Genomic DNA, 288,358 nt, shown 5'->3' on the forward strand with positions numbered 1-288,358 from the left:
ATTTCGATTATAAACAGGGAGCTAGAAAAGAATTTTAAATAAACTGATGGAATGAGATGGAATTTATAAAAAACAGGAACGAAACACTTTCACTTTTATAGGAACCGCAGAAGAGAAATAAAATATGTCATAAGTTTTCTGGTTTAAAACTCATCAAAAATCCTTTTTTCTATATTTTGCTTGTTTTTATTAAATTGTTAAATAACTTGAAACTCTTACATAAAGGCACTAGGTATTTAGGAATTTTCCCCTTTCTAAAATAATAAGTCGTGCTGCTATTATTACAACAATAAGTTGGACATACGGCTTGATGAATTTTAAAGCAGGCTAACATATGGGATGGAATGGGCAAAGGAATTAATAAGTCTGATTGAAATATGCTTGGGGAATATGTAATTTCTTGACCATATAAAATATCCGTCGAATTTGTATATTTATCTACTAATTCTATAGTTTTGGAAGTTGCAAAATCAATGATATGATGAAAAAATAAGGATACGGTTTTAGAGCTTACAGAATTATTGTAATTTAAAGAATTGTTTTCGACATTTAATGATGATATTTTCAAGGTCCTAAATTTTTTTTAATGTAAGCTGCTTTTATTATAAGTTTAAAATTTATACCTATCTTTTAAATAAGGACCAAATTTATAACTGAATAAGTTTGAAGTAGTAAGATCATTTTTAATGGTTTTATCAATAGTCTGCGGAAAACTCCTTGAATTGGAAATTCCCATAAGATTATACAAGGGTTGTTGAAAGGGAGGTTCTTTGGTAATTTTCTTAAAAATATTGATTTGTAGATGGCTATTATAGGATGACATATTATATAATGGTACCGGAATCAGATTATTTATATTTCTCCCAAGAGTTTCATTATAATCAATCATAGATTTATGACGATGCATATATTCCAGTACAAACAAAGTAGACATAGTAATTAAGCTTGTGTTTTTTTTATTGAATAATAATAAATATATCACTGATTACAAAGCGGTCTTACCAAAATCCCATAATTAAAGTTATAAAGGCACAAGAAAATTGTAAGAATTTGTTTCTCAACATTTTGTTCCAGGCATATCTAAAAGTTCTAGCACCTAAAGTTTCATCCATAATTTTTTTGTAAGCGTCCTTTGGGGAGGACAATTTTGAGGAAGAATGAATTGTTATGCTACTCGTATAACTAAAAAAAATTTAATACATTTTTTAAGAGTTATACACTTAAATTCTCCGTAAAATTATATTTCAATAAAAACTTACCTGAGTGAATTACTAAGTCCAGATATAGAACGAAAACTTTCTTGCTTTCGATGAGGTAATGCTTTATTTAATTTTTCAAGTTTCTCTATCCTGGTTCCCAAAGTACTTGTAAGTTTCGTGAGTTCTTTTACTGCTCCTACATTTTCCAAAAAAATTCTCTCCTATAATTCGGTAAGAGATTTGAAAAATATATAGTCAAACAAGATGATTAGTATAATCTAAAACGAATTCTTAAAGCAATATTATTATTATATATTATATCCATCTTATTTATTAAAATATGAATAGATTTTAAAATACTTTGTTAACTATCATAAAATCCTGGATTATTTTTCCATTTGGCAAATGCCAACAACCAGACTTTTTTACGGCCTCTGGCAAAACCTTTTCAAGTTCTTGGGCTATCACCCCGGTATCACTTAATGAATCTCCTTCTCTAACAAAGTCTCCCACTTGTGCTGAATCATATTTGTAATGATAAAGTTTGATTTGTGATACGTTATGCAATTGTTGTTTCGTATCAAGCTTAATTATATTTTTTTACAGATAATAAATGAATATATATTAGTTGTCGTTATCGAATAACACAATTTAAAAAAATCTATTAAAAATAATAGATACTGGTAATAGTATTATATTATTATATTCAACCTCCACAATGTTTGTTTTAATTCTAATATCTGAAGGTTGCAAAATATGGCCCGTTAATTTTATATTTCCTTGAACGACTAAACTCTCATCAGGGTTTTCGGTGTTAATTCCAACTTGGCCCTACAGAATAACATGTTAATTTTTGTATTAAAATACATTATATTAATACCATATGACATATAGTCTCAGCCCCTTGACCCTTTTGCCAGGTAGAATCAGGATCGTTATCGAATTGACCAGGATTAGAGGCCTGTTTTTAAATTAATAAATGATTTTGAATGGAACTTCTTATTCTTTTTATTAAATTTACCCTAACAATAATTTTTTCAGAGGCAAAGGCGGACAAAATATGATCCTCAAAATCTTCGTTTTCAAATCTAGCCATCTTAGCGTTAACACTTTCATTTGGTTTGAAATCATTGTTTACTTTGCCTACACGAGCGCATAACGCAACTATTAATAAAAAATATCTTTGATCGGGATTTGGTTTGCCTTTTTTTCGCATATTGTTTATAGTTGTTTCGCTGAAATGCAGCCGCCCTATGGTTATCTTCTGAGGTTTTCCAAGAACGAGTGACAATCTTTAAAAGATATTAAATGTTTAATTATCATTTTTTTAGGAATTTAAAATAAGAGTAATTCCTAGTTATAGCAATTAGTGAACTCAAAATATTGTGAAAATTCTTTACTTTAAAACAAATTATATTATTTGACCCCAAGACTCCTAAAGTAATAAATAGCACTCACATTTCCCAACTTTACCCTTGATAAAATTAAAGCTCTATAACGAAAAAGAAGTGAAAAAATTTAAAGCTCTATAACGAAATTAAGAAGTGAAACGCTATCAGAGTTAACAAAATCAACTTAGAATCCTATTCAAAATTCCTTAGCAATCTTTATATAGAAAACAATAATGACACCTATAGAATGAAATAATCTGTGCTCTGTGAGGCCCCTCCAAAAAAGAGAAATCCACTAGCCTTCGATGATTAAGAACAAAGCGATAGCTCTTTGGTTAGTAAAATATAAATTTTAGATATGCTGAGACTTGACGAATCTACTAACATATTGGAATTGTGAAAACCAAACAAATCCTTAAGATCTTTACAAATGTTTGTAGATGGCTTTGGCAGTACCTTGTACATAAATTCCTGTTGAAAGATGTTTTTCTTTATTTATTTATCTTATTTTCTCAAAGAAACAATACAAAAGAATTATTTAAAAAATATGTTTTGAATGATCATAAAAATGAAAGAATGAAAAATTGTTGTAGATTTTTTATATTTTTGAAATCCCAAAAGGAAATACTTAAAAAGGCTAAACATGGGGACTGTCTTTTGTAAGCGGGTTTGTATTTTTAATATTATTTTTGTTTTGTATTAGTCTATTATATTACTGGATTGGATTGAATGATTTTTTGCTCCTATCAGATTGAGATTGCTCAATTTTGATTATTTGTGAAACCGATTCTGCCTATGGATGATTTTGAGCAAAATAGATAAAATTCAATCTTAGGATATTAAAATATAAATTACTTTGACTCCATAAAATATTGCATAAAAATTCCGTATCGGTTTGAATAATCCAGAAGATAATTTTAAGAACTTCGGGTCATTTTGTAAACATATATCCATTGTGATCTTTATTTAAAATAAAAATGATTATATATTTTCTTGTGCTATGTTCCAGACAATTTATATACTATACTACTTACGTCTGCATCACAGGAAATCGATTGGAACACCCCCCCCCTCCCCGCCCTTATCAACGTATATCTTCCTCCTTAAAAAAATTTCGCTTCTTTCGGCGGTAATTTTCACAATTAATTACATGTTTTTAATTATAATGTTACTCCCTTTATATATTTTTAAAAGAAAAAAAATTTAACGATGTTTTGGTATAATTTCATTAATAATTTATAATTCAGAAAGGATATAATTGTCAATTATTTTTTTTAAATAACCTTTCTAATTTTATTTGGATATAATAGTAAAAAATTGGGTGTTTTAAAAACAAGTTTTCTTATTCATTAAGGTATAATTAATTCAAAAAGGTGACATTTGTCATAATGTTCATTTAACTATCTCTTTTTTTTGACGAAAATATTAGCTTTTAAACATGTATCTAATTTTATAATGTAATTCTAAAAGTGACTAATGCATAATCACCATTTTAATTTTTTTAAACAATATAGTTAAAATAGATATTGTAAACCTAGGTAAAGACACGCTTTGAAAATATAAAGTAATTATTAACATTGCCATAAAATTATCTTCAATATATTATTTGTTATCTAAAAAAATAAAAAATATAGACACCCACCCCTCTGATTCTATGGAAACCAATGGATTTAAAGGAATTATTAACTATTACTATTTTTCATTTAATACCCATGTCAATATATTTTATTAAGAATATCACCCCCCCCCCCACTCCCTCATAATGACTGAGACTCAAAAACCGAGAGAGAAGATTAGAAAATTTGAAAGATATACTTTTTAGCTTTTACTATAATCAGATATTATGATATAAAAAGTTCAAAAAATTTCATTCTCCTCCAGATTTATTCTATAGATGATGATTAGCATTACAGTCAATGAATCTTTTTAATTTTTATGGTCGAGCTCGAGATATGTTGCTAAAAAGGTTTTAATTTGACATTTGATCCCCTTCCCCCAAAACAATCAAAAATCGTCTAAATTTTAGTGTTGTAAACGGTTCAATTTTTAAAAGCGGCTAACAAAATTTTAGCTAAAAAATTATGCAAGCCTAGGGATTTTGTTCTTAGGTGGCAGGAAGGTTAAGACTTTTATTTAAAAAAATTTAGAGGCTTGTGTATATAATTTTGGCTAAAATCTTAATTATAAAATAGGCTAAATCGAGCCGTTTAACAACACTACTAAATTTTAATTTCCATAGTAAAAGGCCTAGAGTGAGGATTAACAAGCAGTCAGAAGATTTTTTTATTAACTTTCATTGATATATTATGTTAGAAGAAAATTTAATTTTTTTACCCCATCCTTCTCATTTTATGAAATGGATTGACGTGATGATTAAAAATGCAATCATTAGATTTTTTACTATCAGGGATGTTGCATAAGGCAGTCCAAAAATCTTGTCACTAGCTTTCATTTAATACCCATATTAAATTATTATTTAGAGAAAATTTAAAAAAGGCCGACCTTCTAGACCTAAATTTACCCGTCAAAAATAAAGTAAATAAATGAAAAATAATCACTTGATCTAAACACTTAAAATAGAAAAGCTTTAAATAGCAACATTTTTTATACTGAGAAAAATAATATATATATAGACCTTGGTAATTAGGAAGAATTACTTGGAAATGATTTTTCTTTTGACAAACAAAAGATTCGTCAACTGTCGAATAATTAAATCCTTTATCAGCTATTACAGTAAATGAGGGTGTCGATAAGGGTGCAAGATCTTGGGTATAGAGTGAACTCCAGGTAGTTGGTTGAAATGTATGCCATTGAATACACTGAAAGCTTACAAGATCTGTATTTAAAATGATAAATAACAAAAAGCAAATTATGAATATTTTAATAACTAAATATATCTAAAGAAACCTACTAAATTTATTTTCTGTCCTTTTATTTTTTACAGTAAAATCCTTCTCTTCACAGCACAAACTAGCTAATAGCTCAGACACTTCTACCACGGGAAGAGTGGGTAGGACACAAAATATTTTTAATTAAATGGAGTTAGAGAGTTGTTAAGATGCTATCGTTATTAGAATAAAAGGAAAGAAGTGTAGGTGGCAAATAAATATAAAGGGGGCTAGAATATCTTAATTTTGATCTGGATTTCCTTTCGGCTATTAGGAGGGAGTATGAGTAATATCGTTATTAACGGTGGGGGGGGGGTAATAAATGCATCTAGAGACACTTAATTAGTTCACAAACTAATAGTACACAAATTAACTATCAATTTTTATTTGTGAAATTATTTTTCAGATTTAATTAATTTATACTTATTTTACATTTTAGTATTTTCCAGGGTTTCGGACCGAACCGAACCGCCAAACCGGAATGAACCGTTATAATTTTCTGAACCGTAACCGTAACCGAACCGTTATAAATAAACTATAAAAAGAGCGAACCGAACCGTTATAAATATTTTAAACCGGTTTAAACCGGTTCAAAACGGTTTTTAAAAATAATTAAATTAAACATTATTAACCTAAATTTGAAATTTGAATTTTCCTTGGGGAAATTTTTAAACTCTTTATTTCTTTTCAAATTGAATTTTTTTTACATGTCAATTAATACCACCATGTTTATTGTTTTTTCTTTTCACTTTAATAAATACTCAATTTAATAGAGATTAGGCGAATTACCAGTTAATTAGATAAGAATCTTAAAATCAAACAAGACTATTCTTTAAATTAACAAGTTTATTCTTATATATATATATATGTATATTAGTTATTAATTAGCTTATTAATACTTGCTAATAATTTGGGAAAAATCATAATTCTTACTAACATCTAAAGAAAATCAGGTACTGATTACTTTTAATAAAATACTGTTTTATATTAATTTCTTATTAATTAATATTTTCATAATGAATAATTTAGAATGACTTAAATGAATATTAGAATTCTGAAATTAAAAAAAAACATATGATTGTTAATTAATATTCCTGTATTTTATGGTTAATTTATTTATTTATTTCCATTTACACTTTAGTGGATAATTTCTTGAAATAATAACTACTTACTGATTAACCTTCTAAATCTTATAGTACCAAATAAAATTTAAACACATGAAATTCAATTGGATAATTATAAAATGATAAAGTATCCATTAAAGTTTTAATTTAATTAACTTTAATTTTTTAATAAAAGACAGTTGTTTTTGGAATTTTAAACAGCTTTTCTATTTCTTTTCTTCTTATTTTATATCTTATCTTTTTGCTTCTTTCTTTTCTCTATTAAATCAAATTATTTATTAAAATGGTATTAGTAAGCTCCATTCACTTATTTAGTTTCATCTGTGTACAAGTTTGTTTTGTTAGTATTTTTGAGGAAAAAATCGGCATAATTATATGAAGGGTAGGCCTGCATATAATTCACATTTTTGGGGGAGATCTTGTCAGATAAGATAAATAAAAAATTATACTGATTCTATTAAGAAATTTATTTATTCTATTTTTATAATAAAAGATTCTGATCTATTCATCATCATATAGCATATTAGTATCTATTAAATGGTTCGGGAAAAGTCAAATCCTGTGCGATCATATTTTAAATTAGATATTGTAAAAAATCAATCTACTTGTAAACTAGAAAACTGTGGTAAAGTTTTAACCGGGGACCATGCAGCAAATCTTGAATGACATATAGAAAGATTCCACGATAAGGAATTCAAATTATTAAAAAAAAAGAAGATAATTTGACTATTAAAAAAACAATAACAAAAAATGCAAATAATCATAATACAATTCAAAATGCTTTTACCAAAACTAATACAATACAAATTAATATTAATAAAGACACTTTAATCCGCTCCTGCACTGAGTTAATCACAGTTCATGGGAGACCAATAAAATCAATTGATGACAAAGCATTTAGAAATATTATAGATCCGATAATTGTAGGATTGGGTGGTAATTTAACCATCAATTCTGAAAATATACGCAATAATATTAAAAAAATGGCATTTGATTTTTCGCAAAATTTAAAAAAAGAAATATACCAAAAACTTATATCGTTAAAATTAGATATTGCAACTCGATATGATAGGTCCATACTGGGGATCAATATTCAATTTATAGATAATGGAGAAATAAAATTAAGAACGTTATGCATGAAAGAGATAAAAGAAAGACATACATCAGAATATCTAAAAAAAATTATTCTAGATGTTCTAAACGAACATGAAATAAGAATTGATCAAATTTATACGATAACCACAGACAATGCAGCTAACATGATTAAATTAATTAAGCTGTTAATACATCATGATGAAGAAGATGATGAGGATGATATCCTTAATGATTATTTAGATAATGATAATTTAAATAACAATGATGATATAATTGTTAATGAAAATGAAGAACCTTTTTTTAATATTGAAAATATTAATCTTGTACCTCATACGAGATCCATGTTAATGGGCATTAGATGTGCCTCCCACACATTTCAATTAGCAATTAATGATTGCATAAAAAATTCAAATGAAATTGTTATTATTAATAAAGCAAGAAACATTTGCAAAAAAATAAGAAATCAGACTACAATGTCTATTTTGTCCAAATTAAATTTAAAAAAGCCACTAATAGATTGTTGCACAAGATGGAATTCAATCTATTTAATGTTGGAAAGATTATTAGAGTTAAAAAACTTTTGCCAAGAAATATCGGCCCAAAGTAATGATCGTGAAAAATGTTTGTCAGAGAATGAATGGAAAATAATTAGTGATATATTAAAAGCTTTATATCCATCTTATATTTTGACAAAATATATACAAAGTGAACAAATGACCATGGGCGATTTTTATGCAGCATGGATCAAATGTATCATGCAAACTAGCAAAATAGACACTTCATTTGCCAAACTTTTAGTTTGTACAATCAAAGCACGAGAGATTAATTTGAAAAATGAAGTTTTTTGCTCAGCTATATATCTCGACCCAAGATATAATGTATTTTTATCATTTGAAGAAAAAGATATCGCCAAAAAACATCTTTATAAAACTTGGAACTTAATCCAAAATTTAAATAATCAGAATATTGAAAATATAGATACTATTCCTACGTGTTCACATTCGAAAGATAACCTAGATGATGATTTTGAAGATTTATTAATGTCTCATGAAAGCCTTAATAAGAATAGTTCTCAGGGCATAGAAAATTATAATCAATGTGTAGAAATAGAGTATATAATTCGGTCATTTGATAATATAGAGAGATTAGAAAAAGATGCAAATCTTTTGAATTATTGGGGAAATGTAAAGAATAGTATGCCAGAACTTTATAAGTTAGCTATGGTTGTGCTAGAAGTTCCAGCTACGCAGGTATCCGTAGAAAGAGCATTTTCTAGCCTTTAGTTTACACTCTCTGCCCAAAGAACTAAATTAAATCCTGAAATATTAGAAAATATTTTAGTTATCCGTTCCAATTCTCTCGTTAAAAATAAATAATATAAATTTCATTATATTTATGTGTTATTTTATTCCTCATTGTATTTGCGCATGTTTGTGTTTATCTTAATGAAATAAAAAGAATTGATTTGTCTAATTTATATTTACTAAGTTTAATAAAAATATATATTAGATTATCATTCATGGTTTTAAATAAGAAATTATAAAAAGATTTTTCTCTAAAATTAATATATACATGGTTAATGATTAATTTTTTTTAAAATTAAATTTATAAAAACCGGAACAAACCGAAAAGAACCGTTATAAATTATAAACCGAACCGATATGATTTTTTTTTAAAAAACCGAAATGGAACAAAACCTTTATAAAATTTTAAACTAAAAACCGGAACGAATCGAACCGTTATACTAAACGGTTCGAAACCCTGGTATTTTCCATATATTTTTTAGTTTTTGAAAGTTTTTCTTCGTTTCCGTTTTATTTTTTTTCACCATCGATTTTTAAATATTTTGTTATTTTATAAAAATTGCCCTGATTCTTCTTCGTTTTTGTAAACTTTTGTATTATTACAACCCATTTTGACTTTTAAACACCCTTATTACCCTCATTTTCGTCTATTTTTGTATTTTTTATAGCCCATTTTTTCAGTATTTTAATTATATTTTTTAAAAATTTTAATCTAATTTTACTACGTTTTGGTTACCTTTATATTTTTTTAGCTTATTAGCTAGTTTATATGTTGTTTTAACTAGTTAAACCAAGTTTGTAAACTGTTTCTATCTAGTTTGTAAACTTTAACTAGTTTAAACTAGTTAAGCTTAGTTAGCTTCTAAACTAACTAAACCTCTAGCCATCTTGTAAATTAACTAAATCTCTTGCTAGCATGTAAACTGACTATGCCTCTTGATAGCTATAAACTAGCTAAACCCCTAGTTAACTGTAAATTAGCTAATCCCCTAGCTAGCTGCAAAATAGGTAAGCCTCTAACTAACTGTAACTAATTCTAAAATTAGCCACGCTAGTTTTTAAACTAGTTATGCCTCCAGCTAGCTTTAACTAATTTTAAAGTCTCTAGCTATACTAAGTTTGTTTATTTGCTATAACTTATACTATGTGGCGCAAAATATGCTTTTTAAATACAGTACTAAAAGCGAATGGTTTAGCCGATTTCGATGTGAAAACATATATAGGTTTTTCACAATAATATTCTTGCAGTTAATTTATTCATCAATTATAAAAATGGGCTTAAAGACTAAATGTTCTATAACTAATTTAACTCTAATTCTATTGATGAAAAGCAGAGAGGATTTATTTGATCTTATTGTAATTAATAATTGTTTTACATGCTGCAGCGCTAAATCAAAAATTTAATAAGAATGACATATTCAGGAAGTTTAAAGAGTTATTAAACGATTATAGTATTCTGGTTCTATTCTATTTGTTAGTGGAAGCTCCAAGAAGCTAGGTTGAGGATAGTATTATGTCTAATACTCTATTGAATATGAACCCCGCAGCGCCTACATGAGCGCGAGGGGGGGAGGCAGTTTGCATTCAATTTTTTGAAGGGGGGGTAGGGGTAGACGTCTTTAAGGGGGGGGGTAGGATAAATTTATTGTGGTGTGTTAACTATTCAATTTTAAATGAAATATGGCAAAATATATTGCTGTAAAAAATAATACTTTTATTATAGACCTATTATAATACAATGATATTGCTAATCGTATACCAAATCTATATATTGCAAACAATCTTAAACATTATTTAATTAAAACTTTCTGCTATCCTTTTAGTAATTTAAAAGGGTTAGACAGTCTCAGCAAACTCATATTCATGCTAAATATACTATCATAATGCATTCATTGTAAATGAGGGGGTTTTTAATTGAATTCATGTTCTAAAAATAACTCTTTTATATTCACAATATTAGTAGAGCTAAAATAATTTAAGTTATACTTTTTGCAAAATTATGGAGTACCATTATAATTAAAAAGGTGTAATTAATAATGTAAAAATATAGCCGTCGAAGGCGGGGAATTTTTCAAGGTAATAGGCATTTTGAGGGGGGGGGGTGTTACATCCAGTAAAAATCAATCTTGTTATGACGCTGGAACCCGGTTCAAATAAATTGAAGAAAAATTTGGTAACATAGATAGACATTTCGCTAGCAGTGTTTAAAGAATTTTGAAGAATAAATGTATAAAATCTTATAAACTTTTGAAAACTCAAAAAAAAGGTTGATAAGATGTGAAGCTGTACACAGAAAATATAATTTTAAAAACGTTAGACCAAGTGGTTTTTCTTAGCGAACATTATTTTGTTACAAGTAGTACATTAAGATAAATAAAATAACAGGGTCAACTTTTTCACGTGGAAAAAATGAATCCTTTATTATTTTACCATAAATCTTGATTATAAATTATGGTGTCAAGTGATTTCCTTTTCTAATGGTAAAACAGATATATTTTTATTAACTCATAACTTATATAAGTCAAATTAACCCCATCCCCTCCCCATCAAAGTTTATATGGAGTATTTGCGTTAGAGATCTGCAAAAGTAGGGCCGGCCCGTACCCGGCTCGACCCGAACGGGCCTCGGGCCGGGCCTAATATTTTTTAAGAAAATTTGGGCCGGGCCGGGTCGGGCCTTAAATTTTTTTTAAAATATATCTAAATTTATCAATTTTATGTTGAATTTTTTATGTAAAATAAAAATATGTGATTTTAATAATAGAAAGTAGACGCCATATAACATTTATCGTTTATTTTGAGTAATTATAAGATATTTAAATAAATTCGGGCCGGGCCGGCATAATTTATAAAAAAAATCGGGCCGGGCCGGGCTTGAAAAATTAGGCCAGATGCAGATCACTAATTTGCGTGAACTAATATATCGATTTATGTTCAAACTATATATTTTTTAAGAAAAGTCGCCATAACACAGCTATAACCCAAGATTTTATTCTATACATAATTGCCCAAACTTATTTAGAATGGCTAATGAATTTCTGATTTAAATCCTAAATTACCATTTTTGGAATGAACTAAATCTATTGATGTACAAAGACTAATGAGAGGTCATTTTGGCCTATAGAGTCACTGCATCATGATTAGGGATATATGGCTTCTACTTATCTCGATATAATATTATATTATATTAGCCTTTAGCTATCTAAGGATTCGGCATGAACTATTATTAAATTAAATGAAATACCTACATCGATTTTTAAAAATGGAAATAGTTTTATTTGGCAACATTTTTAGTTATTTATTTGCCCAATAACTTAATCTATCTCAATAAAAAAAAATTGTGAAAAAACCTGCAGCTTTTTTAAAGAGCATCACTTTTTTACATCACCCTGTATATAGACAGATATAACTTATATATTATATAAAACTGTTAAATATCTTGCTATCAAACCAAACATATTACATCTATTAAGAAGAAATATATATAGGCGAGTGTTGACCTGATATTAGTGGTTGCGAGAAATCAATGGGAGAGGAATTAGTATTTCGAATGTTATAAGAAGATTCGTAACCAATATCATTACTAATAGATATTTGTTCGGTAGTCACATAAGGATTTATTTTTGAATTGACATTTTTCGTAGTTTGAGATATATTGTCGTCTTTTAAATGTAAGATATAATAAATTATTTCTATCATATGTAGAAAGTTATAGAGATTAAGAATTAATAAAAAAGATTTTATATATAAATTAGTCAAGATTTAATATAAGTGGCTGAATGAGAGAAATAAATAATTTAAAATCATATATAAAAATTCTCCTAGACAGCCATAAGTGTAGACTGATCAATTTAACCTTTAATCAATTGGATCAATTTCTTTCAAAATTCGTCAAAATGTGTATATTTTATTAATCACATGTACTTTATTTAACCAGGCGCGTAGTAACAAAATATTTTTTGAAAAAAGTGAAGGGTTTTTATGAATTGTGAATTGTAGAGTATTATATTTCAAATAGGTTCTATTTTAATTTTGGCAAAAAGTTAAAAATACTTTAAATATTTCTTCCTTGTGTATTAATATTTTATCCTACGAAAATTTAAAGTATATTTTCTTACTATTTTTTAAACTTAAAAGATGAACTGTAAAATTTTATCAAAAAATAATTCTATTTAATTTATCTCTTTTAATAACTATGAATAGGCAAAATTTATAGTGTATGAAAAGTTCAGATATCCAAAAAAAAGGAATTTATTCAATAGTATTTTTTTCTAAGACACTTCTTGTGCTATAAGAAAAAATAAACTGCAAAAATTATTCCCGACAAGATGGAGACTTCGACATAACACTTTTACAGAATATTTGGATCTAGAATGGTATATTTTGAGTGCCCTTGGAGAAATATCAATACACATAGATATATTTTATCTGAAGCTGATGCATTATTAGATATAATCGGACAGCCGATTTTATTTTGCAAAATTTATTAATAAATTATTTAGTTAAACAACAATTTTATGCAATATTTTTCAAAAAAATGATATGAATTTTAAGGTTATGAGATTAATGAATATTATTATTTTATAACTTAGAAAACTAAGAGTCCAAGAATATTACTAGATTTATGTGATTATTGAAGTGAAAGCGGAATTATATGGTTTTGAGATTCGCAAGCCTTTTGCACCTAGACAAACATATCCCTCCATTATTAACGACAATGGGAGATTATTAAAATAACCGTTATTCCATTTTTGGATTAAATTTTTGCCTCAAATCAATACACTGATTTGTCAAATGGCTCTATCCAATTTATTAATATTAATACCTACAAATCCTTCTGAGCATAAATTAATTCTTGATATTGAAAAAATTAAATATTTAGCTAAATTTATTTCAAATAAATGTATCTGAAGGCCAAAATGTCAGAATTTGAATCTTGGTAAAAGATTAATTTTAGTAGATAATCTTCCAAGAAAGCTAGGCATTGCATATTTTAAACTATATTCTGGATTTCATTCCAAATATATTATACTACTGTATATTTTGGCAACAATATTAATTACTGCAAGCGCAAATCAGGGGGCCTTTTCTTCATTATGGAGACTAGATACCTCTCATTTAGCAATAGTTACAAGTATATTTTATCTTGAAACCTTTTGATATTTTGAATAAGATACTAGTATCTACATCGAAAATACATTTATTTATAAAAAATTTGTTTCTGTGTCTATATTTTATTTCCGATGGGCCTGTCCAACTTTGAGTATACCCAGTCGTTTAAGATAAACTTTTTTTTCTAAGGTATTAGGGAAAATGTTGAATTATTTATGTGGGTTTGGAGACTGTTTTTATATTGCTCCTAAAAATTTGTTTCCGATTTTATAAGTTATACCATTTATGTAGAATAACGAAATGATTTTAGATTCTTTAATTTTTTATTTATCGATAAAAGTTACAATAGAAAACTGATTTTTTTTATTATAAATTTACAATGAAATCCGTAATTTATTAATAATAATTACCATTTTTTTTTCTATTTAGCTTTCACTTCTTTTTCTGGTGGTAAGCTCCTTCAATATCTCTCTTCACTTTATGTTATTTATACTATCCCTTTTATCTAATTTATACTTCTTCATATTGGCTCTAACTTTATGGCCCCCAAACTCTCACCTTTTTTCTTATATAGTTCATAGGCCTTCTCATTGGTCCATACCACCTAAGTCTTCACCATTAGTCTTAATAGGCACTACCTTTAAACTTCCTAGTATTCTTGTCTTCGCACCTTATCCTTTCTTGATACCCCATAATCATCCCCAGCATTCTCAACTCCATAGTTTGTAGACTTCTCTCGTCTTAATTCTTTGGTTCATGTTTCAGAATTATATAGAATAGTTGGTTGTACTATGTAACTGTAAATTTTTCCCATCAATTTGTGTGGGATTCTTTTGTCAAAGAGCACTCCTGATAAAGATCTCCACTTTAACCACCCTTGATTAATTTTACTGTTTATTTCTTTCTCTATTGTGTCGTTCATAGTGGAACCCAAATATTTGCAGCTTTCAATTGTCGATATTTGTCATTTATTTATATTAATGCTTTCTGCTTCATCTCCTCCTCTTATCACTTCCGTCTTTTCTCTGTTTACTTTTAGTCCATGCTTTTCATGGATATTTATCCAACTCACTAATTTTTTTTTCATTTCATCCTTGGATTCGGCAAGTATCACAATATCATCTGCAAATATCATATTCCACTGGACTGTTTGTTGTATAGGCTGTGATAATACATCTATTACTGTTATGAAGAGAAGTGGACTGAGAGCAGACCCTTGATGAACTCCCTCGGCTAGTGTGTAGCCTGTTGCAGTTGTGCTGCGGACCATTGTTGTATGGCCCATATACATATCCTGTATTATTCTTATATATTTTTCGGGAACCTTTTTGTGGCGTGGCGCCCACGAGACAAGTTTACTTGGGATTATTTCGAAGGCTTTTTCTAGATCAAGAAAGACCATGTGTAGCTTTTTGTTCTTTTCCCTGTATTTTTAGCTCATTTGCCTAATTGCGTGGATTGCATCAGTCGTTTCTTCCAGGCATAGCCAAACTGAGTCTCTCCTATTTCAACTATGTCTCTTAATCTTTTTTCTATGATAATTGGTATAGTTTAAGACAGTGTGACATTAGTTTTTTGCCCCTGTAATTTTGACAATTGTGTAAATCCCCTTTATTTTTGAAGATAGGAATTAGATAGCTCTGCCTTCATTTTTGAGGACTCTTCGTTTCCCAGTATTTTATTGTACAGATTTGTGAGGAAATGTATTTCATCATCTCCTAGTGCTTTAAGGCTTTCTATTGGAATATCATCAGGACCAGTAGCTATGTTGTTATTCATATGCTTGAGGCATGTGATTATTTCTTGTTCCGTTATTGGTTGAATGAGGTTTTGACATGGGGAGTGTTCATCTAGATGTGGTATGTAGGGATTAAGGTTGAGAAGCACCTAAAAATATTCTTTCCGTCTATTCATTATTTTTTTTCCTTTATTATCAATTTCTCATCTTTATTTTTAATTACTTTGGGAGCTCCATTTATATCCCTAGAATTCTTTTCTCGCTGTTTGGCTAATCTGATGCTTTATTTGCCCCTCTTTAGTATGTAGTTCTTCGTACATGTCATCGTATGTCATTGCTTTGGCCCTAGCCACCGCCTTTGTAGATATTCTCTTAGATTTTTTGTATTTTGTCTTTTCATCTGAGTTTTTGGATTTGTACCATATTTTATATAGGGCTCTTTTTTCCTGTATAGTGGCTTATACCTCTTCATTCTACCACCATAGTTCTTCGTGTGATTTGTTACCTCAAATTGTCAAGCCTAGTGTAGATTTGGTAGTGTCTATTAATCTGGATGAAAGGTATGTCCACATTTTTCATTTATTTGTGAAGAATCTATTGTTTCAATGTTTGCATTGATTGCAAAAGCATCTGTCATTGATTTTAATGTACCCTATTTGATGCATGTTTCTAGTTTTATCTTGTTTTGAGTGGATTTATTTGTGCGGTGTAAATCCATGACTAGTAACTTGTGTTGCGTGGCAATATCTTCTTTTGAGGTGACTTTGCAGTCTATTACATATTTTAATCTTCTGCGAGAGAGTAGCATGTAATCTCTCGGGGTTTTCCTTTTACTACTTTCATATGTTATTAAATGAATGTCCTTTTTCTTATAGTACGTGTTGGTTAAGGCAAGGTCGAAGGTTTGTGCAAATTTCAGTATATGCTCTCCTTCATCATTTCTTTCTCCATATCCAAAACTCCCATGATGCCTTTTGTAGCTGTCTCTTGCTTTTCTCACATGCGCATTTAAGTCTCCACCTATTATGACTAGGTCACCCTAGATATTTTCATTACAGATTCATCAAGAATAGCTCTAAAGTCATCTTTCTCTTCTTCTTTGCAACGTTTGAGGAGCTGAAAGAATGTGTAGTATTGATTGACCAATGCAGAGTTTTATTTTTTATTAGTCTATCAAAGATCCTGTTAACTTCTACTCTGTGGAGGTTAGATCTTGACTGAAAATGATGCTGACACCGTTCCTATTAAATTTATTCCCATCTTCAATCATTAGAGTCTTCTGACCTTTCTATTTCGTCTCTTGTATGCATGCTACATCAACTTTTCTTTTGTTCAACATGTATGCCAATTCTCTTGTCTTACCTTACAGTGTACCAATATTCAAGCTTGCCAACCTTGTTTTCTTTGCTTTGACCTCTATTTTACTTTTCACAGGATGGAGGCTGCACCCTGCGTGTCGCTTGGAGGGAACGCCCTAGCTTTCGTATTCTATTTTCGTTTGTATCCTTCATTTGTTTATTGGACAGGTATCCTTAGCACCCGGCTGTCCAATGTTGGTGACCGAGGAGTCATCTCTAAGCTCAAAAATTTATCTCCCATATGTCTTTGCATATCAATCATCGAATATCCTTAATCATATCAACTTTTATTATTATTACACATACTAACAACCATCTAAAATATTCGATAAATTGATAACTTAATTAGTATTTTAAGTAAAAAAGTAAATCGTCTTAAATTATAGTTTAATAGTAAATAATTAATTGATTTTCTTTGCTTACATATCTTATGATCTGACAAAACCTTCATCCTATGTGAGAAGCGAGTTCTTAGCCGGATAAAGAATTGACTAAACCAAGTTAAAACTATCACTTTGGCCCAGAAGTTTTTAATATAGCAGCTCATCATCAAAATGCCCTAATAACCATGATAATAACTTTTTAAACAGGTTTTATTATAAAACATCTTTCCGGTTACAGCAATCTGCTATTAAAATTTATTATTAAACTATTTTTAGATGTATAAGCAATAATGAATAACATTAAATTTTAGGATAATTTATTAATATTCTCCTACAAATGAATTTGCCTATAAATTTCCCTCCCAATTGTGCAATTATCAAATTGGACTTCGAAAATACATTTAACATGTTTTGTGATATTTTTAAAATGCTTCTAAGAAATATTCCCTGTTTATTCTAAATTATACACCTGCTAAAGAATTAAAAGGCCATTCCGTAGTTATAACATTATAGCCTCTGATGATGATATCCAATAGGAGGATTCACTAAGATCTTTTCTATTTCGATATTTTGACAATGAAATAATTTTTTCTAAAAATCAATTTTTGCGCGACTTTTTAAATTGATAATTATTCCAAACTAGTCATGGAAATGATTTTGGGAAAACTTGATGGTTCAAAAAAATCTTTTTATATTTTGAAGTGATAGTACTGTATTGTATGGGTTAAATCATTAATAAAAAATAATACTATATCATACTGATCAGGTAAATTTTTTTATTTATTTATATCTTTATTTTACAGATTCTATGAACATTAAATACCAATATTGATAGTAATCTTTATGACTTACACAGAATTTAAACTTAAAATCAGCCACCACCCACCCTTAAAGTAATTAAATTATACTGTAGTTTTCGGGTATAGGCTCTTTTTCTGCCCAGCTCCTTTTTTAATAAGCCTATAGAGGTTTAAGTAACATTTTTCGAAATTTTGCGCCTACAAGTACGTGCGGCTTGCCCACAAACGTGTGGAGGGCTCCTCATATTTTTACTTTTATACCCAAATTAAATTAGTTCCAATTAGATGGAAATGAGGAAAACCTAGCGTAGCTCTGTTGAATCTTCAACGCTAGCTGGCAAAAGCACTATATATCACTTATTACGTAAGATCCCTGTTGCATAATATAATTTAATATCATAATATACAAAGTGAAGCTTTAAACTATGACTATTTACATATACAAAAACATTCACTAAATAATATATTATTTTATTTCTACATACGAAACCTCAAACCATCAATTGATTTACCTTAAAATTGATTTACTAGATATATATATATTTGAAGTTTTGACTTTCTAAGCACGCGATAATTTTCCTTGTTAATAAAAATTACTTTTTTAACGACTTGATATATATATTTGCGTTTTATTTAAACACTAATAACAGAATAAATTTAATCGCATTTTTATTATTATTTGGAGATATTATTATTATTTATTCTAAAGCAAACGAAACCAGACTTACATATTCTTATCCTATTACTTATTCGTTTTAGCGCAACCATACATATTCTTATTCTACTACCGATTATTTTTAGCGCAATTATTCTTTATTTGCGTCATGGTGGAGGATAGGGGCACCAGCTTATTGGAAGCTGGTGCGGAGACTGAATTCAAATTATGTGCGCCTGGTATGGGTCTGAAGTTGAAAAGACGTGTTAAAGAGACTGTTTACTTCCTTTGCGTGTTAGGTATGGGTCTGAAGATGAAGAGACAGTTGTTAAAAGAATGATTCAATTTAATTGATATAAAAAAATTTTTTTACATTCTCATAATTGCAAAAGATTTTATAAGCACCTTTTTGTTTTACAATTAAAACTTCCTTAAATTTATTTTTTTTCAACCTGTATATTTAATTTTATTGTAATAACAAGGATTAGTATTTAAAGTAATATCATTTCTGGAATGTGGTAATATAATAATTAAATTAAAACCAGTATTGGTTATTATTATTATATTATTCCAATTTATATAGTGTAAGTTATACCTTTCTTATAGATCTAAGTCAAGGGTATAACTACGAAAAAAAGCTATATGCTATATCTAGGTTGGCCATCCCTATTAACCATATATAGTTTAATTTATATAAATATAAAATAAAAACTATTATGGATAATTACTAGCACAATTATAGTGTAAATTTGATATGTTAACCCCTTCACAGTCTTTCCCTATTATCAGCTGTTAATTACACAATAAGAGTATCATTTCCCCATTATACATATATTTTCAAATCAATATAATACCTAACCCGTCCCCTCATTATTACCCTATGTTGTCCCATTTAATTAACCAATTCTTTATATTAATTTTTATTCCAAATATATTTAGTGATGATTGGCCACCGTTAGTGTTAATTGTACCTATGGATAGTGTAATCTATACCTTTATTAAGGGTAATTACATAAAAAACTATCATGTACAACTATGGTGCCATTTCCCCATTAGCAATTTTCTTCATTATATGAATTTTATTCCAAATATATTGATTGATTATTGGACACCTATAGTGTTAATTGTACCTATAGATAGTGTAATCTACACCTTTTGTTATGGGTAATTACATAAAAAACTATCATGTACAACTATGGTGCCATTTCCCCATTAGTAATTTTCTTCATTATATGAATTTTATTCCAAATATATTGATTGATTATTGGACACCTATAGTGTTAATTGTACCTATAGATAGTGTAATCTATACCTTTTGTTAAGGGTAATTACATAAAAAACTATCATGTACAATTATGGTGTCATTTCCCCATTATACATATATTTTCAAATCAATATAATACATAATCCGTCCCCTCATTATTACCCTATGTTTTCCCACTTGATTAACCAATTTGTATTTTAAGGTCAAAGTTTGTTATAGCCCCTTTTACATTATTGTTATTATTTTCTTCTTATAAGTAAATCTAAATTACCTCCCGCATGCCAAGCGAGCTCATATTCCCTACATTATAAATTTTAGTTAATATTTTTTTTTTGTTTTTTTTAGGAGGTGCATGTTGCATAATATAATTTAATATCATAATATACAAAGTTAATTGAAGCTTTAAACTATGACTATTTACATATACAAAAACATTCACTAAATAATATATTATTTTATTTCTACATACGAAACCTCAAACCATCATTTGATTTACCTTAAAATTGATTTACTAGATATATATATATTTGAAGTTTTTGACTTTCTAAGCACGCGATAATTTTCCTTGTTAATAAAAATTACTTTTTTAACGACTTGATATATATATATTTGCGTTTTATTTAAACACTAATAACAGAATAAATTTAATCGCATTTTTATTATTATTTGGAGATATCGTTATTATTTATTCTAAAGCAAACGAAACCAGACTTACATATTCTTATCCTATTACTTATTCGTTTTAGCGCAACCAGACTTACATATTCTTATTCTACTACCGATTCTTTTTAGCGCAATTATTCTTTATTTGCGTCAATCCCTTCTCTTTTTCTTAGATATATATGACCTTGTAGGATATTAAATCCAAGTTTGACTAAAACCTTAGCGTTTGGTTTCGTGATGTTGACACTATATGAAGCTTTAAATTTTATTGAGACCAATTCAAGATAGATCTAATTTTATACAAAAAAGACAGAAATATGTTTGTTAGATAATAATACAATAAATTATCTAACTATAACCCGTTAAACTTAATAACATATTCTTTTTGGTTCACTCTCATTTAATATTCCTACTTCTAAAGAATTCCTAGTAAAGATTTTGTTAACATCTTCAATTTGGATCCAATCATACTACTCCGCCACGTCAGAACCTCTATATAATTCGTAAATAAATAGCTTCTTAAAATATTACATCTCTTTGGTGGACTCACCTTTTTTAATTAAAGAATTTATCCAGCGGGTTGAGTTTTTATTTTAAATTATCTTTTTCTACCCTCAATTTAACTTTATTAAATAGGAAATCAGCCCAACTTCCTGGAAATATAGGTGACATAGACTTATCCGTCATACTTTGTCACTCTCAGCTTTCATCTTTTCCCACTTATTAAATAATTTGTTAATATTTAGTCTAATCTCCTTTAAAACTTAAATTGCTGGATCAAATTCTCATTATGTTATGTGGCAGAACAATGATTCAACTAATTCCCATTTTCCAGATACAATAACTCCTATAATTTTTTTTTACCCATTTTAAGATCTAATTCCATTTTATACTCATCTTCTCTTCATGAAGATACCCAACTCTTTTAAAATAATGATAAAATAGGTGATCCTGAGTGTTGGGAGCTTTGCCTAGTAAAAACTTAGGGCATTTAACTAATAAACAAACAAATGTTACCTGTTGGGAGCTTTGCCTAGTAAAAACTTAGGGCATTTAACTAATAAACAAACAAATGTTACCTGTTGGGAGCTTTGCCTAGTAAAAACTTAGGGCATTTAACTAATTAACAAACAAATGTTACCTAGGTCATAGACGAATCTAGGAAAAAAATTCCCGGAAAATAAATCCCCGAAATTAATTCCCCGGAAAAAAATCCCCAGGAAAATAATTCCTAGGAAATAAAATACCCGGAAAATAATTCCCCGGAAAAAAATTCCCCAGAATAATTCCCAGGTAAATAATTCTCCGGAAAAAAAATCCACGAAATAAAATTCCCCTGGAAAATAATTCCCCGGAAAAAATTTCCCCACTATATATTGAATTGCCAATGCATTGCTAAACTGCATTGCTAAAAAATAATAAATCATAAATCAAACAAAATTTTATAATGTATATTTTATTAATGATAATTTTTTAAACTTTTTTTAAAATATACTTAAATCATTTTTTTATTATAAATGAAGAATACTGATTAAATATCATATAGTATATAATTTTATTTTTATTTAATATTATTAGTAAGAAATTTATTTTTCTATCTTATTAAAACAAAAGTGCATTTTATTCAATTTTAAAAATTAACAAATATATATCCGTAAGAGGGCGTTATATGTTTTAATATGTATCATTTTAGGAAACCGGAATGATGATTGTATAGCACTTTTTTTATATTTGGGTATATATACATATGAAAAACCTAAAAATTAAAAAATTTTTTTAGGTTTCTTTGATGTTTAATTTATGAGTAGGTTTAGAATAGTAAAACGGAAATTTTCTAAAGTAAATATTGCTGGCGTTATTTATCAAATCTCTTCATTTTTGTTTTATACGTGTATATTTACGTGCTAAGCATTATCCTAAAAAATTTTTTGAAAATAATTTGATTTGACCGATTGCCGAGCTCAAAACCGACCACTCACTAAATATTCGATTGACCAAATTTACTAGTAATATAATTTAAAAAATGTTGATTTTCGTTTTATATATCTTTAAATACGTATAAAAGATAATCCTAAAAAATATTTTTAAAATATCGTGATTTGGAGGATAACCGACTCGTAGCTTACCCAATGACTAAATACTGAATTGCTGGCGTTATAAATCAAAATCTCTTAATTTTTGTTTTATACGTGTATATTTACGTGCTATGCATTATCCTAAAAAATATTTTGAAAATAATTTGATTTGACTGATTGCCGAGCTCAAAACCGACCTCTTACTAAATATTCGATTGTTCAAATTTACTGGTAAGCGGAAAATAATTCCCTGGAAAAAAAATCCTTGGCAAATAATTACCTGGAAAAAAATTCCCGTAGAAATATATGAAAATTATGAAAGAGGTAATTTAGAATTGAAAAGGAAAATGTGAAAGCAAATTTTTACTGAGAAAGAGAAAGGTTATTTCCTTTATCTACTTTTCATCTAGACTTGAATTGATATTAAACAGGTAATTAAACCACATTATATTTAACATGCAGAGGAGGTGATTATTTCTAACACGCCACTGTTAAAATATATATAACATTAAAATAATATTATGACACTATTCTGTTCCGTATACTAATATCAGTTGGAATCCCGGGCAAAAATAACATAATGGAAATTTTTATGTTTAATTTTTAAAAATTGTATCTGATTATAAATTTTCAAAAAAAGTATTAATATTAATCACTGATTACAAAAGCTTATTTAATTCAAAGACTATCTCAAGTAGAACATTACAAAAAAATATACTATTTATTCTAAATAATATTTGTTTATTTTTATAAATATTATAATTTTTAATATATTTAATTCATTAAAGAAAACACATGAGGGACTATTATCTTAAATCCGGAAATGTTATTACATAATCCCAGTTAGTTTCTTATATTATTATTTATAACGTTGAAAGGAGATTTATGCTCAAAAATAAATAAATTTATATATTTGGGTGATATATTCTTTGTAATTTTGAAACAAACGATTTTCATTTAGTTTTTTTTATTACTTTTTATAAAATTTTCTTTTACTATTTTAAATATATTTGATAATTTTAATAAATTTTTTATGTTTATTCTTCCGTTAAATAAGCATGCTAAAATTTTTCATGAGGGATATTCCTACAATTATCATAAAACTACGAAAAATTTTAAAAGATATAAATGTACATTATATAATGCTGAAAAATGCCCAGTTATTTTGAAATATTACAATGAAAATGATTATACATTGAAATGCGCCTCATATTCATCCTATAAATCCACATGAATATCAAATTCAAAATGCTATACGCACGATGAAAAGAAAAGATACTGAAACAAATCAAAATACTTCCAAATATATGCAGAAGAAATGTCTAAATTGTCTCCCGAATCCAGAAAAAGACTTCCGAATGAAGAGAGTATCAAGAGGACACTTAGAAATCGCAAAATAAAAAGGTTTCCTCCTATTCCGGCCACATTGGAAGAATTAAGCATTTCAGGTTAAATCATATTTATGCCTATAAATAACTTATAATTGGAAATATCTTTTAATATTAGAGGATTGGGCTACAACCGGATCTCCCACGAATGAGAGATTTCTTTTGCATGATAATGGCGGAGATTCTAATGAACGGATAATTATATTTGCCACCGATTATATGCTTAAAATGCTAGCCGAAACGAAAACTTGGTATATAGTCGGGAATTTTAAATTGGCTCCCCATTTATTTTTGCAGCTATATGTAATTAGAATACCCTTTAAAACACTGTATATAAAAGCGGCATATTTCTTGTTACAAAGAAAAACGTATACAACATATGAAGAAATTTTTAAGATTTTACTCGAAAAAGCCCAAGAACGGAATTTGGTCATAGATCCGATAACAATTTATATGGATTTTGAAAAGGCTGCAATTAATGCCGTCGAAAATACTCTAGGTTTCTTTTTACAATTTAATTACATCTATATACTATCGAGATATGCTAGGACCTTGATTTTAAAATGTATTTTGGACCATGGAACTTGAAATTTTTTTTAATTCTAATTTCCTTTTTCTGTTGTTTTTAGGAATATTTTAAACGATTTTTTTATGAGTGTAGGATGAACGAACCCATTTCTAGTAACACTGTGTGACAAATTTTGACTTGATTTTTTGGGAGAAAATAAAATAAACATGTTTTAAGACAGTAAATTCTTAGAAAATAATTCTTCAGAATTAATTTTATCAAAATTTTTAAATATTTTTTTTGAGAATTATTATTTCGTTGATTTATTTATAGGGAATTTTTTCTCCTAATTTATTAATTTTGTAATTTTAATTATCTTAAAAACGGAGATTTTTTTTCCGGGGAATTATTTTTCTAGATTCTTTTTTAATATAGCTTACATTTAATATATTTATTGTGGCTTTCGTTCTCTTCGCTACACTGCACAAGGTACGATTCCCAAACAATTTTTTTAAATGAAATCGTTACATTTCTCATATTTAAATAAATATATCATGCTAAGCTAACCTATCTCATATTTTACTTTTAATAAACCTTTTATCAGTCCGTTGTCTCACCCCCTCCTTCATTATTATATAGGATTTAACTTGTAATATACAATAAATTTATTAATTTAAAACAAATTGAACAATAACATAAAATTTATCGAATTTAAAAACATTTAATGGTAAATCTAAATATATTTCCGCGAATATGAAGTTGATGATTTATTTTCAAAAAAGATACTCCAGCAGTAGTCCGCCAACATATTTATACGATTCTTGCCGGGAATTTAAATTGAAAACTTAAGACCCCCAAAACGAAATTCTTTACCATTTTTCTCAAAAAGTAATCGATAAAAAATTATAAAAATTAATAAATTTATAAGGAAATATAAGTCTAACACTATCACCAATTTTCAGGGATTTTCATTTGATACTTTTTTAAAATATATCCGTATAAAGACCTAAATTTTACCATTTTTGAGATTTCGAAAAGTTGCCTTTATACGATAATATTTTTAAGACTTGACGTGAAGGGAAAACTTAGAAAACGAATTTGAACTCACAAATTCTGCACCTTTTATTTATTTTTTCTCCCATTTTTCTTGTCACACAGTGTAATTAATAAAAATTGATAAAGACATAAATATTAAATAAAACCTATACAATAATTTTAATATATATTTTTTCAACTTTTAGGTAGAGATATCAACATCCAAGGATGTTTTTATCATCTAACTCAATCAACTCATAGAAAGATTCAGGAATTGGGGTTAGAATCATCATATCGGAATGATCCAATGTTATGCTTATTTGCAGCTATGATCGATGGATTAGCATTCTTACCTATACACGATGTCAAACGAGGTATGGAGTATTTAAAAACCATTTATCGGATGATAACAAAGAATTATTGTTTTATTTTGATAAAAATTATGTGAATGGAGAATTGAGACATGGGAAAAACTCTCAAAGGCAAGTAGAGCCATTGTTCCCACCAGAAACATGGAATGTGTTCAATGTTACGATTACTGGGGAAAATCGAACAAACAATGTATGTGAAGGATGGAATAACCGATTTAAGCATATTGTAGGCAACAAAAAACCGAAGATATGGGAACTACTCGAAAAAATAAGGATGGAAATAGCGGTTGATATGGGAAAAATCGGCCAATGGAATATTGGGACATACACTCCCAAAAAAAATCGTATTTATGCAACGAAACAAACTATTTTAAAATATTTATGCATTGATTATTTAGAAGAGAGAAGGGATTTGCCCAATTTTCTCTCTTCAATTGGAGAACATATACGTTCTAGAATTGTTTCTTTTGAATAATATAATTTATTATTCTATATATCATTTAATAAAATTATAATTATTTCTTTTCTGTAACTTTTGAAAAAAATTCATAAGCAAAATAATAATTGTTAGAAATTTATAAAATTATATTATTTAATAGCTTATCCTTGTAAAAACAAAAAGGGGCGCTATTTAAGAGTTAGTAAACTGTGAAAAGCCTTTTATCATATTTCTAAAAAAATGATTAAAATTTGTGTAAAAATAATTTTTCAATAAATACCTAAAAGTTGATGAAAGTGTGTAAAGGTGAACTAGATTTATTTAACTCTCGTTTTATTATTTAAAATCTCAAATCCTCGAAGAAATTTGACTTTAAAAAACATTTCTATTTAATTAAATACTGCAGAGCAGATCCGGGTCACGGGATTTTTTTTCCGGGGAATTATTTTCTTAGATTCAAATTTACTAGTAATATAATTAGAAAATTGTTCATTTTTGTTTGATATATCTATAAATACATATAAAACATAATCCCAAAAAATATTTTAAAAATATCGTGGTTTGGCGGATAACCGACTCGTATATGTTTTACTCGTAATTATAGATATATAAAACAAAAAATGAACATTTTTCAAATCGTATTACTAGTAAATTTTATCAATCGAATATTTAGTAAGTGGGGTTTTGAGCTCGGCAATCAGTCAAATCAAATTATTTTCAAAATATTTTTTAGGATAATGCTTAGCACGTATATATATACGTGTATAATACAAAAATGAAGATTTTCCCATGGATAACGCCAGCAATGCAGTATTTGATCATTCGGTCGGTTTTCGGGTCAAATCACGATATTTTTAAAAAATTTTTGGAATTATGTTTTATACGTATTTATAGATACATAAAACAAAAATCAACATTTTTCAATTTATCTTAATAGCAAATTTGATCAATCGAATATTTAATAAGTGGTCGGTTATGAACTCGGCAATCGGTCAAATCAAAATATTTTTTAGGATAATGCTTAGCACGTAAATATACACGTATAAAACAAAAATGAAGAGATTTTGATAAATAACGCCAGCAATATTTAATTTAGAAAATTTCCATTGTTTTACTATTCTAAACCTACTCATAAATTAAACATCAAAGAAACCTAAAATTTTTTTTAATTTTTAGGTTTTTCATATGTATATATACCCAAATATAAAAAAAAGTGCTATCCAATCATCATTCCGGTTTCCTAAAATGATATCTATTAAAACATATAACGCCCTCTTACGGATATATATTTGTTAATTTTTAAATTTTATAAAATGTACTTTTGTTTTAATAAGCTAGAAAAATATATTTCTTACTAATAATATGAAATAAAAATAAATTAATATACTATACGATATTTAATCAGTATTCTTCATTTATAATAAAAAAATGATTTAAGTATATTTTAAAAAAAGTTTAATAAAATATACATAATAAAATTTTGATTGATTTATGATTGATTGCTTTTTAGCAATGCAGTTTAGCAATGCATTAGCAATTCAATATATAGTGAGGAAATTTTTTCCGGGGAATTATTTTCCAGAGGAATTTTATTCCGGGGATTTTTTTTCCGGAGAATTATTTTCCTGGGGATTTTTTTCCGGGGATTTTTTTCCGGGGATTTTTTTTTCGGAGAATTATTTTCCTGGGGATTTTTTTCCGGGGAATTAATTTCCGGGGATTTTTTTCCGGGGAATTATTTTCCGCTTACCGTCATAGACTCTAAGGCTTTTAACTAATAAACAAACAAATGTTACCTAGTTCATAGACTCGGCTACGACGTAGTCCACAAGGTTGCCTGATTTGTAACTTTCCTAATGCTAAGAGCAGACATGTCTTAAATTGTATTAAAAATCAAGGCTGTCAACAGAGGCATTCATCAATTAATTTCTAAGCCTATTCCTAAAAAAGGCTTGAATCTTAAATATCTTAGAAATAATGGCCTTTCCTCAAATTATGGTCTAGGACTTCAACTCATGGGCTTTAGGTAAATCTCTCATCTGATACTTGGGTCACCACTTTTCCTATAAATGTTAATAGTAACAGTAAGCAGAAACAAAAAAAGAAATAAATGAACACTAAACAACTTCATTTTTACCTCAATAGCATTATCCACCTTTTAGATAATTTTCCTCCCTTACACATTCGTTTTTTTAAATTGGCTCATAAAATCTGAATTCCAATATTGGAAACCAGCGAATTCCTTTTTTAAGATAAAAATTTCATATTTGTTTTACATTTTTTTAAATAGAATGAATGATATATCAATCTTTTAAAAAATACATATACATAATTTATATTTCAGTATTTATTAAATTTGACTAAACTTCTAATGCCTAGGTAAACTACAGATGCTGAAGGTATAAATTGTTTATATGCTATTCATAAATCACAGATTTCATTGTAAAATTAAATTAATTTATAAGTCTTATAAAATAAAATTAGATATTTCAGGTACTAAAAATTACAATCCATCTTTAGCTGATTTATAAAAAACTAAAAATAAAATAACTAATTAGAACGTTCCGTGTATTTAGTAAAAACAATAACCATCTTTATTATAATTATTTGGTTTTATTAAGATCTTGATAGATTCCCTTATTAGTCTAGGGAATAAGTAATCCATAATTTCAATAAATTATTTATTTTCAAGCCAATTCTAACAAATTTAAATAATAACTATAGCGCAACCCTATAAATAAACAGCTCATTTGATATACCGCTAATACATTCCTTATGAGCCTACCAGACCTCAGCACCGAACCTACCAAATGTAACTGCCCATTGTGTAATAACAGTCTCTACCTGCACTAGTACAGAAGTTTCGACGTTTGATCCAGCACCTAAAGATGTAGAAATATTTAGCGACACCAATATTTGTGATTTCACGTATACCGTTACGAGACACCTGTCAAAAAACTTGATTTTTTGATAAGTAATTATTTTTCTGCAAAACACTGGCTAGACATCCTATTATTTGCCTTTATTAACCTACAAGTTCCCGATCCTGCCAGCAAAAAATACCTGACACAGTAAGTTAAGGATGCAACTATCTACCCCTTACCAATTATTCACATTTCCACATCCTTTAAGGGTGTTGACATGGATAAAAATCACAAAAATGACCCGCTCACCAAGACCAGGCTAATATCTAAAAATCTATATAACCTGAATGTTAAATTAACCATGCGTCTGGCAACTTCTGACAATAAGCTGCTATCTACGCCCAAGCAACCTATCAAGCTCTTCTCCTAACACCCTGCTTACTCATTAAGAACAATACCGGCTTACCCTGGAGATCCTCTAATTGTAGCTACTTATACCACAAGTGAAGTTAGAATTGCTATCCTCTCCTTCAACGCGATACCTCACCTAGATTTGATGGGTTTCGCCCGATATTTTTATAGGATCTAACCGCACCTTACATGACACAACAATGTGACGTTTTGGAAATATTACCCAACTCATCAGTCGTATGCTTATTGGAGGCATACCACCCGCCATTGTTCCACTCCTATATGCAGCTAAGTTCATAGCCCTCCATAAACCTAATAAAGATGTCAGCCCTATCGCTATTGGAACCACTTGGCGCCAATTAACTTCCAAGCTAGTAGTAAGCATAATATTATTACGATATCCAGTCACCTGTGCCCAAATCAATTAGGGATCAACTTATAAGGTGGATGTGAAATATCTCTTCACATGACCCTGATGTATTTACAAACAGATCCTAGTGACGATATCCTAGTTAAAATTGACTTTCCGAACTCCTTTAACTCTCTAAGGCGTAGCGCGTTTCTAAATTCCATCCTCACACTCTACCCAGAATATTCGCAATTTATCTTCTATCTTCGATTGCTATGCAAGTCTCTCGCACTTCCAATTTGGAGATAGATTAAGGTGACCCTCTAAGTTCCTCTTTGATCTGTCTGGGCATTAATAGCCTGATACGAGACATAAATAATCAATGCAAGTTTAATCTTCATAATTGGTATATTATATCGACGATGGTATACTCGACGGCCAACCGGATAAAGTGATGAAGGCAATCAAGATAATAAAATCCAGCGAGAGCAGGTTGGGATTGCGAATTAATCCAGACAGGAGCGAATATTGTCCCTTTGGGATCTTTGACCTTAATTACGATCTTATACTCAATCATATACCATTGAGCTCTTTGACACATTTCGGATTTTTAATAGGTAAGGACGAGTCCTTTATCAGGTTCCTTGCCGATATTTCAGCGAGAATCTTATATACTCTCCGATTGTCGCGAATCTTCCAATATGATGTCATCCTCGCTGCGTACGTCTCATAGAAGATATACTCAATCTTAGTGTTGTTAATTGGTTGGTTGTGTAAAACCCAGACCCGGGGTATGGGTTTAAAAAATCGACCAAACCAGGTCTGAGCACGAACCCCGAGCACAGACCCGGGGTTCAGACTCGGAATCCAAACCCGGGGTACCCGGGGTGGGGGGGGGGGGGGGTGTATAAAATAATTTTTTTGATATGAGTATCAAATAAAAGGTAATTAAAATATTTTTTTTTGTAATAATAATAATCACTCATAGAGGGCGGGTCTAGGTCTTGGGGGGTCAGAAATATTTTTATCAACACAAAATATCGATATGGGTATCAAATAAAATCTAATTTACATATCTTTAGATTGAAAGTATTCATTTTTTTATCTTGATGGGTGTGACTTGGTCTGGGGGGTGGATGAAGGTGGGGGTGGGGGGGGGGGGTGTAAAAAAATAGATATCAAATAAAAGGTAATTAAAGTATTTTTTTATTGTAATAATAATAATCACTCATAGAGGGCGGGTCTAGGTCTTGGGGGGTCAGGAATATTTTTATCAACACAAAATATGGATATGGTTATCAAATAAAATCTAATTTAAATATCATTAGATTGAAATAATTCATTTTTTATTTTGATGGATGTGACTAGGTCTGGGGGTGGATGAAAGGGGGGGGGGTGTAAAAAATATATTTTTTTGATATGGGTATCAAATAACAGGTATTTAAATTATTGTATTAATAATATTCACTCATAGAGGGCGGGTCTAGGTCTTGGGTGGTCAGGAATATTTTTATCACAAAATATCAATGTGGGTATCAAATAAAAGCTAGTATAAATAACTCTTGATTGTAATAATTATACTCTAAGTAGGCGGGATGTCTTAGTTAGTCAGGAATATTTATATAAGTATCAAATAAATGGTATTTTAAATATCTTTTGGAGGGTAAAACGATATTTCATCTATTTTAAATATCGGTTATCGGCTAATATTATAAAATTTGCCGATCCGATCCGATATAAAATGGCATATTTAACAAAAATAAAATGTTAAAATTTTTTTAAAAAAAGTTATATCGAAAATCATTTATTTTTATAAATAAGGGTCTTATTAATTTTAATGAATTTTGGTCGATATTTAGCAAATCAGGTTGGTATTTAGAAACTCCCTATACGTTGAGTACTATCTATCTGAAATTTTTTTTTGCTGACATAACCAGGCCTTATCAAAAAACCAAGTCCCATGCAATTTTCATAAAATTTTGCCATTTATTTTTATTGTAATTTAACAACAGCCTTAAATTTAATCTTATATTCCCTACTGTAATATTTAGAATAAATTTAAATTTGTGATAATTATCATATTGGGTGAAAAGAATAATAGGCTCAGCTCAGGGTGGAAAATCCTCTCATTTTTGAAAATAGGAATTTCAATATTTCTATCTGCTGTATTTGTCGAGGGAAGGTTTGAGAAAAATTTTTTAAAATTATAATGGGTCGGACTGGGCTTGAAAAATATTTTTATAAATTATATTGGGCTAGGCTTGGGGATATTTTCAAAATTATTATAAATTTGAATGTTTGGGATTTTTTTATTATTAACTATGGATCAGACATTGACCTAAAACAAAAATTTTTGCAGGCCTGGGCTCGGCTTTATCAAAAAACTAAGGCTTATAAAATTTGATTTTGATTGTATTTTAAAATTCTTTATTTTTTTAAAATATTTTATTCCAGTTCTCAATCAAAATTCTTATCATTTTTGGTTGGGCTTGGGGAAATTTTTAAAAATTAATATGGCCTTGGACTTTGCTTGGGAATTATTTTAATATTAAATATTAGGCCTAGTTGATCAGTAATATTTTAACAAATAATATTGATATATCAGTGCTTTAAATATATTTTGACTCAGGACATAATTTACACTTAGTTTTAATGGATTGAACCTATCCTGTATGGGGGAGGGGATTATAACGCGAAAAAATTGGATATTATTTTCAAATATCCAGTAACAACTATTATAAAAGTAAGGAGAAAATTCTCATTTCCCGTCATTTTTAACGATCTCAGCAATGTTGATAGATGAATTAGAAATTAAGAATATCTTATTGTCATAATTGGGAGACTGATTTGTAAAATTTGATTTTTGGTAAAGTCAGTATGTATTGCGTTTGATGAGTCATTTTTTAGATGACAGACATTTGGACGTTTACCGTGGACGTCAGGACGTGCCGAGGCCGTTCAGCAGTGGGGGACAGAGAGGTCGGAATGGTAGATGTTATAAATGTGGGGAGATGGGTCATATTGCGGTGAATTTTAGAGATGTCAAATATTTTGCGTGTGGGGAGATGGGACATATTTTGACATATTGTCCGGGCAGAGCAGAGAGAATACGTTGCGCGGGTTGTGGAAGATTTGGACATGTGTTAAAAGATTGCCGAGTGGGAAAGGTAGAGACAAGGGCAGGTTTTCCACAGAGAGGAGAGACTTCGGGGGTCGTGAATATGAGGAGTATGACGGAGATAGCTGGAAAAGGAGGAAAGGATATTGAAGAGGAGATGACGTGTTTCAAGTGCCGAGAAAGGGGACATTGGGCCAGAGATTGTGATAGAGATTGACTATATGATGGGAAGGAGAGTAAAATAATGACCGTGGCGTTAAGAGGAGGCAAGAAAGAGTTGAGAGTTAAAATGTTGCAGCAGGAGGTTCAAAGGGAGTTATCGTATCTGCCGAGTCCGAGGGTATGGTTCGATATCAACGGGAAGATGGTATCTATGTTATTTGATGCAGCTATTTCGGTGATAGGATATGAGGATTTTAGAAGACTTTGGCGGGGTAGTAAAATAATTAGAGACGTTATGCAAGTAAGGCAGTTTGATGGATTGGAGATGGAGATGATGGGAAGAGTGCATATTGGGGATGTAGGGAGAGAAGGATGTAAAATGTTGGACTTATGGATAATTAACCGAGACGTTGAGCCGGTGATTGGATTGGATTACAAGTGTGGGGCCGGAGTATGGATTTTGGGGAGTATTTGCGCGATGGGGAGTATTTGTGGCGATCGAAGAAGATATTCGGGAAGACTTGATAAATATGGTCCGAGAGGATGAGGAGGAGAGAATGTACGGAAGAAATTTGGAATGGATGGAGGGCCGAGATAATATTGAAGTAGACGAGGGAAGATCCGTGTTTGGGGGGGGGGGGAAGCGAAAGAAATGGGAGGGAATATATGTTGGGGAGAGGTCCGATTTATGTAGATGGAGAAATAGCAAATATCCAAGACAGTAGATATGGAGTATTGAGGCCGCTGGTTGGTGAGAGGAGTGAGAATTTTGTAGAACAAGGAGTTGTGGAAAATTTGTGGGAGTAAAAGATGTCCAAAAAAAGGTGGAGAAGTTAGTGGAGAGGTATGGAGAAATCTTTGGGGAAGAGTTGGGTTGTCTAAAGGATTATGAAGTGGAGATTCGGATGAAGGATGGATGCGTACCAAAATTTTGTGCTGTTCGTAGAGTACCTTTTGAATGGAGGCAGGAGGTAGGGAAAGAGTTGGATCGTTGGGTAAAGGAGGTTATCGTGAGTCCGGTTGAATACAGCGAATGGGCGACACCTTTGGCACCCGTAAAGAAGGCCAATGTGAGTGTGAGGTTGTTTGCGGATTTCCGGGTAACGTTGAATCTATGTGTGGTGGAGGTGAAGTATCCTATACCCAGGATAGAGGAGATAGGGGCCAGTTTAAAAGGAAGCAGATATTTTTCGAAAGTGGATTTTTCGAACGCGTATTTGCAATTACGGGTAAAAAAAGGAGAGGCAGAGGTTGTTGACTATAACAACGCCAAAGGGGCTTATTTGCTTTTAGAAGGTTGCCGTTTGGGTAGAGCGTATCGGCACCTGTTTCAACGGACGAGGGCGGTAGTTTTTCAGGGATTGGAGGGAGTGTTTTATTATACCATGATGTAAAAATAACAGGGGTTACTCTAGAGCAGAACATTCAAAGGTTAGAGGTGGATGAGTATTTGCAGCGTGTTATTGGAGTGGTGGAGTCTTTTCAGCGTGTATGCAAAAGTGGAAGTCCGAAATTTTTTTTTAGTAATGAAATAAATTAAAAGGATTTTAGGTTGTAGTTACTCTTAAAAGAAGACGATGGAGGAATAATAATTATGGACATATGTTCGAATAATCGATGGTCAAAGTGTCCACTTACAACAATAACAGAAGAATTCCTAGGGGTGATCAAAGGGATTGGGGTCTGGGGGGAGGTGTCATAATTTGGAGACTGATTTGTAAAATTTGATTTTTGGTAAAGTCAGTATTTATTGCGTTTGATGAGTCATTTTTATTTTTATAATTTTATGTTTTAGTTAAATTGGTGAGTCATTGTTATTTTTATAATTTTATGTTTTACTTTAATCGCGTTAACATTTTATTTTTAGATTTATAAAAGTGAATTATTGTAAAGTCATTATGATGATGGGATTTAATTATTTATTTGTGATGATTATTGCTTCCCTATAAAAGGGAAGCAAAAATTGTAAATAATCAATTCATTTTTTTTTGAATTAATTTTTTTATAACTATTTTTTATTTTTGTTTTCATATTATTATTTTTTTTTTACAAATAATTTTTATTCTAAAATTATAATCGGTTTTTAACGTCTTATATTTTTATTTATAAACTATACGAAATATAATAAAGGAAGTATAAAACCGCCTATATATATATAATAAAGCAATACATTAATATAGTTAAATAATAATAAAGCAATACATTAATATTTAAATAATACTTATGAGGTTTACCATTTTCTCCTAAATTTTAATATTTTTATAAAATATATAAATATAAAGAAAACGCCTGTGAGATGTACTTATTTTTATCACAAATTAAAATTCACAACATATATATGTTTTTATTATTTAAACATGAATCTTTATTTTATTAATTTCAATATGTAATATTTTGTTTACCCCCTTTTATTTTATATTTAAGAATAAAAATAATACTCGTTTGTTGCGTTTCGTTTCACTTCTTTCACTGTAAAATGGTAAATTAGGTGGGGTGGTAATTTGTTTATAAAAAATATTCAATTAATAATTTTTACTTTGACTTGTTCACTTCTATTTTCCTCTAATTATTTAATATCTTTGAGAATTAAAAATAAATGATTATATAATATTAAGTATTATATTATGTTCTTGATTTAATTTTTATATTCTGTTTCAGTTTTAATATGGTTATTTATATAATTATAAGAAAAGCGATGCTGATGTTATTTACGATTACGAATATTTTTTTGATATTAGAATAATAGTTTTGAACATCATAATCAGGGATGTGAACCCGGACCCTGAACCCTCCTGGACCCTCGTATATAGGCTGAACCCGGACTCTTTTAAAAAGTGGAGGGTCCAAGGGTTCAGGGTGTTAAAAATTTTTAACTTAAAATTTTTTTTTAAATTAATGTATAAATATAATTTTTAAAAAATAATATAAAATTTTTATAATTTTATTAATTTTTAAAAAAATAATATAAAATTTTTATAATTTTATTAATTTTTAAAAAATAATGTAAAATTTTTATAATTTTATTAATTTTTAAAAAATAATGTAAAATTTTTATAATTATATTAATTTTTTTCGTGGAATCTCCCTAAAAAATAGTCACTTTAAAACTATAATTGATAAAGCAAGGGATGTTGTAAAATATTTAAGAACTCCCACAATTGTTAGAATGTATGATGCTAGAGCGATTATTAAGTTTGAAAGATTTTTGTAATGATTTTATCATAGGAGCATGTGAAATCATTTTGTCAGGAGATGATTGTAATCAAGTAAAAGAGCTTACTAGTGTGCTGGTTCCTTTAAAAATAACAACGTTAAGAGTGCAAGCAGAACAATTATGTTTATCGGATTTTATGGCATATGGTTAAGATATCGATTAGAGTTAGGGAGATTAACAAGTTCTTTTTCAAATGAAGTATTAGAAAATACGAAAATAAGAAAGCAACAATATTTACAAAATAGTGTTGTATATGCTTCTATATATTTAGACCCGCGATATCAGGTTTTATTAAGTAGTGAGCAAAAACAAATGGCTATAGACCATCTTGAAGATTTATGGCATACCCAAAATTCTATTATTTACAATACATTGGTGGTTATAACAATATCTACTGGTTGTAGCGATAACAATGATAATGATAACAATATTGATGATCTGGAAATTTTACTATTAGATAGAGAAAAAAAATTAAATTATAATCTAATAGAAAGGAGCAAAAAATATCTATTGTATCTTTAATAGAAAAGTTCTCGGAAGTTATGAGAATAAATAGAGATGCAAACATTTTAAAATTCTGGGAGGAAAATTCTTCAATATATCCAGAATTATATACCTTTTCTAGAATAGTCATGGCTGTACCGGCGACACAAGTACAATAATTTATGTATTATAAAAATGACTATCTATTTTAGGTAAGCGTAGAACGTGGATTTTCATCGTTGACTAATTTACGTGGAAATCTGAAGGATGATATTTTAGAAGATAACATGATTGTGCGATTGAATAAAATATTTTAAATATAAATTATCTCATTTCGAATTATAAATGTGTATATATTGAAGTATAATAAAAAAATGAATGAAAAAAAGTCTTATTTTGAGTCATTATTTTTATGTTTCCTCTGAACCCGGACCCGAACCCTGGACCCGGGTCCTTTTTAAATTTATTACCGGACCCGAACCCGGACCCTTATTTATTGTCGAAGGGTTCATATCCCTGATCATAATTAAAAACCAATGTGTTTTCCTTTTCTTCCGAAATTTTTTTAAAAGAAGGAAAAAATATAATTTTCATAATTATACCTATTTTCAACGAGAATGTTGAAATAATAAATTAGAGACTGGGCATTTTTTTAAAAAAAAATCTGCTTCGGGCTGGGTCGGGCCTAATATCTTTTTAAAAAATTTCAGCATGGTCGGGTTGAGCTTTGAAATTTTTTTAAAATATTTCTAAATTTATCAATTTTATGTTGAATTTTTAATGTAAAATAAAAATATTTGATTATGTTTATAGTAACTAGAAGATTTAATATCACATCTATATTTTAGATTTTAAAATCATGTGCAAATATATAATTTAATTTTTTTTTTTTCAGAAAACATGGTATTAAGCTGAGTTGCTTGCAGGATTTTACTATCTAAGTTCGATATAATTGATAAATATTTTTAATTGAAATATTTGAAAGAACATTATTCATCTGGATACCGGGTCTGAATCTCGGGTCTGTGCTCAAGGTTCATGCTCAGAGCTGGTTTGGTCGATTTTTTAGACCCAAACCCCGGGTCTGGGGTTTACACAACCAACCAATTAACAACACTGCCATTAAGAGACCAAGAGTGAATACTGTAATACTGTTATTTTAGTAGAAAAATATTTTAATTGGTTTCTATTTTATAGTCATATTAATATTTTGTGTTGATAAAAATTTCCTGGCCCTACAAGACCTAGACCATTTAGAGTTTAATTATTATTACAATAAAAAATATTTTAGTAACCTATTTAAATGCCCATATTAAAAAAATATTTTTTTACCCTCCAAAAGATATTTAAAATACCATTTACTTGATTCCTATATCAATATTTTGTGTTTATATAAATATTCCTGACTAGCTAAGACATCCCGCCTACTTAGAGTATAATTATTACAATCAAGAGATATTTATACTAGCATTTATTTGATACCCACATCGAAATTTTGTGTTGATAAAAATATTCTGACCCCTCAAAACCTAACCCGCCATCTATGAGTGATTATTATTATTACAATAAGGAAAAAATTTATTTACCTTTTATTTGATACCCATCCCAGACCAAGTCATACTCATCAAGACAGAAAATGAATACTCTTAATCTAAAGATATTTAAATTATATTTTATTGCTACCCATATCGATATTTTATGTTGATAAAAATATTCCTGACCCCCCAAGACCTAGACCCGCCCTCTATGAGTGATTATTATTATTACAATAAAAAAATACTTTATACACACCCCCACCCCGGGTACCCCGGGTTTGGACCCCAGGTCTGAACCCCGGGTCTGGACCCTGGGTCGGCCTGAGCACATAAAAGGGTCGTAAATTTAACGACCAAGCAAATTAACAACACTACTCAATCTTAAATTTAGAGATCTATCTTGGTTACAGGCTACTTTACCAACCAAATTCGGTGACATTGGCATAAGGTCGCTCTCGCTAGTTTCCATTAGTGCCTTCATATCCTCTCGCCTGTCTTGCGAGCCTATCATCAACACACTCACAAAACTTCCTGACCCCTTGCTTAGTCAGATAATTATTCTTTGAAAATTCTTCTCATTAGTTGATCCTCCCGGCACTACAGAAGGACTGGGATAAGCCTCTAGTTGGCACATCCGTTTCAGACCTTAAATCGAGGAGCTAACCCGAAGACCATTCTTTACTCTTTTCTAGCTGCGCAGGTAGCCGCTACAAATTGAATTTTTAATGGCTTTCCCATATGTCACGCCATTGGTCTTAGACTCAATTGCAATATAGCGATACCCTATCACATAATTTTCTGTCAAATATCGGTCAACTCCAAAGGTCATCCCTCTTTGCACTGCAAGCATTGTAGATGCAGATTCATTAGACATTCAAAATGCAACGATACTATTGCAAGGGCCTTGAAATATGCTGACATCCTGTCAATCAACGAGCCCACTAGCCTTTACAATTCCGATGGTTAACGGCCAGATGGTTCTACCATGATCCCTTGGAAGAGGAGAGGATTCCTAACCTTGGATTTCTCATGCATCGATTCTCCTGCCCCTTCCAATATAAATAGGAATGATATACTGTATGCCGAGACGAATACTTGCTATATCGCCGCAATCGCTACGCTAACTATACATCCCTACCATTAATCGCCATTAACATCATTCGGTTCTCATGCCCTGGCTTTTTTTAAAGAGCTGGGACACCGGATCCCTGCTAGTGCCGAGGATCCCTACCTAAGTCAAAGATTGGCCTTAAACATAATAAAGTGCAATCATCTCAGCTTTATACTTTCAATGACCGATGCATCTGATTGAACATCCTGTGCATAGAATAGGCTTAGGCTATTTTGCTCTCAATTATAACGTTGGATCTAAAAAGAAACTTAGATCTCAAGCGATAAAAGACAGCAAAAATTAATGACAAAAACAAAAACGCGAATGAAGATGCGCAAAATTCGAAAAGATCATTGGCCACAAAGCAAAGCCAATGCTAATTTTTAGATGAAGAATTCACAAATTTTCGCTTAATTAAATTATTAATATTATATAAATTTCCAATTAAATCAATATTATACTGAATATTAAAAAACTTTCTCTTTTAGGTGCACTCATGTCAAAACAAGGAAAAAGTTAAGTTATATACAGGAAACCATCGCACACCAATTTATTAAATTCCAGCTATCACCATTGCACTTTCATTCCACAAATTTCTCTATACCGTGCATATACTTTATTTGATACACATAACCTTAAACAGGAGCTGAATCATTTAAAATAAGTCTTCTAACATAATGATTTTTCGGAATTAACATTTTATAGAAACAACTACAAAATCAAATAAAAAAAATATTAATTTTAATGGTAAATCAAAATCTAAAAACCCTAAATCATATCCTTACCCTACATAAAACTATAACTGACAAAATCGAAAATAAATTATTTGAAAACAATATAAAAAAAAGTTTACAAACCCAAAAATTTTTTTTTTAGCACCAATCATACTTTAGACAAAAAAATGTATTTGAAATCACTGGATATATACTAGAGATCTACAAAGACCGGCCTGCGGGTTAGGCTGGGAATCTTTTAAAAAAAATAATACGGGCCAGGCAGGGCTTAGATAAAAAAAATTCCGAGCCGGACCTTACAATTTATATATATAAAAATCAGGCAGAAAAGTATGGTAAATATCTGATTTTTCATAATTTTAATACAGCCCGGGCATTAAAATTTTGTTTATTTTTTTTTAAATTTCAGCATATTTCGATTTTAATAAATTACAATATGTTGGCTTCTTTGTATTTTAAGGGCTGTCAAACTAAAATACTAAATCAATAAATAATATAGTAAATTAACAGGAAATTAAACAAGTTATTTATGGTGTGATACAATAAGTAAATACTCAATACAGATATTAACACAATGATTTGTAAAACGGTTGTTATATAAATAAAATATATATCATTGCAATATATAGATATTAAAAACATAATAAAGAAATTTGGGCCGTGGTGAACTTTTAATAAAATTTTAACAAGTCAAGCCGGATTTTTCCTAAATTTTTAGCTAGGCCTAATTTTTCGGGCCAGATAAATTAAAAAAAATTTTTAACAGGCTTGGACGAGCAACGTACGCAAAAATTTTAGCAGACCTTTAGCATAAATCATATACCATTGACTCAAAGTATATGCCTGTGGCAAATAGCGGATATACAAATAAGAACACAAAAATGCATCAATAAACAATCACCCAACAAAATCATGCGAAGCTGCACATAGCCATGATACCAATCATAATATAATTTTAAGAATTCATAATTCATATCTTAAGATTTTAATTATTTCCCTAGACTAATAATGGAATCAATCGAATTTTAAAAGATCAAATATTTATAAATATGGTTATATACTAAATACATAAAACGCTCTAATTCACAATTTTAATTTATTTATTATATAAAAATATTTCTTGTAAAATAAATGAAGATGGGTTACAAACTTAAGTATCCGAAATTAGAAGTGGGAGCGGGCCGTGTAAATACTCATGACACGATGCACGGCGTGAGTTTGAATAAATTTTAAATTATTAAACATGACTGGGCGTGACGGGCCTTCCCAAAATTTTTGCCTGTGATCATAAATTTCCCGTGAATCACGGATATTTAAATTTAATTATGTTTTTTTATGAATATAAATTTGCAATTTTATGATTATAATATATATTTTTTAATTTAATTTATTTCTTTTTGAAAAAGTAATAATTTTTGAAAACAAAAAAATTTACGTATTTTATTAACAACATTTTTTCTCCGTCTTATAAAATTTCAATTGAATGAAAAATAATTTAAGTCTTTCAACTAAAGGTGGGCGCGGGTCTAATTTTTTATTTCAGGCCCGCCCGCTCACGGTGGCAATAAAAAAATTCACGCCCATTCACGCCTACCACTAAAAAATTTTCGACCCGACCCGCCCGCTCACGACAAGCAATATTTTGATTCACGTCCATCACGCCCGAAAATTCACGGTGTTTTTAAATTTTTCAAAACTATTGCTATAATTTCACACTTTTATTTCATAATCATTAATAACAAAAATAAATACAATCTATAAATCGAAATTTATTTAGAAAAAGAAGAATGTCCATCTTTTTTTATTTCAATTGTGTACGCCTTTCCTCTAATAAGAGATTGGCTACAGAAAATAATCTTTCACTAGAAGCCGAACTTGCAGCTGACAAATTTTACTCGATAATTTTCTCAAAAAAGGAAATGAATATTCCTGCTTAAACTTCAAAATATTGTTTTGTTATTTATCTAATATGAATCTTTTAAGTTCATCCTCACAGCTTTCATCGGTGATGTTGATGCATCATATCATCTAGAAATTCTCTAAATTTTTTATTTAGAATATATGGTCTTTTATGAGAATTAGGAAAGTGATAGTTGGTATTGACCATTTAGAATATACGGTTTTTTACGAGTTTAGGATAAGTTGGGAAAGTTATAAATGATAGTTGGCATTGACTTATGCATATCATCTAATTCATTTTTAAGATTGTTTTATATATATCATTTTCTTCTTTTATTAAAAACTTAAGTCTTTTGAAATTCGGATCTAGAATTAAGCCTACCTTATGTAGTGGCTGCATAATAATCTTTTAAAAGAAATCTTGTTCTGTATTTTAAGGTTTTGATTATTATTGTATCACGTTCAGAAGGTTAACAAAATTTTATTAATTTTTGTTTCCATAGACAAACTTCATTTATTGTGGGACGAGAATCTGCTCTCAGATTATCCGAGCATTCTTTAAATATTGATAAAAATTTATCTAACTCACGTATGATGCTGATCTCAATTGTGGCTAATCTTTTTAATTCTTGCTTGCTAAACAAGTACACCTGTATTTAAGAAACTCTGTATCATGATATACAGAGTTCCATCTAGTTATTCTCGCTATTGCATCTTGTTTAAGGGTGTGGCTTAGTTTGATATTAGCTGTAGATTGTTTGAAATATTGTACTATTTTTTTTACGCCATTTATATTTATGGCTATTTCAGTTAAACAATTGTCAAAAATATAATGCATAATATTATTTAGTATATGGCATATACATGCAAGCATTTCGTCATCTTTGAATGCACTTATGAGATTTTCTCCGTTATCACTCACAACACATTTATTTAAGTATTTTCTACTTCTGTATATTCTCCTAAAATTGAATTGATTACACTTTTATTTTGACGTTTTTTTCATCCATTGCCCTTGTGGCCAAAACAAATGTTTTTAATTTAAAATCCTTAATGATAATATGTCCTATAATGGTTAAAAAACTTAGATTTTTATAGTCATCAGTCCAAATATCAGTGATTATGGACAAGTAATTATTATTGATCATGCTTTTAAATTTAAATTTTATTTCATGGTATATTTTTGGACCTATAGTATTCATGAGAGTTTTCCGGTTCACAACTTTTATATTTTGTTATCCATATGTAACACCAACATTTATCTCTTGGCCTAGCTTGGAAAATCTTTCACTTGATATAATAAAACAACTTTAAAAATTATAAATAAATTCGACTATATGCATAAGACAATGCCAAATATCATTTTTATCTTTTCTAATTCATCCTGTACACATAAAAAAACCGCAAATTCTAAATGAAACATTTGGAGAATTTTAGATTATTCTAACTCTGATGAGGAGCAATACCTACCGATGAAAGTTGTAAGGAACTTTAAAGATTCAGCGTTCAAAGGCAAATAACAATGAAAATATTTTGAACTTTTAGGAAATTTCAATTCCTTTTTTGGGAAAATTTTCTACTAAAATTTTATTAGCCCTGGCAAGTTTGACTTCCATTGAAAGATTAATTTTCTCTTCCAAAGCTTATTAGAGGAAAGACGAACACAATTGAATAAAAAATATGGATATTCTTTTTTTTTTAAATAAAATTTTGATTTATAAATGATATTACTTTGTTTGTTATTAATATGGAATTAAAGAAATAAAAAACTATGATAAAATAATTTCAAAAAGGCATAAAAGTAGCAATAAAGTTTTGAGAAATTTAGAAAAAAAATAAAAATCGTGAATTTTTCTGGCGGACTTGATAAAAATATTGTCTTATGTGAGCGAGAGGGACGGGTTAAAAAATTATTAGCAGCAAGCGTGAAATAGCGTGAATTTTTTTGGCACGGGCGGGTGGTGAATAATAAAATAGGCTGCCGACCTCTACTAGAAATATCTTATTTTATTAATTGACTTAATAAATTAATTTAATTTTGAAATGAAATGAAATGAAATAGGTGAATTATGAATGATAAGTTTCATTGTATAATCATATTCAAATGCTCTATTAATTAAGATCTGATTTCTTTTCTTATATTTACTATAAAAAAGTTATTAAAATTAAATTACTTGATATTAATAAATAATAAAATAATATAAATTAATAATTATATTCTATTAATATAATAAGAACGGTATAAATCTTTTAATGTTTTTATATTAGCAAAATCTATCACCCAAGAATACTCACTTTCGGTGGCTAAAATCAACAAAACAAACAAATATTAAGAGTAAAATAACATTATATTTATTCCAGGAGTTATATCAACTTTTGGAAACTTCTGCCATGAGGCACTTTCTTTCCTGGAGAAGATTGGAAGAAATTACCTAACTCACTGGCTATCCATATAATACTTCTACCTTCGTCAGAACATAGTTTTAGGAATTTGCCATTCAAATTTTTTATTCGCAGCTCTCTATAACCCACCGTTTTTATCGTATGTATTTACAGCCTGTTCAGTAGACATGTAGTTTTTATGTGTTATATTTAATATTTGTTAATATAGAAATAGTTATTATGCTAAATTAATTAATATTCTATATACAGGGTTTCCCATTCAAAAAAGGAAAAGTCTTAATCAAAAAAAGGAAAAGTTTCAATCATAAAAAGAAAAGGTCCGATCAAAAAGGAAAAGGGTCAATCATAAAGGGAAAAGGTTCAATCAAAAAAGGATAAGGTCCAAACAAAAAAGGAAAATTCCCCAAAAGAAAGGAAAAAGTTCGATTTTAAACCCCTCCCCCACCCCCAGATAAAGTCATGCCTATCCAGACCAAGAATGAAGACTGTCAAACGATATTAAAATTAACTTTTATTTATACCCATATCAAAAAAAAATATTTTTTACCTTCCCTCTCCTTACACCCCCCCCCCCCACCCCCAGATCAACCCATCCAGACCAAGAATGAAGACTTTCAGTCAAACCTTAAAATTAGCTTTTATTTGATACCCATATCGATATTTTTTGTTGATAAAAATATTTCTGATTCCCCTTCCCCAAGACCTAGACCCGCCCATTATGGGAGAGAGATTACCTCCAGTTGAATAGATCTTTTGATTAGCTATCGATTGATACCCTATATTAGATATATCTTATTTCATATGGCCAAAAAAACAACATTGAAAATTAATGAATAGCAAAAAAATTAAAAAACGAAACGCGCGGAAAACGCTTTTAAAATAAAATTCTTCTATATCATGGTTCAAACGCGATAATGCCGTATAGTTCTTTATCCTTTAAAAAATTGTAATTTTAAAGGGATCCCTTTAAATCCCGTGAAGATCCCGGATAGTTATGATCCCTTTATAAATTACGACATATGTATGATGAAAAAAAAACGTAAAGAATTGTTAAAAAATGGACTTAAATATATAAATTATTTTTAAAAATACAAAAGAATTATCAAAAATGAGAAGAAGAAAAATTGAGAAAAAATATAGTAAGAAAAATAAATTGAGAAAAGAAACAAATAAAGTAAAGATATCGCAAATAGTTAGAAATAAAATAAGAAGGAATGACAAAAATAAATAAAAATTTAAGAAAAATTGAAAAATTTTTTTAAAATTTTCCTTTTTTGAATGGGAATTTTCCTTTTTTGATTGACACTTTTCCTTTCCTTTTGGGAATTTTCCTTTTTCGATTGACACTTTTCCTTTTGTGATTGGACCTTTTCCTTTTTTGCTTGACACTTTTCCTTTTTTGATTGAACCTTTTCCTTTTTTGATCGAACTTTTTCCTTTCTTTTTGGGAATTTTCCTTTTTTGATTGAACATTTTACTTTTTTGATGACTTTTCCTTTTTTGAATGGGAAACCCTGTAAAAATTTTATATTTTCAAAATAATGATAATTAGAGAATATAATTTAATAATTTTTATCTTGAAAGTTGAATTTTTTGTTTTTTAATATTATATATCTTTTTAATCACTTAGGCCGTGCCCTAGGTTGACTTATACTAAATAGCAGAGCAAAAAAAATATCTTAAAAAGGAAAAAACCAAAAAAAAACGAATAAAAAAGCATAACCAAAAAAGCAAAAAACGAGAATAAAATACGAAAAGTAACAATGCCGCCAAATACTTAAAACAAACCAAAATAGGGAGGCCTAGTCAAAAGCTTTTTAGCCTATGCTAAAAAGTAATTAAGTATCAAGATTAAGTCGACCTAAGACACGGCCTTAGTACTTTTTTCGGGTAATGATGTATAGCGTAGAAAATTATTCTTTTGAATGGAATTACATATTATAAGAATTAAACTATTAGTTATTAGATTAAATAGAATACCATTAATAATTTGTGTTACTTTATTGTTTATCCTGTAATTTTATTAGAAATAATTTATACATGCATTTGCACTTCACTTAGGCATTTGCAGTTTAGTCAAACTGCTTAATTATTATCTTTAGATAGATTTTCAATTCAAAATTATTTATAAAAATAACCGTTATTTTGAGAATATATTACATCCATTGTATCTTCTGAAACTTTTTTGCGTTTTTTATTGATATTATGTTCTCCGCAGGGTACTAGTTCATTGCTTAATTTGAAAAGTTATATAGCTACAGAATGTAAATCTCACTTTAAATTTGCTGTTTTAAATTTTGGTACTTGAGATTTTGAATAATTTTTAATAAAGCTTTCATCTAAAATACCATCATTACCTTTCTCTTTAGCCGGTGCTTCAAGTAAGAGCTGCGACATTTTGTTAAGACTTGGATACAACCCAGAAGATTTGTTTATCTGCATATATTCGTTAGAAAGAATGCTGGGAATGTCATAAATATTTTTTATCACTTCATTATTAGTGGAAATTTCGATGTTATTTTTATTACGGTACGTCACCGGAACGAGCGTATTAACTTTATCTTTAATTAGACATTCTCTGGGGTTTAGATCAAACCGACTGTTAAATGCGTCTGCATTCGCCAAATTTCTAGTATTCGTATTATTAAAACAATCATTGTTTGAGTTCACTAAGTTAACATCATCATTTGGACTTCTTCCCTGTAGACTATATATCATACAATTGAAGAAAACATATTTATCTATTTATCATAAAATGTGTATATTACTATATCTTAATATTAAATCTATATAATTGGATTGATGAATAAATTTGTTATTTAATCCAATTTCTTAGTTTTAAAATAAAACTATACAATAAATTTTATACCTGCTAGGATAGTTCAGAATTAATTTTCCATTGTCTATATTTTGAGAATATTTAATGTTGTTTTGCATATTAGAGTTTGAATTTGTATATTTAGTAGATGCCCAATTCTGAATTTCATTATAATTTAAATCAATTAATTGCACATCTTTAAAAATATTGACAGGATCTTGAAATTGTAATAAATGGCAATCTCTATTGGGAATCGATTGAAGTTGGTTTATGTTATTGTTGACTTGACATGCACCATCTAAAAAAAATTTAATTCTATTTCATATCATTTTTAGGTTTACCTTGTGGGGGTGAATAAGGTTCTGAACCAGAATCGGGAGGACTATCCGGCAAGTTAGATCTAATCAATTTTTGAAAATAATTATACTAAAATTAATAAGAAAATAAAGTAAAATCTGTAAATTAGAAAATAATTTTAAATTTGCACCATTTTTGAAATTATCATGGCATTTTTGATAAAATTTGTTAAATATTATTTGGATACATTTATATAATTTCTTTATTAACTTAAGTTGGGCCACTATCAAATTGCAAAATTATGTAGGACGAATGTAAAAAAAATAAGGTTAAAATGTATAGAATGACAGATGAAACTCCCCTTGAAAATTTTAATTTAGACTCTTTGTTTTAAGTGATAAATCTCAAAGAGATCTCCTGTAAAATGAAAAGGGCATCAAGCCATTTATGGCCATTTTTGTAAATTTGAGGAGCCCTTAAGTGAAGAGCAACTGCATCCGAGGACGAGGTCAAATGTTTAATTTATTTGTGATAAAGTAGAACAGAATAACTTTTGGGAAAGAAAAGAGAAAGATGACATGCTAAGGGAGGTCCACTCTGTCCACGAATTGATGGTAAATTTTAATAAATCAGGAAATTCAATTAATTCCGATATTTTGGCAGAATAATATAATTGATAAGAGATTTAAATAAAATGTATAGATTAAAAGTGGCGAACTTTGCTAAAAAATTAATTGAACTAGCATTTTAATATTGAGTTGCGGCACCTTTTGCTTTATTTATAGTTGCTATTCTTTGAGATAAATAGTTTATTAATATAATTCCTAATTATATCTTTGTTTAGCCTTGAGGTGGTAATATTTAAGTTGTTTTCTCTTATCATTGTAAGTGAGTTCAAAAAAAAATTCAAGATATGATCTTGCATTTCGCATTCATATTTTTATCTTTAAGTTCTTCTTTGAAGAATATGACTCATGACATGTTCTGATAAAATAAAATGAGGTTGGATAAAAGGGATTAATTAGCTGGCTAAACAGTCGGCTCTTAAGTTATAAGTCGAACCAGGGCAAATAGATTAATCTATTATTGCATAAATTCATTAATGTTTTTTTTAACTCATTTTTAGAGAATAATATAAATTTGTTGATAAAATAATAGCATTAAATTAAATTTCTAATATAAGAGTAGACGATATTTATTTATAATTTTAAAAAAATTACGTTTTTTTTGGCACATCGTTTGAGCAATATGAGAATCTGGTATTTTGGCCCGGCTCCTAATTCTTTTTATTCGGCCGGGTCCGCAATTTATATTTTGTATAGGTTGTTTCGTATATTTTTTTATGAATAAAAACTAAATAAATTTCCCTAATTATCGCTTCAAAAAACATCTTCAAAACCTCGGCCAGCTCCGACCCGTAGAAAAAACTTTGCACAATTTGTCCGGTCTGGTCTGAAAATATTTTTGCCCCCGGTGGGTTTTCGGACTTAAAATCTTAATCGGGCCGTTTTCAAAAATCGACCTACTACACTAACACTAGTCTGTGCTTACCTTCAATGTACACATCGATACACAGTATGGAAAAATAATTTAGTGAAATTTTTGAGAAAATATAGAAAATTGTATGCATACATTGTTAAACTGAAAAATTAATGAGGATTTTAAATATATGTGTAATTTTCAATATTTTTCAAGAATCATACAAAAAAATATTTAATTTTCTGCAAATTTGATGAAGATTCTGAATATATAAAGATATTTGCATAGTAAAAAGATAATCAACGTCCTAAAATTTATCACATTTTTTTCAATATAGAATATAATTTTTAAAATAGATAAGATTACTTTTATTTAGGGTGATCGGTCAATTGACTGAAGGAGTATTTGACCTGATCAAATACGGTCAAATACTCTAAAATATTATTGTGAATAATATTGATTTAATTAACTAATATATATTTAAAGCATTTTTATAAATATAATTAGTTTGCAATTTATTTAAAAATATATTCAATATTTGAACCATCAAGGCTTCTATTTAATTATAATTTTATAATAAAATATAATATCATATTAAAATATTGGAATTTCATTTTAAAATATAAAAATAAAATAATTTTTTTCATTAATAATTTAATTGGATCTCTATATATAAATAATTATATAATTTTGCTAAAACATGGGTTGAGAAAATTACTATTGAGTTTTACCCAAAACCTCAATTTCAGAACCATCGAACTGTTTTAAACACATATTTTCCTTAATAATCACGCCATTAGGCTAATATTTATAAAAATTTTCACAAGACATTATCGAAATGCTCGCACCAGTGTCAAATAGCATATCAATATACCTGCAGTCAATTTTCAAGTTAACCCTAGGACATTGACCCAGTCTATTTATTCCATCAGTCCTTAAAATTTCACAAGTTTTAAGGGGCTGATCGCTATATATTCCCTCTGAAATATGCATTTCATTAGAATTTAAATTTCCTCCTAAATTCAACTCGGAATTTCGAGGCTTTTTACTAATATTACTATATTTTTTAATAATATCCCGAGGATATTTTTCCCATTTAAAATTATCAACATTTTTTCTATTTGTATATTTCACAATGCTCCCAGGAATTACCATTTAAAAGCATTATTTTTCATTATATTCACATTAAAACTATAATCAACCGTTTTAACTTTATCTTCATGATAACAAACATTTTCATTAAAACCATTAAAATTATGAGAATCCCATCTCTTCTTATTATTATAATATACTTTCCTAAAATTTTTATTTCCCTGTATTTTAACTGCTATATGATTACATTTGCTATCATATAGTCAGTGTAAAGCACAATTTATAGCTATATGACCCGTCTCTTTACATTTAAAACATCACGAGACCCATCCAAATCCGATTTCAACGAATCAACTTTATTTACATCTAGGCCTGAAATCTTCCTTACGTTGGAATTTTCTCCACTAGATTTTTGCAATGGAAAACCCATTCTAAAATTCTGTTCCTTTACAATACAGGTTTTAGAATAATGACCCTTGTAACCGCATCGATTACAAATCATGTCAGTAATAATTTTTGGAAAACTCTTTCCATTCGAAATAATTCTATCACCGAATTGTTTCGTATCCCCTTGATTACTCATACTAATCAACCTAGATACATCACTATAAATATCTTTAATAGATTCTTTTATATCTTTTAATTCCTGTAGGATAACCACTGATCTCCCCACAAATTTCAAACGATCATCATTAATATCTTTCATCGTTTCACTCATTCCTGGTTTGCCGTTCTTGATTTCATTTAAAATTCCATTTAAACTACTTTCTAAGTCCGAAATTCTCTTAAAACAATTAACAGACACCAGAGTGTCCCTTTTCCAATTACCATATACCTTGGTCGCAACCAAAGTACATTTTCCACATAAAAATTTCAAAAGTATATATATTAAATATAGAATTATTATTAATCCTAATATAACTAAGTGATGACCTATATCCAATTCACTAAGGTTCTAATACAAGATTTTATAACCCATATCCTTAAAGATGGCAATTTTATTAATAAAAGTAGGCTCAGAATACTTATCAAAATACACAACCATCGCATATTACGAAATTTTACTCTAAAATTACGTTATTACAAAAAGTTATATTATATTATAAAGCCTGGGTGTTAATCGAACTAATCTAAAATAAATATTTTTCAAACTATTTTGTTAATTAAAATTCAAAAAAAAAAATTAAACAACAAAAACGTTATTATTGCGTTGTGTCCTAAGGTAACATATAATATGTAAAATAAAAAGGAGTTTTTTTTTACCTTATAATAATGAATACCCTTGAATTTCCAGGTTCGAATCCTGGGAATACGGTCAACACTTTTTAAGTATTAACACAAAAAAAATAATCTTTTGATTCCTGAATATATTCTCCGAATTTTACACTCTTTAAAAACTTTATTTCGTACTCATAAAAACAAAAAAAATATTTTCAATCAAAAAATATATATCGAAAAAATAAATTCATAATAATTATATTTTTTCTTTTTAAATTTAAAAAATTTTTCAATGATTTAATTTTACAAAAAATATATATTTTCAAAAAAATATATTATTATAATAATTATTATTTTTTTACATTAAATAATAATAATTTTTTCTCCAATCAGATGTCTACAATCCATCTGATTGACGTCTAATGAGAATATATATATATATATTTTTTTTAACATACTAAGATATTACCTACTTGGGTTTGGAATTAAAAGAGGCTATAAAGCTTCCTCCCATGCTAATCATATTTTGAAAACCCATTCAACACATTTCATAGGAACTATTTGCAGGGCCGTAGCCACGGGGGGGGGGGGGGGCCCGCCCCCCCCCCCAAAAAAAAAAATTTTTGGCCCCCAAACCTGGCCCCCAGAAAAAATCTTCGGCCCCCAAAAGTGGCCCCCAAAAATTTTTCTGGCCCCCCAAATTTGAATTTTTTTTTAGAATTGATTATTTTTATATTTTTAATATAAATTTTAAATATTTATTCAAAAATATTCAAAAAACATGTCTATTTAGAATTGTTTATTTTTATATTTTTAAAATAAATTTTGAATATTTATTCTACAAACATATCTAGTTTGTAAAATTTTTTTTTATCCTGTTTTATTTTTATTTTTACCCAATATTAAATTATCGTTCATTCATTTTTTTTCATCTGTTTTTGTTGTGTATCACATTCTCTATAGGTATCGCATTAATATTATAATATATAACCAGTTATTTTATTTTAGAGCGTTTATTTTAAAATTATGAAGAAACAATCAATTATAAACTCTTATTTTAAGTTAAAGTTAAACAAATGTCAAGCGACATCACCTCTACAAACTACTAGTAATACTACATCAGAAATTTCAGAAACTGATTCTTCTCATAGTTAGTATAAATTTATATTATTATTTCATGACTTATATGATATTGATATAGGGCAATATTTGTATATTATTATTTAATATAATATATATATTTTATATAAGATAAGAGAAAGACATTTATTATTAATATTATCATTTTTGTATAAAAATTTTAATTATTAAAATAAATATATTTACTCATATTTCAAGATATGAATGAAGCTAATCTAGAAAATCAAGAGGAGGAAGATGGTAAATAGTTTAAAATTTAACCCAAATTTTTCTATTTATATATTTTTGACACTATGAATAGGAGTAGGAGATTATGGTGTTTCATTATTACATTTTGATTTTAAAACAAATAAAGACGAAGAAGAGACTCAATCATCTTCATCTAGCAGCTCAGTCTCTCATTGTCAAGAAGCAACTAGTAATTGATTTATAAATATAAAAATATTATATTTTTTTGTTAATCTTTAAAGATATAATGTTTATGACTTTTTTCTAGTTTTTAATACTGAAATTTTACTGATCAACTTTACTGATAATCTTCATCAGGGTTGGGCACTACAGTAACTTGTATCTTAAATACAAGATAAATTTTGTGTTTGTTCATTTTCAGCATGCCCTTCCTTCGCCCATCCTGATGACCATTATTATTCCTCATTACAATTTATTAATTATAATATTTTTAGTGTCAAAAAGTCCTCTAATGGTTCAATTCAAATCCCTGGTGACCTTGGCCAGAATAAACCAAATCAAATCAAATTAAACACTTACGCGAAAAAAGATATCCATGGAAGGCAAAGATCATTTCAAAAATCATGGTATAGAGGCCGAGACTGGTTGGAGTATAGTGTAGAAGCTGACGCTGCCTTTTGTTTTCCATGTAAGAAATACTTGTGTAATCCAAGTGATGAATTTGGACAAACGGAATTCAGAAATTGGAAAAATGCGTTAGCTGCCAAGAAGGGACTGCTTAAACACGAGAGCTCAAAAGCTCATTTAAATTCAATTACAATATGGCATGATAAAAATCAAAATATAAACAATGGTACAGAAATAACTAAAATGTTGGGAGGTGATCAAATTAATCGTAATCAATATTATATTAAATCAATATTTGATTTGATGCTGTTTCTTAGCATACAAGAGCTACCTTTCCGTGGGACTGGTTCAACAAATATTACGGATATAATTTATTCTTCTGGACTATTTATAGCAATGTTTTCCTACACCATCCAAAAAGACCCTGAATTAAATAAAATTATGAAATTTATACCCCAAAATGCCCAGTATACATCACCACAGATTCAAAATGAAGTAATATCCATTATGGCAGATATGGTGCTTGAACATATTTCAGACAAATATAATAAAAGCGAGATGACTTTTTTTTGTCTTAAGGCCGATGAGACAAAAGATGCTTCAGGTTGTGAAAATCTGAGCATAATAATTCGCTATATTTTTTCTGGAGAAATCCAAGAAAATTTAATAGGAATCATTAATTTAGAGTGTCTTTCTGCTGAAAGCATTACAGATTGCATTTTAAAGCAACTTAATGATCTAAATATTAATTCAGCTAATATAATAAGCCAGGCATATGATGGTGCAAACGTTATGTCTGGCCGAAATGGAGGAGTGCAAACCCTTCTTCAAAAAAAAATTAATAAAAAAGTTCCTTTTATACATTGTTACAAGTTGCATCTTGTGGTTCAAAATTGGTATAATAATATTGTTATTATTTCTAATTTTTTTAATTTATCAAATGCATTGTATAATTTTTTCAGGCGTTTTAACGTATCCTGTAAATATACAGGCCACACCCTTAAGATACTTTTAGACCAGAGATGGACTGGTCATTTAGAAACATCTCGCATTATTTATGAGAATTTTGAGGCTATTGGTGAAGTATTATTTTACTTTTCTAATAGAACTCTTAATTCCGAGGTTTCAATTCATGATTCAGTCGAAGCCTCTGGTCTTTTATCTCAATGTATTAATATAAATTACATTATATTAGCCATCATAATTTATGAGATATTAATTACAATAGATCCACTAAATAAGTATCTACAATCAGTAGGTACTAATTTAGTGGATGCTAAAAATTGTATTTATTCTACTATCAATATATTAAAAAATAAAAGAAGTGATAATTCTTTTGCTTTGATTATGATTAAGGCTGAAAAACTTTTATCAAAATTTAATCTCACTCCCCAAAAATCATCACGGGTACGTAAAACGCCTAAAAATTTCCAAGATTTTTTAGTTGATAGGAAACTAGAATTCGATTGTGAAAAAGACTCCAATTGGAGTTCTTTAAAAAGGATATATTATGAAATTATAGATAACTTTATGGATCGTTTTTTAGACCGATTTACAGAAGATGATTTTAATCTTTTAATACATTGTTCCCCCTTGACCCTGATTATTTTTTATCAGATAAAATGGCCCCATTAAAATCCCTGTTAAACTTAAATATGGAAACACTGCATCATGAAATGAAGATAGTAAAAGGATTGCTAGCTTCAGAAGCTAAAGAAAATCATAATTTTGAAAACATCTTACATATTATGTATAAAAAAAATATAATCATGCATTTAAAGAATTATATAAATGCTACTCAGCAGCGATAATCATTGGGATATCAACGGCTTCTTGTGAGGCCTCGTTCTCTACATTAAAGAGAGTTTTATCGAGCAGTAGAGAGTCTATGAAGGATAAACGTAAACAAAATTTAGTATTAATGGCGTATGAAAAAAGAATAACGCAGAATTTATCTTTTAGTTCATTTATATTAAAATTTAAAAATAAAAATCGCCGTATTCTATTATAGTAATATTTTGTTTTGTATATGCATATTATAGTATTATTTTTTTTGTATATTCATATTATAGTATTATTTTGTTATTAAATTTTTAATAAAAATAGGAAAAAATTTCTATGAATGCGTAAATATTTGTTTGATTTTAAAAAAATAGTGCCCCCCCCCCAAGTAAGCACTTGGCCCCCCTAAGTGAAAATTCCTGGTCTCATTTTTTCTTAAAAAATTTCCCAGAGTATGCAAAGTATATATAACAAGCTCACAGACCTTCCTAAATTAAACTACGACTCGATAAAGTTACAAGAAATCAGGCAAGGAGATCTCTCTAGGGCCCATTTCCATGTTTAGAAAATTATTCTTTTTAAAACTATTTACATTTATTTTAGCCTCATATTTCTTTTTTTACTTTTATGCTATTCTTTTTTTAATATTGAAATTTATATACTAGTTTTTATATTGCATTTTGTTATATCAAATAAAGTTAATGAAACAATTCAATTATTTTTTAAAAATGGAAGATATTTTATCAGAAAATTTTAGATTTTTAGTGTTTCCCTTAATCCTCATTAATAAAACGATATTTATTGCTAAAGTATAATTTATATATATGATTCTATGTGCAGTTCCTAGTCTGCCATTATGCAAGTAAGTGATTTTTTAGAAGCACCTATTTAAAAAAATATATAAATTGAATATATAAATGAAAAATTTATTTTAACCATATTTAATTATCAAAAAAACTATATATCGACCACATTAATTCTTAGCAATAGCTTTTATGTACATACTGAAATATTTTTCTCATTTCAAAAAATATTTAGAAATGTTCATGAAGAAATAAGAGATTTTAATTTCAATAGTTTTCATAAGTTTTTTAAAATAATCGTTTATATAATTTTGAATTTTCTTGTAATATTTTATGATTATTTATAAATAAAAAAGATTGATCAATAAAGATTTAAAATTTATAATATTTAGGAAGATTTGGAATTCTAAATTACTACCCTATTTATCTTAGCTAGCCAGCGATCAAATTTTTAAATTGCAAAAGTTAAATAAAATTCAAAAAATTATATTTAGGCACTGTCTAGATAAACGATTTTTTTCTCGCGATAAATAGGTCATTTTTTTTGTAGCTTTGTACAACTAGCTGTATATTTTTTAAATGAAGCACAAATATTTAAGTACATATTTATAAAAATTTCCAGTTTTAATATGAGCCCTGTTCAATTATTAAATAAATAAATACAGATAGATCATCAAACTTCCTTTTTCCAACCCGGACAAGATACAATAATTTCAACAATTTAAGATTAACATACATTTATCAAGTTCATGTATTTTAAAAATAAATTTCTTTTCTAATCTTATAATAAAAGTAGGGTTGTGCATTTGACCGGTCAAATATGATTCGGTCAATTGACCGATATTTAACCGGATAAATATGGTCGAATACGGTCAAATTCAAATAAATGTTTTTCAAGAATATTAACTTTATTATATATAGAATCTATGTAATATTTTATTTTTTTTAAATTCCAAAATTAATGTTTCGCTCCATGGCAGAGTCTTGTTCTGATTTATATTCAATATCATCATTTTCTTTAATATTTTTAATCAATCTTAAGTTATGATAATATACTTTTACCAATTTTATGATTGTCGAGATCTTCAATAGATTTCTTTTTATCTTATGAATATTACCCCTAGCTGACCAATTTCTTTCTATAAACGAAGTATAACTAAGAATCGTTAGTAAGATATTAGACACTTGGTCAAGGAGGGCAAAGCCTATTCCAACATTGAGCCGAAATCTGATTATTTTTTATGAAAGTTACGGCTTTTCGCATATTTTGGCTATTAAATATACCGTCGCTTTTACTTCTAAAATTTATGATATCACTTAAAATATTTTTGATTACATCACCTTGTAAAATGCCTAATTCTTAAATTATATTGCATATTTCATCAAATTCACTACTAGTAAGATGTTCCCCTTAAATTGAGGATCCATAAAATAATCATGTAAGCACATGTATTTGCATTGTTTTTCTTTTACAAAAATATCTTTAATTTTTTTTCTTGAGGAGAGAAATTAAAAAATCATGGCATAATTGAATTATCATCTCGTTTTTTACTTGGGATACAGTACATTTATCCTTTATCATAAGTTTAGATTTATGGATAGTAGGAAAAGCCGTGGAAACTATTATGGGGTGGAATTGGATTACCACAATTGGACCCTATAATAATTATTGGAATTTATTTATTATTGATAGCGAATTGGCTAGGGATAATGTTAAAAGAAAATTAATTACGGATAGTATCCGAGATGAACTTCAGAAAGAAGGGATGTCTAAATTATTGAACGATGAAAATAGGATTGTCGTTAATAATAATTTTATTGAAACTCCTGAAAAGGCAAGGATCAGTTCTGATCATACTGAAATAAATGGTAAAATTGATAGGGATCAATTTAGGGAAATTGAAATCGATGGATTAAAAAAGATCGATCTTGCTATACTTATTTTGGTTAGAAAATATGGTATAATTTTTGAAGAAAAATTAGGACGTTTAAATGATTATCAAGTAGACGTTAAACTTAAAGAGGGTTTTTCATCCATCTTTTTGGCTTGCCGAAGAGTTCTTTTTGAGTGGAAAAGGGAAATCGGTGAAGAATTAGATCAATGGGTTAGAGATGGCATCATTATTCCTGTGGAATTTATTGGTAGTGGAGGTAAAATATCCATTGCCTAGAATTGAGGAAATTTTGGCCAGTTTAAAGGGTGCCAAGTATTTTTCCAAGGTTGATTTTTCTTCTGCTTATTTGCAGTTGCCTTTGAAAGAAGAAATTCATAAATTATTTACAATAACGACTCCGAAAGAATTGTTTGCCTTTTGTAGGCTACCGTTTGGATTAAGTGTGTCAGCGCCGATATTTCAGCGTACTATGGCATCAGTTTTCCAGGGCCTGGAAGGAGTTTATTATTATATGGATGATGTGTTGGTGACTGGTATAACACCAGAACAACATAATCAACGTTTGGAAGAGGTTTTCAAGCGGATTCGTGATAAGGGTCTGAGGGCCAGCAAAGAAAAGAGTGTTCTTGGGGTAACGGAAGTTATCTACTTAGGACATCGGATAAAGGGAATGGAGGTGAAACCTCTGGAAAAAAGTTTAAAAACGCCAACCAATAAAGCAGAGTTGCAATCATTTTTGGGTATGGTAAATTATTATTATCGTTTTGTGGAGGATTTTGCAAAAGTGGCATCTCCATTGTATGGTTTATTAAAAAAAAGGTGTTCATTTTGTGTGGAAAATTGAACAGAAAAATGCTTTTGATATTTTAAAAGGAAAAATTGGTGAGGAACCGATTTTGGTATGTTTTAACAATGATTTAGAGATCATATTGGCAGTTGATGCATCCAACAAAGGGGTTGGAGGTGCATTGTTACATTTAATGGATGGTGTGGAAAGACCCATCATATTTTTTTCGAGTTTCAGGGAAGTGGAAATTAGATATTCGGTTATTGAACAAGAAGCCCTAGCGGTTATCTTTGGATTAACCAAATGTCATGAATATTTGATCGGTAAAAGATTTATAATTTACACGGATCATAAGCCGTTAATTCATTTATTTAAAAAAGATAATAAAGAGTTAATGCTGTCTCCCCGGTTGCAACGTTGGTTTTTACTGGTGGGAGGTTTTAATGTGGAAATCAGATATCGCAGGGGCAAGGAAAATTGTTTGCCTGATATTTTATCTAGGTTAGGATCCAGTGAAGGGGATCTTGACGTTAACAAAAGTATAATGGTGAATGAAGACAGGGCATTAATTTGTTCTTTATCACATATGTTAAAGGGTGGTCCTACGAATTGGGAGGATCTTAAAAGCAATACCTTAAGGGATAAGGAATTGGGTCGAGTAAAATTATTTTTGACGGGACAAGAACCGTGGAAAAATAGTAGTAAAGTTTATAAAAAAATTGAAAAGGAATTGTCCGTATTGGATGATTGTGTGATGCGGGGTAATAGAGCCGTGATTCCGTTGAAATTACGGAGTAAAATTGTACGATTGTTGCATGCAGGATATTAGGGTCGAGATAAAATGAAATCTTAGGCTCGTGAGTATGTATGGTGGCCTGGAATGAGCGATGATATTGAAAAGATTACGAGGAGTTGTATTCCATGTAATTCGTGTGCCGCTATGCCCCGGAAGGAAATAGGCAGTTATTGGCCGAGACCTGAAAAGCCGTGGGAGCGTATTCACGTGGATTTCTTTGACTTAAGCAAGAAGTCGTATTTTTTAGTTGTTGATGCATATTCTAAGTGGATTGAGTATGAAGAAGTTCATGGATTAACCACTAGAATTGTTATCAAATTGTTACAAAGGTTATGGGCTAGATTTGGGATTCCAAAGACAATAGTGTCTGATGGAGGTCCGGCCTTTGTAAGTGAAAGATTCAGAGATTTTTGTAATGCATTGGAAATTAAACACGTATTAGCTCCACCATATCACCCCAGTTCCAATGGACAGGCGGAGAGAATGGTAGCTATAGTGAAAAATTGGATTAAAAAGGCCAAACAAGAAAATAATGATGTTTGGATGGCCCATTTATATTATAATAATTCCAGAAACCGGGAGGAAATTACTCCGCTGGAGTTATTTTTGGGAAGAAGGACCAGATTGCCGTTGGATTTCTTAAAATCCAAAGATGGGGCTGGTGTATCTTCGGTTGATAAGATTGTAATAAAATATCCTGTGGGGAGAATTATATGGGCCCGTTTGTTTGATAACAAAGGGAAGAAATGGGAAAAAGGTCGTATAGTAGAAAACCTTGGTTCCAAATTAAATGAAATTTTGCTAATAAATGGGATTACGGTAATCAGACATAATGATCACGTAAGGTTAGGAGAAAGTAAGAAAGGATAAAGATAATATGGAAATGCTTAAATATTAATCTTATCTTTTTTTCCAGAATCTTAGATTTCTGTGATAATATAGCATAATATGTTAAATATGAATAATGAAAATATTGATTCTTTTGGGATACTCTGATAACAATACGTGTATTTGTGGTAAGATACTGTAATAAAGATAGAGGGAGGCTTATTTGTGATTAAGTGCTAATGGAATTCATTAAAGGATGCTTAATTGAAACATTGAAAAGCCTGGAAAATAAAGGGAGTTTTATATTTCGGAGGGAGAACTCAACATCCTATAATTATACGGGATTATAATTGAGTCTCGGGGTATTGAAGGGCAAAGGCGATTTTTTTTTGTGTGTTTTGCCTTGAAGGAAGAGATTCCTTTGATTATTTAATTAATCACGTAATTGATAAAATTAGTGGAGTACAGAAGAAAATTAAAATTAATAAATTAGTTTAATACTGAACAACTGGGGGTGTTTTGGTAATTTATGCTTTCGGTAAAATGGTAATAAAGGCCATCAGAGGAAAGTATTTTATTAAATTATTGATGGTTTAAGATACTAAAGTATTTTCATCATAGAGCAATGTGAATATAGTACGTAATTAAATGGTATAACGAGGGGATCGTTTATGATTGTGTTATACACAGAGCAGTTGTTTTTTTTCTTTCAAGGAAATAAAGGAAAAAGTAAAAAAAAAAAAAAGAATGTAAATTGTTGTGATGAATGGTCAGTGGAAAAAGAAAAAGAAAATTATGTTTTTTTTGTTTTCACGGACGGTTTACTTTGATGTTGCTATGGTTATAAAAGAAAAAAGCTTCAAATTGTTGTTATGCAAATAAAAGACTATAAACTTTGACCTTATGGTTGAACTAAGACTATAAACTTTGACCTTGTGGTTGAACTAACGGGATTCACAAAAGTGAGAAGACAATTCTAGGAAAAAATTTTCGGTCGTTTCAATTGATGTTATGGAGGGCTATCGTTATTCAGATCAAGACAACGATTACCTGATGACTATCGTGATTCAAGTCAAGCCAACGATTTAATGCTGACTATCGTTATTCAAATCAAGCCCGCAATCGCATGACGATTATCGGTACAACTAGTAATCAAGCTCAAGAGTATTTAAATATGGAGTAAAAGTGGAAAACTGGATATCCTTATTTTTTCCTTATGAATACAATATAAAGAAAAAATTCTCTTATTCATAATTAATAATATAATATTTTTCAAAATATATATTAAATATTATATTTAAATGGTAAGGAATGTCATTGGCCCATAAAGGGGTGAAATGTCTTAGTATGTTAAAAAAAATATATATATATCAAAGTTGTTAAAAGATACTTTTTAAATGGATCTAGATACAGATACATCGTCTAAAATAATATCTAGATACAGATATTTTAATCAAAAATCTATCTAGATACATAACAGATACCACATTTTTATATCTAGATACAGGATCTAGATACTTGTATCTAGATCCTTTAACAACTCTGATATATATATTCTCATTAGACGTTAATCAGATGGATTGTAGACATCTGATTGGAGAAAAAATTATTATTATTTAATGTAAAAAAATAATAATTATTATAATAATATATTTTTTTGAAAATATATATTTTTTGTAAAATTAAATCATTGAAAAATTTTTTAAATTTAAAAAGAAAAAATATAATTATTATGAATTTATTTTTTCGATATATATTTTTTGATTGAAAATATTTTTTTTGTTTTTATGAGTACGAAATAAAGTTTTTAAAGAGTGTAAAATTCGGAGAATATATTCAGGAATCAAAAGATTATTTTTTTGTGTTAATACTTAAAAAGGTAAGGAATGAACTGAAGGGCATGCCGATTTTATAGCTTATTACTTTTGAGGCCTATAAATTAGTGACCTATTCGGATCCTCCCTTCGTTTTTTAAAGGCTAACAATGTAGTTTTCAATGGAATGAAGAAAATTATTAATCTGAAATGGTCAATTTTTTAACCAAATATATATAACTGAATTATGCATATGCGGTTATAATCTTCTTTAATATCGGATCACATATAAAATTTTTATAACACAATATATGATTTCTACACTCAAAAGTAATTTTATAAAATTATTCTTTATTTGAACAAAGAATATGTTTAGACTAACATAAAATTAAATTTTATAAATATCGAGGGTCTGGGGCTTGTGCGTTATTTCTAAAATTTATTTTTGCTGATTTTTTCATTTTTTTCATTTTTTTTTAAAATTTAAAATTGCTTTTATTTATAATAATTTAAATTTAAACATGAATTACAATTTACAATAAATTAAAATACTATAAATTAAAATTTAAAAATTGTATAATTGAAATACAATTTTATGATTGAGTTATCAAAAATAAACCATAATTATGTCTAAAAATTTCACTTTAAATATTTTGGCGCAAATATAAAAATTCTCTGGCTTCCTATGTAAAAGCCGTATTTTATTGCCTAGATTTTTTTAAAATTATATTTTATTGGCTAAAAGTGGCCATTTGTAGAAGTCACTATTGGAGTGAATATGAAGTTAATAAAATTTTTGTATTTGTTAATATTTTTCTGCCTATATTAGTGGGTTGATATTTAAGTTTGAGGGGAATAAAGAAATATATGAGTACCGAGGGACTAAAATATGGTTGTCATACCATCAGGTTTTATTGAAATTTGAATATAATAAGAAATCATATTAGAAACTGAAATCATTGATAAATTTAATGAAAATCCGTCCTAGCTAGTCGTTACGGAGAAAACAAACTTAGGTTATGCAGATATAAATCAAGGTTAATTAATCAAGATTTTAAATTATCTATATCAAGACAAATATTCAAGAAAGTGAAAGAAACTATAATAAAATTTTTTAATAAATGTATCTAAGATGTCTATGGGTCTTTGTCCCATGTAAATGATCTTTTTGGGCGCATGGATCCTATTGCAATTTTAATTATTTCTTTATTTGTTTAAATATCAATAAATTTCACGAATTGTTTTACAATTATTTTCCATTATGGCTTATTTTTATCAATAAAGTAGTTGCAATAATATAAGGCGCGTACCCGGCTGGGGGGGGGGGGGCAGGAGGACAAATCCCCCCCCCCGCCACCTCAAAGCCAAAAAATACAGATGCCGGAATATATTTTTCAAAAATATTATTGTTAATATTAATATATATTTGTTAATATTTATTCCTATCTCATATATATATTTGATTACATTTATTTATTACATTCATCTACTAAATTATTTTATCAATTAATTTCGATTTCAAGTTTTCCTTGGCGTATTACCTATTATTTTCAAATTTTAGTGGCGTATTATTTATCTAGTCAAATATTAATATCTCTGAAAATCCTTGTCCAACAGGGAGAAAGAAATTGCAAGCCTATCCAACGAGATCGAGTCTCCGCCATCAAGCAGTAACAGCTTTTATGGAGTTAGAAGAGCCGATTATTAATGCTATTACTGAAATATCACAATGGCTTGAAAGAAATATTTCCGCAGAAGCAAGAAAATTATTGGATTCTCATTAGAATGTACTATTTAATTATACAACTACATGACATTGACTTGATTAAGAGGATGAGAATAGCGGGGAGCATTTTATTAGAACTTAACGAAATTAGAGCGAATGTTGATGAAGAATTTCATACTTTATATGTTATTGTTTAGTCAAAAACAGAGCTATACGTGTTTAATATTTGTCCCCCTCGACTTGCAGCAAGCAAGCTCATCGTCAAAACATTTATATAGCATCAGTAGAAGAGTATTATAAAACAAATGTCTCCTCTCCTAGATACATTTATAACCCAAATAAATGAATAGTTTTTAATTCATCATGCAGTATTTACAACCCGCAGATATTACTTCCACAAAAGCATTTCCAACCTTTTTCAGATGGTGATAGAAAAAAAAATTCGTTAAATTTTTATCATGAAGATGTTAAAGTATCTTATGATGCCTTATTAGCTGAATAACTATGGTTGATACAGTCCCAAAAATGCTCTGGATGCTTTGCATTATTTCAAACACATTTTAGATTATATTCCCAATGTATTAAAATGGTTATATATATTAGCAACTCTTCCCATAAATATTTTAAAAAGAATAACAAAGCCCTGCAAAAGTACCATTTTCAGGTCATGACCCGGAATTTTCTCAAAAATTTTTTTCGGCCCGGGCTTTTTCTAAAAAAATTTTCAGGCCCGGCCCCGTTTTTTTGAAAATAAAATTTTCATGCTGCCCGGTTTTTTTGAAAATAAAATTTTCAGGCCTGGTCCGAATTCTTTTAAAATAAATAATATTTATTATTGATTTTTATAGCTAATAATAGCGATTTCAAATATTTAGTTTTAAAATATAGAGCTCGGCCCGGATATTTTATTTTAAAAAATTTTTTAGGCCCAGCCCGGTTGTTTTTTTAAAAAAAATTTCGGGCCCAGCCCGGTTATGTTTAAAAAAATTATAATATGGTCCGGCCCGGGGGCCGGGCCTACAAGTCTCTGAAAAACATACCTATGAAATACAACTTTTGAAAGTAGATTGAATGATTTGGATCTTTTGAATATTCATAGACATTTAACGCCAAGCAAGGATAGATAATTGAACAATTAACTCAAAACATATAAAATAAAATTATTCCTAAGAAACTTTTTGTGTATTAATTTATATTTCCAACATTTAATTTTATACTTTATATATAAATTTTAAAGGCTCAAAAAATTCAAATTTCAATTTTGGGTCATTTAAGTGATTCATATCGTGGTTATATTCACTTTATATTTTATAATTCACATTTATTTTATAGTTTTTCAATGCCGGTTTATATATAATTTTTTTGTAATTTACATTTATTTAAAATTGTGTATTAAAAAGGTTATTATTCCTAATTAATTTATACTTAATATTTTTAAATAACAATAATATTTCATAAAAAATTTTATTATCCCCCCCCCCAGACCAAATTCCTGCGTACGCGCCTGAATAATATATATCATTATTATATTTAAAAACAATCAATATTAGCAGCCCAAAAACGCCTCATGGGAAAGCTCATCCCTCCCGGTGTAGTTCACCCTTTCCCAAATTTTTTTAGGAAAAATTAATAATGTTAAAAAGTATTTTTTAAACAATTATTTTTATGAATAACATAAAAGTATTAAGTGTAATAAAATGAGATTTCATTTATTCAATATTATCAAGTAGTTTTAATTTTATTGCCGTTAGCTTTTTATAGCTCGCATGCTCCCTGGTTTCCCCTAAATGTGTCTTGATTATTTTATTTTTTTATCATAACAATAAAAATTAAGATTAAATTAGGCTTTGTAATAATATAAATAATAATGTGGCTATCCCTGTAATAGGCTGTGTGCTATCAAAGATAATTTATTTTGTAAGTAACAACAAGACTTAATTTTTTTAAAAAAATCTTATTGATGGCAATCATTGTCGTTTTGAAATTATAAGTCGAAATTAATTATGCCAATGAACATAAAATTAAGTCTATTTCCAAACAAGGTTTTTCAAAACTAAAAGCTTGAACAAAAATAAGCTGAATTATTTATCTTTCCCCATTTTGAAAAAACGTCTTGTTTGGAAATGTCTAAGTCTAGTTCTTACTTAGTAAAAGAATTCTAGAAAATAATGTTTATTGATTATTTTATATTCATACTGATTATTGAATTGATTTCTAGTCAAATTTTTGTCAATCATATATATATTATGAGAAGTTTCAATATTTGAAGCATGCTGGATGGGGTGTATTGGATTGATAATATGATTTTTGTTAGTTATTAATCTGGAATCTACCGGATTTATTATTTTCATGTTATTAACCGTTTCTATCGGAAATTTTGAAGGGTCTTCTAATAAAGTTTGAATGTTATTAGAATAGGGGGGCAAAGAAGAAGCCGATAGAATATTTTCGTATCTATTTATAAATTGTTTGTCATAATTATTATTTGAAATAGGCTTTGCATTGCATGTAAATAAAATTTGGGGTATCTTGTTGAGATTCACATTTTGCTGAAAGGTTTCATTGATGGGAAGAATGGATTGGTTTAACGACGATATTCCCATGTAAACCTTTTGATCCGCTAATAAGTTTCGAGGTATTTTTGGGTCAAATCTATTAGGAATACATATATCGATTCCTGGTGGTAGGATATTTTTGCATTGCCCGTCACTCCTAAAATTTTGAATGAGTCCTTGTGATTGGATATGCTGATTAAGATCCTCGAAAAAAAACTCTTCCAATTCTTTGAAACTTAAGTCTAGTGATGGCTCTTTCTGCGTCGTCATCATATAAATTCCTAAACGCTAACACATATTTTATTTTTAATTTAGTCTATATACACCTTACAATTTTAGTCAATTTAAAATTATTTATATCTACAAAATTGATAGCAAGAATTTATAAATTTTTTATTTATTACATTTATTAATATGTAAAATGTAATAAATATTTATTGATATTATTAATTTAGTATATATATAAAGTAGAATTTTGTGTTTATTTTTTGTTAATATTTTGCTATGAATAAATATGTGAAATAAATTTTAAAGGAATTATTAAAAGGAGATGGCACCTAATGACACCAATATAAATAATACAATAAAAATTATAATTAATAAACCGTATCCATTGACCTTATGATAAAAAATAATAATAATACCTACTTTTCAATTTCCTTATTTATATTAATTTCTTGTCTTCTTTTATCCAATAAACTTCCATCCTTTCTCGTTTTCACATAATTCATTTATTTTAAAACAATAAATTAAGTTCACATGGAAGGGAACTAGCAAATTTTCTTTATTTTTTAATATAAAAGAGATTGAGGCACTAAAATTCTATTAGCTTATCATCCAAAAAATACTATTATTATTTCTTTGTTTAATCATTTTCAGAGGGCAGAGTATTTTATAGCTAGGGCCAGAATTAAATATTTTTCATTATTTTCAAACCTTGCCCGATTTCTTTCCAATAATATATTTTGAGATAGCACCAGGTTTTTTTTAAAAATTTATTAAAATTTCTATATTTTATTATGGCTGCATTTTAAATTTTTTAATAGGGTTGAAAACAAAAACCCAAATCATACTTTATGCTTATACCATTAGCCGAATAATCAACTCTCTAAAGGTTAGTTGAATAATCAATTTTGCTCCATCTTCCATTTAAAGCTCGTTTATATTGAAGTCCATATTTATTCATAAAAATATCTAAAGATTATAACTATCCAGCTTCTATATATTCTTCACCCCAAAAGACACACAAAGAAAGCTCCATTGTTTTTCACCAAAACCCCATGTGTTGACTCCTTTCAACTCAATCCCCTAGGAAAAATTAATCCTCATGTCAGAAAATGACTGTCATTTAGTATATTATATAAAATTTATTTCTTCTTTTTTTCAACGGCTACAACAGTTTACTTTTTAATAAATACAACCTAAAGCGTATCCAAATCGTTGAAAGTGATTCAGACAATGATATTAATGAAATGGAAAATACCAGGGAAGAAATCTTAAGAGCTATAATACAAATTTCCCATTCCCTAGATTTGAAATTATTTTAAAATAAATATATAATCCAAAACTTTATTCAAATTTATTTGTTTAAAATGTAAAAAAAAATATTTCCTCAAATCAATCCAGTATAACCTCAAGAAACACCTAAAAGTAAATTGTCATTTTTACATTCTAATAATATTTATTTTATAACAGTTCATGAGTTTTAAGGAAATGGAGAAACGTCTAAATAATTTTGTTATAGGCGACTCTACATCCAAAAAGACTAATTCAATTCAAACCAAATTAATTAATAATGCAAATGACAATATTTATCAGAAATTGGCTGATAAAGTTATAGTTGATTTTATAATTTATACAGTTCAGCAATGTCCTTGGTTGATAATCTATCATTTACTATGATGATTAAAACTCTATCCCCTGGTACAACGATTTTATGCCGCCAGACACTAATGAATAAAATAGCAGATAACTTTAAAATGATGAAAGATGCTCTAATAGTAGAGTTATCAGAGATATCATATATATGTACCACGGGAGATAGTTGGACACATAACAGAAGATAAAATCTTATCTATATTTATAAATTGATCTGATTAAATATTTTTGAGCTTATTTGGGAATCACAGGTCATTGGCGACCCTAGGACTTTAAAAAGAAGATCTGTGTCATTAGCCCTCAATAATAGGATGCCAGACATACGATGTACTTGCAAATAAAATTATTGATAATCTATCTTATATTAAAAATATGTATATAAGATTAAATACGCCCCCTTACCCTCAAGTGCTAGTGTCGAGAGATTATTTAGTAAGCAAAACTTAAACTCTCTGATCGTCGCTCTAGACTTGGGGATAATAATATAGAAATGATTTTATTATTAAAATGCAACAAATTACCATAAATATTTAATTTTATTACATAAATTTTTTTTATAATCAAAACTAACCATATTTTAATATTTATAAATGTTGATTTTTATACATTTACTATACAATAACTTTATAAGCAAAAAATAAAAAATTTGTTTGTAAATATTTTTTACAAAAAGTAGCTTAAAAAGTAGCTAAAGCTACTTTTAAAAATAGTAGCTAATAGCGAGCTACTTTTTTGACAAATAACGATAGCGGTAGCGTGCTACTTTTAAAAGTAGCGTTTAACAACTCTGCCTGAATTGTTTTTTTTCTTACTTTATTAAATTTTTATTCCATTTGTTTGTTTTAAATTTTTATATATATTTGCTATTTTTTATCGTCGTTAATTGCATTTTATATGACCATTGTTTTAAATTAGTTTTTTAATAATAAACTCAATCTACAAATAAAAAAAAAATATCAAACCCTGCTGCCAAAAAAAATGAATTTTTTTAAAAATATCATCTTAGTGACGTACTATTAAAGTTGTCAGGCGCTTAGCCAGGAATTTTCAACGAAGGAGGGGGGAGGTGGGAGGGATAATTTTTTTATAAATGTATTTTTTAGAGCATTAAAAATTTATTAGAAATAATCATTATATAAAATTTATTAGAACTAATCATATTTGAAAATAATTTCGAACACAAATAAATATTGGAATATACAAAATTTTAAGATATATTTTAAATGTAATACCTCCATTGTCTTTCTTGGAGGATTATCTACAAAAATGAATCTTTCATACCATTTAAATTCTGAAATTTATTGGTCTACAGATGCATTTATATCTTCTGAATATAATTTAGATAAATATTTAATTTTTCAATATCAAAATTTGATAAATCCACAGATCAGAGGGAGTTCTGAAATATAGTATTTGTCAAATCGTTCATTGATTTGAGTCAAAATTAAATCCAAAAGTATAATGATCCTAAACTAAATCCACGTTAATATTGGAATAGGCTCTTCTAGATCCAAAAAATGCTGTAACAACTTAAGAAGTCTCAGAAATAATTATATTCAACAAATTTTATCTTTAGATATCTGAACATTTTATACACTCTAGAAATTTTCTATAGTTATTAGTAGAGATAAATTAAATAGATTTAGATTTTGGTTTGATAAAATTTTCTTATATCCATCCGTCATTAAGGTTTAAAAAAATGTAAGAAAATAAACTTTAATTTTTCGTGAGATAAAATATTAATATAACAATAAATAAATATTAAAATTAATTATAACTTTTGCTAATATTTAAAATAGAATATAACTTATTTGAAAATGGAATATTTTGTAATTAACAATTCATGATACCCATTTATATTTTTCCAAAAATTCTTACTATGGGTGGAGGTAGGGGGGGGGGGGCTCTCCCCTTCTATCATTCCTCTTCTCGCTGGCAACGAGCCTGTAAGTTGATTTTTTTCGAATTTCACAAATTTGTAAAAATAAATATAAATATGTTATATATTACGATTTCAGTGAAGAGAAATATAGAAAAATGACAATTGTCATAATGATTATTTTTAAGCTTTATTTAGAAGAAAATAAGTAAATATATGAACTTCATTTTTGAAATTATGATTTCAATGAAAAAAAGAGGGGGGGGGGGGGCTCCTGCAGAGTTTTTCTCAAGATTTCTTTATTTACAAGTAATGGATATCTTGGTCAAAATATATTTTAAATTTATTTATTAAAATTTTTATTTGGTTTAATCGTTAAAAAATTGAGCAAAAATTTTTTTTTATAGAAGATAGATTTTATCAAATTTTTCCCTATACAATTCGAGATATTTTTTATAGAAGCTTTTTTATATTATAATTAAATCTTTTACAATTTCTGTACAAAAAAAAATCTCTCAAGTTGAAATACAATTTATATTAAATATTTATCTTCAAAGATTTTTTTCTGAAATATTTTTAACTCAATACAGTTTTAAGTTTAACAAACCATTAAGACAGCGTAACTTTTATCAAAACATTTTCGAGAAACTTTTATCACTAATGTTTATTAAAGCGAATTGATTTATAGATAAACTTTTGTTGCGAATTCACATTCGCATGCTATTCAGCGAAGACCATATCGAGATAATTTTTATAGCTAAAACCGAGATCTTTAGAGACATAACAGTGAAACTTTTATAGTCAATATAAAATAGCGAACATCTTATATAGATAAACCCAAATTGCGAAAACAATTATGCGAATCATATATAGAGCGCGATAACTGCTAATTGTGAATATTTTCTTAAAATTAATAGAAAAAATTATTTTCATTCTCTCATACGTTTTTCTGAACAATTTATCTTTTAAACTAAATATATCTTTTGCGGGCAATTCCATTTTTTATTTGAGCATTAAGAGATAATTCCGGACATTCAGTATTTTTTTTAGAATATTCTCAACGTTTAAGGAGTGTTTTAATTTTAATTCTGTACAAATGAATAGCTTAATTTCAAAATATGAAACTCGATATATCTGGTGTTAGCTTTGATATTTTAATTTCGCAACGATTGCATAAAAAGTATTCAAATAGTTTTATGATATTATGGAAATAAACTGTGACATAAAATTAAGGTGGAGTGGCTACGATGAAAATGAAATACAATACTAGACTGTTTATACAATCAGATAAAAAATTATAGGGATAACTAAAACAAATCCATAATTAACGACGATCCATATTTATTCATAATTATATTTATCTATCCATTAAAAAAAATATAAAGATTATAAATAATAATTATCCAGCTTCATATATTCTTCATCCCCATAGGTCCATTCTTTGTTCTTCCCAGCTGGCATCTTCTCCAATTAATCCACTATCTTCACTCCAAATCTCCAACAAAGGACTTTTATTGACAATCAACCATGTGATCTTATCATTTTCTTCCCCTCCACCAGGAAAGACTAATTCCCCTGTCAGAAAATAACTGACATTTTATGTATTATATTAAATTTATTTCTTCTTTTTTTCAACAGCTACAACAATAACTATTTTATAAACGGGAACTGAAAATATGAAATGTAAATTAATATTAAACTAATTATTTTCTTGCTAATTGAAAAAAGTTCATATGACTACCCATTTTTGAAGGCAATTGTGGTGAAAATCCTCAATTAAATTCTTCTAATTGGATATTTTATTTTCTATTTTTAAAAAAAAACTAGGTTCAAAAAATGTAAAATTGTAAAAATGGATATTTAAAAAAAACTAATATGAAGGTAATTCTTACACAATTTCTTCCAGTCGTGATAAACCTTTAAAATTATTCCCCTTGATACTGAAAATTTGGGAAATGTTTAAAGGCGAACAAAAATTAATTTTATTTACTTTTAGTTAGTTGAAGGTTGAAAATTCGATGGGTGAATTTAAAAACCTTATTTCAGATAAATTTAAAACAGAGACTGGCCTGGCAGGGCCAAAAATATATGATTTTAAAAATCTTGGTCGATCTTAAAATTTTTTTAAAATGAACTATCCATGCCCGATTAGTGCAGTTAAATATTAACCTTATGATATTCTAGCAGATAATTTAGATTAGGAGTATGATAATAATTTTTTGGCTTAATCTGGGTTAGGGATAAGACCCTAACTTACACATTATATGGCTTAAGGTTGATCGATAATTTTAAAATTAGGTTAAGTTACGTTTAACGTTAACTACTTTATATTGTTTATAACTTTGGTTAACAATTTTATTTGAGAAATCTTTTTCAAGAATATATTTACCATAAGTTTTTTTTTATTTTGTTGATTTTTTAAAAATTTTTAAATATTTTATTTGGAGAATTATATTTCGTGGGTACATTTATAGGGAATTTTTTCTTCTGTTATTGAAATATATTCTGGGAAATTATTTATTGTGGAAAAATTTTTTTCGGGGAATTATTTTATAGGGAAATTTCTTTCCAGGAAATAGTTTTTCCTTGGGATTTTTTATCAAAAGAATTTTTTTCCTTGGGGGTTTTTTAAAGGAAGTAATTTCTACGGAATTATGATTCTAAATTTTATACCTAAAAATTTCCTTTTTCCTTTTGTGTCTTTGCTTATTTATTTTATCATACTTCTTTGGGCGTGCAAGTTTTTCCAAGAAAAACTCAAATTCATATTGCTTTTTGTTATCTATGCTTTCGTTTTTCAAAAAAACCTATATTATTGTCTTTTATACAATATCTATAAAAAAATAAAATAATCAATATAATTAAATGATTACCATTTTGACACATTTAGGGGAAACCGGGGAGCATGCGAGCTATAAAAAGAAAACGGCAATAAAATTAAAACTACTTGATAATATTGAATAAATGATATCTCATTTTATTCCACTTATTTACTTTTATGCTATTCATAAAAATAATTTTTTAAAAAATACTTTTTAACATTATTAATTTTTCCTAAAAAAATTTGGGAAAGGATGAACTACACCTAGGAGGGACGAGCTTTCCCATGAGGCGTTTTTGGGCTGCTAATATTGATTCTTTTTAAATATAAAAATGATATATATTATTGCAACTACTTTATTGAGAAAAATAAGCCATAATGGAAAATAATTGTAAAACAATTCGTGAAATTTATTTACAATTTAAACAAATAAAGAAATCATTAAAATTGCAACAGGATATGCGCCCAAAAAGAGCATTTACATGGGACAAAGACCCATAGACATCTTAGATACATTTATTAAAAAATTTTATTATAGTTTCTTTCACTTTCTTGAATATTTGTCTTGATATAGATAATTTAAAATCTTGATTAATTAACCTTGATTTATATCTGCATAACCTAAGTTTGTTTTCTCCGTAACGACTAGCTAGGACTGATTTTCATTAAATTTATCAATGATTTCAGTTTCTAATATGATTTCTTATTATATTCAAATTTCAATAAAACCTGATGGTATGACAACCATATTTTAGTCCCTCGGTACTCATATATTTCTTTATTCCCCTCAAACTTAAATATCAACCCACTAATATAGGCAGAAAAATATTAACAAATACAAAAATTTTATTAACTTCATATTCACTCCAATAGTGACTTCTACAAATGGCCATTTTTAGCCAATAAAATATAATTTTAAAAAAATCTAGGCAATAAAATACGGCTTTTACATAGGAAGCCAGAGAATTTTTATATTTGCGCCAAAATATTTAAAGTGAAATTTTTAGACTTAATTATGGTTTATTTTTGATAACTCAATCATAAAATTGTATTTCAAATATACAATTTTTTAAATTTTAATTTATAGTATTTTAATTTATTGTAAATTGTAATTCATGTTTAAATTTAAATTATTATAAATAAAAGCAATTTTAAATTTTAAAAAAAAATGAAAAAATGAAAAAATCAGCAAAAATAAATTTTAGAAATAACGCTCAAGCCCCAGACCCTCGATATTTATAAAATTTAATTTTATGTTAGTCTAAACATATTCTTTGTTCAAATAAAGAATAATTTTATAAAATTACTTTTGAGTGTAGAAATCATATATTGTGTTATAAAAATTTTATATGTGATCCGATATTAAAGAAGATTATAACCGCATATGCATAATTCAGTTATATATATTTGGTTAAAAAATTGACCATTTCAGATTAATAATTTCTTCATTCCATTGAAAACTACATTGTTAGCCTTTAAAAAACGAAGGGAGGATCCGAATAGGTCACTAATTTGTAGGCCTCTAAAGTAATAAGCAATAAAATCGGCATGCCCTTCAGTTCATTCCTTACCAACTTGGGTTTGGAATTTAAAGTGGCTATAAAGCTTCCTTCCATGCTAATCATATTTTGAAAACCCATTCAACACATTTCATAGGTTTGTCTCATTTTTTTTTTAAATTTTTCCAGAGTATGCAAAGTATACATAACAGCTATGCTCACAGACCTTCCTAAATTAAACTACGACTCGATAAAGTTACAAGAAATCCAGCAATGAGATCTCTCTAGAGCCCATTTCCATGTTTTGAAGATTTTTTTTAAAATCTATTTACGTTTATTTTAGCCTCATATTTCTTTTTTTACTTGTTTTTACAATATCTATTTCGTTTTTCAAAAACTATATTACTTTTTGACAATCTCTGTTTTCGTTTTTCAATAAAATCAAAATTACAATTCATTATTACTTTTGTAAACATCAAATTCATCTTTTTCATAATTTTTCAATTCTTATACTTTCTTAAATCAATTACAACTCTTGAAAATCATCTTACCAATTAAAACTCAGAACCAATCTATTCTTTTTCACTCCAGAAAACTTTAGTATCTCAATTCAAATAAACTATTTCTTCATTCTGCTTCGATTTTTTATCTACATGCCTAATTAATTCTCCTAGTTTTCTAGTTCCTTATATCTAAATCCTCATTAAAACAATTCAAAATAAGTTTCTCTACTACTTACTTCAAGGCATTATCCTCAAACTATATATACAAAAAATGTAGAAAAAAGAAGGGATATAAGAACAAAATGGATTTATATCCAAACTATATTCCAATTTTTATCATATTATTATAATATAAATACCATGGGAAATATGATTATAAATATAATTCTGAAAGATATTGAATCTAACAGATGCTTTTCAGTTATAGTTGGTGGTGTACCAGGCGAAAGCCAAAAAATGCAGATGCCGGATTATATTTTTCAAAAATATTATTGTTAATATTAATTTATATATTTGTTAATATTTATTCCTATCTCATATATATATTTAATTACATTTATTTTTCACATTCATCTACTTTATTTTATCAATTAATTTCGATTTCAAGTTTTCCTTAGCGTAATATTTACCAATTATTTTCAAATTTTAGTGGCGTAATATTTATCTAAATTTCTAGTCAAATAATAATTATCCCTGAAACTCCTTGTCCAAGAGGGAGAAAGAAATTGCAAGCTTGTCCAACGAGATCTAGTCTCTGCCATCAAGCATAACAGCTTTTATGGATTTAGAAGAGCCGATTATTAATGCTATTACTGAAATATCACAATGGCTTGAAAGAAATATTTCCTCAGAAGCAAAAAAATTATTGGATTCAATACTTATTCCAAATTTTTTTTCTCAGTAGAATGTATTATTTAATTATACAACTATTTTATATGATACTTTTCAAAAACATGACATTGACTTGATTAAGAAGATGTGAATAGCGCAGAGCATTTTATTAGAACTCAAGGAAATTAGAGCTAATGTTGATTCATATTTTAAATGGTATTGTTGAGTCAAAAGCAGAGCTATACGTGTTTAATATTTGTCCCCCTCGACTTGCAGCAAGCAAGCTCATCGTCAAGACATTAATATAGGATCAATAGAAGAGTATTATAAAACAAATATCCCCTCTCTTAGATACATTTATAACCCAAATAAATGAATGGTTTTTAATTCATCATGCAGCACTTACCAATCTGCAGATATTATTTCCTCAAAAGCCTTCCCAACCTTTTTCCAAGGTGATAGAAAAAAAAAATATTTGTTTAATTTTTATCATGAAGATGTTAAAGTATCTTATGATGCCTTATTAGCTGAATAACTAAGGTTGACACAGTCCCAAAAAATGCTATGGATACTTTGCATTATTTCAAACACATTTTAGGTTATATTCCAAATGTATTAAAATGGTTATATATATTAGTACTCTTCCCATTAGTAAACTAATGAGAAAACAATCTCTTTTTTAAGAAGAATAACAGAGCTCGGCAGATGTACCATTTGCAGGGCACTGCCCGGATTTTTTAAAATAAATTATATTTATTTTTGATTTTTATAGCTAATAATGGCGATTTTAAATATTTGGTTTTGAAATATATAGCCTGGCCCGGATATTTTTTTTAAAAAAATTTCGGGCCTGGCCCGGGTATATTTAAAAAAATTAAAATATGGTTCGGCCTGGGGGCTGGGCCTGCAAGTCTCTGAAAAACATACCTATGAAGTACAACTTCTGAAAGTAGATTGAATGGTTTGGATCTTTTGAATATTCATAGGCATTTAACGCCAAGCAAGGATGAGATAATTGAAAAATTAGCACAAAACATACAAAATACAATTATTCCTAAGAAACATTTTGTGTGTTAATTTATATTTCCAACATTTAAATTTTTTATACTTTATATATAAATTTTAAAAGCTAAAAATATTCAAATATCAATTTTGGGTCATTTAAGTGTATGGTGCTTATATTTTATATTTTATAATTCACATTTATTTTATAGTTTTTTAATGCATATACATAATTTTTTTATTTCGTACACGCCTGAGGTGCACATTAATGTTTCGAAATCAGAAGCAATGGCTTTGTTAGTAAAATATATTAAAAAAGGTGAAATGTCTAAGTCAATTGAAATATTCATAGATATATATTGTAGGTAAAACGAATGGGCTTAATATTAAATTAATATAATATGCAAACTTATCCATGAATCTACCCTTAGGGAAAAATATGATGGTGCTTCAAACATAAGTGAAAAACTCAATGGAGTGCAGGCTTTGATTAGAGCTGATGCTCAAGGGTGGCTTTTATTCGGTATTATGTAATTATTAAATTTAATCATTGTTCAATTATGCCAATCGATAAAAGAACTAAGAAATGTTTTAGGGATCCTAGACGAAATCATTCCCGTGTGTGTTTTACAATGGTGCTAAGAGATATGCACTGCTCAAATCTTAAAGTGATGTACTGACAAAATCACAACGATGTTTTTCATAAAAAATACTACTAGGTAATATAATCATATTTATTTAGATTCAAAATATTTATTTTATATTTATAGAAGTTGGCTATAATCATACAAAGCTATTGTAAATTTTTATATATCTTTATGTACTTCATCCCTTGTGAATAACTTTAATAAATTTAAAGGATTTTGAAGATCCTATAACTTCTACATGGCTAGTGCTATAGATTTTAGAACAGAAAATTTTACTTCATTTTACCACTCTGTGTTTTGGATAAATTATTGTTGATATCAACTTAGCTTGTACAAAAGTGCAAACCATGTCGAATAGGTTTTACAATAAACTAAAAAAGATTCACTATTAATTTGAGAAGTATATTTTAAATTATTGTCTTGTATCATTTTTTATATTGGATAATGACACTGAATTTTGGAATGTTTTCCAAAGGGGAGAAATCTACCTTTTAATTTTGAAAGTTCTAGGCTTCAAACATTACAACATTATTATATATAATATTTTATTTTAGCTTTAAAACCATTATGTTTTATGCCGCACTTGATTTGATAATAATGCAGTTTAATGAAAGATTTTGATGAATCAATGAAATATTTAAAACAAGCATAATTTTTTACACCAAAGGGAATGAAAAGGCATTAAATTTTACCATTTGGATTCGAGTCAAATGTATAAGTTTCAAAATATATATGGCTTAAAAGGGGGATGTAAATATTACACATGACCTGAAGTTTAAAGAAAAAATTGTTAAATTGTGAAAATTAAAAATTTAAATTTATTAAAAAACTTATATTAATACATTATTTAGCTTCTTCTGATGATGATTTTGAAACTTATAATTCAGACTGAAAAAACTATTCCTTTATATCTTATCGCTAACCTTCCCTAATTTATCAAAAATATTTATTAACTATTCTCATGTATTGCCGAAAAAGTTAATGAGTGAAATTAAACTAATTAAAACAAGACTCATACACAGGGTTGTGCATTTGACCGGTATGTTTCGATCAATTGACCGATATTCGACAATTCAAATATGGTCATAATTCAAATATATCTTTTTTAAGTCAATATTAACTTTATTTTGAATATAATAATAAAATGAATCTATAATATCAATTTTTTAAATTTCATTGTCATTCAATAACTAACGTTTAGTTCTCTGTAGCAGTCTTGTTCTGATTCATATTCAATATTATCACTTTCTTTAATATTTTTTAATCAATTTTCCTGATGTCGAGATCTTTCGATTTCTATTTTCATAAGAATAAACCCAAATCGACCTATTTCTTTCTTATGAAGAAGTAGTAATAGGAATTGTTAGCCTCTTAATGGGTGGGGGCAAAGTTTAATCTATTAACTTGAGGTCGGAATTGATTGTGTTTTCTACATAATTTACTATTAAACATGCTGCTTTGTTTCTGAAATTAATTATATCACTTAAAATATTTTGGTCATCACCACTTTGTAAAATGCTAATTCTTGAATTATATCATATACTTCATTGAATTCACTAGTGAGATACTCCTCTTAATATTGGGGACCCAAACAAGCAACATTGTAATCACATGTATTTATATCGTTTTTTTCTTTTTTAAAATATTTTTAATTTTTTTTCTTTAGATTTTTCTAGAGTATTTGATCAGGTCAAATACTCCTCCGGTCAATTAACCGAATTTGCCGGTCAATTCATACATAGTACTATGAAAGATCCTTTTCTAAATAATTTAACCATTTTTATCAATGAAACAAAATTATTTAAACAATTAATATTGACGAAATTATAAATTCCTTCGCTTTCTTTTCTCCTTGTCTAAATTATTCATTAAAAAGGTATTTTTACTGATATATTTTTTTACATTTTTATTTATATTGTATAATAAAGATTGGTGCAATAAAAATTATTGTAATTGAGGTTAGGAGTTAAAAAATAATTTTAGAGCCGTGTATTCTTTTCAATGGGAGATGTAATTTTAGGGAGGTTGAGGGTGCTCTCTCGGAAAGTATAGGCACTGACTTTAGACAATCTATTATATTTTTTATAAAAAAATATTATATAAAAAATATATTAGTCATTTCTATAGCATTATAGTAATAAATGAATATTGTCAAATAATTATGAATACAATGCATTAGCAAATATCAAATTTTGATTATTATAGAATTCCATTGAAATTTTTAAATGCTCCATATATTTCAAATTACCTTCAGTCAAATTTTAATGCATTGTTTCTCCATATCTTTTTTATTTTAATAATTAAATAATTAATTAAAAATATAAAATTTTTAGTGTTAATTTAATATAACTGGTATACCTAATCTAATACACATTTAAGATTTATCTTGAGGCCTATATTTTTTTTACATTAGAAATTACAAAACGATAAATTAAAAATAATTTTTCTTTAATTATAAATAAAAAAAAATAAGCTAACTTAAAAATTTTTCTTTTATCTACCATATTTGTCAATTTATTATTATTATTGCTGCGCTAGATATTTTGTTTATAATTATATCATTTTTTATTAATTTAATGCAAGAACCTACTACTTACGCAAGCTTCTATTACATAAAAATTTCGATTTCAAAAAATTGAAGAGATGAATCTTTTTATAATAATAAAAAATATATCATAGAAGCCTTTTGATGTGATTCTGTTTATTTTTTTACATCTTTCATGTGAACTCAACGGCGTCTAATTGGTTTACCGAAAAAAAAGTTTTTTTTTATATAAATGGAATGATCTTTTTTAATAATATCATATAAAAACGATCAATGGATGTCAATAATCATTTATATAAAATTTTAATAAATAGGGTAATGGCTAAATGTCGGCTAATTCGGCTCTACAGGCGTGTGCTAGAGATAATTCATTTATATTAAGGCGTTTTAATTTATATTAATTTATTTAAAATTTGAGTTGCTTTATTTTTAAGAAAAACCCTGAGTGGTTATATATATTTTTTAGAATAATTTTTACAGTATATGATTATTTGAATCTAACTAATAAAAGGAAATGAAATACCATGATTAAGTCCTCGATTATATGCTAAACTTTAAAATGGTTTCTAGTCCTGTTATCCTTGTCATCTAATAATAATATTTGATATCGAGGATCAAGATATGGACATGCATAGTAATTGTTTTAAATATATACTCCCAAAAAAAGTTTTAAATATATACTCCCAAAAAACTTCCTTTAAAAAAACTTTTGTAATTTCCATGCATAAAAAATCCTTCAAGATTACATTAAGATTTTTTAAAGATTCTAAATTTCATTTTTTTTATTATTACCTTATCTCTTTTATTGGTTGTGACCTCTTATTTGAAGATGAAATTTATCGAGAAAGAATACCAATCAAATTTCAACGAAAAATTAATTTCAATACTTTATTTCTATATATGAATCCAAAATAATAATTATAAATTTTACAAGGATTTAAACCAAAAAAAAGAGAATTATTAGCATTACAATGCTCCCCTTTTATAAGGGAACTCCTAATTATAAAAAAATAATATTAAAAAATAACTATTAAAAAATAACTATTTAAAAATACATTTCTTTAAAATTAAAAACCAAAAAATTATATAAATTAAAAATAAAAATTCAGGATGATTTCACAAAAATTGAATTTTTAAATCTAAATATAAAAATATAACTTAATAATGAAAACACACTATAATTTCACAAAAATTTAATTTATAAATCTAAATAGAAAAATATAAATCGTGACTAATCCATACATTTAAAACTTGAATCCTCACTAACTGTGCCATCTCCGCCCTTTTCCCAGTTCTTGAGGCCCCAGTAACTTGATATTCCTGTTCTTCCATTCTCAATGATGGTAACGACGGTGCCTCTTCTTCACACATCGGGCGCCCTTACCTCTCCATGCCTCTGCGCTCGCATGAACTGCCCTTGCGTTGGCTCAATCTGTAATGCCCCCTGGGGCACCATCGTCGAATATGCCCCGTAGATTCGCATCCATAGCATAAAGCGATCTCCCTCGCCTCTCTTCTTGATTCAATTCGGCCTCAAAATCGTTCCAACGCTTGGACTGCTGGTATCACTATTGAATCCTGCCAAAGCTCTCCACTCACTAGCTAACGACTCCATATCCCAACTGATGATGGTGGTTCTGACCAAGTTTGTTCACAGGTCGAGATATCTGCATATGATTTAAACTATATTATCAAACTATCTACCCCCATCCAATAACTTGTTTCTCTCTTACCATTATTTTACCTCCGGCACATTATTATTTAGATCTTAACACCCTTATAGAAAAACGAGAAGAAAAAAGAAAATAATAAATAAACAAACAATTTATTTCTTACTTGGTTATAATGGTTATTAGAATTATAGGTTAAAAATAAAATATAACTTCTTAAAATATAAAACTTAATTTTTTATAAATATCTATCATTCTCTTTCCAAAAAAATCCCCCTACTTCATCTGTTATATAATTTATCTTTTTTTAAAAGGATACGCATTCGCTTCGATTCAATTTAGATTCTTCCTTGATACTCCTGACATTATTTCTATTTCCAAACTATATTTCCTTTTATTTATTTTTTTAATCTCATTTATTTGTTTTCTTTAATTTTCTATTACTATCAATTAAAAATATTTATTTGCCATTTTTTTTAGTTGCAACAATAAATGTTGTAACATTTCTGCGAGGAAAAAAAATACAAGTACTTTCCTGCGAAAAAAATAAATAATCCCATTCATTCCAAAGCACCTTCTCTTCTATTCCAACGCACACTCTACCCTAATAAAGAACATCCCTCTCATCATCAGAATCCTTCACTATCCATTATATTTTTGTACTTTAGGTTATTTAATTCTCATAATATGCCCTTCAATATTTAAATCCTCTTTATCCCATTCTAGCGTACATTCCACCTTCGTGACCTACCCTCCATTCACCACCGGTTACGTAACAATTCTTCCTCTATAAAATTTTTCTCCTTACATATGTATTTTTGCCTGAACAATTTTTATGACCCTCTTTTTGGGAGAAATGCCCCCCCACCTTCTCATCTATCGTCTTGACCTCACTAAAAAAATGTTTAAATCTTGTTGCCCCAGGTCTACTTCTCTGCGCACTTGATTTTCATGCCGTATGGCCACCTTCCCATCTTGAAACAATACTCTAATTAACCTTCTCCCTATATTTATTGATCACCACCCCAGACTGCCACTTCTTTTCTTCACCATAAACTCTTGATTAGCACCCTTTCGTTATACACGATCCGGGATAGAAATCAACTGAATGTCTTGGTTTATGGCTTTGTTCATTCTTATAACTTTATTGATCTATAAGAATTTTTTTAGGAAGAATGAGTAACAAGTTTACGTGAAAACAATATTTTAAAGAAAAGTATAAAGCGACGATAATGAGTGATTGTAAGTAATATTTAAGTATTTAAATAAATAAATATTCGCGCAAGAATCCTTCTATCATTGAGTCGTCTTTTCTCCCGTAGAATTTTTTATAGTTGCTAATTTAAGTAATCGGTGTGGATAGATATTTTCTAGATGTTGTATATTTCTGTTGATGGAATGGACATTCCCAAGATAAGTGAGGGGGTATTGATAGTCTCCGAACCGAATAATGAGTATAAGTTTTCTGCATTTCTCACTGTCTGTTCCAGTTCTGTTTAGCGTGGTAAGTCGAAAAGGATTATAGCGGATCTGTCTACAATCCAGCTCCTTGAGGGTTCATCTGCTGGATTTTAATCAGTGGGGATCCATGATGTTTTGAATTACAGCGGTGAAGTCGGGGGTCCTAGTTTTTTTAGGATCTGGGTAATGGCTATCTGGGTTGATGGAGATTTTGACCCTTTTCTGAAGACATAATATACCACTGTTGAATCTGTGAAAATTACAGGGACCCCATATTTGTTGATGGCAAGCAACGCCCCATCCCTACTGAGAGGATAGCATTGATATGCGCGACCGCGTGAATCGGGATATTGAAAACGAGGGCCGCCTCTTGATATGCGATTGAGAAGTTGTCAATGCCCCAGAAGGAAATCCTGATGTGCGAGTCGAATGCGTCCGTATATGCCATGTTGTTTGCCTGGTACCGTATGTTGATTGGTGTTGGTAGCACGTCTATGATAATTTGAGCCTTCTGGAATGCTACGCACGTGTCAACTATCGGCGTTATTTCTCTGCTGATCATAGTAGGGCGAAATGAGCCTGAACATTCTAGTAATGGTATATACAAAATGGTTAACGACTCCTAGGACTCTAGCGGTGAGTAACCAACCAATATCCAGATGTTGGTACAAATGCCGCCTGAAAATTTTGAGACAACGGGAGAAGCGTCGTCGAATGTTGTTATCCGCAGTTAATTTCTTGGCTCGCAAATCGTTAGGGATATAGAGATATGTTATGCACGGTGTGGAATCCAGTACCGATTTTTTGATTGCGAGTTCTAGTCCCTAACCTTCAATGATAGATCTGAGGGACCTCGTAGACCTTTTGACTTCGAATTCGCTGTCGCCATATATTATCGTCTAAGTAAACTTTATAGTTGGATTTTCTAACCGTCTTTGCGCAGGCATCTAGAATGATCGATTACAAACTATATGGGCTAAAGGATGCTCCATAGGGAGTACCAAGTATCCTTAGTCTCTGCCCCGGCATCGGAAACCGAAGAAGTGTCTCACGTGTTGTGATAATAGAATAGAGAAGAAGGCAGATCTAATATCTATTTTGCAAGCAACCCCGACAACATCGAAATAGACTTGAGGCGGAAAGGAAACTTGAAGAAGTTTTTGGACGTTTCGGAGAAGTCGCCGATTACCCTCGAATAACAGTCCGACTAAGGCATGAAGTAGAGCGGGGAGCAGATTTGGTAAGCATTTTTTGGGTCTACGATCTTACCTAATAGTTGATTGAGTATTGCGAGGTATCTGTCGGTAATCGCTCAGCTGTGACGATGTCTAAAATATCTATTTTCGTTTTCCCAGATTCTTGTGTGGTACAATCTGGTTTTCCCAGATTCTTGTGTGGTACAATCTGGGCCTAAATCCTCTTGTGGCTACTGCAAGGGTAAAACTTGGCATCAGCTGTCCCACGGTTAGCTTAGCTGTAACTATGTTTAGGGAGGGACCGTTGACGAGGTCGGCGTCTGTGTAGATCTTTCGTCTTCCATGGCTCATACCGGTGCATTCATCTTTGGGAGAAATAGTTGTGATCTCCAAAGAGTGAACTCTCCAGGGGTTGTACGATAGACGCGTCTTTCCTTCCGAGCTGTTGCTGACGAAAGACCAGGATGCTGTTGACGGGTTGTCTATGAACCATTATATTGACTCCGGCGATCGATTGACTGCGACCGGTTCTGACTGGAATGAGTGATTATCGTGGCTTGAGCCGTCAGAGCCTTGAGGGTCGTCAGGAGAAAACAGTTGACGCCTCAGTTCCTTAAGTTAATTGTTTATCGTTTTGAGCCAATCTGGGAACTGCACTGTCTTCCCTCTTCGGACCGGTGGGCCGTTGTCCGGATTTTTTCATGTTCCGAATGTAGCCCTAATAAGGGGTGTTGGATATTGGTTGGCCTTAAAAGGGCCGTTGGGTATGGGGGTAGGGCGTAAAGAAGAGAATAGGGTAGAGATAGAGTAATGTAAGAAGAAGAAGGCGAGAGAACTATATTCTTGAAAAGTTACTTCCTCTTCTTGCCCCGGGCGGAGTCTGATTCCTTTTGGGGTTTGAGCCTTCTGTAGGTGGACGCACCTCCCGTGGTATGTCCTTTTTCCCGTAAGGGTCGAGCATCAGGGATTATTTTTATCTCATCCAATCTTGATAAAACATGTCGTTTGCCCGAGCTGTTGTCCAGTTCCAGTGAATGGCTAACGTAAACGTTCTGATTCTTTCTGTGACGGCGTCCACTATTCCCATGTCATCTGATGTGCTTGGTTTCACTATTTTTTCAATGTGCTTTAGTTCATGTCTATCTCTTTAGTTAGCTTTGCACTTGGGTTCCCTTAGGTCGGACATTAATCCTTCCCATAGGTTCTTTAATTTTTGGATTTTTTCCGCTGGTGAGACTGCTATGTTTTGGGTTGTTTATTTATCTATATTAAATGTTTATTTTTCTCTCTCTATATATATATAATTATATTAAATATAACTTCAACGTAATAATATCCTTTATTTTTCTCTAAGTTCAACTATCACATAAGAATACACGATAATCAAATGAAAATAATAAAATACAGAATATTTCTTTTTTATATTAATTCCAAGGCTTTTATAACCCCCTTGAAAAATAAATTATCTATAATATTTTTTATGTTATTATTTATTTTTTGAATAACCACACTTCATAATATACAATAACGTCAATCTCCTTTTATTTATTTATTTATCATTTCTTTTTAATATCATAAAAAATCCTATTATTAATCTATTGTTCGTTTGTACTTTGTTGATCTTGATAGTTATCGTCTGTCATCACTAGTATATTCCATTAGTTTTCATCCACACAAAAAAACTTGCATATATAGTATAAGCTACTTCCTTGACACGCACCCATCAAAAAAATCCTACCTTCTCTCCGTATCCTCCTCCCAGAGGCTTCCTAGTTCCGTATCATTTATCATTACATCCCATCAACTTCCTAGGTCTCCCTCCAAGCCTCCCACGTCGCCCAGAGCGGCCGCGAGATCTCTCAACTCCTCTGTCTCCCTCAATCTCCTCTGATTATCCCTCATATTTTCTGCCTCCGAGTCTTCGTGAACCGCTCCCACATCGATGGAATATTTCCACCACCACCTTGCTTGGGGCCTAATCCCCCGCCGTTAGATCCATAACCGGCTATACTCGTTGATCTCCACTGGCCCACTTTGCCGATGTTCCGGTTCTTGTTCATCGCCTACTTCTCTCTACGTTCCCGGATCAGCCATCGACATCGACCAAGACTCCTCTCCTCTTCCGATATTCCTTATTACCTCCATCCTTGTCGCTGGATCTCCGCTATCGTCCGCGACTGGGATTCCTCTATTTCGTCTTAGTTCTGTCCGAATATTGTTAAGGACACCGGTATTGCATATGCTAGCGTTCCTGACACCTATAACATTGTCTCTATTCTTTTGTGGTCTTCCCAGTGTCCCATATAGGCTTCCCAAACCTCTTCCCCTGGTCCTCAGCGGCCGAACTGTCAGCCGCACTTCAAAATTTCCCCAGACCCAGCTTCGATTCCATTCTTGACATGCATGCGGATCCATTCGACTTGATAATCTAGAATATATCCTTTATTTTATTATCTCTACTCAAAAACATATTTACTTCTGATGAGGCGCAAATTATTCTTTCCCAGATTAAAGTTATCCAACAATTTTTTATTTAAACAAAAAATTTTTTTACTCTTTTTCCCAAATTTTTTTTTTATAAAATCCTTAACCAATTTAACTTAATTAATTTTCCATTTTTTAAAAAAATATTTTTCTTTCCCCTTCTCATCAAATATTTTGGGACAACCCATTTTCTCGCCTCCAACAATATTCATTTCTCCATGCCAATATTGTGATCAAAAACAATATATTACTCCAATTCTTTCGATATACATTTGACTATCAAAAATTTTTTACATTTGTTCCTTTCCTTCAATTTATTTAATCTCCTCTCTTCCCAAAAACCCAATTTCACGTGTACTCTTTGTTCTCCAATTTATTTTTCTTCCTTTATGCTATTACCTACTCAGCTCTCGCCCCACGGAAAACACTTTCCCTATTATTATTCTTTTCCCCTCCTTTTTTTTTAACTGTGCAGACCATTCCATCCCTCAAACGGTCCTCTTATTTCCTTTTGAGAAAATCTTACATGTTTTGACCTCCCTTTTTCATCTCCTGACTCGATCTAAGTCTTCCGGAGTCCATTCCTCTCCGCAACTGATCCTGATGTCTAATCCCTTCTCTCCCATCTACAAACCATATCCTACTCAATTTCCGTTCAATATTTTCAACTATCACTCTCGATTCTCATTTTCTGTTATTCCCAAAAATCCTGGACCACACTGTTTGTCCCTTCTTGAATTCCGAAAATTCAATTCCCCCAGTTCCAACCTCGACATCTGGTGATCTCTTTAAAAGGTCTAGAAAAATTCTGGTTCTTCTCCCTAAAAATTTTTCCGATGGAGATTGGTTCTCTACCTTTCGACTATTGTTATAATACGCCACCCTTATCCAAATTTCTCCTCCCCCATATTTCGATTTCCGTAAACATTTTTATACTACCGCCACCATACTCTCAGCCTGCTCATTAGAACTGGGATGATACGGAGGTGTTAAAACATGTTTCACACCGGTTTCCGCGCAAAATCTTTCAAATTGTCTACTCACAAAAGAGGGACCCCCGTCCGACACAATCGTCCGCGCTACCCCAAACCGAGCCCATAAATTCTTCAATGTCTTTATTACTATTTGCGTAGTTAACCCCATTACTGCCTCGTACTCTACCCATTTTGATTATGCATCCATCACGAGTACATATATCTGCCCTTCGAAGTCGATGTGGATACGTTCCCACGGCTGTGTAGCCTTTGCCCATACACCTTTCTTGTCTCTGTGAGGCATAATGGCCCGCAGGTTTCATATCTCACAGCTTCGGATTATATCCACAATCTCTTTATTCCTTCCCGGCCTCATTGTTTCATTTTCTCAACCTCCTAATGTCCCGCATGAATCATTGCCAGCACCGAATCCCTCAATTTGAACGGTACTATACCTCAACTTCCCCGTACCACACAGTCATCCATTATAACTAATTCCTTTTCTATGTATCTAAAAACTTTATCTCCGTCGCTCCAAGGTTTTCGCCCCTTTATACACACATTTATTCGAGTCAATTCACGATCTTTTAGAGTTGCCCTTTTAAGTTCCTCCCACGTTACCGGTCCTCCTTTGGCTATTTTGGCCATCGCTCTAATTAGTCCTTGCTCTTTCCCCTCCTCTATATCCTCTTGAACCCTCTCGTATTTATCTTCTCCAGCTCCACATCTAGAAAGAATATCTGGTAAATAATTCTCTCTTCCCCGTCGATATTTTAACTGTCCATCTAAAAATTTAAGAGATAACCCCCCAATAAATTTATCCTACCCCCCCCCCCCTTAAAGGCGCTTACTCCCTACCCCCCTTGATAAAAATTAACTCATTCCTAACTCCCCCCAGCTCATGTAGACACTGCTTGGCTACCATACATACTCTCTACCTCACTGTTACATATGCATCACACCTTGATGACTTCAACATTGTTAACACCGTTTCCCTTAAATTTTCCTAGTAAGACAGCTCTATTTCCTCGTACCACATGTTCGTCCATAACTGTCAACTCCCTACCGACATTTTTATACTCTATCGCCTTTATCCACGGTTTACGACCCATTATACACTCCTTTACTTGGTTTAACTCCTTATCTTTTTGAATTTCCCATATGTGATCGGACCTCCTTTTAACATACTCAATACCGCCATGACTATTGTCACCTCCATTTCTTCCACATCCTCTCCGCTCCACATCTCGACATAATGTCTGGCAAATAATTCTTCCGGCCTCTGCACCACTAAATTCTAAGTCAAAACTACCGACCAATAACAACCATCTCTGCAATTTTGGTGACATCATTAACTCTTTATTGTCCTTTGAATAAATGTATCAACGGCTTGTGGTAGGTATACACTATGAAATAACGTCCAATTAAATACACCCTATATTTGATCAATTCAAAAATAACTTCCAAAGCTTCTTTTTCGATAACTTGAGAAAAACAAAATAGGCCTTTCCAGCTCATCTAACCTATGTAATAACGCTCCCCCTATACTCTTTTTAGACCATCTTTTACCGCCAACACCACTTCCAACTTATTATTAAAACATACTTGTGATGGTTGGAGCCACGATCGTTGGCTGTTAAACCTTCGGTGAAAGTGAGGGATCGACGGCGTTCGATGGACCGAGATTGTCGGAGTTTGGGACTGTGGACGGGACTTAGCGGAATTTTATGCAGAAAAATTGTGAATTTATTGAATCTAGAGTTTTAGCTGTAACAATTAGGTATAATACAATTCAACGAAAATAAAACAAAATTAAAATGAAATTATAATTATTTATAGCGACTATATATTTTGTTGCTCTTATATAGTAAAAGTATTTTTTACAAAAAATATCCATCGACGTATTTTTATAAAGATTTTATATGTCTTGGCCATCCTTAAAACTGGCTAGGACCAGTTTCAAGTGAATAAAATATAAAAACAAACCTTGTTAATAATTTACAAATCGGGTAAAACAAAATAAAAAATAATACACAATTTTTCTCCTTGCCTTAACAATTCATATAACGGCGCCACTATTTGCGCAAAACTCTTCATAAATCTGCGATAATTAACTATTTCCAGAAATGATTTAACTTCGGATTTGCACTTTGGCTTTAACATGCTAATATTTCCAGCCTCACTTCTTCTCCAGTAGTTTTACGTCCCAAATACACTACATCCGGCAATCCTAACACTTTTTTCAGCATTTTGCCTGCAACCCTTTTCTTTAATTCTTCTAAACAGCTCCTACAATCCTTTGGCGCAGAAATTCTAAATCCAAAGGACAACCAACGAAATGCATATAACCCCATAGGCGTAGTGACATTCAATAGCTTAAACTAACCATTAAACTGGCCAATATCTTATCAATTCGTGGCAACGGATATTTAATTTCCACCAACCCAGGGTTTAGCGTGACCCGGAAATCAGCACACAAAAGGAGCTTTCCGTTAGTATTCCTCACCGGCACCAAAGGCATTGCCCATTCCCTGTATTTAACTGTGCATATTATGTCCTCATTCACCCGGCAATATAATTCGCAATCCAGTTCTTTAACGAAAATCTTTCCATGCACCTTCACTAACCTACCAACCTCTGTACACATTCAATTCCTTATCTAGACCCTCTCGAACTCTCAGTATATCTCTGTTCTATAGAATTTGCATGCATCTCACTATGGCTTTACCACATAGTTTCTTCTCTCTTGGATATCTTCCACCTCTCCTTCTGCATAACTCAGACTTTCCCAAAACATTTCGCCTTTCACCCTCTATTCACTTTCGCCCCAAAACAAGGACTCCACCTCATCCACATATATATTGTCTCTGTCCTCCATCTATTTAACATTTCAGGTCTCTTCTTCTACTCATGTTCCCTGATCATCCATATCATATTCTGGGCCCACACTCGTAATCCACTCTCATCCCATTACATGTTCTACTCTCAGAATCATCCTCAAGTCGAACACCTTCCATCCTTCAATCTCTTCATCCTCTATCTGCACTCTTCCCATGATCTCCATGTCGGATCCAGTCTCACTAGAATTTTCTACCTTTTTATCTCATTATTCAGCCATAATCGCCTAGAATTTTCATATCCCATAAACAACATGGACACCGACTTCCCATTTATATGAAATCACACTTTCGGACTGACTCAGAAGATATACTCGGCCCTCTCTAACTTCCTCATTACCCTCTCTTCTTGCTCTTTCCACTCAGTTCTCAACGCCTCGACCTGAATTCTCTTTTTCTCAAAACCATAGTAATTTCATATCGCAATCTCTTGCCCAATGCACTTCTTTTCGGGATTTGAAACATGGTTTTACATTCGATACCCATTTCTCCTTTCGCTGCTACCTCCGCCTTACTCCTTACATTGATAGCAACTTTCTCCCCTCTGTGGAAATCCTCTTTTATCTATCTTTCCAACTCTGCAATCATTCGTATGCCCACGTCTTCCACACCTAGACAATACGTAAAATATCATTTTCTCTGCATTCAAAATATTTGAAATCTCTACAATTTACCGAAATGTGTCCCTGCCTCTGTGCTTCATACTACGGTCGCGACATTTCTCGACGTCCTCGGTAAACGGCCATACCTCCCTCATCATCATTTTCATCCTCCCAATTTCATCATTATTCTCCTATCCTCTCATTATCTCCTGCACGGGTAACCATGTTACTCTATCCAATCATCCTCTCCATTATGTCCCTCCACCAATAACGATGCCCATGAATTCGAATACTTATCTCTCTCAGTATTTTCCTACAAAAATATAAACTGTACAACCATATCACTAATATAACCGCTACCCCCAGTACATTGTACTGTAACTCCACATACTTTGTTATTTTAAAACTCTTGGTTAAAATTAATAAAAATATTTAAATAAAATAATCCAAAGATTTTTGTTAATTTATATCTAGCTAATTTAATTTAACACCATATATTTTTACAAAACAGTTTACTTCAAAATATTATTTATAAAAAATTAATAATTAACTATACCAAAAATATTTTAAATGTATTATGGATTAGTTATGTAAATGTTATCTATTACATTACTAATATTTTCATTATAAAAAGTATAAAAAGAAATTTAATACTCCATTTTGTCAATTTCCTAATTTTTTCCATAAGATCATGATATATAAAGCAGAGTTTTAAAAATATATCCGGGCCGGGCCTGAAAATTTTTTTTTAAAAAAACCCCAGCCGGTATTTTTTTAAAAAATTTATACAACATGAATTATTATATTCGTCCATTAGATATGGTTATAATGATTATATATAGTTATGATTAATATAATGTTTGGTGAAAGTTAACACTAGCTAACACTGATAGTGTCTATTACATAATAAAATTAGTTTTCCTGCCATGATATAAATATGCAAAGGATTAAATACATTATATAATATATTTTTTATTAATTTTTTTATAAATACATAGTATATTCTCAAAATATTATTTACACAAATTTTTTATAGTATCAATTTGTAATATACTAAATATCTATTAGAATAAAAATAAATAAAATGTTAGTGTTGTTTAACTGCTCGTTTTGAGCCGATAACGGCTAACTCAGTTTTTTATCCAAAAAATATTATGCAAGCCTGCTCATAGAAGGAGCAAAGGTCTAGACATATAATATCGAAATTTCGAGGGTTAGTCAATATTTTTTTGGCGAAAATATTGAGTTAGCCGTTTATAAAAATGGGCTCAAAACGAGCCGTTTAAAATCATTAGCTAATATACTTGCTTATTAAATGATAATACTCGCCGAAAAATATGATAAAATACGAAATAATGAATTTTTTGTATACCAGGTCGAATATAATTTTAAAAAAATCCAGGCCGGGCCTGAAATTTTTAAACCCGGGCCAGGCCGGGCCGTAAGAAAAAAATTATAGCAGGCGGAAATAGCCATATCTATCCCGACCAATGGCGTAGCTAGGAATTTTCCTTAGAGGGGGTCCATACATATAAAAGCTGGGGGCTTCGCCCCCCAGACCCCCTTTAAATGGCCTTCGGCCCTTTTGTCCGGCCTTCGGCCGGATATCTTACAAATCATAACCATATCTTCGATAATATATAATAAATATATTTTTTAAATGAATCAATAATATGTTATTATAATTTATTAGATTATTCTCAATGACTTTATAATACTATCCAGAATAATTTCAATAGTAATATAATATCCTTCCACAAACATCAAAACCAGAAAAATATAATTCATATAAAATCACTTTTATGTCTTTTGAACGTATAATCTAAAAAAAAATTTTGCTCTGGGAGGGGTCCAAACCCGAAAACCACCCCCGTAGCTAAGCCACTGATCCCGACTAAATCACTGACATGTCCTTGGAAAAGGTACCTTTGGCAAAAAGACACTGAACAAAAATACCCCAATTTTAGAAAAAAATAAATGCTTTACTAAACCATTATTTAAAGGTTTTATCAAACCTGAAATAAAATTCAATTCCATCTCCGGAACTTTTATAAAAAAAAATCCTGGAATCTGAACCGTACCTATATCTTAAAAGGTTAAACACTTTGCATTTTAACGATAAGAATTTTAAGCTAAATAATATAATGGTAAAATAAAAATTTAGAAAAAAATTTGTTAATATATTCTTGAATGAATTATTTTACATTTAAAAAAACTTATTTATTTTACATTTAAAAAAACTAAGCCGATCATTTTTGAATAGACCTATTGCAACCAAAGATTAACTCATAATTAGGATCATAAATGTTTTATTTTAAAATTATATAAAATCAAACTTATAATATCCTTATTTATTTAAAAATGATATATACACAAGTTATAATAAAAATTTTATAGTTTATATTTTGCTAAATTTCCTTTATCTTTATGGAAAAGCGTCCAAGCCAGCAAAATTTATATAAAGAATAAACAATAAATCATGCTACTCTCACTTATTCCTATAAAAAATAATTTAAAATTTTTTTTATAAAAATGGTTTTAATATATTTCAAGATCGGACTTTAAATGATATCGGCAGATCCAATTTCACATTTAGACAGCAGCTCTATTTATTTATTACATATGATGTAGTTCCTTTTACTATACACCAACGACCCTGGGTAATATGCAAGCCTGAGATAGTAAGATGGCAAATATTTAAACCATAATACAAAGTTTTTCATATTTTTTGTTTTATTTAATAAATTAGAAAGTTTACCCAAAATTAATCTTCATAATGAAGAGATATACACAAAATAGAAAATTCCTGGCACAAATAAGATATGCCAATTCAGGAAAATTAGTGTTTTATATCAAATCTTAACATATTTTACTGGTTGACAATTTAATATCCCTAATAAATATATACCACCCCCCCCCCTCAAGAAAATTTACAACTATCAATATAAATGAAGATCTCATGTCATAACCCCCCACCCCGCTCATAAAAGTACCTGCTATCATGATTAGAAAAAGAGTTAATTATAGACTTGTCAGCTGTCAAAAGATAAGATTAAATCAGCCTTTTGGGTAACACCAGGAATAACGTCATCCAAAATGGTTTTATTTCTACAATCATCATTCTAAATATAACCGGTATAAATATTCGTTTCGTGGGTAGATTCCACAATCAGAAACCCCAAAAATATTTCGTAGTGTTATACTCCTGGAAAATTTTTGCTTCATAAACTTGCAATTTCCTACTGACGTTTAGTTAACTTAAATTATTATAAAACTTTCTTGATGTGCTAGTAACTATGGATCAAGTTTAATCGATAGTCCAAACAATAAATTCTATATATTTTGAGGAAATACTTTTACCTCAAAGCAAAAACACTAAAAGAACCGGTTGGTGAGAAAAGGGCTAAAAATTGCTTTTGATAGATCAAATTTGAAACTTACCTGTGAAAATGTTATAAATCGTTTACCTTTTTACCCCACCTGCCATAAAGCCCCAATCTCCCCTACATCTAAATTTAAAACTTTATCTTGAGTTTGTGAACCAAAATATAACCATAAAATTAATAAGAATAGTAAAAATATTCAAGCCTACTAAAAAGAAAATTTATTTTCCTCAAAGTTCCTAATTAATAATCAATTTGATCCATAAAATATCTTTCAATCATTTTGAAACTTGTAATTCATTTTTTAAAATGTTTATCGTTGATAAAAAGATAATTTTGCAAAAAATTTATTTAATAAATGTGACATGTCAAATATTGGTGAAAATATATTCAATATGATAGGTTTAAATTTGTATGTGTATGAATCAAGAGAAAATTGATGGTTTCCGATAAGGAAATAAAAGCTGCATAAATGGTAAAATTTAAGAGACTATATAATAAGCCTAGATTCTATGGTTTCGCGACTTGAACTACAAAAAAGAGCAATTGTCTAGCTTTGAGACAATGAAGATGTACATATCAAGGGGTTAGCAAACAATATAAAAAATGTACAGGATAATTGTTAGATAGAATTAAGATGTTGAGAGAGTTGACCACTAAATTAGATAACCAGCTAAAAAAAACATATTTAAACAAATTAGCATTATCTGAGATAAATTTAAAGCGATGAGTAAAACAATTAAATTTGTATTTATTTAATAACAATAAAATCTGTATTTATTTAATAACAAGTGAGTAAAATAAAAATTAATTTAAAATTTATATTATTAAAAACTCAATATTCTTGTGTAGTATTAGTTCCAGGTGCATCATCCATTGGCATCTGCATTAATAATATGAGATAATTTAAAAATAACTTTGGAATGTTATAGAGGGAAAGAAAAGTTTTAAATTTGTAACATAAAGCATAATATAAAAGGAGTTAAAAAAATTTAAATTGAAAGAACAGAGACCTGCAGACCCGGTTTGGGTACAAGGATGGAGCCTAACTTTTTTAAATATACCCTGGACTTACAATTTTTTTTTAAAAAAAAACCTAAGCCGGGCCATATATTTTAAAACCGAATATTTATATTTCGATTATTAGCTATAAAAATTAAAAATAAATGTAATATATCTTAAATAATTCGGCCGGGTTGGGCCTGAAAATATAAAACCCGGGCCGAAAAATTTTTTTAAAAAAAATCCGGGAAAGACCGTGCAAATGGTACCTCCACAGGTCTCCGAAGAAGATTATCAATTTATAAGTGATCTGAAGAAAGCAATTGAAAAGCCCTGATTTTTTTTATATTGCTGTATCTGTCGATAATTGACATTTATGGACGTTTTAAAATATATTTTCTGGAAGAAAAGGTGGACTTTTAATGTTCTTTGTTAGATTTTTAAACATTTTTTTATAATATTATGGAATTAATAAAAATAAAAGACCCACTAAATGCTAGGAAATGAAAATCTTATTATTCAAGCGAGAGTGAAACTGATATTAATTTAGATGTTCTTGCTATATTCAGAAAATACACATTAAAAGATCATATGATATATTGAGTTTTGATATTGGTGCCGTTATTTAACTATTGGATGAGATATTTGCAAGATGCAACAATGATTGGAAAACCACTATACAGCGCCAAATAAAAGGGTAAAAGAATCACATTTGTATGAAATGTATAATATTAAAAATAAGAAAGTAGAGAAAAATTGGAATAGATGGAAGGGAAAAAGGGAAGAGAGGAAAAAAGAGAAGTTAATATGTAATAAATATGTTGTGAAAAGAAAAATTTGGGTATATGTTATAAATTAATTTAAATAAAAAATATTAATAGAATTAAATTTTAAATATATAAATTTATAAAAAGTAAAGTTTATTTTGAATTGTGAAAATATAAAGAAAATTTGGTTCCATTTAAAAAGAAAGAAGAGGGATGAAATTTAATAGTGATTTTGTTTTAAAATTATTTTTATATAAAAGTTATTTTACAATAAATTTTCTTAATTGAGCAAATTAAAATAAGTGACAAAATTAAAACATGGGTTTAAATGCTTACTTTTTTTTGTTTTAGGTTTATTTGGTTGGTGATATATAAATGGAGGAACCATTATATATAGGGGTGTACCGATACTTTTTGGATGCCGATCCGCTCCGATATTCTTAATATTAAATTGATATCGGCCGATTACCGATCCGATATCATATCTAATTTTGTATTCTGTAAAGATACCAATGGTTTTAATTTTTAATATACTTTTTATTAGTATAACATATATAATTTAACTATACAATAACTTATGTCATTTAAATATATTATAATGATCAGTTATAGTTATAGTTTATATTCAATTCAATAAAATATTTTAATTGTTAAATCACTTATATATAATAAGTAATACATTAATTATATACATAATAAGTAATAAACAAATATATATAATTTGAAATAAATATTTAAAATAATATTTAACATTAATATATCGAAGATTTCTTTTTAGAAATACCAAAATTTCCAATTTATCAATGGTCAGCCTGAGGCGTTGGTAAGTGTCAATATTACCAGCTTCACTAAAAACTAATTCTGAAGAGATTATCGCACACTTTTATAAACAGAAGGCGCAAAAAAATAACAATATGGCAGAATGATTATTTATTAATTATTATTATTAAAAAAATATATATAAAAATGGATTACGATTTTATTTATAAAAATAAATAATTTTAGATATAACTTTTTTAAAAATTATATTTTTGTTAAAGACGCCATTTTATATCTGATCGGATAGGAAAATTTTTATAATATTGGCCGATAACCGATATTTTAAAATGGATGAAATATCGGCCAGATCCGATCAAAAATATCGGTGCATCCCTAATTATATATTACTATGATATAGGTTTACTTTTAAAGGTTGGTAATATCAGAGACCTGCAAAGGTACCATTTGCATGGCCCGGCCCAGATTTTTTTTTAAAAAATTTTTACGGCCTGGCCCGAGTTTTATATTTTCAGGCCCGGCCCAGATTTTTTTATAATATATTTATTTTGGATTTTTATCTATTAATGGCGATTTCAATTTTAAATATAAGGCCCAACCGGCTCGAATTATTTAAAAAATTAAAATACGGCCCATACTTAAGGCCGGGTCTGCAGGTATCTGAATATTTAATTATATTTGATACCCATAAATGGAGGAGCCACTATATACTACTGTGATAAAAATGTACTTTTGGAAAAAAATTTTGTGGACCATTGGATATGGTGGGGATAGTAATAGTTTATGTATTATATGTTTTGATTTTAACTTTTAAACTAGTGCTTTGATAATAAGTTTTATTGATTGTTTAATATTTAAATTTTGAAATAGTGAAGAAAAAAGGGAATATTGTGATAATAAATATTGATATTTTTTTAAAAAAATGATAAAATGAAAATTATGGATATGAAACATTTTGCTATGTTTAAATAAAAAAACAATGAAAAAAAAATTATGGATGTGAAATGTTTGAACAATGATTTATATACAGGCGCCTACGCAGTGAGGGGGGGGGAGTCCCCCCCAAGCCAAAAAATGCAGATGCCGGATACTATTTTTCAAAAATATTATTGTTAATATTTATTCCTATCTCATATATATATATTTAATTACATTTATTTATAGCATTCATCTACTAAGTTATTTTATCAATTAATTTCGATTTCAAGTTCCTTAAAGTAATATTTTACCCATTATTTTCAAATATTAGTGGCGTAATATTTATCTAAATTTCTAGTCAAATAATAATTATTTTTGAAACTCCTTGTCCAACAGGGAGAAAGAAATTGAAAGCTTGTCCAACAAGATAGTCTCCGCCATCAAGCAGTAACAGCTTTTATGGACTATTATTAATGCTATTACTGAAATATTACAATGGCCTGAAAGAAATATTTAATCAGAAGCAAGAAAATTATTGAATTCAAAACTTATTCCAAATTTTTTTTTCTCATTAAAATGTATTAATTATAAACTATTTTATGTAATATTTTCAAAAACATGACATTGACTTGATTAAGAAGATGAGAATAGCGGAGAGCATTTTATTAGAACTCAAAGAAATTAGCTAATGTTGATGAAATTTCATATTTATATGTTATTGTTGAGTCAAAAGCAGAGCTATACGTGTTTAATATTTGTCCCCCTCGACTTGCAGCAAGCAAGCTCATCATCAAAACATTAATATAGGATAAGTAGAAGAGTATTATAAAATAAATGTCCCATCTATTACATTATAACCCAAATAAATGAATGGTTTTTAATTCATCATGCAGCACTTCCATAAAAGCCTTCCCAACCTTTTTCAGGTGGTGATAAAAAAAAATTTCTTAAATTTTTATCATAAAAATGTTAAAGTATCTTATAATGCCTTATTAGCTGAATAACTATGATTAAAAAATCATCTATGATTGATATAGTACCAAATGCTTTGCATTATTTCAAACACATTTTAGATTATATTCCCAATGTATTAAAATGGTTGTATATATATTAGCAACTCTGGGAGAACATTTTCTTTTTTAACCCATTACTGGTTAACGGCGCATATATACACCACCTCCTACATATCATTTTTAAACATAATAGTTTTTATTTTAAAAAATAATAAAAAAGGTTTTTATATAGTTTAGACATTTTATCTCAAAACTGGAAAAGAAAAATATTTTAAAAAAATTTTTTTTATGTCCCTAAAAAGCCCATGGCGAATTTATGAGGTCTAAAATGCAAAGTCTTCTAAGTGATCTCACGAGCATATTATGAAATTATTTCGATGAAAACTAGTGTATATATATTTTTTATAGATATATCAATATTTATCAATCATTTTTGAAATTTTAAATAATTAAAATTTAATTGGTATAACCATATAAAGTTGACTGGTGCATATATGCACCGTTAACCATCTAGCAGTATAAATTATTTTAAAAAATTCAAATAAATCAAATTTAACATAATGAATTATAATTTTTTATATTATACTTGAAACTATTACAATTACTAAAAGGGGGGAGGGGGTGGCTCGAGCCCCCTGAAAGTTTTGAAAAAATTTTTATAAAAAAGTCTTTTGAAAATAGTTTTGAACCCCTTGAGAATCGAATATGTTTATTTTATAATTTTTTATCTCGATCTAATTATATGAAATTATTCGCAAATATTCGGTTCATAAATATTCGATATTCATAAAAATTTTAAATTAATCCTCTTCCTTGCTGAACATTTCTTTTCTTATGCACCTGTTTTATTCAATCAAAATAATAAATGGCTAATTAAAAAAATCAAGATTCTACTAAATATTTAATTTTTAATAAAAATATTTAAATGAATCGTTTCTAAAATGACTTAACAAATGAGGGAGTTTTACCTTCAGATACTGCTGGTGAATTGGAGATTCATAATTCAATTTATGACGACATTCCAGAACCATCTACTACAAGAAGCAATTCTGTAATTTCTCGCCATTTAAAATTAGAGAAAGATATATTATATTCTACAATCCCTTTCAATGGTATATTCCCTAATTGTAGATCAAAGTAATATTTATGCAAAACAAATGAATAGGTCTAATAATGTATAACCATCCCAGATATTAAGAGATTTATTGGTATTCTAGTATTTACTGGATATCATTCGTTCTTACAGTAAATGATGTATTGTCTAATAATAGAGATATTTCTATTCCAATAATCCGGAATACAATGACCTAATTAAAATTACTAATTTGAAATATAATATTCATTTGACAGACAATACTAAAAACATATACATGATAGATTTTATAAAGTTAGGCCTTACAAAACCATACCTCAATTAAACTTTTGTCATACCTAAAACAAATGGGATATTTTACAACTGGAACTGTGAGGGATAATAGAATGGAGGATTGCCTAGTTAAATTTATAAATGCTGTAGCAAAAAAAAAGAGGATATTATGATTATAGGTTCGAAAAATTAAACGAAATATTTATAGTTCGTTGGAATAATAATACGGTGGTGACGAGGTATTCCAAGAAAATATCTTCTAAAATAAAAATTCCTCAACCAAATATGATCACTGCTTATAACAAACACATGGGTGGAGTTGATCTGTGTGATAATCCCATATCTACTATAGAATAAAAAGAGGGAAAAAAGGGCGGTGGCCAATATTCACCAATTTTATTGATGTAGCTTTTGTAAATTCGTGGAAAATTTGAAAATTCATGAATCGAGATGAGAAGAAGAAATTTCTAGCATTTAGGCGAGAAGTTACTACTTCCTTTGAACACCAATAAAAATTGAAAAAAAATTAAGTACAGGGCATGCAAGTCAGTTTGCATTACAGAGCGATATTGATTCATCTGGAAATTATTTATCCAAAATTATAGTTGGAAAAAGACGTAGATGCAGATATTGCCATATGCACTAAAAATATATGTGCCAAACATGTCAAATCACACTTCATAATAAATGTTTCAAGGATTTTCATATTATATAAACATTTTCTCGTTTTTATTATAAATTACAAAAAAAAGAATAAAGATTTCTATTGTTTTTTGATCTTATAGTATTGTACATAATTTTTATCTTTTTTAACCTCTTAATAGTTAACGGTGCAGATATGCACCAGGCTAGATTTTCTATTTAGGTTTATTTTTTTATATCATATTTGAGCATTAATCAATTAATTTGAAAAAATTGAGCATTTTTATTCACTAAAAATCTTGACCATTAATGGGTTAAGAAGAACAGAGCCCTGCAGAAGTACCATTTGCTAAGCACGGGCCGGATTTTTTTCAAAATTTTTTTTGACCCGGCCTTTGTTTTTTTTAAAAAAAAATTCAGACCTGGCCTTGCTTTTTTGAATTCAGCACGATCCAAATTTTTCTAAAATAAATTATATTTATTTTTGATTTTTATAGCTAATAATGGCGATTTCAAATATTTGGTTTTAAAATATATAGCCCGGCCCAGATATTTTTTTTAAAAAAAATTCAAGCCCAGCCCGGGTGTTTTTTTAAAAAAAATTTCAGGCCCAGCCCGGGTGTTCCGACGCGGGTATATTTAAAAAAATTAAAATACGGTCCGGCCCAGGCGCCGAGCCTGCAAGTCACTGAAAAACATACCTATGAAGTAAAACTTCTGAAAGTAGATTGAATGCTTTGGATCTTTTGATTTCATAGGCATTTAACGCAAAGCAAGGATGAGATAATTGAAAAATTAGCTCATAACATACAAAATACAATTATTCCTTAGAAACATTTTGTGTATTAATTTATATTTCCAAAGGCTCAAAAAATTCAAATTTCTATTTTGGGTCATTTAAGTGATTCATATGGTGGTTATATTCACTTTATATTTTATAATTCACATTTATTTCATAGTTTTTTTATATGCCAGTTTATATATATAATTTTTTTATAATTCACATTAATTTAAAATTGTGTATTAGAAAAGTTATTAGTCCTAATAAATTTATGCTCAATGATATTTCATAAATTTTATTATCCCCCCCCCAGACCAAATTCCTGCGTACGCGCATGTTTATATATATGAGAGACCTGCAAGTCCGACCCTACTGGGTACATGGGCCGGGCCTAATCGAGTTAAAAAAATTAGAACTAGGGCAAGGAACTTTAAGTAGTGGATGCCACTAGGCAGGGTTAGTAAGTCGATCAATTGACCGTAGGAATATTCGACCTGGTCAAATACTCTAAAATGTTATTGGTGACATTGATTTAATAAACTAATTTTTATTTAAAGCAGGGTCTTTCCACGTCAAATGAGCAAAAAAATGAAATTTTCGGCCGACCCCCTTCGATTTTTTTAAAATTTGGTAAGCAAAGAAAGGTCAATGTAACTAAGGAATAGCCAAAATTTTAGCCTCCTAACATTTATATTTTTGAAGATATTAGGGTTCAAAGTGGCAAAATGACGTATTTTTATCATTATCTGCCTTCATTCAATTAAGCATATCTTAAAAACTACATAATTGTAAATAACATATTTAATAAAATTAGGTACAAAGATTCTAATTTTAGATAAAAAAAAATTTATTTTTTTTTCTAATTTCCGGTCATTTTATTTAATATATAAGGACTAAAAACGATTTTTTGGAAATAATACGACCTTCAATTTTTTTAAAAAATTTAGTAGACGTTATTAAACTCTTCCTTTATTAAAAAAAAATTGGTCTGGGACGCGGCCATCTTCATTCTCAAAATCGATAAAAATGTTTAGAAAAGTGTATAAATATTTTCCCGAAAGGGGGCGTCTTTGTATAAAATTATATATTAATAAGTTTTTAATGGTTTTTCTTGAACTATTTGATATAATTAAAAGGATTATTCATCTTGTAAGTGAAAATAACAATAAATGGGGCTTTCATTCAATTATAGAAATTATCGATAAAAGAAATTCAATTTATTACTTTATTTATAATTTATTATAAAAATTTTTGCCCATATAACATATATTTAATAAATATTAATAAAATATGTTCAATTAAGTTTCGAGTTCTTGAATATATGAATCAGAATCTTGTGCATTTCATATATGGCGCCCTAAATATTAAAAAAATTGATATAATTTAAATTTAAACTCACTTTCAAAAGATTCTAATTTTTCGGTAGCGCATTTACTTTCTTGTGACGACAATATATAGTATATTTAAGGCCAGTAGCATTTAACAGTGAAACTAATGTTAAGATATGACATTTGGGCAAGCAAAGAGTGTCGTCTATACTTGGAAATGTAAAGGAATTAGAAGGTCCGGGTGGGTGTAGAAACTTTATATATATTTCTTCCTGCTTTTGATTTTTCACTAAAACAAAGCTAACCACCAATTAGAATCATAAGGATACGTTAGGTATCTTGATATTTCTTCAATAATTATACTTTCATCATTATATGATAACTATTCTAAAGTACTTTCTATTGAATTGGAATACATTTTACTTTTAAATTATGTAGATCTGTTGGAATCAAGGTGTGTATTTTGTGTGTTCCAAGTATAGATCTAGTTTTTGAAAATCTTTCCCTGAGTAATAGATCTTCGTAATCATAATTTATTTTGGTCATCTATTCAAAATATATGACATTAATATTTTCTTTAGCTAACTCGTACAATTCATATGATGTGTACTTTGAGTAAGGCCTTGTAAACTAGCTCTAGCGGCTAATCTTTTAACAGTGCCACCAATCTTATCACAAACACTTTTCCCGTGTGCTGTAGCAGAAAAATGCCATTTCGCCTGTACCCCGAAATCCATCTCATGAATGCAAATATTAATAAAATTTTTACGATTTTTATACTGTGCAAAATAAAAATATTTATTAATTATAAAATTTAGCAATGTTTTTTTAAAATTATGTACTGCTATTGTATTGTGTTGCAAAGATTCGGATATCATTACATAATTTAGGCAACAAATATTGGCAAAATTATCTTTATAATATATAACAAAAGGGTGAACAGTGGATTGAGCCCTATTCCAATGATAATTTTGTACTTCATCCTAAAGTATAAAGCTATAGTTTTCTTAAAAATCACAAAATTAAATATTGGTCTTCGTCTAAGTTCAATTTTAGATTGTTTTGATACAACGATTGTTGCGTTGAAATAAAAAAATGATAAAGATTCCATTTTTTTAAAAAAGGCATTGATAAATTCACATACTGGTTTGGTTATTGTTTCAAGAGTGGTTCTATCTAAGGATAGCCATTGTTTGTATGTTATAAATTCGATGTCCTTAGAACGTAATAATATTTCTATTTGATCGCGTAAATGTGTTAACCCTAAACAATTAGCACATTTGCCCATATAACTGGATGGTTGAGGCGAATTACAAATTATTAAGTGTAAAATATGCTTGTATGTTTTAAAGGGCAACATATCATTGGTTAAATTTGATTTTTGGTGGTAGCTGCAATCACATACATGTGTACCACTACCTTCAACGAGTATACAATTTTTGGGCGAATGCTTGCGAATTTCGAAAAACCAATTTTAACATCAGGCCTCATTTCTTTAAAATATATATAAATTTTTTTCAAATTATCTAAAATTAATCTCTTATGTATGGTATGGTATTCTTTTTTCCGTCTTTGGTCAAAATCGAAACGCAATCTTTCTTGCCTGGCATGATTCTGCTTACTTCGTCCATACAATAAAATTCTTCTACAATTTTAACTGTATATTCGTCTATAGTTTTTCCAGGCTTGGAGTTAGGTGTTGATAGAAATCAAAATACCAAGAAATTTATTAAAAAATGAATTAATATAGTGAGCATGTGTTATTGAATGATTAAAACCCTTTCGCGCCCGAAATATTTCCCATGAACAAAATATACTTGTACTTAGATATAATAAAATAATCATTTTGACATTTTGATATAATAAAATAATGATTTTGATAGGTTAATGATAAAATATGAAATAATAAATAATGTTTTATAAATTAATATCTCTAAGTACCAACCATTAGTTTCTTTAAATATAAAAATTAATTGATTAAAAATTTTAATGACAAATGATCTCGCTGGGCGCGAAAGGGTTAATCAATTTTAAAATTTTTATTTATTTTATTGATTGAAACATTTATTGTTATTCTAATTTAGTAAAGCTATGCCGATTTTAGAAAATCCGATCCAATATTTATTTATACTGTTTTGGGTTATTTTATGATAATACTTTTATTTTGTATATAATTTAATAAATAATAAATTAATATTTGTATTGTAATATTTTAAAAATATCAAATTATTTTAAAAAATTGAGTAGAGAAAATTTTGATATTATTTTTGGCGTCTATGAAATGAACAAGATTCTGATTCATATATTCAAGAACTATAAACTTGGTTGAATATATTTTATTAATATTCATTAAGTATATGTGGGAAAAAATTTTTATAATAAAGAAATAAATTGAATTTCTTTTATCGATAGACAATTTCTATAATTGAATGAAAGCCCCATTTATTGTTATTTTCACTTACAGGATGAATAATCCTTTTAATTATATCAAATAGTTCAAGAAAACCCATTAAAAACTTATTAATATTTAATTTTATACAAAGACGCCCCCTTTCGGGAAAATATTTATACACTTTTCTAAACATTTTTATCGATTTTGAGAATGAAGATGGCCGCGTCCCAGACCAATTTTTTTTTATAAATATAAAGGAAGAGTTTAATAATGTCTACTAAATTTTTTAAAAAAATTAAAGGTCGTATTATTTCCAAAAAATCGTTTTTAGTCCTTATATATTAAATAAAATGACCGGAAATTGGAAAAAAAAATAAAAAAATTTTTTTATCTAAAAGTAGAATCTTTGTATGTAATTTTGATATTAAATTTGTTATTTACAATTATGTAGTTTTTAAGATATGCTTAATTGAATGAAGGCAGATAATGGTAAAAATACGTCATTTTTGCCACTTTGAACCCTAATATCTTCAAAAATATAAATGTTAGGAGGCTAAAATTTTGGCTATTTCTTAGTTACATTGACCTTTCTTTGCTTAACAAATTTTAAAAAAATCGAAGGGGGTCGGCCGAATCGTGGTTGATTTGTCATGGAATGACCCAGCATATTTATCAATCTAATTAGGTTACAATTTATTTAAAAATATATTTGTTATCAAGGCATCGATTTAATTATAATTTTATATTAAAATATAAGATTTTCATATTAAAATATTAGAATTTAATTTTGAAATATAAAAATAAAAGAATTTTTCTCATTATTAATTTGATTGGATCTCAATATATAAATAAATATAGTAATTTTGCTAAAGCATGGTTTGAAAAAATTACTAATTGCCAATTTATATTACATTATGTACAATTATCCAAACAAGATGGGCATCGTCAATAAAATGTAAGGAGAAAATATAAATCTGTAAGAAAGCTCTGAGAGCAGCTGTTGAAGAAGTTGAATATTTATTCAAAAGAAATTATCAAATATATTAAATGAAGAAATATTTTGGAAACCTACCAATTAATGAAGATGAAATGTAGCAATATATTGTAATATACTATTTATACATTAATGATTAATATTGGGTGAAGGTTAACACTACCTAACACCCATAGCATCGACTACATAATATAATTATGGTTTTACTGTCATGGTAGAATAAATAAATTTCACATGTGTTTGCAAATATTCAATTATTATATATACAAATATTAATTGTAAAAATTTATATTAGGTGCAAATATAATATACCATAATATAATATTTAAATTTTAATCTTAATAATATTTACATTTATTTTAGGTGCCATTCTTAACCCTTCAATACTCTGGTGAAAAAAATGAGGTTAGTGCTCTGATGGGGTTTAATAGACCCCAATTTCAAACGTATATATCTCCTTTTGTATTTAATATTTGGATATAAGATAGAATAAACCTTAAACTTGATAAATTATTTATTTATTTTAATTTATTATGCTTAGATTAAAAATAATGAGGATAATTATAATTTGTGCCAAACTTTTCTAAAAAAGTTTGCTTTTATTCAATTTTAAATTGAAAAAATAATTTATCTATCATATCATAATTATAATTCATTATTTTGATATTTATTCTTCAATATAAAATAAGATTTAATACATTCAAACATAAAAAAAATATAGGACATTGAAATATGTTAATTTTGACTTATCACATAAAGTATTAATATGCTCCAAACATAATTTTTTTCCCCATATTTTACAAAAATATTTCGTTATCTCATCCTCACTGCTAGGACACATACTGCACCTTACTCGAGTGGATAAGATTTATATTTTGAACTTTGCCTAATATATTGCATATAGATTCCTTCAAACGTCAGGACAATCTGATAATTTTTGTTGTACTTCTAAATATGGCTTAATAAGTTCAATTGATATTTTATATATGAAATTACTTCTTGTAGTGGATATTGTGTTTGCTATATGATGTGAATTAATTGATATTATGTTTAGAAGTGTGTAAGACCTGCTTAAAATTGTATAACTTTTTGTCATTCTACACCATATCTAACCTACCTTTAGTCATTTTATGAAATGTTATAATTTCAGGCTTGCTTGCATCATTTGTATCAACATTTTTAGAAAGTTGATAGCATTATAGCATCTCTTTCTTTCTTTGGATATGATAATAATGTTAATTTTTCTTATCCCTCAAATATATGATATTACATTTTAAATAATTTTATTATATTTTCTTTCAGAACATGTTAAAATCATAATAAATGATAAAAATAATTTGAAAAATGAGATAATTATAAAAAAAATTACGCATTTACTCTGGTGGGGTCTCACAAACACCAATCAATCATAAAATGTTTATATCTTAAAAACTATTTAGCCAAAATATATGAAATTTGGAATATAGATTCTAAGATATATTTGATGAAGCTACTGAAGATTCCAGATCATAATAATAAACCGTTTTATATAATATTCTAGCAAGCCTGGGGTATCATATACCCCACTAGAGTATTGAAGGGAAAATATCACAAGACTGAATACCAGTAATATAATAAATAAAATTAAAGATAATTTAAATCAAAAAGTATAAAATCAGATATTTAGTTCAAATTTAATATTATTAGTGATGAAAATAACAAAAATATTTACTATGTGCTATAAATGGTCCAAATTTATTAGCCTATAATCATAATCATGGTTCATCTCATTTAAGAAGACATAAATGTGATGATAAATCCATGAAAATTGATATTTTTTTACACCTGAAAAACAGATATTTAAATGTAATCTAAAATATTTAAAAGAAAAATTAAGATATTAGACCCTTTGAAATGATATCTGGGAATGGATTTCTTACACTCAGTCAGACTCTAGTCCATGTTGGGGCAAGGTATGGTAAAATAGATGAAATCATTAATTTCACATCCCACCATTGTATCACGCCACCTTGAAGAAAAATGTAATAAAATTTAAAAAAAATTGGTTGACACTGCCTCAGTAATCAAGAATCGCTTTATGGCTGCTTCCAATGATATATGGTGCGATGACCATAAAAAGAACTCTTTTATAACAGTTAACATGCACTATATATCAAATGATTGAAGCTAGTGAAGAGAAATCTATTTACTGCTAAATTTAAAGAGGTTTCAAACACTGATATAGTAGTTAAGGATGAACTACTAAAGAATTTTCATAATTTAAATTTTGACACAAACGATTTTAAAAATATAATATTTGTTACAGATCAAGGTAAAAATATAATAAAAGCATTGGAATTACATGAAAGATTAAATTGTTGTTGTCATTTATTAACCACAGTTTTAAGAAATTCATTTAACATTGTTTGGATAGTGGATAAGGGAACAAATTAAAATTGTTGAAATGCAGTTTGGTTTTATATCGGGAAAAGGCACGACAGATGTAATTTTTATGGTGAGACAAATACAGGAGAAGTATCTTGCGAAGGAAAAGAAACTCTATTATGCTTGTTGATTTGGAAAAAGCATTTGAGAGGGTGCCACGTGAGGTTACTAGATGAGCCTTGAGAAAATCAGGTGTGGAGGAATGGTTGGTTATCACAGTGATTGCAATGTATGTGGGAGCACAATCAGCAGTACAGACAGATTATGATGATAGTGAAAGCTTTGAGGTGAAGGTAGGATTTCATCAAGGATCCGGCTGAGTTCATTATTATTTATCTTAGTAATGGATGTGGTGGCTAGAGAAATGCGTGAAGGACTTCTCTGGGAGCTATTATATGCAGATGACCTTGTATTAATGGCAAACAGTGAGGAAGAATTGAGGGATAAAATTAGTAAATAGAAGATGACTATGGAAGCAAAGGGCCTGAAAATGAATGCATCAAAGACAAAGGTGATGATTGCTAGGGAAAATCTAAAGATGGAGGAATCCGGTAAGTGGCCTTGTGGTGTGAGTTACTATAAATTCAATCCAATGCACCAGATGCCAGAAATGGGTATATAATAGAAGTAGCGGGAGAAAAGGAAGTTTGATGTTAGAAAGAATAACCTTTATTTGTAGAACATGCATGAAAGGGACACATAATAATGATAACCTAGAAAATGGTAATCTGGATAAGCAATGTTAACCCTATAAAAGTGGATAAGTTTTGTTATTTGGGTGATATGCTAAATGCAGATGGTTTAGTAGATTCTGCCATTGTTGCAAGGGTCAGACAAGCTTGGAAGAAGTTCAGAGAAATGTCGTCTATTCTTACAAATAAAAAAAGTCTCTCTGAAGTTAAAGGGGAAAGTTTACGTAAGCTGTGTGAGGGTTTATGGCGGCGAAACATGGGCAATGAAAGCGACTCACAAATCCAAATTAGAAAGAACAGAGATGAAAATGATTAGATGGATGTGTAAGGGTATCTCTGAGAGTGAGAAAAACTAGCAAGGACAAGCAAGATTGGGTATAGAAATGATTGGAGTGGTAATGCGACGAAATAGACTAAGATGGTTTGGACATGTGGAACGTATGACTAAAGATAATTGGGTAAAGAAATGCACCTTGATGTAAGAAGGAGGATAAAGAGCTAGAGGAAGGCCCAAGATGACGTGGACAAATGTGATAGAGGCGGATATGAATGAATCTTACAAATATTGATGCTCAGGACCGTCAAAAATGGAAAAGAAAAATTAGCGGGAAAACTGGCCTACCCGGGTAAACCTGGAAATCCATAAAACGGAGAAGAATGCCCCATTAGTAAAATAACAATTTACTAAAATATTAGTGGGGCATTTAAAAACCCTTTATCAAGATGTAGAAGTCTGCTGGAACTCTAAATATAATTACTCAATAGTGTTTATTCACAAAATGAAGAAATTATAAAAGTTCTTAAGAGCATGGGGGATCGGAAAACTATTATACTGACTATCCGATTCTTGAGGTTCTTGCCAACAATATTCTTGGAAATTTCCACAGAGTTATTGTTAAGTTACAGTCGAACTCTTGCACTCTTTTTATAGTGTTAATTTGGTACTATGAACTTCTTGAAGTTTGTAATACCTATGAAAGCGATAAAAGAGAGATAAAATTGATTTTAAAATTAAGCATTTTTTAATTGAAAAATTTGTTTATAACTATCATTTTATCTCTCTTTTTCTCTGTCCCAAATTCAGGCAATTACGTATGTTGTCAGGGTAAGATAGCAAGATGACATAAAACTATATAAAAGACTTTATTAAATTACAAGGGGCTCAGGAAGTTAATGAATTACCATCGATCAGACGAATTACGACTGTTGTTAAACAAACTCAATCGTTTTACGACAAATAGAACGATGGTAATTCATGATGAATAATAATTATTAAAATGTAAAAATAGATAAAACATTAAGGTGGATTATTTGTTAGTGGTGGGCGGCTCATCAAACCAATTTTGGCAAAATGGATATTGGCAATTCCGGCATTAAGCGCTAGCTGTGAACGGAGGGAAAATTCTTGAAGAAATAAGAAGTAATCTTTAACCTGAAAAGGTAGATATGCTTCTCTTTTTTCATGATAATTTGTAAATTTTTTTTTATCTTTCTTGAGTATAGGATTTCATCATTAATGTTGGTTTTTTGCTTAATTGTCAAATATTTATTGCATTTGTTATATTTTACCTTGAGTCCTGAAAGTTTTAATTTTTCATTATTTTTTTTTACAATATGATTTAATATAATTATTTTATTTTGTTAAATTTATATTATAAAATAAAATATTTTATATTGTGAAAATAGATTATATTCTCAAAATACTATTTACATACATGCATTTTTTTAAATAGCGATTTATTTTTATTTTATAAATAGTATATAAATATATTAAATTCTCAAAATATTATTTACTACTATTTTTATAAATATTAGTTTTATTTTTATTAATGAAATATATAATATAGTATATTCTCAAAATATTATTTACTTCCATTTTAAATATAATATAATATATTCTCAAAATATTCGCCTTACCATGCATTTTTTAAATACAAATTAAAATTATCACTAATACAATATATTATATTTTCAAAATATTATTTACTACTATTTTTATAAATATTAGTTTTATTTTTATTAATGAAATATATAATATAGTATATTCTCAAAATATTATTTACTTCCATTTTAAATATAATATAGTATCCAAAATATTCGCCTTACCATGCATTTTTTAAATACTAATTAAAATTATTACTAATACAATATATTATATTTTCAAAATATTATTTACACAAATTTTTTACAATATCAATTTGATACTAAATTTCTGTTTAGAATAAAAATGATAAAATGTGTAATATGCTTATTAAATGATAATACTCACTGAAAAATATGATAAAATACCGAATAGGTAATTTTTTGAATAAACCAGGTCGAATATAATTTTAAAAAATTGCGGGCTGGGCCTAAAATTATTAACCCGAGCCGGGTCGTAAAATTTTTTAAAAAAATCCGGGCTGGGTCGTGCAAATGATACCTCTTGCAAGGCTCTGATATATTTATTTTTTAAAAAAGGAGTGATAATGTAATAAAAAGAAAAATTATGTGATGAAATAAAAAGTAAGCAAATCCCAAATATAAAAGTTAGAATTAAAAATAAAAGTTAGATATTAAACATGTGCTAAAGATGGATTGAAAGCCAAGAATGGGTCTAACACTACCGTTTAAGAAAATCACAAAAATTAATTTCATATTTTATACCTTTTTATTCTAATAATTGGTCAACATCACTATTGTAATTCCAATCAGGATTTTGATGAATTTTTATTTTCTACTATTTTAAAATCATAATTATATTGACGTCATTATAGATTCAATCAATCTATATTGACGTCATTATAGATTCAATCAATCAAAAATCTACAATTCTAAAAGTTACCATAATTTTACATATTTTTAAAATGGATGAATCTACATTTAATAATTCTATAAATAATTTTAATATCCTAACTCTGGAAAATAAAAAATCCATAGTCTGGAAATTTTTTGGATACTCTTAAAAAGAGATAACAAAATAATTTTCATAAATTCTGACAAATTTTACTGCAAATGTTGCTTAGAAAAGGCTACTGGAGACGATGATGATTCAAATAAGAGATTTTCACAGTATATTTTTTTAAATATTATTTTCTCATATATAGCCAAAATCTTTACTAAATTAAAATATATTTTTTGTAAAATATAATTAAAATTCAAAACTTTTCAATAAACATTAGCACAGGAAATTTGTTAAAACACTTGATTTCTGAACATAATATTAAAGTAGATACTTCATCAAAATCGCAAAATTTAAAAAAATATTTTATATCCAAACCAAAATTCCAGACAAATTGTAAAACCTCAAAATGGCTTCTAGCAAGAAATTATGTGTTATTATGTTGTGCTTACTTATTTACCTTTTCAATCAATTGATTTTATAGATATTTATTTATTATAATAATAATAGATCTACCATGTCATTTTTGTTCTATTGAAATAGCATTGGCTACTGAGGAAGATTTATATGAGTTGAATTTTATACCCATGCTAACAATATTATTACAGATATATATATGATTTAAATAATATTGGATAATTGCATATTAATTTGTTTTGATCATCTCTGTTTTTGAGCTTTGCAACCTAGAATAAATTTTTAACAAATTTATTTCTTCTTGAAAAATTCTCCCTAATTTGTTGTCTAATATAAATTAAAGACATAATGATTTTCTGTTATAAATTTCAAAATACTTATTTTAGAAATATCAGGTTATCAATTCTAATTCTGATTTGTTAGACAGGACAACACTAAGCCGTATTGCTCTTAATGATGTTTACCTATCAATGAAAGCACATGTACAAGAACAAATTAACTCAGGGCCAAAATGCTCAATTACATTTGATATGTGGACAGATCAATACAGAAGAAGAAACTATATTACATTTACACTTCATTTAATAAATGATAATTTTGAAATGATTTACTTTACTTTAGCAACAATGATAATTTTGAAATGATTTACTTTACTTTAGCAACTATCCAAAAACAAACAGCTGAGACTATTCTAACTAAGATTGATAAAATAGAAGAGGAATTTAATTTAATAAAATAAATACAAATTGTCACAAATGCTGGGCCTAATGTTAGAAAAGGTGTTCGATTAGGTGAACACCACTTATGTTTGGGTCATGGTTTACAATATCTGGTTACAGTAGATGGCATTAAAAAGGTACCCTTTGTTGGAAATCTCATCAATAGAATTAGAGAAATTATTACTGCTCTAAGATATAAAACTGGTTGAATTTGAATTCGAAGATCAAAGAAAATGCTTAAGTACAATAGATTTAACATCAGACATGTTATATCTTGACAGCACTGATCCATACCCGGATATCCGTCTTCAAATTGGCAATTTCAATGATAATAATAACAATAATTCCACGCATATGAAAACCTTAAAATTAAATGTCCCAACATGTTGGCATAGTATATTAATTATGCTAGAAAGCATATCTGGATTAAATAAGAATTTAATTAATAATGTTTTGAAAAGAATTGGGAAGCACTTTTTCAAATTATCAAACTATGAATCTGATCTGGTAGAAGTTTCTTTCAAAATTTAAAGAAACTGTCGATTTTCTTTCAGTACAAAAGGGGCCTATTTTAAACTTGGCGTTACTTTTTAGAAGTGAAATTAAAACACATTTAATAGTAAATGATAGTGATAGTTCTGAAATCCTTTCAATTAAAGAAAATATCCTAAAAAAAACTTGCGCTACGATTTCCGGCTTGTAATCTGCAAGTAATAATATATAAGGATATTCTTTTATTTTTTATTTAAAACTATCTAGATATTGTGGCTTCTCTTTTAAATCCAAGATTAAATTGCTCAGCTTCAAAATTTATAATAAAACATCTTAAACTTATAGAGAATGATGATAATCAGGTAGTAAATATAGCTAATGAGGATTAAGGGGAATTATTAAATTCAAGTTATTAAATTAGCAAATAAACATTCAATAAATATAAATTGTGATTACAAGTTAGGTGACTTAGAACAAGAATGCCAGAGTTTTATTGGAGAGAAAAGAAGAGTGAACTTCCCAATCTTTACAAGCTCGCCAAAAAAATTGCATTTCGCCGACCAACACACCTAGTGAAAGAATTTTCTCTACCACTGGATTGATGTTAAATTCAGGGAGATCATCATTATGTCCCGAAAATTTAAATAAAATGATTTTTATACATGATAATTATATATTTTTATACATGATAATTATATAAATACGAAATCGGAATTTATAATGAGTTTTCTATTAAATAAATATTAAAAATTATGCCGAGATATCTGTAAGTAGTGTTATCTGTTTTTAAAAAAAAATTATTAAGCAATTAAAAAAAATTATAACTGCGCCAATTTACGCCGATATTGTTGACGGCAGCTAAAAATCGGTGTGCCAGGTCTACATATATGTAAAGGTAAATTAATAAAAATATTTTTGTTTTTATATGTATCAATGTGGATTTGTATATGTAAAGGATAATAATGGAGGGAGCCATTAGGTAATTTAGAATACTTTTTATTTTTCAAATTTTGGAGGTTTGATATTATTTTAGATCCAAAGTAGGGAGGAAAGTAGTTCATTGTATGCAAATATTGGGATCCTAAATTAGTGTACATATCTGAAATTTATGATTGATAAGTGAGAAGTTTTTCTGGGATAATGTTAAAGGAAAAAAATATATTAGGATATAATTTTAAAAAAAACACACATTTGACTGATTTAATTATTGTAAATATTCTGTCCAATCAACTACAATGATGGCGGATTAATGATACCAAGCCTTAGAAAGATCATGATTGACCAATGATGCTAAGCTATGACCCACTAACCTTTAAGATTTAACCCTCTATTGCGTACATCATATAGATATATATTTTAATATAAAATTTTTTACATTTTTATACACATGATGTATAATAGATACACATATATTTTATTTATTTCTATAATTAATTTTGTCAAAAATGAAAGACAGCTATCAATATAAAAATTCTAAAATACATAGTTTACAACTTTCGAATAGTTGCATTTTTCCCATTTTATAAATTATGCCATTTCCCTTATACAAATTTTTAAGGAACAGGAAGTTAAAAATTTTATTAAATAAAGGTAAAAGAAATGTTTTATATATAAATAGATTGTTATATTCATTAATTGTGTTTAAAATTTAAATTTTAAGGTACGTGTACCCACATACATAATGTGCACAAATGCTATATGAATTTGGCTTTTTTGATAATTTTTTTTATATTATTAAATGTTCTTTATTTGCTATCTATAGTCAAAATGTACTGTATTCCAGAAGGTAGTTTCTAACCTTAGTGGCTCATCAGATGAGGAAATTCTTGATTCAAAATCAGCAGATGTTGCTTCTAGCGGAAATGCGGTATTTCAACTATTGGTACCCCTACATTTCAATTTTAAATTGTGTTTTGATAATTGGTTCTGTGGTATAGAACTTCAAGTATTACTCGCCCAATAGGGAGTATTGCTACAACGAGAGCTAATAGAATTTATTATAATTGCCAGTTTCCAACTGAAAAGAATTGTAAAAGATGGAGCGTGGATTCACATAAGATCACGTAAAAGGTATCATCGTATAGTATTCCATATACTTAATATGATGCTCATAAATGGTTAATGTATAGACGAGATTTTGTAGCTTTAAAGGTACTGGTAAAAGAATAGAATTAATATTTCAATAGTAAATACTCTGTAAATGTAACAAAAATATATACGCTAACATGAAAAACGAGTATCAATTGACACCAAATATTAAGAAAATCTAGCAAGGGACCGACAAGTCTTATTACACAGAAAAAAATAAGACATAATTTAATAAATTGGCCAAAATATAGTAAAAAGGCGCGATGCAAAAATCCTGGATGTAAATTTGTTACGAAAGTGATTTATACCAAATATGGTGTATCATTATGTTTTACTACAAAAAACGATTGTTTTAAATTATTTCATGAAAATTAATATAAATTTGTTTTGTTACATTATTTATCAAATAATAAATTTATATGTCTTTATTTTATAATTGGTTTGGAATTGAAAAAATATGATACATTTTTTTAAAAGTTTATTAAAAGCCCTTTAAAGACAAAAATAATTTTTTAAAATTATATCATTTATTGATATGTCCCTCAATAGAAGGTTAATGACAATCAACAGTACAATATCAATCAAGCTATGATCTACTAACCGTTAAGATTTAATGACAATCAACAGCACTTGGCAACTATTATGTATGGTTAAGAAAAAATATGGAGCTTCCTGGAACAGAAAGAAAATAACTTAATTTTTACAGTTTTTATATCATTTATCGAATTTATGGATACTTTTATTTGGATTATATTTATAAATACGTAAATTGTGTTCTTTACTCCAGTTTGATTATTCAAGAAAGGGTGGGGGGGGGCGTGTAATATCTGTAGATTTGTAATTGACATTTATGGGGGGGGGGGGCGTATAATATCTGTAGATTTGTAATTGACATTTATGAACATTTTTTTAAATTTTCTGGAAGAAAAAGATGGACTTTTAATTTTCTTTGTTTGATTTTTAAACATTTTTAATTATATTATGGAATTAATAAAAATAAAAGGTTAATTATTCAAGCGAGAATGAAAATGAGATTAATTTAGATGTTCTATAAATCCAGAAAATACACATTAAAAGATCAATGAAATATTGGGTTATGCTAATATTTTTATAATGTAATAAGTTTCGCTAAAGATGAATATTGGGAAAACATTTTTTAGGTATCAGATCGATTTTATCCCATAACTTCACTAAGCATCAAAGGAAAAATAAATAAAAGGGATATAAATTTTACATCAGGTGGTTGTTCGTCACTTGTTCCTAGCCGAGGCATGTCGATGTCAACGGTAATGGGAGTTTTTAAAGTTTGGGCAGCCACCTTACTTTCCTGTAAATCTTTCAGAGCCAAAGCGACCTTTATAAAAAACATAAGTTATTGTATTTATATAAGTTGAAGAAAGTAATAATAATCTTAGAAAATTTATGGGATATTATTATCCGATTTGTTAAAGTATCTCCTTCTCCGTTTAATGGGGAATTTCCGGGTTTACCCAGATTGGCCTGATTTTTTCCCCCATTTTTACGGTCCTGAGCATCAGTATTAGTAAGATTCATCTTTTTCATATTCGCCGCTATCACCTTTATCCACGTCATCTTAGGCCTTTCTCTAGGTCCTACTTCCATCAAGTTGCGTCTCTTTACCCAGTCATCTTTTGTCTTATATTCCACATGCCCAAACCATCTTAGTCTATTTTTTTGCATAACCACTCCAATCATTTCTACATCCATTCTTGCTCGCAATTCCTTGTTAGTTTTTCTCTCTCAGAGATACCCCACACATCCATCTAATCATCCCCATCTATGTTCTTTCCAATTTGGCTTCTAAGCAACTCCTCACATAATTTACATAAACTTTACTCTTTAACTTCAGAAAGAGGTTTTTATTCGTTAAAGTATCTAGATATAAAAATGTGGTATCTGTATCTAGATACACTTTTATAAAAAGTAGTTGAATCTATATCTAGATACTATTTTCGAAGTATCTGTATCTGTCTTTAAATATGATACATTGATCTTTTATTTTACACTTCTATTAAATGTTTGAATGCAAAATCCATTTTATTTCATATGGGCATATAATTAATAAATAAAATAATTTAAAAAAATATTCAAACGTATTTATTATTAAAACTTATATATAAAAAAATATAAATATTCATTAAATATTATTATTTTTCCCCAAAATCTATAAATATCAGTTCAAGATTGTGAAGGATATTTAATAATGTAAAGGAATATATAAATCTTTGCTTAGCCATGATGCCCATTAATTAGAAAAATAAAAACCATTGATGCATAATATTATTTTCGCAAATAAATTTATATTGAATTTTTAAAATAATTTTAGATATTCTTGACCTTTAATGAAAAATTATAAGTTTAATGTAAAATTATTATTTTTTGTTAAATGCTTGTTTTAAATGAAAATTTATTTAAAAGAACCATAAAAATAGGGGTATTGACATTATTTTTATTATTGTCTTGTTCGAGTAGTGAGAACAAAATATAAAAATATTGTTCATATATTTTATGCTGTCATAAGAGTTTTTATTTAAGAACAACGGCGAACCCTGTATATAAGTATGATAAAAATTGTATCTATATCTAGATACGTTCTTAGATAATGCACCTGTTCTAGATACATTTTTAGACGATGTAATGTATCTAAATCCATTTAAAAAATATCTTTTAACAACTGATTATCATATTAATTAATAAAAATATTTATTATGGCAAGCCAATTATAAATTTACGTGTTTATTGACATCGTCTTTCGAAAACATATGAAATGATGTTTCTCTTCCCACGATACCAATCTGACAATTCTTTAAATATTTATTTAAAAAAATAACTACATTTAATTTGTATATTTAACTTTGTCATTCAATTCCATTTCACTAGGCAAGGTTTCTTTTAGAGCTTTTATGGCGTGTTCAATCAAACAATTATAATCACCTAATTTATAAAAATAATGAAATTTGAAGATAAAAAAACTACAAAATAAAACAAGATAAATAAATAATCAATCTAAGAAAATAATTTTACATATTAAAGATGTTTAATAAATAAGTTGGAAAAATTTTTATGAAAAATAAATAAGTTGGTAAATCTAAATATCAATAAAGTTTTGTATGCAATAAAAAATATTATATTCTGTGCAGTTATAATGCATCATGAGATAGCAAATATAAGATAATTGAAACACATGTTAGTGTTATTAAACATTTTCATTTTAGTTATCAATTTATCAGTTATATCTAGTATTCATAATTTTGAGACAGCAATAAATTTAAATAAGAATTATTTTATTATTTAAATGTTTTCTTTTAAAATTTTGTTGTTAAAGGAAATTTTATTCCAATTATAGTTACATATTTTATAAATATATTCATCAATTTATGAGTTCAGCCACCGTTTTTATTATAACTATCATATTTATGTATGCCATTTTGCGCTCTCTCCCTAACATATGTAACTGCCTGAATTTGGGATAAAGGAACATAGATAAAATGATATTTATCTAAAATAAATTTTTGCCCTAAAAGGTATATTATATTTTGAATATTGAGTGTTTCATTGTTGCTTTAAATTTTTTTTTTTAATATTAAATAATTTTTTATTTTAGATGATATACAAAGGACGATGAATCTCATTAAAAAACATATTTTAATTAACTATAATACATTGATAAAATATAATAATTTCATATTAACAACTATATCTATAATCAATATAAAAATATACAATTAAAAGAAGGGGTATTAAAAAATTTTTTTATATAGATATGGTTGGCGGGGCTTATGACCCATGTATGGATATGCAGTTGGAATGACAGATTTCGATAGATATTCTGTGTCGAAGGTAGAATCCTTCTTTTCAATCACCTATGGATAAACGTAACCTTTGCCCTATGTTTTGAATAATTTAAGGGTTTGGAGTCCAAATGATACACAGGTGTCTGAGACTACTGGAACGAACGAAACATTATTAAGGTGGCAATATTTATTGGTTTTTGTATTCTCCGCTTTCGTGATGGAGTTGGCAGAAAAAGATTTGGCAAAACGATCTACGCATGTATAATCCCAAGCGAGGGGTAAACCTTGGTTCCAAGGGACTAGCGTCATTCCATCCTGTCTGGTTTGATTATTGTAGCTTAGGCCAGTGGGTTCCAGCGAAGAGGGAATATTTATGGATTTCAGGGTTCTATTGATGATTGAATTAGTCTACCTTTTGAGAAACGACAGTGTAGGGGGTGGTGTCCAAGACTATCAATGTGAGTTTCACAAAAGGACACATGTTGTAGGCGTTACGATTTCGCAGCCTAAGCGTAGACCAATAGCTATTCTGAGTTCTTCGTTGTAAATAGCAAGCTTAGATTAGAGCTAGGTATAGTTTCTAACCATTCATATCCCAGGTGGCATGTGGATGGGACTGGATATATTTGATCTGGAGAAAAAGTCGTATTGTAGTCATTATGTATAATTGGGGTTAGGATTAGGTGAAGAAAAAGAGATGGAGATTTTCTTTGAACAGCTTTGAAGTATAAGTATTCGACGCAATGCTGTATCAATGGCAAATTCGAGTCTCTGTCTTATAGAATATGGATATGGGCAGTTTGGGGCATTTTTGCTTCAGAGGTCTAATGCTACCATATGATGTGGGTCGATAGTATCCAAGTCTCCAAGTGTAAATCGAAATTTAGCAACAGAGGATAGAAAGACTGAAATGCTCAAGGATATGGGGGATTGGATAACTATACCTCCTAGTTTTGGAGGAAGGGTAGCTTGCATCCAGGAGAGTGATGAGAATTTGATGTTCAAAATATATTTAAGAGTATTTTTTAAATAGACTTCGAGATCTATTAATATTTCGGGGGAAGTGAAGATTGTTGATGAACGGGTATGTAAAATCTTTGGGATGAATAAAAAGCCTGATGAGCAGGCAAATGTTTTAAAATATTTTTCAATCTATTGAATTTGACTAAGAATTCATCTCTGAAATGAGATATAGCATTTTCCCCTCCAAGGTGAACCTAGATGGGTAAAGTTAGCTTTGTCCATTGATATAAAATTTTCGGGTGGGCAGTCCTATTCAGAAGGGGAATAAAATTCACACTTATGAGGATTTAGTGACAGTCATGTAATAGGGGCTAAGTGATTTATAATTGATAGAATTTTTATGATTTTGTTATAAGGGCCTGCTAGTGTGCCATCGTCCAGGTACAATACATTTAATTTAAGATCACAATTGATTATTAATTGAATGCCCTTGCATAATAATGGCGGACCTAAAGGGTCTCCTTGTTGGATGATTTAGAAAGAATGATAGAATCATTAAATTTTAAAAAGGTGGGTTGGTTGTAACATGCAGCGATGTATGTTGTATAATCTGGGAAAATTTCACAAAAAGAGGGTATAAAATGTTCTCTTCTAAGTGAATTGAAGGCATTATGTAGGATTTTGAGAATGTATTGATCATGTGTATTATGGAGGATGACACGTGTCGAGTGGGATACAGCTTCACATCCTTCAGGAACATTAAAACCAATCTGGTTTGGTTGTAGTAGATTGGAAAGTTAGATTTTATACAAGAGCAAATTATTTTGGAAATTATTCGCCAGAAGAGTGACCTTATTAAAATAGGTCTGATGTCCCCATTGGTTTTATTTAAGGATATTATGCAGGCTCCAAAAATGATGGGCTTAATGGAATTAGGTATATTATTATGAAAGATATGATTGAGCAATATGGTAAATGTTTAATTATATTTTGAAGATAAATGGCTCAAAAGCCATCAATGCCTCCAGAAGAATCTTTTTTGAATGCCATGATTGCATCCAAGATTTCCATCTCGGTTAGTGGAATAGGATTATTAGATGGTGGGAAGATGATTTGTGAAACTTGAGGATGTTTAGATTGCATGGCCATGAGAGTTTTATCATCATTAGGGGCCATAGTATCACTGGAACAAGCTAAATTGATAGCTGAATTTACATTGCACAAGTTGATTTTATTTTCAATAAGTTTGGCCTTTTTTTTATCTGTCAAAAGCTTATTTTTTTTATCTGTCAAAAGCTTATTGAAAGAATGTGGAGGTTGTTTGGGAATATCAAAATAATTAGTGTCATTTGAATTTAATGTTATTTTGATGTTTTGTGTTAAGTTTGATTTTGATGTTGGGAGATGTAGATTTAAATATATAAGTGATAATAGTTTAATCCAATTATCTAAGCTTTTCATATTTTTATTTAGGGAGATTAAAATAGTTTAAAAAAAATTGTGAAAATAGAATTCGAGCACCTTTTGGAATGTGAGCTATTGTGGGTGGGAGACTTTCTTTCATAAATTTAGCCATTCTTGTGCCTCAGCAATAGAGGTTGAATCAATGTTATTATCTGTGCATGAAGATATAGTTGTAGGGATTGTTTCTGTGTTGAAGATATTGTTGGAACTTGAAATTGTAGGTATTGGTTCCAAATTAATACTATTAATAAGAGCAGGATAAGATGGAGGCATAACAGGATTATTGTTGTTAAAGAAAGTCCCTGATGAAGGGCATCTGTTGGCACGTTTACCATGACTAATTTTATTTCCTTTTATTAGGGATACATTGTTATTGCAAGTGGGGCATAACACCATGGTTCATATTATTTTTACATATGATTATGATTAAAGTTTATTATATATTGAAAGATTCTTGATATGCAAAACAAAATTTATCTTAGTTTCAATCAGAGTCAGATAATTTGAATACTATTTTAGTAGAAATATTTTTTAAGAATCGAAAAAATGGAAATAGGAAATATAAGCGAATGAATACATATTGTTCTATGATGATGCACAATTTTTAAATATACCTTATTTATTTTTAATATTTATAGATAATAATGACGATTAAAAATATTCGGCCCTGTCTGGGTATTTTAAAAAAACAATTCTTAGGCCAGGCCCGAGTTTTTTAAAAAAATTTAGACCCTGCCTGGTTATATTTTAAAAAAGTAAATATACGGTCGACCCGGAATTAGGGCTGGGACTGATATATATCTTATAAATACAAACCTTTTTATAAATTTAAATATGACATATTTTTAGAATTTTAAGTTTTGAGACTTTTTTTCATTTTTAAGAGCCATGATAAGTAAATATTCATTTTAAAACATTTGTATTATAATTTATACACAGATTTTTATTATTCCATATCATATAAAATAATGACAAAAAAATCAATGTAAACATCGGTATTAGTGTTGTTTGAAATAAAAGATTAAATGGGTTGCAACATTTTAATATTTGATGCGTCCATCTGTGATATAGAATAAAATTTTAATTGTTCTGCACCTAGAATATATGTTTTTGCACTATCCAAATCCCTAAAATAATAAGTTGCAGACGGGTTGAATTATTTAAAATTAATCTGAACGGACAAGTTAAAAATATTACGCAGAAAGAGATCTTTTTAAACAGTTTATTTGTAAAATAATATACTAGTAAAATAAAATCGATAATATGCTTAATAAAATATTCGTTTTTACTGTAGCTGTTATACATTATAACAGCTAATAAGTCATTCGCTATAGTGTCAAAGTAGAGATCTAAAAAGAACTGGAAAATTTTATCATATTGCTTATAAACGTATTAATATTTTTCATCCATTAGGGCCATCTATTTTTTCTTCAATATTTGGTAAAAATGTATATTTCGGAAGAGTCGATAGCATCGCCAAGGTTTTGACATAGTATATATATTTATAAAAGGTGTCTAAATAAAAAGCAAAAAAAAATTTCGAAAACAAACTCCCTTTTTTGCTTAAAAATACAGGTAAAGCATTATAGGTAAACCGGAAATTAAAGACTCGTATTGGCGCCAATCTTTATTATTTTTTAATAGCCCTTTAGAGATTTTTTTACTTACAATTTGATATATTATATATTTTTTTACTTTAAATAGTTTTTGAGATATAAACATTTTAAAAATTTTACAGATTCCAAAGTGGCCCATTTTTGCACGTTTGAGCCCCTATATTTCGGGAACCAGGTGTGCTAGCAAGTTAAAATAAACGGCTTTCATTTATTTACTTATCTAAATAATTCCAGAAATTTTTAACATTTTAAAAGGGGTCGGCCAAAAATGTGCCTTTTTTGATCGATTTGACATTGGGATGGCCCAAATATCCACATCTTGTATCTTATTGTTATTTTTAATAAGATACTTGTATTTATAAAGAATCTGTATCCATATTTCATGAAACCACCCACTCTGAACATTATAATAAATGAATTCTAAACAAATATTTAATTTCTTGTAGCATAAATGTAGAATAGAAAAACGTTTAATACTTATTTTATAAGAGTTTTTTTAGTCATAAACAAAAGCTTAAAATTATCATTAACAAGCAATTTTTAATTAAAGGATCGGATAAGCAAAAAAATTGTCTATCGGCCTTACATTGAATGAATAAAAATATATTTTTTACAAATTATTAACTTTGATTTATCTCTTTAGTGTACTTTTCCAAATAAGTCCTGGCAGCTTGCGACCTGGAACCAATAGCCATTGATTTGCAATCATAATAATTTGCAGATGGGCACAATTGAAAAACATGAGGGCCGACACTCTACATAAAATGTTTATTTATATATATAAATTAAATCATTATTTATTAACATATTCACAAAATATTTTCTTTTTTAATCAAATATATTTAATATCTCAAGTGAATGTCATCAATATTTGATAGTTTTCTATAAAAGAATGATTTCCTTAAACGCCTACTTTCAGGTTTTCAAATAATCTCTTGATTACTTTCCAAAAAATATATAACAAAGGCATAGGATATAATTGAAAATTTTGTTCGAAAGAATGGTAAAATAGTTATTTATTGACATTTTTTATCTATGATGTTCTTGAAACGAGATATATAAACAATGTTGTTTACATAATATAAATTTCTGTTCGAAAACAATAGAAAACCCCATAACTGCATTAAAAATGAAATTTAGAAATTATATTAAGAACAACATTTGATCATTTTATAAATATGTGCCATATTTATTATATTATTTACAACAGGATAAATCGAAATCAATTAATATCTATATTTAATATTATCCACAATAACATGTTCATACATTCTATTTATAAATAAATAACGGTGTAGCCGAGGGAATAAGAAATTCAAAAACTTTTCCCTTGGCAAATTTGAAAGTTAATAAATCTTTTAAATTTAGTGCTGTAAACATTTCTAAAAAAATCGAAGGCGTTCATGTTCACTTTCAAAAAAAGGCACGCGTTCACTTTTGTTTAAAATTTTATGATAAAATTTTTTTTAAATTTAATTTATAAATAAATTATCCTATATTTTAGAACACAATATATTAGACATGTTAAAAATAATAGCGAATAAAAAGATATTTTTATTTATAAAAAATTTCTCTTATTAATTATTATTTCAATTGTTTTAAAGATTTTTATCTGATAGAACGCTTGGCAGTTAATACGGCATTAACTATACTAAAAACGCGCTCTTCATGGGCAGATGAGGGGATTGAAGTATTATACTTAATAAAGAATTCTTTTAAAGTGGGGAACTTATTAAAAACATTTTTTTGTCCTTTGCTTCAAAAATTTGAGATAGGTTATCCTCTTCCAATCCATCCTCTACTTTCCCGTCAAAAAAAAGGATATCTCGAAATTAACAGTTCTTGCATTATCATTTCTAGGGTTTTGAATGCATTTTCAAAAACGATATAAGTTTATTTTTTATAGGTTTATTCTGTGGAATTGAAGTTTGAATACTGGATGTATAATTGAAAAAACTTATTGATCTTATTATATATATATATGTTCAAATCTTTAAAAAAATAAAATATATGTATAATTAATTTGATAGCGATAGGTTTAATACCTTTTATTAATCCCATTTAATACTTCGTCTATCAATGTTTGACCATATTTTAGGACACTAATTTTTTTAATTTTAAAATAACTATCGTTATTGTTGGCGTCAAGTAGCCCAAATGCATTTTTTCTTCAAATTTAATGACTTTACTTAGTTATATTATATTATAAAAAATATTTAATATTACAATCAAATGTCGTTTTAATTTGGAACTTGAAGATTTTTAAACTGATATAATACTTTTTAGGCATATTTTATATATGGTAAATATTGTATTTCCTTTTATAAGATGTTACTGTAAAATATTTATCATATTTGGGCCATGGTGTTAATTCATCAATCAGATGATGATGTGAAATAATAATATGCTAATCTATTAATTAAAATATAAACAATAATATCAAAATTAATAAACTATAGTAATGGCATGTTAAAAAAATTGAAATGTGAAAAAAGAACAGTTGATTATAAAATATAAGAGTTTTTTCTTAAAAAATTAGAAGGAACGCGTTCACGTTCAAAGTTCGTCAAAAATAAAAGGTACGCCGTTCATCATTTTTTTCAAAATAACGAACTTCGTTCAAGAATGTTCGTTTACAACACTATTTTAAGTAAAATTATTAAATTGAATAACTTTGCAAATTTTATTTTCTTGCATATATTAAATATTTGTAATCGCTAATCCTAAGTTTACCAGAAAAATTAAAACACATCTTTTGCCATCAGGGCTGAAAATAAAGGTGTGGAATTTTTTTCATTATCTCTATAATTTGGGAATAAAGGTAGCCATATTATATAAAAATTCATTGAACTTTCAGCCATCATATTATAAAATACTGCAAGTGACCAAGTTGGAATTATTCTCTTGACATTATAACAGCCTACCATTATATCCATCGTATCGACTCCGCTTTTGTCTAGTATAGGATAGAATAACTTCTGGTTTGTTTATAGCATTATCAATATTAATTTGGAATAGCATTATGCTAAAATTATTTGAGATTTTTTTGGATAAATTAAAGCTTGCATCACCTTGAGATCCAAATAAAGTTGAAATTGCCGTTATTTTGAAGTGAACACCTATGGTAATTATAATTTATTCTTCTAATCGTATTCTTTTTGAGGTCATGATTATCTCGCTAGTGATAAACTTCAAGTTATATTTTTTCCGACCTTAAATTTCAGAAACGAGATTTATTGTAATTTTTGCTCCAGTTTTCACACCAATCTTAATTTGTTTCCTTACCTTTGTATATATATATATCCATTTCAGAATCACAAATTCTACCTATTTTGATTCCAATTATGGTTTAAAAGGATTATATTGCCCAAAAAGACATCTTCGAGCAATTTATAAGTTACTCTGAGTTAACATCATCAACAGAGTTATTAAGAATTGAATTCAGCATTAAAACGAAATAATTTAGAAAAAATGAAGACTGCAAAGTATTAATTTTTCGTGAAATATTTTAGTTTATAAAAAAATTTTAATACGCTAATTAAAAGAAATAAAAAATAAAAATATCTTATATAATCTAAATAAATGACCTAAAAAAACTGATGTGAAAAAGGTTTTAAGTGGCCTTAAATGTTGAAATGAAAGTAATGAGTGAAATTTAAGCGCAAACGGATAAAGATACCTAATAAAGAAATTTAAAAAATTTAATAAAAGTATTAATTATAAAATTTTACTGCAAAGTCGATTCGACCCTGCTGGCAAGAGATGCAACTTTTTAATATTGACTGTTCCCGTTTGAATTTCACCGAAAAATTATATCAAATTATTCTTTAAACTAAGTCATATATAATATTATTTAAAATAATAATATATGGATCTTTTTACAATTAAAACAAAATATAAACAGCCATAAAGACTTTTCTGGTATACTGGGGTTAAATAATTTAAGGAGTTGGTAGTTATTGTGTTATTTTTTTGATTTTTTATATAAGCATGAATGCCAAGTATCGAATCATGAAATAAATGGTATTGGTGCATCAGTGTTTATATTTCCAGAATTTAAACTAAGAATCATAAGCTTTTCATTACAAAATAAAAGACTATACTTACATCATAACCACATACCAACAAGCCTACACCATAAGGTCTTCTGCCATATCTCTGGGTGTTTACCTGCATTTCTATATCATATTAAAATGTAATTTTTTTCTCATATTTTTCAATTTATTAAAATTTACTATTGCAAGCTTTTCTGACTAGTCTTTCGATTGGCATAGGGTTGGTATGATCATAACGAAACATCAAGCATTCATTGAGCATGTATTTGCTAATAAGTCGATTTTTTAGAATAATGAATACAATATCATTTAAATGAAGATAAACTACTTATTAAGCTTTAAAGATTATTCGATTTACACATTTAAAATCTATGTAAAAAGATGTTTGTATTGTAGATATTTATGTAACGGATGAAAATAACACATTTTAATATAAAAAAATGTGTAATATTTATAAAAACGAATTATTCGAATTCTCTTTTGAGATCTGTCGATTTAACTTCCTGGGCATCCACTTCTCCCTTGGATGATTCCATTCCACATCTTTCTAAAAAAATTATTTACCTAGTCACTTTTTTTGGCAACTCTTTGAGAAACTTTTTTAGTCATTTTATTTAAAATATTTTTTATATACCCATAATTCTTATACTTTTACAATGTTTTGTATATAAAATATTTCAGTAAATTTTTATCATATGTAAAACCATCTACAATATAAACAACATTGTCTTATGTAATTTTTTTATGTTCATTTATTTAATTTTAGTATTAATAAGGGATCGGTTGTTTATATTTTATTTTTATATAAATATATTTTTTTAGAAATCTTTTGAAATATTTATAAATTATTTTTAAAAATTATGTAGGAATCTTTTAAATAAGTTGTAAAAGATTTTTGATTGCCCCGGTAATGATTAAAAAATATATTGCCTTCCGAGTTTTAAATAGTTTATTGACTTGTGGTTAGGGTATCCAAATATATTTTTTCTGTACAAAATTTTATCTCAGATATAATCAATTAAAAAGAACAAATTATTTCCACCATCGAGTCCATCTCTCGCGTTTTGATGATCCTGATGACAGATCCATCGACAACCAGTGACGGAATTTAAAGGAAAACTGTAAAATATATGGGGATAAAGATAATATTAATTAATATCTACTTTTTTGAAAAATATGGATTAATACTTCGTTTTAATATTTTTATATATTTCATTAATGAGTGTATAAATTTTAATACTATATTTCGATTTAATGAATAAAATTGTCAATTTATTTTCTATACCAATATATTTTATCTTCTTTCATCATGAATTTAATTGATAATACCAAAAATTTACACTACCTATCATAGCCTACCCTCAGTGGCGATCCCCCTTCCCCAATGAAAAATTTTTCCATTTTAAATTTACTATTTCAAAAACAACGAATTCATATCTATAATTCAGGATAAATTTAAAACATTTCTAGAAAAATTTTAAACATAAATTTAAGCTCATTCAATTGGTCACTTGCTCAGCTACTTTCTAAACTAGGTGGTTTAGATTTTTTGCCACTCAATCTTTTATACTTAACATCATTCGTATCATCTATATTATTAAACATTTCTATGATTTCTGGCTTCATATGCCCTGCTGATCGTTTTTTAGATGACGCAATTGACAAATGGAAGGCAAATATACCCATTAACACTGACTTACCATCAATCATCACACACAAAAATTTTTCACACCCTTAATCTCGAAATAAACAGATATATCAGTCAATCCACCTTTAGATTGCATTCAACTCCTTCAATTATGTGACAGACTTGGTGGTCATGAATGGTTAGAATCACTCCCTAGTCGTAACCTTGGTAATCTCTTATCAGATGAACAACTGAGAGTAATTATTGGTTTATGCTTAGGTTATGACATCGTACAGCCTCATGCTTGCATCAAATGCAAATCACCCGTCGATTCAAAGGGTAAGCATGGCCTTAATTGTATATGTCAAGGTCGACACCAACGCCACATAGCAGTAAACCATGTAATAAATAGAAGCCCAACAGCTGCCCACATTCCGAACAATCTGAACCAACAAACATATCTCAAGTAGATGGCTTAAGGCATGATGGTATGACAACCATAACTTGGGCCCTCGGCAAATCACTTATATGGGATTACACATGTGTCTCGTCATTCCCCTCAAACATAAATATCAATCTAATAATACAGGCAAAAATTAAAAAGACCAACAAATATAAAAATTTTAAAAACTTTATATTCACTCCAGTAGTGACCTCTACGAACGGGCATTTTACGTCATCAATATTTAAGTTTTTAAAAAATCTAGGAAATAAAATACGGCTTTTTCAAATGAACCCAGAGAATTTCTTTATATTCGCCAAAAAATTCAAATTGAAATTTTTAGACACAATTATGGTTCTTTTTGGAGACTTAATTATAGAATTTTATTTTTAATTATATATTTAGACATTATAATTTTTAACTATGATTATGTAAAATTTGAGCAATAAAAAATTAGTTTTATAATTGATAATAAATGCTTGAAATTTAAATATTTACTATTTTTATGTTTATAATTTATTATCTAATATATATAATCGTCGTAATTAAGAAATAAACGTTTTCGTATAATCTTAATTTTAATTTTTTCTATCAACTTTCCTATCATCTTAATGTTCAATAAATCGAAGGAGACTATATATCTCTCTAATGTTAAATTATTTTTTTTTAAATGAAAGCTTTTTTAAAAAAATTTTCTTATACATCAACGAGATTCGAACCATTGACTTAACGTTCGATAGGCAAACGTTCTTTCCAGTCACCCTTCTTATATATTAAATTTTGAAAAACAATTCTTCTTATATATGAAACTTTATTATGATAAAGTAATTTAAATATTTTTATTTGAAGCTCCAGGCTTGAAAAAAATTTTAAAATTATATCGATTGGGGTTTGAGAAAAATTTTTTAAAATTATAATGGGTCGGGCTAGGCTTGGAAAATATTTTTATAAATTATATTGAGCTACGCTTGGGGAAAATTTTTCAAATTGTTATCTGCTTGGACCCTTGGGAATTTTTTTTATTAGTAACTATGGATCAGACATAGACCTAAAACAAACAAGGCACATAAAATCTGATTTTTAAATCATTATGATTTTTTAAAATATTTTATTCCAGTTCTCATCTCAACTACCAAAATTATTATGATCTTTGGTTGGGGTTGGGGAAATTTTTTCAAAATTATTATGGCCGACCTTGCTTGGGAATTTTTCAATATTAAATATTAGGCATAGATGATAAATAATATTTTAATAAATAATATTGATATGGGTATCAAGTAAAAGCTTTAAATATATTTTGAACAAATAATATTGATATGGGTATCAAGTAAAAGCTTTAAATATATTTTGACTCAAAATAGAGCATATAGTTTTAATGGATTGGACTGGCCTGAAGGTGGGAGGGGGTTATAAATAATAAATTGGATATTATTTTTAAATAACAGGCAACTATCATAAAAGTAAGGAGAAAATTGTCATTCCCCGTAATTTTTGACGGCTTAGCAATGCTGACTAACGGGAGCTCTGGTACTCATAGTTATATATTTTTTATTTTGCCCTTCAAGAAAGACGGGTCATCATACTTTTCTCCCTTATTCGATGATAGATGAATAAGAAATTAAGAATAGAGGTGTGGTGATTCACAAATTTACCTCTTTTTCGCCTAAATTTTAATATTTTTACAAAATATATTAATAAAGTATATTTAGTATCATATACACAAACTAATTACCCCTCAACCCCGTCATTCTTGACGGTGTAATAAATGAAAGTCTTAAAAGAATAATAATAATTAAATATATATAACCATAACGTTATTGCATAATTATAAATAATATAATAATAATTATACAGTGAAAACATAATAAAATTAAAAATTTAAAAGAAAAATTAAAAGAAAAATTAAAAAGAAAATAAAAAAGATTAAAAATTAAGAAATTTAAAACGAAAAATAAAATGTGAATAAGGGTGCATTCACAGTAGAGAGCGACAGCGACACGACAAACACGACACGACATTAAGCGACAGAGCAGCTGATGTGTCGTAAGCGACATAGCATTCATAGTAGTAGGAGGCAAACATATTTTTATTTTTTTAAAAAAATGGTGTGAATTACAACTTTAAAATTAATCCTCTTATATCGAGCAATGAAAAGACGCAGAAAAAATAACCTAAATGTTAGAAAAGAAGAGGAGGATCGCTCTCTACTGTGAATGCACCCTTAGACTATGTAAATAAGATGAAAACGCGTTATAATTGTAGATTTTTCATACTTTAAGGGATTAACAATTGGAGTTAGGGTGCATTCACAGTAGAGAGCGACAGCGACACGACAAAATACAAATATGTGTAAATACCAATGACTATTCATAGTGAGCTTTTGCGACGCGACACGACAATCCCGCCAAATTTGTCGCATTAAACATAAAAATCACATTACAAAACATTTTGTTATTTTCAAAGCGACAAACTATAATATGGCCAAAATACAAAATTTGCAAGTAAATTTTTGATTATAAAAATATCATATATATATTTTTTAGGATATAAATAAAGAAGAGTTGATCAACTCTGTTAGATTTTACCCTTGTCTTTATGACAAAAGATCAATTGGGTATAAAAATACCCAGAAAAATAATTACATATGGAAATCTATAGCAGCAGAAAATAGTATTGAGACAGATAATTAAAGATTATATTAATTTAAAATATTCTTCTTTTACAGTAGAGATAGCTAAATCTACATGGAAGAATCTAAGAGATTCTTTTTTGAGGGAACATAAAAAGTTGAAATGTTTAAAAAGGGGGTCAGGGGCTGATCACAGTCCTACCTGGAAATTTTATAATAATTTAACTTTTTTGATTCCCACTATAGAATCTGGGAAACAATACACCAACCTGAAAAAAATAAAACCTCTTATACCTAATATTGGTGAAGCAAACATTGCTAGAGCAATGTTTGAACAGATGAGTGGAAATTTCCAATATGAAGATGGTAAATATACTAATTTTTGTTAAAATTTTTATTATTATATAGCTGTTGAAATTGAATGTGTAGAGACTAGTCAGAGTCAATCTACAGATGTTAGGAAAATATTTTATATAAATAATAATATTATATATTTAGCATCACCATCAACTAGTGAATCTTATGTACCTGGCAAAAAGTTAATTAAAAAGAGAGATATTGATCAAGGTAATTTGCATTTGTAAATATATTATTATTTTAAACTAGATTTATTTGAGCAAGTTCTTGAAATTGAAAGAATAAAAGAAAGCAGAAAATCAACAAATTATTGGATCAATGTGATGCTTGAGCAGACCCTGGCAAAAAGATCAGATAGTGGAAAGAAAAATTAATAAGAATTATTTGTGACATTTTGTTAAATTTTGATGGTGATGTAGAATAATATTGCTTATTTATTATATTAATAAAATTTAATCTCACAATATACTTTCTTTTTAATAATTATCATAAACTCTTGGATCAATGTTTTGCAACATATTTATTATATTAATAAAATTTAATCTCACAATATACTTTCTTTTTAATAATTATCATAAACTCTTGGATCAATGTTTTGCTGCATATTTATTATATTAATAAAATTTAATTTCACAAGATATTTTTTTTTATTAAATAAATAATTACAAATCATAAAAATAGTTTTTTTAAATATATTTGATAATAGAGTTATAATTGCCATAATTTGTTACTATAAAAATATTCAGAAAAGGCATCTCTGATATCTTTAGAAACCTTTGAGGGGTTTTTTATAGATTGATGATTCCATAAATAATTATTTTGTTTAGGATCTTGAGTATTCTTGGGGCGGAGATCTACGTTTTCTTTATCAATCACCAAATTGTGTAATAGTGCACAAGTTTTGATAATTAATTCACTGTTGGTAATATTCGTATCCAAGGCTCGATTCAGAATTCGCCATTTAGATGCTAATATCCCGAAGGTGCATTCTACCATTCTTCTTGCACTTGAAAGACGATAATTAAAATTTTTTTGAATGTGTGATAATTTATTTTTATAAGGTTTCATAATATAATATTTTAGAGGGTAGGCATCATCTGCAACAAAAACATGTGGCAGAATAATATTTGAATTTGGTAATTTTTTAGGAGGTGGAATATCTATGTCTCCATTCTCAATCATTTTTGATAATAAAGAATTGGAGTACACACCTCCATCTGATTCACTGATATAACTGCCTACAGCTATTACCATGAATCTACCTCTACCATCAACTAAAGCTTGTAGGATTATGGAAAAATATTGTTTATAATTATAATATAAGCTCCCAGATTTAGCAGGATTTCTAATTTCAATGTGCTTGCCATCAATGGCTCCAACACAATTTGGGAAGTTCCAAGACTTCTCAAATTGATCAGCGATTATTTTCAAATCATTTAAATTTGGTGGTTTTAAATGAATATTTTCAAGTACTTCAAATATGGCAGTACATGTTGTGATAATTATTAGTTGAATTGTTAATATTCCCATTTTATAAGAATATGCTAAGCTAGGATAGCTACACCCTGTTCCCAAATATCTAGCAATTTTGATTATATAAAATAAATAATATAAACCTTAGTGTTATATCATCAATTTTTCCTCTACTGATGTAGGATTTTTAAAAAAATTGGTTTTTTTTACCACTATTCTTGATTTAATATGGCTTAAAATATAATAAAAGGTTTTCTAAATACAAAATTTAAATTTAGAATAAACAATGAAATATATACTTTAGTTAATCTCATATAGTTATAAATTTCAGGATTGTTTAAAAGTTTGGGGAAAAGTATGGCGAACTCACCCTCCTCTTCTTTTCTAACATTTAGGTTATTTTTTCTGCGTCTTTTCATTGCTCGATATAAAAGGATTAATTTTAAAGTTGTAATTCACACCATTTTTTAAAAAAAATAAAAATATGTTTGCCGCCTACTACTATGAATGCTATGTCGCTTACGACACATCAGCTGCTCTGTGTCGTGTCGCTCTCTACTGTGAATGCACCCTAAGACTTAAATAATTTTAATAAAACATTATCTTTGTTTGAAACAGTCAAGCAGATAACCTATACCTACTACTACATAGGAAAATTTTCCTGATAAAGGTATAGATATATATTTTATTTCTTAGTAAGGTATTAATTTTATATAGTTCAATCACCAACATATCTACCCATCTCAAATTTAGAAGATGAGGCTCATCGACTTCCTGATAAAGGTATAAATTTATATTTTGTTCTTAGTAAGGAAATATTTTTATATTACATAGTTCAATCACCAACATATCAACCCATCTCAAATTTAGAAGAGGAGGTTCATCATCTTCAAGATAAAAGTATGGATTTTTATTTTGTTTATATTTATTGAAATTATATTATTTATTTTTTGGAATCTTTATATTTCTCCCAAAGAATTTATATTTATCCTACCCTGCAAATTTAATAGTGTGACCTAGCAAATTGTTATTCAGTTTTTTAAACAAACTCACAATAAAGTTGTTTTTTGATTAGTGCCAAGAGATAATTGGGTTTATTATAGTACAACAGTTCATATTGAAAGCTATAAAATTTAATTTAAAAAATTATAGACAACTTTTGTCAAAATTTTGCAACCTATGTACACCACAATTTCCATAATGTAAATTTGAAAATATTTGGGAGGATGGGAATGGTTATAAATTTCCAGTGTCATTAAATATGAGAAATTTGACATTCCAATTATCATGGCTAAAAAGATATAAGTGGCTTGCCTACTATGCAATAAAGCAAGAAACTTTTTGTAAGGTGTGCATCATTATTTCACTAAGATATGCTGGAAAATGGTTGCAAAAGCTTAAAACATTGGTATGTACCAGGTAGACCAGGTGGAAAAATTACTTAGAAAATTTTGATTTTCATCAACAAAATAATATCATATAAATTCATGTGAAATATTTGACAATTTAAAAGCAATATCAAATTGTAAAAAAATATCAATATCCAAAGTTTTGAACAAACAAAAATTTAAACAAGTTACAAATGATAGAAAAGGGATAATGATAATTATTGATGTTATAATTTGGCTAGGAGGCATGGCTTAGCATTAAGAGCTCATGTAATATCTACTGGCCCCTTAACACATATATTCTTCTCATAATAAAGGGAATTTCAAGGAAATGTTGAAACTTTTATGAATAATAATGATAACTATATAAAGCTTTTTGAAAGCTCTGCTAAAAATGCCACCTACCTTAGTCCAAGTATTCAAAATAGCCATATGAAATACAAAAGTAAAGCTCACCATTTTAATGTTTTGGTGCATGAGACTTCGGATGTTGGTAATATAGAGCAATTATCCATAGCAGTAAGGTTTATTGATATGGAATCAGGTGATTTCAAAATGAAGAAACTCTTTGTTCAATTATTGACTTAAATGACTCTGAATCAGAGACGATAGCCAAAGAAATTTTAACATTAGACCGATTTAAATTTAAATATAATGAGATGCCAAGGATATGATGGAGCTCCCTCGATGAGTGGTCAAGTTAAAGGGGTGAAGTCAAGAATTAGAGAGCTTTATAGCACAGCTCTATATGTTCACTGTGGTTCATATTGCCTAAATTGATTGAGGCATGATTCGAGACAATAACAGTTTAGGTAAAAATATTTCTTTAATTGAAATTTATTAGATTTTATCATATATTATAGATATCTTTTTATAATTCAAATATATTTTTCAAAATTTAGAAACAATATCGTTGATTTGTGACGTTTTTACTCCACCCAAGAAGAGGCAGCTTTTTATCCGAACGTTAAATGATATTAGGGATCCAAACCGAAATGAATATCTCGAATAAAAATAAAGGTTCAGTCGGTTCGCAAAAAATAAAAATATCGGTTCGGTTCGAACCTCTAAAAACCGTTTTGAACACTTTTGTATTCAAACCATTCGAATTATGTATACATAAATTTATTTCATAATTAAAATAAAAAACACATATATAAAACCTTCTTTTTATTAATTGCACATTATAAAATAATATATAATTTATAAATATAAATGATTAATTTTAATATGAACAATTACTTAAAAAATTTTATTAAGTCGCACAATTAATATATTTTCAAAATTCGTCTCACTTAAATTACATCTATAAGGAGATAATATAAATTTAATTGTTGAAAAACATCTTTTCTCATTAACTTAAGTAGCCGGCAGCGGCACTGCCAGTATGATATCAGATTTGATGTCATTTATAGTGCTGTAAACATTTCTAAAAAAATCGAACGCGTTCAACGTTCATGTTCAAAAAAAAGGAACGCGTTCACGTTCACGAACGCGTTCATGTTCATAAAACCGTTCAAAATTTTATAAATTTTTTAAATTTAATTTAATATAAATAAACTTATATTTTTTAATACAATATATTTTAGCCATGTTAAAAATTAATATAGTTTTATTTTGATAATATAATTATAAATAAAATATAATATAGCGAATTAAAAGATATTTTTATTTATAAAAAATTTTTCTTATTAAATTTTAATAAACAATTGTTTTCAAAATATTTAACGGCATTAGCTAAACTAAAAACGCGCTCTATAGGGGCAGATGAGGGGATTGCGGTATTATACTTAATAAACAGCTATTATAACGTGGAGAATTAATTAAAAACATATTGTTTTGTTATTTGCAAAAAATTGAGATAAGTTATCCTCCTCCAATCCATTCTCTAGTCTCGACAAAAAAAAGGATATCTCGAAATAAACAGTTCTAGTTTTCATAGCATTTTTTTCAATGACGCTTTAAGTTTATTTTTAATAGGTTCGTTCTGTGGAAGTTTTATCCATGGCCATTGAAGTTTGAATGCTGGACGTATAATTGCAGAAAGAACATATTGATCCTTATATATATGTTCAAATCTTTAAAAAAATAAAATATATGTAACTAATTGAGAGTGATAGGTTTAATACCTTTATTAATCCCATTTAATACGGCGTCTATCAATACCATATTTGAGGCCACTAATTTTTTTAATTTGGTCAAATATCCCAAATGCATTATTTCTTCAAATTTAATGATTTAACTTAATTATATCATATCATATAAAATCAAATAATTAATATTAAAATCAAATGTCGTTTTAAATTGGAACCTGAAGATTTTGACAATATAATACTTTTTGGCCACATTTTACACTTGGTAAGCATCGGATTAGTTCCTTCAATATAGGATGTTAATGTAAAACATTTATCATATTTGGCCATGGTAATGATAATTCATCTGATTTTGGATTTTCAGAATCAGATGATGAGAATTAAATAATAATATCCATGCTTATGCTAATAAATTAAATTAAAATATAAAAAATATTATTCAAATTAATAAACTATGTGTTAAAAAAATTGAAATGTGAAAAGGAAATACATAGCCGATTAAAAAATATAAATAATACTTTTTTAAAAAAAATTCGGAAATATTAAATTTTTCAAATAAATAAAAATATTTTTAAAAATGAACGAACGTTAAATTCGAACGCGGTCGTCTTAATAAAGGAACGCGTTCACGTTCAAAGTTCGTCAAAAATAAAAGGAACGCCGTTCATCATTTTTTTCAAAAAAACGAACTTCGTATTAGTTATTTATAATACTATATGTAAATAATTTATATATTGGAATTAATTTTTCTCTAGGCATATAATTTATAGGCTTAAAATATTTTAAAAAATTTGTAAAATGGCAATATACAAAAGTTTATAAAAAATATGACTGACACTTATCAATCAAATGTAATCTTTAAAACAATTCGAATATAATTAAAATTTTTGCATTATATTAGTAATAACTTACACATTATTTTATAAGCGGGCCATTCCATGTCAAATCGATCAAAAAAGGCACTTTTTCGACCGACCCCTCTTAAAATTGTTAATTTCTGGAATTATTTAGATAGTTAAAAAAATGAGAAAGCCGTCTATTTTAGCTCTCTAGCACACCTGGTTCTTGAGATATAGGGGCCAAAGGTACAAAAAAGAGCCACTTTGGAATCTGTAAAATTTTTAAAATGCTTATATCTCAAAAACTATTAGTAAAAAAATATATAATACATCATTTTATAGGTAAAGAAATTCTCTAATGGGCTAACAAAGAATAATAAATATTGGCGCCATTATAGACTTTTAACATCCGGTTTACCTAAATTGCTTTACCTGTATTTTTAAGCAAAATAGTGAGTTTGTTTTCGAATTTGTTTTTGCTTTTTATTTAGACACCTTTTATAAATATATATACGATGTCAAAACCTTGGCGACGCTATCGACTTTTCCATAATATAGATTTTTACCAAAAATTGAAGAAAAAATTAGATGGCGCTAATGGTTGAAAAATATTATTCATAAGGAAAATGAAAATATTGATACGTTTATAAGAATTGTGATAAAATTTTACAGTTCTGCCCCCCCCCACTTTCATTAAAATGTTTTACATTTTTTAGATCTCTACTTTGCTAATATAGCGAGCGAATGACTTATTAGCTCGATAATATATAACAGCTGCAGTAAATATATTAAGCATATATTAGATTAAATAAATTGTTTAAAACGATCTCTTTCTGAGAAATAATTTTAACCTGTCCGTTCAGATTAATTTTATCGTCTGTCTACCAATAACAATCTGGATTTGGAGAGTGCAAAAACATGTATTCTAGGTGTAGATCAATTAAAATTTTATTCTATATCACAGATGGACGTATCAAAAATTAAAATGTTGCAACCCATTTAATCTACAGACATGCTTATTATCGCGAGAATCTAAGAAAGATTATACCCTAAATGGCCCAAAAAAATTTACCATTCAATTTAGATATGTTAATATGCTCTTCATGGCGACAAAAATTATCAAACATTCCTTATACTTCAAATGACAATGTAGATATTGATTCTCCCCTTCATATAATTAATCAAGAGGATATTGATAACATTAATATATCCCAACAATCAAATGGGAAATCTGTCATTAAAAGAAAACGCTTAGTGAAAAGAAATATTCGAAGAAAAAAATATCAAGAGTAAAAAAAAGTTTTAACGACTGAAATTATACCATTATCTTTCTTCATCAAATGATGTAAAATTTGATGAAATTGTAGATACCTTAAAAATTAAAAAAATTATATGAAAGATATTTATTATTAGAAATTTTTTACATCATTAAGTGTCTAATGGGCATATGCCCACTCTGCTCCTCAGTTAATTAGTATATTTAATAGAAAATCAAAATTTTTTAATATAAAAAGTGAAAATAATTGGTTATTGATAAGTTAGCAGCAAAATTTTAACCATAATCCGTAATTTCATAAAGCCCTATCTATTTTTTTTGTCAATTTAGGGAGTCGATAGCGTTTACAGGTTTTGATATTGTATAGCTCTTTCCATGTGTAATTGAACTTTAGATTCCCTGCTATTAATTATTTTAGCTACCTTACCAATTAGTATCTGCACTAATGAAAGGTGTTTTTCAACTTTAAAAAGGTTAAAGACCTATTTAAGAAATACCACTGGTGAAAAACGTTTATGGATTAGCCCTATTAAACATTTATAAGGAAAAAATTTGGTTCTAGATGAATTAGCAAAATCTCAGAGGACCTCTCTTTATAAATTCAAATCAAAAAATTGCAATATTATAATATATAACAGTTTTTTTAATAAAATTAATTCTTAGTTATAACATTTATATAATTTTTGAATTATCTCTTAAAATTTTACAATCATTACTATTTTTAATCAAAGTACTGTGTATTATTTATATTTTGATAATATCGTCATATTTTTTTAAATATTATTTGCATAAAAATAATTACATTTTTTTTACCCCACCCATGAAAAAATCCTGGCTATCCACTGCCTACCCTCCTTTCAACCTTTCAAAAAATTAGGAGGTAAAAAATGCTCATACCCCAACTCATTCATTTAGAGGTTTTATATATGCCTAAGAGCCCTCTATTCACTCACATAATTTTAAAAATTATTTTAAAAATTACTAAATTATTTTTAAAAATTTATAAATACTTCAAAATATATTTCAAAAGATTTTTAAAAATTTCTATTCATATAAAAATAAAAAAATTAAGCAATCATAAAAACAACCAATCCTATTAATATTTTTTGTATCTATAGATATATAATTGACATTTATGAACGTTTTTCAATTAATTTCGAATAAAAGATATATAACATATTATTCTCTTTATTCTTTTTAGATCATGTGACAATATCATTATATAGTTATATATTTGTGAAATAAAGATTTAGCAATATAGAATCATAATTGTTAGAAAGGTGGTGCCGTTTTTTCAACCACAGAGAGGACACTTGGGAAAAATTTGATGCAACTAAGTAATTAACAATATACGATCATGGAAAATAAAAAAGATATGAAAAGTAAAATAAAATTATATTTGTATTCAATGTATAAAATTATAAATAAGAAAGTAGAGAAAAATTGGAATAGATGGAGGGAAAAAGGTAAGAGAAAAAAAGGAGAAATTTAAATGGAATATGTTTTGAAAAGATTGGATATAAAAATATGTAATTTATATATGGTAATATGTTATATAGTTTATATATGTTAAATATTTAATATATATTAATAGTTTATGTAGTTGAAAGAATTAAATTTTAAATGTATAAATTTATAATAAAGTTAATGTTGAAAAAGAAAATTTGATTTCACTTAAAAAGAAAGGGAAGTGAAATTCAATAAGTGTTTATTTTTTTAAAAAAAAAAGTATGGGTTTAAAAGGTTTTCAATTTTTAATTGAGTAAATTAATATAAGTGATCAAAAGTAAAACATGGGTTTAAAAGAATTTTTTTTAGGTTTATTTAAGACCTCATGATAGGACAGAAAAGATCACTTAATATTTAAATTTTGGGATTATAATTAGCATGAATTAATTTTTTTTGAAATACAATGTGAAAAAGAAAAGGATTGTGTGGATATTTTTTTAAAAAAAGGATGAAATGAAAATTATGGATATGAAACATTTTGCTAAAGTTTTTTTAAAAAGAAATGATGAAAAAAAATTATGGATATGAAAGGTTTGAACAATGTTGTATATAAAAAAGGAAGATTGATAAAAGAAATAAAAATAATGTGATAAGTAAAAAATATGAAAATCCCAGATATGAAAGTTAGGAATAAAATTTAAGAATGGGTTATAAATAGTTCAAGTTTTTAAAAATTGTAAAAGAATACCACACAAATTGAAGGGAAAAATTTACAGTTCCATAGTACAACCAACTATTCTATATAGTTCGGAAACATGGCCAACCAAAGAATCAGACGAGAGAAGTCTACAAACTATGGAGATGAGAATGCTGAGGATGATTGCTGGGGTAACAAGAAAGGATAAAGTGTTAAGTACAAGTAAGAAGTTTAAATGTAGTGCCCATTAAGACTAAGATAATGGTAAACAGACTTAGATGGATGGGCATACAGAGTTTGGAAGTGATGGGTAAAAGTAAAAGAGGAAGACCAAAACTTCAATGGGGCCATAAAGTTAGAAAATTAGATAAAAAAAGATAGTATAACATAAAGTGGAGAGAGATATAGAAGGAGTACCACCAGAAAAGGTGAAAGCTAAAGAGAAGAAAAAAAATAGTTCAATTTAAGAAGAATATGTTAAAAATGGTAATAGGGAAAAAAACCCCGGAAAAACCTCCGGAAGAAAAACCCCATGGAAAAAATTTTTAAAAAAAATTTTCTTGTCAATTTTTCTTAAGTTTTTTTATCAATTTATATTTTTCTTCCCATTTTTGTTTAAGTCATTGTTAACCTTTATTTTTCTGACCTTTTCTAAAAAAATTTCTTCTAAATTTTCACTTAATTTTTTTAGTATAACCTAGCAATAATTAATATTGATAAATAATTTTATAAGCGAATGCCACAATCATTAACAGCTATTAAACTCCAAAAAAAACACAAAATACTTACGAAAAAATATTCGAAGTAATAATGTCTAAATGTCAATAACGAGATTTATCCTGATCCATTATATATATATATACATGGATTTCGAAAAGTCTGCAATGAGCGCGGTTATGACTGTCATTGATATGATTATTAATATGTTAAATTATTTATATTTATTTTTTCAATTAGGGGATCACATTATAATCAAAGGATGCTTTTACCATTTGTGTCAAAGTACCCAAAGAAAAATTCAAAAGCTAGGTCTGGAAAGCCAATACAGAACCGATGAAGCCCTAAGCTTCTTTTGTGGCATGATGGACGGCTTAGCATTTGTTCCTTTATGTGATATGGGCAATGCAATGGCATTCCTTAGATCGGTTACTCCGAGCAATAGTAAGGATATTCTTGAATATTTCGTTAAAAATTACAGCAATGGAGGTACAAGAAGCAATTCTCAATCCCACACAGGTCGAATTTGGCCTCGATTTCCTCCAGAAACTTGAATCAGAGCACTTATCCAACGAATAACTCATAAATAATCAATGCGAAGGTTCGAATCATCGTTTTTATAATCTGGTTGGGAATAAACACCCATCAATCTGGGTATTGATTAAAAAAATGAAATGCGAGGGGGCTGCCGATGAAATCAGACTTGAACGATGGCGTGTAGGTAGTTGGACATCGAAAACAAAATCGCAATGCTTAAACAAGAAAAAATTCTGATGTTCAAATTGGTACTGGGAAAAAAAATATCCCAGTTAAATAACCCATATATTATTTATCGTAAAAATTTTTGCTATAGTAACAAATACAATATTTATCCTTAATTACTATATTAAGTAGACTAAATTTGACAAAATTTGCAATAAGATCTGCTTATTTTATTGATAAATCATTATTATGTATATAATTTATTATTAAATTATATTTTTATAATATTTTTTTCTAAAATACTAATTTGTCTATACCTTATTTAGTCCAAATAAAAATATATCGATATTATTAGATCTTAAGTAAATTCGAAAAAAAATTTCGGAGTTTTTTTTTCCAGGGGTTTTTTTCCGGGATTCTCTTTTATGTATATACATGGGTAATATTGTATATATGTAAAGGTAAATTAATAAAAATATCGTTAATGATATATGTATAAATGTGGATTAATATATGTAAAGGATATTAATGGAGAGAGTCGTTAGGAATATTAGAATATTTTTGATTTTTAAAATTTTAGAGGTTATATAAAGGAAGAAAATTGGTCATTTGATATTATTTTAGATCCAAGGACCAAGGAAAGACATAAAAAGAGCTCCTGTTAATTAGGATCAGAAATTTTATGTTTAATATTTGAAATTTAGGATTATGATTAATAGAGAAGTGTATCTAGGTTAATGTAAAAAGGAATGAATAATAATTACATTTGGTATTACACTTCGTTAATTCCATCCAATCAACTATAATGGTGCTGATTAATAATATCAAGCTTAAGATAGAATGATCATGAGTGACCACAATGGATAAATCAAGCTAAACATACCGTCAAATTAAATGATAATCAACAGCACAATGATAACTATTATGTATGGTCAATAAAAAATATGCAACTTCCTGGAACAGAAAAAAGAAAATTTAAATCAGTGTTGTTAAACGCTACTTTTAAAAGTAGCGCGCTATCGCTACAGCTATTGTTTTCAAATGAGTAGCGCGCTGCTACTTTTTACGCTATTTTGATTTTTTTTTAAATATTTTTTACGTAACTTTATTTCCACAAATAAAATATTGGTATAAAAACATGACTATAATTTGTTACATATATATAATTTATTTATTATTGCACTTTAATAATAATAACATTTCGTTGTCATGAATATTACAAGTATTGTTATCATCTTCACCAAATATTCTATATTTATATCATATTATAAAAAAAATTATAATAAATTTAAAACCTGAAAGCCTTCAGGAAATTAGACCCATTATCTGTAATTATCTTACAAACCTTGTTCTGAATTTTGTAAGACATATATTTGCTAGAATGTCATAAGTCTGACAGCTAATTATTCTTTTTAGAGCTAATGCTATAGATTTTCGTTTTAGATTTTTGATCAATCCAATATGCGGTCACTCCTAAATAAGCCCAAAAATATGAATATCATATTATAAATCAAAAAATAAACATTTTTACCTTCTATTATGCGTCCAGCAATCTGCTGTTGTACAAATGTAGGAGACATCTGATAGATTTAATATTAAAGATTCTTTCATTTCTTTAAAGCTAAAATTCTTGCCATCAATGCTGCTGGCAAAATATCTTGGTACGTGGAGAAAAAGTGTTTATCATCTTTATAAAAGAACCATTATCCACCAAGAATAATGGTTGAACAGTATCTATTATAAAGTTCATTATGACTTTGTCAGCCAATTTTTGAGATACACCTGGTGTTGATGAATCCAAATTGCTTTTGTTTGAATTAAATTTGATTTGGAAGTGGATGTGTCTTCTACCATTATTCCAAAAAGTTTGAGATATTTTTCAATCTCTTTATAATTTGAGGTGTGAACAGTTTAAAATTATAACAGTAATAATTAAAATAAAAATTATGTAGGAGATAAGTATATTAAAATGATTGAAATAACTATTTTAAAATGTTTTAAATAATTTAGATAAAATTTATGAATATATAAAAAAATGATTGGTCTTTGATTTGAATTTATTTTAAAAATCAAGGATTAGCCTACACATTGATTAAATTTGTCTTTAAATGTTTTTTCAAATTAAAGCTGCTTGTATGATTTGAGAATAAAATTTTGCGACACATCTTGCATCGAAACCGATATCCAGTAGTAATTTTTTCTTCAAGATTCAAGTATTTTTTGAATTTTGGGAAAGGATAATCTATATTTTTCTCATTTTCCAAAGAAATTTCCCTTTCTTCAACAATCTCACACATTTTTAATATCTAGATTTATAATGTATATTTTAAATATAAATTTTAAAATTAAATAAAATAAAAGGATTATAATTTTAGATTTAATAAAAAAAATATATTTTAATAATTTTTAAATGTATTTATTATGTAAAATTACTACTTCGCTACTTTCTAAATTAGTAGCGAGCTACCGCTATTGCTATTTTCTAAAAAAAGTAGATCGCTAAAGCTAAGTAGCGCCCTATTTTAACAACACTGAGTTATATATATGTGAAATAAAGAGTTAGCAATATAGAATTATATATATCGTTAGAAAAATATTAAAAATATAAACAAAATAAAAATATACACTACCCCTTGAAAGAAGCAATAACCAACAACTCTATATATTTTATTTGAAAATATAATATTCTTTTATGAAGCTTACATATAATTAAATTATAATTGTTTAATAAATACTTACAGGTTTCAATAAAAAAATAAAGGAGAGAAAGTCCTTTTTAGATTAAAGTTTTTTCATAGTAATTAATGAAGTCACATAAAAAGATAGATTTTTCAATTAAATTTTAACTTCTCATAAAAATTTGTTTATAAAGACTTCAAAAAAAATCATAAAATAACAATATAGCAGGGGCAAAGTGGAAAGCAAAGGCCCCATTCAGGGGCCTCAAATTTAGGGTTTCTCCCATAAACCACCCTTTGCAAGCTATCGACCCGCTTCCTCGAATAATATAAGTTTGTAAGTATTATATTACTAATTCATGTCTATTTATTTACCAATTGTTCATTAATCGTTATAAATGTATGGCCTAAAAAATGAGCATTGATTGACATATAACACTATTCCATGTCAAATTAACAGAAAAATTGAGATTTTCAGCTTCCCCTTATAATTCAATAAAAAGTTAGAGACGTTAATGTTATCGTTATTAGAAATCTGGGCCCGGTGCGCTAAGACCGTTAAGAATTATTTCACAAGTGGCCTGGCTCGGCCCTTTAAAATTTCAGGAAAAATCAGGACCTGCTAGTTAATATTTTACAAACCATTCCAGTTCGCTATATTTTTTGTACGAATATTCCGGCCAACACATTTTTAATATATATAATTTTTTCCAAATTTATATTAACACAATAACAGAAAATATCTAAATTAGTACTACATAGTGTAAAAAGTAATTTAATATAATATAAAGTAGAAATAAAATTAGATATTTTTTAAGATGGCATTCCTCAACGTTCCGAAGCATGGAACAAAACGGAAACGGAACATATTTTTAGCCGGAATAAAAAATAAACGCAGAATCGCCTTAATTCCGGGCCCCTGATTTTAAAGTATTATAAATGATTTGAGTAATATCAAGCGAATAAAAAATTTTAAATTTATTTTAACCAGAATAAAAAATATCATAAAAATTTTTTAAATATATATAATACTACTTTTAAATCAATGATATTTCCTATTTTTAAACAATTAAAAGTAGTTGCATTGCAACGCTTGTATATAGCGCCATCTATAAGTTTTTATATTTGCGATATTTTTATAAATAATTACCTAAACCGCTATCAAGAGGAAATTATTAGAAAAATAGTAATAAAATAGGAAAGATATTAATTTATAATTTTTTACTGGCAATAAGAGATGATCCATAAAAAAAATAATTTTGATGTTTTCTTCATATAATTAGCAATTATTAATATTCGATTTAATATCCAACTAATTTAGTTTTTGCATCGATAAAGAGTAAAAAAGATGGTTTTTGTATTTTTAATCCACATTGTCTCAAATAATATAATTTCTAATGAGCTATGATATAAGTAAACATAGATAAAGTGCCTATAAATTTTTATAAAAATTGAAAGGGGCTATTTGACATGGAATGACCCTGAGATATAAATATTATAAGTCCTTAACATTTTTGCTCACTGAATCAAGAGATACAATTACAAATATATAGTAAATAACTATAGATATAATTAGTGTTCTTAAACGACTCGATTTGAGCCGTTTAATAACACAAGATATAATAAATATAACAGATATTAAATTTCGGATTGTATATATATATAAATAATTAGTATAAATAAAAATATTTATTTAAACAAATTTTGAACTAAAAAAGAAAATCTAGCCATGTGAATGAAGAAAAATAAAAGTATCATATAATCTCAAGTCTAATCATGATCCATCTTAAAGACTAGAATTTTCTATACTATAAACTCTTCGAATAGATTCATTATTACCCTTATACAAAATCAAAAGAAAAATTTACCAAGATAGTAAAATCAATTAACCATTTTATATAACCATGCGAATGGTCTAGAAATCGTCATATTTAAAATAAATTATAAATATTCAATTTAAAAGTCTATTTCGAAAACATCAGGAGTTGGGAAACAATAGTGGTATAAATGATTGGGACAGCAAAGATGAAGTGAAGTTGTTACTGTGCTATAATAAACGAGGAGTGCTCTATTGTAATCCCAATCACTCTTTAACCTTTTATGAAAATTTAAAATCTTACTGACGGTCAAAATTTATTTCGAAATTTCAATAGTTGAAATAGTTTCAATATATATCCAATCTATCTTATAATAATGTTTGGAAGGAGAATAATTATTTATAATTCATTCGGCGGTAAAAAAAATAAAATAATATTAAATGGAAAAAATGTGAGAATATTTCATATTCGTATATGTGTTGCATAACATAGTACTGTATCAAAGGCACTTAGTTTTCACTAGGTACAGTCATTATACAAATCTTATAAATTATTTATTGCAAGTAAATTAATTTATCCCTTTGTCTTATTCCCATGTACTATTGATAAAAAGAAATCTTATTCAAATCCGTTATATCTACACTATTAATTTCTTTTCTTTTTGGAAGAAAATATTCACGTCGATTTATGACTTCCAATAATTTGGTGCATGGTATCCCGAAATATTTAAATCCTGAAGATGTCAATGGGCTTACTTGGATGCCTATTTAAACATTCATCAAAATACTCTTCCTTCTTGCGACCTATCATTTGGTGAGATATTCCGCTTTCTATGTAGATCTGGTTAAAACATTTCAGACAATTTTTCATTAAATGCTAATGACATTTTTATAGCTTCTGAGTGTAAGTATGAAAATTTGTTAGTTAATACGCTATTAATATCTTACAAAAATTTAATTATTTTTCTGGTATTAGTATGTAAAATTTTTAACTATAAATAAGGAAATAAATGATAAAGAGCAGCCTTATGAAAAAAAGTTGTAAAAATTAAATTTAACTGAATATTGATTGAATAAAATTAATTAATTCTAATTCAGTTAATTGCTGGTGGGTTTCGGTTGTAGAAATAAAAAGATTCAAAATCTTATTCCCTTAAATGTAAAATGTTTATAAATTAATGCTAATACTAAGTTTGTTAAAAATAAGATTAGAAAGACCTTCTATTATATTTTTGAGATCTTAAAGAAGCCCACACCCCATTCACTAAAAATATTTTGTTGTAAATCCGCATTTTTAGGGAAGCCCGTTGAATTAGTTAAACTGTTGTATATGGCCACCGTGTCTACAATTTGAAAAATAGTTTACTAGCTAATAAGCCGTGAAGAATGACCGGGTTGAGGGGTAATTAGGTAGTTTGTGTATATGGCACTAAATGCTTTATATTAATATTTAGGAGAAAAAGAAAAAAAATTATTGCAAAGTAACCCGTGAGCATTCAGGATATTATTAATTTATTGTGATAGTTATTGGGTAAAATTAAAAATAGAGAGCTTCAAAATTTTTTAATTTGGACCAGACATTGGCCTGAAATTTTTTTTCTCAAACCTGGCCAAACCATAATAATTTTGTAATTTTTTCCCAAGCCTGGAGATAGGTAAATCTCTGAAAACCATATTGTTGGGAAAATTTTCTCAAGCCCGCCAAAGACCATAATAATTTTGTTAGTTGAGAACTGAAATAAAATATATAAGTCATAATTCATTTAAAAATAAAATCAGAATATGAAAGTTGCATGAGCTTGGTTTTTTAATCAGGCCATCAGGCCTGGCGATTTCTGAAAAAATAAAATTCAGGCCAATGTCTAGCCCATATTTAAAATTTTCAAGCATTTCTATTTTATATTTTACCCAATATGATTTCTATCACAAATCTAAAATTCTAAATATAAAATTATATTTAAGACATTTTTATTAAATTACAATAAAAATAAATGGCAAAATTTTATGAAAGTTGCATTGACTTGGTTTTTGATCAGGCCTGGCTATGTCTGCAAAAAAATTTTCAGGCCAATGTATAACCCATATTTAAGATTCAAAAATCTTAAAGCATCTATCTCTATTTTAAATTTTATTGATTTCCATCACAAATTTAAATTTTGATATTTCTAATACATGCTCACGGTATACATTGCAACAATTTTACCTCTTTTTCTCCTAAAATTTTAATATTTATATAAAATTTATTAATAAAGTATATTTAGTACCATACACACAAACTAAATAATTATCCATCAACCCCGTCAGCTATATGGTAATAAACGGCAAAATTTTAAAAATATCAGCTATTAATTTATATAATTAATATTTTTAATTTAATTATATTCAAGTTGGTGCATGCTTAAAAAATATGCTTTGAAACGGGAGGTTTGTGGCTCGACTCTCGTAGAGAGCAAAAAAATAACATTACACTATATAGTCTCCTTAAATTTTAAATACATTAGGAAGATACGAAAACGATCATGTTTTGATTATGGAGATTATATATTAGATTATATCAGTTGTGTTCTAATCGCCTTTTTTCTTTTTGGAAAATTCTCACTAGCAGTCTAAATAGAATGTAACTCTTAGACTTTAAAAAAAATATAAATTATTAGAGGTCTGCAAAGCCTGGTTTACTAAAAAAAATTCCAAATCCAGCTTGACTAAAATTTTTCCGGCCCGACCAATTATAATTTTTTTTTAAATTTGCCTACCCGGTCCGTTAAAGTTCTAGGAAAAGTGCACCTCAACCAGTTAAATTTTTTTGCACGAATTTTCCAGCCATCCGATTTTTTATATCTATCTCTAATTTTACCAATGTATTAAGGCCCTTATATCGCTCCTCCATGCTATCATTCTGCTGTTTTAAAATCAATAGTATTTGAGCAGAAAATTTTTATAATCGACTGGACCAGGAAAAAATGATTAATGAGCCAGGTCGAGAATTAGAGCATAAAAAAATTTGGGCTGCACCAGGTTGTTGAACAATTTATACATAAAATATCAAGCAGGACGTAGCGAATTTCTAATTTTAGGTAAAAATTAAATAGGCTAACCTGGGCATGCTAATATTTTGATTAATACTATTTAAAAATAAATTACAATATACATATTTATTTTATTTTAAGAAAAATTTTTTATGCATAAATTGCCCTGCCCATTATCACAAAAATTTCCAATTTGGCCAGTTATCATTTTTTAAAAAATTTGCCATGGGCAGGAGAACCATTTATAAAAAAATGACTAATTTCAGCAATATTGTTCATGCTGTAATTGGTAGCATGGATATTTAAAATCAGGCCAGTTGAAACCCTAAGACCTTGTATCTCTATTATAAATAAAATATATTTTAAAAATTAAGGCATAATAAATATCTTAAATTAATTTTATAAATTTGATTCAAAACAAAGTAATAAAATTTAATTCACTATTTAAAATAGTAATAAAATAAACTAACGTTAAAATTTTTCCATCTGCAGTTAATCCGGCTATTGAGACACCCAAATTGTCATCAAGTTCAAAAATCTTTTTTTGATGTGAGGAAAGTTCAGATGTACTTCTCTAAATAAATTTTCAATTATAAGAATAGAATAAAATCATTGGCAAGGATAAAAATATTCAAAAATATATTAAAATCAAGCAGAATTTATATATTAATTAATAATTATATCTGTAGGCCTGACACATTTTAAAAATCTAATATAAACTATATTATTATAAGGACTGTGTTTTTATAATATTATTTATTTTTTAAATCCGATCGGGTTGATATTTTCAAAATGTGTCATAGTTTTTGTTTTATTATATATCAGAGCAGGGATACCAATTGCATGGCCAGGATTATTTTTAAAAAAAATTTCGGCCAGGTCTGGGTTATATATTTTCAGGCCCGGTCCGGATTTTTTAATATATTATATTTAATTTTAATAGTTAATAATGGGATTTAAAATATTTGGTTTTAAAATATTCGACCAGGCCCAGGTATTTTTTAAAAAATTTTTAGGCCCACCCTGTCTGGATATATTTTAAAAAATTTATTAATATATTAAATTAAATTTTCGCTTTTCGAAATGTTCTCTGAATCATAGTTCCCATTCCGATAGCGTTGCATACTTGTTCCTCAGTTCCTCCCCAGAATGTGTACAGAACATTCTGTATATTATTTTAAACCGTTTGGTACATAGTAAAAAAAACTTATTAACAAATTATAAAAATATGATTAGAATTGACATTATGCCATAGGTCTAGAAAAGCCAAATATCTGGTACCCGCTAATATTTTTTGCTTGATGAGTAGGGAGAGCGAGAATGGTTGGGATAGTTTTCGTTCAAACCTAAATAAATTCAACAATATTAGACTAATCTAAAGTAAAACACTTCCTGAATCGCAAAAGTATAGGTTATTTTTTTTAAAAAAAAAATTCCAACTATGACATTCTTCAGGTAAGTTGGGACACACATATGAGATAGTTGGTACACTGATAAAATAGAGGTCTGTCTAAATAAATTTAAGAAAAAATTAAATCGGTATTGCAGTAAGACACGACTAAAACATTTGATTTTATTGATAATATTATAAAAAAAATTTTCGCTAAATTTATGAAATCTAATTTGGTAAATATAAAATTTCCAGTTGTTAAGGAGCGGCGCTCCAAAATCAGGAGCGGAAACTATTCCTTTTAGGGTTGGAGTGGAGGAACGCCGCTCCATTGATCTTTTAAATTTAAGGTATAAATTAAATTATTTTTTAAATATTAATATATCTATTTATTTGTTAATTAAAATTCAATAAAAATGAAATATTATTTTATTTAAATTTATGCAATATTAAATGTTGAGCAGAGTTTTATATTGATGGTTTTTGATCTAATCAGTTAAAATTTAAACATCAAGTTTTTCTTTCTTTTTATATTGAAAATTTCTTGGAAAATCTTGTATATCGTATTAATATAATATTCATTTTATAGATGATATATGATAAAAAATAGTTTTGATATATGGATCCAGACATCACATAAGAAATCGCATTACCATTTCCATCATACAAAAAAAATTTTCTCTTCTGAAAGAGTTAGATCCTAATGATCCCAATGAAACGAATATTAGGGCTAAGATTCAAATTTAGAAAATTTATTACTAAAAACTAATAAAAGATTATAAATATTTTGATATATCATTTAATATAAATTAAACTTTTTTGATAAAAAAAATGTGATTTTGTTTCGGGTACTTTCTTAAAAAAATGAAAATCTAAGAAAAGGCTATGGAGTGGCACTCCAATACTTAGAGCTGGGGCTAGCTCCTATTAAAAATTTAGTAGGGGAGCAGGAGTTAGCTCCTTTTGAGAAGGTAAGAGCGAGAGCAGGAGCTAGCTCCTTTTGAGAGGTAAGAGCGAGAGCTAGCTACTTTTTAAAAGGAGTTAACAACTCTGAAAATTGTTAAACATATTGAAAAATAAGTATTTCATTTATTGCACATAAAAAAAATTATCAAATTTGACAAAACTTCCGTTTGCTCGGTACCAATCTTCTTTTCATAATTATTTTATATTTTTTGTGACATATAATGCAAATATTTATATTTATTTTTCAATATATATGGTGGATCTAAATTGCTTTTTTATCCATAGGTAACATAAGTTTTTTTGATATTTTGTTTTTTTTATTATTGATTTTTGATATAGCATCTTTTTATAGGGTGAAGATGTAAATATTTCTGCTTCCTTCTTTTTTTGTGTTAGTTCAGGAAATGGATATATATTTCCAACATCAATTAAATTATCTTCTTTATATTGGCTTGTATCATTAAATCTTGAGAGATTGTAGAATCTTATGGCTCTAAGGCTAGTAAGGTGTTATTATCTAAATTTACAGGGATATATATTTCTAATAGTCTCAAAAAACTATAGGTAAATAATCATTTTCGTCAAATATATCAGAATAAAAAAGATATATACTCGCTGCCTCAAACGATTTATCAATGTTTTTAATCGTTAAGGAGTGGGATATATCTTTTGCTACTTTCATGAGGGGCAATATACCTTTTGCTACATTCGAATATCATAAATAGTAAAATTTATTTGGATTGCTTTGCATTCAGAAGCCTACGAAATTATAATATTTATTTAAAGGTCCAAAAATGCATCTGTCAAGTATGAGTTTGTGTGGAGGTAATGATAATAAAATGATGCAAGAATTTAAGCAAAAATCAATAGCACCAAGAGATTGGTGGGAAATATGGTTATCTAGAATTAATAACACTAAACTTTCTGGAAACGGCCTAACATAACCAGCAAAATGTTTTAAATAATCTGCATCCATCACGCTTGGTATAGTTTCAAGAAAAACGCGCTATTTGCAAAACTGAATAAATAGAATGAAAATTATTATAAAAAATCAATCTTATATAGTATTTTATAATAATGCCTCTGGCTGTAGCTTTGATAATTTAGTAATTATAGCATAAAATAAGTATAGGCTTGTATCACCTTTGGAAAATTTGATACTAAAATAATATGATTATGGTATAATTAACGAAAACAAATTATAGTCCTTAGGGAACTTTTTTTATGTGAAAATTATCTTCAAAAATTTAGTGTCAGTGGGGGAGACTGGTATGTTGAGTACAGGAGACGTTAGGTCACTCCAATTATAATTTGAGCTATTATTTTATAAGACTGAAAATTTTAATCTAACAGATAATTCCGTCATACATGATTGGCTAAAAAAGATTTAAATAAATTAAAATTTAGGAAAGTTTAAACCCTATTTTTTAATATGAAATTATTAGAATCATAAAACATGAATTAATATGATTTTGAATATTTATAAAATTAGTGGGCTCGGCCATGGTTGGTCATAGTATGGATGTGACATGTCATAGCGCATTTTACCATTTACTAGTCATCCGGAATTACAATAAAAAAGAAGAAGGAAAATTACATTACCTACAATGGGATATTCACATCATAAAGGCCCTAAGGAAGATAATATTATAAAAATTATGGACTAACCAAACAAAAGGTAAAAATTTTTATAATTACATTTATAAATTATTCTTAGAATATTTTGTTTGTTATTAATTATATTTTATATGTGATTAGTTATTATTCATATGTATAAGAATAAATAAATTTCATTGAGCCTATAAAGTACTGCAATATAATTTTACCTTAATCATTGCATATAAAATATTCAAATAAATCTATAATTGATCTTATCCGTATATTCTTGAAAATTACAAATAGTCGGATCGTTATTATAATTTTATATATCCACTTTTTACAACTTTTCAGGCATGAGTTTTTAAAAATCTACGTTATCTATTTTCAACAAATTCATAGGATTTTCTGTGATAATCAGATTTCTCACCATTTAAAATAATATCATTATTCACAATACTTAATTATTAATAATTATAATTTTCATTTCAGTTCATACTTAAAAATTATAATTTGCTTATAGATATTCATTGTGATAAATGATAATCATACACCAATAAAATCATTATTATCTAAGGATTTTTATTGTGATAATCTTTCTTCATTTAAATTATTGTCATTATTTATAAACTAAATTTATAATACAGTGTTGTGATGATTTAATGAAACATATTGACGATTAAATTCAAATCCATTCATATAAATTTATAATATTTGCAAAAATATAAAAATATAGACAAAGTATTATTGAAATTTCTTTTTTTATTCCTTTTGTTATTTTAATTATTTTTGCAAATATTATAAATTTATATGAATAGGTTTGAATTTAAACGTCAATATGTTTCATTAAATCATCATAACACTGTAATATATTTCAAAAAAAAGATACTATTTACTTGTTAATAGAATTATTATTATTTATATTAAATTTCTAAGTAATGGGCAGGCGTGAGAGAGTGAATCTTTAATACTTTTCGGTCGAAATAAGCAGAACAGACTTCAATTTATTAAAATAATAGTTTTATTTCATAATATTGCACATTATATATGTTTAATTAAAAATACATTATAAAAATAAATAGAGCCAAACCAGCCATTAAAATAATTTTCAAACATTGTGGATGGGGGTTAAACAAAATTTATAAATAAATGGGCAGGTGAACAAATTTTTAAAAAAATAAAAAGTAAGCGGGAGGGTTAAAAAATAAAAGTATGCGGGAGGGTTAAAAAATAAGAAAACAACGAGTGGGTGTGTTTGTTGACTAAAACCTGCATATTGCAGGCCTCTAATTAAAACATAATATTATATTTTAGAATATAACACAAACAGTATAATATAGTTAATAAAAAATTCTAAACAATTTTCTCGCATTTTTATTGAAATTATTAAGCCTACAAAGGACAGCAATATAATTTTACCTTAATCATGCATATAAAAATATTAATAAATGCCTAGTATATTTATTTGATCTTATTAATAAATTATTTTAAAAATTATAAGTTAAAAAATTAAAATACTTTTGTTATACAACTTTAATTTATACATTATTACATTTTATTTAGGTTAAAGAATTGGAATTGGCCTATCAAGCAGCAATAAAATTAATAAAAATGTAGTAAATTTAAAATGGCGGGCGATGACTGGTTCTCTGGTTTTATGAAAAGAAATTCACAATTATCGATACGATTTCCTGAAGTTACAAGCTTAGCTAGGGCCTCTGGTTTTAATAAATCTAGTGAGATTTATTTTTAGCCCCTACAAACATATTGATAAATGTATAGAACCATCAGCAATATACAATATGGGTGAAAGTGGTTAACAACTATCCAAAGTTTCAGTAAAATAATAGCTAAGAAAGATCAATATCTATGACATCTGCCGAAAGAGAAATCCTAGTAGCCATAGTTCTCACTATTAATGTGAAAATAAATCTAGTTGGATGCAGGAAATGGAATTTATTGAATAATTAAAACATTTTGCTGATAATGTGAGGCAGTTACCAGAAAGGCCAGTGTTACTATAAATTTTTGCTTAAATTCTGTATTTTACTATCATTACCTCCACACACAACTTATAAAATGCAACCTCTTGATAGGTGCATTTTTAGACGTTTAAAAAATATTATAATTACGTAGGCTTCTGGATGCGAAGCAATTCAAATAAATTATTTACTATTCATGACATTTCAAAAGTGACATTATGATTTTAAGTTAAATAAATCCTTTTAATTCTGATATATTTGACGAAAATAATTATTTATCTATAGTTAGATCTGTGCGCCGGCTGGCCACTAGTCGGCCGCCGACTTTTTTGGTTACGCCGAAAACGCCGCCGTTTATAAAAATCACGCCGGCGTAAAAAAATTTTTAAAAAATTTAAAAAAATTATTCTAATAATTGGACAACATCACTGTTGTAATTTTTTAATGTCAAACAGGATTTTGATGAATTCTTATTTTCTATATATTTCAAAATCATAATTATATTGACGTCATTGGGCCATTCCACGTCAAATCAATCACGATTCGGCCGACCCCTTTTAAAATTGTTAAAAATTTCTGGAATTATTTAGATAGGTAAAAGAGTGAGAAAGCCGTTTATTTTAGTTCGCTAGCACACCTGGTTCTCGAGATATAGGGGCTCAAAGGTACAAAAAAAACCACTTTGAAATCTGTAAAATTTTTAAAATGCTTATATCTCAAAAACTATTTATAGTAAAAAATATTATAATATATCATTTTGTAGGTAAAGAAATTCTCTAATGGGCTAACAAAGAATAATAAATATTTGCTCCATTATAGGCTTTTAACATCTGGTTTGCCTAGCTTTCTTTACATGTATTTTTAAGGAAAATAGTGAGTTTGTTTTCGAATTTTTTTTATTGTTTTTTATTTAGACACCTTTGCTAAATATATATACAATATCAAAACCTTGGCGACGCTATCGACTACAAAAATTGACAAAAAAAGATGGCGCTTTATGAAATTACGGATTATGGTTAAAATTTTGCTGCTAACTTATCAATAACCAAATATTTTCACTTTTTATATTAAAAAATGTTGATTTTCTATTAAATATACTAATTAACTGAGGAGCAGAGTGGGCATATGTCCATTAGACACTTAATAATGTAACAAATTTATAATAATATATATCTTTCATATAATTTTTTTAATTTTTAAGGTATCTATTATTTCATCGAATTTTTCATCATTTGATGAAGAGAGATAATGGTATAATTTCAGTTGTTAAAACTTTTTTTACTCTAGATATTTTTTTCGAATATTTCTTTTCACATAAGCGTTTTCTTTTAATGAGAGATTCCCCATTTGCTTGTAGGGATATATTAATGTTATCAATAGCCTCTTGATTAATTATATGAAGGGGAGAATCAATATCTACATTGTCATTTGAAGTATAAGGAATGTTTGATAATTTTTGTCGCCATGAAGAGCATATTAACATATCTAAATTGAATGGTAAATTTTTTGGGCCATCCAGGGTAGAATCTTTTATAGATTCTCGCGATAATAAGCATGTCTCTGTAGATTAAATGGGTTGCAACATTTTAATATTTGATACGTCCATCTGTGATATAGAATAAAATTTTAATTGATCTTCACCTAGAATACATGTTTTTGCACTCTCCAAATCCAGATTGTTATTGGTAGACAGACAATAAAATTAATCTGAACGGACATGTTAAAATTATTTCTCAGAAAGAGAGATCGTTTTAAACAATTTATTTTGTAAAATATAGTCGAATATATGCCTAATATTTTTACTGCAGCTGTTATATATTATCGAGCTAATAAGTCATTCGCTCGCTATAGTAGCAAAGTAGAGATCTAAAAAATGTAAAACATTTTAATGATAGTGGGGGGGGGGGGGCAGAACTGAAAATTTTATCACAATCGTATCAATATTTTCATTTTCCTTATGAATAATATTTTTCAACTATTAGCGCCATCTACTTTTTCTTCAATTTTTGGTAAAAATGTATATTATGGATGAGTCGATAGCGTCGCCAAGGTTTTGACATCGTATATATATTTATAAAAGGTGCTAAATAAGAAGCAAAAAAAAAATTCGAAAACAAACTCACTATTTTGCTTAAAAATACAAGTAAAGCAATTTAGGTAAACCGGATGTTAAAAGTCTATAATGGCGCCAATATTTATTATTCTTTGTTAGCCCATTAGAGAATTTCTTTACCTACAAAATGATATATTATAATTTTTTTACTATAAATAGTTTTTGAGATATAAGCATTTTAAAAATTTTACAGATTCCAAAGTGGCTCTTTTTTGTACCTTTGAGCCCCTATATCTCAAGAACCAGGTGTGCTAGAGAGCTAAAATAAACGGCTTTCTCATTCTTTTACCTATCTAAATAATTCCAGAAATTTTTAACAATTTTAAGAGGGGTCGGCCGAAAAAGTGCCTTTTTTGATCGATTTGACATGGAATTATAGAATTCAATCAATCAAAAATTCCAAAAGTTACCATAATTTTACATATTTTTAAAATGGATGCAAATTTTAGTATAATAAAAGTAAATAATAAAAATAAAAAATCATTTGTGTTTCTTACACTTAAAAGAGTAATAAAACAAATTCCATAAATTCTGACAAATTTTAATAAGCCATTTTCACGGTATATTTTTTTTATTATTTTCTCATATTAAGCCAAAATCTTTATAAATTAGAATATGTTTTGTAGCTATAAAATTCAAAACTTTTCAATCATCATTAGCCAGGAAATATGTTAAAACACTTGACTTCAGATCATAATATTAAGTACTGCTCTTAATAATGTTTAACTATTAATGAAAGCATGTGTACAAGAAAAAATTAACTCAGGGCCAAAATATTGCTATTGCATTCGATATGTGGACAGATCAATACAGAAGAAGAAACTATATTACATTTACACTTCATTTAATAAATGATAATTTTGAAATGATTTACTTTACTTTAGCAACTCATCATATAACCCAAAAACACACAGGTGAGACTATCTAACTGAGATTGATAAAATAGAAGAGAAATTTAATTTAAAAAAGAAAAAAATACAAATGGTCACAGATGCTACCACTTATGTTTGAGTCATGGTTTACACAATCTGGTTACAGTAGATGATATTAAAAATAAACCTTTTGTTGAAAATCTCATCTAAAGATTTAGAGAAATTATTACGGCTCTAAGATATAAAACTTTAGAGGTTGAATTTTTCGAGGCAGATATCAGACATGATAAATCTTGATAGCACTGATCCATACCCAGATACCCGTTTTCAAATTGGCAATTCAAATGATGATAAAAACAATAATTCCACGAATATGAAAACCTACAATTAAATGTCCCAATACGTTGGAGAATGATGATATTCAGGTAGTAAATATAGCTATTGAGGATTAAGAAGAATTATTTAATTCAAGTTATTTAACAAAATTGGCAAATAAACATACAACAAATAAAATTATGATTCCAAGTTAGGTTATTTAGAAAAAGAATGACACATTCTTCTTGGAAAACGACATTCACAAGATATGGATGTTCTAATATTTAAAGAGAAAAGAAGGGTGAACCTCCTAATCTTTCCAGGCTCGCCAAAATATTCTTTGTATTCCGGCGACTAGCACACCCAGTGAAAGTCTCTACCGCTGGATTGACGTAATTCAAGGAGATCTTCATTATGTCCCGAAAATTTAAATAAAATAATTTTTATACATGACAATTATAAAATTACGAAATCGATTTTCGATTTATAATGAATTTTCTCTTAAATAAAGATTAAAAAATATGCCGAGACATCTGTCTAATATCTATATTTATTATTTTTTTAAAAAAATTATTAAGGAATTAAAAAAATTTATGTTATAAAACTTATAACTGCGCCGATTTTGTTGACGGCGGCTAAAAATCTACGCGACGCCGGCAGTCAATTAGATTTTTGAAAATTGCGCCGGTCGCTGATAGTTTCGTCGGCGCACAGGTTTACCTATAATTTTTAAAGACAATACTAAGACAACCTTACAACAATCATCACCCAAACTATTAGAAATATCTAACCTTGTAGAGATAATAATACCTTATCAGCCTCAGAGCCAATTATAATGATACTAGTAGATAGCCCGTCAAAAATGACGGGGAATGAAAATTTTATTCTTACTTTTATGCATGTTACCTGTTATTTGAAAATAATATCCAATTTTTATTCTTCTTACCCCCTCATCCCTTCAGGCCAGGTTTAATCCATTAAAACTAAGTGCTATGGTTTGAGTAAAAATAAATTTAAAGCATTTACTTGATAATACCAATATTATTTGTTAAATATTACTGATTACTTATACTTAATATTTAATATTAAAAAGTTTTTTTGAAATTATGTACTGCTATTGTATTGTGTTGCAAAGATTCGGACATCATTCCAAAATTTAGGCAACAAATATTGGCAAAATTATCTTTATAATATATAACAAAAGGGTGAGCAGTGGATTGAGCCCTATTCCAATGATAATTTTGTACTTCATCCTGAAGTATAAAGCTAGTTTTCTTAAAAATCACATAAAATTAAATATTGGTCTTAATCTAAGTTCAATTTAGATTGTTTTGATACAACGATTGTTGCGTTGAAATAAAAAAATGGAGTAATAAAGATTCCATATTTTCGAAAAAGGCATTGATAAATTCACCTACTGGTTTGGTTATTGTTTCAAGAGTGGTTCTATCTACGGATTGCCATTGTTTGTATGTTATAAATTCGATGTCCTTAGAACGTAACAATATTTCTATTTGATCGCGTAAATGTGTTGACCCTGGACAATTATCACATTTGCCCATATAAACTGAATGGTTGAGGCGAATTACAAATTATTAAGTGTAAAATATGTTTGTATGTTTTAAAGGGCAACTTGGTTAAATTGGGTAAATTTGATCAGATGATCATTAATTTAAAATTTTGGTGGTAGCTGCAATCATATACATGTGTACCACTACGTCCAACGAGTATACAATTTTTGAGCGAATGCTTGCAAATTTCAAAAAACCAATTTTAACATCAGGCCTCTTCTTTAAAAAATATATGAATTTCTTTCAAATTATCTAAAATTAATCTCTTATGTATGGTATTCTTTTTTCCGTCTTTGGTCTAAATCGAAACGCAATCTTTCTTGCCTGGCATGATTCTGCTTATTTCGCCCATACAATAAAATTCTTGTACAATTTTAACTTTATATTCGTCTATAGTTTTTCCAGGCTTGGGGTTAGGTGTTGATAGAAATCAAAATACCAATAAATTAATTAAAAAATGAATTAATATAGTGAGCATGTATTATTGAATGATTAATCAATTTTAAAATTTTTATTTATTTTATTGATTGAAACACTTATTTATTGTTATTCTAATTTAGTAAGGCTATACTGATTTTAGAAAATCCGATCCAATATTTATATTGTTTTGGGTTATTTTATGATAATACTTTTATTTTGTATATAATTTCATAATAATAATAAAATAATAGGGGAGACCGGGGTAAAGCGATTGACGGGGTAACAATGTTAACGCGAATAACTTTTTAACCATTGAGTATAAAGACCTTAAATTTGGTGTGAAGATGTATTTTTATATCTAATTTCTTACCTATGTTCATCTTTTAAAAAACTTACCTGGTTTTATATATTTTGTCAAAAAACTGTTTTTTACCCAAAAAATATAAAAATCAATCTCTAGTATATTTTGCTTTTAGTAAAATTTACATATCCTCAGGATTCAAAATTTGGCACACATGTTCCTTAATGTATTAACTATAAAATAAAATTTATCTGACATCTTTAGCTATATTAGAAGTCACGCAATAACGATATATATAATATATGTCACCTAGGGGTAAAGCTGTTATGGGTAAAACGGTTAAAATATAAATTATTCACATTAAATTTTTCATTCATTCATTTATTATAATCAAATAAATATTGATATTTAATATTAAAGTTACCAATTGAGCATTATTAAAATTATGAAATTAATTCAATTTATTTAATTAATTATATATCATTTTAACTCTATGGAACTGGTATTGTTAATTATTAAAATGAAATAGTTTTATTTTATAAATAAACAAGATAAGAGGATTTGCATATCAGCTTGCTAAAGAATATGGCAAATCTTTCCCAGAAAGCTGGACAACTAATGGTATGGCTGGAGAGAACTGGTTTATGGGGTTTAGAAAACGACATTCCCAACTTTCGATTCGTACCCCTGAAGCTACTAGTCTAGCAAGAGCATATGGCTTCAATCCACAAATGTCAATAAATTTTTTGAAAATTTAATTAAGCTATATAATTCTTATAACTTTGAACCGCATAATATATGGAATGCAGATGAAAGTGGTTTCACCACCGTTCAAACTCCTGCAAAAATTATAGCACAGAAGGGTGCCAAACAAGTCGGCTCTATAACGTCAGGAGAAAGAGGAACGTTAGTTGTTTAGCCATCAATGCTATAGGCCATAGCATTCCACCATTTTTTATTTTTCCAAGAAAACGATACAAAGATCACTTTATTCGTGATGGGCCTATTGGATCTAAGGGTGTGGGAAACACATCGGGTTGCATGCAAGAGGAGGAATTTTTATCTTTTTTGGAACACTTTAAAAAATATTCTAGTGCATCCAATGAGAAAAATGTCTTATTAATCTTAGATAACCATAGCTCTCATTGTTCAATTTCCGTTATAAACTATTGTCGCTCCAATGTGATTGTTATTCTAACACTTCCACCACATTGCTCGCATAAACTCCAACCATTAGACAAAGCAGTTTATGGGCCATTGAAAAAGTTTTATAATGGAGCTATTGACACATGGATGAGAAATCATGTGGGGCAACAATTTCAGATTTATGATATTCCAGGAGTGTTAAAAAATGAAATACCAAGGGCAGTGACACCAAATAATATATTAAATGGGTTCTTAGCATGTGGCATATTTCCTTTAAACCCAAATATATTTACAGAACAAGATTATATCTGCTGTAATAATTCAAATGCTAGCTCAAATATTGAATTTGAAAATAATGATGAAAATATTACAGTGACTCAAAATCTTACAGTGACTCAAAATAATGATAGTGATTTATCTATATTATTGAACGAAAATGTTCCAGATGATATTGATGAACCCTATCATGATATGTTACCATCATGCTCAAAAAATTATAATAAAGTATTCAATCCTTCATCTATAATACCTATTCCAAAATTATTCAATATTTCATCGGATAAAATATCTAAAAAAAAGAATTCAGAAATATTAACATCTACACCTTATAAAAAAAAATTATTAATTCAGAGAAAAAAAAAGATATCAAAAAATAATTGTTTATGTGTTATTTGTAATAAAAACTATAAAAATAGTCGCGAGGGCGATGAATGGCTAAAATGTACAATGTGCCTTGAATTGGCACATTCTAAATGTGCTAATTATGATAATTATTTTACATGTCCTTATTGTATCGATTAGTTTTTAAATAAAAATCATAAATAAATCTTAAATTTGTAATATTTGTTAAATAAAACAATAAATATGTGTCAAATATTATTTTAACCACTTTACCCTAGTGCTTATCCAGAGTAGTTTTACATAACAAATCATAGCTCCTAAAATATTATAGATAGAGGGCTACACTTTTTTTTATCTTGTAGAAGAGGGATGGGGCTACACATTGATCTATAATTTGTTGTGTTTGACTATTGTTTAAAATTTTTATGGTAAATATGCAAAATGCCTATCGTTTTACCCCGGTCTCCCCTATTTGTAATAATTTAAAAATATCAAATTATTTTAAAAAATTGAGTAGAGAAAATTTTGATATTATTTTTTGGCGTCTATGAAATTCACAAGATTCTGATTCATATATTCAAGAATTATATACTTGGTTAAATATATTTTATTAATATTCATTAAATATATGCTATATGGGCAAAATTTTTATAATAAATTATAAATAAAGTAATAAATTGAATTTCTTTTACCGATATACAATTTCTATAATTGAACGAAAGCCCCTTTATTGTTATTTTCACTTCAAGATGAATAATCCTTTAAATTATATCAAACAGTCCAAGGAAAACCATTAAAAACTGATTAATATATAATTTTATACAAATATGCCCCCTTACGGGAAAATATTTATACACTTTTCTAAACATTTTAATCGATTTTGTTAATGAAAATGGCCGCGTCCCAAACCAATTTTTTTATATAAATATCAGAGACCTGCAGGCCCGGCCCTAAACCAGGGCCGGGCCGTATTTTAAATTTTTTAAATATACCCGGGTCGGGCAGGGCCTAAAAAAATTTTTTTACAACATATCCGGGCCGAGCCTAAAAAATTTTTTTTTAAATATATCCGGGCCGGGCTGGGCCTTAATATTTTTTATAAAAATTTTTACATTATGAGTTAATAGTTATAAGATTATATTATATTATAGTTATGATTAATATAATATTGGGTGATGGTTAACACTACCTAACAACCCACAGATCGATCTAATTATTAATTTCCTGCAAATTTATTCAAAGTATTAATATATTTTTTTATAATTCATATCTAAATTTTTACAACATATTTTACCAAAACAATCAAATAAAGGAATATCTTAAATAAGCCCCAATATTCAAGTATTATTAATATATTTTTTTATAATTCATATCTAAATTTTTAGAAGATATTTTACCAAAACAATCAAATAAAGGAATATCACTTCTTAAAGTTTGTAATACCTTTCAAAGCGAAAAGGAGAAATAAAATTGATTTTACTTAATATAAAGCATTTTTTAATTGAAAAATTTGTTTTACACAAGTATCATTTTATTTCTCTTTTTCTCTGTCCCAAATTCAAGCAATTACGTATGTAGTCAGGGACAGATCGCAAAATGACGGAAAACTATATAAAAGATTATATTAAATTACAAGAGGCTAAGGAAGTAAATGAAATACCATCGACCAGTCAAATTACGACTGTTGTTAAACAAACTGAATCGTTTTATGACAAATGGGGCGATGGTAATTCTGGTAATATGTCAATACCCGATGATGAATATTATAATTACATAAATAATAGATAAAACATTTAAGGTGGATAATTTGTTAGAGTGGTAGGCGGCTCATCAAAGCTAATTTCCAATTTTAGCAAAATTGGCAATTCCTGCTTCAAGTGCAAGCTGTGAGCGGAATTTTTCCACTACGAGAATTCTTGAAGAAAGAAGAAGTAATCTTCAACCTGAAAAGGTAGATATGCTTCTCTTTCTTCATAATAATTTGTGAATTTTTAATATCTTTCTTGAGTATAGGGTTTCGTCAATCATGCTGGTTTTTTACTTTGCAAACTGTCAAATATTTATTGCATTTATTATATTTACCTTGAGTCATGAAAGTTTTTAATCCAACATTTTTCATTATTTTTTTTTACAATATTACATAATACAATTATCTTCTTTTGTTAAAAATTTATATTATAAAATAAATTATATTAATATTGTGTAATTAGATTATATTTTCAAAATAGTATTTATTATACATGCATTTTTTTAAATAGCGATTTATTTTTATTTTATAAATTAAATAGTAAATTAAATAAAATAGGCCTTGACAGCTGTTTTTTTTAAAAATAAATTTGTTTTTCGATTCTTATTTGCCGGTCTGCACAACCCTGATTTTTTTATATGTGTTGAAAATAAAATGGTAATATTTTTATCGTTAAATAGTTTGTACGAAAAATTTGGTCTCAAGATCCTCTTGTCTTCTTCTAAATTATTTCATTTGATCATCCATTAATTAATAAAGTGTTCACGCCAATGAAGGCACTATAAACTTTTTGATAACGAAAATGTAGAATGCAAAACACTAAATCAAAATAACTATCGACATCTAACATAGATATTATTCTGACTTCATCATACTTCAATTCCTTCAAATTATCATTCATAATTAAATATATCATATGTGTAATTCACATTACACCCTATTTCATAAAAATGGTTAATTATTTCAAAATAACCACCTACGCCTGATTAATCTAACGATAAAACTACAACTACTGCCAACACTACAACCACTACCAACACTATAACCACTGCCAACACAACAACCACTGCCAACACTACAACCACTGCCAACACTACAATTACTGCCAACACTACAACCACTGCCAATACCACAACCTGACATAAAAATGATTTTATCATCCAAAATATTCAGTCCTCTTTCATAATTTTGCATCAATGAATTCTATACAATTCCAATATATCAAAATTTAATTGTAGATTAATGATACAAAAAATTTAATTCTTTTATATTATTCCCAACAAAACACTCTACATTATCAATTCTATCATTCTTACCAATCTTTACAATTTACCCTTATTTATACCAAAAACTGTTGACTAATATAAAATTGTCATCCAAACATTTTATTTAAATGTACAAAACACAATCAATATCCTTTGTATCATCATGTTGCCACCCAACCTTATAAAATTAAATCCAGCAATATGTTAACAATTTAATAAGTGGATCTCAGCAAGATATCCAATTTCAAAATAAACAAATTGCAAGCTTAGAAAAATCATAAAAGCTACGCCTGATTAATCTAACAATAAAACTACAACTACTGCCAACACTACAACCACTGCCAACACTACAATCACTGCCAACACTATAACCACTGCCAACACCACAACCACTGCCAACACTACAACCACTGCCAACACTACAACCACTGCCAACACTACAACCACTGCCAACACTACAACCACTGCCAACACTACAACCACTGCCAACACTACAACCACTGCCAATACCACAACCTGACATAAAAATGATTTTATCCAAAATATTCAGTCCTCTTTCATAATTTTGCATCAATGAATTCTATACAATTCCAATATATCAAAATTTAATTGTAGATTAATGATACAAAAAATTTAAGTAAATACTTTTTCCTTTAATATTTCCTTTACTTTTAGATTACCAATCATCCTCAATTATTATACATCAATTAATAACCAACAAGTTCTTTTATATTATTCCCAACAAAACACTCTACATTATCAATTCTATCATTCTTACCAATCTTTACAATTTACCCTTATTTATACCAAAAACTGTTGACTAATATAAAATTGTCATCCAAACATTTTATTTAAATGCACAAAACACAATCAATATTCACACTTGAAAAGGATAAGACATTTAATCTCTTATCTAATTATACTATTGATTCAAATCCTTTAAAGCAAGCTAATATTGCTATAAAAGCAGAAAGAGAAACTGAATATTTTACAAAAAATAAAATAATTGCCAACAGAAAATAATAACTCATTAAACTTCCTTAATATACCAACCCACAAGAAACCCATATTTGAAGATAAAAATAATATCCAACATTTTCACTCTTAAACTGATAAAAAAATTTTAATTCATGAGCTTACCAGACCTCAGCACAGCTTCTACCAAATCTAACTGCCCTTTATGTAATAAACTCGTTAAAGTAACCAAATTGGGGCTATTGCCATCTCATCGAAACCAGAAGATAAAATGTCCTCAATCTGGGTTTCCCATCTTATCACCAGCTATCCCTCGAACCCTAAATGCCTTTTCTGCCCTTGCCCTCGCACAACCTATAGTTACCATTCCCACGTTGACTGATGTGCCTACTAGCCCAATAGTCCCCACCTCAACCGCCGGAAATGCTCTCACTTTCAATCCAACCGACTCCACAGATGTAGAAATATTTCTAGTCATACCAAAACCATTTGTGATTTCACGTATACCTAAGGGAGCAAGACTTCAAGTTGCCAAACACCTCTCAAAGAACTTGACTTCCTTGATAAATAATTATTCTTCCATAAAACACTGGCTAGACACCCTGTCATTTGCCTTTACTACCTTGCAAGTTCCTGATCCTGCCAGTAAAAAATCTCTGACACAGCAAATCAAGGATGCTACTATCTACCCCTTACCCATCAATCACTTTTCCACATCTTTTAAAGGTGATGACACTGATAAAAATAAAAATCACAAAAATGACCTACTCATCAAGGCCAAGCTTATATCTAAAAAGCTGGATAACCTGAATGTTAAATCCGCCATACGACTGGCAACAGTGGGTAAAGACAAGTCCTTTGTCAAGTTCTTCGCCGACACTCTACTAGAGATATCCCTTATGCGCGGTACACTATCTCGCCTCCCAGCCCACCAAGCGTTCTTTCTATTAAAGAACTACCTCCTAATCCCAAAAATTCTATATACACTCCGATCGTCACGTATCTTCCAATACGACGTCAACCTCGCTGCACACGAGCTAGAGATTAAATACCTTACAGAGGATATACTCAATCTCAAATTCGGAGACCTATCTTGGCTACAAGCTACCTTGCCAACCAAATCCGGCGGCATTGGCATACGATCGCCTTCCCTACTCTCTGTTAGTGCGTTCATATCCTCTCGCCTGTCCTGCGAGCCCATCATACACGCACTTACAAAACATCCTGACCCTTTACTTCCCCAGGCAATTGATCTATGGAAATCTCTTTCATTAGTCGATCCTCCCTCATCGACACTGCAGAAGGACTGGGATAAGCCTCTAATTGGCAACTCCGTTGCATACCTTAAATCATGGAGCCAACCCGAGGACCATTCTCTACTCTTCTTTATTTCCGCAGACAGCGGGTATGAATTTCTCGAAGCTTTTCCATCGCGAAACCTTGACCAGCTCCTAAGCAATGATGAGCTACGTCACGCCATCGGTCTAAGACTTAATTGTAATATGGTAATACCCTATCACTGCATCCTTTGTCAAATGCCAGTCAACTCCAAAGGCCGTCACTCTTTACACTGCAAGCGCTGTAGAGGCAGATTCATTAGACATTCAAAATGCAATGATACTATTGCCAGGGCCCTAAAATATGCCGGTATCCCATCAACCCTAGAACCCACTGGACTCTACAATTCTGATGGTAAGCGTCCCGATGGCTCTACCATGATCCCTTGGAAGAGGGGGGAATTTCTAACCTGGGATTTCTCATGCATCGATCCCCTTGCCCCTTCCAATATAAATAGAGATGCTCTAGTAGACGCCGAGACGAATAAACTCGCTAAATATTCGCCATCGCTTCCGGCCAATTACACATTCCTACCACTAATCGCCACGACTCTAACATCGTTCGGCTCTCACGCCCTTGCCTTCTTTAAAGAGCTGGGGAAACGGATCTCTACTAGGACCGAAGATCCCAACGAGGGTTACTACCTACGCCAAAGATTAGCCCTCAATATAATAAAATCCAATTACCTCAGCTTCATATTCTCAATGACTGATACCTCCTAATTACTTACAATTTATATCTAAATTTTATTCATTAATTAATATTGAATTTATGATTTTATTTTTATATTTAGTATTACATAAATTACTAATATCTTAAATGTTCTATTATATAATATTCTAACTGATTAATATAATATATTGTATTTATATAATTAATTTTATATATTCATTAAAATATGAATTTTTAAATGTTTAATTATTTATATTATATCTTTTGGAAAAATGTTTATGTTTTAAAAAATTAATGAAGGTTTTATTTTGTTTTAAAAACGATTATAATTTACAATAAATATATATTATATTCTCAAAATATTTTCCATTTTTATAAATTAAATACTAGTTTTATTTTTTTTTAAATGTAAAATAAAATTTTATGAATATTAGTTTTATTTTTATAAATGCAATATAAAATATAGTATATGCTCAAAATATCCATTTTTATAAATAACAGTTTTATAATTTTTATAAATTCAATATAATATTCTCAAAATATTAGCTTTTTACATGTATTTTTTAAATAATAAGCGATAATACTCGCTGAAAAATATGGTAAAATACCTCATAGGTGAATTTTTGTATATACAGGGTCGAATATAATTTTTAAATCCGGGCCGGGCCGTAAAAATTTTTTTTTTAAAATATCCGGACCGGGCCTTAAATTTTTAAATCCGGGCCGAGCCGTAAAAAAATTTTTTTTTTAATATCCGGGCCGGGCTTAAAAAATTTAAAACCGGGCCGGGCCGTGCAAATGGTACCTCTGCAGGTCTCTGATAAATATAAAGGGAGTTTAATAATGTCTACTAAATTTTTAAAAAAATTGAAGGTCGTATTATTTCCAAAAATTTGTTTTTAGTCTTTATATATTAAATAAAATGGCCGGAAATTGGTAAAAAAATTTTAAAAAAATTTTATCTAAAAGTAGAATCTTTGTGCGTAATTTTGATATTAAATTCGTTATTTACAATTATGTAGTTTTTAAGATATGCTTAATTGAATGAAGGCAGATAATGGTAAAAATACGTCATTTTTGCCACTTTGAACCCTAATATCTTCAAAAATATAAATGTTAGGAGGCTAAAATTTTGGCTATTTCTTAGTTACATTGACCTTTCTTTGCATACCAAATTTTAAAAAAATCGAAAGGGGTCGGCCGAAAATCTCATTTTTTTGCTCATTTGATGTGGAATGACCCCAAGTCAGGTTTTTGCACTTGGTTTTCTGAAACCCGCAAAAGACCATAATAATTTTGATAGTTTAGGACTGAAATAAATTATATAAAAAGTCACAATTCATTTAAGAATACAATCAGAATATGAAAGTTGCATGGGCCTTGGTTTTTGATCAGGCCTTGTCATGTCTTCAAAAGAAATTTTCAGGCCAATTTCTAGCCTATATTTAAAATTAAAAAATTTACAGGAATCTTAGACTATAATAATTATGAAGAATGTTTCTCAAGCTATGTCCAAGTCCATATTAATGGTGAAAAATATTTCCCAAGCCCAGTAAAACCCAAATAATTTATTTTGATCCAGAAAAATAGGTCTGATGTAAGGGGTTTATAAGAATTAAATCTGTTTAATTTCAAAATTATCATCAAATGAAGGGTAAATATCTGATTTACCTATGATTCTACTGGTGGAAACATGATTTTTTGATCAGGCCAGGCTATGTCTGCAAAAAAAAATTCAGACCAATCTATAACCCATATTCAAAAATCTTAAAGCACCTCTATTTTAAATTTTATCCAATGTGATATATTTCTAATACATGCTCACAGTATACATTGCAACGATTTTACCTCTTTTACTCTTAAATTTTAATATTTATATAAAAATTATTAATAAAGTATAATTAATACCATACACACAAACCAAATAATTACCCTTCAACGTCTATATAATTTATATTTTAAATTTAATTATATTCAAGTTGGTGCATGCGTGAAACTTTAATATATATATAATTAATATTTTAAATTTATTTATATTCAAGTTGGTGCATGCGGTAAAGCATATGCTTTTGAAACGGGAGGCTCGAGTTCGATTCTCGTAGAGAGTAAAAAATTAACATTACACTATATAATCTCCTTAAATTTAAAATACATTAGGGAGATACGAAAACATTATATATATTAGATTTGTTGAGATTGAATTATATTAACTGTTTCTATTGAATGATATTAATTTTATAACCTTTTAGTATAAATTCAAAAATACCTTATTTTTTAGAGTTTGTTTGGATATTGTTGGAGTTTTTGTTAGATTTTATCCTTTTGAGATTATCCTTTTGAGATTGAATGTTTTGAAAGAAATTTAATAAATTCAAAGAGCTTTTGTATGGATATTTGTTGAGATTGGATGATATTAACTGTTTCTATTGAATGATATTAATTTTATAACCTTTAATATTATAAATTCAAAAATACCTTATTTTTTAGAGCTTTTGTTTGGATATTGTTGGAGTTTTTGTTAGATTTTATCCTTTTGAATTTAATTGTTGGTGCATGCGCAAAAATATATATATTTGAAATTTAATTATAAAGTTGGTGCATGCGTAAAGCATATGCCTTTGAAACTTTAATATATATATAATTAATATTTTAAATTTATTTATATTCAAGTTGGTGCATGAGATAAAGCATATACCTTAAAAAATTAACATTACACTATATAGTCTCCTTAAATTTAAAATTATTAGGGAGATACGAAAACGATCTTTTTATGATTATGGAGATTATATATATTAGATAAGAAAATATAAAGATAATTTAATTAATGTTAAAAATATATATCAACTTCCTAAACTAATGAAAAATATACACAACAAAAGAAGGAAAAAAGCAGAAATATTAACCTCTTCACCCTTTAAGATGGTATTATCAAAAATAAATTTTAAAAAAAAATAGACAAAATATCAAAAAAAGTTATATTATCTCTGAGTAATAGAAATGGAAGCAGTCCAGATCCACAAATATTAAAACAATAAATGGAAATATTTGTATTATATGTCACAAAAAATATTTAAAAAATTATGAAAAGAAGATTGGTACCATTTATCGATTTGAGCAAATGGAAATTTTCCAAATTTGATAATTTTTTCTATGTGCAATTAAATGAAATACTTATTTTTCAATATGTATATGTTTAAAATTTTTTATTTTTTTTAGGATGTGCAATTAAATGAAATACTAATTTTTCAATATGTATATGTTTAAATTTTTTATTTATTTTAGGGATGTACCGATATTTTATATCGGATCACACCGATATTTCACCTATTTTAAAATATCGGTTATCGGCCATTATTATAAAATTTTCCGATCCGATATAAAATGGCGTCTTTAACAAAAATAAATTATAAAATTTTTAAAAAAAGTTATATTTAATCAGAGACCTGCAAGCCCGAGGGCCGGGCCGTATTTTAAATTTTTAAAATATACCCTGGCAAAAAAATTTTTTTTAAAAAACCCGGACGAGCTGGGCCTGAAAATTTTTTAACCCATTAATGGTCAAGATTTTTCTAGTGGATAAAAATGCTCAATTTTTTCAAATTATATTGATTAATGCTCAAATATGATATTCTAAAAAAATCAGCCAAAAAAAATAATCCTAAATAGAAAATCTAGCCTGGTGCATATATGCACCGTTAACCATTAAGAGGTTAAAAAAGATAAAAATTATATAAAATACTATAAGATCAAAAAAACAACAAATATCTTTATTCTTTTTTTGTAATTTATAATAAAAACGAGAAAATGTTTATATATTATGAAAATCCTTGAAACATTTAATATGGAGTGCGATTTGACATGTTTGACACATATATCTTGAGTGCGTATGGCAATATCTGCATCTTCGTCTTTTTCCATCTATAATTTTGGATAAATAATGTCCAGATGAATCAATAGGGTTTTCACACTGTAATGCAAACTGGCTGGCGTGACCTGTACTTGAATTTTTTTCAATTTTTACTGGCGTTCGAAGGAGGTAGTTAGTAACTTCTCGTCTAAATGCAAGCAAACTCTTCTTGTCATCTCGATTCACGAATTTCCAGATTTTCCATGAATTTACCAAAGCTACATCAATAAAATTGGTGAATATTGGCCACCACCATTTTTTTCCTCTTATTTTTATTCTATATGTAGATATTAGATTATCACATAGATCAACTCCACCCATGTGTTTGTTATAAGCAGTTACCATATTTGGCTGAGGAATTTTTATTTTAGAAGATATTTTCTTAGAATACCTTGAAACATTAGAAAGCAAAGAGATAGTGTGGCATGTCGATGCAACGGTCACCATATCATTCCAACGAACTACAAATATTTCGTTTAATTTTTCAAACCTATAATCATAATATCCTCTTTCTTTTTTTGCTACAACCTTTATAGATTCAACTGGGCAATGCTCTATTCTATTGTCCCTCACAGTTCCAGTTGCAAAATATCCCATTTGTTTTAAGTATGACAAGAGTTTAAATGATGTAAAGAAATTATCAAAATATATTTTATGATAATTTGGTTTTTGCAATGCCTTTAATAATTTTATGATTTTCCACCTAATCCATATTCATATTTATTTTCGCTTTTTCCTTGATATATATCAAATGAGAATACGTAACCGTCGGAAGAGGCCAATATCCAAGACTTGTATCCGAATCTAATTGGTTTTCCTTTTATGAACATTTTGCAAGAATGTCTTCCTCGATATGGTATCATCTGTTCATCTATTGATAAATGATGTTTAAAAATTCCGAATTGCTGAAATTTATTATTCAATATATTAATGTAAGGCCTAACTTTATAAAATCTATCATGTATATCTATTTTAGTATTGTCTGCCAAATGGATATTATATTTCAAATTTCGAAATTGTAATTGGGTCATTGTATCCCGGATTATTGGAATAGAAATATCGCTGTCATTAGACCAGTACATTCTTTCTTGTGGGAGAGAATGATATCCAGTAAATAATAGAATTCCAATAAATCTCTGAATATCTTGGATGGTTATGCATATGTTAGGTCTATTCATTTGTTTAGCATAAATATTACTTTGTTCTACAATTAGGGAATATAAGTCTTCGTCGAAAATTAAACAAAATATATCTGATGGACTTTTACCATGTAAATCATTTTCAAGTTTTATTACATCTTCCTTTTCTCCATTGAAAGGGCTTGAAGAATATATTGCATCCGTTTTTCTCCATTTTAAATTGTGAGAAATTCGAGAATAGCTTCTTGTATAATATGGTTCTGGAAGGTCGTCATCAACTGAATTATGAATCTCCAATTCTCCAGCTGTATCTGAAGGCAAAACTCCGACATTTGTTAAGTCATTTTCATCGAAATCTTCTTCATCACTAACTGCAGAGGGGTTTGGCGGAATTATAACCATATCTCTTTCTTCAATTGGTTCCTCTTCAAAAAGTTGAGCAAGCGCTTGTTCAATTGTTAGAAAACGTTTCATTAAAAAAATTTATTAAAAATTAAATATATAGACAAATTATTTTCGTAGAATCTTGATTTTTTTATTAGTCATCTATTATTTTGATAATTTTGATTGAATTGACAAAACAGGTGCATAATATTTTATATAAATAAAATAAAATCTTCAGAAAGGAAGAGGCTAAAAATAATTTTAAACTTTTGAATATTTATGAACCTAATAATTTCATATAATTTGATCGGGATAAAAAATTATAATAGGAACAATATATTATTCGATTTTATCTCAGGGGAAAAAAATTTTTTTAAATTATTTTCAAAAGGTCTTTTTTGGGTATAAAATTTTTTTAAAAAATTCTTAAGGGGCTCGAGCCACCCACCCCTCCCCTTCCCACCCTTAGTGACGGTAGTGGTTTTAAGTATAATATAAGAAATTATAATTCATTATGTTAATTTCATTTGTTTGAATTTTTTTAAATAATATATACTGCTAGATGGTTAACGGTGCATATATGCACCAGTCAACTTTATGTGGTTACCTACTAAAATATTAATTATTTAAAAATTCAAAAATGATTGATAAATATTGATATATCTATAAAGAATATATACACACTAGTTTTCATCGAAATAATTTTATAATATGCTCGTGAGATCACTTAGAAAATTTTGCATTTTAGACCTCATAAATTCGCAAAGTTTGAGGGTTTCTTAGGGGCATAAAAAAATATTTTTTTCATATTTTTCTTTTCCAGTTTTGAAGTACAATGTCTGAACTATATAAAAATCTTTTTTATTATTTTTAAAAAAAAAACTACTATGTTAAAATAAGGTATATAGGAGGTGGTGCATATATGCACCGTTAACCAGTAACGGGTTAATATACCCGGGCCGGGCCGTATTTTTTTAAAAAATTTATACAACATGAATTATTATATTCACCAATTAGATATGATTATAATGATTATATATAGTTATGATTAATATAATGTTTGGTGAAAGTTAACACTAGCTAACACTAGTATCTATTACATAATATAATTATAGTTTTCCTGGATGGAATAAATACACAAAGGATTAAATACATTAGTGTATATTATATGTATTTTTTATTAATTAAAATATCAGTTATATTTTTTTTATAAATAAAATTAATATAGTATATTCTCAAAATATTATTTACACAAATTATTTATAGTATCAATTTGTAATATACTAAATATCTAATTAGAATTAAAAAAAAATTAAATATGTAGTAGTGTTGTTAAACCACTCGTTTTGAGCCGATTTTAAAAAAGGCTAACTCAGTTTTTTATCCAGATACAATGAAAATTTTGCTCATAAAAGGAGCAAAGGTCAGACATATAGGATCGAAATTTAGAGGCTTAGTTAATATTTTTCTGGCGAAAAGATTGAGTTAGCCGTTTTTAAAAATCGGCTCAAAACGAGCCGTTTAACAATTAGCTAATATACTTGCTTATTAAATGATAATACTCGCCGAAAAATATGATAAAATACGAATTAATGAATTTTTTGAATATACCAGGTCGAATATATTTTTTATAAATTCCGAGCCGGGCATATAAAAATTTTTTTTAAATCTAGGCCGGGCCGGGCCCCAAAAATTTTTTTAAATATTCAGGCCGGGCCTTAAATTTTTAAACCCGGGCCGGGCCGTAAAAAATTTTTGGAAAAAAAATCCGGGCTGGGCCGAAAATTTTTTAATCTGGGCCGGGCCGTACAAATGGTACCTCTGCAGGTCTCTGATATATAGTTTCAAAATTTAAATAAATAAATATTATTTTTTTTGTATTAATATAACAAAACAAATATATTTAATATTAGGATTATTTTTTGAACAAAATTTTTTTGTATATACCAGGTCAAATATAAAAAATTACGAGCCGGGCCCCAAAAAAAATTTTTTAACGGGTCGGGCCTAAAATTTGAATATCCGGGCCGGGCCGGGCAGAATTTTTTTTAATCCGGGCCGGGCCGTGCAAATGGTACCTCTGCAGGTCTCTGATTTTTATAAATAAATTCGAAATCCATTTTTTTTAATAATAATAATTAATTAGTAAACATTCTGTTATATTGTTATTTTTTTGAGCATTCTCTTCAGAATCTCTTTTTAATGAAGCTGGTGATATTGACAATTACCATCGCCGGCTGACCTCTGATAAATTTGAAATTTTGGTATTTCTAAAAAGAAATCTTCGATATATTAATATTAAATATTATTTTAATTATTTATTTCAAATTTAGATTAATGTTATATAAAAGTGATTTAACAATAAAAATATTTTATATACATTTAGAATTGCAATTAAATTGAATATAAAATATAGCTGATCATTATAATATATTCAAATGACAAGTTATGGTAGAGTTAAATTATAGATGTTATACCAATAAAAAGTATATTAAAAATTAAAACCATTGGTATCTTTACAGAATACAAATTTAGATATGATATCGGATCGGTAATGGGCCGATATCAATTCAATATCGAGAATATCGGATCGGATCGGCCTCCAAAAAAAGGTATCGGTACACCCCTAATTTTTTTAATAAATTATTTTAACCAAAATAAACATAAACTTTACAAAATAAAATCATGTGTTATAGTCTTTAGTCTAATGCAATATTGATTTCGAATTCTTTATTTATTTAGACATCTATTTTATGAGTGTGCCAACTATCACATATTGATGTCAAATTTCAAATTCTCTAAAAAAATATAGTTTTTTAAAAAACTAACTATTTCAAATAGCCTATATTTTAGGATTCAGAAGATATTTTATTTATTCAGATTAGTCTAATAATATTGAATTAATTTAGATTAGAATGAAAAGTGTCACATCACAACCAACCCTAATCTCCCCTATTGTTTATTCATAGAGTATTTTTTTCATGTACCTTTTTAAATAGAAGACATGTCTGATGATTTTACAGAAATAAAAATTTAGGAGGGGGTTTTATCAATTTTTTTAAAAAGCAAATTTTTGTTTAAAATTTTACTTAATCCTACATCGCAAAAGGGGGGGGGGTTCAAACTCAAGCCCACTTGTCTATACAACAGATGTTTTAGTAATCATCTCAATTCTTCACTTATTTAATAAATTCTAATAAATAAAATTGAAGAGCATATTGGATAAAAATTCAGTGTTTAATATGTTTTACTTCCATTTTAATTTTATCAAATAATTTGTATATTTTTGAGTAAAAATTTTATGCTATCATTAAAAAGTAGTATTGTGAATAACCTCAAAATTTTTAACTAATCTTTAATTTATCTTAAATTTAATTCAAAACTTTAAAATTGTTTTTCTAAATAACAATCTTACACATGGAGCACCCCATTCATTCATTAAAATGCAATGCTTTGTTGAATACAAATTAGGGATGAAGAATATTTATTTTGTTTTTTTTTAAATAATTTTATTGCTACAATTTTTTATTTTTGCAATCATTTGAATAAAATTTCAAAATACAATAACTTTAACAATAAAAATAATAGAATATCATTTACTAACATTTTTCATTGAAATATAAATTGGTTTTATTGAATTTTGTAAACAAGATGGTGTCCTAGTTTTTGTTTAATTTATTCCTAGTTGTCGTATAATTTATAAAAGTTATAATATTTTTTTTTAGAATTTAAACAAAATATTATGATAAATAAGAAATATGTATTATTAGATATTATTGTATATTTTTGTGAATAATCATTATCTGATTTATAATATTTTTCTGGAAATTTTTTGCTTTTGATGATTATTGTAATTTTTATAAATTATTGGATTGATTTCAAAAATAAAAACGATAAAATATATTTGACAGTTTAAAAAGTGCTATTCAGTTAATTAATATTGATTATTTAGTTGAAGAAAAATTAATATCTCCTCTTAACTTAATAATAAATATTAATTAATTTAATCACAAACATTCTAAGTAAGCATTATTGTTGACTGGCGTTTAAATATATTTAAAAAAATATTATAATTTTTATAAATTAAACAAAAACTAAAACATGCCACCCCTTTATGGGCACGTGACATTCCCTATTAAAAAATTTTACAATAATATAATATCTATATAACTATAAATGTTATTGATTATATTTTAGAAATTTTAAAATATAATATACTAGTTTTCAGAGTTGGGCAGGTCCTCCAGATACAGATTCTTTGTGAAAAAATGAATCTTAGATACAGATACTAGTATCTTTTTTAATATATCAAAGAATACAAGATAAAAGATACTTGTATCTTTTACCTAATTAGAGTATCTTATACAAGATACTTTTAAATTATCATTATCAATTAAAATAGAATATTTTATAAAATACCGTTTTTATTATTTATTTGTGAAGAACATAACATACACATATAATAAGAATTAATGTTTACAAGAATTAATAAAATATTTAATGATGAGTTAATTATAATAATCAGGCATTTTAATATTAGTAATAGCCCATTCTTGGTATAGATAGTGAAGGGAGACTGGTATTTTTATTGGGAGTTGAAATATTAATTTGCAAAATAGTATTTAAAATAGATTCATTATTATAAAAAATAATCAAATTTTTCAAATAATTTATCAATAGTCCTTTGTCATTTCGGCTTAATATTGTGCCAAAACTAAATAACCTTTCAATTGGAGCTGATATAGGTATTGCAGTATTATATTAATAAAAAATTCCTTAATGAAAGGATAATAATTAGGTATTTATAATTACATCATTTTCTTTATTAGATGTTAAATCTATAGGTGTTATAGTTTAAGCTTGATTATATACCTAATGCTATATTTAGGGCTTCTTTTATTAATATATTTTGAAAGCATTCTTTTTTTTCATCTGACTCAATCCATAAGTTCTTAAAATATGGTTTGATATTGATGTCAAAAAAGCCTCATTATATTTTAATCATAGGAATTTCTTTTTTAATTTTTTGCTCATACCATCTTGGACAGCAACTTGAATTTAAAGATAACCTATGCTCCTTTTAACCACACATAAATATTATACTTTAATATGTTAAACAAAATTTGTGTTTAAATTAATCACTTTTTGTATAAAAAGGTTTTACATCAGCCTGTTTATTGTCTTTTTTAACTTTTATTTTTAAAAATTTTCATATAATTAAGATTGGTATTTGATTCAGGGGAACTTATTTTTATAATTTAAATTTCACTACCTTCTTCTTCAATACCATGAGTGTTAATCATCCTACAAATTAAAAAATATTAATTTAAATCGGTAATGATATTTTATCGAATAACATTTACATATAAAATATAAGCTTAACTTATTTAGTTTTGGTGTTGTTATTTTTTATATCTACATGAGTTGTAAATTTTCCAGCTAATTTTGATTGTCATCATATTTAAAATATTGCGGAAAAAAAATAAGGAAATTAATACAAGATTCTTGAAGAAAATAAAATATAAACTGATATGTAAAATTTTAAACATGAATATTAAAAAAAATCTGTTGTATCTGTATCTTTTGTCAAGAAAATGAAAAAGATACAAGATTCTTTCAGAATAAGGGATCTTAGATATAGATACTAGTTAGTATCTTATTAAAAATGTCAAAAAGATACTGAGTACAAAGATACAAAAGGATCTTGTATCATAGATACAAGTATTCGCGGTGCCCAACTCTGTTAATTTTAATATTATTCACCTCTTAACATCAAATTTACCCATGCGAGTATTTGATTTTCTAAAGGTGTTATATAATTATTATTTATATTTTCTTGGTCCATAGCTTGATTTGAACCTGATGTATTTGTATCGGACACATATGCCATCCTATCTTGACTGATCAAGGGTTTGATTTTTTCCATCAATTTGTCATTGGTAGGATTCATATCAGTTGTTATTCCATTAAAAAAAAATTTATCAACATGTTTTGACCTTATATTCTTTCCACGGTTTATCATTGTAAGCCATTTGTCTTGTAATATTTTGTTAAATTTTTGGGTCTTGGGTTTTGATTGTATCATACTTGTACATGCATTTGAAACATCTTTTTTATACAAGTGGCAAACATTTCTTTCATCAATATATCTGGAGGATATTAAGCTTCTAGTTGCATACAGACATTCTTCGAAATAAGGGTGATCTGGATATAGTGGATCTTCATATTGAGGATTGGGATTGGGTTTCCAGTAATTTAATTTAAGGTAAAATCTTATATATTATTTTTATTCAACTTTATATTTAAAATTTATAATAAATTTTATAATTATTTTAGGATTAATTTTATAAATTAAACATTAATAAAAATTTTAAAATTTAAATGATGAAATAAAAAAATTTTTTTTAAATATTTTAGATTTAATTTATCCCTTATAACAACAATTATATATATGGGCCATTCCATGTCAAATCGATCAAAAAAGGCCCATTTTCGACCGACCCCTATTAAAATTGTTAAAAATTTCTGGAATTATTTAGAAGGGGAAATAAAAGATAAAGCCGTTTATTTTAGCTCGCTAGCACACCTAGTTCTTGAGATATAGGGGCTTATAGGTACAAAAAAGAGCCAATTTGGAATCTGTAAAAATTTTAAAATGCTTATATCTCAAGAACTATTTATAGTAAAAAGATTTATAATATATCATATTGTAGGTAAAAAAAATCTCTAAAAGGCTATCAAAAAATAATAAAAATTGGCGCCAATTTGAATCTTTAACTTCCGGTTTATCTATAATGCTTTACCTGTATTTTTAAGCAAAAAAGGGAGTTTGTTTTTGAAATTTTTTTATTGCTTTTTATTTAGACACCTTTTATAAATATATATACGATGTCAAAACTTTGGCGACGCTATCGACTTCAAAATTTTAAAAAAATAATAGATGGCGCTTTATGAAATTACGGATTTTTGTTAAAATTTTGCTGCAAACTTATCAATAAACGGATATTTTCACTTTTATACTAAAAATATTTTAAATTACTATTAAATATACTAAATAAATTGAGTGGCAGTGTGGGTAAATGCCCATTAGACACTTAATAATGTAATATATTTCCAATAATAAAATCTTTAGTATAATTTTTTTATTATTCATTCATATTAATAATATAGAAATATAGAAATAGAGATAGACAATCATTTTCATTCCATAATTTAAAATTTGTGAAATGTTATATTTAACATTTGCGATTCTGTTGAATTAGAATAAAATTTTGTTTCAATTTTATCCTGAGAAATTGGATAAAAAGCATGAAATTTTTGCGTCCCTGGTATAGTACGGGCTTTGTCGAATCTCTCTTTTAAAATTATTTGTTCTTTCTCATATTCATCTTCCATAATATAGGAGAACTTTATTCCTTAATAAAAAAATTATAATATATATATTAATAAATTATAAATCATATACCTTTTATATTTTCCTTACAATAGGCAAAAAACTCTTTAGGAGAAGTTAATTGTTGAAGTAGGTCTTTGTAAACTTGCTTTAGCCACTAAACGCTTGACGGTACCTCCGACCCCGCCACAAGCTGATTTGCCATGAGATGTAGCCCATAAATGCCACTCAGCTTTTATCTCGAAATCATATTCATGGTGGCAAAGATTGATTAAATTTTTCCGATTTTTATATTGAGCTGCTGCTCCATCTGAAAAATAGAATAATTTTTTTGGCAGGCATTGAAATTTCTTTGTTAAGTATTGAACTAAATATTTTTGGAATATATGAACCGCAATTGTATTATGAACGAGAGATTCAGATATTATTACGAAACTTAAATGATTTAAATTATTAAGTGACTTGTAATAAATGACAAAAGGATGAATGGTAACTTGAGATTTATTCCAGTGAAACCCCTGTACTTCATCTTGAACCACAAAGGCATAATTATCAGCAAAATCTGTCTGCACGATATATTCTCCTTCCTTTAAATTATTTTTAAGAGAATTCATGAATATTGTTTGCTGCTTTGTTATGAATGAGTGTAATAGTAAAATATTTAGCTTTTCGAAAAGCGTTTCTAAAAAATTAAAGGTTGATGAAGTGATAGTTAAAAGATCTGTACGATCTGTTGTTACCCATTGCTTGTAGGTAATATATTCGATATCAATTGAATATAATATTTCACTTATCATGGCCTTTAAATTAGAAGATCCAGGGCATTGAGCACAATCACCAAAAAAACATTTTGGTAATGCTGGATTACAAATTATTTTTGGTAATATATCCTTATATGTAATCTTAATTATGTATAACAGCTGCATTAAAAAAGAATTTATATTAGACATATTATCGATTATATTTTACGATAATAATATTTTAAAAAATTAAAAGTTTAAAACAATCTCTCTTTCTGTTTAATATAATTTTTTTCCCGATCAGATTAATTTTAAACAAGCCATATTCCAGGTTCAAATTAAATAAAATTTTATTCTATATAAAAGATGGATATACCAAATATTAAAATATCAAGATGTTGTAACCCATTTAATTTACAAAAACATGCATATTATCGCAAGAATCTAAGAAAGAATTAACCTTGGATGACCAAAAAAAATTTACCAATCAATTTAAATATGCTAATATGCTCTTCATGCCGACAAAAATTAGCAAAGCTTCCTTATAATGACAATGATATTGATTCTCCTCCTCATATAGTTAATCAAGAGGCAATTGAAAACATTATATATCCCTACAATCAATTGTGGAATCTCCCATTAAAATAAAACGCTTACGTGAAAAGAAATATCTAAAGAAAAAAATATCTAGCGTGAAAAAAGTTTTAGCGACTAAAATTTACCATTATCTTCATCAAATGATGAAAAATTCGATGAAATTCTCGATACCTTAAAAATCAATTTCCCACAGCTTTCGATAACAAACAAATATAGATTATTAACATTATTACCATCAAATTGGACAGTAAGAAGAATTATAGAAGAATTCAATATTTCATATCATAAGGCGATAAAATCTAAAGGTTTAATAAAAGAAAAGGGGTTTTTTTCAACACCTAATCCTAAACCGGAAAAACAATAGATGCCGCCACCGTTGATATTGTCAAATCTTTTTATAACAATGATCAATATAGTATCGATGCCTGGGAAAAGGGATTTTGTAACCATAATAAAGAACAGTGAAAAGATTCAAGTCCAAAAAAGATTAATTTTAATTAATTTACGAGAGCTATATCTTAAATTTAAAGATATTTATTCAAATATTAAAATTGGATTCTCTAAAATTTGTGATTTTCGTCCCGAGAATTGTGTATTTGTTGGCAGTAGTGGTACCCATTCAATGTGTTTGCTCCATTCAACAAAACACAAAATTAATGCTGTTAAGTTTGCCCAAAATTACTTTAAATGAAGATTTAATTAAGATTACATATAAGGATATATTACCAAAAATAATTTGTAATCCAGCATTACCAAAATGTTTTTTTGGTGATTGTGCTCAATGCCCTGGATCTTCTAATTTAAAGGCCATGATAAGTGAAATATTATATTCAATTGATATCGAATATATTACCTACAAGCAATGGGTAACAACAGATCGTACAGATCTTTTAACTATCACTTCATCAACCTTTAATTTTTTAGAAACGCTTTTCGAAATGCTAAATATTTTACTATTACACTCATTCATAACAAAGCAGCAAACAATATTCATGAATTCTCTTAAAAATAATTTAAAGGAAGGAGAAGTGGTTCAAGATGAAGTACAGGGGTTTCACTGGAATAAATCTCAAGTTACCATTCATCCTTTTGTCATTTATTACAAGTCACTTAATAATTTAAATCATTTACGTTTCGTAATAATATCTGAATCTCTCGTTCATAATACAATTGTGGTTCATATATTCCAAAAATATTTAGTTCAATACTTAACAAAGAAATTTCAATGCCTGCCAAAAAAATTATTCTATTTTTCAGATGGAGCAGCAGCTCAATATAAAAATCGGAAAAATTTAATCAATCTTTGCCACCATGAATATGATTTCGAGATAAAAGCTGAGTGGCATTTCTGGGCTACATCTCATGGCAAATCAGCTTGTGGCGAGGTCGGATGAACCGTCAAGCGTTTAGTGGCTAGAGCAAGTTTACAAAGACCTACTTCAGAACAAATAACTTCTAAAGAGTTTTTTGCCTATTGTAAGAAAAATATAAAAGGTATATGATTTATAATTTATTAATATATATATTATAATTTTTTTATTAAGGAATAGAGTTCTCCTATATTATGGAAGATGAATATGAGAAAGAACAAATAATTTTAAAAGAGAGATTCGACAAAGCCCGTACTATACCAGGGACGCAAAAATTTCATGCTTTTTATCCAATTTCTCAGGATAAAATTGAAACAAAATTTTATTCTAATTCAACAGAATCGCAAATATTAAATATAACATTTCACAAATTTTAAATTATGGAATGAATATGATTGTCTATCTCTATTTCTATATTTCTATATTATTAATATGAATGAATAATAAAAAAATTATACGAAAGATTTTATTATTGGAAATATATTACATTATTAAGTGTCTAATGGACATTTACCCACACTGCCCCTCAATTTATATAGTATATTTAATAGAAATTTATAATATTTTTAGTATAAAAGTGAAAATATCCGTTTATTGATAAGTTTGCAGCAAAACTTTAACCAAAATCCGTAATTTCATAAAGCGCCATCTATTATTTTTTTAAATTTTTGGAGTCGATAGCGTCGCCAAAGTTTTGACATCGTATATATATTTATAAAAGGTGTCTAAATAAAAAGCAATAAAAAAATTTCAAAAACAAACTCCCTTTTTTGCTTAAAAATACAGGTAAAGCATTATACATAAACCGGAAGTTAAAGATTCAAATTGGCGCCAATTTTTATTATTTTTTGATAGCCTTTTAGAGATTTTTTTTACCTACAATATGATATATTATAAATCTTTTTACTATAAATAGTTCTTGAGATATAAGCTTTTTAAAAATTTTACAGATTCCAAAGTGGCTCTTTTTTGTACCTATGAGCCCCTATATCTCGAGAACCATGTGTGCTAGAGAGCTAAAATAAACGGCTTTCTTATTTATTTACCCTTCTAAATAATTCCAGAAATTTTTAACAATTTTAAAAGGGGTCGGTCGAATCGTGATCGATTTGACGTGGAATGGCCCATATATGATAAATTTTTTGGACAGTTAATTACAAATGACACATGGTCAAATATACAAATGAAAAAAATTTTTTATCGACACTATTTCAATATTTTTACCCTTAATAAGATAGAAACAAAAAATTATTCTTTTTATCACATATTAAAAAATTTGTTTTAATTTACATGGTTCAATAACAATGTCAAATGGTAAAGTCATTTATAATGTCCAACAATGGATATTATTATGGGGTGGGATTGGATTACCAAGATCAGATCTCATAATTATTGGGAATTTTTTATCATTGAAAGTGAATTGGCTAAAGATAATGCTGAAAGAAAAATAATTGTGGATAGTATCAGAAATAAACTTCAAGAAAAAGAAAATTGAATGGAAAAAAGCCTGTTGTTATAATAATATTCTCGAATATCCTGAAAAATTAATGATAGAATCGAATAACTCTAAAGTAAATAGTGAAATCGCTAAAGACCAATTGATAAATTTTGAAATCAATGAATTACATAAAATTGATACTATACCTATTTTAATTAAAAAATATGGTATCATTTTTGAAGAAAAGTTAGGAAGTCTAAATGATTATCAAGTAGACATTAAACTTAAAGATAGTTTTTCACCAATTTTCTTGGTTTGTCAAAGAGTTCCTTTTGAATGGAAAAAGGAAATAGAAGACGAGTTGGACAAATGGGTAAAAATGGGATTATTACTAATTGAATATAATGAATGGGCCACACCATTGTTTCTAGTTAAAAAATCAAATGAAAAATTGAGGCTGTGTGCTGATTTTCGTGTTACTTTAAATCCAGGGGTTGTGGAAGTAAAATATCCATTGTCTAAGATTGAAGAAATTTTGGCCAATTTAAAAGGTGTCAAATATTTTTTCAGTTGATTTTTCTTCTCCGTATTTACAATTACTTTTAAAGGAAGAAATTCAAAAATTATTTACGATAATGACTCCCAAAGATTATTTGTGAAAGGTTACCATTTGGATTAAGTGGGTCATTACCTTTTTTCAGCTACTATGACATCCGTTTTCCAGGGCCTAAAAGGAGTTTTTTATTATATGGATTATGTGTTATTTATTGAAGTAACACCGGAACAACATAATTAACGTTTGGAAGAAGTTTTCAAAAGAATTTTAGATAAAGGTCTAAGGGCCAGTAAAGAAAAGTGTTCTTATGGTAACATAAGTTATCTATTTAGGACATGAAATTAATGGAATGGAAGTGAAACCTCTTGATAAAAATTTGAAAAATATAGCAAATATGAAGCTGTCCACCAATAAAGCAGAGGTTCAATCATTTTTGGGTATGTTACATTATTATCATAGATTTTTGGATTATTTTGCAAAAATTGCAGTACCTTTATATAAATTATTACAAACGGGAGTACATTTTGAATGCTCCAATGAACAACAAATGTCATTTGAAATGTTAAAACAGAAAATTGGAGAGAAATTTTAGTGTGTTTTAACAACGATTTAGAAATCATATTAGCTGTTGATGCATCTAACTAATTGATGGCGAGAAGTGGAAACGGAACGGTTATATTTTTAGTTAAACCAAATGTAGGGATTTAATCGGAAAATAATTTGTAATTTATAAAGATCATAAACCATTAATTCTTTTATTCAAAAAGGATAATAGGGAATTAATTATCTCTTAGATTACAAAGTTGGTTGTTATTAGTGGGAATTCAATGTGGAAATTAGATATTGTCGAGGCAAAGAAAATTGTTTGCCCGATATTTTATCCAGGTTAGGATCGAGTGAAGAAGATCTCGACTTTAATAAAAAATAAAGTAATGGATAAAGAGAAAGCATTGGTTTGTTCTCTTACACATATGCTAAAAAGTGGTCCCACTAATTGGGAAGATCTAAACTTTAAAAGATAAAGAGTTGAATCAGACAAAATTATTTTTAACGAGAAAAATAATTGTAAAATTTATAAAAAAAATTGAAAAAGAATTGTCCGTGGTGGATGATTGTCTAATGCGAGGAAATAGCCGTAATTTCTTTTAAATTACGTGGTAAAATTACTTACATGCCGGATATCTGGATCGGAATAAAATGAAATCTTGGGCTCGTGAGGCTTGGTATGGGTAGTGATATTGAAAATTACGAGAAAATATGTTCCATGTAATACATGTGCCTCTATGCCCTGTAAAGAAATGGGAAGTGTGTGGCCAAGGTATAGTCATCCTTGGGAAAGGGTCCACTGAGATTTTTTCGAATTGGATTAAAAAACCTATTTTTTAATGGTGATTCATATTCTAAGTGGATTGAATATGAAGAAGTTGATGGATTAACGACCAAGGTTGTTATTTAATTATTAAAAAATTTGTGGGCTAAATTTGGGATTCCAAAAACAATTATTTCTGATGGAGGTCCAGAGTTTATCTGTGAAAATTTAAAAAAATTTGTATTTCGTTACAAATAAAGCATACGTTGCCAACATATCATAATAGCTCTAATGGACAAGCTGAGAGAATGGTAGCCATAGTGAAAAATTGGATTAAAAAGGCCAAATATGACAAAAATGAGATTTGGATGGCTTAGTAATATTACAAAAATTTCCAAAAATAGAAAGGGTGTTACTCCTGTTGAATTGTTTTTGGGTAAATGAACCTCAGAACCATTAGATTTTTTAAAATCAAAGGGCACAGCTATTATATCACCGTGTGATAAAGTAAATAAGTTTCCTGTAGGACAAAATATACGGGCTCGTTTATTAGACCATAAGAATAAAAAATAGGAAAAACATAAAATAGTAACAAATTTGGGATCTAAATTAAGTCAAATCAATTTAGAAAATAGTGTTATGGTGGTACGCCATAATGATCAAACATAAGATACACAATTAAATTAATTGTTGATATGTTACTCTTAAATTATCAAGGTATAAGATACTTAATTAAATTTATTGTTTGTAATGAATTGAATAATATGGGTATTCATCGAATATATTTAAAAATTTAATTTCATCACAAGTGGTGAGCAGTTAAGAGATAAGATGCCAAGAGCTGTAATAAAATTAATAAAAAATATAATAATGTAATTTTTGCAGTATTGGATGTTTATACCGATAGATATTTTATCTATATAGTAATGTGACATTTAAAATTGAGATAAATAAAAGAACTATATATATGTAGAGTAATACTGTAAAACCTCATGTGTTGTTTGATTTAATGGTACAACAAAAGAAAATGTTAAGTATAATTGTGACTTTACGTGTATAAATGAAACGAGTGTTAAAAATCAACTAACGATAAAGGGGGATAAATATAATAAAGTTTTATTTTAATTTAATACATATTGAAATTAAATATGGACAAGTAATTAATTAACAAGATTAATCGTTGTGTTGGAAATTTAATTAAAAATAAAAAAATGTGTTAGACTTTTATTAATTTTTTAAATTTTTCTTAAATAATAAAAAAAAATGTTTAATATAGAATCTTTAATATCCATAGTAATATTAATTTTTCCAATTTAAATGAAAACTCCCAATCTTCATCGATTCAAAGACCAAAAAGAATACACAAATATTGGAATAAAGAAAAAATAGTATAGTTACTAAAATGTTATCAATACCAGAAAGAGAACAGATGAAAATTAAAGACATTGCAAAATACGTCGAAATGTCTACAGCATCAGTTCATAAATTTAGACGGGACATATTCCCAGATATAAATGGAGAACCTTTAAAAGAATATAATATTCAAAAAAGAGGAAGTAAAAAAAGATACTTCCATAATTGAAAGACTCGTCATAAATTTATTGATGGATAATAATACTCTTACTATACGCAGATAATAGAACATTTACCTCCTCGTAGTCCAATAACGAAAACAACAATTAGCAAATATATAAAAAATATAGGTTGGTCGAAAAAAAGAGCTGGCAAGGAGCCTGATAGAAGAAATACTCCTGGGGCAATCACTATTCGTCAAATCTATTGTGTAAAGATCTTAAATACCCCAAGAGAAAAATTATATTTCTTAGATGAAAGTGGAATAAATTTGCACTTTGTACCAAACTACGCCTGGGCACCATACAATGTCCGTCCAGTAATAAAAATTCCATCCTCTAAGGGTAAAAATGTAAGCATACTTTGTACAATTGGAATTGGAGGGGTAATCCATTATAAAATAATCGAAGGAGCTTATAATGGGTTGTTATTCCGTGATTTTATGACAGAGCTTATCAGTGTCTTACCACCAGATGCAATTATTGTAATGGATAACGCATCTATCCATAGAAGCCATCTTATCGATGCATATAAAGATAGGATTGAATATCTACCACCATATTCTCCTCCGCTAAATCCCATCGAAAATTTTTTTAGAGTCTTGAAAAATAAATATCGAGCAATAAACACCGGCCCTAATTCAAGAGATGAAATTATTGGGAATATTATTCAGCTCTTACACGGATTTATTCCTTATGATTTTACTAACTTTTACAATCACATGCAAAACTATTTGGAGTTGGGTTATCGCGGGCAACTGATTAATTAGGTAATCCTTTTAATTGATTTGTATTAATAATTATAATATTAACTCTTTTAATTTCTAAATAGGTACCATCATCAAATTCATGGAACAAAAGAATATTTTGATAAATTATAATTATATTTTTTATGTTTTATTTTATCGAAGTTATTATAAAAATTTATAGTATTATCATATTTTTATAGAAATAAATTGGTGCAAAATTTCAAAATAGATTACATTTAAGAAATTCTAAAATATTTTCAAATATCAAAAAGACTTTTTACAAAAAATGATTTAGAATTTTAGATAAAATTTAAACAAAAATCTTACTTGAACATTCTCAAAGAAGATCAAAAAAAAATTTCCATTTTTTATTAAAAATTTATATTTACAACATGATTTCTTTTTATTAATTTAAAAACGATTAATCTTGTTAATTAATTGCTTGTCCATATTTAATTTCAATATGTATTAAATTAAAATAAAATTTTATTATATTTATCCCCTTTTATTGTTAGTTGATTTTTAACACTCGTTTCACTGTAAAATGTTGTTAGACATTATAAATAACTTTAGCATTTGACATTGTTGTTAGACATTATAAATAACTTTACTATTTAACATTGTTATTTAACCATGTAAATTAAAGGAAATTTCTTAAATATGTGATAAAAAAATATTTTTTGTTTCTATCTTAACAGTGTATTGTTAAGGGTATAAATATTGAAAGTGTTGATAAAAAATATTTTTTTTTCATTTGTATGGTTGGTTGACCATGTGTCATTTGTATTTGACTGTCCAACAAAATAATGTATATCTTTGGTTGTATAAGATTTATTTTATATAAAATTGTTGTTATAAGAGATAAAATAAATAAAATATTTTTCAAAAATTTTTTTTTATTTCAATTATAAATTTTAAATATTTAAAAAAAATATATATAATTTTTCTTAAATTAAATTAACGGAAACCCAGTCCCAACTCATCAATATGAAGACCCACTATATCCAGATCACCCTTATTCCTGCTCAATATCCTCCAGATGTGATGACAAAAGAAATATATGTAACTGGTATAAAAAAAAGATGTTTCAAATGCAATTTGGGTGAACAAATCTAGCAATGCACAAGTTATATGATACAATCATAACCCAAGACCAAAAAATTAAACAATGTAAGACAAATGGTTTACAACGATAAATCGCAGAAAGAATATAAGGTCAAAACATGTAAAAATAAAGAAATAATTAAATGGAATAACAACTGATAGAAATCCTACCAATGACAAATTGATGAAAAAGTCAAACCCAAGATCAGTCAAGATAGGATAACATATGTATCTGATACAAATGCATCAGGTTCAAATAAAGCTATGGACCAAGATAGTATAAATAATAATTATATATCACCTTTAGAAAATCAAATACGGCATGGGAAAATTTGATTTTAAGAGAAAAATAATAAAACTAGCATATTATATTTTAAAATTTGTAAAAAATAATCAATAACATTTATAGTTGTATAGATATGTAATTTTAATAGGGAACATCACGTGCCCACAAAGGGGTGGCATGTTGTTGTTTTTGTTTAATTTATCCTAGTTGTATTTAAAAGTTATAATATTTTTTAAATATATTTAAATGCCAATCAGATTGGTAGAATTTAAACAAGGTATTATGATAAATATAATTATTATTAGATATTATTGACTTATATTTTTGTGAATAATCATCAGATTTATGATATTTTTCTGGAATTTTTAGCTTTTGATGATTATTGTAATTATTATGAATTATTGGCTTGATTTAAAAAATAAAAATGATAAACTTTGACAGTAGTGTGATTCAGTTAATTATTATTAAGTGGAAGAAAAATTAAGACTTAGAAAGTTTGTGATTAAATTAATAAATAATTATATTAAGTTAAGAGGAGAAGATAAGGTTTGTTAAAGATGGTAAAGGGTTGTAGCATGCTCACGATGTTAGAAGTAAAATGTCATTTTCTGCTTGAGCATTTATCATTTTTACCATTTATATTATGATCCTTTAGTCTGCTGGTATTTGAGGAAAAAAATTTGTTTTGAGCAAAATATACATTCATAAATTACAATATTTCCTCTTTTCTCTAGTAATAAAAACTTTATGATGTGATTTATATCATGGCATATTTTAATTTAAAGAGAAAAAAAATTAAATATTAAATTGACTTATATATTTAATATTTTAGAAAAAATAAAAATTTTATTTATTAAAAATAATTGCTATAATTTTTAAAATAATATTTTAGCTTTAAAAAATAAAATTCAATAAAGTATTTTTTTTTAATATAAAAATAATGTTGATTTTAAAAAAATTATCTTTGCTCCCTCAATGTTGGTGTTATCATTTTTTAAATTTTTTCTCTTTTTTATTTTAATATTTTTTTGTTGAAAAATAGTTTTTTTCAATTTTTTCTGTTGTTTATTTTAATATTGTTTATTTTGTTGTAAATAGTTTTTTTAATTTAATTTTTTTTCCCCATCTCCTATGCTGCCTGGGCATGATATAGCAAAGATCGAAACAGCGAAAATCAGGGAACATTTTTAAAATTGTTCCCAAAAATGTCCCAGTATGGCGAAAACTTATGAGAAAAGTATATAATTAGTATTACAATGAAAATCCCAACAGTCTCTGAAAATTTAAAAACAATTAATGTAAATGAAATATTAATAATTTAATGTGATACAGTAAATAAATTTATTAATTTAGGGACAAATTCAATTCAGTCTACAAGCAACTTTCTCATAAGAGATACTCAATCCTTCCCTGTTGAAAGTATAAATTTTTTACCAATTGTTTTTAGCAGAGTTGTTAAACGCTACTTTTAAAAGTAGCGTGCTATCGCTATTTGTCAAAAAAAGTAGCTCACTATTAGCTACTATTTTTTATAAGCTACTTTTTATAAAAAAAAATTACAAACAAATTTATTATTTTTTGCTTATAATGTTATTGTATAGTAAATATATAAAAATCAACATTTATAAATATTAAAATATAGTTAGTTTTGATTGTAAAAAAATTTATGTAATAAAAATAATAATTTATGGTAATCTGTTGCATTTTAATAATAAAATCATTTCTATATTATCATCCCCAAGTCTAGAGCGATGATCAGAAAGTTTAAGTTTTGCCTTACTAAAGAATCTCTCGACACTAGCACTTGAGGGTAAAGGTGTATTTAATCTTATAAACATATTTTTAATATAAGATAGATTATCAATAATTTTATTTGCAAGTACATCATATGTCTGGCATCCTATTATTATTTTGAGGGCTATGGCCACAGATTTTTTTAAAGTTCTAGGGTCGCCTATGACCTGTGATTCCCAAATAAGTTCAAAAATATTTAATCAGATCAATTTATAAATATGAATAAGTTTTTATCTTCTGTTATGTGTCCAACTTTCTCCCGTGGTACATATATATGATATCTCTGATAACTCTACTATTAGAGCATCTTTCATCATTTTAAAGTTATCTGCTATTTTATTCATTAGTGTCTGGTGACATAAAATCGTTGTACCAGGGGATATAGTTTTAATCATCATGGTAAATGATGGATTATCAACCAAGGACATTGTCTGAACTGTATAAATAATAAATTCAACAATAACTATATCAGCTAATTTCTGAGAAATATTGTCATTTGCATTATTTATTAATTGGGTTTGAATTGAATTTGTTTTTTTGGATGTAGAGTTGCTTATACCAAAATTATTTAGATGTTTCTCCATTTCCTTAAAACTCATGAACAGTCTTATAAAATAAATACTATTAGAATGTAAAAATGACAACTTACTTTTAGGTGTTTATTGAGGTTATAGCTACTGGATTGATTTGAGGAAATATTTTTTTTTACATTTTAAACAAATAAATTTGAAGCCAGTTTTGTATTATATATTTATTTAAAAAATTATTCAAATCTAGGGAATGGGAAATTTGTATTATAGCTATTAAGAACATCTTCTTCCCTGATATCTTCCATTTCATTAATATCATTGTCTGAATCACTTTCAACTATTTGGATATCCATAGGCGATGACATTTTAAATTATTAACACGTGATTTAGGTTTATAATACAAATGAAAAAATAAATTACAAATTAAAAATATATTTCAAATTCAAAATAAAATAATAAATCATAAAAATTATAATTAATTATGATATTATATTTAAATTTTCATTTTTATACTTACCTTCTTTATATTTTTTTAAAGTAGCTAAGTACGGCTACTTAGCTACTTTCAAAAAAAGTAGTGTGCTAAAAAATTAAATAATTAAAAAACATTACCAGCTATTAGCTATAGCTACCAAAAAGTTAGAGCGCTACTTTAACAACTCTGGTTTTTAGTATGTTTAATGATTTTAGACCTAAATTTAATTCAGCCAACCATTGTAGTAAAAAAAAGATGCACAGGATTTGCTCACTACCATTGAAAGTATAGCCATATTTTACTTTATTTATTATACTAAATTTAATATTTTATTTGAAAATTCAATGCAATCTACAAGCAACTTTCTAATAAGAGATACTCAAGCCTTTGCTGTTGAAAGTATAAATTTTTTAATAATTGATTTTAGGCCCAAATTTAATTCAGCCAACCTAAAATGCAGTAGAAGAAGATACAGAGGTCATGCTACTTTTGCTAAAGGTATAGATTTATTTTACTTTGTTTATTATGTTAAAATAAATTTTTTAGGTGTAAATAATTTAGCCTGCAAATGATAATAAATCAGCAGGGGAAGCAGCTATTGAAGATTATTATTATATGAATATAATATTCCTTTTTTCAATCCTTTAAATAAACATAATTAATAAATCTATTTTAGATGATTGTGATTTCCCAATTGATATAGTAATGCTCTAATTGATTTACATCAATATAGTTTTTATATTATATTTAATATGCAATATAGATATGATTAATTATTCACTGTTAATATTTTTTATGAATGCATATTGTATTATGATTGTGTTATTATAATATATATAATTCAGTGCAAATATAAATGATCAATCTGTCTATGCAATGTATAACTTAAAATAAATCATTTATTAATATATAAAGAAGGCTTTAACATTAAAAATAAAAAATCTAAATCCTATTATTTTGATAGGGACACTTATCATAAAAGTGAATGTAAAAGAGTTAATATTTAAAATATAAATAATTAAAAACTTCTTTTACTATGAATAAATTTTTATAAGAAAGATATATTGTTTTCTAAGCTTTTAAATTAAATTTACAAAAATTAGTATTTATAAATTAAAAATACAAAAATTAGTATTTATAAATTAAAAATATATAAATACCAGAAAATATATAAATATCATGTTTCGGATTTAAAAATGATTCATATTATATTAGGCAATAACAATTTATTGTGAAAATTAATAATTCTCTAGATTAAATAATTTTATGTAAATCATTTTTATAATTTATTTAAAAATATACTAAATATTTACCAATTGATAATATTTAAAGGTAGACTTTATCTAATGGCCATATATATTAATATAATATACAAAAAATTAATATTTATAAATTGACAATATATAAATACCATGTTAATAATTTAATTTGTTGAGATAAATTTAATATATTTATTATTCTAGATTACATAGAACTATTATATTAAGAATAATTTATAGAGATCATTTTTATTATATATTTAAAAAATTAATATTAAATATAATTTTTAATTATATACTAAATATTTACTATAATTATTAATATTTTATAATATTTTAATTTATGACTTTTTTAGTGGAGTAATACATTATGGGAACATTTGTATATTTTTTATTTTTCGCTATTTTGGTTTTTAGCTGTTTCTTACCAAATTCCTCTTATGCAAATCAACTGGTGGCATCATTTTAATTCCCATATAAATATTTTTATAAGTGAAATTTTTTAGGTTTTGATTATAAGAAACCAAAATAATGTCACAAGTTGATTTGTATATAATATATATTTATTTAGATAAATATATTGTCCATTTATGTGGTATATGTCATTGTTTAAGCCTGACCCGTAAAAAAATTTTACAGCTTGCAAAATAATTTTGCATAAACTATCTGGTCCATAAAAATTTTATGAAGCATAGATATAAATATGCCTAATTCTAAGCTTAAAATTTTTTGAATTTCAAAACAACCTATAAAAATATTTTCCATAAATGTCACCAAGATAACTTTTAGCCAGGCCAACATGAGAGGCTTTTGAGCAATGTCAACCTCTAATTCTAAAAAAATGAGGATGGGTTTAAAATCAATTCTGAGGCCAAATATTTTAAAATATATCAATTAGTGAAAATAATGTGATAAATTATTAATATTCATTTGACTATATCTTCAATATCTATTCAAATCAATTTACAAAATGGTTACAACATTAATTAGAATGGCAAAATTTAGTAAATCAAGGTTTTACCATAAAATTAGTAGATTTCAAACCCACAAATAACTAATTTTATTGAAGTAAATGTTTGGATTTTTTTTTATCAATAGAGAAACCTTAAAACCTTATTTAAAAATATAAGTAAACTACAGGTCTCTTAAATAAATGATATTATATATCAAAAAATATATAACCATCAAGGCAGCTATAACAGCATGAGTTTTATTTTTAACCCCAACAGTTGAGCTTCCTTGTTTGACAGCTTCCATGGCATATTCAATTTGATGTATGCGCCCCTAATATATATAATTAAATATTTGATGATAGTTATATTCATACTTGTGGGCTAAGTACGGTAACATCGCTATCGTAATGATTTCTAAACTAAGGAAAAAACGTTTTATTTCGCATGTAAAAATAAATTTACCATTTTGAATTTTCTAGATTATTCTTAAGCTATAAAAAATAATTGATAATAAATTTATGTCATTAAATCACTGACATGGCATTGGCTTGTCATACTCTTATATTATGATCTTGTTAATATTAACATTATAAATATCAAGAATAAAACCTTAAACGGGGTGGGTAAGCAAAAATAGAAAAATAGTATGATGTGTCAGAGGGCGTTTGTCAAGTGGGTCTGTAACTTTTTACAATGCGATTATGAAAAGCATGAACATTGCTTGATTTTTACAAAGGAAAGTTATAAAAATGGACAATTATTTTGAAAATGCCTATACTTTTTTACTCTCTTTATATATAGTATAGTCAAAGGCCTACAATTAAAAGACCCAAAAAATTATAAGGAAAACCTCCCTAAGGCCATTTCCATACAGAACATTTTTTTCAAAGCCATCTCAAAGGCAGGTTTCTGGAAATTTTTTTAATTTCCAAACAAAGATAACGTGACAAATTAATTTATTTTTATAATATATGATATAATATTTGGAAAAAAAACTTCATCATATCTCAGGCGCCATTTAATATGTAATAAAAGATAAATGGTTTGAAGATCAGATTTCGCCTTAATTACATAATTATAGTACCTACCCCCCCCCCCCAGTAAAATTCTGGCTACACCTATTTGCTGGGTCATTTTATTATATACTATTATTATATAATTTTAATATTACATATTCAAGTTTTATATATTAAAAGTGTTGTATAAATTATTAATATAAAAATCATTTAATATTATAAAACTATTTCTATATTATTATAAATACATATTACACATAATTTTTATCTGATAATATTATAATATATATTTTATAAATTATTAATATATTAATTGTTTTGAATTCTAAATGTACACATATATCTTTTATAAATTATAGCTATAATTCATATATATTAATATTATAGTTATTATATTATAAACATGTATATTACAATTTTATTTAAAATATTTCTATATTATTTATGAGAAGGGGGGAGAGGGGAGGGGGTTACCATTCAATGATTATAAATGTATATTTATTTTCAGATTATTAACGTATCTAGGTATAAAAATGTGGTACCTGTATCTAGATAGATTTTTGTTTAAAGCATCTGTATCTAGATAATATTTTAGATACTTTTTAAGATACATTTTGATATACTTTTATTTAATGCTTTTTCATATTATAAATAAAAATACTTGAATGCAAAATATTTTTATTTCATATGAGAAAAAAATTTAAATATGTATATATATATATATATTTATATATATTAAAAAATAATAAGATTACTCAGGGGCCCCTACAACGGGGGGGGGGGGGTTCCGAAGCAACTGCTTCAGTAAATTTGAGTGGGGGTACTTTTTTTTACATCCATCATGATCATGTGATTTCTGGTTTATAAATGTAACAATAAGACCCCCCACTTAATATTTAATTTAATATATTGAGGGAAATTTTGGTCGATGTTTAGTAAATTTGTTATCCGAAATTTCTTGTCATAAATTATTTTTCCAATTTTAAAATATGCCTAAAAATATTAACCAATATTGACAATAGCAAAATTCCTATAAATTTGATTACTTATAGTATTAAAATGTATAAAGTTTTTTGCTTAACATGTCTCTTATTTGGTGGTCCACACGCAAATTCAAAATGGACATGTGAAGGTCTAGATAAATGGCAAAATATTAATCGTGATATTATTCTGCATGAATCTTCACAGGCACATATGATGGGCTATTATGGAAGGCTTTCTGATAATAAAAATTCGATATTAAAATTTATAACACCTCAGAAAGAATGTGTAGATAATACCTTTCTATTATAAGAATTATAATAAGATGTTTAGATTATTTAATATCTCGTAACCAAGCCTTCTGGGGTAACAGGCAACAAAAAGTCAATATGATGGCCCTTATTAAGTTTATTGCAGATTCTGAACCTATACTAAAAATGTATATACAGCAAAATGAAGAAAGAAAAAAGGATTAAAAACGAAATTATATTCAAACCTATTATCATATAATAACATAAACATTCTCATTGAAACCATGAAAAATATGGTTATAAAAAAAATTCAAAATGAGATTACATTTAACAGGTGCTTTTCAATCATGCACATACATATGTTTCGAAATCAGAAGCAATAGCTTTGATAGTAAGATATGTTGAAAATAGTGAGACGCCGAAGCCTGTTGAAAGAATGATTGACATATATTGTAAGGGAAATACCACAGGTCTCGATAAAAAGCATAATATAATATCCAAACTTGGCTCGATGAACTTACCTCTTGAACAACTATTTGGGCAAAGTTATGATGGCACCTCAAACATGAGTGGAAGAATCAATGGTGTGAAAGCCTTGATTAGAGCAGAGGCGCCAAAGGCAGATTTTATTTGGTGTTTTTGTCATCGATTAAATTTAATCGTTGTTCATTATGCCAATCAATTAAAGAACTTCGAAATGTTCTAGGAATACTAGATGAGATTTATGTCTATTTTAATGGTGTAAAAAGATATGAGGTACTCAAAAAATTTCAGTGTAATGATCTAAAAAAATCGAACGATTTCTACCCATCAATAATACCACTCGGTAATAGTACCTTATTTATTTAGATTTAAAATGTTTTTTTATTTAGAAGCTGGTTATCCTCATATAGCTATTGTAAATTTTTTTCTACTTTATGATGCCTTGAGGGCAGAAGGATTCTGAAGATCCTGCCACTTCCACTATGGCTAGTGCTATAGTCTTTAGAATAGAAAAATTTGATTTTATCTTATCACTTTGTATTTTGGATAAAATATTGTTGATAACAAGTTTGACTTGTACAAAATTGCAAACCATTTCGAAGGATATATGGTATGAATAAATCAAATTCAATTGGCAAAAGATTGCTTGATTAATTTGAGAAGTATAATAAAAATTATTGTCTTAATTATTTTTTAATCTAATAGATAATAATAACACTGAATTTTTAGATGTTTTTTCAAAGGCGCAAGATTTTATGAAGGAGAGAAATCTACATTTTTGATTAGGTGTGTTTTATGCTGCACTCGATTTAATTATTATGCAGTTTAACGAAAGATTTAATGATGATTCCATGAAATCTTTACATCAAACATCATTTTTTACGCCAAAGGGAATGGCAGAAAAATCAATTATTAAAGAAGATATCGAGGATATCTGTGAATTTACAATTTAAATTCAAGTAAAATTTTCGAAGAAATGTTGAAGTTTAGAAATAAGATGGCCAAAATGGGGAATGTAATTATTACTCATGACCTAGAGGTTCAAGAATCTAAAGATTTGTCAGATTCTGAGAATTGTAAATTTATTTAATTAAAATATTTTTACCAATACATTATTTAGCTTCTTCTGTTGATGATGATAATTCAGGGACTTACGATTCAGATTGGAAAAACTATTCATTTATATTACCTTATCATTTACTTTAAAATTTTTCTGCTTTCCCTAATTTAAGAATTTTATATAAATATTTATTAACCATTCCCACAACCTCATGTACTGCCAAAAGAGTCATGAGCAAAATTAAATTAATTAAAACAAGACTGCGCAGTACTATGAAAGATTCTTTTCTCGATAATTTAACCATATTATCAATGGGAAAAATTTTATTTAAACAATTAAATACTGATGAAATTATAAATTCTATCGCTTTCTCTTCCCCTAATTTATATAAATTATTAATTTAAAATAATATTTATAAAGTTATATTTTTTGCATTTTATTTATATTATATATTAAAAATTGGTGCAATAAAAATTATTTTTGAAATTTATGAGTGTCATAATTATCATTTTTTCGAAGGGGGGGGGGATACTTTTCAAGGGGGTACTTTTCATGGGAGTATTCTGCTTCATTCGCTCAAAAAGTGTAGGGGCCACTGAGATTACTATATTAAAAAATTATATATATATATATATTAAATATTAAATATTAAAACATTAAAAAAATATATATTCCTGAAATACAAGAAGAGATAAATTATATGGGCCGAGCTATAAACAGCCACTAGACCGTGAAGCCCAAGCAGGACTCCAATCCACTTCGTAAATCTTATAAAATATGATGCTTTCACTAGGCAGCCCCAGCTCATGTATGACAACCGCCACGATCAACATTTCGATGGACGCTTCGATAACTACGGTTACAAATGCTTCCATGAACGCGACGGTATACGTCTCGACAACTACCGTGACAGGCCCTTCGATAAACGTTGCGATATACGGTACGACAACCGCCATGTCAAACTGCGACGGACGCAATGATATATATAACATAGATTGGCGATTCATTCATTAAAAACGTCCTCACATTGCAATCATTTGTAGCGCCATTTTGTAGCTTGGTTGATCAAATGCCTACATTTATTATGTCTGCATTATTTGCCTGTGCTAATTGTAGTGAAAGATTCAATTGGATATCTGTAAATATTTAATCATCATGAGATACAATTTGGTAACCGAAATTTGAAGTGATAGAACGGTTAATATTATTTTATTTTAATCATATTTATTTACAGATTCTATGAACATTATGTCTCAATATTGATAGTAATTATAACTTACATTAAAAAAATTAAGCTTAAAATTAGCCATCACCCTTTAAAGTAATTAAATTATACTGTAGTTCTCGGGTATAGGCTTTTTCTTTGTCCCACTCCTTTTAAATTAAGGCTATAGAGGTTTAAGCAACATTTTTCGAAATGTTGTGCCTACAAATACGTACGGCTTGCCCACAAGTGTAAAGGGTTTCTTATATTTTCTTCCCCGATTACCTTAATAAATCCAATTAGATGGAAATGAGAAAAACCAAGCGTAGCTCTGTTGTTCCTACAACGTTGAGAGGGCGAATGCGCTTTATCACATATCACGTAAATAAATTCTCACCTCAACTGATGATTTTAGCAAGTTCTTCAATTCATTTGATTAGTAATCTAAAATATAAGACTCAAGATATACATATTTAAAAGCCACAATACCACCCTTCATGCAAAATATTCCATACCTCTATCTATTATACCCTCAAAAAATCCACCAAATAATCTCTAATTAACCTTACCACCCAGATATCTTTAACCCATATGGATCAAATGTCTCGACCATTATTTTTAAATTATCTATATCAATACCACCTCAACTGATGATTTTAGCAAGTTCTTCAATTCATTTTATTAGTAATCTAAAATATAATAGTGCTTACAAATTGAGCGTTGCAACGCTCCGTTTTAAAATCTAATAATGCATTTTAAATGGTATTGTCCAAATTGGATTTTTTTACGGCAAGCGTTAAAAAAAAAGCAATCTGGTTTGATTTTTTTGTGCTTTTTTATTTTTGCGGAATGCACTCAACACATATTACAGTGAGCAACAACACCTCAATGATATGCACAACTCTTTAAACTTTCTATGTTATGCTGACGACGTATGTATTCTAGCCAACTCAGAATACAAATTAAGAAATATTTTATCATTATTTGTCAACAACTGTGATGGATATGGTCTAAGAGTAAACTACACAAAAACCAAACTAATCACCTCAAATACTGATGCGAGTCACTTAAACCCCTTTAACTTTGAGGGTAATACGATAGAATTAGTGTCAGATTTTAAATACCTAGGAACCAGGATAACGTCATTAGGCCTCACCTTTTTAGGTACGAAATCGAGAACGAATAATGCTAGACTCCGCTATCATCAACTGTCGAAATTATGGTCATCCAACCAAATATCAACTTATTTAAAAATAAGACTCTTCAAGTCCCTAATTGTACCCATTTTTACCTACGGCCTGGAGACTTGGCAAGACTCAAAAAGTAACATCAGCACAATTCAGACTTTTATAAACAAATGCCTTAGAAGAATCACCAAAACGTATTACCCATACAACACATCAAATACAACGCTCTGGAATAGATGCGACATCCTACCAATCAATCGTCTCATACCCATGAGGAGACTAGAATTACTAGGCCATAGCTTAAGACACTCGCAGGAAAATATGATATTCTCGTCCTTGAAATGGTGCCCTGACGGTAGGAGGAAAACCCCTAAATACTATTGGTTGGCGAAATGTCTGAAAGATATGGACCTGATTAACCTCTCGTTTGCAGATTTCATGGCACTTAGCAAAAACAAGAAACACCTAAAGGAACATTTACAATACATGCTAAAATATGGCCTAAATTAATATCGCAACCGTTCTTCACCTTTACGTTCTTGTAATAAATGGAATAAGTGTATTTGATAATGATAATAACCTGAACAACAACAACATAACTTAACTTCCTTTAATAACCCACGACCTTCCTTTCTGGACACACGATATCGGCGACGATAACGATAACAATTACGAAAATATTAGCTGTATAACAGGCAATGAGAAGATAAACTGGCTATAATAATAATGCAATAAATCGGACGAACTTAAATACCATTGGCACAGAACATACAAGATCTACAGGACATACAATATTTTTGGCACACCGAACAACAAACAAGGAAGAGACTCTTCATGCAAACTTAACATAAACTCTCAATACTTAACAAGATATAAGGGTTATTTTTTTGTTGCTTCACTAAATACCACTTAAGGACGCAGGTACATTTTTTATATGCCATTATTTCTATTTTTTCCTTAACACTATTCTGCCGGAAACGGAACTAATACATCACCATTATTGTACTTCTTCCTTCTTCACTTTGCTAACAGGCTACATAGTGGTACCGTCCACTATAATAAAACGGGTAGACATCATGTATGGGATCTATATACTAGTGAAAATACATGATGCACACTTCAACTCCTGGTGGGTGATGAAATTGCACGGTGCAATTTCTGGCGTGGTAATGAATGAATGAATGAATTTAAATGGATACAAAAATGTAAATATAAATTTATCTCATATATTAATTGATATTATAACATTTAGAATATATAAATTTATATTTATATAATTTTAGAATATATTAAATGATATTTTATATAATTTATTCATTTATATTTATAGCCCGGTGGGTCAAAAGTAAATAGACTTGTGGAGGAAAGACTCTTGGCTCTTTAGGAGGTGCCATCCGAGAGCCAGTAAAATATATATTTTTATCTATAAATTTAATATAATTTTAGATTGTATCTACTATCAATGGAAGCAGGCTTAGAAAGCATGGACCATAATAATAGATACCTCTTTAAAAGTGAGACATCAAGATTGTATCATAGTTTGATGTTGCAATCTAAATATCAAACTAATGTTGAAATATCTACTTCAACAGAAACACCTTCAAATGATACACCTTTATCTTTATTTAATGATATAATATCTTAAATATTTTTGTATTGTAAATATTTTTATTTTTATATATTTATAATAAAGTAATATTCTATATTATAGTGTCCATTTTTGAAAAAAATATAAGCTAAAATTTGGGAGCTATTAAGATGTAGTAGTGTGTATATATATTATAAATTTTGAAACAATAATTATTTAGAGATCTAAATTTGAAGCCTTTCTAGGATTTTAATTCATTTACATATTTTTTTAATCTAAAAAATACCACTATATTTTAAAAAGATTACAAGCTAGGATAAGTATAAATCTAACGTATCCTTGCATTTTTTTTAACCATAATTTAGCCAATATTATCTTCAGAATATGTAAAAAAAATAATAGTGTTTGTAATTTTAAGATATTGACCTTTTATATAGATAACTTTTATGGTTTATTGAGCTAATATTTTATTTTGACATCACCTTATGTAAATATAATAAATTAAATGAAATAAAATTGTATTATTTTAATAAGACATTTAATACTCTCTTACATGTTCTAGTGATCATTTTTATTCTTAAAGAAAGAAAAATATATTTAAAATTTTTTTATTTGCATTATTTGTTAATCTATTTATTTTTATATAATAGATATCTTATTCTATTTAAGGTGAATATATATAAATAAACAAACTTTTATAAATTTATTTAGCATTTTTATTTAAATATGTAGATTATTATAAATATGTTAAGGTAGGATAAATAAATAAATTTACAAATGTGTTTAGATTTTTTTAAATACTATACATTAAAAATCATTTATGAATTTAAAAAATCTTTGAATAAATTTCTATCCATGAATATTTTAGTAGTCTTCCTTCTCGTCTTAGTAGATTTTGGTTTTTTAATAATTAAATATAAAGCAATAATTTGCTTATCTTGTAAATTTAATATGTCCATATTTTAATAAAAATAAAATCACGATTCAATTTTAAACAAAGAAAAAACGTACTGCTTTCAATTTAAACACAGATGCATTACGGTAAAAGACGTACTGCAAACGCAAATGCTCAATTTGTGCGCACTATAAGACTCAAGATATACACATATAAAAAGCCACAATAGCTTTTATAGTTTTATCAAATTCACTTGATATTTCAATAAAAATCTTGTTACACACAATGTTGTTCATTTATAGAATCTATTAATTAAAAATAATAAATATATATTATTTTTATATTTTACATATATAATCTTTTATGATTCATGTTTTAATAATAAATATCATAGATGCACCTATATTTATTGTAGTAGCTGGTACTTTTAATTTTATTTAATATAGTGGCTTATAACTTAAAACAATAATCACTCATAAGTTTATGTAAAAAATAGACCTGTATAGATAAAATTAAATAAAATCTACAAATTTTATTACTAATAAGAGAAATAGGTGCTGTTAATTTTTTTATTTTGTATTATTAATTTTATTATAAAGGAAGAACTAAAGATAACTCCAAAAGTATATACTATTAAGATTCTCTTCATAGTTGATCATTTGTTTTGTTTTGATTATTTCATCTTAATTATAAATGACAAATAAAAAAATATCTTTTATTTTTTTTCAATAAATACATAATGTAATAATATCATTTTTTGCTTGAGTATAAATTATATTATATAAATCATTTATTTAAAGTATATTTAATAAGTATATAATGATATAAATGTATAGGCCTTGAAAAGGAAAAGATATTGCAATAATTCACTTTCATATTATTTTTGAGTACATTTTCGTCATTTTTGATTATATCATCACCTATAAAAAATTAATATAATTCCTTATACAATATAATTTTTAAAATATAATAGAAGATATATATATTATTATATATGACTTATTGATTATTAAATTGTATTGCTTTCGTAAGATTCTGTCACATACCAGTTCTCAATTCCTGGTTTCTTAAGTCAACAAAATGATAAAATCTAATATTTAAATATCTTTAAAAAAAATAGTATAAAATCTAATAATTGGTTACTTTTGAACAATTAATTTTACAAGAATTTGAAAATGGCTGTACATAATTTCATGTTCAATGATATGATCACAAAGATCAATAAAGAGGTTTGTGCCTATTAAAAAAATATTAAATTCATTTCTTTTAAATATTTGTACCTATTATTTTGTAAAAAATTACTTCCATTTTTTTAAAATATTTTTATGTGTGATTTCATTTTGATAAGTTCTAAATGAACTTTGACATATTCTGCATAGTTTGGACATACTAGTAGAAGGTATCACCAACCCCCCATTATTTTTAATATTTATTAGCATATTATTGATATTATTATCATTATAAGAATCACTAACTATTGCTGTAATGCAAACATCACAACGTAGCTTTTTTTCTTTAATAAATTGGTGTACAATATATCCCGATATATAAGTTGATACATTATCTAAATATAAAGATAATTTCGGGATATGTGGGTTTGTGTTTCTAAAATAATAAGATGAAGTGGTGGGTATGGGTACTAGATTGGCTATAGGTTTGATAATGTTAACATCATTATTATGATTATTTTGAAAATTTGAACATAATACTTTGTATATTATCTAAGAGAATGCTATTTCCCGTGATTGTTGGATCTAATTTCACCATTAATGTAGTGCGAACAGCAGATCGTAGTTGATAAGCTGATGGATTATCATTAAATCCACTCCTGCTACGAATACTACAAAAATATAATTCTAAATGATTTTGTGATGTTTTATACGTTAAAAAGAACCTTAAAAAAAATTATTATATTAAAATTTAATGAATAACTCTTGTTATAAGTTAAATATAATACTTCATTTTAGGATTTTCTCCAATTAATAACTCCTTTCCAATTTCCAGGATATTTGTCATGGAAAGAATAAGCCCCTCTACTCATGTTTTTTTTGAAGATTTATAAACGTATTCACCTTTTGTTAACCTTAAAGATTTATAGGTTTGAATACATTTATCAAAATGAATTTGATATTCTGGAATCATATTTATATGTAGCGGGGCTTTATATCCCTTCCCAAGACAATTTCTTGTATTCAGATAATCAAACATTCTATAAGTTTGTTCATTAATTTATTTCATTATTTTTATATTACTGATCTATCATCAATATAAAATTAATTGTGCCATCACAATTGTGAAATCCAGTAATCTCCTGATGTTGAGCAAAGAGAAGACTATTGGCAACAGATGCACTAAAAACTTGGACAGCTAGTTTTACCTTTAAAAAATATTTAATAATTATTTATTTATTATCAAACTTTCATTTTTTGTTTATGGAATGCAATATGTGCTTTGCGCAATTTATTAGCAGCACGTAATCCTTCAAACTCTTGCAATTTATGTAAATTTTGTATAAACTTCCAATCTATTAACTATAAATACAAAATAAATAATTAGCCAAATATAATATAGTTAGTAACCTCTCCATTTGATTCATTAACTAAAATTTCTTCTTCAGCTAGTAGATTTCTTAATAATTTAGCATATGACATACATCTAGTAACATATATATTTTTTAAGAGTCATGGCTTTCCTGCTCAATATATGGAATAATATTATCAGGATCCATACTAATGCCAAGCAATTTACCCATTTTCTTATTAACAGCACAACCGTCGCATACAATGGCTTTGCATATTACTCCAGTTTCATTTAGATTGAGCAATGCATCTATCACTAAATTAACTAGGAAATCTGAATTTATTTTTGCAACTAGAAAATAGGCTATTGGCATTTTCCAGCTGCTATTAATACAGGTCACCATAAGAAATAGGGCCTTTGTTGCTTCTGGACATGATTCATCTTCTTTTGTTGATTTTGTCCCATCACCTAAATCAACATAGCAATGATATTCTTCTTTGTGATTTTCAAAATCTATTTGCATTTTAATTTGCATTTCATCAAGGCTAAGTACACAATACAATTGCTTTGCTGATTTATTTTGGTAGCTTTTAATTTGGGTAAATGAAATAGAAAGGAAACCTTTATTTAATTTAATTATTTTTTAAAATAATAGTGTAATAAACCTGGCATGATTTCAATCTTACGACTCCATGCCCTTAATGTGGATTCTGAAGGCATACAGAAGTGCGATTTGAGATATCTATAAGCCTTAGGTGAATAAAAATGCATAGTCAATGCAAATTGACAGAATTCATCTGTATATTTTTTTTTGTGGGTTTGAAATGCCTCCACTGTGTATATGTGTTTTTATGAATATAGAAGATGTCCCTGTAAAGTGCCTGTCTATAATATTTTCGACCTCATCCGATAATAAATTTTCATCTTTTAGTGATTTGATTATTGATTTTATTTTTCCTTCTTTTTGAGCACTTATAATACGCATGTGCCTTTATTTTTAAACGTTTAATCAGAGCCTCTTGGTAAAGAATTTTTCTTTTTAATGTTTTATAAGTCGCACAATAATTATGATCATTTGTTACATGTATCATTTGATCATTTTCATATAATATTTCACTATTTAGTAGGGATTGTGTAGTAGAATAAACATTCGTTATCTAAAAAGTATATATTTTTTAAAATATTATTTTAACTTTGTAATATTTTTTTAACATACATCTTGAAGTGGCTTAGATATACTAAATATTGATGGAATTGAATCATCTTTCAATAAAATCTTACCAGATAAAGTATATATGAAACAATTAGAAGTAAAATGCCTTCCACAAATAATACTATATTTATTAGGTATAAAATTTTTTCTATTTATAGCTTGCAACCATTTTTCCAATAAATCTTTGGATTTTAATGGAAATCTATATTAAAAAGGAAGGGTTAATATTTGATGCTATGTTTATATTAGATAATATAAATTTTACATAATAATTATCTTTTAATGTTTAATAATGTAAAAATTTATATTTTTGATATAATTATATATTAATTAAAAATAATAAATATAAAAATAATAAACTTGTGATAGGGAATGACTAAAATACGCGTCCCCAAAAACTACTCGTCCCTACGCGTCCCTACGCGTCCCCGGTCAAAACGACTTATTTTTATTATTATTAATAGGAAATCTTATTAAGCTATATAAGATGAGTTAGAAAATGTTTTTTTTAATTTAAAAAAAATACGGTAACTATATAAAATTTACAAAAATTTATTTTTTTAAAAAATAAACTACGCGTCCCCGGTCAAAATACAGTTTTTTTGAAAAAAAAAACAGATTCATATTTAGCTAATTAAAAGAATACAGAATATGTAAATATTATTTATTAAAGTATTTAATAACTTAGTGATTTTTTTAAAAAACACATTTTTTAGAAAACACTACGCGTCCCCGATCAAAAAACCGTTTTTTTTAAAAATAAAAGCAGATTCATGTTTAGCTTTTCAAGGAGATTCAGAAAATAGTATTAATAAAAAAAATTTTTTTTTGGCTAAACTACGCGTCCCTAGGCGTCCCCGGTCAAAATACAGTTTTTTTAAAAAAATCAAAACGGATTCATATTTAGCTCATTAAAAGAATACAGAATATGTAAATATTATATTTTAAACTATTTTATAACTTAGTGATTTTTTGAAAAATCACTTTTTTTTTCAAAAACACTACGCGTCCCCGGACAAAAAACCGTTTTTTTAAAAAATAAAAGCAGATTCATTTTTAGCTTTTCAAGGAAATTCAGAAAATGGTATTAATAAAAAAAATTTAAAAAAAAAATTTTTTTCGAAAAAATTTTTTTGGCTAAACTACGCGTCCCCGGTCAAAATACAGTTTTTTTAAAAAAATCAAAACAGATTCATATTTAGCTCATTAAAAGAATACAGAATAAGTAAATATTATATTTTAAACTATTTTATAACTTAGTGATTTTTTGAAAAATCACTTTTTTTTCAAAAACACTACGCGTCCCCGGTCAAAAAACCGTTTTTTTTTTAAAATAAAAGCAGATTCATGTTTAGCTTTTCAAGGAGATTCAGAAAATGGTATTAATAAAAAAAAATTTTCAAACTACGCGTCTATACGCGTCCCCGGTCAAAATACAGTTTTTTTTAAAAAATGAAAACGGATTATTTGATGCTATGTTTATATTAGATAATATAAATTTTACATAATAATTATCTTTTAATGTTTAATAAAGTAAAAATTTATATTTTTGATATAATTATATATTAATTAAAAATAATAAATATAAAAATAATAAACTTGTGATAGGGAATGACTAAAATACGCGTCCCCAAAAACTACTCGTCCCTACGCGTCCCTACGCGTCCCCGGTCAAAACGACTTATTTTTATTATTATTAATAGGAAATCTTATTAAGCTTTATAAGATGAGTTAGAAAATGTTTTTTTTAATTTAAAAAAAATACGGTAACTATATAAAATTTACAAAAATTTATTTTTTTAAAAAATAAACTACGCGTCCCCGGTCAAAATACAGTTTTTTTAAAAAAATAAAAACGGATTCATATTTAGCTCATTAAAAGAATACAGAATATGTAAATATTATATATTAAAGTATTTAATAACTTAGTGATTTTTTGAAAAAACACCTTTTTTCGAAAACACTACGCGTCCCCGGTCAAAAAACTGTTTTTTTTTTAAAATAAAAGCAGATTCATGTTTAGCTTTTCAAGGAGATTCAGAAAATGGTATTAATAAAAAAATTAAAAAAAAAAATTTTTTTCCCAAAAATCTTTTTTGGCTAAACTACGCGTCCTAACGCGTCCCGGTCAAAATAAAGTTTTTTTAAAAAATAAAAACGGATTCATATTTAGCTCATTAAAAGAATACAGAATATGTAAATATTATATTTTAAACTATTTTATAACTTAGTGATTTTTTCAAAAAACACTTTTTTTTTCAAAAACACTACGCGTCCCCGGTCAAAAAATCATTTTTTTTAAAATATAAAAGCAGATTCATGTTTAGCTTTTCAAGGAGATTCAGAAAATGGTATTAATAAAAAAGTTTAAAAAACCAAAAAAATTTTTTTTGGGTAAACTACACGTCCACACGCGTCCCCGGTCAAAATACAGTTTTTTTTAAAAAATAAAAGATTCATATTTAGCTCATTAAAAGAATACAGAATATGTAAATATTATATATTAAAGTATTTAATTAATAACTTAGTGATTTTTTGATAAAAACACTTTTTTTCGATAACACTAAGCGTCCCCGGTCAAAAAACTGTTTTTTTTTTTAAATAAAAACAGATTCATTTTTAGCTTTTCAAGGAAATTCAGAAAATAGTATTACCCGTTACTGGTTAACGGTGCATATGCACCACCTCCTATATACCTTATTTTAACATAGTAGTTTTTTTTTTTAAAAATAATAAAAAAGATTTTTATATAGTTCAGACATTGTACTTCAAAACTGGAAAAGAAAAATATGAAAAAAATATTTTTTTATGCCCCTAAGAAACCCTCAAACTTTGCGAATTTATGAGGTCTAAAATGCAAAATTTTCTAAGTGATCTCACGAGCATATTATAAAATTATTTCGATGAAAACTAGTGTGTATATATTCTTTATAGATATATCAATATTTATCAATCATTTTTGAATTTTTAAATAATTAATATTTTAGTAGGTAACCACATAAAGTTGACTGGTGCATATATGCACCGTTAACCATCTAGCAGTATATATTATTTAAAAAAATTCAAACAAATGAAATTTAACATAATGAATTATAATTTTTTATATTATACTTAAAACCACTACCGTCACTAAGGGTGGGAAGGGGAGGGGTGGGTGGCTCGAGCCCCTTAAGAATTTTTAAAAAAAATTTTATACCCAAAAAAGACCTTTTGAAAATAATTAAAAAAAAATTTTTTCCCCTGAGATTAAATCGAATAATATATTGTTCCTATAATTTTTTATCCCGATCAAATTATATGAAATTATTAGGTTCATAAATATTCAAAAGCCTCTTCCTTTCTGAAGATTTTATTTTATTTATATAAAATATTATGCACCTGTTTTGTCAATTCAATCAAAATTATCAAAATAATAGATGACTAATAAAAAAATCAAGATTCTACGAAAATAATTTGTCTAGATATTTAATTTTTAATAAATTTTTTTAATGAAACGTTTTCTAACAATTGAACAAGCGCTTGCTCAACTTTTTGAAGAGGAACCAATTGAAGAAAGAGATATGGTTATAATTCCGCCAAACCCCTCTGCAGTTAGTGATGAAGAAGATTTCGATGAAAATGACTTAACAAATGTCGGAGTTTTGCCTTCAGATATAGCTGGAGAATTGGAGATTCATAATTCAGTTGATGACGACCTTCCAGAACCATATTATACAAGAAGCTATTCTCGAATTTCTCACAATTTAAAATGGAGAAAAACGGATGCAATATATTCTTCAAGCCCTTTCAATGGAGAAAAGGACGATGTAATAAAACTTGAAAATGATTTACATGGTAAAAGTCCATCAGATATATTTTGTTTAATTTTCGACGAAGACTTATATTCCCTAATTGTAGAACAAAGTAATATTTATGCTAAACAAATGAATAGACCTAACATATGCATAACCATCCAAGATATTCAGAGATTTATTGGAATTCTATTATTTACTGGATATCATTCTCTCCCACAAGAAAGAATGTACTGGTCTAATGACAGCGATATTTCTATTCCAATAATCCGGGATACAATGACCCAATTACAATTTCGAAATTTGAAATATAATATTCATTTGGCAGACAATACTAAAATAGATATACATGATAGATTTTATAAAGTTAGGCCTTACATTAATATATTGAATAATAAATTTCAGCAATTCGGAATTTTTAAACATCATTTATCAATAGATGAACAGATGATACCATATCGAGGAAGACATTCTTGCAAAATGTTCATAAAAGGAAAACCAATTAGATTCAGATACAAGTCTTGGATATTGGCCTCTTCCGACGGTTACGTATTCTCATTTGATATATATCAAGGAAAAAGCGAAAATAAATATGAATATGGATTAGGTGGAAAATCATAAAATTATTAAAGGCATTGCAAAAACCAAATTATCATAAAATATATTTTGATAATTTCTTTACATCATTTAAACTCTTGTCATACTTAAAACAAATGGGATATTTTGCAACTGGAACTGTGAGGGACAATAGAATAGAGCATTGCCCAGTTGAATCTATAAAGGTTGTAGCAAAAAAAGAAAGAGGATATTATGATTATAGGTTTGAAAAATTAAACGAAATATTTGTAGTTCGTTGGAATGATATGGTGACCGTTGCATCGACATGCCACACTATCTCTTTGCTTTCTAATGTTTCAAGGTATTCTAAGAAAATATCTTCTAAAATAAAAATTCCTCAGCCAAATATGGTAACTGCTTATAACAAACACATGGGTGGAGTTGATCTATGTGATAATCTAATATCTACATATAGAATAAAAATAAGAGGAAAAAAATGGTGGTGGCCAATATTCACCAATTTTATTGATGTAGCTTTGGTAAATTCATGGAAAATCTGGAAATTCGTGAATCGAGATGACAAGAAGAGTTTGCTTGCATTTAGACGAGAAGTTACTAACTACCTCCTTCGAACGCCAGTAAAAATTGAAAAAAATTCAAGTACAGGTCACTTTTTGGCTAAACTGCGCGTCCTAACGCGTCCTGGTCAAAATACAGTTTTTTTAAAAAATAAAAACGGATTCATATTTAGCTCATTAAAAGAATACAGAATATGTAAATATTATATATTAAAGTATTTAATAACAGTGATTTTTTGAAAGAACACTTTTTTTCGAAAACACTACGCGTCCCCGGTCAAAAAACTGTTTTTTTTTAAAAATAAAAGCAGATTCATGTTTAGCTTTTCAAGGAGATTCAGGAAATGGTATTAATAAAAAAATTTTAAAAAAAAAATTTTTTGAAAAAATTTTTTTGGCTAAACTACGCGTCCCTACGCGTCCCCGGTCAAAATACAGTTTTTTTAAAAAAATAAAAATGGATTCATATTTAGCTCATTAAAAGAATACAGAATATGTAAATATTATATATTAAAGTATTTAATAACAGTGATTTTTTGAAAGAACACTTTTTTTCGAAAACACTACGCGTCCCCGGTCAAAAAAATGTTTTTTTTTTAAATAAAAGCAGATTCATGTTTAGCTTTTCAAGGAGATTCAGAAAATGGTATTAATAAAAAAAATTTAAAAAAAAAATATTTTCCAAAAAAATTTTTTTTGGCTAAACTACGCGTCCCCGGTCAAAATACAGTTTTTTTTAAAAAATAAAAACGTATTCATTTAGCTCATTAAAAGAATACAGAATATGTAAATATTATATATTAAAGTATTTAATAACTTAGTGATTTTTTTAATAAACACTTTTTTTCGAAAACACTACGCGTCCTCGGTCAAAAAACTGTTTTTTTTTAAAATAAAAGCAGATTCATGTTTAGCTTTTCAAGGAGATTCAGAAAATGGTATTAATAAAAAAAATTTTTGGCTAAACTACGCGTCCCTACGCGTCCCCGGTGAAAATACAGTTTTTTTTAAAAAATAAAAACGGATTCATATTTAGCTCATTAAAAGAATACAGAATATGTAAATATTATATATTAAAGTATTTTATAACTTTGTGATTTTTTCAAAAAACACTTTTTTTTTTCAAAAACACTACGCGTCCTCAGTCAAAAAACCGTTTTTTTAAAAAAATAAAAGCAGATTCATGTTTAGCTTTTCAAGGAGATTCAGAAAATGGTATTAATAAAAAAAATAAAAAAAAAATTTTTTTCAAAAAATTAAAAAAAAAAATTTTTTCAAAAATTAAAAAAAAAATTTTTTTCAAAAAATTTTTTTGGCTAAATTACGCGTCCCTACGCGTCTCCAGTCAAAATACAGTTTTTTTAAAAAAATCAAAACGGATTCATATTTAGCTCATTAAAAGAATACAGAATATGTAAATATTATATATTAAAGTATTTAATAACTTAGTGATTTTTTGAAAAAACACTTTTTTTCGAAAATACTACGCGTCCTCAGTCAAAAAATTGTTTTTTTTTAAAAACAAAAGCAGATTCATGTTTAGCTTTTCAAGGAGATTCAGAAAATGGTATTAATAAAAAAATTAAAAAATAATAATTTTTTCCAAAAAAAATTTTTTGGCTAATCTACGCGTCCCTACGCGTCCCCGGTCAAAATACAGTTTTTTTTTTAAATAAAAACGTATTCATATTTAGCTCATTAAAAGAATACAGAATATGTAAATATTATATATTAAAGTATTTAATAACTTAAAACACTTTTTTTCGAAAACACTACGCGTCCCCGGTCAAAAAACTGTTTTTTTTTAAAATAAAAGCAGATTCATGTTTAGCTTTTCAAGGAGATTCAGAAAATGGTATTAATAAAAAAAATTAAAAAAAAATAATTTTTTCCAAAAAAATTTTTTTGGCTAAACTACGCGTCCCTACGCGTCCCCGGTCAAAATACAGTTTTTTTAAAAAAATCAAAACGGATTCATATTTAGCTCATTAAAAGAATACAGAATATGTAAATATTATATTTTAAACTATTTTATAACTTAGTGATTTTTTCAAAACACACTTTTTTTCGAAAACACTACGCGTCACCGGTCAAAAAACCGTTTTTTTTAAAAAATAAAAACAGATTCATTTTTAGCTTTTCAAGGAAATTCAGAAAATGGTATTAATAAAAAAAATTTTTTCGAAAAATTTTTTTTTGGCTAAACTATGTGTCCCTACGCATCCCCTGTCAAAATAAAGTTTTTTTAAAAAAATAAAAACGGATTCATATTTAGCTCATTAAAAGAATACAGAATATGTAAATATTATATTATAAAGTATTTAATTAATAACTTAGTGATAAAACACTACGCGTCCCAGGTCAAAAAACTGTTTTTTTTTTAAAATAAAAGCAGATTCTTCTTTCTTTCTTTCTTTCTTTCGTTTAGCTTTTCAAGGAGATTCAGAAAATGGTATTAATAAAAAAATTTAAAAAAAAAAATTTTGTCGAAAAAATTTTTTTTTGGCTAAACTACGTGTCCTTACGCGTCCCCTGTCAAAATACAGTTTTTTTAAAAAAATCAAAACAGATTCATATTTAGCTTATTAAAAGAAAACAGAATATGTAAATATTATATTTTAAACTATTTTATAACTTTGTGATTTTTTCAAAAAACACTTTTTTTTTCAAAAACACTACACGTCCTCAGTCAAAAAACCGTTTTTTTTAAAAATAAAACAGATTCATTTTTAGCTTTTCAAGGTATTAATAAAAAAAATTTTTTTTTGGCTAAACTACGTGTCCCTACGCGTCCCCAGTCAAAATACAGTTTTTTTAAAAAAATCAAAACGGATTCATATTTAGCTCATTAAAAGAATACAGAATATGTAAATATTATATTTAAAACTATTTTATAACTTAGTGATTTTTTCAAAAAACACTTTTTTTCGAAAACACTACGCGTCTCCGGTCAAAAAACCGTTTTAAAAAATATTCATTTTTAGCTTTTCAAGGTATTAATAAAAAAAATTTTTTTTGGCTAAACTACGTGTCCTTACGCGTCCCCTGTCAAAATACAGTTTTTTTAAAAAAATCAAAACAGATTCATATTTAGCTCATTAAAAGAATACAGAATATGTAAATATTATTTTTTAAAGTATTTTATAACTTAGTTTTTTTTTGAAAAATCACTTTTTTTTTCAAAAACACTACGCGTCCCAGGTCAAAAAACCGTTTTTATAAAAAAATAAAAGCAGATTCATGTTTAGCATTTCAAGGAGATTCAGAAAATGTTTTTTGACCGGGGACGCGTAGTGTTTTCGAAAAAAAGTGTTTTTTGAAAAAATCACTAAGTTATAAAATAGTTTTAAATATAATATTTACATATTCTGTATTCTTTTAATGAGCTAAATATGAATCCGTTTTTATTTTTTTAAAAAAACTGTATTTTGACCGGGGACCCGTAGGGACGCGTAGTTTAGCCAAAAAAATTTTTTTTATTAATACCATTTTCTGAATCTCCTTGAAAAGCTAAACATGAATCAGCTTTTATTCTAAAAAAAAACAGTTTTTTGACCGGGGACGCGTAATGTTTTCGAAAAAAAGTGTTTTAAGTTATTAAATACTTAATATATAATATTTACATATTCTGTATTCTTTTAATGAGCTAAATATGAATCCGTTTTTATTTTTTTAAAAAAACTGTATTTTGACCGGGACGCGTAGTGTTTTCGAAAAAAAGTGTTTTTCCAAAAAATCACTAAGTTATTAAATACTTTAATATATAATATTTACATATTCTGTATTCATTTAATGAGCTAAATATGAATCCGTTTTTATTTTTTTAAAAAAACTGTATTTTGACCGGGGACGCGTAGTTTAGCCAAAAATTTTTTTTTTATTAATACCATTTTCTGAATCTCCTTAAAAAGCCAAACATGAATCTGCTTTTATTTTAAAAAAAAACAGTTTTTTGACCGGGGACGCGTAGTGTTTTCGAAAAAAAGTGTTTTAAGTTATTAAATACTTTAATATATAATATTTACATATTCTGTATTCTTTTAATGAGCTAAATATGAATACGTTTTTATTTTTAAAAAAAAACTGTATTTTGACAGGGGACGCGTAGGGACGCGTAGTTTAGCCGAAAAAAATTTTTTTGGAAAAAATTTTTTTTTTTTAAATTTTTTTATTAATACCATTTCCTGAATTTCCTTGAAAAGCTAAACATGAATCTGCTTTTATTTAAAAAAAAAACAGTTTTTTGACCGGGGACGCGTAGTGTTTTCGAAAAAAAGTGTTCTTTCAAAAAATCACTGTTATTAAATACTTTAATATATAATATTTACATATTCTGTATTCTTTTAATGAGCTAAATATGAATCCGTTTTTATTTTTTTAAAAAAACTGTATTTTAACCGGGGACGCGTAGGGGCGCATAGTTTAGCCAAAATTTTTTTTTATTAATACCATTTTCTGAATCTCCTTGAAAAGCTAAACATGAATCTGCTTTTATTTTAAAAAAAAACAGTTTTTTGACCGGGGACGCGTAGTGTTTTCGAAAAAAAGTGTTTTTTCAAAAAATCACTAAGTTATTAAATACTTTAATATATAATATTTACATATTCTGTATTCTTTTAATGAGCTAAATATGAATCCGTTTTTATTTTTTTAAAAAAACTGTATTTTAACCGGGGACGCGTAGGGGCGCGTAGTTTAGCCAAAAAATTTTTTTATTAATACCATTTTCTGAATCTCCTTGAAAAGCTAAATATGAATCCGTTTTTATTTTTTAAAAAAAACTGTATTTTAACCGGGGACGCGTAGGGGCGCGTAGTTTAGCCAAAAAATTTTTTTATTAATACCATTTCCTGAATCTCCTTGAAAAGCTAAACATGAATCTGCTTTTATTTTTTAAAAAAAAACAGTTTTTTGACCGGGGACGCGTAATGTTTTCGAAAAAAAGTGTTTTTTCAAAAAATCACTAAGTTATTAAATACTTTAATATATAATATTTACATATTCTGTATTCTTTTAATGAGCTAAATATGAATCCGTTTTTATTTTTTAAAAAAAACTGTATTTTGACCGGGGACGCGTAGGGACGCGTAGTTTAGCCAAAAATTTTTTTTATTAATACCATTTTCTGAATCTCCTTGAAAAGCTAAACATGAATCTGCTTTTATTTTTAAAAAAAAACAGTTTTTTGACCGGGGACGCGTAGTGTTTTCAAAAAAAAGTGTTCTTTCAAAAAATCACTGTTATTAAATACTTTAATATATAATATTTACATATTCTGTATTCTTTTAATGAGCTAAATATGAATCCGTTTTTATTTTTTAAAAAAAACTGTATTTTGACCGGTAACGCGTAGGGACGCGTAGTTTAGCCGAAAAAAATTTTTTTTTTTTAAATTTTTTTATTAATACCATTTCCTGAATCTCCTTGAAAAGCTAAACATGAATCTGCTTTTATTTTTAAAAAAAAACAGTTTTTTGACCGGGGACGCGAAGTGTTTTCGAAAAAAAGTGTTCTTTCAAAAAATCACTGTTATTAAATACTTTAATATATAATATTTACATATTCTGTATTCTTTTAATGAGCTAAATTAAATCCGTTTTTATTTTTTTAAAAAAACTGTATTTTCACCGGGGACGCGTAGGGGCGCGTAGTTTAGCCAAAAATTTTTTTTATTAATACCATTTTCTGAATCTCCTTGAAAAGCTAAACATGAATCTGCTTTTATTTTAAAAAAAAACAGTTTTTTGACCGGGGACGCGTAGTGTTTTCGAAAAAAAGGGTTTTTTCAAAAAATCACTAAGTTATTAAATACTTTAATATATAATATTTACATATTCTGTATTCTTTTAATGAGCTAAATATGAATCCGTTTTTATTTTTTTAAAAAAACTGTATTTTGACCGGGGACGCGTAGGGACGCGTAGTTTAGCCGAAAAAAATTTTTTTTTTTAAATTTTTTTATTAATACCATTTTCTGAATCTCCTTGAAAAGCTAAACATGAATCTGTTTTTATTTTTTTTAAAAAACGGTCTTTTGACTGGGGACGCGTAGTGTTTTTGAAAAAAATAAGTGTTTTTTGAAAAAATCACTAAGTTATAAAATACTTTAAAATATAATATTTACATATTCTGTATTCTTTTAATGAATTAAATATGAATCTGTTTTTATTTTTTAAAAAAAACTGTATTTTGACCGGGGACGCGTAGTTTATTTTTAAAAAAATAAATTTTTATAAATTTTATTTAGTTACCGTATTTTTTTTAAATTAAAAAAAACATTTTCTAACTCATATTATAAAGCTTAATAAGATTTCCTATTAATAATAATAGAAATAAGTCGTTTTGACCGGGGACGCGTAGGGACGCGTAAGTTTTTGGGGACGCGAATTTTAGTCATTGCCCTTTTTCCTTTATATTTTTCATTTTTCTTTCACTTTTCACTTTTCACATTTCTCTTTTTATCTATTTTTTCTTTCATTTTCCCCTTTTCTCTATTTTTTATTTCATTTTCCATTCTCCCGTTTCCTTTCCTTTTTTCTCACCCCTATTCTTTTTTTCCCTTCTCCATCCCTTTTCTTACCTTGCCTTTTCTTTCCCTTTTTCATTTCATATTTTCCCCTTTTTTCCTTAACCTTTCTTTTTCCAATATTCCTTCCTTTTCCCCCTTTCCTCTACCTGCTCCTTTTCAGATTTTATTTCCTTTCTCCTTTATCCTTTTCCATTTTCTTTTTCCTTTCATTTCCCTTTCTTTTTTTCCTTTATTTTAATGTTGGTTTAATTTCAATAATAATGTTTATTTATATTTTTGGTTTAATATAGGCTAACCGAACCTTAATCACTCGCATTGCTACAAAATATGATTTATTAAAGATAAACGAAGAAAAAAATGACGACCCAATAAACGCCTTACCCATTTGCCAGAATACGGAGCTGCGCCTGATATTAACACCCCTGCAGGTTTATTTTGTTTTTTTTTATTTATAGTTTTATATCTATATGGTTATTTTATATTCCCCCAATTGCCTCCAAATGATATTTCTGTCACCATTACCACAATCCCTATGCCATCTCTACCATGCATATTTTCACATATATTTATCGGAAACATGATAGAAATATGTGCCTTCTGCAATGCTAAATGTCGAATGGTGAAAAATTATCGAAAAGCTCAAATAAAAAAATTCAATTTTCTATATGTTGCATGAATGGAAAATTTTTATCGAAATTTTCCCCTTCTCCTCCAAATTTAATATGTTTATTTACCGGGAGCATTGTTTATCAGCCTATTTTTTAACAAATATAATAGTATTTAATTCTGCATTTCACTTTACAAGGAGTTAATATAAATAATAATTTTTCCAAATCTCGCTCAGGTAATTATAACATTTAAATTAATTGACAGGTTCACCATCGTATTGGTTCCCTCCTACCAACATTATAGGACACCCCTAAATTTGCCCAATTTTATATATATGATAGTAAAAATGAGATACACAGGCATAATCAAGTATCTTTTTTAGTTCTCTTTTCTTTGCTCTATGTGGTTTCGTTTTTGAAGATGATGTTGTAAATTTGCTAGTAGTTTACCGTAAATAACCTGAAATAAAACGTGTAAATTGAAATTATAAAATAGAATTTACTGTTGTTGGTGAGGAAGATGGTTTAGCGATGGTGGAGAAGTTCTCTTTTCTTTGCGGCTTATGGTTTCGTTTTTGAAGATGATGTTGTAATTTCCTTGCTCGTAGTTTACCGTAAATAACCTGAAATAAAACGTGCAAATTGAAATTATAAAAAAGAATTTACTGTTGTTGGTGAGGAAGATGGTTTAGCGATGGTGAAGGAGTTCTCTTTTCTTTGCTCAATGTGGTTTTGTTTTTGAAGATGATGTTGTAAATTTGCTAGTAGTTTACCGTAAATAACCTGAAATAAAACGTGTAAATTGAAATTATAAAATAGAATTTACTGTTGTTGGTGAGGAAGATGGTTTAGCGATGGTTAAGAAGTTCTCTTTTCTTTGCTCAATGTGGTTTCGTTTTTGAAGATGATGTTGTAAATTTGCTAGTAGTTTACCGTAAATAACCTGAAATAAAACGTGTAAATTGAAATTATAAAATAGAATTTACTGTTGTTGGTGAGGAAGATGGTTTAGCGATGGTGAAGGAGTTCTCTTTTCTTTGCTCAATGTGGTTTCGTTTTTGAAGATGATGTTGTAAATTTGCTAGTAGTTTACCGTAAATAACCTGAAATAAAACGTGTAAATTGAAATTATAAAATAGAATTTACTGTTGTTGGTGAGGAAGATGGTTTAGCGATGGTAGTTCTCTTTTATTTGCTCAATGTGGTTTCGTTTTTGAAGATGATGTTGTAAATTTGCTAGTAGTTTACCGTAAATAACCTGAAATAAAACGTGTAAATTGAAATTATAAAATAGAATTTATTGTAGTTGGTGAGGAAGATGGTTTAGCGATGGTGGAGAAGTTCTCTTTTCTTTGCTCAATGTGGTTTCGTTTTTGAAGATGATGTTGTAAATTTGCTAGTAGTTTACCGTAAATAACCTGAAATAAAACGTGTAAATTGAAATTATAAAATAGAATTTACTGTTGTTGGTGAGGAAGATGGTTTAGCGATGGTGGAGAAGTTCTCTTTTCTTTGCTCAATGTGGTTTCGTTTTTGAAGATGATGTTGTAATTTCCTTGCTCGTACTTTACCGTAAATAACCTGAAATAAAACGTGTAAATTGAAATTATAAAATAGAATTTAGTGTTGTTGGTGAGGAAGATGGTTTAGCGATGGTGAAGGAGCTCTCTTTTCTTTGCTCAATGTGGTTTCGTTTTTGAATATGATGTTGTAGATTTGCTAGTAGTTTACAGTAAATAACCTGAAATAAAACGTGTAAATTGAAATTATAAAAAAGAATTTACTGTTGTTGGTGAGGAAGATGGTTTAGCGATGGTGAAGAAGTTCTCTTTTCTTTGCTCAATGTGGTTTCGTTTTTGAAGATGATGTTGTAAATTTACTAGTAGTTTACCGTAAATAACCTGAAATAAAACATGTAAATTGAAATTATAAAATAGAATTTACTGTTGTTGGTGAGGAAGATGGTTTAGCAATGGTGAAGAAATTCTCCTTTCTTTGCTCAATGTGGTTTCGTTTTTGAAAATGATGTTGTAATTTCCTTGCTCGTAGTTTGCCGTGAATTACCTGAAATAAAAGTAAATTGAAATTAAAAAATAGAATTTACTGTAGTTGGTGAGGAAGATGGTTTAGCGATGGTGGAGAAGTTCTCTTTTCTTTGCTCAATGTGGTTTCGTTTTTGAAGATGATGTAATTTCCTTGCTCGTAGTTTAGCGTAAATAACCTGAAATAATACGTGTAAATTGAAATTATAAAATAGAATTTACTGTTGTTGGTGAGGAAGATGGTTTAGCAATGGTGAAGAAATTCTCCTTTCTTTGCTCAATGTGGTTTCGTTTTTGAAGATGATGTTGTAAATTAGCTAGTAGTTTACCGTAAATAACCTGAAATAAAACGTGTAAATTGAAATTATAAAATAGAATTTACTGTTGTTGGTGAGGAAGATGGTTTAGCAATGGTGAAGAAATTCTCCTTTCTTTGCTCAATGTGGTTTCGTTTTTGAAGATGATGTTGTAAATTTGCTAGTAGTTTACCGTAAATAACCTAAAATAAAACGTGTAAATTGAAATTATAAAAAAGAATTTACTGTTGTTGGTGAGAAAGATGGTTTAGCGATGGTGAAGAAGTTCTCTTTTCTTTGCTCAATGTGGTTTCGTTTTTGAAGATGATGTTGTAAATTTGCTAGTAGTTTACCGTAAATATCCTGAAATAAAACGTGTAAATTGAAATTATAAAATAGAATTTACTGTTGTTGGTGAGGAAGATGGTTTAGCGATGGTGAAGAAGTTCTCTTTTCTTTGCTCAATGTGGTTTCGTTTTTGAAGATGATGTTGTAAATTTGCTAGTAGTTTACCGTAAATAACCTGAAATAAAACGTGTAAATTGAAATTATAAAATAGAATTTACTGTTGTTGGTGAGGAAGATGGTTTAGCGATGGTGGAGTAGTTCTCTTTTCTTTGCGGCTTATGGTTTCGTTTTTGAAGATGATGTTGTAATTTCCTTGCTAGTAGTTTACCGTAAATAACCTGAAAATAAAACGTGTAAATTGAAATTATAAAATAGAATTTACTGTTGTTGGTGAGGAAGATGGTTTAGCGATGGTGGAGAAGTTCTCTTTTCTTTGCGGCTTATGGTTTCGTTTTTGAAGATGATGTTGTAATTTCCTTGCTCGTAGTTTACCGTAAATAACCTGAAATAAAACGTGCAAATTGAAATTATAAAAAAGAATTTACTGTTGTTGGTGAGGAAGATGGTTTAGCGATGGTGAAGGAGTTCTCTTTTCTTTGCTCAATGTGGTTTCGTTTTTGAAGATGATGTTGTAAATTTGCTAGTAGTTTACCGTAAATAACCTGAAATAAAACGTGTAAATTGAAATTATAAAATAGAATTTACTGTTGTTGGTGAGGAAGATGGTTTAGCGATGGTAGTTCTCTTTTATTTGCTCAATGTGGTTTCGTTTTTGAAGATGATGTTGTAAATTTGCTAGTAGTTTACCGTAAATAACCTGAAATAAAACGTGTAAATTGAAATTATAAAATAGAATTTATTGTAGTTGGTGAGGAAGATGGTTTAGCGATGGTGGAGAAGTTCTCTTTTCTTTGCTCAATGTGGTTTCGTTTTTGAAGATGATGTTGTAAATTTGCTAGTAGTTTACCGTAAATAACCTGAAATAAAACGTGTAAATTGAAATTATAAAATAGAATTTACTGTTGTTGGTGAGGAAGATGGTTTAGCGATGGTGGAGAAGTTCTCTTTTCTTTGCTCAATGTGGTTTCGTTTTTGAAGATGATGTTGTAATTTCCTTGCTCGTACTTTACCGTAAATAACCTGAAATAAAACGTGTAAATTGAAATTATAAAATAGAATTTAGTGTTGTTGGTGAGGAAGATGGTTTAGCGATGGTGAAGGAGCTCTCTTTTCTTTGCTCAATGTGGTTTCGTTTTTGAATATGATGTTGTAGATTTGCTAGTAGTTTACAGTAAATAACCTGAAATAAAACGTGTAAATTGAAATTATAAAAAAGAATTTACTGTTGTTGGTGAGGAAGATGGTTTAGCGATGGTGAAGAAGTTCTCTTTTCTTTGCTCAATGTGGTTTCGTTTTTGAAGATGATGTTGTAAATTTGCTAGTAGTTTACCGTAAATAACCTGAAATAAAACATGTAAATTGAAATTATAAAATAGAATTTACTGTTGTTGGTGAGGAAGATGGTTTAGCAATGGTGAAGAAATTCTCCTTTCTTTGCTCAATGTGGTTTCGTTTTTGAAAATGATGTTGTAATTTCCTTGCTCGTAGTTTGCCGTGAATTACCTGAAATAAAAGTAAATTGAAATTAAAAAATAGAATTTACTGTAGTTGGTGAGGAAGATGGTTTAGCGATGGTGGAGAAGTTCTCTTTTCTTTGCTCAATGTGGTTTCGTTTTTGAAGATGATGTAATTTCCTTGCTCGTAGTTTAGCGTAAATAACCTGAAATAATACGTGTAAATTGAAATTATAAAATAGAATTTACTGTTGTTGGTGAGGAAGATGGTTTAGCAATGGTGAAGAAATTCTCCTTTCTTTGCTCAATGTGGTTTCGTTTTTGAAGATGATGTTGTAAATTAGCTAGTAGTTTACCGTAAATAACCTGAAATAAAACGTGTAAATTGAAATTATAAAATAGAATTTACTGTTGTTGGTGAGGAAGATGGTTTAGCAATGGTGAAGAAATTCTCCTTTCTTTGCTCAATGTGGTTTCGTTTTTGAAGATGATGTTGTAAATTTGCTAGTAGTTTACCGTAAATAACCTAAAATAAAACGTGTAAATTGAAATTATAAAAAAGAATTTACTGTTGTTGGTGAGGAAGATGGTTTAGCGATGGTGAAGAAGTTCTCTTTTCTTTGCTCAATGTGGTTTCGTTTTTGAAGATGATGTTGTAAATTTGCTAGTAGTTTACCGTAAATATCCTGAAATAAAACGTGTAAATTGAAATTATAAAATAGAATTTACTGTTGTTGGTGAGGAAGATGGTTTAGCGATGGTGAAGAAGTTCTCTTTTCTTTGCTCAATGTGGTTTCGTTTTTGAAGATGATGTTGTAAATTTGCTAGTAGTTTACCGTAAATAACCTGAAATAAAACGTGTAAATTGAAATTATAAAATAGAATTTACTGTTGTTGGTGAGGAAGATGGTTTAGCGATGGTGGAGAAGTTCTCTTTTCTTTGCGGCTTATGGTTTCGTTTTTGAAGATGATGTTGTAATTTCCTTGCTAGTAGTTTACCGTAAATAACCTGAAAATAAAACGTGTAAATTGAAATTATAAAATAGAATTTACTGTTGTTGGTGAGGAAGATGGTTTAGCGATGGTGGAGAAGTTCTCTTTTCTTTGCTCAATGTGGTTTCGTTTTTGAAGATGATGTTGTAATTTCCTTGCTCGTACTTTACCGTAAATAACCTGAAATAAAACGTGTAAATTGAAATTATAAAATAGAATTTAGTGTTGTTGGTGAGGAAGATGGTTTAGCGATGGTGAAGGAGTTCTCTTTTCTTTGCTCAATGTGGTTTCGTTTTTGAAGATGATGTTGTAAATTTGCTAGTAGTTTACCGTAAATAACCTGAAATAAAACGTGTAAATTGAAATTATAAAATAGAATTTACTGTTGTTGGTGAGGAAGATGGTTTAGCGATAGTGGAGAAGTTCTCTTTTCTTTGCTCAATGTGGATTCGTTTTTGAAGATGATGTTGTAAATTTGCTAGTAGTTTACCGTAAATAACCTGAAATAAAACGTGTAAATTGAAATTATAAAATAGAATTTACTGTTGTTGGTGAGGAAGATGGTTTAGCGATGGTGGAGAAGTTCTCTTTTCTTTGCTCAATGTGGTTTCATTTTTGAAGATGATGTTGTAATTTCCTTGCTAGTAGTTTACCGTCGGCTTATGGTTTCGTTTTTGAAGATGATGTTGTAATTTCCTTGCTAGTAGTTTACCGTAAATAACCTGAAAATAAAACGTGTAAATTGAAATTATAAAATAGAATTTACTGTTGTTGGTGAGGAAGATGGTTTAGCGATGGTGGAGAAGTTCTCTTTTCTTTGCTCAATGTGGTTTCGTTTTTGAAGATGATGTTGTAATTTCCTTGCTCGTACTTTACCGTAAATAACCTGAAATAAAACGTGTAAATTGAAATTATAAAATAGAATTTAGTGTTGTTGGTGAGGAAGATGGTTTAGCGATGGTGAAGGAGTTCTCTTTTCTTTGCTCAATGTGGTTTCGTTTTTGAAGATGATGTTGTAAATTTGCTAGTAGTTTACCGTAAATAACCTGAAATAAAACGTGTAAATTGAAATTATAAAATAGAATTTACTGTTGTTGGTGAGGAAGATGGTTTAGCGATAGTGGAGAAGTTCTCTTTTCTTTGCTCAATGTGGATTCGTTTTTGAAGATGATGTTGTAAATTTGCTAGTAGTTTACCGTAAATAACCTGAAATAAAACGTGTAAATTGAAATTATAAAATAGAATTTACTGTTGTTGGTGAGGAAGATGGTTTAGCGATGGTGGAGAAGTTCTCTTTTCTTTGCTCAATGTGGTTTCATTTTTGAAGATGATGTTGTAATTTCCTTGCTAGTAGTTTACCGTAAATAACCTGAAATAAAACGTGTAAATTGAAATTATAAAATAGAATATACTGTTGTTGGTGAGGAAGATGGATTAGCGATGGTGAAGGAGTTCTCTTTTCTTTGCTCAATTAGTTTCGTTTTTGAAGATGATGTTGTAATTTCCTTGCTAGTAGTTTACAGTAAATAACCTGAAATAAAACGTGTAAATTGAAATTATAAAATAGAATATACTGTTGTTGGTGAGGAAGATGGATTAGCGATGGTGAAGGAGTTCTCTTTTCTTTGCTCAATGTGGTTTCGTTTTTGAAGATGATGTTGTAAATTTGCTAGTAGTTTACCGTAAATAACCTGAAATAAAACGTGTAAATTGAAATTATAAAAAAGAATTTACTGTTGTTGGTGAGGAAGATGGTTTAGCGATGGTGAAGGAGTTCTCTTTTCTTTGCTCAATGTGGTTTCGTTTTTGAAGATGATGTTGTAATTTCCTTGCTAGTAGTTTGCCGTAAATTACCTGAAATAAAACGTGTAAATTGAAATTATAAAATAGAATTTACTGTAGTTGGTGAGGAAGATGGTTTAGCGATGGTGAAGGAGTTCTCTTTTCTTTGCTCAATGTGGTTTCGTTTTTGAAGATGATGTTGTAAATTTGCTAGTAGTTTACCGTAAATAACCTGAAATAAAACGTGTAAATTGAAATTATAAAATAGAATTTACTGTTGTTGGTGAGGAAGATGGTTTAGCGATGGTGGAGAAGTTCTCTTTTCTTTGCTCAATGTGGTTTCATTTTTGAAGATGATGTTGTAATTTCCTTGCTAGTAGTTTACCGTAAATAACCTGAAATAAAACGTGTAAATTGAAATTATAAAATAGAATTTACTGTTGTTGGTGAGGAAGATGGTTTAGCGATGGTGGAGAAGTTCTCTTTTCTTTGCTCAATGTGGTTTCGTTTTTGAAGATGATATTGTAATTTCCTTGCTAGTAGTTTACCGTAAATAACCTGAAATAAAACGTGTAAATTGAAATTATAAAATAGAATATACTGTTGTTGGTGAGGAAGATGGATTAGCGATGGTGAAGGAGTTCTCTTTTCTTTGCTCAATGTGGTTTCGTTTTTGAAGATGATGTGCTAGTAGTTTACCGTAAATAACCTGAAATAAAACGTGTAAATTGAAATTATAAAAAAGAATTTACTGTTGTTGGTGAGGAAGATGGTTTAGCGATGGTGAAGGAGTTCTCTTTTCTTTGCTCAATGTGGTTTCGTTTTTGAAGATGATGTTGTAATTTCCTTGGTAGTAGTTTACCGTAAATAACCTGAAATAAAACGTGTAAATTGAAATTATAAAAAAGAATTTACTGTTGTTGGTGAGGAAGATGGTTTAGCGATGGTGAAGGAGTTCTCTTTTCTTTGCTCAATGTGGTTTAGTTTTTGAAGATGATGTTGTAATTTCCTTGCTAGTAGTTTACCGTAAATAACCTGAAATAAAACGTGTAAATATAACTTTAGATGAAAATACAGATATAAATGAAAATCTACCTATAACAACAAATAAAAAAAGAAAAAAAAATTTAAGAAATATTATTTGAATAAATAATAACTATTGAGGAAAATAAGAAAGTGGTATCATCTTTTTCTAAATTCATAGATGATGAATTATCATCCCCTCTGACCTAGATAAAGTCAAAATGAATATTAAACAAATGATTGTTTTTGTATAAAACTCAATTAAAAAAATTATATATTTATTTTTTATATATTTTTATTTATAAATAAATTTATTATCATTGTTAAACATATTATGGCGTAGCCATGATTTTCATAAGGGGAGGGGGGGGGGGAATTAAAAAATGTATTTTTATTAGTTTATATGAAATATATTTTTATTAGTTTATATGAAATATATTTTTATTAGTTTATATGAAATATATTTTTATTAGTTTATATGAAATATATTTTTATTAGTTTATATAAAATAAAAATATAATAAATTACTTGTATTGTATATACCTTAATATAAAAGCATGGTAATAATTTATTCCAAACAATGCAACAATTTGCATTCAATTATTTAACGTCATCTATTTATTTTAAGAAAAATGATATTTAAATTTAATTTTCATATTATTCATCCCACAATGTCTTTAAAAGATATTTTCTGATGTCCTTATCAATATTTTATAGTTATCTGTAAAATAGATTATTCGCTATATAGGTAAAAATTACTTGATTGTCATTTGATAATTAGATATACTGTAAATCTACGACATATAATATTCCACTATTTGTATTGTGCTTTAATATTTTTTTAATTTATGATTTAATTTTATCAATAGTTTTAAAATTATATTTAACTTTTATTAAGATTAATAAATTAAAATTACTCACTTTATAAAAAATTATATTTGAGGTATTATATTATTTATTAATTTTATGGATCTATTATTAATAATTATAATACATTTCACTTCTGTCTTAGGCTGCATTCATACGGATCCGTTTTTACATCCGTTCCGTCAAAAGTCAAACTCATTAAAAATGATATAAATGTTCATAGACTATAAAAAAATTGTAAGTAACGTTATAACGCTCTATAAGATTTGCCGGATCAAAAAGTCAAAATGTTTTGACTTCAAAATTTGCCGGATCCGTTTTTAAGAAGGAAGGTATCGGAACGGACGCACTATGAACATATATATCATTTTTAATGAGATTGATTTTTGACGGAACGGATGTAAAAATCGGATCCGTCACCACTATGAATGCAGCCTTAAGACTTATCTTTGGCTTATAATCCATTTATTAAAAAACATTTTTGGTTCATTTTATATATTTATAAATTTATTTTCCCAAATAGTTTTATAAAAAAATATCAACTTTTACATTCTTTCTTTTAAATTATTATTTAAGAAATATGCATACATATTTAAGGGTCAGGGAGTGGGGAGAGCACTAAGGGGGATATTTTTTATTAGCTATAAATGATATTTACAAAAAGTGATAAATTTCTGAAGGGGGGATTTCCCCTTGCCCCCCCCCCGGCTACGCCTATGGTTATATTATAAAACATTGAATAAACATTATTTTGCTATGGCAAAATATCAATATTGTTAAAATAATTACAAAAAAAATTTCTAATGTTTTTATTCTTATCAGTTGTATTTTTGATACTCTGTTGGTTCCATAAAGGAAGATCTGAATCCCCAAGTTTAAAATTTGTTATATTTATTTTTTCTTTGGTTAAAATGATATTATTTAAAATACAATAGGCTTTAATTATGTCCTCAAAAACAGGTAGACTAACTTCTAACTCATTTAGTAAAATTCTCCATTTTGAGGTTAACCCCAAAACTACTCTCCACTTCTCCTTGCACGGGATAGGCGGTAGTTGAATATTCTAGTTTTATCATCATTATTTCTAATATAAGGCTTCATCAATAATCTTTTTAGAGGATAAGCCCCATTCCCGAAAATAACATGTAGTACCATTATATTTGAATTTGGTAAGAGCTTTGAGGGTGAAATTGGGAGTTTACCATTTCAATTCTTTATGATATAAGTGAGTTGGCATAGACTCTACCATCACTTTGGCTTCCATATCTGCCAACATCTATAACCATAAATTTCCCAATATCATCCACAAATACTTGAAGGATTAATGAGAATCCATGCCAATGACATATAATAATACCTAGACTTACAATACATTCATTCATTAAATGTATTTTTAAGCATGTATCAATTGAAATCAGCCGCAGACGCCATTAACACCATGTTTATTACCACGATGATAATTTGTCTTTACCAAATATTTAAATTTTTAATATAATCAAGCACTATTCACTCATTATCAAATTCTTATAACATTAATAATTGAACATTATTTGCACATCCGATTTCATCATTATGGTGATAATCAAAATAGAATATCTAATATCAATATTCATCAGAAATTGACTAAAACAATTTTATTTAATGACCAATAAATAAATATATATATTGTGACTAGTGATCTGCATCGGGCCTAATTTTTCAAGCTCGTCCCGGTGTAACGTGTGAAAGTGATCTGTGAGATTTCGAAATCTCACGCAATCACTTTCACACGGATGGGTTGTGAGATTTTGATGATAATGGCCCCCAATGTTTTTGAAGCGATAAATCTAAACAAAAATTTTCATGACATGAATTTAAATGATAATATAACAATAATGGTATAAAACCTAAATGTTAAATTATAATCTATGTTTTAGAATAATATTTTAATAATGCTTTGCACGATATATATCGTTTCATTTTAAGAACTCATCTTTATTTTTTTAAGATCATTAAGTCGAATAATGAGCTGTAAAATCAAGGAACATCATTAAAGTTAAGGATATAAAATATAGTATAGAGACAATAATGGTATCACACCTAACTTATTTAATTATAATCTATGTTTTAAAATAATATTTTAGTAATGCTTTGTAAAATATATATTGTTTCATTTCAAGAGCTCATCTTTATTTTAACATCATTAAAGTTAACAATATAATAAAATTTCTCTTTTTGATATATATAAATTTAATTAAAAAGTAGATTATATATAACAAATAAAATTAGGTATTACAAGGTGTGGTGGGTAGTCTAGTTAGTAAGACTTACATTACCTATCCTCAAAATGCGGGTTCAGATCCATATAGCGTAAATTTTTTTATTTAAATTGTTTTTTTTTATCTATCTTCTTATCTAAATAGTCGCCGCCACTCTATAGTTTTAAATTTATATTTTTAGTCTGCATATCATACCAAATAGTGTGTGATAAGATATGCAGATTAGAGGTCTGTAATGGACGGGTTTTTAGCGAAAAGATTTATTTAACTTGCCCTCGCTCTCACTTATAATTTTTTTTATATATATTTTGTTTTAAAATTATTTTATGGCTGGTTTGGCTCTTTATTTATTTTAATGTATTTTTAATTAAACATATAATATGGAATATTATGAAAAACTATTTACTGTTCTGCTCATTTCGCCTGAAAAATATCAAATTCTCCCAAATTTTTTAACCCTCTCGCCCAATGTTGAAAATATTTTTTTTAAAGTACGGGCGAAAAAACCACCCAATCCAGACCACTAGTTCAGATTATTGATAGGAGGCTCCAATCAATATAATAATTAAAGTTTAGCAATAATCTTCTCGATAGACATTAATTTAGACAAAGCTCATATATGACAAAAAATTTACTAGAGGCAAACCGCCTTTTCTACCCAACCCTCTAAAAATCACTGCAAAGAAACAGTAAGATAAATTCTTAGCCTAAATGGCTTAATCGTAATGCTTATTTTGTTTACCTAATATAATGTTTTAAAGATAATCCATCTCTATATTATTTTGTACTGAATTGGGTCACAAATATTAGATAAAACTTTATTTGGTATAAGAAAATAGACGAAGAACTTTATTGATATAAATATTTATACATAATTTTAAATTTAACAAAAACATCATGGAAAAATATAATTATTATCATATATTGCATATCAGAATGTAATTGAATATTATTTATAAACTACAACTTTCATAAAAAATATATATATAAGGCGATAAATTATAATATGAATGAAATATATTTATATATTTTTATATAAAAAATTTTTTTTAACAAAAATAATAAATAGTGATTAGATGGAAGATAAATTGCAATCTAAAACATTTTCAAAATGACTCCCCCCATTTTTTATATAAATAAAATTATTATTAAATATTTTAATATTGTCGCGAATATAAAATGGGTCATATCGGGCCCATACAAAATTATCATTATATTTTATATAAGTAAAAATAGCCGTATTTAACATTATGGCCATTGCCCTGACTTCTGTGTCAGAAGCCCATATCTGCTGTGTCATTACATTATTTATGACATAAGTTTTTATGTCTATTTTTTTGTTCATGTCGTAAAGATAATTTTCAATTACCTTTCCCATCTCAGATGTTAGCATAAATTGTGCCAACCATTGCCTGAGAATAACATGGGAATTTTGAGCTCCAGTAAGCTCTACAATCGCCCTAATTTATATAAAGTAGAATAAAATGAAATTTTAAATTAATATGTTTTGTCATACAATTTTAGTTGTATATATTATAATACCTAAATTTAATAAATTAATTATGCAATCATTTATAAGCCCAATATACATTATAATAAAAGTATCTAACATTTACTTTTCATCTTTATGTGATAATCTAAATTAAATTTTAGTTGTAAAATAGCATTTAATAATGCCTATATGTAAAATTTTATCAAATGTTCTTACATATATATATATACTTACATTTGCTGCTATAATTAATTTTAGATGAAAAAAAGATAATAATCAATGGCCTGAGCATTTTTCAATGTTAAAAATAATATATTGCATTAAACTTATAATGGCTAATTTTAATAAATTAATCATGACATATCTAAAATTTACTTACCCCATAGAATAATTGATTTTCTATAATCTTGAAGGCGGAGTTAGAACATTTTAGGGAGTCATATATATCATTATAATTTGAGCTAAAATATTTCTGAAATAAAAAATATATTGTTAAAAATTTACTTCATAATGAAAAAGAATTTCAAATTAAATTGTATTATATAGAAATATTTATAATTTGACAGCCTCATTCAAATCTGACGTTTTAAAAGTATATTTAAATTAGTAATGCGAGATTTTAAAAGATTTTGAAATATTGAATAGCCGTGAGATTTTGATGATTTAAATGGCCCCCAATGTATTCGAAGCGATAAAAATCAAAATCTCATGAAATCACTTTCACACGGTGTCAGCCATAGGCCTAGCCAGGGGGGGGGAAGGGGAAATTCCCCCCCCCCTTCAGAAATTTATCACTTTTTGTAAATATCATTTATAGCTAATAAAAAATATCCCCCTTAGTCCTCTCCCCACTCCCTGACCCTCATATATGTATGCATATATCTTAAATAATAATTTAAAAGAAAGAATGTAAAAGTTGATATTTTTTTATAAAACTATTCATCATAATTTATAGATTTTTGAGGAAATAAATTTATAAATATATAAAATGAACCAAAAATGTTTTTTAATAAATGGAATATAGGCCAAGGATAAGTCTTAAGACAGAAGTGAAATGTATTATAATTATTAATGATAGATCTATAAAATTACTAAATAATATAATATATCAAATATAATTTTTTATAAAGTGAGTAATTTTAATTTATTTATCTCAATAAAAGTAAAATATAATTATAAAACTATTGATAAAATTAAATCATAAATTAAAAAAATATTAAAGCACAATATAAACAGTGGAATATTATATGTCGTCGATTTACAATATATCTAATTATCAAATGACAATCAAGTATTTTTACCAATATAGCGAATTATATATTTTACAGAAATCTATAAAATATTGATAAGGACATCAGAAAATATCTTTTAAAGACATTGTGGGATGAATAATATGAAGATTAAATTTATATATACTTAAATAAAATAGATGGCGTTAAATAATTGTATGCATATTGTTGCTATATTTAATATTAAGAGCATTGATTAGTAAATTTTGTCAGATTATTAACTGTAATATATTCTCTAACTGTCAAATATGTCTGTAAAATTGGAATTTTACCTAGTATTTTATAACTAATTCTATATAATAGGGTAAAATCAACTATATGTCTACTTACTTATTATAAATAAATTTCTTATAATTGTTTGGAATAAATTATTACCATGCTTTTATATTAAGGTATATACAATACAAGTAATTTATTATATTTTTATTTTATATAAACTAATAAAAATTTATTTCATATTTGTTCCAGGCTTATTTTTTTTATTAAAATTTGTAAAAATATTTTATGACTATATATAGGTTAAAGTAACCCGGCCGAAGGCCCGCCCAAAAGGGGGTCTGGGGGCAAAGCCTCCAGTACTTTTTTGATTTCCCCCCCCCTTATGAAAATCCTGGCTACGCCTATGGTGTCAGCCGTGAGATTTTGATGGTGTGAGAATTCGAAATCTCACGGTAATCACTTTCACACGTTACAATGATTAAAAATTTCTGATGATTCAGTTTTATTACCTTATAATATAGTATCATAAAAACAAATAACTAAATGCAACTTTATTAGATAATATATAATTTTTATCAAAATATATATGATTTATTAGTATTAACATAATAAAAAATTAATGTTTCCAGAAAATTTATAATCATAAGAATGTCTTTTGAATGATTGATTTTGAAGTTATTACCTTAGCTTTTCATATTTTTTATATTACAAATTTTACCATGAAGGTAATCAACATGGCGTTAACCTTTCAATACTCTGGTGGTGTATATGAAACCCCAGGCATGCTAGAAGTGATATTACATAAAAACGGTTAAATATTATAATCTGGATTATTCAGTAGCTTCATCAAATATATATTAGAATCTATATCCCAAATTTCATATAATTTGGTTGAGACCAGGGTAAATTTGTATTTTTTAAGAAATTTTTTAAAATTATAAATATATGCTACTATTTTATAAAATTTATTAAAACAAAATTTAAATATCTTATATTTTGAAAGAGATATATGAGTTACCTAACTTAGTTGGAAATACCTGAATAATTTTTTTATCGTTGGATTTATTTATATAATTATCAAATTTCCTTACATCTTTTAATTTTTTTGAGATTCTATTAGTATATATAAGTTACCTAACTTAGTAGGAAATCCCTGAATAAATTTTTTATCGTTGGATTTATACATATTTATATAATCATCAGATTTCCTCACATCTTTTAATTTTTTTGAGATTCTATTAGTATATATAAGTTACCTAACTTAGTAGGAAATCCCTGAATAAATTTTTTATCGTTGTTTATACTTATTTATATAATCATCAGATTTCCTCACATCTTTTAATTTTTTTGAAATTCTATTAATATATATAAGTTACCTAACTTAGTAGGAAATCCCTTAATAAATTTTATCGTTGGATTAATACTTATTGCAATGTTACATATTTATTAGCATTAAAGGATATATTTTTATTTTATTAAATAATATTAATTTCACAAATAAATATATAATCTTATAATACATTATTTATAAGGGTATCATTTAGTATAAATATACGAATAACGTTAAATACAGAAAAAAATAATTGGATATAAAATGCGCATAAATGCAATACAAAACGTTAATAAATAAATAAAAAAATCACAAAAATTGTGGATAAATACAATATAAAATTAGGCTATAAATGTAAGAACGACCATAAATATTGTAATTGGCATATACCACTTCTGTATGACCCGACTAGAATATAAATACTTAGACTAATAGCTGTTATTTTATTGACAACATGAAAATTATTGAACAATTAATATAATTACATGACGCAGGAAAAATCGTGAAAAAAGAATATATGGCAAAAGTAGACATTGTAGTTTTAAAAAAACTTAAATGTGATTAGATTTTTTTGAATATAAATATCTTGATATTTTTTCTAAATATTCCATAGGAGTATATATATACCCACAATAAAGAAATATATTTTCCCTAATTTTATCGTCTATTTTGTAATATATTTTTCTTCTCTCTGTAACTTTCCTTCCATCATCTAATTGTAATAATTTAAGATCCATGTCTTGTTCTATAATTTTTATAGTGTCAATAAAAAGATAAATGTTAGGATGAGAGTAAGGAAAATATTCTTTCAAAGATCTGTGGAAACCTTCGACATGATTATTTGTCCTTTCACCCCTACATCAAATGTATTCCACATTTGGTAGTTAAATCTTGCATTACTATTAATCCAAGTATTTTCAAAATAATCTAAAAAGTTGTATATAGAATACAACCCAAAAGAATCAGCTTGTATTTTTAGTACATTCATAATATATGGCACATCTCGCTCTAATAAAAACGGAATAGTCATAATTATACAGAAAAAATTTTTTATATCATTATTTTGTATATTTATCATGGTCAGACCACATTGCTGAATGCGTCTAACGATACATTGAAAAATGGAAATAACAGCCTTTGACAAGAATGTTTGGAAAAACATTCTTTAAGGCTAAATATACGCCAATTTCAAAATCAATGGTCGCATATTTTGGGGAAAAATTTAAACCTAAAGTTAAACAATAATTTTTTAATAAATTAAACATATTTATATAAGTATTTTTATATTTATTAGGCAATAATATAATAAAAACATATAATTAAGGTATGGTTAATTAAAATATTAATAGTATAAAATTGATAAAATAATTTAGGGGAGGACTTAAAAGTTCCATCCAAAAAAAATTTTCCAGTTAAACAAAGGCGTGAAAGAAGAGATCTTGTAGAAAATATTAACAATTTTATCACAACTATGAACTAAAAAATTAGTTCCAGTCATGGTAATTGTGTGCTCTTGGCTTAATATAATATCACCATTTGAAAGTTGAAGGGGGGGGGGGTCGTGTTAATTGAATAACACGCCCCATAATGGATTTAACTGATAAAAAAGTAGGTAACGTTTTGGGGTTTTGCATACAGAAAGGATCAAGTTTTCTGTCTCTCATAACCTTTCTGTATTCTTTCTAATACTGATATTTTTATTTACCATAAGTTCTGTTTTAAGCATATTGATCGTGATGAGTGTATTATAAATTTCTTCATCATTATGATCAATATGCTTTTGTGTCATTATAAAATGAGTATTTAAAATTTCCCTCCCTTTACAATGTTTTATATGGCATTTATGATATATTAATTTATCATTAATGTACAAATACTTATTAGAATATAAAAAGTCATTATTATATTTTGATTTTATTAATTTATAAATTGATTTTTTTTTTAAAAAATAAATCTTGAATGGTGATTGATCTATTTAAAATGAAAATAAATTTTGAATATCATTGCAATTAAATTGATATATTGAATATTATTTATATAATTTTACATGGAATTGATGCATAATTGTTTTCACTGACAACAGCTTCTTGGGTGAGAATAGGAATATCATCTTGAATAACTTTATAATTGATATAGTAAATGTATTAATCATATTATATTTACATGGAATTGATGCATAATTGTTTTCACTGACAACAGCTTCTTGGGTTAGAATAGGAATATCATCTTGAATAGCTTTATAATTGATATAGTAAATGTATTAATCATATTATATTTACATGGAATTGATGCATAATTGTTTTCACTGACAACAGCTTCTTGGGTGAGAATAGGAATATCATCTTGAATAACTTTATAATTGTTATAGTAAATGCTTTAATCATATTATATTTACATGGAATTGATGCATAATTGTTTTCATTGACAACAGATTCTTGGGTGAGAATAGGAATATCATCTTGAATAGCTTTATAATTGATATAGTAAATATATTATATTTTACATGGTGAATAATTTGTAATATTTTGTAAATAAGATATAATTAATGTATTACTTTGACACCCAATACTTGCATATGAAATGGAAGCTTTAATAAAAAGGCAAATAATGTTAAATTGTGATATAAATTTTTTCAAAGATAAATCAAAATGATTTGTAATTTTTTCAAAGATAAATTAAAAGAATATTTGAGGTTTTACTTTGGCATCCTACACTTGCATATGAAATGGAAGCTTTCAAGGTAAATAATGTTAAAGGATGATATGAATTTTGTAAAGATAAATCAAAATGATCTGTAAATTTTTTCAAAGAAAAATTAAAAGAATATTTGAGGTTTTACTCTGGCATCCTACAGAAAAATAATTCTTTCGAAGGCAGATTGCATCTATAATATATTAATATAAAATTTATCAATAATTAATTACTCGTGCATTCTTTGGACATAGTAAATAAATTGTTCTTAACAATCCAGCATCCAAGACATGGTTTAGCTATTATAATCTTTATGCTTTTTAAAGTGATTAGGCATAGCCATCTGAAACAGGTATTAGTGGATTATATTTTGTTTAAAAAAAATAGTAATAATTTTCCTTAACTAAGATTATATCTTAATTTCAAATAATATAGTCAAAGTATAACATTATTACAAAATACTTTTAAAGTAATAATATTTTATTATACCTTAATTTTATTTAAGATAATATTTGAAATATTAGTATTGAAGAATATGTACAATATTTTCTACAGACTGAATGAAGTATTGATTTAAAAAAAATTGGTTACCTTTATATTCCTATTTATATAAACTCAAAGTATTATGCTGGGTTGATTATTGAAAAATGGTATTTAGCTTGTTAGGATTTTCTCATGAGTGGTGGGGGGGGGGGGGTGTGCTGTGATAAATTTATGTGTAAAATAAATATATTTGATACCCTTTCCCTTTAATTATAGTCTAATATTTTTTTAATGTAAATTTAAAATAGTTTCTATAGAATTACAAATTATTGTTACTTTTCAGAAATAGTATTATTCTGATAATGGCTCATACTTGAACTTTAACTACTGCAAATGGCCAATATTCAAAAATGATAACTAATCCTCTAATAGTAAATGATTATAATTCTATTTTCCTACTTTTTTATTTAATTTTTTATCAGTACAATATAGGGTTTAACTTCATAAATTAATTTTTTTAGTCAAAGTAGTGTAGCCAGGATTTTCTTATGGGGAGGGGGATGGTTTAAATGTTTTTTAGTAGGCTATGGCCTTCCTACTATTTGAGATATCAGAGAAACCAATTTTCATTTAATGTGTTAATCTATTTATATTTATTAAAAAATATTATATAAAGGTGAATGGTATTTGTTCTATAATTTTTTTAAAACATTTCTTATTTTTTAAAATTTATTGCAAAAAAAGAAATATAGTTCAATAAAGAGTTACCGACTCTTGTCTTTCAATGAATCTAGTGGGACAAAATCTTTTTAGTTTCTTTTTTTTGATTTTTTGAGTCAATTTTAAAAAAATCTATTTTTTTATGACATGCCTACGCCACTAATATACACTGATAAGATCATAATTTTTTAAAAATAATAAATAATTAAACTAAAAAATTTTTTTATCATAAAAATAAATCATATCATAAGTTATGTATTAAATATTTTCAGAGTTGGTTCTACAATCAAATCACAAGCTTCCTCTCTTAGCTATAGATATTCTATTAATTAGCTACTATTTTTGTAAAAGTAACTACCGATATATTTTTTAAAAAATGTAGCGCGCTACTGTTAACAACATAGATTATGGTGAATAGTTATAATGATGACGAAACTAGTGAAACAATTGAAAAACATATATCTCTCACTTAATTTATTCAAAAGGTAAAGCAAAAAAGGCATGATTATTGTACTTCATAAATATATTCATCTATGCAAAATCAAAGTTATTCAAATATCCGCTTATTAAACCCAATAGCGAGTTAGCGATATATGATTATATCTTTTTATCTATTTTATATTCGTATTATAGTTATAATATAAATGTAAACATCTATATTATAATTTTACGATGTTGTTACGTCATGTAATCACTACGTAGTGTCATCGCTACGTAGTGTCATCGTGACGTCATGCTTTATTTATTTATTTTCGTCAATGATATACATATATATAACTATAGATTGGCGATCATGCATAAAAAAACGTCCACACACTGAAATCAGCTGTAGCGCTATTTTGTAGGAACGCCTTTATTTACAGTGAAACGATACACATGTTTAAATATACTATAAAAGGGGGTAAACAAAATAAGATTTTATTTTTAATAGAATAAAGATTGAAATTAAATATGGACAAGCAATTAATTAAGAAGATTAATAGTTGATTAATCATTATAAAAAGAAATGTGTTACATATATATAATTTGTGATGAAAAATGAATTTTTTTCTTATTTTCTTTGAGAATGCTCAAGTAAGATATTTGATTAAATTTCATTTAAAATTCTAAATCATTTTTTGTAAAAAGTCTTTTTATTTGAAAATATTTTAGAATTTCTTAAATGTAATCTATTTTGTATATCCATTTATTTCGATAAAAATATGATAACACTATAAACTTTTATAATAATTTCGATAAAATAATTAATACATAAAAATTATAATTAAAATTTATCAAACATTTGTTGTTCTTCCGGCATTGATAACATTTTGGTAAATATATCTAATTTTTCTTTATTCCAATATTTGTGTATTCTTTTTGGTCTTTGAATTCTCGACGAAGATTGGGAGTTTTCATTTAAATTGGAAAAATTAGTATTACTATTGGATAATAAAGATTCTATATTAAACATTTTTTTTTATTATTTAAGAAAAATTAAAAATAATTAATATGTAAGTATTTTAATTTTTTATTTTGAATTAAATTTTAACACATTTTTTTTATAATGATTAATCAACTATAAATCTTCTTAATTAATTGCTTGTCCATATTTAATTTCAATCTTTATTCTATTAAAAATAAAATCTTATTTTGTTTACCCCCTTTTATAGTATATTTAAACATGTGTATCGTTTCACTGTAACAACAATAAATGGTGTCATATAAAGTTATTTTATTTTTTTATTCAACACGCTTGTTTTTTTTTCTTTAACAAACAAATATTAAAAAAAAGTTGTTTATTATTTTTTTTAATAAATTTTTTTTTACGTATTTTAATAAATTTTTTTTTACGTATTTTAATAAATTTTTTTACATATTTTTTTTTATCTAATGGAAAGTAATTTTAAAATTGATGCTTATTTAATATATTTTTATTTAATAGAAATTAAGATATAATTTAGAACTAAAAGAATTTTCTAATTTAAAACAGTTTGTGAGTAATTATGAGAAGAATACCTTATCAAAAAATAGTAATTTTAAAATTGATGCTTATTTAATATATTTTTATTTAATAGAAATTAAGATATAATTTAGAACTAAAAGATTTTTCTAATTTAAAACAGTTTGTGAGTAATTATGAGAAGAATACCTTATCAAATTATTATATTTAAAACATTTATATTCCAATTGTTAAAATTTTTTATAGATGTTGAGGAATTTAACAATATTCCCTAACAATAGGGTCAATTAATGGGATTAATTGAAAGTCTTATTTAATCATGAATTAGGTTTTTATTATAATCTTTTGATACTATTAAAAATGTAATATTTCATTATATAAATTAACCATCATGCAATTTTGTCATATAATGTTAATAAAGTAAAACAACCTATATATCCTGGTACACCAGACTTGTTATGCTTTTCATATTTATATAGATGCATGGCCTAAGCTTAATGTTCTAAGATTTATAAATACAATTTTTTATTTTAATCGCAAGGTGAATGTAATATCAAAATTTACTAAATAATATTTATTCAGTTTGATATTTTATATATAAAAGTAAAATATTTTTGTTAGCTTATTAAGATAGGGTGACAGATTTCTTAATCAAATCCCAAATATGCTATTATTTTTTTACATAACATAAAAATAAATTGGCTGAAAGATACTAAAATAAATTGCAAGGGACTTGTGAAAAACATGAACATCAATGTCTACAGCTTATTCTTATGACATTGAAAATTTAGGAAAGGCTTCAAATTTTGATCTCTTCAATAAATTGTTTCAAATAATTCTTAATATTATAACTTTGCTAATTTTGTTACTCCTAATATTTCTATTTATAGGATTTTCACAATCTGTTTTATACTTTGTTTAAATCATTCAAACCTAAAAATTTACTTTATTTTAATATTTATTATATTGTGTAATTCTTATAATATTTTTAATAGTGATCAGGCATTGCAAAAAACTATTCTATGAATCCTCCTATGAATATATCTTAAACAATATAATTTAACATAAAGAAATATTTTTATTGTTTTTTTTGTTGAAAATATTGAATGTTTGTTATTTATAACACATGAATCTATTTTATATTTTTTATTCTATATTTTAGAAATATATTGAATATATATATATAGAAATAAAATTTGTAAGAATACAATAATATATTATAATTCTATATATATATAATTAAAATTATGTAATATAAAATACAATAATATATTATAATTGTAAATATATATACAGAAATAAAATTTGATATATTATAATACAATATAAATTATAAATTGCTTTTTATTAGGTTTTTGAAATCTTGATTGTATTGTTTTCTGGAAGCTCTATTAGATTGTATTTGGTTCCTATATATTTTTTAATTTAATATAAACATTCTAAATATATAATTATTTGTTTTATTTATGGTTTCCTAAGAGAATATCCAGTGTAGTCTAAAGTTTTGGTTGCTATAATTTTTGTTATATAAAATAAAGGAAAAATGTTTACTATTTGGTAGCTTAATTTGAGTGCCTAATAAATTTTTTCAAATATTTTGAGATGAAGAGAATTCGAGTGCTATTTTTATTTTATATTTAATAAAAATTAAAACACAAAATATACTAGCTGGAATAGTTTTTGACTGAGGGCCTAAATTTTTTAGTATATTTTGAAAATGATATTGGGAATATAAGTTTGTTGCTATTTTTTTGTTGAGTAAAATGTTTACTCTCTGGTATCTTAACTTGAGTGCCTAACATATTTTTTGAAATAATTTGAGATGAAGATAATTTGACTGCTAATGTATTTTAATAAACAATAAACATTTAATTTTTAGTGATACCATATAGTTGAGTGTTTTCTGTATTGGAATGTGGTAGGTTAATCGTTGCAGTCATATTTTGATTAGCTTGGGAAAGATCTTTTTTAAAATACATGTATATTATAATATTATTTTCAAATTTTGCTAACTGTGAAATATTTTATAATTTTTAAATAATACTCTTTTTTTGCATTTTTTTAGGCCTTTTGTGTATTGATCCTCGTTTGTATTTTATGGGCATTTTAATATTTTTCATTATATTCTTATCCCATTCTTGTAAAACTAATGAATTTTTATCTGAAATTAATCCTTTTTGAGAAGAATAATGAGCTGATGATTATTCTTCTCATAATTACTCACAACCTGTTTTAAAGTAGAAAAATCTTTTAGTTCTAAATTATATCTTAATTCCTATTAAATAAAAATATATTAAATAAGCATCAATTTTATAATATTATGTAAAATAATCCTAACCTCAACCGATCTTCAACTCTAAAATAAAAAAACTCAACATTTACTCCAACAGTACTACATAATATCATTAATTTACTTTCGCCCAGAAATTATTCAGAGACATAGATTGCCACAATATCACTTGAAACAAAAAAAAGGATAAATTTTTACAGCAATATATTTTTTCTTATTTTATCTAAAAATTAATAAATAATTTCCAAATAAATTTATCCTACCCCCAGGCGCTTACTCCTTACCCTCCTCAAAATATTGGATGTGAACTGTTACTACCCCTCCCCATTCACGTAGACGCTGGGGGGGGTAAATGTTTTAATATAGCCTTTAAGGATAGTAAGTAAAAAGTGATTTAGGGTTGAGGTAGGAGGGAATTTTTTTCTCTTATGGACATAAAAGGAGCAAATCCTAATTTATAGAAAAATTAAAACTAATTAAACTACAATTTCTTCCTATCAAAAATATTAAAAAAATATCGAATATTATAAGTTATGTATTAAATATTTTCATAGCCTGTTATATAATCTCCTCTCAAGATTTCCCTAATTTTTAGCTATGGCTACTCTATATAAATAGCGGGGCTAGCTACTAGTGCGCTACTTTAAACAACATAGCTTATGGTAAATAGCTATAAAAGTGACGAAACTCGTAAAACAATTTTAAAACATTTATCTCTTACTTGATTAATTAAAATTAAATCAGAATCTTCAGGAATATGTTCTTCCTTGCAAGTTGTGTAAATATCAGCTAACGAAACCCAATAGCCCGTATCAATAGCGATAAATTAAATGAATGTTGATAAATAATTACATCTCTTTACCCATTTTAAATAATATTTTTTTAAATATTAACAAAGTAAAATAATTTATATATATATTAATATTATAATATTTTATAAATTATAAAATATAAATCTTTTTAGTATTATAAAACTATTATTTTTCAATAATATTACACATATAATTTTTATATATTACTATTATAGTGTTTTATAAATTATTAGCATTCAATTCAATTTTTATCTATTTCATCTATAATTTTTATATATTAATATTAGTTATCATAAAATTATAAAATTTATATTTAAATTATTTCTATATTCTATGATTATTATATAATTATAAATATATATTTATTTATATTGAAACTTCAGAGTTTAATTCTTTTGAAAATTATAAAAATATAAATCTCGAAAAGGTCATACGATTATTATAATTTATATATATATCATAAATTATTTTAATTGGTAAATATTTTAATTTATTTTAAATAATATTATAATTTATTTAAATTTATGTTATATTATATTTTTGTAATTTATTATAATAATTATTTAAATTTATTATAATTATTATTTAAATTTACTATAAATATTATTTTAGCTAATATTAAAATATTATTTTTTAACATCTATAACATTCCTCTCTCTGAGAAATCCATTATTTTTGTTGTTCGCGATCGTCGAATATCTTATCGTGCAAATTCCTTCAAATATCCTGTAGGGATATGGAGTAAAACATATTTTTAAGGTGGGAGATAGGGAGTATTTTTTTTCTCTCATTAAGACGCGGATAAGAAGCAAATTATAGTTTATTAAAAACTGAAATGTTTCCCTCTCAAAAATATATATAAATTATATTTAAAATTAAATATAAAAATAAATAGAATATCATGAGTTATTTATAAAATCACTTATTTTTTTAATTTAATTCTTATGTATAATAAATTAAGAGTAGAATTTTTACTTAATTTTAAAAAACGTATATACACCACTTTAACGTGTATTATTTTTAGGTTAATAATATAAATAACTACTTTATTACTGAAGTATATAATATGCCCGAAAATTATATTTGTAAATTTATACTTTATATTAACATAATATAAAACAAAAGATTATGTAAATAAAATATATATTATATGGCAAAAGATTTATAAAAATATAAGAAAGCGCGATTTAAGATTGCAATTTAATTAAATTAGATATATTATCTAAAAAAACATATACATCCATATTTCGATCATAAAGGGAAGTAAGATTTTGTATTAAAATATTTAATTGAATATATTTGCGATTTTTTCGATTAACATTCAACCCGCTATTAATCTGAATTAATTTAATCTCAGAAGCGTGTTGATGTCTTTTTAAAATGTTAATTAAAGAATAAATGTTAGGATGGGCACATAACGTTTTTCTCTTGATGCTATGATGATAGCCCTCTAAATGGTTATTTGTTCTAGGACCATTGACTTGATATCTAAATTATAAATTTATTTTGTATATATACATTAATTTTTTAAATACCTAGTCCATATGCTATGGGGAAATAAAGCATTAATGGAAAGCCATGTCAGATCCATATATTGCATAAAATTTAATAGCAGAGGATTTTCAACTGACATGGCAAGACACGATGATCGTACTCGGGAGATATCTTCCTCTCGGCAAAAGAGTAAGGTAGTCATACGTCTGACTACTTTGTGAACAGTAGAATTGTCCCTATATTCTACTGTTAAGCCTAATGCCTGACATTTTCGCCATATGGCTTGCGAAAAATGGAAGAAACAGCCTATAAAAAATTATAATAAATTTACGTAATAAATTAACCTTTAATCACCATAGTAGGAAAAACAAATCCTAGAGCTGATATTGCAGCCGCCTCAAAATCAGTCTGCCCGTATTTAGGATTAAATATGATATTATTCTCGGCGCAGCACCTTAGAATAATTTGAAATAAATCTATATAGGTGGCTCTTGTTTTGTCGGGAAGGAGGGCATATACAATAGGTATCATCAGTGGCGTAGCTACGGGGGGGGGTTTCGGGTTTGGACCCCCCCCAGAGCAATTAATTTTTTTTTTTAGAATATTCGTTTAAAAGACTCAAAAGTGACTTTATATCAAATAAATACCATGAATATTTATATTTTTCTGGTTTTGATGTTTGTGGAAGGATATTATTACTTTTAATTTTAAATATATATATAAATTATTCTGTATATTATTTTAAAGTCATTGATAATAAACTATTAATTTTAATAATATATTATTGATGCATTTTTAAAAAAATATTTATTATAAATTATCCAAGATATGGTTCGATAATAATAATATGAAATAAAAAAGTGCATAATCTACCCCCCCCCCCCCCCCCCTCAGAGCAATTTTTTTTAGATTATTCGTTCAAAAGACTCAAAAGTGACTTTATATCAAATAAATACCATGAATATTTATATTTTTCTGGTTTTGATGTTTGTGGAAGGATATTATTACTTTTATATATATATAAATTATTCTGTATATTATTTTAAAGTCATTGATAATAATCTAATAAATTATAATAATATATTATTTATGCATATTTAAAAAAATATTTATTATAAATTATCCAAGATATGGTTCGAAAATAATAATATGAAATAAAAAAGTGCATAATCTACCCCCCCCCCCTCCCCTCAGAGCAATTTTTTTAGATTATTCGTTCAAAAGACTCAAAAGTGACTTTATATCAAATAAATACCATGAATATTTATATTTTTCTGGTTTTGATGTTTGTGGAAGGATATTATTACTTATATATATATAAAAATTATTCTGTATATTATTTTAAAGTCATTGATAATAATCTAATAAAATATAATAATATATTATTTATGCATATTTAAAAAAATATTTATTATAATTTATCGAAGATATGGTTCGAAAATAATAATATGAAAATAGTGCATAATCTACTTTCTCTGTCTTCTCTTCTCTTCTCTTCTCTTCTCTTCTCTCTCTCTTCTCTTCTCTTCTCTTCTCTTCTCTTCTCTTCTCTCTCTTCTCTTCTCTTCTCTTCTCTTCTCTTCTCTTCTCTTCTCTTCTCTTCTCTTCTCTTCTCTTCTCTTCTCTTCTCTCTCTTCTCTTCTCTTCTCTTCTCTCTCTTCTTCTCTTTTATTTCTAATAATATATATTTGGTTTATATTTTGTAGCATTTTTATAAATGAAATTATTAAAGAGATTAAATTTATGACTAAAAAGTAAAGATTGTTATTTCCTATTTACGAACTTTAAGATTGAAGGAAATGGACATTAGAAAATATTTACTAAGTAACAAAAAAAATTTACCAGCTAATATCTCATGCAATTTATGCCCTGTTGAAAATGATAAGCATGATATAAATACACGAGGTTAAAAAATATTTAATCCAGTGTACTAATTAATATCTTATGCATTATAGGCTCTATTGAAAATAATAAGGATGATGTAAATACACCAGGTCAAAATAACATTTAATATAAAAGATATTTAAAATTAATAGCTAACTATTTTTATTTTAGAATTTAAAATTAAACACCTAGTCATAGTTTTAACTAAATTAAAATTGCCAGTACAAACTATCACGTTGTGCCGTATAAGTCCGAATAGAAAGCAAAACTCCGAGTATAATAATTTTATTGAATTTCCCACACAAAAAAAATGAATAATTTTATTTCAAAATTTACTATTACAACCAAAAAAAAATATATTAAAAACAAAAATAAAATAGTTAATAATAATTTTTACAATATTTCGCTTCCCTTTTATAGGGAAGCGCATAAAATACAATTTCATTATGATTCAACAAAACTTAATTTTTATATCTAAAAATAAAATAAAACAAAATATTAAAATACGGTCTAATAATGAACCGGCACAATTTATTTATTAATGTTCACGCAATAAATATTATCAAATATGTCACTCATTTATGACATTTCCCCCCTTTATCGGACCTCGTTGGCTCCAACAACTGCCTATATTCCTCTTCTCCTACCCGTTACACTGGCGTGTCCGGCGCCATTCGTTGATATGATTGTATTGCTCTGTTATCGGAAGATGCGGACGTTGGCTCCGACTCCTTCCAGGTTCGCCTTCCCATAGTATCAAACCGTTCCTTGGGACACCACCGGCGGATATGTCCCGCCATTCCACAACCATAACATATCACCCTGTCTCTTTCTTCACGTACCGTTTCCCTTGAGTGCTCTGATGGTCTTCTTTTCCCCTCCATTGATCTCGTGCCTTCCTGGGCTAAAGCCCTCCATTCACTAGCAAGCGGTTCCATATCCGCACTAATTATCGTATTTCGCATCAAATGAGTACCCAGGTCTACATATCTATATCACATAATCATTTACCTTCTCTTATTATTATTTTTTTTTTTTCTGCTTTCCCCCTTTTCTTCCCTCCCCTTTCCTCATCACTCTCCTTGCATATATATATATATAACGACTTACTTATTAATAATCGGCATACCGAATAAAATGATATTTTCCTCTACCGAATAAAATTATGAATTTTATGTTTTCTTCTTCTCTTACTTATTCAAAATTTTCCTTTTCTCAACACTCTCTTACTCGTAAATCATTTCCTTTATATTTCAATACCCCATCTCCCTAACTCTATTTTTTTTCTCTCTTTCTCTCTCTATTTTCGTTAACAGAAAAACTTTTATTAACTTTATTATATTTTTTATCATTTAACCTTAACTCCTACTATTTTTCTCTTAAGAAAAATTAAAAACAACAAACAACCATTACTCCCTTTATTAACATCTTATTATTATTATTATTATTTTTTCCTTTTAATTCACTCTTCCCTGCCAACAAAATACAACATTATAATATAAAAAACATTATAATACAAATCACTCAACCCTAACCCCGTTATTTTTTTTTTTACTATTACTTTTTTTTTTTTTTTTTTAAAATTCATTTTTACTTTTCTCAATACTTCTCTTTATTACATCATCCCATCCACCTATTCCCATTATTCATACCCATTCTATTCCTGCCTCCGCCCCTCCGTTTACCACAAGAACCTTCAACTATTTTCGCTTCAATATTATTCCGCCGCTTATTCCTTCTTCGTTACCGGTTTATTCCACCAAATATATTTCGAAAATTTATTTTACTTAATATACACTTTCAAAACCCTTTTCCCTTTACATTATTTTATTTAACCTAAACTTCCCAAAAAATATTTTTTTTTTTAATAATTTTATTTCTCCTTAATTTATTTAATTCAACATTTTTTAAACATTTCTCTAATATTTATTTCAGCTCCACCAAATTTCACAAAAAAAAAAACAATTCAAAAAAACAATTTTCCTTTTACTATTTTACTCTGATACATTATAATTTTTCTTTACAATTTGACTCGATCATACTTTGACTTATATTCCCACCTTATATATATATACCCCTCTTTATATCATACTTCCCCTTTCCCTTCCGCCTTCCGGAACGACCACCTACACCACCCCCGTGACCTTGACCTATATATATTTTTTTAACTTCGGACCTCTCGTTGACCTCTTGCCCCTGTCACTTTCGCCCCGCTTCCGTTCCTCTGCGTATCTGATCTTCATGTCTCACACCAACCTTACCATCCTGAAAACGGACCCGACTTAACTTTTTTCCCACCTTTTCCATCACAACTCCGGCTCGCCATTTCTCCTTTTCACCATATACCCTCGCCCACACCGACTGTCCCACCATAAACTTTGCTAGTCCCTCCTCCTCCCGTTCTCTCCTCGGACCCTCAGACTCTGGCCTCAGAGCATCTAACCCAATCCTCGTTCTGCGCCCTAAAAACTTCTCTGCTGGAGACAAATCCTCTCCCCTCCTACTATTATTATAATACATCACCGATGTCCATACTTCTCCTTTACCATACTTTGCCTTTCGTAACCAATCTTTCACCAACCCCACCATCCGCTCTGCCTGCCCATTGGAGCTTGGGTGGTATGGAGGAGATAAAATATGCCGTATCCTATTTTCTTTGCAAAATTTCGCAAACTCTGCACTACTAAACGCTGGTCCACCGTCGGACACGATTGATTTAGCCACTCCAAACTTTGCCCACAAATTCTTCAATTTTCTGACCACTACTTGCGTTGTCAACCCTCTTACAACTTCAAACTCCACCCATTTAGAAAATGCATCAACCACTAGAAAATAATCCTTTTTTTCGTACTCGAAGAAATCGACATGAACCCTCTCCCATGGCTCAGTTGTTTTCGGCCAAGTCCCTTCTCTATCTCTTGCTGGCATCCTGGCCCAAGTATTGCATACTACACATTGTCTTGCTAGTTCCTCAATCTCCACATTCATCCTCGGCCACCATACATATTCTCGTCCCCATTGTTTCATACGCTCCATTCCCTGATGACCTGCATGCAACATTGTTAAAACCATTCCTCTCAACTTCCCAGGTATCACTGCCCTATTTCCCCGGACTACACATTCGTCCATCACCGTCAATTCTCCTCCAACATTTTTATAAGCTCTATCTCCTTCTTTCCACGGCTTCCGGCCCATTATACATTCTTTTATTCGACTCAAATCCCTATCTTTTTGCGTCTCTTTCCGAATCTCCTCCCACGTTACCGGACCTCCCTTCATCATTCTCGATACCACCATAACCATCGCTACCTCCTTCTTACACATCTCCTCTGTATTACCTTCTTCCACATCCTCCCCTGCTCCGCATCTCGACATTATGTCCGGCAAATAATTTTCTCGGCCTCTACGATATCTCATCTCCATGTCAAAACTACCCACCATCAATAACCACCTCTGCAACCTCGGCGACATCATCAACTCCTTGTTATCCTTCCGGAATAAATGAATCAACGGCTTATGATCCGTATAGACTACAAAACGACGCCCAATCAAATACTCCCGACACTTTGTCAATCCGAAAATTACAGCTAATGCCTCTTGCCCAATTACCGAATATCTCGTCTCCGCGGCCCTAAAAATTCTAGAAAAAAATAACACCGGTCTCTCCAGCTCTTCTATACGATGCAATAACGCTCCTCCTACTCCCCTTTGAGACGCATCTACCGCCAATATCACTTCCAGTTCATTATTAAAACACACTAAGACGGGCTCTTTTCCAATCCGGCACTTCAACTCCTCAAACGCCTCCTCCTGTTCATCTCCCCAATCAAATCTCTCTCCCTTTTTCAACAACTGGTACAAAGGTGCCGCTATCTCCGCAAAATTCTCTACAAACCTGTGATAATAGTTAACCATTCCCAGAAAAGACTGTATTTCCGACTTGCATTTCGGCCTCAACATGTTTGCAATACCCACCATATTCTTATCCAAAGGTCTAACCTCTACTCCAATAATCCGATGACCCAAATAAACAACCTCCATTACTCCAAACACACTTTTCTCTCTACTAGCACGCAATCCCTTCTCCTTGATTTTCCAAAATACCTCCTCCAGCCTCCTATTATGCTCCTCCTGCGTAATACCTGTTATCAAGACATCGTCCATATAATAAAACACTCCCTCCAAACCCTGAAAAACGGCCGCCATTGTCCTCTGAAATATGGGTGCCGAAACACTCAACCCAAACGGCAATCTCTTAAACGCAAATAGTCCCTTGGGCGTAGTTATGGTCAGCCACTTCTGCATCTCCTTCCTTACCTTCAACTGCAAATACGCATTAGAAAAATCCACCTTCGAAAAATATAAACTCCCCTTCAAATTCGCCAATATCTCCTCTATCCTCGGTAACGGATATTTTACTTCCACTACCCACGGATTCAATGTTACTCGGAAATCTGCACATAATCTCAACTTCCCATTAGCCTTTTTCACCGGTACTAAAGGTGTCGCCCACTCGCTATATTCGACCGGACATACAATATCTTCCTTTACCCATCTATCCAACTCTTGCTCTACCTCTCGCCTCCATTCAAAAGGTACACGACGTACAGCACAATACTTCGGCACACTTCCCTCCTTCATCCGAATCTCCACCTCATAACCCTTCAAACAACCCAACTCTTCCTCAAATATTTCTCCATACCTCTCCACTAACTTCTCCACCTCCTTTTGGACCTCCTTTATTCCCTCTCCACACCCCCACAAATTTTTCGCAACTCCTTGTTCTACAAAATTCTCTCCCTTCTTCTCACTAACCAGCGGCCTCAATACTCCATATCTACTGTCTTGGACATTTCCTATTTCTCCATCTACATAAATCGGACCTCTCCCCAACATATATTCTCTCGCATTCTCTTCGCTTTTCCCCCAAAACATGGATCTTCCATCGTCTACTTCAATATTATCTAGGCCCTCCATCCATTCCAAATTCCCTCTCGACATTCTCTTCTCTTCATTCACTCGGACCATATTTATCAAGTCTTCCCGAATATCTTCTTCGATCGCCACAAATACTCTCCATCGGGCAAATACTCCCCAGAATCCATACCTCGGCCCTACATTTGTAATCCAATCCCATCCCATCACCGGCTTAACGTCTCGGTTAATTATCCATAAGTCCAACATTTTACATCCTTCTCTTCCTACCTCCCCAATATGCACTCTTCCCATCATCTCCATCTCCGATCCATCAAACTGCCTTACTTGCATAACGTCTCTAATTATATTACTACCCGGCCAAAGTCTTCTAAAATCCTCATATCCCATCACCGAAATAGCTGCTCCGGTATCAAATAACATAGATACCATCTTCCCGTTGATATCGAACCATACCCTTGGACTCGGCAGATACATTAACTCCCTTTGAACCTCCTGCTGCAACATTTTAACTCTCAACTCTTTCTTGCCTCCTCCTAACGCCACGGTCATTATTTTACTCTCCTTCCCATCATATAGTCAATCTTTATTACAATCTCTGGCCCAATGTCCCCTTTCTCGGCACTTGAAACACGTCATCTCCTCTCCAATATCCTTTCCTTCTTTTCCAACTATCTCCGTCATACTCCTCATATTCACGACCCCCGACGACTCTCCTCTCTGTGGAAAACCTGCCCTTGTTTCCACCTTTCCCACTCGGCAATCCTTTAACACATGTCCAAATCTTCCACAACCCGTGCAACGTATTCTCTCTGCTCTGCCCGGACAATATGTCGAAATATGTCCCATCTCCCCACACGCAAAACATTTGACATCTCTACAATTCACCGCAATATGACCCATCTCCCCACATTTATAACATCTACCATTCCGACCTCTCTGTCCCCCACTGTTGAACGGCCTTGGCATATCTTGACGTCCACGGTATACATCCAAATGTCTGTCATCTATCCTCTCGTTCTTTAACCGGTCAATTTCTTCATTATTGACCCAACCCTTCATTATTTCTTGAACCGGTAACCACGTCACTCTCCCCAACCTATCATCCTCTCCATTATGCCCCTCTACCAACAACGATTGCCCACGAATCCTAATACTCCTTTCTCTTCGCATTCTCCTTCCAAAATATAAACTACACAACCATATCATCAACACTACCACCGCTCCCAATACATTATATTGCAACTCCACATATTTTGTAATTTTAAAACCCTTCATTAAAATATTTAAGTATTTAAATTTTTCCTAATTTATTTCTCTAACAACACTAAATTTTATAAAATATTCACAAAAAATTAATAATTAATTTCACCAAAAATATCTTAACTACTTGTAATGTCAGACAATAAGATAAAATCAATAAGGTAAAAACTCCAATAATACACATATACATTTATCAATTTCAAAAAAAAATCAATACCTTCCGCTAATCTTTAATCTCTTACGTGTATTGACGTCTTTTGAAAAAAAAAATCGGCAGCACTTTCGTGTAACTTGCTTTCTAATAAACTTTTTTGGAATTTCTTTCTACTTTTTCAGTAAATTTTCGATTTTCGTCTAATAGATTTATATAACCAAAAATTTGGGCAGCACTTCCGTGTACTCTACTTTTTTAGTAAATTTTCGATTTTCGTCTAATAGATTTATATAACCAAAAATTTGGGCAGCACTTCCGTGTACTCTACTTTTTTAGTAAATTTTCGATTTTCGTCTAATAGATTTATATAGCAAAAATTTGGGCAGCACTTCCGTGTACTTTACGTCTTTTGAAAATTTTCACTCCACAGTCACCTCTTTTGACGGTACTTGTTCTTGACGGTCTTTCAACCCAAACGGTCCCTTATTACACACGGTACTTGTCCTTGACGGTACTTGTTCTTGACGGTACTTGCTCTTGACGGTACTTGCTCTTGACGGTACTTGTTCTTGACGGTACTTGTTCTTGACGGTTCTTCAAATTGACGATCTTATCCACCACAACGCTCCACAAAAATGTTTTCCCAAAAATAATTTATAAAAATAATTGTTTTTACTTTATTTTTCTGGTCACGGCACCAACTATCACGTTGTGCCGTATAAGTCCGAATAGAAAGCAAAACTCCGAGTATAATAATTTTATTGAATTTCCCACACAAAAAAATGAATAATTTTATTTCAAAATTTACTATTACAACCAAAAAAAAATATATTAAAAACAAAAATAAAATAGTTAATAATAATTTTTACAATATTTCGCTTCCCTTTTATAGGGAAGCGCATAAAATACAATTTCATTATGATTCAACAAAACTTAATTTTTATATCTAAAAATAAAATAAAACAAAATATTAAAATACGGTCTAATAATGAACCGGCACAATTTATTTATTAATGTTCACGCAATAAATATTATCAAATATGTCACTCATTTATGACACAAACCACTTTGGGTAATTTATTATTTTAAATAATTTTGGCTAACCAAAATATTTTGACATTTATAAGATATACCCAAACGTAGGAGGGAAGAAAATGATCTTGATACACTCATTTATATACCCAAAGACCATATAAAATCACTACCTAGTACAACTAATATAATCTATTAAGATTTAAATATTTTTTATTATAGATTTAGATATATCAAGTATTACATTTAATAAAAATGATGATAGTCAACAAAATGAACATACCAAATCACTAATTAATATAGAAAATCAAAATTTTAATGATGAACTTGATATCATAAGCAACAATTTACCACCCACATCAGGTATTTTATAATGACCTTATTTAAATGAATCACTAATTAATATAGAAAATCAAAATTTTAATGATGAATTTGATACCATAAGCAACAATTTACCACCCACATCAGGTATTTTATAATGACCTTATTTAAATGAATCACCAATTAATATAGAAAATCAGAATTTTAATGATGAACTTGATACCACAAGCAACAATTTACCACTCACCTCAGGTATTTTATGAACTTATATGACCTTATTTAAATGTATTCATTTAAATTTTAGAAATACCTAGATACTCTATAAAAAATTATGATAAAAATAAGCTAAATACACTTGATCACTTCAAATCTCTACCTAGTAAAAGTAATGTTAACTATTACCTTTAAATATTTATATCATAATTTTAGGTATATCAAGTATCACATTGAAGAAGAATGATAGTAGTCAACAAAATATTATAGGCTGTATCAATTTAGAATTTAAAGGTTATCTAATATGTTGTTTTATTTTAATTTATTTTTATAGGAATATCTCAATTAATATTCACACCAAGGGGTAAAAAAAATAGTGATAACAAACAAAAAAATACACTAAGTCACAACAAATCACTATCTAATAAATGTAATGTAATCAATTACTTATTAATATTTACATTAAAATTTTAGATATATAAAAAATCTAGGGAGAATTTAAATGGAAATGAAGTTCCACTCATGTCAGGTATTAGTCTTATTTAAATTATATTTATTTAAAATCTTAGCAATTCCCACATACTCCAGAAAACTAAAGGATAATAGACAACCAATTATACTAGATCATTTAGAACCATCACCTACTACAAGTGATATAGTCTATTACTTTATACTTATAATAATCAAAAGTTGGTTCCAAAGCTAACATGTCATCTATGATTATTAGCCTAGGTTTCTCAATATTAATTTTAAACATCTATCATATATTGGTAAAAAAATATTGCCAACACAATTTTGATTTTTTCACTTTGAAGGATATCGACTTAAATTTACAGTTTAAAAAAAACATTTATTTTTTAATCTATAGTTTTAATGTGTTTACTAATTATAAAATATATCATTTATAATTAAGGCAATATAATATTTATAATTAAAGCAATTTATGTGTAATACTAATATTTATAATTAAGGCAATATAATATTTATAATTAAAGCAATATAATATTTATAATTAAAGCAATATAATATTTATAATTAAAGCAATATAATATTTATAATTAAATCAATATAATATTTATATTTTAAATAATCGCTTTTTATTTGTAAATAACTTCTAAAAGTATAATAAAATGAAACGTATATCAATAAAATTGTGTCAATGTGTTATTTTAATTAAAATTAGTGGCTCAATTTTAGCCGATATGGCTAACTCAATATATTAGCCAGAAAATTTTGCTCATGGAGATACAAGTTTTATATTATTCGAGAAATCTCTAGGCTTGAACAATATTTTTTGGCAAAAATATTGAGTTAGCTGTTTATAAAAATCAGCTCAAGTCGAGCCGTTTAACAACACTAATTAAAATAATTAATAATTTTAGGACTTTTATATTATAAGAAAAACCAATATGATTTTTAAGATAAACCCGGCCGAAGGCCGGGCAAAAGGGCCGAAGGCCCGTAAAAGGGGGTCTAGGGGGCGAAGCCCCCAGGCTTTTATATATGGACCCCCTCTAAGGAAAATTCCTAGCTACGCCACTGGGTATCATTGTCTCCTGATACAAAACGTGAATTGTATACAACTGTTAATATAGTCGTGGTACAACGTAAAATGTACCATCCATATATATTGTATCATTATCACACGTTTCTATGAGCTTTAACATGCTACATGTCCCAAATACCAATAGTTTATTATTATTATCATCATTAATTAAAAATATATCACCCCTATTTGTGGTGATATATTCGGGCAATAAAACTATGCTATCTACGGATTGTGGCAAAGGTGGCCGATTTTTTTGTAATAATCGATCGATGGTACTTTTTAACGAAATAAATGAGGGCATCGCCTCCGGATAGAAATTTATATTTGGGGTTTCCGAAAATCTTTTATTTATGGTTTTCTCATAAATATTGTGCCTTGTTTCTAAAGGATTTTCGGCAACTATATCTTCTAGAACCTCATGAGTTCTTAACTTTTCAAAAATACCAATTTCATTTTGATGTTCATGCAAACCAGAAGTAATGTATATTACATCGAATTTGCATGAAGCCTTGCAGCCAACTTTCCTGCAACGATAAGGTATTTTATTATCTTTTTGAAAATCCTGTCGATACAAATAATCTTGAAAAGCGGTTTTCCTTTTTGAGATTTTACAAACCGAGGATCTTAATAAATATAAAAATCATATATCAATAAGGAACTCTAATATTTATGAAAAGATCAGACAGAAACAGATACTTAAAAAAAAATAGAACAAATAGATAATTATTGATTTCTTATTTATCTTTAAAGAAGATGTGTTAATATTTTTTAATCATTCCAGGGCTATGTAAAAAAATTATTAAAAAATTACTAAGCTATATTAAATATCGAATGTTATTATATTATGTGACATTCTGTATTTAATTTTAATAAATAAATAGCTTTTTATAAACATATTTTTACCACTTATATTTTGATGTAAATCTATTAACACTTGAGGTACTTCTAAAGGGAGATCATTATCACCTATAAATATTATTTAGAAATCGTCAATTTGTGTTAAGGATACTTTCAATACCAACATCTGAATTATTAACTTGATTAGCACCTAAATTACCTTGATTTGATATAAAATTTTGATGAGCTCTGGCAAATCCAGAAGAAGTTTGATGGACTAATGACAAATTTGAAATTTATGTTAATAATATAAAAATAATTACCTTGGTTAGCATCAGGAGTTATGGAAGCTACTAAGTTTTGTTCCAAAGAATGTTGATTGGTAGTAGAGGCTAATGTTAAAACATTGATTTAATGGTAAAATAATATAAAAATAATTACATTGGTTAGGATCAGGAGTTATGGAAACTACTAAGTTTTGTTTAAAGAATGTTGATTGGTAGTAGAGGCTAATGTTAAAACATTGATTTAATGGTAAAATAATATAAAATAATTACCTTGGTTAGGATCAGGAGTTATGGAAACTACTAAGTTTTGTTCTAAAGAATGTTGATTGGTAGTAGAGGCTAATGTTAAAACATTGATTTAATGGTAAAATAATATAAAAATAATTACCTTGGTTAGGATCAGGAGTTATGGAAACTACTAAGTTTTGTTCTAAAGAATGTTGATTGGTAGTAGACGCTAATGTTAAAACATTGATTTAATGGTAAAATAATATAAAAATAATTACCTTGGTTAGGATCAGGAGTTATGGAAACTACTAAGTTTTGTTCTAAAGAATGTTGATTGGTAGTAGTAGAGGCTAATGTTAAAACATTGATTTAATGGTAAAATAATATAAAAATAATTACCTTGGTTAGGATCAGGAGTTATGGAAACTACTAAGTTTTGTTTAAAGAATGTTGATTGGTAGTAGAGGCTAATGTTAAAACATTGATTTAATGGTAAAATAATATAAAAATAATTACCTTGGTTAGCATTAGGAGTTATGGCTGCTACCAAGTTTTGACATTCTAAAGAATGTTGGATGGTGATAATTAAATCGAGACCAATCATTAATTTGGCTCTACTACCACATCTTTTGCGACAAGTAAGGTAAACGGCTTTTTTACCACTTGTATGGGCCAAATATTCATGCCCTTGGTAGCATATATAGTCCTTTTTCTTCTGTATTTGCTGAAAACAAAAATAATAAATATATAAAATGGTTTATTACTTTTATCTAGCTGTTTATATTTAAGATAATTTTTAAGGTTATCAGCTACAGTTGGAATTATATCAAAAATATGGCGGCCATTTTTGTGAATATTTTTGTGAACATTATTGTGAATATTCACATTTTTCGCTATATTAATGCTCGCTATTTAGGTCTCTTACCTATTTTGGCGTGCTTGTTAATTTTTGAAAAACATGAAAAAAATAGTGCACGCTTACCGTGCATTATCATTAGCCTCAAACAAGCTTGTTTTTTATAATGACAAATGGCTTGTTGACCCTATTTATTAGTCCTGAAATAAAAAAAAATTTTCTTGCAATTATATAAAGAATATAAATTAATTAAGTTTTGTACTGTAATTGATATATTTATTTATATATAATTATATTATGACGTATTTTATGAGATAAGTTTTTAACTATTTTTACACTTTTTTTTATTATAAAAGTTTTAGTCATCTATTAATATTTATACACAAAAGGAATTTTTATGTTTTTTTTACTATAAATACATCTTTGTAAATATTTAGTTTATATACATAAATAAAAGTTCATTATTATATTTGAAGTTTATTTTTTTTAGCCAAATACTAATATGTATTCTCCAATACTAATAAATAACAAAGTACTATATATAACAAAAAAGATATATACCTTATAGGTTTTATCTTTTATTTGCTTAACATTTAAAATTAAGTTATGTAAATTAAAATAATAGAAAATTAGCAGAACCATCTTGTCAGTTTATAAATTTGTAAAATACTTAGCTTAAAAAGATTATTATTTTTGGGTATTGGTCTCTGATAAAAATTGTAAATATCAATATTGGTTGTATGGCTTAAAACTTTTTATATAAAAATTACAAATCAAGTAAATAAGTAAAAAAAATGTTTTGCTCCTTTTTTACCAAAATAAATATAATTTTAAGTTTGGGACAAAACAATTAGAATTGAAAAAAATAGGCTATGGTTGAGCTTAAAAAAATAGGCCAGATTGGTTATATTATTTTTAATTAACATATGATAAAATTCAAAATTTATTACAAACCTGCCTTTATTTTATTGGCACTATAAATGTTTTACAATTAATGGGTATTGTAACTATATATAAATGAACAATCTTTTGTGAATATTAATTGCTTGTTTGGAGGTTTTACCCATTTATGGGTTATCATATGAAGCTTCTTTGAGTATCCTTAAAAAAAGATATGCTATAATTTAACTTGTTTTCCATATTTTAGTACATTAATTATTTTCTAATCTCTTATGTTATTTTAATTTTATAAATATTATCACAAATAAAATTAAGGGAAATTTTACACATTCAATAAAGTTAAGAAAAATGATTACTCCAGAAGTATTTTGTAATGATAGATCTACTGGGTCTAACTCTTATACTTTGGCAAGTTGCATTTAAAAAAATTATTAATACTATTATTTAAAATTTAGATATAAGCTATACTTTGACAAGTTGCTTAAAATTTGGATATAAAGTAGATTAAGAAAAATTATTTGTCCAACTCCTATACTATGGTTGTTTTCCCTATTACTCGATTTATTTCTCAAAAAAATAGAAACATTAAAACATATTTTTAAATATAGCGGGTTATCATGTGAAAATGAATTGTCATATGATAAAATGCTATTAATAATCATGGGGTGTTGTTCTAGTATATTTTACTAAATATCACGGGCTTTAGTGCTAGTCACGGCCTTGTTGGACACCGTCAAATCAAATGTTTTGACGTAAAATTTGATCCGTCTATGAATGCATACTAATATTACATCTGTTCATTTTTAATTACTTTTTCTTACATTATAAATATCAAAATATTTCTTTTTACTTATATCCCCTTTTTTAGATAATCCTATTACAGATATATCAGACTAGCTGGTAATTTTAGACTCCGAATTTTTTCAAAATCTATATTTTCTTTGTTAGAGAAGAAATTAGTAAATTTTTCCAAATAACCATTAATACTGTCTTGTTTTCTTTGTTCCTCTCTATCTATAATCATGTGCAGATCTAATGAAAATATAAATATATATCAAAATATATTACGTTACGTTCCAGTGCTTCAGATATTTGAATATTATGTGATTGATGAGCAAAAATTGAATATTTTTTAAAAAATAATAACTAGTAGAGATTTCAGAACACTATCTTCTAGGGAAGACACAGAAACAATCTCTCCCATATTGCACATCTTTGTCATCAGGATATGATTATTATTTAATAGAAATATAATATTGTTGATATGACCGATTAATACTAACCTTTAAATTGTATTTTTTATGTTTATATAAATTGATTTTTTTTTATAAATTGTGAAGATTGATTTTTTTTTAATATAAATTATTATATTAATATGTAAATTGTTTTATATGCATAATATTTTAGTTTTAAAACAGATGTAAAATTTTAAAATAAATTAAATAAAATTAAACTCGTAACTTTGATTTATTCTAAATTAAATAAAATTGAACTTGTAACATTCAAATATTCCTAGAAAACTTTATGGTGGCAGTTCCACTACATATTCGAGGAAATCGTAAATAAATAAATAAATATGAAACAGATTGCCAATAATAATGTTAATATAAATATTGAATTTCCAATATACTCAGGCAATGGCGATCTATTTTTGAGTAGATTAGAAGACATCTTCAAGGACACTCAGATCTCGGACATCGAAAAAGCAGGTTCCTTTACAAGAAGACTACCAGATGAGGTATATATCAAGCTCAAATCGATATGTTCACCTACCGACTTCATCAATCCATCGATATTGATTGAAAAATTTAGGTTATTACACTCGAGGAAATCTACAAGTTCCAACTTATTAGTATTTAACGCAGCTGTACAAGGTAAAAACGAAAGTTACATGAATTGGGTAAGTGGATTATGCATTTTTAAAAATGAATGTTTGCTAAGTTATAGTAGAGTTATTGAAAAAGTGAAAATTTCATCAATCAGCAAAAATATTAGGCAGAAAATTACGTTAAGAGAAAACATTACATTAGCAGAAGTTCTTACTTTAAGAGATGATTTTGAAGAGTTAGAATTTTAAAAAAATATAATTGCTAAAGTTAAAAATATTTCTTTAAACGAAAAAACAGAAGATGATACAACCGTAAAACATGTAGAAAGGTAAAGAGGCAGGAAAACAGAAGAAAATAAACAATTGGTGAGATATGGAGACCATGACGAACGATAAAATTCACAATCTAATTACGATAACAGACAACGATGGACAACAAGAGGCCATGACTTTCAAATAAATAATTATAACCCCAGAAATCAAGGAAATAGTTACAACCCTAGATATCAGAATTATAACGCGAATTATTACAACAACGTCAGAGTAAACTATCCAGGATCGTACAATAATTCTTCGAGATTTGATAATAGCACTAGTTATAATAACAATAACTATAATAATTATAGGTTTGATAATGTTTATAATTACAGATATAACAGACGTTATAACGATTCAAGATTTATTCAAAGACATAACGATAATCATAATATTGGAAATCAAGGAAGAAGTCAAGTATGCAATTGTAAATATCATAACAACGATAATAATCAATCACGATATACAAATAAAGTAAACACTGTAAATATAGAAGAGATAAAAGATGATGATAATGACAAACTTGAAAGAAAAGAATATAATTTATACAATTTAGACATAAACAATATGGATACCGATAATAATTACACAACTAACGATGCATATAAGGTTACGGTATATTTGAACGACATGCCTATTTTGATGCAGATTGATACCGGCTCAAGGTATAGTATCCTACCGATTCATATCGCGAAAAAGATTGGAGTAAAAATCTTAAATAAATCAGATATTAAATTAACTGGTTATGATGGAAACACGATAAATGTATTAGAAACTACCAAAGTCAAGGCAAAATTCGAGGACAAAATTCAAATCTTAACTGCTTATGTAGTCCAGAGTGATAAGATTGCACTGTTAGGAAGGACCTGGATAACAGTTTTTGGGAATATACTAGATAAATTTGTGAATATGGTCGAGGATGATTATGATAATACTATACTAGAATTAATTAAGCAATGCTATTTTAAACTACAAAAAACCAATGCTTCGCAGCTATGTCAAATTACGTTTAAAACACGATGCCACACCGAAAATCATACCGCCAAGGCATATACCATATTCTAGAATTGATTTGATAACTAAAGAACTTCAAAAGTGGATAAACGATAAAATTATTGAACCTGTTGAAGATGTTAGATGGGCTAGTCCTCTCACTCCCGTTTATAAGAGCGATGGCTCACTTCGGCTCTGTGCCGACTTCAAAAATACTACCAACCCTGCTTTACAAGATTTCAAGTACCCTATACCACGCATTAATGACTTAATCGCAAAATTATCTATAGGTAAGAAATTTACCAAGATAGATTTTAAAAACCCGTTTCTCCAAATACATATACACAAAGAATCAAGAGATTTTCTTACAATATCGACACATAAGGGCTATTATATGTTTACGAGACTGCCGTTTGGTTTAAAAACTTCGTCGGCAATATTCCAACAATGGATAACATTTTCGGAGATTTAAAGATGTTATATTCTACATTGACGACTTGTTAATTACAGGTGATAACCATGAGATACATTTGGAGAACATTAAAAAAGTATTCGAAAAGATCATCAAGTATGGATTAAACCCCAATTTCGACAAAAGTTTATTCCTGCAAGATAAAATTGGGACATGATATAGACAAACATGATATACATCCCAACAATGATAAGATAAAAGCTATTTCTAACATGCCGGAACCGAAGACAAAAGATGAATTGACAACTTTTTTAGGGACGGCGAGCAATTATCGAAAATTTTAATGTAATTTTGCTCACATAGCTGATCCCTTATACAAAATGGTTAATAAAGACAAATGGTTATGCGATAGTACACATCAAGAAAGCTTCGACGACCTAAAAAAACTGATAAGTACTCCGCCTACGTTAAATTTTTATAATCCGGATATACCAATAGGCATTGCAACTGATGCTTCAAAGAAAGGTCTAGGCGCAGTCTTATTTCATATTGAAGGTGATGGCAAAGAGAACCCATTGCTTTCGCGTCAAGAGCTTTATTAAAATCAGAGTTTAATTAAACTAATATAGAGTGGGAAGCTTTATCTGTCATATACGCGGTAAAAAAGTTTCAAGAATATTTAATAGGTACGAGATTTACAATAATCACAGATCACAAGCCACTCGTTTATATATTTACGAAGGGACTCAAGGATAATTCATCCATATCAATGCGACTTCAAAAATGGAGTTTGGCTATGGGAGCTTATGACTTTACGATAATTCATAGACCCGGGAAACGAAATGTAGTACCGGATTGTTTGTCAAGATTACCCAAATGAACACAGAAGAAATAGTACAAGAGATAGATGATGAAAAAATTGATGACAAATTTTGGGACTTACCAGTAAATTTTAAAAGAATAGTTCAAGAAACTAGTATTGATATCGAATTAATGGAAGTAATTAACAATATAAAGAATCATGAACAGATAAAGAATAAAATATATAAAAATATGGAAATGGAACTGAGCTTAATTAAAGATTGTCTTTTTAAAGAGAAAGGATCATTATACCGAAAAATATGAGAAAGGAGATATTACAGGAATTACGCAAAGGGCATCTTGGTGCAGGGAAAACGAAATTGTTGGCGAGAGATTATTTGTGGTGGCCTGGTCTAAACGCTGAAGTAGATCAGGAGGTAAAAAGCTGTGATACGTTTAATAAATATGGGGACAATCCTCATAATGTACAAAATCCATGGGAAACAGCTGCAAACGCGACAACCAACAAGATAACAAGCGAAGTGATGTTCAACAGAACCATAAGAACCAGATAATATTTAATCAAACCGCAAGAAGATAAAGTGAATGAATTTAATCGCATTTTATCGTCAAATAGAAATATCATGAATGGTGACAAAGTTTGGTATAAAACCTTCAAGGATAATATATGGGACAAAGGCAAGGTAAAACGTAAAAATGGGAATTTAATATTTGAAGTGGATACAGGAGACAAAATTATTAGAAGACAATTAGACCAAATTAAAAAAAAGGTCTAGGAGTAGCACACCTCTTGATGAAACGACACATTTGAAAACAAATACTGAAAATGCAATACCTTTTACTGTAAGTTTTAGAAGAAATGATGATCAAAATTTAGGAATACAAGAACAGAGTCTTGATAGTCAAAGACCAAGCAGGAATATAATTTTGCCCAAAGAATTTGATAATTTTATAATAAAATAAAGACTAAATATATATATATATATTAAAATATTTTTCTTTTAAATAAACTTTCAATAGCAAAAGTTAATGAAATATACTAATGATGGCAATAAAACTATCAAGAAACGTTGACTGCACGATAAGATTCACATGCAAGAAAAACCTGAGTAGAGATCATTTTTTAAAGGGTGGAATGTTGATTTGACTGATTAATACTAACCTTTAAATTGTTTTTTTTTATGTTTATATAAATTGATTTTTTTTATAAATTGTGAAGATTGATTTTTTTTATATAAATTATTATATTAATATGTAAATTGTTATATAAGCATGATATTTTAGTTTTAAAACAGATGTAAAATTTTAAAATAAATTAAATAAAATTAAACTCGTAACTTTGATTTATTCTAAATTAAATAAAATTGAACTCGTTACATTCAAGTATTCTTAGAAAATTAAATATAAATTGTTTACTAAATGAATCTCTATTCTTTCATCTGATGAGTAGTGCTTCTATTTTTATAAAACATATATTATAGTTAAAAATAATATCTACCTATTTTTTAATGAATTTCTTTGAAACCTTGTTTAGATATGGCTCGATTTGTATAAACAAAATTTATATAACTAGGTGACAACTAAAATTTGTGCATAAATAGTAGTGCCTCTATTTTTAAAAAACATATATTATAGTTACAAATAATATTTATTTATCTTTTGATGAATTTCTTTGAAACCTTATTTAGATATGGCTGAATTTGGATAGCCAAAATTTATATAACTAAGTGACAACTAAAATTTGTGCATATATAGTAGTGTATCTATTTTTATAAAACATATATTAAAGTTAAAAATAATATTTACCTATTTTTGATAAATTTATGATAATAGGACATTTTTTATTGGCGGAAAATAAAAATTGCACGCATCTTTTGCGGCCAAAATACACAAAATATCTTTAAAAAATATTGATCAATATATAAAAAATGTAAATAAATATAGAAAATTAAAAAAAAGAATAGTGTAAAAATTATGCTATTGTTGATAATATATTCCACTTTTTGAGCAAACATTGTAATTAGATAAATGAGCATCTTTTAATTAATATATATATATTTATATGGTCAAACATTTTTTTGAATCTTTTTTTTACCTTTTCTATATGGCAAAAACGTTCAATTCATCCTATATTTTGGGGCAACAAATTTTAGAAATAGGTTTAAAGTCAGAGAATTTTTACTCAATTTTCATTGGACGATCATAACGACGCAAAAATTATTTTATAATAATATTATTTTTTTTGTAAATTTAAATAGATCTAACACCTACATGAACTAGGGGGGGGACATTTTGCTGAGGTGGTTGTGTAGGCATCTAAGAGATTGGGAGATTACGAATTATATTTTTAAATGAAACAGAGTAAAATATATTTCTGTAATATTTTATTCAATATTTTTCTTATTGGCTATTTATTATACATACATAGATTGCTAAACATAAATCAAATTTATATATTACATGCAATGCAATTATAGTTATTGAGTATTTTTACAAAATAAACTTTTCTGCCATATTTTTAAAATATATAAAGGGGGGGGGGATTCTATCAGCAAACTTAAGTTTATTCCAAACAATACACTATAATCATGCATACAGATACAACGTAAAATGAGCAGTAGGTTTATAATTTAACTCATATAGTAAAAATTAATTTTTTCACATTCACAATTTAATTTAGTACATAATTTGTAAAATATGCGAAAAAATTATTATTTAAAATTCGCAATTAATAATGGATGATGGGGGGGGGGTGAATTTTCTATCATATAGATGCTAGGCATAATAATATTGTAGATAATTTTTTTAAATATCGAACAGACTTATTGTACTGATAGTGGATTTACTATGGTAGACGATAATGATAGTTTTTTAATTAATTCATTTAATAGTGCATGTTCCCGTGGAGAATGAGTAATATTTTATATTCATAAAAAAATTATATACATCTTTTAAAAAAAAATACAAGCTAAACAGCCATAGATAGGTATCAAAGATATGGTATGGGAAAAATATGTGGAATCCACAGCATATAGCAAAATAAATCATCATGGACATATTCTATAAATATATTTCTTCTTCTTTATCGTATATTGGCGGTTTTCTAAGTTTACTCAGGTAAGCCAGCTTATCTCCTAATTCCTTTTCTCACTTTTTATGCTTTCCATATTGCCTGTTATTACTTTCATCCACGTCTTCGTTGGCTTTTTTAATTATTACCAACGAAGTGCATCTCTTAACCAAATCATATTACCTTTTTCGTTGAACGTGCCCAAACTACCTCGATCTAATTCTTCTCATCCCCGATAATCACTTCTATAAATTTTTTAATTTCCTTCTAAAAATTAAAAACATTTTATTACACTGAAAAGGTAAATTGTGTAAAAATTTTAAAAATTAAATTAGAATAACGCAATTCATTGCTTATTTTTCTTTCTCTCAGACACCCCACACTGGAAGGATAATAATTAGGCATTTCTAATGTATTTCCGCGGCCTTATAATTCAAAACTTCCAGCTCGATGTTATTTGTATTATTGAACTCAGCAACATTTGTTTCACCAAAAAAATTAATCATCATTTTCTTTTAAAATAATTTTCACAAGTTTAAAAGTATCTTTTTTTCATCACTTAATCCATAAGTTCTTAAAATACGCTTCTTTAAAAATGGGGCATCAGATAGTAAATTTAAATGTGATTTATATTAACAGTGTAGTCATACTATCATATAGGCTATTCCACCTGGTTATGCATGGAACTTTCAATTACTATCTGTTATCTTAATATTTTTTCAGAAGATTTGAGCCATGCACAAACATAATTTTGCATATTTTTCTATTACTTCATAGTGAATCCCTTTCAAGATTCCTTGAGTTTAATATTGCACAAAGACTATCTTTGGTGGCAATTAAGGATAAGGTGTGGCAGGCACACCTAATGTGCCTGGGTTATAACATTTTATTTATTTCATTTAATGATAAACATTTAAAAATTTTTTTACTAACAATCATTGATTTGATTAAAATTCTAATAGGTATCCCATCCTCAAAATCATTTTCAAGATCATTTAATTTTCACTATATTTAATAAATGGTTTGGCCAGTAGCGCCACTAGGGGGAGCACGCCGGGGCTATAGCCCCCTGAAAAATTTGAATAGCCTCCTTAAGCGAAGAAAATTTTTTTCTTAATGGCTCCCTAATATCCCCCTGAACTAAAAATAAATTTTTTGATAGCCCACTGAACGATTTCTTTTATAATTCTATTAAGTATTATATAAAGATTTGATTATATTATTTAAAAATTAATTAGACTATCTAAATTTTTATTAAATTAGTGCTATTTTAATTATTAGATTAGATTAATACGTATAAACTATATTTTATCATTTAAAAATTAATAAAACTATCTAATTATTATTAAATGACTGCAATTTTATTTATTAGATTAGATTAATGCATTTTAAACTATATTCACTATATCAGCTTACAATCAAATTCTGTGTTAAAATCAATGACATATATAATACCTAGACTGACGATTCATTCATTAAAATGCATTTTTAAGCGTCGTTAAAAGTAAATCAGCTGGACCCGCCATTTTGGCAACACATATAGTAATTATTCTCACTACTATTAAATTGATAACTTGTTTTCTTATTATCTCGATGATCCGGTAAATCTTAAATAAAGTTTGCATCAGATTTAGGAATATATTAGGCTCTCGTTTAAAATTTTAATAATGATTAGTGCAACCAAGATGGCGTCTCCAGCTGATTTGCATTGATGTACACTTTTAATGAATGAATCGTCAGTCTAGGCATTAAATATGTCATTGGTTAAAATGGAATATCAATGTCACTCATAGTGTCTTAATATTAATTTAGGATTAACAGTTAAAGCTTAATTGATTTTTTTTATTATTTGAATTATTTTATAACCCTAATCAAATAAATATAATCATTCCTTAATTGAAAATTAACAAATTTAATATTGTAATTAGCCGATTTCAAAATCACTAAACTATATTATTCATCTTTAAATTTAATTACCATGCCTCTTCTTAAAAATATATTCAAGACTCAAATAAGTATAGGAGATTTCTTTATAAAAAGTAAGAAGACATATAGTTTATAATCCTCTATTATATAAAATTGGTTATAAAATATTATGTAAAATGCCACTTTTACAGACGTATTTGACAGTTATAGATATATTACAGTTAATATTTTATAAATTTTACTAATAAATACTTTTGATAATAAATATAAGTAACAATTTGCACTCAATTCTTTAACGCCATCTTAATAATTAAAATTATTATTAAAAATTAAACATCTCATTATTCATCCCACAATGGATGTAATCTTATTAGATATTTTTCTTCTATTTTTTATGTGTTTTTATGAAAGCTATTTTTCTTCTTCCTTGAGAAACACTTTTGAATTAAATTTTTAATACGAGTATATTTTTGATATTATTAAAACTACTATTTCTAAGATATAACAATAATATATAAAATCTTAATTGCTTTCATCATATCATTCTGGTCCTTATTTTAAAGTTACAAAATGTTTTATTTCTAATATGGCATTCTTGCCGTGTAAATAACTCAAGGCTTCACAATATAATTGCATAATAATTTCTTTTAAAGTTTTTTAGTGTTTTTGTTTTATCAATTTATATAACATAATAAATTTTGATAAGGGTTTACATAGTGAGTGTTATGGCTATGACTGCAAATTAACCAGCATCTATTATTTATGTGGTAATTTAAGATTATTACTCCTACTGCTGAGAGCATTCAATTGCATAATTTAGATAAAAAAACCAAAAATGAACATTTTCCAAATAATATTACTACCAAATTTGGTAAATCAAATATTTAGTAAGTGGTCGGATTTGAGCTCGGCATTCGGTCAATTTCAAAATATTTTTTAGGATAATGCTTAACACCTAAATATACACATATAAACCAAAAATGAAGAGATTTTGATCAATAACGCCAGCAACATGTGCCTTACAAATTTTCTACTATTTTTCGATTCTAAACCTACTCATTAATTAAATGTCAAAGAAACCTTATATTTTTAAATTTTTTTTTAGTTTTTCACATGTATTTACACCCAAATATAAAAAAAGCTCTATTCAATAATTATTCTGGTTTCCTAAGAAAATATTTTAATATTTATGCATTTAACCTTATGGTTATATATTTATTAATTTTTGCAAAAAATAAAATTTAAGTTGTAATAAGCTAGTAAATATATATTTTTTCCAATAATATTAAGGTAAAATAGAATTTTAAATTATTTGATATTTAATCTCTTATAAAAAATTGATTTATGTAAATTAAAAAAAATGTTTCTGAAAATTATTTTTAAAAAAATATTATATAATCAAATTTTTATTGATTATGATTAATTGCTTTTTAGCAATGCATTTTAGCAATGCAGTATTTAGTAATACCCAAAAGAGTATTTAGGAAGTTTTTAAAAGCATTTAAATGATTCTTTGAGATGAATGTAGATTTTATAAGATGGCAAAAACCATTGCGTCATGTGGAATTTGTTAGAAGAATTGATAAATATCATAACTCACAAATCATATTTTTTTTATTCCATATTTTTCATAATATATTTTAGCCTTTTCTCTAAAAATTTATAGAAATCTTGGAAGAATGAATACGGATAATATATTACTGTCAATTCTGACTCATCCATTGTCAAATGAAGGTAAAATTTATTATTTATCCATAAAGAGAAAATTCTGATCCGTCATTCTTGACGGGCTATCAGTTATATAATTTCTCATCAATGTAATAAATTCAGGCTGTTCAACTAGGTTTAAAGGGTGTAAACTCTTGACAATAAATGCGCATTTCAACTTATCAATTTTATTTTATGTAATTATTGGTTAAATGGCGTTAAATGAAGCTGATATACTGGTTTAATTCATCTTTTTATGATGGTTGAGTTTGTTAGTTTTCTTCTCTGCTCTTTTAAATATAATTTACATTGGATTTTGTTGAATATGACTAATTTACATGTCATATTATATTTATATTTTTTGAAGGTTTTTATATTATATGATATTCAAAATACCTTTTAAAAATTGTCTTTTCTATTTTAATATGTTAAAGAGTTTAAAATTGTTTTTTCTTATTTAACATACTAAAAACCTTATTTTTATATCATTTTATTTTGTGAATAGTTACAAAAACTGATTACTGAAAATGTATATAAAGTGTAATATATTTTTGTAAAAAACAGATATATAAATTTTTCAATAAAAGTTTGTTTTACTCGTACCTTGTTTGCAATGCCTTCCATAAAATAATAGATATAAATACCTAAATGGCTCTCCTTTAATTGTTATAACATAGAATTATCATAAAAATAATATACTTTAATATGTTCAACAAAATTTGTAAAGGAGTTTGTTGAAACCTTTATCATTTTTTCATTTGTACAGGTACTATATTTTTTTAATTTGGATTATTTTAAAAAAATTTCCATGGGATTTAATTCAGGGGAACTTATTTTCATTTCACATTCACTACATTCTTCCTTAGTAACAGGAGTGTTAATCACCCTACAAATTAAAATTGGTAGTGATATTCTATCGAGTTATATTTATATTTGAAATATATTTTTCAATTATTTCGTTTTGGTGTTTTATCTGTCTATAATGCGAGTTGTAAATTTTCCAGCTAACTTTGGCTATCAGTATATTTAAAATATGGTGGAAAAAAAGTAAATAAATTAATGCAAGATTCCACAAAAAAATAAGGTTATATTCTATATGTAATTTTAACAAGAATACTAAAAAGTGTATCATTTTTAAAAGAAAATGAAAAAGATACTAGATTCTCTTCAGAATAAAAGACTTTAAATACAGATTCTAGTATCTTAGGTAGGTATACTTTAGAGATACCTTTCTATCTGCTATAATAAAACGACATCTCACGAAACTTCTTCCATGCATATCTTACCATTTTAATAACAGTAGAATTAACTCCTTCGCTTGCGTTCAGGGTGTCACTCAAATAAAAAACTCTTTTTTCCAGGGGAACTCCATTACAGATATTTAAATAACCCTTATCTAGGTTTATTATTATCATGTCCCCCTTTCATGCTTCTTCTAAAAGTAAAAGTCATGCTTGCTTTCATCAAACTACTTATCACACCACTGCATCTTTTATGCACCCATTTCTGAGAGTAGATGCAGTTGATAAAATTCCTAGGCGATCTTTTCCAACCAATCACACAGCACAACCAAGTGCTATTTCTTCCTTATTTCTTGATTCGTCTCCTCCAATAATCATCTTAATCTTTCCTTTGTTCAATAAACCTTTTACTTCCATCATAACCATCTTCCATATGATTATCTTATCCTTTAACTCTGTTTCACTTGTTGCCAGCTGTACAAGATCGTCTGCATATAGAAATTCACAAGGTGGTGTAAGCCTGTCACAGTTGTATAGTTAGTAGTAGTTGCATTTTTCTTAATGATATTTTTTTTATAAATACGTCAATCATATATTTTGTTGTAAAATGAAGATATTATTTTTGACGATTTGTATTTACATTATTATTTTTCTTGGATTCATATTAATAAAATAAAACTTTTAAGTATCATTTAAAAACAGACTTCTATCAAACCAAACAGCATGCCAGAATCTAACGGGTCATCTTTTTCTCTGTAAACCGGTGTAGCTTTGTAGAATGACAGGTGTGTTAAATTGACAGTGATTTGAAAATTAATTTTGCAAATTCCCTCAATCGACGTAATTGTAAAATAATAATAATTTCTTCAAAATTTTGTATCTCAGCTTCCGTGATAAAGATCAACCCATTTTCTTAAATGAAACCTATAAATAATATACAGAATTTACTAAATCCTTGAACGGTGAAGTTATATTTAAATAATTAACTGAACTTTGACTAACTAAACGTATTTTTATTTAAAATAAACTATATAGATTTGTATTTTTAGGTTTCAACATACCCAGCCTCAAAAATTTGGAAATCAAGATTTATTGTTTCATCAAAAGCGATATTATAGAAATCTTTTTCAGAAATGGAGGAAGATAATTATCATGACATAGCCAAAAGCATTGATAGGCATGGATGGTGAAAGAGTTTACTTTAACTAAGAGCTTTAAGATTTAACATGGTTAATGAGATTCTATACAAAGGTTAAAATGTTTTTATATTTAATTCAGAGACCTGCAGGCCCGACCCTAAGCCCGGCCCGGGTACACGAGCCGGGCCTTATTTTAATTTTTTTAAATATACCCGGGCCGGGCCGTATATTTTAAACCAAATATTTGAAATCGCCATTATTAGCTATAAAAATCAAAAATAAATAAGATATATTTAAAAAAATCCGGGCCGTTCCTGAAAATTTTTTTTAAAACAGGACCAGGTGGGGCAGAAAATAATTTTAAAAAAAAAATACGGACCGGGCCGAAAATTTTTTTAAAAAAAAATCCGAGCCGAGCCATACAAATGGTACCTCTATAAATTTTAAATAAGATGTCATAAAATATTCACCAAGAGTATTAGTAAAATCTCTACACCACATATTGGTGTCAACAAACTTTATAAAATAATATCTAAAAGATTAATAATATATAATATTTTTAAGTTCTTTGCATAACTTAAAATAGAATTTAAGTTTCTCAATTTGGTTTCTTATCTAATCTAACTTTAATCAGATTTAAACAATAGATTCCAATTTTTATTTTACCTCAATAGTTATTTCTATTAAGAGATTTTTCCCAAGACTTCATATTTTTTAGGATTTTTGGCTTAAAATTTTTTATTGTCTCTATCAAAATGATACAATCAGCCATAAATATTTGTGTTCCAAATCAATGGGGAGATGAAGGGGCAACAATGTTAACGCGATAACTTCTTAACCCTTGAACATAAAGACTTTAAATTTGGTTTGAGGATGTATTTTTATATCTAATTTCTTAATATGTTTATCTCTTAAAAAAATTTTCGATTTGATTTACTTTTCCAAAAAATCGTTAATCACTTTTAGTTTTCTTTGCTAAGATACCTTTGTGCAAAAATAAACATTAATAAACAGTTTGTCTGTTGGAATAAAATTTTATGAATAGTCGCAAAGGGGAAGAATAATTGAAATGTAAAATATGCAAAATGTTTTATCTTTGATATAATTTTTTACATTTCGGTATTGTTTTGATTAGTTCATACTTAAAGTGTTAATGTGAAAATTAAAATATTTTATTCAACTAAACTATATAATTATGACTTTCATTTTAATCACTTTACCCCAATGCTAATTTACCCTAGATATGAGGTTAATTGGCGAAAATGATATACTTCACATAATACATCATATTATAGTTGGAGGGCTACACTTTTAAATATTTTGTTGCGGAGGGATATGACTAAATATAAATATATAATTTATTTTGTTAATGTTTCAAAATATTATGGTAAAAATGTAGGCACCAATCGTTCTACCCCGATTCTCCTATTTATTTAAACTCAAAGAAGGCCTTATTTACATGTTTTTAAATATAAATTTTTGCATATAAATGAAATAAATGGTTTATGAAAATAAAAAAATATTTTATCTTTCATATAGTTTGACAATAATAAAATTAAGTTAAAAATTTTATTTTTTGAAGAATTTGAAATGATTCAATTTAGATTAGTAGTTGGCTGTAATTCCTTATAAATCTTACCATGTGTGCTTGAATTTTTTAATATTGCAAAATTTATTATATTACAATTTAGATATCATTGGAATAATATGCATGAAATATATGAGATTACATTAAAACAGTGGGAGATGTCAGAAATCAAATAGTGGATTGGTAAAAAATGATTCCAAAATTAAATATTGTTCTTATTTTAAAAAGGTATAACATAGATATAGGTCAACCTACCCCTTAAACTGAGATTTAATTGTTGCAGTTGATTATTTTGCTAATTATATTTAAGTTCAAATGATAAAAAATAAAAGTGCAAGATATATTACAGTTTCTAATAATGTTTTTGGCTAGATATGGATGTCATGAAGATAGTGTTATATATTATATAATCTATACATTTTATTTTTTTAAGATAACCAGGGCATGGAGTTGATGTTAATAATAATTCTCTGAGGTTTGCAATGTTGATGAGCGTATAATAAGAGAGAGCCAACAAAACTGTAAAATTTAAGTTGGTCAAGTCTTGAAGGAATAAAATAGAGATGTGGCCAAGGGCTATACGTGTTGTCATTATAGCTTACAACATGCCGAGTTATATCTTGTAATTTAATTATTTAACACATCATTTTTTTATATATCATTTTGCCTATTTTAGGCCTTTTTTAATATTATCTTTTATCACTAAATTTTACAATCTAACATTAAAAAATATAATAATTATTAAATCAAATTTTGGAATAAATATAAATTACAACTTGTTACTATAGCCCTTATCTTTTTTACACATATATTTATGTTGTGCCTATTTTTAGGAAAATAGATAATATTTATACTAATCTCATATCTTGTCGACATTTTTTATGGGCTTTTTAAGTTTTCATAAAAATTATTAACTGTGTGGTGGTAGGCCTATTCAAAAACGAATTCAAATCGAATAGTGCAAATCGAATAATTTACTATTCGTATTCGTACAAATAATAAAATCTACTATTTGTATTCAATTCAAATAATTGAAATTAATTTTCTCAATAAAAATCATACTCAAATATATTGACAAATTTTTTTTATTACAAATTTGATTTCAAACAAAAAATATTATTATCATAATCTGATAATAAAAAATATGTAATCAATAATCTGATGATAAAAAATATGTAATCATAATTCTAAGCCAATTTTTAAGGCAAAGAGTTTTTCTTATACTTTATTCCTTGGATGATATGCAATTTTTTGACAAAAAATTAATTCCAACTGAGAAAAGTATTTCACAAGCAGTTGATGTTCCTTATATAGATAGGTAATCCCTAGATGTGAATGAAATCTATCATAATGATTAATATGAGGGCATGTTGTTTTTCCTTAACATTTAATAATCCTCTTGAAATGATTGCAAGCAGCCTTTTCACCGTCTTTATTGATTTGATCCCAATATAGTCGCTCTTTTTGTGAGAAAATTTTGTCAAATTCAACATCAAGAATAACTATTTCATCAGAAGCATTTTCCTCTAACATAATTAGGCTACTAACAATAATTTATTATAGAGATGTATTATATTTTTGTATACCTTTGGTTTGTGTAATTTTTTAAAATAATTTATTGAGATTCAAAAAATAAACTTCTCGTGAGATTCGAAAAATACGGCAAATAAAAATTTAAATATTGTTTTAATATTAACTTCAGAGATTATTTTAATTGGCCGTGACTGCATATAACACCTGTGATATTTAGTGAAAAAACTAAACATCACACCTGTGATATTTAGTGAAAAAACTAAACATAACACCTGCTATATTTTTTTAGTGAATAAATTAAATATCACACCTGCTATATTTTAATTTTTAAATACACTTCGTATATTTAAAATATTAAAGGATGTTTTTAATTCTTCCAATTTTTATTAAATATAATTTTTATTTACTTGAGCTATTAAGGTAATATTTTATATTAATAATCTAAATATTACTATAGATCCCTATAAGATTTTTATTGAAGTCTTAAGGAGTAATAATGAAGAGGAATATAAGATGAACTTAGCCATATTTTCAAATATCAATATCATTAAAATTTTTTTTACCTGAATTCTGAAAATATAACGATGACATAAATTTAGGAATATTGTAAGAATTAGGAAATAACTAATATAACGTAAAGATACACCTTTTTTAAAGGTTACAATGACATTCAAGAAGACTTACTTAATAACCAAAGCTTAATATACACAACACAATCCCTTATAGCAAACAATTCAAATTTACAAACTGCTCATTAAAAAATATGAATATGGGTTTATAAATAGTTTATATATGAATATAAATACTTTGATATGTATATGGGTTTATCAAAGCTATATGAATAAATACTTTTTTGATTATGCCCATTAATTGTAACCATATTTAATATGAAAAATATAAATAAAGACTCCTAAAAATATACTCTCAAGTTTTATATGGTACAATTTTTTAATGTATTTTGACATAAAATTTATTTTTAGTTTTATAATCTGCAAATTAAAAAATAATTTGAACCCAATTTTTTTTACACCCTAATATTTAATCAAAAAATATTAATTTATAAAATTTTAATTGCCTTGTCCTAATCTCAGACTCATATTTTTTTTAATAAATAAGAATTAAAAACATTTTTTTATATTTATCTGGTTTCTTAAATTATAAGCTTCCTACAACTACAACTTTTAAGGCATTAATCTTTTTTGTTCAAATTTTATTTATTATACATGGATAAATACTGATATTTGTATTTAATAACTATGACCAATAGTCAAACCTTCTAATATTTAATATTATATTGTTCTAACTGACAAGAAAATTATTCTTTACCTACATAAAATAATTTAAAATGATAAATACAGGAAAAATAATCCTTTATAGCATGGAGGGGTGAGGGGCTATACATACTCTAGTTGTATAAAAAAATATTATTACCTATTTTTTTGTATAAATTTTAGCTTAATATTTGTAGGTAAAGTGTATATCTGCAAAATAATTTTTAATTTTGTTTGATTATTCAGCATTTATAGTGGTGTAGCTTGGGATTGCATAGACCTCACCTAATTATGCCTATTATGTGGGTTTTCCACCTGATATTAAGATTTAAGCAATTATTTTTTTTTAATAAATTGGTTGATTGGCTAATACTTGTATAAATAAATAATATATTATTTACATGATAGGTTACAAATATACTTTTATGCACAAATACAATTAGTTGACTAGATAATACTTTTTATTTAAATATAAAAAATGCCTCAGGCATATATATTTATAAATGATTTGATAATATATTATTTACAGGATAAAACTATACTATTATGATAATTTAAATTTCTTATATAGATACAACCAATAAATTTATTTATTTCAGGAATAATAAATAATGGATGAAATAAAAGCCATTTGTCATTATAAAAAACGAAGATGTTTGTTTGAAGCAATGTAGCTGCACAGGAAATCTCAATATCTGTGGCCCTCATGCCATTGCAACCCATTTTGTTTTTCACAATGTAATCTATTGTGTTATCCCCTATGAATCCGCTAAAGAAATTTATATGTTTTTCGTTTTTCTTGAACCATAAAGGATATCATAACACTCCTGATTATTTGATGATATTGCTCATCATTACTGATTTCCTTGCTAAGACATCTAAAATAATATTTAGAATTATAAGTTGTTATTAATAAAATACCTGAAAAAACAGTTTCCATCACCTATAATTGGATCAACCTTATCAGGATCCCCCAAGCTTAATGATTTCTGATTTTGAGTATTTTGCGACACAATCAAAGTCATGCCTAACTTATCAGAATGATATTTTTTCCATTCTGATGTTGTAGGCTGGAAAACAAATGGAATCTTGAGAGGTTGATAATTATGAACAAGTTTATTCACTAAAATAAATTATATATTTTAAACTAAAAAATGGAATACGTGTATTTCCCCTCTGTTGCTTATTAGAAGAATATGGACCTTTTTTAATAAATAAAATGTATAGTAACTAGTGTATATTACAACCTACCAAAAGCAAATTTTAAAGTTAGGGGTTCAGTTCATGTATCTTTTGTCATATCCAGTCCCATATTGTTTGGTATATTATTACCTAAAATATAAAATTTACTTATATAAATGTAATTTTGTTACTTGAGGACAACAAAATCGGGCCTGACATAGGATTTTTAGCAAGAGTATTGCAAGGTTGTGACTTGAACCCCATTTTATTTTGTATTATATTATTACCTTAAATATAAAATTTACCTATATAAATGTAATTTTGTTACTTGAGGACAACAAAATCGGGCCTGACATAGCATTTTTAGCAAGAGTATTGCAAGGTTGTGACTTGAACCCCATTTTATTTGGTATATATGTATGCTCACCCCAGGAAAACTATCATAAAAGGCATGTCTATCTGCCATATCTTTATCTGCAACAATAACCTCCAGATCTTCCAAGTTATTATTATGGAATTTCATATAATCACACATCGTTTTGACACACTTATAGCTCTCACTTTGTACAAGCCAAAGTGATACGATTTGTGACTCACCATTACCATCAACAACCAAAGTGATGAATAAAGGCATTCCATAATTATTTAATTTGTAGGTAGCATCTACAAACATAACTTCAGGAAATCTTTTTAGATTTTGTTGCATTATCCTGTCCTGAAAGAAAATACCTAGCAATACATCATTTTCTTCAGCAACCTCAACAATGGCTCCTTTATCTCTTTTTAATAGTTCAAAAATACTTGCTAAGTCATTGGTCGTGGTTTTATTAATTTTTCTGGACATTATGTATATCTTTAAGTGTCATTTTTTACCCATTTTCAGAAGAGATTCCTGAATTTTTAGCTTGTTTGCCTTTAGTTTTAACGAATTTTCGACTATTTGCCTTTCTTCCACAGTTTAAAGGAACACTTCTTGCGAAATGTTGAGGAATTTCTGATACCCTTGGAGTTGCTTTTTTGAATTGTGCCACCATATTTGCAAGAATAATAAACTTTTCGATATTTAAAAAGATTTATAACGTCTACAGGATATCGTGCTTTTAGTAGATAGGACCTTGCTATATAGACATTTACAAAATTAGAATTCTCAAATTCTTCAATAGTCCTAGATAATGAAGCATATGAAGAAAATTTCGCTCCAAGATGTAGCATCTATAAATATGTTTTGAATATTTAATTAAACCACACTTTATTATATATATTATTTATCATTACATGAGAACAAGGCAGAGGTATACCCTAAAATAATAAGACAAGAATTTAACAATTCCTTGAGAACTCTAAAAATTTTAAAACATCTTAATACCATATGTTGGTGTCAACAGACTCTATACAATGTTAAATTAATAGTTCATTGCATAACTTACTATAGAATTAAAGTTTCTCATCATGAAGTAAGATATTTGTGTAATATATTATATAATCTATTTACTATTAACTAAAGAAATTAGCTTATAAAATAGATAACATTAATTCAAATGGAAAAGTATTTAGAATAAAATAAAATATCTGCATTTCATGTTTAATTATTGGATTTAAAAAAAATTGTTTACCTTTGTACTTTCTGTTTCTGTGCATTCCATATCAGTAAATTTATAGCAGAGAAGTATATTCAAAATTTTGCTCTAAGCAGTGAACACCTATTATTTAAATTTAAGATATAAAAAATATAAGCATGTACATTAAGAATCTGTATATGATAAATAAAAACAATATTGCTGCCTAGTTAATTATTTAAAAATGCTAACTAGCATATAAAACAGGTATGACTAAATTAAATTAAAATTTAGAGTACCATAAAATATCTGATGTCATATATAAATTAGGTTTTAAAAAAATTGTTTACCTTTATCTCTTATGCTGTACTGTACCTCTTATATCAGTAAATTTATAGCAGAGAAGTAGAATCAAAATTTTGCTCTAACCAGTGAACACCTAATATTTAAATTTAATACATAAAAAATATAAGCATGTACTTTAGGAATCTCTATCTGATAAATTAAAACAATATTGCTAATTGGTTAATTATTGAAATATAAACTAATGTATAATTCAGTAACTTAAAAATAAAATCCAATTTTTTTATAAAATGGATGATTTTAAATATCGCGGGTACAAGGAACTAAAAATATTAAATGAATGTGCGATATTTAATTTATTCACTAAAAAAATATAGCAGGTGTTATGTTTAGTTTTTTCACTAAATTTCACAGGTGTTATGTTTAGTTTTTTCACTAAATATCACAGGTGTTATATGCAGTCATGGCCATTTAAATTTATTGTAGTCTTTTTACGTGATACGTGATATAGAACGTTTACGCCCTCTAGTTGTGGATACAACAGAGCTACGTTAGGTTTTCCTCATAATCCATCTGACTGGACATAAAAAGGGGATTAAAATGAGGAGCCCTTCACATTGTGCGCGTAATAGTCCAAGGACTATTACTTAAACGTCTATGGGCTGATGTGGAAAGGACAAAATAAGCACACCCCACACCCATAAGATGTTTATATACATAATAGATTTTAAAGCAAAGGGGGACCTAACTTTAAGATGAGAAAAATGATAGCAAATAATAGATGAAAGGAAAAGTTTGATACAGAATAAGGAGAGAGAAAAGGGAGCAAAAGTAAAATAAAGAAGATAAAACAAAAATAACCTGTGTCAGGGAGCAGTTTATGAGAGATTCAAATAATTTGATTTGATCTTCAACAGTTTATTTATTGATTTCTTATCTTTATTCAACCTTAAAAACTGATTCGTGTTGAGGTTTAAATTCAAGATATCCTTCACTGCCCTATAAAACCATTAAGTTTTATAATTCCCATAGACTTTGCCGTTGAATGAGTATAACCAATTTATCGCCTCCAGGACCAGGCTATTATTTGTGTGATTCCGCAGAATGTGTGCAAAAAAGGTTAGACGTTTCTTTTTCAAAGCCACTTGCCCTAGAGTGTGACGTGACCTCCGCCAAAGGTTAACATTAGAGATAATGTTGGGGTAAAAAATGCCGTTTATTATCCTAAGACATTTGTTGACGAACACCTGTAATCTCCTGATCTCTGTTTTCGTAATCTCCCATTTATCACCGCCGTAAAGGAGAATAGGGATGATGGTGGAATTGAAAATGCGTAACCTAGTGTGAACCGATATCTCCCTGGATTTCCACAGTTTAAAATATTTGTAAAAAGCAACCCTTGCGTTATGAATTCTAATTTTTAGTTCTTCGTGACAGCTACCCCTATTATCCATGTTTACCCCAAGATATTTATAGAAGGACACCACCTTGACCAACTTTCCCCCAACCATCCAATCAACCAACGGGGGCGCATGAGATGAAGGCATAATCACCGTCTTATCGAAGTTTATATCCAATCCAACCTTTAAGCTGAAAGAATTAAGTATCAAGACTAAATTGTGGGCCTCCTCCAAGCTCTTGGGCATAGCAAATCACCCTATTTTTTAAAAACCATGGCTCATTAAGTCCAAGTTCCAGAAGATTTGCAGCTCCCAGCGAATCAATAATTATTTTATTCATAACTATATTAAACAACAGCGGGGAGACGACACACCCTTGTTTTACCCCTTTTTTAGTTCTAAAGGGGGGGGGAACTTTATTAATAATTTTAAGCGAGGCGAAGAGATTACTGTAATGTGTCTTTAGAATCCTAATGTTCCGTCAATGCCACATCCTTCTAGGATTGCCCACAAAGAATCATGAATAACACTGTCAAAAGCTCGCTTAAAATTGATGAAGATAAAGTAGAATGGTAATTTATATTTGTCACACTTCTGTAATATCTTTAATGCCAATATAGGTTCATTAATATTCCTGTTTGGGCGGTAGGCACAGATGTATTTGGACAGAAGATTAGGCGTGGTCGAGAGAATGCGGTTTTTTAGAAGAATCATGAAAACCTTAGACACGATGGATGTGAAAGCAATAGCTCTGTAATCCTTAAATTTAACAGGATTTGGGGTTTTGGGGAAGTTATAGAAAATTGTCATATTCCAGTCAGCTGGCATCTTCCCCGTAACCCAAATCCTATTGAACAACCCCAGCAAGAGCTGAGAAACCTCTGAGGGGGCAGCTTTCAGATGTTCTCCTAAGATGTTATCTGGACCTGGAGATTTATTGTTCCTAAGTTTTTTAATGGCCTTAGTTATTTACACCACAGAAAAGTTAGCATCAGATGATACTGCGCTACGGCTAGAGAATGGACATACGACTGGTCTCCTTGAATCAAAGGTTTCCATGTAATGGTCCAACCATAGAGCCATCTGTTCGTCCGGGTCGGTAATCAATTTATCATTGTCCAGTCTGATTGATGGGAGGGGCTTGAATACTCTTGCACTACAGAAAAACTTGAGCTTCTTATAGGCATCAAAAGTTCTGTTTTCTCTCATGTCTCTGTCAATCTCGAAAGCTTTCTTTGCTATGTAGATCCTTCTGTCCCTCCTAAGGAGTCTATGGATTGTCGTCCAAAGGGCACCATCGCGTCTATCAAGCGATCTAAGTTCAACTATCAAAAGGACTGTGTCATCAGATAACCATTCATGACTCGGGGGAGAACCATTGATGTTAGGAAGGTCATTACAGGCTCCAAAAAGAATACTCTTAAAGGACGACCAACACGCCTCCGTAGAAACAGACTCCGATGTAATTTCACGTGCTGTCATCCTGTCTCTTAAGTTTTGGCCTAATAGCAGCTTTACTTCAGGTCGTTGTAAATTTTTAGCATTAGTTGACCAGGGAGAAAATCTGGGCTGATTAGATGTAGCATTGTCCGGGGAGAAAATCTGGGCTGATTAGATGTGGGGAGGCGTAGGGAGTTTCCCCATAAATTCTTTATGAGGAGGTTCGCTTTGATTAACTTGTGATCTGAAATACTTATATTCCGCAATGCTTTTACATCAGTAAACCAACCATGAATGTTGGAAATGAAAAAGTCAATTTGAGAAGTAATATTATTCCTCCTATAAGTTAAAGTATTACTTTCATTATAAAAGAAGAAAGTATACTCGATTTTGAGGGAAAAACTCCTGCACAATTCCAAAAGCTTTCTACTATCTTCGCGATTTGGTTGGGGAATGGCCGCATTCCCAATTACTCCATCCTGTATGTAAAACTCCTCCTTCCCAATCCTGATATTAAAGTCTCCCAAAATTATCCAGTTGCGGCTCTTAGGAAGAGAGCATACAATGTTTTCAAGATGGTCTAAAAAGGAGAGCCTCTCACCTCTGTTGGGGGGGGGGCATAAACGTTAATTAGGATCGTTCGTTTAAAATAGGTATTTAAATACAACAGGCAACATCTTTCGGAAATGGGGACAAATTTATCTACAAATTTATGCACTCTCTTACTAATTAGGAAGGAAACTCCTGACCAACCATTTAAGGTAGTGCCCGAACTATATAGTATAAATTTATTAAAGTTGGTCATATTGTTGTCTCTAGAATGGGTCTCTTGTATCGCTATTATATCCATTTTCTCCTCCTCCATTAGCCTAAGGAGAACCGTTAACTGTTATTTAAGCCATTTATATTAAGCGAA

At 27.8% G+C, this 288,358-nt stretch overlaps 7 protein-coding genes and 2 long non-coding RNA genes across 15 annotated transcripts; 6 read left to right on the forward strand and 3 right to left on the reverse strand.

Annotated features, from left to right (window-relative positions):
• Positions 1-998: 998 nt before the first annotated feature.
• On the reverse strand, positions 999-67,189 carry LOC135926761 (uncharacterized). The gene is made up of 14 exons (XM_065462693.1): positions 66,561-67,189; positions 48,233-48,291; positions 47,943-48,189; positions 47,349-47,780; positions 47,212-47,306; positions 5,248-5,426; positions 3,446-3,550; positions 3,307-3,383; positions 2,221-2,491; positions 2,080-2,160; positions 1,911-2,030; positions 1,560-1,784; positions 1,260-1,420; positions 999-1,182 (listed from the first exon to the last, which is right to left on the reverse strand). The coding sequence occupies exons 1-14, from the start codon at positions 67,187-67,189 to the stop codon at positions 999-1,001; spliced, it is 2,865 nt and encodes a 954-aa protein (XP_065318765.1).
• Positions 67,190-76,061: 8,872 nt separating this feature from the next.
• Positions 76,062-78,045, forward strand: LOC135922666 (uncharacterized). Of its 2 annotated transcripts, none has more exons than XR_010570990.1 (3): positions 76,062-76,105; positions 76,149-77,651; positions 77,698-78,045. It is a non-coding gene; the product is annotated as an uncharacterized LOC135922666 (long non-coding RNA). The 2 variants fall into 2 exon arrangements; XR_010570989.1 differs by having other exon boundaries at positions 76,078-77,651; positions 77,698-77,855; positions 77,910-78,045.
• Positions 78,046-79,917: 1,872 nt separating this feature from the next.
• LOC135922665 (proteasome subunit alpha type-1-like) lies at positions 79,918-199,371 on the reverse strand. 4 transcript variants are annotated; one of them, XM_065457097.1, is made up of 12 exons: positions 199,313-199,371; positions 199,225-199,269; positions 199,080-199,181; positions 152,477-152,580; positions 128,978-129,066; positions 128,850-128,920; positions 125,368-125,497; positions 119,760-119,839; positions 119,638-119,709; positions 118,119-118,238; positions 80,228-80,262; positions 79,918-80,049 (listed from the first exon to the last, which is right to left on the reverse strand). In XM_065457097.1, exons 1-11 carry the CDS (start codon positions 199,313-199,315, stop codon positions 80,230-80,232), a joined length of 849 nt encoding a protein of 282 aa, XP_065313169.1. In that variant the 5' UTR covers positions 199,316-199,371; the 3' UTR covers positions 79,918-80,049; positions 80,228-80,229. The 4 variants fall into 4 exon arrangements, with proteins under 4 accessions (XP_065313169.1, XP_065313171.1, XP_065313168.1 ...); XM_065457098.1 differs by lacking the exons at positions 79,918-80,049; positions 80,228-80,262 and adding exons at positions 115,545-115,576; positions 115,622-115,675; XM_065457099.1 differs by lacking the exon at positions 80,228-80,262 and having other exon boundaries at positions 79,925-80,049.
• LOC135922342 (uncharacterized) lies at positions 167,772-171,346 on the forward strand. The gene is made up of 2 exons (XM_065456726.1): positions 167,772-168,948; positions 169,034-171,346. Exon 2 carries the CDS (start codon positions 169,442-169,444, stop codon positions 171,344-171,346), a length of 1,905 nt encoding a protein of 634 aa, XP_065312798.1. The 5' UTR covers positions 167,772-168,948; positions 169,034-169,441.
• Positions 199,372-204,738: 5,367 nt separating the features above from the next.
• On the forward strand, positions 204,739-205,542 carry LOC135926766 (uncharacterized). Its single transcript, XM_065462700.1, has one exon. It carries the CDS (start codon positions 204,739-204,741, stop codon positions 205,540-205,542), a length of 804 nt encoding a protein of 267 aa, XP_065318772.1.
• Positions 205,543-206,114: 572 nt separating this feature from the next.
• LOC135922407 (uncharacterized) lies at positions 206,115-206,664 on the forward strand. The gene is made up of 3 exons (XR_010570881.1): positions 206,115-206,237; positions 206,363-206,436; positions 206,479-206,664. It is a non-coding gene; the product is annotated as an uncharacterized LOC135922407 (long non-coding RNA).
• An 8,072-nt stretch (positions 206,665-214,736) lies between these two features.
• On the forward strand, positions 214,737-215,660 carry LOC135926775 (piggyBac transposable element-derived protein 3-like). The gene has a single exon (XM_065462709.1). It carries the CDS (start codon positions 214,737-214,739, stop codon positions 215,658-215,660), a length of 924 nt encoding a protein of 307 aa, XP_065318781.1.
• A 40,995-nt stretch (positions 215,661-256,655) lies between these two features.
• On the reverse strand, positions 256,656-257,249 carry LOC135926787 (DNA-binding protein HEXBP-like). The gene has a single exon (XM_065462721.1). It carries the CDS (start codon positions 257,247-257,249, stop codon positions 256,656-256,658), a length of 594 nt encoding a protein of 197 aa, XP_065318793.1.
• A 1,178-nt stretch (positions 257,250-258,427) lies between these two features.
• LOC135931123 (dr1-associated corepressor homolog) lies at positions 258,428-269,213 on the forward strand. 3 transcript variants are annotated; one of them, XR_010572947.1, is made up of 12 exons: positions 258,428-258,565; positions 258,621-258,701; positions 258,748-258,888; positions 258,934-258,993; positions 259,039-259,098; positions 259,151-259,231; positions 259,276-259,353; positions 259,394-259,489; positions 259,534-259,588; positions 259,629-259,709; positions 265,351-265,590; positions 265,843-269,213. XR_010572947.1 is itself a non-coding variant. In XM_065468010.1 (10 exons), exons 1-9 carry the CDS (start codon positions 258,547-258,549, stop codon positions 259,539-259,541), a joined length of 624 nt encoding a protein of 207 aa, XP_065324082.1. In that variant the 5' UTR covers positions 258,429-258,546; the 3' UTR covers positions 259,542-259,588; positions 259,629-259,989. The 3 variants fall into 3 exon arrangements, 1 of the variants encoding a protein (XP_065324082.1); XR_010572948.1 differs by having other exon boundaries at positions 265,351-265,528; positions 265,846-269,213; XM_065468010.1 differs by lacking the exons at positions 265,351-265,590; positions 265,843-269,213 and having other exon boundaries at positions 258,429-258,565; positions 259,629-259,989.
• Positions 269,214-288,358: the final 19,145 nt, after the last annotated feature.

Source organism: Gordionus sp. m RMFG-2023, chromosome 1, assembly GCF_954871325.1.
Source record: "Gordionus sp. m RMFG-2023 chromosome 1, tfGorSpeb1-WG-v2, whole genome shotgun sequence".
Lineage (NCBI taxonomy): Eukaryota > Metazoa > Nematomorpha > Gordioida > Chordodea > Parachordodidae > Gordionus > Gordionus sp. m RMFG-2023.

What these genes read in the sequence shown, in the direction of transcription:
- LOC135926761 (XM_065462693.1), bottom strand. Translation starts at nt 67,189, where the DNA reads ATGACGACGCAGAAAGAGCCATCACTAGACTTAAGTTTCAAAGAATTG. An exon ending in ACCTTATTCACCCCCACAAG is followed by an intron (nt 48,190 to 48,232) that starts GTAAACCTAAAA and finishes AATTTTTTTTAG; the next exon opens with ATGGTGCATGTCAAGTCAAC. An exon ending in AATATATTCTCAAAATAACG is followed by an intron (nt 5,427 to 47,211) that starts GTTATTTTTATA and finishes TTTTAAATACAG; the next exon opens with ATCTTGTAAGCTTTCAGTGT.
- LOC135922342 (XM_065456726.1), top strand. Translation starts at nt 169,442, where the DNA reads ATGAGCTTACCAGACCTCAGCACAGCTTCTACCAAATCTAACTGCCCT.
- LOC135922665 (XM_065457096.1), bottom strand. An exon ending in AGTCAGAAAAGCTTGCAATA is followed by an intron (nt 128,921 to 128,977) that starts GTAAATTTTAAT and finishes AATATGATATAG; the next exon opens with AAATGCAGGTAAACACCCAG. An exon ending in GTGACGAACAACCACCTGAT is followed by an intron (nt 96,075 to 118,118) that starts GTAAAATTTATA and finishes TTATTAATGCAG; the next exon opens with ATGCCAATGGATGATGCACC.
- LOC135926766 (XM_065462700.1), top strand. Translation starts at nt 204,739, where the DNA reads ATGCACAACTCTTTAAACTTTCTATGTTATGCTGACGACGTATGTATT.
- LOC135926775 (XM_065462709.1), top strand. Translation starts at nt 214,737, where the DNA reads ATGAAACGTTTTCTAACAATTGAACAAGCGCTTGCTCAACTTTTTGAA.
- LOC135926787 (XM_065462721.1), bottom strand. Translation starts at nt 257,249, where the DNA reads ATGCGAAGAGAAAGGAGTATTAGGATTCGTGGGCAATCGTTGTTGGTA.
- LOC135931123 (XM_065468010.1), top strand. An exon ending in CCATATAAAATCACTACCTA is followed by an intron (nt 258,702 to 258,747) that starts GTACAACTAATA and finishes TTTTTATTATAG; the next exon opens with ATTTAGATATATCAAGTATT. An exon ending in TATCAATTTAGAATTTAAAG is followed by an intron (nt 259,354 to 259,393) that starts GTTATCTAATAT and finishes TTATTTTTATAG; the next exon opens with GAATATCTCAATTAATATTC.